Source organism: Onychostoma macrolepis, chromosome 18 (genome assembly GCF_012432095.1).
Source record: "Onychostoma macrolepis isolate SWU-2019 chromosome 18, ASM1243209v1, whole genome shotgun sequence".
NCBI lineage: Eukaryota > Metazoa > Chordata > Actinopteri > Cypriniformes > Cyprinidae > Onychostoma > Onychostoma macrolepis.
The window spans coordinates 17,922,501-18,127,379 of NC_081172.1; the positions used below are offsets into that span (position 1 = coordinate 17,922,501).

Consider the following 204,879-nt stretch of genomic DNA (forward strand, 5'->3'; position numbering starts at 1 on the left):
TCAAGGAAATGTTAGAGCAAAGCACTGTTGCACACCCACCGAGACTGGATACCGCTTTGACTGGGCGGCGAGGGACAGTGATGACCGTGGTAGCGTAGCGCTTGACGTGATTTGGGAGTTCTGCAGTATGACCAACTGAATTTGGGAGTTTTATTTATTTATTTATTTATTGACAAGTATTTTGATTGTTTGTTTTGTCGAGGCTGGGCAGAGCTATAGTGCTGCGTCCCAATTCGCATACTATCCGTCCTAAATAGTATTCGAAAATAGAATTAGTATGTCCCAAATCACAGTATGTTTAAAAAAGTATGCCAAAGATTCCCGGATGGTCTACTACTTCCGGTTTGAATTCGAAGTACAGATCGATGCACACTCTAACGGCTAATATTGCCCACAACACATTGCGCGGCGGACGAGGAATCGATCAGAACTACAAACACGCATAAAACGTGTTAAAAAAACTACAAACATGGCGGATATGCGAGACCAACAGACAGGTAGAGAAAGTAATTTGAGTGATAAATAATCAATGTCTAACCTGATTAAAAAAATATTAATTTAATGTTATCCACGTTATATTTCATCTGCAGCAACACTGTGAACTTTTATAATGATACGTTTGGTCATTAACTTTTAAATGCATCATTATGCAAACACATGAGCAGAGTATGGGATCAGATTCCCGCATAAAGTATTGCAGTCACGGATAAAAAAATAACAAGCGTGAAAACAAAATTTAAAAACGCAAGTAAAAATATATTGCACAAGATTTAAAAACGAAAGCAAAATTTTTCAGAATAGCAAACAATGGTCACGGATAGAAAAATAATAAGCGTAAATCAAAAAATTAATAACGCATTTTTAAAAATAATAAGCATGAATCAAAACTTCAAACACGTTGAAAATCATGCACAACATTGAAATATTAATGCAAAATTATCTGACTTGCGCACAAAATCATGTTTTCCTTGGTTATATTTCTCTGTTGTTTCTGCTCTCAGTCATTTTCTGCTCATATTTTTATTTTTTGTGCGCTTATGCTGTTTTCCCTTCGCTCTTGTTTCCATGTTCTGCGCTTGCTTTCCCAAATGTTGCGGTTAGAGTTTCATGTAAATCAGGGTAGATTTAAGCCTCATCATTGGTCCACTAGTTCTTGGTTGACAGCTCCTCCTCAGCCAATCAGTCGAAGAGGGGCGGTGACGTCACTCCAGTGCGCCTCATTAGCTCCTATGTTCATCGTTCACTTGTACAGGTGAAAATGTTTAACTGTCAGCTGGGTAACATCTTTCCATACAGGACACCGTTATATGTGTCTGTCTGTTACTGCTGTACGTCTGCCTGGCGATCCGTTAACGTTAAATGAGCCATCCTAGCGACCCGTCGTGGTTATATTCACCTGTATTCATTCGGCTATGACCATACCGCAAAAGGGAGCAGCCACAATATGCTCCTGGCTTGCGAAGTCACCATTATATAGGTCTGGTTCGCCCATATCTGACTAATAATAAGTCCTATACTGTTAGGAGAGGATAATATGAGTAAGAGTAATACATCCCAGTCACAATTGTTTAGTTTGTTAAACTGTGTGTAGGCAATAATTTGCTTATTTTTTTGTCATGTATTTGTTTTGTTTTTTTTGTAAACAGCTTTGCAGCTTTTTCTTTCATGTACAGTATGTAATTGATAAGGTTGATGGTTTTGTAAGATTTATCACATTTTGTGTTTACAACAATAAGGAATATCACAGGAGGAAGCGTGTTTCCCCCGAATATCAGCTCCATTGAAAATCTTTATTGAACTGTAGTATAAAATCAATATAACAAGTACATTTTGAATTAGTTATATTGTAACTATTTTCTCATTTTGCTCTATTTTGATGAAGAGTCCAAACAAAGCCACAGCAGAACAGTGTCCTACAAGCAACACACAGCAGCCTTTCATACTGAATGATTGACTTTATTTCTCACTGAATGAATCTGCGTTTGAATGAATGATTTAATGTCTTACTCTAAAGATACTTGCAGCCACCTGCTGGGTGTTTTACTTTCATATTGTTGCTGTATTCTAACCTTATATATTTAAAACGTTAATTTTATGCAATTATATATGTAGCTTGTTGCATAGTGTTTATTTAAATACACATACTATGCAAATAAATCATTGTGTACATATCAAATCGACCTGTTCTCTGTAACTGTCTCCTCTGTAACACTACCACTTTCATTGATCAGTAGTCAAATCGATGCAAAAACATTATTCATTCATTCATAATTAATTGATCAATTTACTCATTTAAGGTTAACGGATCGCCAGGCAGACGTACAGCAGTGACAGACCTAACTACACGCGACGCGACGCCGCGACACGCGATAAAAGGCATCTTTTCCATGTTAATCAGAGTTTTTGTCCTAACTAGCCGCGACGGCGACACGCGAAATTTCTAATTTAGAAACGGTTTCTATTTCCGCGACGTCGCGGCTGGAACAACAACATACAAACTATATGACAGTAGATAATCTCAGGTGATTATATGCTTTATTCAAAGTTAAACGTGTCTAATATGAGTTTAAATATCATATTGCGTGACCCTATAGCCATACTGAAAGCAACAACAGATAGTTTACCTCAGATCTTGAAAAATAAATTAAATCAAAGATGACCATTAAAACTGTGAACTCACTGCAAAACCAACAAGTGTATTCCATAACAAAGATGTTATCAGTCACTCAGTATGATTTTTAACTATTTATTTGTATTATACAGCTGCAAATAAGTATTTGAACACCTGAGAAAATCAATGTTAATATTTGGTACAGTAGCCTTTGTTTGCAATTACAGAGGTCAAACGTTTCCTGTAGTTTTCACCAGGTTTGCACACACTGCAGGAGGGATTTTGGCCCACTCCTCCACACAGATCTTCTCTAGATCAGTCAGGTTTCTGGCCTGTCGCTGAGAAACACGGAGTTTGAGCTCCCTCCAAAGATTCTCTATTGGGTTTAGGTCTGGAGACTGGCTAGGCCACGCCAGAACCTTGATATGCTTCTTACAGAGCCACTCCTTGGTTATCCTGGCTGTGTGCTTGGTCATTGTCATGTTGGAAGACCCAGCCTCGACCCATCTTCAATGCTCTAACTGAGGGAAGGAGGTTGTTCCCCAATATCTCGCAATACATGGCCCCGGTCATCCTCTCCTTAATACAGTGCAGTCGCCCTGTCCCATGTGCAGAAAAACACCCCAAAGCATGATGCTACCACCCCATGCTTCACAGTAGGGATGGTGTTCTTGGATGGTACTCATCATTCTTCTTCCTCCAAACACGTTTAGTGGATTTATGACCAAAAAGTTCTATTTTGGTCTCATCTGACCACATGACTTTCTCCCATGACTCCTCTGGATCATCCAAATGGTTATTGGCAAACTTAAGTCGGGCCTGGACATGTGCTGGTTTAAGCAGGGGAACCTTCCGTGCCATGCATGAGTTCAAACCATGACGTCTTAGTGTATTACCAACAGTAACCTTGGAAACGGTGGTCCCAGCTCTTTTCATGTCATTGACCAGCTCCTCCCGTGTAGTTCTGGGCTGATTTCTCACCTTTCTTAGGATCATTGAGACCCCACGAGGTGAGATCTTGCATGGAGCCCCAGTCCGAGGGAGATTGACAGTCATGTTTAGCTTCTTCTATTTTCTAATGATTGCTCCAACAGTGGACCTTTTTCACCAAGCTGCTTGGCAATTTCCCGTAGCCCTTTCCAGCCTTGTGGAGGTGTACAATTTTGTCTCTAGTGTCTTTGGACAGCTCTTTGGTCTTGGCCATGTTAGTAGTTGGATTCTTACTGATTGTATGGGGTGGACAGGTGTCTTTATGCAGCTAACGACCTCAAACAGGTGCATCTAATTTAGGATAATAAATGAAGTGGAGGTGGACATTTTAAAGGCAGACTAACAGGTCTTTGAGGGTCAGAATTCTAGCTGATAGACAGGTGTTCAAATACTTATTTGCAGCTGTATCATACAAATAAATAGTTAAAAAATCATATATTGTGATTTCTGGATTTTTTTTTTTAGATTATGTCTCTCACAGTGGACATGCACCTACAATGACAATTTCAGACCCCTCCATGATTTCTAAGTGGGAGAACTTGCAAAATAGCAGGGTGTTCAAATACTTATTTTCCTCACTGTATAACACCGTGTCCTAACTACACGCGACGCGACGCCGCGACACGCGATAAAAGGCATCTTTTCCATGTTAATCAGAGTTTTTGTCCTAACTAGCCGCGACGGCGACACGCGAAATTTCTAATTTAGAAACGGTTTCTATTTCCGCGACGTCGCGGCTGGAACAACAACATACAAACTATATGACAGTAGATAATCTCAGGTGATTATATGCTTTATTCAAAGTTAAACGTGTCTAATATGAGTTTAAATATCATATTGCGTGACCCTATAGCCATACTGAAAGCAACAACAGATAGTTTACCTCAGATCTTGAAAAATAAATTAAATCAAAGATGACCATTAAAACTGTGAACTCACTGCAAAACCAACAAGTGTATTCCATAACAAAGATGTTATCAGTCACTCAGTATGTGTATTTAATGATGTTAAAAAGCTTTAAAATTTATGAATTAGATTATAAACGTATCCATTTCGTTCTTCCAGAGAGAGCCCGCCCACACAGGCTTCTGATTGGCTGTGATATTTGATTGATTCTGTCGCGTCGTGGTGTCGCGTCGCGTCTGGTGTGGACACCCAAATTGCTTGTCGCTGGAATCTTGTCGCGTCGCGTGTAGTTAGGACACGGTGTAACGGTGTCCTGTATGGAAAGATGTTACCCAGCTGACAGTTAAACATTTTCACCTACAAGTGAACGCTGAACATGAACATCGGAGCTAATGAGACGCACTGGAGTGACGTCACCGCCCCTCTTCCACTGATTGGCTGCGGAGGAGCTGTCAATCAAGAACTAGTGGACCAATGATGATGCTTACCGCAACATTTGGGAAAGCAAGCGCAGAACGTGGAAACAAGAGCGAAGGGAAAACAGCATAAGCACACAAAAAATAAAAATATGAGCAGAAAATGTCTGAGAGCAGAAAAAACAGATAAATGTAACCAAGGAAAACATGATTTTGTGCGCAAGTCAGATAATTTTGCATTAATATTTCAATTTTGTGCAATATGATTTTAAACTGTTTGACGTTTTGATTCATGCTTATTATTTTTAAAAATGCGTTATTAATTTTTTGATTTACGCTTATTATTTTTCTATCCGTGACCATTGTTTGCTATTCTGAAAAATTTTGCTTTCGTTTTTAAATCTTGTACAATATATTTTTACTTGCGTTTTTAAATTTTGTTTTCACTCTTGTTATTTTTTTATCCGTGACTGCAATACTTTAGGCGGGAATCTGATCCCATAGGCAGAGTTCTCGGCGTGAAAGACCCGCGATGTGCTGCTTTATTTCTCTCCAGTAGGGTAGGAAATCAAATTAAACGAAATGTGGATGATGTTAACTGTGATAAGATGATTAACAGGGCAGTTTAAACAGTGACAGGATGCACGTAACTAAGCAACAGAATGTCCGTTAAAGAGGCAGCTATGATGAAGTAGTATGTCCCAAAGCCTGCCTACTATTCTGCTACATACTCAAAAGTATGTACTTTTTCTTCACAAAAAGAGTACATACTTTTAGGGCATAGTATAAGTAGGCGAATTGGGACTCAGCATCTAGTGTTTGTTTCCTTTTTCAGACCTTTCAGTTTTTTTTTTTTTTTTTTTAATCTTAGACAGTTCGTTGCCACATTGTTTTGTTGTCGTAGCTAATCTGTTGATGCCAATTACGGAAATAACATTAAAATAGTTTATTTTAATATGTAGCAATACTTAGCCAAACCATAACCCCTTAACTGAACGAAATACATATATTATTGTTACCTTCTAACAAATATAGATCTGTTTTAAAAATATTAATATTAAAATAACAAAACTGCCTTAACCCCAAGAAAAGTTAAGTACACTAGTAGAAATTCGAATGGGAAAATGTATTCACAACATGTGGCAATGCCATTTTACATTAGCTATATATTAGGCAGTTTTTGCTGTGATAGTGGGGCCCATTGGTTGTAGGCATAAGCATGAGTGTTTTTTAGTATAGAATCCAGAAAGACACACTCTCCAGAAATATGAAGGAGTCTAATAGCATCAGCGCCCTTCCAGTTAAGTTATGTGTACCAACACTTATACAATTAGAAAAGACATTGCATACATTTTTGTATCAGCAGGGCATATGGGGAGTGAATACAAATGAACTTTGCACAAAATGGTTTTAGGTTAAAGGGATAATACACTTAAAATGGCAGCCTTCTCATTGTTTACTCACATTCAAGTCATTACAAAGCTGTATGATGCACTTCTCTGGAAAACAAAATAATATATTTTGTCCATTCAATGAAAGTCAGTGGTGTCCAATGCTGTTTTGGACCCCACTGACTTCCAGTGTATGGATGGGAAAAAAAAGAAAAAAAGAAAGAAAGACAGAAAACAGTGTGACATTTTTTCAAAATATTTTCGTCCAGCATTTTCATGCTTCAAGTTAACATGAAATGCAACCTGTTTTTTTCTTATTAAAATTATAGGGAGAGAGTTTGTGTGTGTGTGTGTGTGTGTTCTTGGGAGTTGTGACAGATGGGTGTTAAAAACCAGAGCCAGTTGGGAGGGGAGAGGTTAAACACTATAATCATGTGCCCCTTTACATCCCATTTATCATAATAGCAAGGCAGAAGAAGTTGTTGAATTTTGATTTTAGATTACACTGATAAATGTATTTGCAACAAGACCAGGAACTTGAATTAAATCAGTGTCATATTCATGTTGACTTTAATTTTTAGCATTCAGAGTTGTCTTACCCAAATGAGACTAGATACCACATTTCATAACAAATCATGTCTTTCTTTCTCAGGAATTTGCCATCATGACAGAGGGAGCCAGTGAGTGACCTTACACAGAGCCTTAGCTCTGAGTCTTAAACACAGTTTCATAAGAGATTTTATCACTTAAATGTATATTAACAGAATGTTTTGGTAAGAGTAAAATAAGAGTGATCTGTCTTGATGTCAGCAGCAAAGTAGGTTTCAGTGGACAGATGGAAGACAGCCATCATCTGCACCGTTGTGGGAATGTGTCTTACAATTTCTCAGGAAGTTCCTGCTGTAATGGTAGGAGAGATTCCTGCAGCTGTAATTTGGTTGGCGAGTCACTAAAAATAGAGGCTGTGATTCATAACGAGTTTAGGACATACAGACAGATTTAACACTTGTTGTTTGTATTTCAATGTGTTGCAGATAGTATAACTCTAGGATTAAGCCAGCTGGTGGCTGACTGCTGTGGTTCTGTAGCTTACAATCCCCTTAATGAGATTTGCTGTAATGGCAGTATTCAGACTCAAAGCAGCACTCACGCGCTCTGCTGTGGCAAAGGTAGCCAATTCATTTCATGGAACTTGAACACCTTGACAGGCGCATTGTTCAGATTTTATACATTTTTGCGTGCTTAAAAATTTTTGTTGAGGTTGATTGATCTTTATACCATTAGATTGAGGAAGACTTCTTTTATAATGACTTTTCTCCTACACTCATTTACAGACATGTACTTGACCACATCTCATTTGTGTTGTGGTGAAAACAACATATTTCAGCGGAAGGAAAACCATTCTTGTTGTGGCAACAAAACGTATGACATGACAACCCACTGCTGCTGTATTAACACTACTACGCTAGAAGTAAAGCCTAAAAATGAAATTTGCTGTTCAGAAGCAACAGGTGTGTGTAAACCGCTCTTATAGTGATTATTAGATAAAATAATTAATAAATAAAGAAATGTGGTGCAAGTGGCTAAACAGTGGAGCAAAGACATCATGTACCTACTGTTTTCTTTCATGTGTTTTAGTCACACAGTAATATATCTGTTTGTAGGTTATAATCTGAATCCTGTTCTCACAGATAAAAAAAAAGAATGCCAGCAAGGCTCTCCTCCCACTTGGTGAGTCAAACAGACTCCAAGAGTATTAAGGAACATAAGTAACAGCTATATTTATTCACAACTTTTCTTTCTTAGTGACTATACATTTTACAGTAATATATATATATATATATATATATGTGTATATATATATTGCTACGTGTACTGCAAACCTTGCTACGTGTACTGCATTAGGCTAACCGAGACTTGTCACAGCACTTGAACATTATTGCTGTGTTGTTGATTTTGATTGCTTCTATTGTCCTCATTTGTAAGTTGCATTGGATAAAAGGGTCTGCTAAATGACTAAATGTAAATATACAGTCAGGTCCATATATATTTTGTGACTGACACAATTTTTATAATTTCGGCTCTGTCAGTCACCAGAACAGAATTAAAAAATAAAAAGATGATCAAGATGAAATTGAATTGCAGACTTTAAGCTTTAATACAAGGGGTTAACCAAAAATATAACATACAATGCTTAGGAATTACAACCATTTTTATACACAGTCTTTGGTCTTGGTCATGGTGGAGAGTTTGGAATCTGATTGATTGCTTGCTTCTGTGGACAGGTTGTCTTTTCTACAGGTAACAAACTGAGATTAGGAGTACTCCCTTTAAGAGAGTGCTCCAAATCTCAGCTCCTTACCTGTATAAAAGACACCTGGGAGCCAGAAATCTTGCTGATTGATGGGGATCAAATACTTATTTCACTTATTAAAATGTAAATCAATTTATAACTCTTTTTTTTTTAATGCGTTTTTCTGGATTTTTTTGTTGTTATTCTGTCTCTCACTTTTCAAATAAACCTACCATTAAAATTATATACTGATAATTTCTTTGTCAGTGGGCAAATGTACTAAATCAGCAGGGATCAAATATTTTTTTCCCCCCACATGCATACATACATGTGTTTTTGTGTAGGAATGTTAAACCTTGTCAACAGTATCTATTGCATGTTGACTACTGTAGAAAATAATTCTACAGGTCTATTTTATAACAATTTTTCTGTGTTTGTTTTTATGTGTTACTGGAAATCTCAAGCACATTCCCCAAAAACTCAGGTAAAGCACTTGGCATCCTCATTGTGTATTATTTTTTTTTTTTACAAACCTCTCTTTGATAATGATCATTTGTTTTCAGTTTCAGTATCTATCGCTAGTCTGTTTAGTTCATACTTGCCTAACCTCTCATCATTGTTGGAAATTATGATGATTGTATAATTATTGTTGCAATAATCTCACACTCATACTCATTCTGTTCTAGAACTGAAGTGTGGATCAAAACCCTTCAATCCCCAGAAAGAAATTTGTTGCTCAGGGAATCTGTATAAGAAGGCATCAGCACTTACCAAGGTATTGCCTTTTGACCTGAAGCTTAGTTCTGCAGAAATAGAAAATAAAATAAATTGGAGATTTATCTGAACACAGTGATTTTCTGAAAATGTGCTTATAAAGTATTTGGAGAAATGACAGTATACAGTATTCATAAACTCTGCATACATTATTGTACAGTATTATGTATACCTGTGTCTTTCAGTGCTGTGGCGTAGATGTATACACTCTGTCAGATGACAATGTGCTGTGCTGTAATGGAACCCTTCATCTCAATGTGCCTGAGCAATCAGAGTGTGTTGGAGGTGTTATATATACTTCAGCAAACACTACTTGCCAAATGTCGACCCGTCCTCGCCATGGCGAGCACTGCTGTGGAGGACAAACCTTCAATCCTCACACACATGTTTGCTGTAACGGACACAGGTAGGCCCACAGAGTACAACAATTTCATATGATTTAAAAGCAAACTTAGTGCCAGATTTACTAACAGTCTGCGCTAGTGCAAACCCTCTTTTGCTATCAAAAAACTGCTGTCTGGATGTAATAAAGACATGCAGTGAAAAACTAAAAAAAGGTGTGGACAGTTATTTTTACAGTTTATGGGCCATCTACAATTCTAAATGTATTTTTTCATAATGTAGAGCTACTTTTGAATGACTTTTGATTCTGTAGATCCAGATTATTTAGCTACCAGTATGGGATACGTGGGTCATGCTAACCAACCAATCCTTGTCCCTTGATCTTAACAACACAACCACCATGAGGGAGTGACATGCCTTATGTAGACCATATTTGTCAAAAGTATATATCATTTATTTAGGGGTAAAACTGTAAAAAGTTACTCACTGGTCTTTCTATGCATGTTCCAGCTCAAATATGTCTCGGTCTCAGGTCAGGGAACAAATAGCAGCACCTCTGTGAATCTCTAAAAATCTAGTAGCTTTAGGCAAACCAGATTTCATGAAGTCTCTACCCACGCTGTCTTGACAAATGAGGCTTTGTCTGTAACTGGAAAATCACGTGTCACATCTGAGACACCATAGGGAACGTGTTTACTGGCACTGCATTTCTCACGGAAGATTTATTCAATTGGTACAACTTTAAAGTGGGAGTCTCTCAATCATCCAGGCCACCCGATAAACCCTCAAGACATTTTAAAACCACTAACATCCTGAAAAAGCTGCCCAGTGCAGTTTCTGTGTTGGTTGTTGAATTACTTTTCTTTCCCATTTATTTTCTATTTAGCCACAACAAGAAGAATGGCAATTTCTGTTGTGGTTCAGAAGTCTATGACCACCACAACCAGTTCTTGAGATGCTGCTCAGGTCATCTCTACAACCTAACCCATTTACGTGGGAAAGCAGAGTGCTGTGGAAGCCTATTGCTGCAATATGATAATCAAACTTGCTGTTCCTCCTCAACCACTTCCGTACTGTATGACACCAAACAAAACCACAGTTGCTGTGGGCATTACTACTACAAAACATCCCTGTGGAGCTGCTGTGCTGAACGTCTCAAACCAACACCAAAGCCTAACAGCTCTCCTGCAGAATACAGACTTAAACCACTAACAGACCTGATCCCTGAAATGTGCAATAAAAAAGGTGATGTTCTTGAACATTTATTGTGGTGCAAACTGAAATAGCATTTTCTGGAAGCAGACTAAATGATCTCTTCTTTTGTGTGTGTGTGTTTCTAGTGTTCTTTGGCAAAGTGGAGAGTGTGGCACTTGAAAATGATCAGCGTCGCGTTGTGTTGAAAGTTGTTGGGCAGGTCGATGTAAAATCAGAAAAGGTCATCAAAGACCCTTGGCTTCATTTGTCCCTGGATCACTGCAGCTTTCCTGCCACAGACAACGGCATGACCTACCTTTGGGAGGAAAAACACAATGGAAAGTACAAGCTTCTCTCTCACCCTGTTGACCTAACATCTGACATTCACATGTTCTATTTTGTATGTTACCAAAAGAAGGGATAGACACATGGATCGAGGTCTATTTCCCATCATTTCCAAAAGCATGCTGATTGTCATAAGATTTCTGTCCTGAAGAGAATTTTTATCCTAATACTATTTTATCATTAATGCTAAATGACTCTAGAGGATGGGTGCAATTTTTTTTTGAATGCTAAGAAACTTTATTCCCTTAAGGCAAGTTTCCGAAGTTTCTACCGTGTGTTAATTTCATTTGAACATAATAATGGATTGACCCTGTATGGAGTGTGCAAAAGGGATAGTTCTCCCAAAAATGAGAATTTGCTGCAAATTTACTCGCCTTTAGTCGGAAGTGAGTTTTTATTTAGTAACTTGTAGATCTGTGCTGCTCGACTTGCCAACTGTTTCAGATGATTCGTTCCAATTTGGTGAACTGGTTCAACTACCAAAAAGAAATAGTAAAAAAAAAAATAATAATAATAAAATAAATCTTCTTTACTGGAAATCTTCTTTACTGTTCTACTGAAGAGTAAAAGTCACCTACATTTGAGAGTGAGTGAGTAAATTAACAGCAAATTTACATTTTTGGCTGAACTATTCCATTAAGCTATTTGGCTAAAAGCGTCTGCCAAATGAATAAATGTAATCAATGAATACATTTAATCAGTTTTAGTTTTTAGGTTTGAATAGCTAATATGAAAATGTGAAAATTTCAATCAAATAGAAATCTTTTTATTTTTTATTATTCACATTGAGTTCTCTTTTAACCTTTTAAGCTTTTTAAATTGGTGTGGACATTTCTGTGGGAAATTTCAGCACTAATTCTTCACTGTGTGTCTTTAGTAAATCTGACAGTACTATTTTAATGCCAAAAAACAGTTTGCATTGGCACAAGCTGTTAGTAAAACTGGGACGTAATTTTATATATTTTAAATTGCACTGCATGACCTAATTAGCATTTTTTAAATCGTACTGTATTGTGATATTTTCTTAATCTCAGGTGTATTTAAATTTTTGTTCCACGTTTTAATAATTTGACAGGAATCAGGGGACTTTATATGCTATAGCTCAAAGGTGCTTTTAACATTTAATAGTAATTGTTTGTTCAAAAGCAATTAATTACTTTTTTTCCTAATTCTTGAGAAGACAAGGTTAATTCCCACACACACACACACTCTGTGATAACTCTGTTTTTAACAATTTTCAGAAATCATGTTTTTTCATTGTGCATTCCAATTAATCTCAATCAAACTGCAGCTGGGTTATTTTGATTATGTTTAAAAAAAAAAAAAAAATACAGCTAACTAACACAAAACACAATAAAAACATGATAGCATAATAAAAAAAACATGATTTTTGAAAATTAAAAAAAACAGTAGTCAGTATGTATTTTTATTAGTATTATTTTTTATTTCTTTTCATGAATTACACATTTATAGGTTTGTTACTACTTGCCAAACGGTGATTTTAGTTTATTTACATTTTTAAGCATTATTTTATACATTTGCACTAAAATTTGTTCTAAATATATGATGGAATTTACAGACAAACACATAATACTGTGTAAAGATGACATTTCCTTCATCTGTATATCTAATCTGTCTATCTATCTAATACATGCAGTGACTTCAGAGCCACTCCAAACACTTCTGGTTCTGATTTCCATGTCTTAACTATATACACTTCAACCTTTCATTCAGAAACAACTGTTGTGTGAAGAAAGTAAACTCACTCAATTTGTATCATGGTATTGCAGATATGGAACTTAAAAATATATGTATTACCATTTGTGATTGTATATGAAATATATTGTCTCTAAATAAAATCTCCAGTAGCAAAATGGCTATTTTGTCAGGATTTTAAAATAAAGCGAGTTACAAATTACATTCAGAATAATTTAATATCACTCACAATATTTTGTGTGTGAAAAGGGGTTAAATTTACTCCATAACAGGAACCTCTGTTATGGAGTAAATGTAGTAAACTGAGTAGTCTTTTGCTGTTTGCCGCTTGAATGGTTTAAAACATCTTGAACATTTGAACTCGCAAGACTTAAAAAAAAATATATGCATATACATTTCATCAACTATCCCTATTGTCTTTAGCCCCACCCACTGATTTGCACATGTAGTAGGAAGAGAGGAAATACTAGATATGCAACTACAGGATTACTCCATCAACAAAACCATAGAGATGCCTCCAAGCATTACAAGATTCTGTGTAGCATAAGTGAAAAAACAGTTTGAATTGCATTCTTTGTGACCCCAACAACCGTATCTACATTGGATGTGAACATCGTGAATTTGTCTTTCATGTCAGAGCAGCATAAGCGCTTTGTCGTGGCAATCTGTGCCGCATCCAGTGTAGACCTAATCACTGAATATTATGAGTTCTGTTGTCTTTAGTTATGTTGCACTGTTCACGTCTGGTGTAGACATGGGGTAATATTAGAAAAGAGCTCCAAACAGTGAAACACTGTCTGTCTGTTTGTTTGCTTTACTTTACTGTGGATTCATTTTAAACAAGACAATTCCACACAGGCTTTTCAGAGAGACTGCAAGTAAAACTGACAAATTGAAGAAATTACATTTGTGGTTCCTTATAACCAATTATTACAATATTTGGTTTGTCATAAACATTAGACAATGGTGCATATCAAAGTTGATATAAAGGTAAAATTAAATGTTACAGTTGGATCAAATATACAGTTGGATCATATTCTGGGGGAGTAGGAATTGCAGACAGCTGCAATCTGGAAAAACTTGAGAAAGAGGATACATGAAAAGGAAAGGACTTGAACATTCGTTGTCCCAAAACAGCTTAAGTTTGCCGTCTCCATCTGTAGTCTGGAAACATGTCAGAGACGATTTGAACATGCTCCAGCAATTGAATTGCTGATGGAAAAGTTGAAAAGTTGCTTTAACAAGCAGACACTGCCAGTCTACTGTACAGACAGAACTAACAGGATGCAGCTGTTATAGTCTGAGAATCCAGACATTTGGGACAAAAATATATTGATTTGAGACACCACGACTCATTTTATTTTATTGCTCAAAAGTATGTGAGAGATACGACGTGCAGTAAAAACGGACCCTTCTGAAACCCACACAATGTCCATAAAAGGAACTTTCCTCCTTTTCACTCATAGACAAACCTTTCTATGAATAAACATGCATCCCAGAACATTGTGTCTTGTATAGTGTCTCTGGCATTTTATTTTTAGCATGTTTTATGCATGCTTTATGAGTGAAGTACTAGTTAATGTAACAACACCTATATAATTTCTCCAACCAAATTAATGCTCATTTAACGACGCACACTTTGGTTCGTTCTCATTGATTCATTCTCATTGGCTCACACACAGTTCCGCCCTCTCTTCTGCTAAATCTTCTGATTGCTGCCCGTGTGGAGGGACTCACAGCGTTCCCAGCAGGCCCCAACATATAGAGCCGTGTGTGGTCTCCCCAGCCTGGGGAGATGGCTCTCGACCCAAAAGAGTCAGACTAGTACCACTGCAGTTCGTCTTCACTCAACCCTATAGTACGCTTGTTTATGGGCATTAGGGAGGATGTTAAAAGTTGAAATTTACTCTGTGACTATAGTTTTCATAAGATATGGGAAAGTCATGTTATCAGTACTGTATGTTTTATTTTTTTTCCTTATAATGCACCTGAACCTTTGTGTAAGGCATACCAATTTCACAAGCTAAAGACCAGCACTGCAGTAATCAAAACATATTTTATGCTGGTTTCAGGAGTGATCTATGCTGAGGGTTTTCTCAGGCAATATTAAGAGCGTGGAACCATTTTTACAGTTGATTTGATGAGAAAAGGTTTGTCACTGGCATGGTTAGAAACCCACAAATCTAAACACATAGCAACCAAAGGTTTAGAATCAATAAATGCATTGTCACAATGAATGAAAGAAGTCAGCGTGCACCGTTTCACAGTTTCCATGTATTCTGCAACAGTTTATTGAAGGGGGATTAATTAGGCATGTAAACTTTGGTATGTCAAAAATGTAAACCGACTTGTTTAATCTTAAACTATCAGGAAACTGTCGGCAATGTAAACAGTCGCACAATGGTTTTAGGATATGATATCAAGAGGCAGATTTGGGCAGAAAAATATTTTCACTGTGATTATTTGCATTGCAGTGCTGGACATTTTAAGTATTAGATAAAACACCCACCCACACCCGGAAGATGACAGAAATGTTTGGAATGTCTGACTGGAGAACATGAAAACCTCAAAGGGCAACTACTGGATTGTGCATGCAGTGTATAATAACAGCACAGGCACATTTCTGTTTACATAAAAAACATTTTGGAATTTTCTTTCTCTTTATTTATAATGCACTTTCAGACAACTCCCGGTTGATCCAAAGTGCTGTACAATACATCTAAAATCAAACAGATTTGAAAACACAATAGAACAAAGCACAAAATAACAGTAGCCAACATTTGACATGGCTAAAAAAAAAAAATAAAGTTATTGATAATAGATGTTTTTTATAAGCAGGTATTTGAAAATTGGTAAAGAGGGTACAGTTCTAACAGAAGTTGGTCATTTGGTCCATAGACTAGGACCGGCAATAGCGAAGGCTCAGTCACCTCTGGAATGGAACCTCAATCTAAGGAGACCAAGATTGCTGGACCTTAGTGACCTATGGTTTGTGAATGGAGATTGCTTCAGAAAGATATGATGATGCTTGATTATGAAGAGCTTTAAAAACAAAAGTAAAATTTTTAAAAACAATTCTAAATTTGATTGGTAACCAGTTTAGTGAAATAAGAATGGGCGAGATGTGATCAAACCTCTGCCTGCCTGCCTGTCAGCATCCTTGCAGCAGCATTTTGGACCATCTGTAGACGCGTCACAGAGGACTGGCTTATGCCATATTATAGTGAATTACAGTAATCTAAATGAGATAAAATAAACAAGTGAATAATCTGTTCAAACTGTTTTACAGAAAGTAGAGATTTTGTTTTTCATAAACGCCATAAGTGTAAGAAACTTGATTTGACCACTGCACTAATTTGTTTTCAAAACCCAGTTTACAATCAAAAAGAACACCAAGATTTTTGGCACAGTGTATAAAGTAAGAAGAGAGATGGCTGAAGTGAAGCTCTCCAGGGCTGACGTTGACCACCCCTGGCCTACACCAACTTCACTGCACATCACCCTGATTATATGGCTGGTGTGACCAATGCATGATGGCTATTCATCAAGGAGCTGGTCAAAGAGCTTGTCATGCCACATATGAAGAGGTGCTTGGAGGGCACACCCCACCTTCAAAACTATATTACAGAGGCAATGGGAAGATGTGGGATAAAAACAAAACACAGTCACCACCCAGCCACAGGTATACATCAGACAGGAGGATCAATCGAAGAGAAAGAGGTGCAAGATCTGCCCAGTTGAAAAGTCATCAGTTGGTGTTCCCAGTGCCAGGCATGTGTGCAAGGAGCACAAACCTGTAGTTGTCATTTGTGAGGCATGTAAGCACTGAGATGGCGCTGTACCTGTGTGATTTTATTTTGTTAGTTTTATTTTCATCTATTCAGTCACATTCACCACAGTTGCACTACAGACAGTTCAATTTCAGTGTTATCGGTTATCAGTGATATCTGTATGTTATGTGTGACAAAGTAGCAAATAAACATATTTCAAGTGTTAAATGTGTTGGTCTAAATAACTGCTAAAATTATTATTTTAACAAAATGTCCTTATTCTTTTGTTTTATCATGCTTGTATAGATGGGTCATTTTTGACCCATGTGTTTAAACTTGATGTAGTAACAAAAAACCAAATACGCACATTTATCCACATAAAAAAGGGAAAAATCTCCATCAGCTTGCCTCTTTGTTCTTCTTGGTTTCTCGTGAATTTGTGTTTATAACTGCAGTCTGACTGTGATTTGACTGCTCCTGAAATATTGTTTCATATTTTCCTATAGGCCCTACGTTTTATGGATTTATGGATATGTTATGGATTAGTATTATCTAGGGACCTCGTGTGATTTAGAAATTACCCCCCCCCCCCCCACATCTGAATTTCGTGTGGCGCATTCGCACGGGATAAACGAAGCCTGTGATTTTACTCGAATTTACAGACTTATCTCTCGGATATGATGTCAAGGCTTTGCATAACATTTTATATCATAAATAGAAGAATGTTCCTTACTGCATGCTGCTATACATGTCATCCAGCATCTAATCATTCTTGTTTTCGCTCTTCTGATGGTTCAGATTTTTTGTAATGCAAAATTGCAAATTGTATAGTAGAATGGTGTATAGCGATATGACCCAGCACCCAAAATATGATCAAAACACTTGGCAGCCTCCATTTTCGTAAAAGATGGATAAAAAGGCGCTCAGGAAACAAAAACCTTGAAAAAATTATATATGACACAGCGAAATGCTGTATCACTCGCAATGGGACTAATATTATCAATGGACCTCGGTGTTCGGCGAAATATGGTAGGTCATTTGCGGGGGAATTTTTACTTTACAAATTACAGACATGGCCGATTCGCATGGGATTAAGATCACAGACAACCTTCGCAATTATTACGAATGACTGGAGGTCACCAGGTAATACTAATACCGTACGAATAGGGCTATAGTGACGCATAACCTGATTTTACCAAGTGCAAGATGTTCCTGGATCAACATCTTTGCTGACCCTGGAACAACATTGTAATTAACCAATCAGATTTGAAGAACCATTTTATAGTTTTTGTGAAGTTTTGCCTTACAATCAGTGTTTGGTGCTTGTACATCAGTGTCATTCATCTATCATTTCCTCTGATTTTAGAGATTACTCATGGTTAAGGTTAGGTTTAGGTGTAGGGATATGGTCAAGACTAAAATTTTGGATTAAAATGTTGTTCCAGAGTCAACAAAATATGTTGACCAAGGAACACATCTAACTCAGCAAAATCAGGACGTGCTCATAGTGACGGGTAGGTTTAGGGGTGAGGTTAGGTAAGGGCGATCATTTTTATTGCATGATTTAGAAACACCCAGCAGTTTGAAAACACCCACAAAGTCAGAAACGCCCACTTTTGCTCTGCAGAGACCTCATAACTGATCAGTGCATAGATACATGTTCAAGTTGTTTGTCGTTTAAGATCATTTTATGCATCTGTTTAGAGAGGTGAGTTATAAGAATAGACTTTCAGGATCTAAATGAAATGCTGAAACTATATGATATGACTATGTTGCTCGTCAGCTGTACACTCTTAAAAATAAAGGTTCCAAAAGGGGGTTTTCACAGCAATGCCATAGAAGAACCAGTTTTAGTTCCCCAAAGAACCTTTCAGTGAACAGTTCTTAAAAGAACCATTTTTTCTTAGTCTGAAGAACATTTTTCCACTGTAAAGGACCTTTTGTGGAATGAAAAGGTTCCATGGATGGTAAAGGTTCTTTGTGGAACCATTGATGCCAATAAAGAACTTTTATTTTTAAGAGTGTATAAGGTATCTTTCCACATGACAAGAACTTGCAATCATGATAAACCTGTCGAGAATGCTATACACTGCTGGTGCACATTTGTACCTATGCTATTTTTACCTGATAGCCTTGTTGGTATAAATTAATGTATTTAGGTTGATTCAGTGATAGTAAGTAATATTTTAGACTTCAGTAAAACCAGTTAATTTAGATGTTACTATTTTTTCAGTGTATAGAATCATGTGCCAATTATTTAAGAATCCTAGTAAAGATCCCCAATGAACCCCAATTAAAGAGTTAGCTAGTCAAATTCCTCACTAATTATAAACCCACTCTGAACAAATACGAAATATTATATTTCTTAATGATCACTTATACAATTAAACATATTTGGAGATGCTGCATCCTGCATGTGTCCCTGCATAACTGCATCTAAAGTAAGTGTGCAACTACTCCAGTCCTGATTGGTGCTGTATCACTCGTGACATGTGACACCATACCATGGAAGCTACAAAGCACATCCCCAACAAAAGAGGTCAACTTTTTATTGGCTAAAACAAATCGGTCACAGGCATGCCAGAAGTATCACAGATCTCCTGGAGGGGCACCCCAAACAGTAAAGTTTGAAATAGCCACAATTCTTGTAGAATGAGCCCATACTGGTAGAGACGAGAGCATGCCATGCACTTCATAGACACTAGATATCACTTCCACAATCCAATTGCTTATGGTTTGTTTAAAGATTGGGGACCCCTTCTTTGGATGCCCGAAGCATACAAATGACTGCTCAGTTCTCCTCCACTTAGACATTCTTTGAATATACTATAAGTCTCAAAGGCCCTGACAGGGCACAGTAAGTTAAGCCTCTCTTGGTCTGCCGACACACCAGGAGGAGGATCGAAGGACTGCAGAATCATAGACCATGTGGTGTTCAATGGTACCTTAGGCACATAGCCCGTTCTAGGATATAGGATTGCTTTGGCCCTACCCGGAGCAAACTGTAGGTAGGAAGGAGCAGCTGACAGTGCCTGTAAGTCTCCTACCCTCTTAAGAGAAGTGACAGCTAACAAGAATGCCATTTTGAAAGTGAGGAATTTCTCTGAGACAGAGTCTAAGTGTTTGAAGGGTGCCAGGGACAACCCTTCTAGAAAGCATGGCCAGATCCCAAGTCGGGACTCTAGCATGAGCCACAGGTCTCATCCTCTGAGTACCACAAAGGAAACAAGTTATTAAATGATGTACTGCAGTGTCCTGCACGGGTTCTGTTTGATAAACCCGCACCTGCAGTTGTTAACCGAATACCCGACCCCGTCATCCGACAGCAACACTAATTTAATTCCGAACCCGACCCGACCCGACCCGTTTGACATAAAACGTCTCGGTTACGTATGTAACCCTCGTTCCCTGAAGAAGGGAACGGAGACGTCACGTCGGATGACCGACGAATTGGGATCTCACCAGAGAGACCAATCCACTTTGAGTGTAACTAAACGAGCCAATGGACATTGGCATGCGATCATTACATCCAGCTGCCGCTGATCACAGCATGAGTATAAGAGGCAGCGGGTGTACCGCATTAATTCATGCTTTCGCTGAGGAGCCGAGCCGGTGACGGGATGTGACTTCTCCGTTCCCTTCTTCAGGGAACGAGGGTTACATACGTAACCGAGACGTTCCCTTTCAGTCGGTCACTCCGAGTCACGCCGGATGACCGACGAATTGGGATCCCTACCAAAACGCCACAGGAGCTGCCCCTTCCAGTGCCCTGTGTAGGCCTCCTGATCCTTCCTATAAGGCAGACGATAGGACCGGGCTCTACACAGAGAAGGTCAACTACTGTTGTTCCTTGGGCAACCCAGACAGTAGGACTTGGACAACACTGGGAAGCGTGCCCTTCCGTTTGGAAGAGGCACACTGCGGAGTCACCTCCTCCCCGAGGGGGTTAAGTGGCATTTAGACGTGAAGTAACCCCGTAGGGCCCTATTGCACATGGAAGTCAAGTCAAGTCAAGTCACCTTTATTTATATAGCGTTTTTAACAATACAGATTGTGTCAAAGCACTTAACAGTATCAAATTAGAGGATAGAGTGTCAGTAATGTATAATGATAAGATTAAACACTCAATTTTCAATTTTCAGTTAAAGGCATTTCATTATTGAATTCAGAAATGTCATTGTCTAGCTCAGTTTAGTTTAAATATCATCTGTGCAATCAAATCGGCGATAATCGCTAGAAATTAAGTGTCCCCAACTGAGCAAGCCAGAGGCGACAGCGGCAAGGAACCAAAACTCCCTCTGTGACAGAATGGAGAAAAAAAAACCTTGGGAGAAACCAGGCTCAGTCGGGGGGCCAGTTCTCCTCTGACCAGACGAAACCCGCAGTTCAAAAGTTTATATTTCTATTTTAATTTTGTTGCAATTTCTAACAATAGTAGTATTATGTAGTTAGGTATTTTATTATATTTGAGTTATTTTGTTATATTTGTTTAGTTTTATTGTATTCAATCGAGGTTTTCACTGGGGACATGTCTCTGGGGGTCATCTGGGTGTCCTGGTCTCCGCTGACGATCAGGGCTGTAGACATCATCTCTTGGTGCTGATCCACCATCTGTCCGGATATGGACTGAGAAACAGAATAGGAAAGAAACAGACAAATATTAGCATAGATGCCATTTTACTTAAGCCCCGTTCACACTACAAGTGACATGCAGCGACAAAGCGACACGATCCCATTCATTTCAATGGAGAGCTGGCGAATTCCGGCGACACGAGCGACGGCGACCGTTGGCGACCGGATGGGGCGTGTCCAGCGACGCGACAAAGTTCAGAATCCTTCAACTTTATGCAAATGAGAGCGACTTTCGGGAGCGACAGCCAATAGGAAAGAAGACGGTTGAGCTCATGTGATCGTTCTCCTCTCAACCAGAGATAAACATACGCAATGGAAGAAAGTAGGCTCTGTCTCTCATTCATTTTTGTTTGTATGTACGGATATAATTTAGATTTAGATTATATTTAGTCTTTTGCCTCCGATATGTTTGAATTTATCGGCAAGAAACCTGACTCGCTGTCAAGGCAACCAGTAGTGAAAACGCCCACTAACGACCTCATCGCCAGCCCCTGGCGACATGCAGCGACAAAAGTCGCTGCTAGTGTGAACGCAGCTTTACGATGTAACGAGTACATCGTGTGTTATGGGGAGTGTTCCCGGTTCCGGTTGATCTAATTAATGCAGCCTAACAATCCTTTAACGGATTTGAATAATAGAAGCATATTAGTGTGTTATGTGTAAGCCAGGCTAAAGAGATGGGTCTTTAATCTAGATTTAAACTGACAGAGTGTGTCTGCCTCCTGAACAGTGTTAGGTAGATTGTTCCAGAGTTTGGGTGCTAAATAGGAATATGATCTGCCGCCCACAGTCGATTTTGATATTCTAGGTATTATCAAACGGCCAGAGTTTTGAGAACGCATTGGACGTGGAGGACTATAATGTGATAAGAGCTCGCTCAAGTACTGAGGAGCTAAACCATTCAGAGCTTTATAAGTAATTAACAAGATTTTAAAATCTATCCGATGTTTGATAGGGAGCCAGTGCAGTGTTGACAGAACCGGGCTAATATGGTCATATTTCCTGGTTCTAGTAAGGACTCTAGCTGCTGCATTTTGGACTAACTGTAGTTTCTTGATCAAGCGTGCAGAACAACCACCCAATAAAGCATTACAATAGTCTAACCTTGAGGTCATAAACGCATGAATTAACATCAAATTGTTCCAGAGTTTGGGTGCTAAATAGGAATATGATCTGCCGCCCGCAGTCGATTTTGATATTCTAGGTATTATCAAACGGCCAGAGTTTTGAGAACGCATTGGACGTGGAGGACTATAATGTGATAAGAGCTCGCTCAAGTACTGAGGAGCTAAACCATTCAGAGCTTTATAAGTAATTAACAAGATTTTAAAATCTATCCGATGTTTGATAGGGAGCCAGTGCAGTGTTGACAGAACCGGGCTAATATGGTCATATTTCCTGGTTCTAGTAAGGACTCTAGCTGCTGCATTTTGGACTAACTGTAGTTTCTTGATCAAGCGTGCAGAACAACCACCCAATAAAGCATTACAATAGTCTAACCTTGAGGTCATAAACGCATGAATTAACATTTCTGCATTTGACGTTGAGAGCATTGGTCGCAATTTAGATATGCTTTTGAGATGAAAAAAATGCAAAAAATGCAGTTTTACAGATGCTAGAGACATGGCTTTCAAATGAAAGATTGCTATCAAACAGCACACCTAGGTTCCTGACTGATGAAGAAGAATTGACAGAGCAGCCGTCAAGTGTTAGATAATGTTCTAAGTTATTACATGTGGGGTTTTTAGGTCCGATAATTAACACCTCTGTTTTTTCAGAATTTAGCAGTAAAAAATTACTCGTCATCCAGTTTTTTATATCGACTATGCATTCCGTTAGTTTCTCAATTTGGTGTGTTTCACCAGGCCGCGAAGAAATATAGAGCTGAGTATCATCAGCATAACAGTGAAAGCTAACACCATGTCTCCTGATAATATCTCCCAAGGGTAACATATAAAGCGTGAAAAGTAACGGCCCTAGTACTGAGCCTTGAGGTACTCCATACTGCACTTGTGATCGATATGATACCTCTTCATTCACTGCTACGAACTGATGGCGGTCAGATAAGTACGATTTGAACCATGCTAAGGCGCTTCCACTAATGCCAACAAAGTTTTCTAGTCTATTCAAAAGAATGTTGTGGTCGATAGTGTTGAGCATGGCGCTAAGATCCAGTAGAACTAATAAAGACATACAACCACGATCAGATGATAGAAGCAGGTCATTTGTAACTCTAATGAGAGCAGTCTCAGTACTATGATACGATCTAAATCCTGACTGGAATTCCTCACAGATATCATTTTTCTCTAGGAAGGAATATAATTGTGAGGATACTACCTTTTCTAGTATCTTTGACAGAAAAGGGAGATTTGAGATCGGTCTGTAATTAACTAGATCTTTGGGGTCAAGTTGTGTTTTTTTAATGAGAGGCTTAATAACAGCCAATTTGAAGGTTTTGGGGACATATCCTAATGACAATGATGAATTAATAATAGCCAAAAGAGGATCTATGACTTCTGGAAGCAGCTCTTTTAGTAGTTTAGATGGAATCGGGTCTAACATACATGTTGTTGGTTTAGATGATTTAACAAGTTACATACATACAATTCTTCCTCTCCCACAGTAGAGAATGAATGGAATTGTTCCTCAGGGGATCTATAGTGCGCTATCTGATGCAATACTGTAGCTGACGGCTGCAAAGATACAATTTTATCTCTGATAGTATCGATCTTGGAAGTGATGTAGTTCATAAAGTCATTACTGCTATGCTCTTGGGAAATGCCAACACCTGTTGATGCTTGATTTTTAGTTAATTGGGGGAAGTCGTGGCCTAATGGTTAGAGAGTCGGACTCGTAATCCAAAGGTTGCGAGTTCGAGTCTCGGGCCGGCAGGAATTGTAGGTGGGGGGAGTGAATGTCCAGCGCTCTCTCCACCCTCAATACCACGACTGAGGTTGAGCAAGGCACCGAACCCCCAACTGCTCCCCGGGTGCCGCATAAATGGCTGCCCACTGCTCCGGGTGTGTGTTCACTGCTGTGTGTGTGCACGTTGGATGGGTTAAATGCAGAGCACAAATTCCGAGTATGGGTCACCATACTTGGCCGTATGTCACTTCACTTTCACTTAATTGAGTTACTGTATTGAATAAATACCGAGGGTTATGTTTGTTTTCTTCTAGAAGAGACGAAAAGTAATCAGATCTAGCAGTTTTTAATGCTTTTCTGTAGGATAGGGTAAGAGAGATCCCAGTGTGCTATGTGTCCAAATTTTTGATTTATTGCCCTCTCATATAGATAAGACCCCCACCCCTCCCACCCACCCAAACTGGACACCTGTTTTGTCCACCCCCACCCATCTAAATGAGCATCTGTTTTTACTGTCCAGTGATCCTAAGGTATTTATGAATGTTTTGGGAACCGTGTTTTTGTGTGGGCCATTGAAGACTATTATGTGTTTAAACTTTAAATTGTGAAACTGTGTTAAACGGGACAAAGGGAAGTTTTTATAAGAGTTTTTCACGCACACATATCAACAAAAAACATACATAAAATGAGCAACGACTTGCTAGTGTTGTTGTAACGAACTCTAACTAGTTTAAAAACATTTTAAGTTAAATAAAAAGAAGTAGAAGTGTACGTGTTTGTTTATTTAAAACAAACAAAGCATCGGACACCTTAGTTAAAACAATAGCATAACATTACAAGCTAAATAATATACAGTTGACTCATCTTACCATCTTCTAAAACAAAAAAAGCATCAGAAGCGAACGTTAAGGTACTTTACAACGTTCTAACATTACAGATTAAAAGGTAGCTTTTCTCACAAGTTACAGCAAATAGAGCTGACCCAGAAGCGAACGTTAAGTAAAAAGTCAAAATCTTGTTACAAAAATTAAACAAAAGAAAAAGAGCAGCCCATCCGTCAGATAACCGCACACTAGCGCATCAAAACTCAGAATGCGTTTACGCCGGTGAATCCAGACCACGCCTTCCGCCACCCCCTAACAGCGTAAGGAGAGACAGATGCAAAGATTTAAAAGAATTAAAGTAATGTTTTAACATTAGAACAAACGTTATTTTTAATAAATCTTTAGCATTTCTTAATTAATGAAACAATTCGGCACTCATCCTAAAGCTTTTCAATTTAAAATTAGGTTAGTCTAGTTTTTACCTTTTAAACAAACAGTAGGCCTACCTACCAGGGAAATGTTGCTTATTTTACTTTAGTTTAGTTATTCGCACTTAATTTAGTAATTCCTTTATTTACTCTTCTATTTTTTATCAAGTTTAAGACTTCTGACGTGTTACATTACCCAAACTTTTTCACTTTTAAAATTAGGTTTTTATTTTTTTCTTATAAAAATAGCCTCTAATAAGCCACAGGAAAAAGTTGTTTGTCTTGTTTTATTTTATTTTAGTAGTATAATACATTTATTTACTCTTTGATTTTTGTCAATCTTTAAACTTTCTAGCCTGCTATAACGGTTCAAACGCATACGCGCATATGTGAGCGGAAACCGGAATGAAAGCAAATGTTTCGGACGTCTTTGGATTTTTAGCCATAATTAGACGCCTAAACTTTTTACATTATCGCACGAAATGTAAATACTTCGTCTCACGCAGGGGGCAGCGAAATGAGAACGACACTGTGTGTCTGGACGTATGATTAACGACGCGACCGTATCAGATCAAGAGAGTTGCTGTAAAACATCTAAAGGTGTTTCTGGAGACGCAACTCATTTGCAATCTAACGAGTTTTTGAGGGGGTCTGGCATCGTAAACTTTGGCGTAGCTGTTCATTTATCAAAGGATGCTTCCCCTTTTGAAGTTTTTATATGACACATAACTGGTTAAGTTAAAAGTTAGGTATAGTTTAGGAAGAAAATACTCAAACATAAACACAAACATACACACACTAAAACAAACCTATACAGTTAAACATTTAGACTTGTATGATGTTTCATACGAAACTTTTACAAATAAAAAACTTCAGTTACAGAGATTTTCTTTATGAATTAGAGCTAAATCAGACAAAAAATTAATTGTCATAGGTTGTTCGCAACAAAAGTAATTCCTAAACAAGGTGGTGCAAATGTCTCACAGAATCTTTACAGAAGATTAGACTTTCTTTCTCACTTTAAAAATTGTATTATTAACCGTGGGGTTTAAATGCAGCATTTTTTTTTTTCACAGTATAATGGTTTATTTTATTAAAATAAAAACAACTGGTCTATATAGGTTTATTTTACTAAGAAGTGATCAAATAATTGACAGAGGAAATAATTCAAATAAACGATAAGTCCAACTTATCAACCCCCGCCTGATGTGTCTGACGGTTTGTGACAAATATCTTAATGATACAGTTGATGTTCATTTATCAAAGGATGCGTCCCCTTTTGAAGTTTTTGTATGATACATAGCTGGTTAAGTTAAAAGTTAGGTATAGTTTAGGAAGAAAATACTCAAACATAAACACAAACATACACACACTAAAACAAACCTATACAGTTAAACATTTACACTTGTATGATGTTTCATACGAAACTTTTACAAATAAAAAACTTCACACTGGGTATCTCTACAAGATGATGAAAAGCAGTATGATTAAACAATGATATATCTTTTGTTTTAACAAATACGTTTTAGATCTTTCAAACCTAAATCATGATGCTCTAAAGCAAGGATTTGAAACAGTCAAATGAACCTCTGATGAATGCAAGTCAGTTACAGAGATTTTCTTTACGAATTAAATTTACGAGCTAAATCAGACAAAAAATTAGTTGTCATAAGGTAGTTTGCAACAAAAGTAATTCCTAAACAAGGTGGTGCAAATGTCTCACAGAATCTTTACAGCAGATTAGGATAAATCCAACTTATCAACCCCCGCCTGATGTGTCTGACGGTTTGTGACAAATATCTTAATGATACAATTGTGTTAAGATGTTAAGTATGTGTAAAACATGTGCAAAGTTCAATATTACTGCTAAAAATACTTTAATAAACCACAAACACTCGCATGAAAAACACACACACACACACACACACACTAAAACAACCCCTGCAGTTAAACATTTCAACTTTCACGATGTCGTATAAATACACTTTTACAAATAAAAACTTTTAGCATCACACAGGGTATCTCTACAAGATGATGGAAAACAGTATGATTAAACAATGATGTAACTTTTGTTTTAACAAATAATTTAAGGTTTTGTAGATTTTAGATCTTTCACACCTAAAACCGCTATGAGGATCCGAAGTTGTCAAATGATCCTCTGATGAATGCAATGCGCTTACAGAGGTTTTTTTTCTTTATGAATTAGATCTAAAATAGACTAAAATTAGCTGTTGTAAGGTTGTTTACAACAAAAGAGTGTCTTAAACAAGGTGCAACAATTGGCTCTTTATAGTTTTATTTCACTAAGATTTGATCAAATAATAGATATAAGCAACAATAAAATATTTGATAACTCCATCTTATCACCCAAACTGATGTGTCTTACGGTTTGTGATGACATCAGAATCAGAATCAGAATGAGCTTTATCGGTCAGGTATGTTTGCACATACAAGGAATTGTTATAGTGACAGAAGCTCCACAGTGCAACAGAAAGACAGCAACAGGACAGGACACAGATAATAAAATAATAATTTACAATGTACAAAATAGCAAAAACGCAATATATAATATAGACAAATATGTATGTACAGTTATGATATGTGCAAAATTGAAATGAAAAAAATAAGCATGTGTTAAGATGCATGTGTAAAATATGTGTAAAATGTGTAAAGTTCAATATTACTGTTAAAAATAGTTTAAAAGGCCATTTTTAGCTTTCATATAAGATTCACAACCACACTCAGTTGCTTTTTGTGTAACAGAGACCCGCCCCCGGGGGCAGATGAAAATAGAATGTATGAAAGACTTTTCTTATTATAATAAGATATTATAATGACGGACTAAAAACTTTAGATTGATTAAAACAACTGAGGTTACGCATTTCTCTTGAATATGTATACAGTAACCAGTGAGTACATGAAACATTATTGTATAAATACACATCCTTGTAAATTCAGCATGATTCTATCATATTAATCAATAAAAAAGAACAACCGGTTTGTTGGAAATAAAAAAAAGTTAGAATGTTTCTAAGTTAGAATGTTTATAGTGTGTAGTAAAATCTTAACTTTAACCTAAAGCATTTTTCTTTTAAACTCTCTCACGCAAGCACACGGCTTTCCCACAAACTCCCAACAACATACATAAGTTTTGTTTTATCATCTAGAAACCCTATAATGGTGTTATGTTTTGCATTATTACAACTATAGATGCCGAAAGAGGACATTAACCTGTTTAATCTGTTTAAAATGTGAACAATATCATTAAGACTAGTTTGACAAACAAGGGTACGATCATAAAACAAGCCTGGATCCAATTTGAAACATTCTAACAACAAGTACAACCATTGCAGCAAATGTATTCAATCAATCAATCAAACTTTATTACAGACTCAAGGTCCAGATTTAAAAAAGACAGTAGACAGCATATACAACCCATAGCATCTATCACAGACATAAAGAGTTACAAAATACAGCAATACCAGTGTATCCACAGATTTGACTGATACCGTGTAGTACTAACCCCTATATTTGATAAACCCACAATAATCTCATTTTTAGAAGCATTAAGCCGACAGGTAAAACTATACATAAGATTTCGTAACAGTGTTTTAAAAGTGATTACTCTACTTTTCATAAACATTTCACTTGCACTATGACATCTAGGCCTCCGTAGTAAGATTCTCCTTGCATCATTATAAGCTACTTGTGGCTTTTGTAAACTAGATGCTCTGTAGTTACACCGCAAAATGAGTATAAAGTTTTGTACAGTATGCTTTGAAAAGTGACACCTTTACCTCATCTGAACAGAAACTAAACTTACGTAAAGTATATTCGCCTGCATATACATCATATGGCGTAGCCTTTCAATATCCTCAGCATCTGTCACGCGTTCAGTGATAAAATGTACAAGGTATTTTACTTTCGCACACACAGTGAGACTCTTGTTAGACAACTTAAAACTGGAAAATTTATATTATAACACCGCAGTAAGATAAAACTCTGGACGAACAACTTATCAGATGTTCTACATATTATTACAAGTCCCTGCTTACCTAGTTTATGATGAAACTAGAAAATATAGACGTGAGCTAACGGGTGTTAAAAATACTGGTCACGTTCAATTAGACGAAGACATGCAGAGATAGCGAACATAACGAACTTGAGGGAGGGTCGCGAAGCAAACAGTCTAACACAACACACGTTCTCCAGAATGGTGCTCATGATGGGTTCATAATTTCACGATGAAGACCGACGGGGTATTCAGACACCTGCAGCAGGACTGACTGACTTTTTCTTAAGATTTGATTTCAAGAACACACAACCGAATCCTAAAGCTATTTCACGAAATAACACAACAACGGGTGCACCATTTCAACATATACACGTCAAGTCTGTTTTACCATAAGTATATCGTATTCTTTTTATATACATATATTTGTTTAGGCTAAATACGTTTTAACAATTATTTTTGTTTTTACAAAGATGTTAAATTGAACACGTGTAACTAATACCTCATTCAAATGTCGCGGTCTTTCAGGCCAACGAACTACAATACCCAGCATACACCTCAGACTACAAACATGGCCGTCGGGGATACCAAAAATGGTCATATGCGACAGATCTCTAAATCGTCAGACTTCTAATTATTCGCACGCTCAGATAACCTATATAAAAAGACACACGTCCACACTTTTTGTGAAGAATATTAAGTTCTGTGTTGCGATGTTACAAACCCCTTTTGTGAGCTCTGTTAGTGTCGCGAAGCGATTCATTTCATGAATCGATTCTTTCCCACAGTTCGGTTCAACGAACCGATTCATCGGATCCTTACGTCATCTCGCAGTTATGTCAGTATACACTTCTTTTCTAACAACTCGGGGTCGTTTTATATCGGTGAAACATTCAAATAAAGTTAACAGCGTGAAGGCGTCTTTTGTTCATTTAACCTGTTTGTGGTCATGATTTCATTCACCGATCATTCTTGTCGGATACGAGTCAGACCGACCAATATTGAGTAGCCTACACGTAAACGCTGATATGTTCTACACGTCTGAAGTATAAGTGTGTAGAAAGAATAAACCGGTCTTATAAACTCATCGATTTGGCTTAACAACTTTAAAAAATAATCTGCATGAACGATAAACCATACACTCTTAAAATCGATAGTACACAATATATGTGTAAAAGTACCGATAACATAATAACTTAATGTTTTGGTTTGTGACTTACACAACTGCGCGTTACTTAACGGTTTATTAAGTTTTAATATAAAAGATAATAGTCTGTTAACAATTTAGATGCTTTTATTATGAAATCACACAAATAACCGCTGAAGTACGTACTGTTATGGAATTAATTGAAACAATACTACGTGCTCATTTAACCGCTTTATTTACGGCATGCTGAATATAAAACTCTTAAACAGGAACATTAAAACATTTCAAACTAGGGGGGATCACGTGACCCTTCGACGGCGATGCAAGCTTAGTCTTTCGCCCTGCTCACTTTGCCACATATTGTATGATCCTGTCAGTAAAATTTGAACCACTCTGCATTGGACCCATCATTAGTGCTAAGGCAGACAAAGGGGATCGGAAAAGAGAGATTGAGCAATCGCCAATGAAGAAAAAATTCAGAGATTCCGCCATCTCCAGAGAAGACCTCGACGATGCTATTGCTAGCTGTATTGAACTAGCATTTAAAGAGCAGCAAAGCACTTTGAATTCGGTTGTGAATTCGGCAGTAAGAGATGCGATGGACTCTGTACTGATTCCAGCATTGCACGAACTGCGTGAGGACATACAAGCGACCAACAAGTCTGTTAAAGAGCTAAGAGAGGAGTTTGAGGCCATAACTACCGCGGCGAAGCAGACACGTGACCGCGTTGATTCTGTGCAAGCAGATGCACGTGAGGATAGGAGGGCAGTCACGGACGTAAGAAATCAGCTGGAGCGACTCACCGAGAAGATGACGAATATGGAGGACAGGTGCAGGAGGAACAACGTACGACTGGTGGGGCTGCCAGAGGGGGCTGAGGGATCCGACGCGGCTGGTTTCCTCAGAGTTCATCTTCCCAAGTGTATTCCTTCCTTGAGGGGCCGTGACATTGAGATTGACCGGGCGCACCGCGTGTATGACGGAGGGAGAGGCTCCGATCGGCCGCGCACTCTCATCTTCCGTGTACTGAGATGGCATGACAGATCTGATATCCTGAAGGGTGCTCGGCAGGCCTATCCGGTGAAATGCGCACAGAACAATGTCACACTACTATTTTTTCCCGACTTTAGTCCAGCTACAGCGATTAGGAGAAAGGCATTTGGTCCGGTTTTGAAGAAGATGGCAGCGCTTGGCCTCCAGCCCTTCCTCATCTATCTGGCGGTGGTTAAACTACGGCACAAAGGGGAACAGAAAAGCTTCGATTCCCCTCAGAAAGCGGAGGATTTTATCAGCTCCCTGTCTCAGCAGAAGACATATGCCGCGGCTCTGCGGGGCGGCGACGGGGGAACAGCGGCCACTGTCTCTCCGGTCCAATGGAAGGAACTTGATGGCCGGGATGGACATGGTCCTAGCTGCCCAGTAGGGGATGGTGGTAGGATGGACATGGACGCTTGCTAACTCTATTTTTTGCTTTTTCTTCTCTCCTCTCTACTACCGAGATATTGTCCCTATATATCCGGTACAACGATCTCGTTGCTGGTAAGACTGACACTCCTTTTTTCTCTCTCTTTTTGGAGGGACTATATTGAGAGTAGGTTTAATTAAAAATATTTTTTGGCTGTGTGGGCCTTTCGGGAGACATGTCTTGCGTTGGAGTGGATCGGTCACGAACCATCACTATTTTTGTTGCTCAGTCAGACCTATGTTCTCGGTAATGTGCGGTCTGAGTTGTTCCTTGTTTATGGTTGTTGGTTGTTCAGGTTTTTATGTTGTTTTTACTTTTTACAACAGACATTTATACTGTTATTTATTTTATCTTATTTCTAAAGGGATTTTTCATCTAGGAGGTTTGGTATCTAAAATGCACATCAGCGTTTACATGCTACTTACAGAATGGAAGTGCTTCTGTTTTTTTTCATTTATTGATTACAATTTTGGGATTATGAATATTCAATGCATACTCTAAATATTTTATCACTGAATGTGAATGGTTTAAATTCTGCTGTTAAACGAACCCGTGTGTTAGAATATTTACACCGTAAGTCTATTTCCTGTGCCCTAATTCAAGAGACGCATTTAAAACAATCTGACGTGGCACGTTTTCAGAATAAATATTATAAATTAGCGGCTTTTTCCTGCGCTCAAAATAAAACTAAGGGGGTGCTTATTCTTGTTAATCGAAAGTTAAATTTAACAATTGAACACCTTGGTAGTGATGAGAAGGGTAGATTTGTTTTTATCCGATGCAAAATATATAATAATAGGTTAGCATTGGTCTCTATTTACGGTCCGAATGAGACAGACAGTGCGTTCCTTACACAGATTTCCAAAACATTACTTGAGCAGACTGACTGCCCATTAGTTGTGGGTGGTGATTTTAATGCTGTCATAAATCCTGCTTTAGATAAATCTCAATCTGATACAACAGCCAATCCATCTTCTAAATTACTGAATAAATTTATCACGGAGCTCAACTTAATCGATCTTTGGAGAATTCAGAATACTAAAGCTAAGGACTTTACTTTTTTTTCTAATAGACATAAGACTTTCTCTAGGATAGACTACATATTTCTCAGCCCATCTTTAATTTCGTAATTCCTCCATTTCTATATTACCAATTTTATTATCTGATCATTCTGCTGTGTTGTGCAGTGTTCCTCTCTCCGATGTTAAAGCCAAGTCCCCTAGATGGCGCTTTAACATATCATTATTAAGTAATCAGACTTTCATTACTTCACTAAAATAATATATTAAGGAATTTCTTGAAATCAATATGCCCTCTGATGTGGATCCTCAAATAATGTGGGAATCGACTAAGTGTGCCATACGAGGATTCTGTATATCTTTCTCTTCTACTCTTGCCAAAGCGAAAACTCACCAGTTTACACAATTAGAAAATAAAATCCAATCATTGCAAAACCTACAAAAACAACATTTTACTGATCAACAGGCTACACAGTTGTCCTCTTTAAAAGAAGAATATGATTTACTTTCACACCCAAAGGCGGAATTTATTTTACATAGGACTAGGCAAAAATATTATTTTGAATCAGAGAGACCTAGTCATTTATTGGCCCTTAGGTTGAAAGAATGCGAGTCTAAGGCATATATTAGCGCAATAAAATCATCGGATGATCAGGTCACCACGAACCCTGCAGCAATTAATGACATATTTAAAGGTTTTTACATGAATCTGTATAAAGCCGAAACAGATTTTGATGAACCAATTTGTAAGCAGTATTTAAATAAATTGGAATTGCCTCGAATCTCACAGATGGATAAAGAATCTTTGGAGGCCCCATTAAGTTTGGAGGAGCTGCACGGCTCTCTAAAAAGCCTTCAAAAGGGCAAATCGCCAGGTCTAGATGGTCTCCCCCCTGAATTATATTTAGAAATTTGGGATTTGGTAGGGACACTTATGCTTAATTCATTTAATTTTGCAATTGAACATGGGGTATTTCATAGAGATCAAAAAACATCACTGATTTCATTACTTCTTAAAAAAGGGAAAGACCCATTAGATTGTTCCAGCTACAGACCGATTTCGCTTATCCCATGTGATCTTAAAATCTATGCTAAAGTTTTTGCTTTTCGTATGGAGAAGGTAATTCATAGTCTGATCAAGGAGGACCAAACTGGTTTCATCAAGGCGCAATGCATCTGACAATATCGTCGACTCCTTCATATTCTTGACTTTGCAGACTCCCACCCGACCCCTTGTGCGGTCTTTTCACTTGATGCAGAAAAAGCCTTTGACAGGCTAGAGTGGAATTATATGTGGGCAGTTCTGCAATGTTTCGCTTCGTGAACACTTCATTTCTATGATCAAGACATTATACCACTCACCTGCAGCATCAGTCATAACTGGTAATATTATTTCCCCCCCCCATTCCCTTTGCAGCGGGGAACAAGGCAGGGATGTCCGCTTTCCCCCTTATTGTTTTGTCTATCTCTTGAACCCTTAGCACAAGCCATCAGGAAATCTGAAGTATCGATTAAGATTCATGATCATAATCATAGTATTTCATTATACGCTGATGATATTATTCTATATTTAGACCACTTTGATGTTTCAGTCTCTAGTATAATTAAGGAATTTGATAATTTTAGTAGCTTATCAGGATATAAAATAAATTGGAGCAAATCTGCTTTAATGCCAATTAACAATGTTAAAGTTAATTCTTCTATTCCCTCATTTATCCCTATTAAGGAATCTTTCATCTATTTGGGCATTAACATACATAAAAACATTCAATAAGACAAAACAATAAGATTGCCAGAGACAATTTTAATAATATTTTAGTTAAGGTCAAAAATTACATTCAAAGATGGAAGAATCTTAAAGTATCTCTTCAAGGAAGAATCTCCACTGTTAAGATGAATTTGTTACCTCGATTTAATTTTTTTTTTCTCTATGCTACCACTTTCTCCCCCTCCAGGTTACTTTAAGGAGATCAACTCCATAATTTCTAAATTTATCTGGAATGATAAATGCCCCAGAATTAAGCTTACCACATTACAACATCCTAATAGCGCAGGAGGACTGGCTGTACCAAATTTTGAACTGTATTATTGGTCGTTCCAGCTTAAGGCTCTTCATAATTGGGTTGATCCTCAATCTACAGTTTCTTGGAGAGTGATTGAAGCTGACAAGGTTAAACCAAATAGACTCCAAGATGTTATTTACTGGCACAGGAAAAAAAGGGGATAATTATAAATTTGGTCCGGTTGTGGCCAACTCTATTAAAATCTGGAAAACGGTGGAACGTCGGATAGGAGGAACCTTCAAATTTTGTAACAGTACACCTTTATGGCACAATTTTAATTTTGTATGCGGAAATCGTCCATTTGTCCAACCCTCTTGGTCCTCTTTGGGTGTAAACACATGCGGTGATATATATGATAACCAGGGCTTATGTTCATTTCAGACATTAAGAACCAAATTTTGTCTACCAGCATCCGATATTTTGTCTTTCTTCAGTTACGTTCTGCTCTCAAAGCGTATGGAGTTCCTTGGGCATCTCCATCTCCTCTCATCCTATGCAAGATTGGATTGCACCATCTGTTGGTCGGCCGTCTGTTTCTTTAATATATAATAAGATTATTGATTGCGTTACAAAACCTCTTTCTATTAAAACTATTTGGAATAGGGAATTATCTGACCTTAATTTGTCTGTCGACTGGGAGAGAGTGTGGTCTAATCTCAGTTTAACATCTAAAAATCTGGCTCATCGTCTTATTCACTTCAAAGTCATTCATAGAGCATACATAACTACTTACAAAAGATTTAAAATGAAACTACAACCGAATCTCAACTGCCATATATGTAATACTACATCGTCAGGTACTTTTCTGCATATGTTTTGGGAATGTCCTGTCGTCATCAGTCTATGGACACATGTAAACCTGGTTCTATCATCCTTACTGCATATTGATTGGTCTGTTAATCCAAGTTTGTGTCTTCTTAATGATGATTCTGGCCTCTGTATAACTTCAATGCAAAAGAGAATGTTGTTTGCTGGTTTTACAGCTGCAAAGAAGACAATAATACAAAACTGGTTTACACCGCACATGTGTGGAAAAACATATTGGATCCGTAGCCTCCTGCAAATAGTGACTTGTGAATGTACAACAGCACGAATCAATGGGGCCAAGCCTTCTACCATTGATGCTTGGCAGTGCTTTCTCTTTGATATACGTGACTGTATAAAGGAGTGACTTTTATGTTTTTCTGGTCCTTCCCTCTCTCCCTCCCTTTGACTGGACTTTGAGATATTGAGTATGTGTCTGTTGTTGTATTTTTTTTTTTATTATTATTATTTTGTATTTTTTATTTATTTGTTTATTTTTTTGGATATTATGTATGAAAAATAAAAAATGTTGATAACAAAAAAAAAATTATATATACATGCAAATATTTTCAAAACATAAAAAAAAAAAAAAAAAACATTTCAAACTTGTTAAACACCCGCTTCAATACATTCTATACATAAAACATTTATTAAATACTACAAAACAATAGTTAGGTAAACGACTTACAGTTGATGTCATTTTAAGCGAAAGGCGGAATGATTCACGTCTTTTTTTATTCTGTCCACACCAATGCTTTGACACCGGCCTTTTAGGCGTCTGTCTTTTAGGTCTGACCCAGAAAATGGATGTCTTAATATTTTGTTCTTCTTTTTATGAAAACATGCGGCAAGCAGTTTTTGACCTCATCTGCATTATACCGACACATTTTAACATGTCGTAAATTCCAATAGTTAGCAAATGCAACTGTTTATTACTGAGATAAGACACATCAGAGTTGCGTTCTATTTAACATTTTTCATCTACCTACATGTTTATCGGCGCTACTGTTCTAGGCCTCCTCACACCTTTGTGAGATATAAACCGCAAAGTTTTTCATAGCGTTACGCTTTGAAACCAGAACCGTTTCAAAGAAGTTTCCATGACTTTGTGTACCGCGGTTTCAACCTTTCTTATCTTATTTTCCCAACCTAATTGTAATTGTTAGGCCTTACGCTTTGTCTCGTTAGCTCCTCTTTGTTCGCATAAGTCAATATTTCTACGAATTTGGTTGATTTAATAAAATATTGCGTCTTCATTCGAGACATTTACGTTATATTATTATATCATCCTAGTTTATATCAGATATACAAGATCGTTTCTTATTAAATATTATTAAATTGATAACAACAAATAAAAACTTGATATCTGTACCGTAAATCGTTACATTTAAATATTTTTAATAAAGACGTTTTATGAAGTCAGAGAACAGAATAACGAGTTAGTTGAGTCAACCTTTTATTTCAACAATATATTGATGAATATGCATTCATACACTGAGTGAAGAAAATTATCAAATTTACAAACAAACGGTAGTAACGACATTAAACCGGTGGTCTAGCCAGAAAAGGAAATCTCTGCAGACAAACATGTTTTGCTCAAATATAAAATCGACCAGCGATGCAACAATTTCGCACGTCATAGAATCACAATTTTTTACAGCCAACAACACGCATAGATCTGTCACGGACGTACACAGACAGAGAACCTCGTTAATGTCCGTCTCATCCTCACATTCAGACATCACATCCAAAATTTTTCTGGTAATTAGACAGACCGGCTCCCTGCCGGTGAGAAACATGCTAGTCATCCAGTTGCTCATCCACAGCATAGCCAGAACTCCGGTCGCGATCCATTAGCTTTTGCGTGGCGTCAGACGACTTTTTTAGAATTCAATTCTTTCCAAGAGATACATTTTGTCCCCTAACCGATATAGAGCTTTGTCGCCGTTTCCTAGAATCTTGATTGACTGTTTTAATCCATGATGGCACTGTGGAATTTCGCTTTCAGTTTCAATTTCCGGTTCAGATCCGCCAAAGCGTTATTAGTAGAAAAATTGCAGAGCGAGTCGGGCTCAGGCGATTTGGTTTCTTGAAGCTGATTCTGTCGATCCATGTAGATAACGTTTGACAAGATCTTACAGTAGCTCGCCGTCTGCACTTTCAAACCTGGTAGCGAAGCCGTAACTGAGTTTATCGGGGTCGGTCGTCGTTGGTTTTAGCGTTCGGACCCACCCTCAACTTGTTGCGCGGTGCACAGGGGCAGGGTTGTCATCAGGAAAGCCATAAACGCTGGTCGCGCCTAAGATACTTTTTTTGTTTGTTGTTATCAATTTAATAATATTTAATAAGAAACGATCTTGTATATCTGATATAAACTAGGATGATATAATAATATAAAGTAAATGTCTCGAATGAAGACGCAATATTTTATTAAATCAACCAAATTCGTAGAAATATTGACTTATGCGAACAAAGAGGAGCTAACGAGACAAAGCGTAAGGCCTAACAATTACGATTAGGTTGGGAAAATAAGATAAGGATGGTGAAACCGCGGTACACAAAGTCATGGAAACTTCTTTGAAACGGTTTTGGTTTCAAAGCGTAACGCTATGAAAAACTTTGCGGTTTATATCTCACAAAGGTGTGAGGAGGCCTAGAACAGTAGCGCCGATAAACATGTAGGTAGATGAAAAATGTTAAATAGAACGCAACTCTGATGTGTCTTATCTCAGTAATAAACAGTTGCATTTGCTAACTATTGGAATTTACGACATGTTAAAATGTGTCGGTATAATGCAGATAAGTTCAAAAACTGCTTGCCGCATGTTTTCATAAAAAGAAGAACAAAATATTAAGACATCCGTTTTCTGGGTCAGACCTAAAGGACAGACGCCTAAAACGCCGGTGTCAAAGCATTGGTGTGGACAGAATAAAAAAAGACGTGAATCATTCCGCCTTTCGCTTAAAATGACATCAACTGTAAGTCGTTTACCTAACTATTGTTTTGTAGTATTTGATAAATGTTTTATGTATTGAATGTATTGAAGCGGGTGTTTAACAAGTTTGAAATGTTTTAATGTTCCTGTTTAAGAGTTTTATATTCAGCATGCTGTAAATAAAGCAGTTAAATGAGCACGTAGTATTGTTTCAATTAATTCCATAACAGTACGTACTTCAGCGGTTCTTTGTGTGATTTCATAATAAAAGCATCTAAATTGTTAACAGACTATTATCTTTTATATTAAAACTTAATAAACCGTTAAGTAACGCGCAGTTGTGTAAGACACAAACCAAAACATTAAGTTATTATGTTATCGGTACTTTTACACATATTTTGTGTACTATCGATTTTAAGAGTGTATGGTTTATCGTTCATGCAGATTATTTTTTAAAGTTGTTAAGCCAAATCGATGAGTTTATAAAACCGGTTTATTCTTTCTACACACTTATACTTCAGACGTGTAGAACATATCAGCGTTTACGTGTAGGCTACTCAATATTGGTCGGTCTGACTCGTATCCGACATGAATGATCGGTGAATGAAATCATGACCACAAACAGGTTAACACTAGAAGCGCCAGAATTCCAAAACTACTAGAACAGCCGTGAGCGGTCATTTTGACCGCTATATTATAAACTCTATAATCTCTAAATAAATTGCCCAAATGAGAGATTAATGTATTAACTGTGTTAGGATATCTTTAAAAAAAACAAATAACACCAACATGTAGACTTTTTATTTAGTTAAAAATGATAATTATAAATTTAGAAATATTCGCATCATTTCATAGTAAAATGTAATTATTGCATATTCAGTATTTCTCTGTATTTATTTTACATAACTCAGAACAACAAAATAACATTTAAAATGATCTATTTGATTATGATTTTTTTTGTTTACAACATTTATGATACATTATAACACAGAACATAAGCTGGATACAAGCAGCTCTAAAGTTAAAAAGAGTCACGAACGAAGTTTGGAACCATAAAACAATTACGCTACAAATTTTATATTAAATAAATATATCTATATCATGCTCGGCTATTTAAGATTCACAGTCAACACGTGTTCTTCTCGCATCTTTTAACAGGCATCATGTCTTTAGCTAAAAAGCGTGTGACAGCATCTGTTAATTCCTTGTGGCGTTTCGACATTTTTCTGTAAGGCGTTGCATTTGTAAAACTTTGATCGATTGTTGTCTGTAAGACTCCCTTATTGTTACTCGGCTTTTCATTAGCAGTTTTGGTGGATTTGGCCTTACATTTTCGGAAGTCTTCATATAGCTCCCTGTGGTTGTGTTCCAGATGACTGTGGAGATTAGTTGTATTTCCTCTCGACGTGACCACAGTTTTCCGGCACGACTTACACAGTACCTGCATTTGTGACACGTCTTCTCTCTTGAAGCCAAAATACTGCCATATTTCAGACGTGCAGTTCTTTTTAGGCACAAGTTCTTCGCTGCTGTCATTTTCCTCGCTTGTCTCAACTCCCGCCATATTTATTTTCCACTCTCTGCTCTGAGCCACTAGATTCACCTTTGGGCCCGGTCTAGCCAATAGCATATAGCACCTACTTGGGAGGCGGCTATAAAGATAGCAAGGCACCATCTGATTGGTCAAATTTGGACAACCTATGCATGCAACAAATGCTTGGCACATAAAATAAATTTAATTTATCGCAACTCTCTGCGATACGGATATCGCATATACTATTATCGCAATAACGATCATTTTGCGATATATCGTGCAGCCCTACTCCACTCCCTAGGGAGTGCCGCTCGAGACAGCTCGTCGGCCGCCTGATTGAACACTCCTGGGATGTGGATGGCACGAAGGGACCTCAGATGCTTCTGACTCCAGAGGAGGAGGTGGCGGGTGAGTTGCGACATGCGACGGGAGCGTAAACCGCCTTGCCGGTCTCCACGCCCACCTCTGGACTCGGCCATGGAGCCAGTGCTGAAGCGGTCTCATATGGAGCAGACCGAGCAGAACTATCGCCGCAGCTGCAGCCATATGCTTCAGGAGCCTCTGAAAGAGTTTCAGTGGGACCGCCGTCCTGCCTGATAAAGTATTGAGGCAGTTCAGCACCGACTGAGCACGTCCCTGGGTCAGGCGTGCTGTCTGGTTGACCGAATCCAACTCCATGCCGAGAAAAGAGATCCTCTGTGTTGGCACGAGTTTGCTCTTTTCCTAGTTGACCCGAAGACCCTACTGGCTGAGGTGCCTGAGCACCAGGTCCCTGTGTGCGCACAACTGCTCTCGAGACTGTGCAAGTATGAGCCAGTCGTCGAGGTAGTTGAGGATGCGCACACCCCGTTCTCTCAGGGGAACAAGGGCTGCCTCTGTGACTTTGGTGAAAACGCGAGGCGAAAGGGACAGCCCAAAGGGCAGGACCTTGTACTGATATGCCCGACCCTCGAACACGAATCACAGGAATGGCCTGTGTCGCGGGAGAATCGAGACATGAAAGTACGCCTCCTTCAGGTTGATCGCTACAAACCAATCTAGGGGACGGATGCACCCAAAAATATGGCATCTTGAATGGCATCTTGTGAAGTGCACGGTTCAAAACTCGCAGATCCAAGATCGGCCGTAACCCACCGCTTTTCTTGGGCACAATGAAGTAAGGGCTGTAAAACCCTGACCTCATATTGGCAGGAGGGACCGGCTCTATCGCGTCCTTTGCCAGCAGGACTGCAATTTCCGCACGCAAGACAGGGGCATCGACGGCCTTGACTGAAGTGAACTGGATGCCCCTGAACTTGGGGGGACGCCGGGCAAACTGAATCGTGTAGCCGAGTCTGATGGTCCGCAGGAGCCACCGAGACAGACTGGGGAGCGCTAGCCAGGCTCCGAGAGACCGTACCAGCAGGACCAACGGGGCCACCGACATACCCGCGGTGGGGCAGGGAGGTGGAACACAGGGACCTGGCCCGGAGCCTGTGACGGCTTGGCCTGTGACGGCGGGGGGCGGGGTCTGGGTGTGCAATGTAACACTCACCTGATTCCTCCTCATGAGGGAGGAAACACAGGAACCTGGCTTGAGTAAATGTAGTTGAGTAAAAAGTACGATATTTGTCTTTCAAATGTAGTGAAGTTAAATACTCAAGTAAAGTACAGATACTCAAAAAGTGTACTTAAGTACAATATTCAAGTACATTTTTTGTTACTGTCCACCTCTGGCTACCTCCCAGTCAGCAAATTTCCTTTGGCGCGGATCTGGCCCAGATTAGTTCATGTTCACTGGCCCAAAACTGGTCCACATCTTTTTAGCCAGAACCGATTGAGATTACGTGAATATGAGCGTGTTTATTTGCGTTATAACGGGTTGTAACTAGTAGAAAAGATAATTAAAGGGAAGGAATGATCGCGTTCACTCGCTCCCCGCGCTTCCGCTTGCAGCGGTCTGTTACGCCACATTAGATTCAACTTTATTAATGTGACTAGGCGCACTAAGCACCCATATTCACTATTCTTGACTACGCCACTCCGATTTTATTTGGGTGGGAGATCCCAAACCATGTAAAGGGTTTTCCCCACACGGCTATTCAAGTAAATGAATATCCTTAAGGCAAAATTACTATAAACTCAGTTTCAATTTTATTCAACAAGTCGGCAAGTAATTGCACTTCGAAACTGGCTCAATTTGCTCATGCAAGATGGAAATGCAAATAACTCGGAGGATCATATATCACTCTCAAAGAAAATAAATTAATGTAACACCAAAAAATATGATTAATACAATAGACCCACAAAACAAACTTCACTTTTCACAACACCTCAAAACATGAAATACCAGACCACAGCACACATGTGAGTGATAGTGAATATACTTCCTCCCGATCTATAGTTACAATGAGTAGAGCTGCCAGTAATGGCCTAACTGGCATGTGGAAGAAACAGACCAGACAATAAACAATAATCATGGGCCACAACACAAATGAAAAGAAACAAAATAAACAGCTCACAAAACCAAACATATAAATTCAAGGCAGGAAAAACAGTGATCAATTAGAGCTGGACCAAAACAACTCTAAAAAAGAAAACATTAAACAACAGAATTTATTAACCCAGATATACAGTCCCACATCTTCAATCAGGACAACTAATTTAATTACACAAATATAAAAAGAAAACACATTGCCATTTCAATTAGAAACCACTATCCATAATTTATTACAGTCAACTGAATTAAAATGCTAGGTATCCTAGCCTCACCATAAAAATTACATAAAATACCTTTGAAACTTCCGCTGATCACACACACCATTAAGGGCCTACAATCATCACCATATGCTTCCTAAAGAAGAGAGGACTTTTAACACTTATATAAAAGGGTGTCAGTTTAATGTGTACAAAAGGCATACTATTCATCATTTTACACAACACCAGCCTACCGTAAATCATCAACGATCATGTGCAGTATGCTGTGCTACTCGTTCAGCGTCTACCACTCGTCCAGCATGAGAATCTAAGGCATCTACGATCAGCTAAGAACAATCACAATCAAAGAAATTACTTCTCTACAAAAGAAAAGTACTACAAATAATTTCATACAATACAACGTTTCACTTTAACATTCAACCACTTGTTAACACTCACGTGAAATATGCAGTGTCGGTCATTCGATCTCTACCAGTCATTCAATTCAGAATAATCACCATGAAAACGTCTAAAGCACACATTTAAGTAAACGGATTGTTCCTCCAGCGACGAGCAACCATCAGCACGCCAAACAATTGAAACGCCGCTCGTCTCCTGATCGGAAGTGCGTATTTAAATGGAATCCTGCCTACTACTTGTAGGTACAACAGCGCCTCCTAGTGGCTTGGCTACATTGTCATTACACAAGTACAGGTACAGGGCAACGAAATGCAGTTTAGGTCTAACCAGAAGTGCAATAGCAGCAAGTGCAGGATATACAATGGTTGAATAAGTGCAGGACAAGGATATGTACTGAATATATGTATAAATATATATAGAAAGATGGTTATTAATATAAGCAGAATTTACAGGTGAATATGTATAGTGAATAAATATACAGATGGCTATTACTATAAACAGAATTTACAGGTGATATGTACTATCAATATAATATATATACAGATGGCTATTACTATAAACAAGGTGGAAGTGATTGCATATTACAATTAGACATACGGTGCAAAATGTTAATGTAAACATTGATAATGTAAACAACAGTCGGCAGTGCAAATGAGCATAATCCAATTTAGGTATGGTAGTGCAAGATACAAAAGTAAACAGTTGTTACTGTAATAAAAATTTACATTCAGTAGTGCAAATAAGGCCGATGTGAGGTAGGAGAGAAGAGTTAATAATATGAGAGGAAGTGGATCAACGGGGGTTAGAGTTCAGTAAAGAGACAGCTCTGGGGAAGAAACTGTTCTTTAATCTGCTGGTCCTGGTCCGGAGGCACCTGAAATGCCTGCCGGAGGGCAGGAGAGAAAACAGTCTGTGGGCTGGGTGAGAGGAGTCCTTAAGGATGCTGCGAGCTCGATGCAGACAGCGTTTCCTCTGGATGTGTTCGATGGCAGGTAGTGGAGTCCCTGTGATGCGCTGGGCAGTTTTCACCACCCGCTGCAGTGCCTTGCGCTCCGCAACAGAGCAGCTCCCATACCATACTGTGACACAGTTGGTCAGGATGCTTTCTACTGCGCAGCGATAGAAGTTCACCAGGATAGCCGAGGAGAGCTGATTCTTCCTCAGTGTCCTCAGAAAGAAGAGGCGCTGGTGAGCCTTCTTGACCAGGCTGGAGGTGTTGGTTTTCCACAACATATCCGCCGAGATGTGGATCCCCAGGAACTTGAAACTGGAGACACGCTCAACAGCCATTCCATTGATGTGGATGGTGTCGTGTGTGCCTCTTGACTCCTTCCTGAAGTCCACGATGAGCTCCTTCGTTTTGGTGGTGTTGAGGAGCAGGTTATTTTCAGTGCACCATGTGGCCAGGTGCTGGATCTCCTCCCTATAGGCAGTCTCATCGTTGTTACTGATGAGGCCAATCACCGTGGTGTCGTCTGCAAACTTGACGATGGAATTAGATCCATACACAGGCTTGCAGTCGGAGGTGAAGAGGGAGTAGAGAAACGGCTTAGCACACAGCCCTGTGGTACACCAGTGTTAAGTGTGATGGATGTGGAGCAGGTGAATCCTGATCGAACATTCTGGGGTCTGTTGGTCAGGAAGTCCAAAATCCAGTTGCACATTGAGGTATTGATGTCCAGGTCTCCAAGTTTGGCTATTAACTTGGTTGGGATGACAGTGTTGAATGCTGAGCTGAAGTCAACAAACAGCATACGTGCATAAGTGTTCTTATTGTCCAGGTGAGTGAGCACAGAGTGCAGTGCCATGGAAACTGCATCCTCTGTGCTCCTATTGCTACGGTAGGCAAACTGGTGTGAGTCCAATGTGGATGGTAGAGAGTCTTTTAGGTGTTCCAGGACCAGCCGCTCAAAGCACTTCATGACGATGGGTGTGAGTGCTACAGGGTGGTAGTCATTAGGGCACCTCGGACTAGAGTGTTTTGGCACTGGCACAATGGAAGTGCATTTAAAGCATGTTGGTACGGCTGCTTGGGCAAGAGACAGATTGAAAATGTCTGTAAAAACCCCAGCGAGCTGCTCCGCACATGCCCTGAGAACACGACCAGGGATGTTGTCTGGTCCAGCAGCCTTGTGCGCTGATCCGGCTCAGTTCCTTGCAGACATCTGTGGAGGAGAGTATGATTGGTGGGTGGTCAGCTGAGGGATTGAGCTTGGTGGCAGTTTCTCTGTTGTCTCTTTCAAAGCGAGCATAAAAGTAATTTAGCTCGTTCAGGAAGACATCAGTGGCTGCGGGGGTGGAGTGGGTGGGTTTGTAGTCACTGATGGCCTGAATGCCCTGCCACATGCATCGAGGGTCAGAGTTTGAAAAGTGTCCCTCTATCTTTAGCTTGTAGCAGTGCTTGGCCTTTTTGATGCCCCTCTTCAGGTTTGCTCTGGATGTGCTGTAGGCTTGTGCATCTCCTGATCTGAAGGCAGTGTTGCGTGACTTCAACAGGAGTCGCACTTCCTTGTTCATCCAAGGCTTCTGATTTGGATATGTGGTGATCTGTTTCTGGGTTGGAACACTGTCAATGGTGATATTGATATGATCCAATACAGAGGAGGTGTAAGAGTCAATGTCTGTGTGAGCGCCACTGGTGGCTTGAGAAGCAAACATACTCCAGTCTGTGTGTAGAAACCTTTCCTGGAGTGTGGAATCTGCCCCGCAGGCCACACCTTGATGGTCTTCACTGATGGCTTCACACGATTGATGAGGGGTGCATATTTGGGGTGAGGAACAAAGAAAGGTGATCTGACTGTCCCAGGTGGGGAGGGTGTCATAGCGTAGCTCCAGCCATGTTTGTGTAAACATGGTCTAAGGTTTTGTTTCCTCTGGTGTGACAGGAAACATGCTGGTGAAACTTGGGTAGCACTGACTTTAAGTTTGAGTGATTAAAGTCCCCTGCAACAATAAAAGCCGCCCGGGTGATCAGTCTGTTGTTTACTGATGGCTGCGTGAAGTTCTTTCATAGCAAGCTTGGCATCAGCATCCGGGTGAATATAGGCTGCAGTTATAATGGTGGAAGTGAACTCCCGCGGTAGATAAAACGGTCTATATTTAACCATGAGAAACTCAAGGTTAGCTTGAGTTTCCCAACAATAGCAGAGTTTGTGCACCAAGCTTTGTTAATGTAAATGCACAATCCACCACCTCTGGTCTTACCGGAGCCATCTAATGTTCTATCCGCCCGAGTGTGTGGCGTCCGCTAGCTCAATAGCGGTGTCCGGTATTCCGCTGTTTAACCAGGTTTCCGTGAAGATTAGGACGTTACAGTTCAAAAGTTTCTTGCTGTGTGTGATGCTGAGTCGAATCTCCTCCATTTTGTTCACTAGCGACCGTACATTGGCAAGGAAAATGCTGGGTAAAGAGAGCCGGTGTGGTGTTAGCCTTAGCTTAGCTCTTAGTCCTCCGCGCTTCCCCCGCCTTTGTTTACGATCTCGACGCCGCCTGCGAGCACTTCCGCCCGGCCGGGTAGGGTGCATAGCCTCGGTGTCCTAGCGATCTCAGGAAGGAGTCAAGATTGTCCATAAAATGTCGGAAATTCGCAAACCGATATCCAAAAGCTCACAACGGGTGTACGATGTAAAGGCACAACTGTTCTGCACGAACAGGCCCGAGATGAGTAAGAAAAATACCGCAAAATTGCAAAATCTGGAGAGACCCAGAACCTCGCGATGTACTCGCGCCGCCATCTTGGGTTATCCCCATTGTGAGATAAAAGAGCATCAAAACGGCATTTATGGATTTAATTTCCTGATAAAATAGACATAATTTTAAAGATGATACTGTGTTTCTTATCGAAAAGAACAAAACACAAACCTTGCTATTACATGATACAATTTATAGCCTAGTAATAATTTATATTGATGATTTATTCATATGAACTGCAACGGATTAAGTTCCGCACGTGCAGTGGTTAAAATGACACTGTATTTGTTCGGTACAATTCTCTGTACGAATAAGTGTACCCTAGAAAACATTTAAAACACCAAAACTGCACTTACCTGAATAATATATGTGTCTGGGAAAAGGTTGTTGTTTTTAAATATCGAGCTTTTTCATCGAGCTTCTTCTTTTTATACGGCGGTTGAAAGAGGATGCAGAGTGGAAAATAACGGATACATTTTCAAAATTTCAGTAATCCACCAATAGGAATAAGGGAAGACAAAATCAGCCAATAGCTTGTTGAATGGGCTGAGATGTGGACTGCCACTAACCTCCCACACATGACAATAGCAGTTTATGTTTTTTCCAAATAAAAGCCATATGTTAACCATACGTTAACACATTCCATCGTGTGCCATAGCCAAGCCATATATGTTTTTCATTTGTGTGCTGTCATCTGGACCATATCTCAAAACAAATTGTCATCCAAAAGAAAATTCCCTCCAATTCTAAGGCTATGGCAAAACATATATGGGAAGTTTGGTCCATATGTGCTCAGCCATGCCATACCTAGGCCAAATGTGACAGTTATCAGCCACTACATTTCTACATTTCGCTGGTTCCGCGTGAGGTGCACCGGTCACCGTGAACGCACATTTAGCATGCCAATTATTTCACGGGCGTCTGCGACGCATCGGCGATTCCCTCAGATCGCGTCTTTGATAATTCACACTGCGTGATTGTCACTCGCGTGAACGAGCACCGATTTGCCTCCAATGTCGGGCATTCGTCAGCGATTTATAAAAACCTGTCGGCGAGTGAACAATTGGGCTAAAATCGTGTAGTGTGAACATGGCATAAGAGTACTGGATATTAAATGTATCTTAATGAATAAATCTTTTTTTACATGTATGCTTAGCATGTTTCTGGATGTCAAGGAAATTGGGTTCAGACCAGCCTTTGGTGGGAAGAGCTGATTTAGGTTTAGCTCAGACAGATTATTTATTTGTTTGTTTGTTTGTTTGTTTGTGATTTTCATGTGATTCACAAACAGTGCATAAGCAACAATCTAAATGTAGGGCAGGGCCTGTATAGCTCCTTAGTTCTCTTACACCCCTTTCTTGGGATTCTCTTTTCTCTCCTCCCAGTTTTCTTGATTTTATTCTTGATTATTTCGTCAAAATTTACCATTCTATAACTGCTGCAGGAGAAGAACTACATACCTCAAGGCAGTCATCACAAAATTTGAATCTGCTTTTCTGAGATTTTATTAAGACGACACCAGGTTTTATTCAAGTAAGTCATGCAAAATGCAATTTTTGTTTGAATATTCCACGTTGTGTCTTTGATGACCTTGTGTTGTGTTATTTAGCGACAGCTTAATTTGAATTGTTTCCCATTTGGGTAACACTTGATAAAGTCAGATACATGAGGCATGAACATTGCATGTTTTGTGTTTTTCTCTTCTTTTTTTTTTTTCTGTAAGAACTCTTAAGGTTTCTGAAGCTAAAATTAAAACCCCACATATATCGGAGTCCCCCACAAGAAAAAAAAAAAAGTATGCAAGTGTGCAAGTGTGCTTGTGTAATACAAAACCCTTCCACTACGCCACCAATACATTAATTTCAGATCAAAGTATTTTCTCTCTCTCAGGCTCAGTCCTTAGGATGCACTTTGATGTACATCAACTCACTAATTTTACACACCCGTTTCAACACTGCAGATGTCTGCACATCACATTCCCATGACTGACCAACCTAAAATTTTACTGAATTTTAGAAGCCTGAAAATGTCTAACCAATGAGAGTCATATGAAAATGTACATTTATATCACCATTTCTATGCCAGCTCCTAGTCTCTTCTGTTGATGTATGATTCATGACAACATTTACATATGTTGTCTTATAGTTATGACCAACTACCAATAAAAGCACAAAAAAAGTAAAGTAGAGCGTAAGAGAGCATAAACACTGGTACTCTGTATCTTAATAGTTAATTGGGTTTAAAATGTGCTGGATGGACTTTCATAGTTTCCACTGAGCTCTTGTTTAATGCTAGCCGGACAGCTGTAGAAATATCGGCAAGGATTCCCAAATATGATTTATCTGAGTGTTATACATCTGTTCACTGATTTTCTGTCCTCTTGAATACTGTCTGGGAATTTGGGTGAATTCTGTTCTTTATTAATGTTTATAAGGTCTTGTTGGGTGGAGACGGCTTTTGCTTGGAAATTGCTTGGAATGTCTGCAAAAGCTGGCCAACTCTGGAAAACAAAGAGGAAAAAATTGTCCTTCTAAAATGCAGCTGCTAATTGGATGCAAACCTGAAACCAGCATGGCATTTATATCTCATTTGTTCAGACTGTGTCTAAGATGAGAAATATTTAGAATAGTTCATATTTTAATTCCAAACAGCGCTCAACTTCATTCTGTCAATGTGGAGTCATTGTGAAATGGCAGCGTCTGCTAGTTAATGATGTGCAAAATATGTTCATATTTTATAATTCTCATAAAGATATAACTACTTTGAATGTTTTCCCATTTTATTGATTCAAATAATTCTATATTTTTTTTTTTACATAGATGAACAGAAAAAAAAAAATTTCATGTGAAAATACAAAGTGGGAGTTGATAAATGGCTTCATCATCAGTCCCTGAAACAATATATGAAGTTCTGGGCTGGCACCACTGAGCGCTGACAAAATATAACAAAATTTGGTAACACTTTACAATTGGGTGTCATTTGTTAAGATTAGTTGATGTGTTAACTAACATGAACAAACTATTAACAATGCATTTATAACACTATATATTAATCTTAGTTAAAGTTAGTTAATAAAAATACAGTTGTTTATTGTTTATTCATGTTAGTTCACAGTGCATTAACTAATGTTAACAAACACAAGTTGTGATTTTAATAATGCATTAATAAATGCTGAAACTAAGATTAATAAATGCTGTAGAAGTATTGTTCATTCTTAGTTCATGTTTACTAATGTTGTTAACTAATGAACCTTATTGTAAAGTGTTACCCAAAATTTATAAATTGTCAGTTTTGTCCACTGGCCATATATTTCACCTCTTTCAAATCCCTGGGTCCTACAGAATCCAATAGTATATGCTATTTTGTCTGCTGGCCATTTTAATACAGGTCAAAAACCTTATTTTTCAAATTTATCCTAGACAGTTTGATTTCAGATGATTTCACACAATTCTTTTTTATTTATTTATTTTTTATTTTAGGTTTGTGACTGTCCCATTGTAAATTGCCCACTGCCAAGTAAATTACACTGTCAAGGCACAGAAAAGTATAAAAAACATCACCAAAATACTGCCATCAGTGGTTCAATCTGAATTTTATGAAGTGACGAGAATACTTTTTGTACACAAAGAAAATAAAATTAACAACATTTATTCAACAATTTGTCTCCTCTCTGTCTCTCTGTGTCATATATTTTTCTGTGCCCTGACAGTGTAATTTACTTACTTCCAAAATTTCTTAAATTGTGTTTCGAGGACGAACAAAGCTTTTGCGGGTTTGGAACGACATGGGGGTAAGTGATTAATGACAAAACTTTAATTTTGGGATGGAGTATTCCTTTAACCCTTTAAGACCTGCCATGGAACAATTCCGCCATAGTATATCTTAGTATTTTTGCATGCTGTGCTGTCATTCTTTTGAGTATTTTCAAATTCCATATATCAATACAATCCTTACACCCCCAATTTGAAGGCAATGTATGTAATAAGTCCATAGTAACTAGCTAAATGGCTCAAAAATGTAATAAACAAACAAAACGAAAAAAAAAAAAAAAAATTTCAACATATTTGACTAAATACAGAAATATCACAAATGTCAACCTCAAACTTATCAATGTAAAAACTTACATAAAACACTTTAAAACTACATACAGTTGATTTGGACTGTTTACATAAATTTGTTTGTGAGATACACTCATTTTTATAAACAGTTTGTTGTGAAGTCAAACAGATAACATATTGGTAACATAATGCTTTTGAGAGCAATGTTGACTGAACAACTAAAAAAGACAATGTAAAATAATCAGTTACACTACTCTAAAATCTGTAATTTTTTACACTGCTTTGGCCAGTTTTATGACTTCCTGTTTGTTGCTGCCGCGTGTTCTGAGTTTGAGCTCCGTCAAGTTAATTCTTTATTGTCTATTTTCTTTCTATCTTAAAATCAATTTATACACCATCATTTTCGTTTCTATAACGTGTGAATATCAATATAAACAATATAAACAATATGAATATAAACAATCAGAGCACATTGTTATCACTAGTTTTATTTTGATTTCCCGAGTCCGCTATTAGCTTATTGCCCATTAGCATCGCCAGCGTGGTTGCCACTAATCTCGCTTACACTGCTAATACTCCATTCACACACATTACCATTGTTTCACTGTTACTTGCTTTAATGGCGGATTTGTGTCTACCTTCGAGTGCAGGTGAGGACGCTTTCGAGCTGCATTCGGTGCAGGCGGTGGAGAAGCAGATTCGTGACCTGGTGGAGAAGCAGGCCCAGCTGAAGGAGCGGAGAGTCGTGCTGGAAACATCCCGGGCTGACGCTCACAAGTCCGGGGTAAGTATACAGCGTGCTGCTAACACTTCCACCACCTCTACTCTGTGTGTTTCTCTGCACAGGACCCGCACACCCAGGACGCGATCTTCCCAGATGTCCTTCACTCCAGAGCTGGGACGCGAGCCAGACCCTGGGTGACGACCTCTCCCCCTCCTCCGCCTCCGACCTTCGAGATCTCCACCCGGAACCGCTTCGCTACCCTCCGCGAGACGGAACTCGACGCTGTGATCATCGGAGACTCCATCGTCCGGCACGTCCATGCTACGTTAGCTGAAGGTAAAGTGCACACTCACTGTTTCCCTGGTGCTCGTGTTCTCGATGTTTCTGCACAGATACCCGCGATCCTGAAGGGCGACGAGAGCATCAGTGCTGTCGTGCTGCACGTGGGGGTTAACGACACCAAGCTGCGGCAGACAGAGACACTGAAGAGGGACTTCAGGAGGCTGATCGAGACAGCACGCAGCACATCGCCCGCGATGACGATTATCGTGTCAGGACCACTTCCCACATATCAACGAGGACACAAAAGGTTCAGTAGACTTTATGCTTTAAACAAATGGTTATTGTCATGGTGTAAAGAACAGAAACTGCTCTTTGTTAATAATTGGAATCTTTTCTGGGAGCGTCCTAGGCTTTTCCGTGCTGATGGCCTGCACCCCAGCAGAGTCGGAGCGGAACTCCTGTCAGACAACATCTACAGGACGCTACGCTCCATATGACTAGTAAGCACATTCTCTAATAACTGCTATGATGACTTTTGTTCTACCCACTGAAATGATAGAAGTACTTGCGTTGTCCAATCTGTAAAGACTGTGTCTGTTCCCCAAATAGTGAGGTCAAAATATAAATTTAATAAAGGATCTAGAAAAAATCTGATCGTGATTAAACCAGAAAAATGCTAAATAATTGAACAAAAACAATTTTTATAGCTTGTCCAAAATGCAGCGGCTAGAGTCCTTACCAGGTCAAGAAAATATGATCATATTACCCCAATTTTACGGTCTCTGCACTGACTCCCTATTAAGTTCCGTAGCAGTTACAAAATATTATTACTTGCCTATAAGGCCCTAAATGGTTTAGCTCCTGCATACCTAACTAGTCTTCTACCATGCTACAATCCAACCCGCTCCTTAAGGTCGCAAAACTCTGGACTTTTGGTAGTACCTAGGATAGCAAAGTCCACTAAAGGAGGTAGAGCTTTTTCACCTTTGGCTCCCAAACTCTGGAATAGCCTTCCTGATAACGTTCGGGGTTCAGACACACTCTCTCTGTCTAGATTAAAGACACACCTCTTTAGCCAAGCATTAACATAATGCATCATATATAATCTTGTACTGCAGTTATATCTGCTCAAATGCACATTATTATTCTTTAGCTTGGGTTGAACAAATAATTTTTGCTTGGATGGAACAGCAGCTATGCTAATTATGTCTCTATTTGTTTCTCTGTTTTTGCTGTAACTAGGAATCACAGAAGCTTCAGTTTGGATCCAACCCTTAAATGATCTGAGATGACCAAACACCTGAGAAGAGATGATGCCAATCCCTCAGAGCATCTCAGAAGACGCCAACCCTCAGACAATATACAGAATTACCAAATGTTGCCATAAGTTAAATATATTAAGTTTCTACAATATATAAATATATTGTAAAAACTTAATTTCCTGTAAAGCTGCTTTGCAACTATTTGTATCGTAAAAAGCGCTATACAAATAAACTTGAATTGCATTTGAATTTGTGGGGTCAAAAAGATAACATTTTGCTTTTGAGAGCGATGTTGATTGAATGAATGAATGAACAAATAAATAAATAAAAACAAATAAATATATAAAGTAAGACTGTAAATATGCAAAAGAGCATGCTGGTACAGAGCCAGAACATCTCCTTTTTAGGAGTGGAGCTGAATTCAATCAATATGCGCTCACAAAAACTGATCAGCTCTCTCGCAGTCTTCAAGTTAGGGCGCTCTCCCCCGCTGAAATGCCTAGCGCTCGAGTGCTCTCTCCCGGACATTCTCCACCGTCACGTTCCCATCAGGAGAGACAGCATGACAGTGGTAGCGTTTATAAATCACCAAGGTGGTGTGAGCTCGCGACCACTGCTGCGGCTGGCGAGAGACCTCCTTCTGTGGGCAGATCGACACCTCCTCTCCATCCGGGCAGTACATATCCCCGGACACCTGAATTACGGCACGGACTTACTGTCGAGGGGCGGGGTAATCCACAGGGAGTGGAGATTACACCCTTTGACAGTCAATATGATTTGGAGTGTATTTGGCAGGGCGGAGGTGGATCTCTTTGCATCAGCAGAGAACACTCACTGTCCGCTCTTTTATTCACTGACACACTCTCCCCTGGGAGTAGATGCACTAGCTCAAAGCTGGCCGAAAGTACGCAAGTATGCCTTTCCTCCAGTGAAACTTCTGCCTCGCGTGCTTTGCAAAATCAGAGAGGAAAATGAATATGTTCTGTTAGTGGCACCGAAATGGCCCAATCAGCTGTGGTTCCCAGAACTGGTAGCCCCCCCATGGACTATCCCACTGAAGAGAGACCTCCTTTCTCTAGCACAAGGAACGATTGGCACCCAAGTCCAGAGCCATGGAGCCTTCATGTCTGGCCGCTCGACGGAGCTTGCCAGTAACAGATGCACTTCCTCAGCGCGTGTTGAACACTCTCTCTGAGGCTAGGACTCCTTCCACGAGGCGTCTTTACGCACATAAATGGAGAGTTTTTACAAGTTGGTGCATATCGTGGGGGAAAGACTAATTCAACTGCCCAATATCAATAATTCTTGCCTTCCTTCAAGAGCGATTTGATAGTGGTCGTACGCCATCCACATTGAAAGTGTATGTTTGTATGTGTATGTACAGGTGCATCTCAATAAGTTAGAATGTCGTGGAAAAGTTCATTTATTTCAGTAATTCAACTCAAATTGTGAAAATCGTGCATTAAATAAATTCAATGCACATAGACTGAAGTATTTTAAGTCTTTGGTTCTTTTAATTGTGATGATTTTGGCTCACATTTAACAAAAACCCACCAATCACAACAAATTAGAATATGGTGACATGCCAATCAGCTAATCAACTCAAAACACCTGCAAAGGTTTCCTGAGCCTTCAAAATGGTCTCTCAGTTTGGCTCACTAGGCTACACAATCATGGGGAAGACTGCTGATCTGACAGCTGTCCAGAAGACAATCATTGACACCCTTCACAAGGAGGGTAAGCCACAAACATTCATTGCCAAAGAAGTTGGCTGTTCACAGAGTGCTGTATCCAAGCATGTTAACAGAAAGTTGAGTGGAAGGAAAAAGTGTGGAAGAACCAACCGAGAGAACCGCAGCCTTATGAGGATTGTCAAGTAAAATTGATTCAAGAATTTGGGTGAACTTCACAAGGAATGGACTGAGGCTGGGTTCAAGGCATCAAGAGCCACCACACACAGACGTGTCAAGGAATTTGGCTACAGTTGTCGTATTCCTCTTGTTAAGCCACTCCTGAACCACAGACAACGTCAGAGGCCTCTTACCTGGGCAACACAGTCTCATCCCAACTCGTCACATATTGACGCGTGGTCAGGACCGTTTTGGCGTCGCTTTTTGACGCTCAAGGTACCCCTTTAGCGTCACTTTTCTACGTGAAGGGTCCTCCATTGTTTTCAGTTGTTTTCTTAATTTAATGGTTTGCATGCATTTATAAAAAATATAAATAATTTTATATAAATTTTTACTTTCATTGGAGCACCTAACCCCACCCCTACCCTAAACCTACCCACCTCTGAACAATATAAAACACACACAGGCAAATATAAGTGCAGTCACAGGTATTTATTACAAAAAACAACCATAAATAAGCATTATAAATGCATTACAAACATGTCGTGTTGCATTCCAAGTCTTCTCAAGCCATACGATATCTTTATGCGAAGAAGAGAGCAAAACATAAGGTTTTAATCGCTGAAAATGATCCCGCTCCGCTAACGTGCTCACATCTCATTCAAAAAGATACTCCCGTAGCATGACGCAATCGGTCACGGTCACGAGATACTCAAGAGCCAATGGCATTTCACAACAGCATGACGCAATTGGTCACGAGACACACAAGAGCCAATTGCTAACGCAAGGCTACTTCTGGCGGCATTTTTTGAATTCGCACACAGAGACAGCACACATTAAGAGCTTTAGGGCGGACGGAGACGGCGATCTCGTCTATTCCTTTCATAAATAAATCGTTTTGCCTCGAAAGACTTGGAATATTATTTAAAAAAATAATTATGACGGTAGTTGCATCTGCCTGTTGTATCTTGTGCTTTATTGACAAATGGTAGGTTTAGGCGCAGGGGTTGGGTTACGTGCTCATAAATGTGTAAATAGTGTAATGTAAATAAAACCCCAACATATATGCAATAATAGCAATATTATTGCCCAATATATAATTTAATCATGACGATAAGCCTTTTGCGTCGGCATATTGACGCTAAAGGTTTCTTATTTAAAGCAATGGAGGACCCTGCACGTCGAAAAATGACTCTAAAGGGGTACCCTGTGCGTCAAAAAACGACGCCAAAGGGTCCTGACCAAGTGTCAATATGTGACGAGTTGGGATGAGACTGTGTTGACCTGGGCTAAGGAGAAGAAGAACTGGACTGTTGCCCAGTGGTTCAAAGTCCTCTTTTCAGATGAGAGCAAGTTTTGTATTTCATTTGGAAACCAAGGTCCTAGAGTCTGGAAGGGTGGAGAAGCTTATAGCCCAAGTTGCTTGAAGTCCAGTGTTAAGTTTCCACAGTCTGTGATGATTTGGGGTGCAATGTCATCTGCTGGTGTTGGTCCATTGTGTTTTTTGAAAACCAACGTCACTGCACCCGTTTACCAAAAAAATTTGGAGCACTTCATGCTTCCTTCTGCTGACCAGCTTTTTAAAGATGCTGATTTCATTTTCCAGCAGGATTTGGCACCTGCCTATACTGCCAAAAGCACCGAAAGTTGGTTAAATGACCATGGTGTTGGTGTGTTTGACTGGCCAGTAAACTCACCAGACCTGAACCCCATAGAGAATCTATGAGGCATTGTCAAGAGGAAAATGAGAAACAAGAGACCAAAAAATGCAGATGAGCTGAAGGCCACTATCAAAGAAACCTGGGCTTCAGTACCACCTCAGCAGTGCCACAAACTGATCACCTCCATGCCATGCCGAATTGAGGCAGTAATTAAAGCAAAAGGAGTCCCTACCAAGTATTGAGTCCATATACAGTAAATGAACATACTTTCCAGAAGGCCAATTAAACATTTATTTTTATTTTTATTGGTCTTATGAAGTATTCTAATTTCTTGAGATAGTGAATTGTTGGGTTTTTGTTAAATGTGAGCCAAAATCATCACAATTATAATAACCACTTCTTAAAAGAACCAGAAAAGAAAGACTTAAACTACTTCAGTCTGTGTGTATTGAATTTATTTAATTCTTCACTTATATCGAGCGTTCTAGACAGTTCAGACTCTCGGAGCAGCTATTTGTATGTTTTGGAGGATGCACAAAAGGCCTGCCTATGTCCAAGCAACACTCACCTCTTGTGTGTTTATCCATTTTGTGAAAAGAAATGATCCCTATCTGATCCACCTTATTGATCCCCGTGGAGATTTCCTTGTCAGTGCATTCACTTTGGTTTGTGGGACACCAATCCTTGTTTCCTTGATGGTTCCACAGGCTCCAAACCCAAGGTTATGAAAGTGCTGGAAAAGTACTGGGCTGGTATAAAAATGGTCACAGTAAATGTGATATCCAGATCCCAAGAACTCCTTTCTGACCAGCAACATCACAGCATCAAATTAAAGTCCTTTTTCACTTACAACATTGGACTTCCCTGTGTAAATGTTGAAATCCACTGTGTAGCCACTACTGTCACGCAACACAAAAAGTTTTATTCCCCACTTTGTTGGCTTATTTTTTATGTACTGCTTCAGGCTGATTCTTGCTTTGGTGGCAACCATACGCTCATCCACAGAAAGGTTTTTGTCAGGGTGGTAGACAGCTTTGCAGGCTACACGTAAACTGTCATATAGAGGCCGTATTCAATGCAGACAGTCATACTCTTCTGCGCCTTTTTTCTGTCATTGGCAGCATCTTCTGCTGGTTCACTCAAGTGCATATTCCATGTGATGCTAAGGAACCGGTCTCTGGACATGACCTTTTGAGGTAGGGAACATGGAAGATGGATTTGACACACCAGAAATCTCTGAGCTTTGGAAGCTTTAGAATGCCCATGTGCAGTGTGAGACCAATGTATTTGTATATTTCTTCTGTGATTTCAGTCCACTTGCATTTTTTCCCTGCAGCAATATTTCTTGATGCTTTTTTGGCAATGCTTTAGATTACAACCTGCAACGTACTGCGTAATAAACATAATTTGCAGTGTAACTTTTTTGTAATTATAGTGTACCTATTCAGTACGTCCGTGTAGGTATAAGGAAATAATATGTGATGTTTGGGGAATAAAGGGGTAATAATATTACATGGTAAGTAGGCTATACAACAATCTTATATTCTTAAACACTGTGTAGGCCTACTTTTTAAAAATGCTGGGTTATTGTGAACTAGTCAAAATGGTGTTTGAGGATGTAGATCAAAACGGTAAAATCAAAGACGGTAAAATCCTGTCAGTTCGCTATAATACATAGTTTAATCTTGACTTTCAGTGTTTATTACGTGTGTTTATTGGCGTGAGGGTTTAGCCATAATAGTTTAACTTCGTCAGTGGGTGAAAAACATGAACAAATTGAACAAAATCTTAAATAATTAGATTAAATAATTTGGTTTAACTGTATAAGCTGTATAGGTTTGGAGTTGCTTTGCTTTTTTTCTGAACTGGTGTAATAAATTTGTATCTTTTATTATATGTTGCCTGTGTTGTTACTGTTGTCATATTGTGTGTGATTTTAATTTAAAAACCCAAATTTCAAATAATATTTGAATTAAATAAAAGTCACCATGTTTATTGATATATTACCAAATATAATGTATGACCTACTGTATAAACAATCGTTTTAGAGCAATTTGTTTTAGCCACTTACTCTGTAACTACATGGAATAAGGAGGGAACAAGCACCACTTTAATTTACAGCCCGCAACTGTCATATTTACCCTGTAACTACATGGAACAAGAAGGTAACAAAGCACCACTTTAATTTACAGCCCGCAACTGTTGTACTTACCCTGTAACTACATAAGGGGGGAACAAGCACCACTTTAATTTACAGCCCGCAAATGTTGTATTTACCCTGTAACTACATGGAATAAGGGAGGAACAAGTTGGGCTTAAACACAGAATAAGTGTATACTTGCACAGTGATTACAGAGAAAAATATTGCACTAGTTTTAATTGTTTGATGGTCAAATTAAACCCTCTTTTTCTTTGCTAAAAAACAACATCACAGTATACATCCACTGAAATACAAATGTATCATGCATTTTTTTTCTGCGAACAGCTGGAAAGGGGTAAGCTTGTTTTAAGCTGCATTGAACCTTGATGGTATATCATGCAAAGTTATTTGGTGATAATGGTGTTGGGAAGTTGCTGGTTTGAAGCTGCTGAGATCGACGAATAAGCTTTCATAAGGTAAGCTGACTTGTGAATTATAAATCATAGCTGAAACTCATTAAATCATTTCACTAGATGTCCAGTTTTATTGTTCAGTAATCTCTATCATGTTTCCTTTAATAATAGAATGGTTAAAAATACCTAGACCTATAATAAAGTACCAGTATAAAATTATAAAAAGAATCGTCTTTCTAAATCACTCCCAAACATAAGATTATTGTTTAGGCCATACAACGTAATATTAGAATAGGGACCCCTTAGTTTCAAAATACTTACAGTATGAATTATTTGTAATTTTACAGGTTGTTACCCCTTTATTCCCCAAATGTCACCATATTATTCCCCTATACTACACGGAGGTACACTATAATTACAAAAATGTTACGCTGTAACTTCAGTTTACTTACACAGTTCTTTGCAGGTTGCATATCTGGTTGTTACCCCTTTATTACCCAAACGTAACACATTGCTCCCTTATACCTACACGTTCTTTATAGGTACACTATAATTACAAAAATGTTACGCTGTAACTTCAGTTTACTTACACAGTTCTTTGCAGGTTGCATATCTGGTTGTTACCCCTTTATTACCCAAACGTAACACATTGCTCCCTTATACCTACACGTTCTTTATAGGTACACTATAAATACAAAAATGTACTCTGTAAATTCAGTATACTTATGTAGTTCTTTGCTGGTTGTAATCTAAAGCTTTACCGCTTTTTTATTAGTGTTGGCACACAGTGTTTTGATAGTGGACTTGTCAAAATACATTTTGAAAAGCAAAATGGGTGTTGGGTTGTCAACAGAAGTTGACATAGGTGGCTGCACACCTGGCTTTCTTTTGGGCAGAAAAGGATGGGGGGATTGAGGAAAATGGTCAGGGTCCTTTTCTGTTTTCCACCCACCAGAATGATTAGGGGCTGTCTCTAATGTACAGCCTTTTCCACGAGACCTTTGGCTCTGATTTCTGTAGCCTCTGGTGTTAGCCCTCCGACCATAACATCTCCCTCTACAAATTGGCACAGATGGCTCTGAGGTGCAGGGTGGCTCTGAGGGCTCCAATAGCTCTCCAACATCTTCAACACTAAAACAAAGAAGGTAAGTAAAACAGTAAGTTAGATGTTTTTGGCATTTCTTGATATGTTTAATTTTGGCTTGTATATTGTTAAAGGGTTAGTTCACCCAAAAATGAAAATTCTGTCATTAATTACTCACCCTCATGTCCTTCCAACCCCGTAAGACCTTCATTCATCTTCAGAGTACAAATTAAAATATTTTTGATGAAATCCCAGAGCTCTCTGAGCCTGCATAGACAGCAAGGGTACTACCACGGTCAAGGCACTGACACGCAGTAAGCACATTGGTAAAACAATCCATGTGACGACAGTGGTAATTTTACGAAGCTACAAGAATACTTTTTATGCACAAAGAAAACAAAAATAATTTGTTTTTGTTTAAAGTATTCTTGTAGCTTCGCTTCATTACGGCTGAACCACTGATGTCACCGTTTTACCGATGTCCTTACTGCGTGTCTGTGCCTTAATCTTGGTAGTACCCTTGCTGTCTATGCAGGGTCAGAGAGCTCTGGGATTTCATCTAAAATATGTTCATTTGTGCTCCGAACACAAATGAAGGTCTTACGTGTTTGGAACAACATATGGGTGAGTAATTAATGACAGAATTTTCATTTTTTGGGTGAACTATCCCCTTAACAACAACATATAGAAAGCAAAGCATATTTCATGACTACTTACATGTCCTGGGACAGATCTGTTCCTCCAAGAAAGTCAGCTTTGTCCCCTCTAGAACCTCTCCTTCTACAAATTGGCATGATGGCTCTGAGGTGCAGGGTGGCTCTGAGGGCTTCAATGGTTCTCTAACATATTCAACACTACATCAAAGAAGGTAAGTAAAACAGTAAGTAAAACGGTAAGTAAGTTAGATGTTTTTGGCACAAAAGCAATATAGAAATGACAAGAGTAAAAAGCGCGTCATGTGCTCACCCAGTCAGCAAACAAATTTGGCCCAGATTTGACATGCATCTGGCACAGCTGGCATTCCTCCGGCACTGGCATACAGCATGTGGGCCAAACATGGCCCGGGTTTGGCAGAGATGGTACCGGGTTTAAGACGGCACACAAGACATGGGCCAGATGTCAAATGCAGTATTTGGCCCAGATGTCAAATATAGATATGTGGGCCACATACGTATTGCCGATCTTGACCCATATTTAAAATCCATTTCAAATATTTTTGAGTAAAATGCCAATGTTTTCCCATACAGAAAGGTAATATATTCACATAAATGTGAAACTGTTAAATATATTTTTTAAATATATTTTTAAAATGCATAACATAAAGCTCATACTGTGTGTTATTATGTGTTTGTATGCAAAATTATATTCATGCCTCATGATATTATATAATATATGATATTATATAGCATATTATAGAATAATATATTCTGTTGTTTTATAGTTATATTCATATATTCATATATTCATCTGCCATTCATCCGGCACTGGCATGCAGCATGTGGGCCAAACATGGCCCGAGTTTGGCAGAGGTGGTACCAGGTTTAAGACGGCACACAAGACATGGGCCAGATGTCAAATGTAGTATTTGGCCCATATGTCAAATATGTGGGCCACATAAGTATTAACGATCTTGACCCACATTTAAAATCCATTTCAAATATTTTTGACTAAAATCCCAATGTTTTCCCATACAGAAAGGTAATATATTCACATATATGTGAAACACTGTTAAATATATTGAAATACATTTTGAAAATATATTTTTTAAAATGCATAACATAAAGTGTGTTTAATTGTGTTTACATGTGAAATTATATTCATGCCTCATATGATATTATATTATATGTTATATTATAGAATAGTATATCCTGTTGTTTTATTTATATACAACTGACTTCAAACAATGTTTTGCATTCACTGCTTTCATATTCTCATTCAATTTACAGTTTGATGTAGGCCTACTAAACAATACATGATGAAATTTCAGGACATTTTATTTGACTTTTGTACTATTTATGTAAATGCGTAACGCTGATGTGTTTTAGGCCATGTTGGCCAATCAGAAGCCTGACAAAGTTTCAAGTAGGCGGAGATAACAGCGCAGGCTCCGACGTCACAAGCCAAAAACTCTGGTTTTGCTGTCTACACCATAACACTGCAACCGGAGTTTTTTTAAATCTTCACCCTGGCAGGAGTTTTCAAAATGTTCGGTTTCAGTGACCTGGTGCAGTGTTTGCGTGAGGACGAACGGCCAAACTGCATTGAAAAAGCTGCTGTTTTGAAAATAACCGAGTTCGTGTGGACGGCCAATGAGTGCGTGCGTTGAGCATTCAAATCGCATTTAAACTGAAGCAGAGGAGGTTACCATGGTAACAGGGCTCAACTCACTCAGCTGACAAGTAGCCAGAAGCTGTCTCTCTGCTGTTTTCACTTTCAGGTAAGTTTAGTCCCTAAAGTTACACAAATAATACATACAACTGTTCCTGACACTTTCTTACATGTTACTGACACGTTTCTGTTGAATCTTTACTTTACAGGAGTGGTTTAGTGTCTTCATAAAGACCGTTAGCATCACAACCGTTAACTATGGAGGCTAACAATTAGAGGTAAGGTAACTTATACATTTGAGCTCTTATTAATGAATGTTTGAGCTTTTAAGCACCTTTTATGTGTAGATGAGCGGCTTTGATAGTTTTGTAAATGTTTTGCTGATACTTTATCAATAGATAAATGGAAGTCACTATAAGCTAATTCATTTAACCTAAAAGTCTGCACTGTGGGGGTCAATCGGTGACGTCACTTACATGAACTAATGGGCTGAAACTATTTCAAACACATTTTGAACTTTCATTGCAAATAAATATTGATAAATTGTACTGTGATTTCAGGAGCGTCAGAAAAAAATACTTAAAGCAGGGGAAGTTACAAGAAAATTTGTAATGAGAGCTGCTGACAGAGATACAGGAAACACAGGTGATCTGAGAAATCTTATTAAATAACTTTATATGAATTTTTCACAATATATTTCAACTATATCATCATGCATCTGTAAAACCTAAAAATATGAATTCTGGTATCTTAAGATTTTTTGTATGTTTTGTATATTATTATTATTATTATTATTATTATTGCATTTCACCTCTGCTGTAGTTTGTTTATTTCTAATAATCCTGACATTATATACTACATTTTGTTGGCGATGTGACATATTGTTCCTATTCTTCCATGCTGATGGCTGGAGCGGAGCGGATCTCCTGTGGAAGAACATCTCCAAAGCGCCATAAACCATCTGACTAGTAAGTAAAACCTCAAACATTCAAAAGTTTGTCGAATATTTAAAAAAATATATCAAATATTTCCCAGACAGCAAGCAGGGTCGGCCCAGATCCGGCCCACATCTGGCCCGCATGGATTTCACACGTGCCAGATGTGGGCCGGATCTGGGCCGACACTATGTTGCTGTCTGGGTTCCTGTATGTCCTACAAGGCCATCTTGTTTAACTCTGCTCTGAGGACACTTCATACAGGACACAACAACCTACAGAGGGGTCAATCATAATTCAAAAAAGACACAGATGAACACACCTCACTTCAAACTGTAACAGTCTGTATATTATTTTCTAAACTTTAAATGTAGTGAAATTTTTGTTCAAGCAGACTTTATTGCTCGTGGAAACCTCACGCGAGCCTGAAAGATACTTAAAACTTAAAATATTATTTGCACTCTTGAAGACTGTTCACCAAAGACTAAATTTCAGTCCAGAAGAATTTTCTGCACACTTCACCACCGAAGCCAAAATGAGCATTGTGAACGTAAGAGCCTCACACTACATTGTTTGTTTGAATTGTATTTCAGGGCAGTTCGTGAAGACGGATAACCTGGACAGAAGTCGGTTCCAGATCCAGGCTCCACACCAGACTTCTCACTCACAAGGATTGCTGTCTACTAGATATGTGTACTCTTCAGACTTAGGTTCATGCAGATATTATTCAGGGACATGAACACTTGAATACTGCAAAAATAGAGAAACTACCTTATATAAGAATTTTGTGTTAATTGCGTGAACATTAAACAAATATTTATTTATTTTACTGTTTTTTGTTTTGTATTCCAAAGCACCTAAAAGCCAATTCACACTGCCATACTCCAACAGGGTGAACACACTGACCAAGCAAAACAAATAAGCATGTTTTTATAGTTTTTGTGAAAGTGTGAACTGACAATGCTGTATGTTAGGTGTGAGATTCATTCAACTTGGTTTGCTGATTAAACATGATTAAATATTTGTTCAGAATATTGTCGTTGTTGTATGGGTAATCTTAAGGTTATGGTCATACAGGACCTCAGATCCCACATAGCAATTTTTCTCTGGCCCAGCTCTGGCCCACACAATCAGCTTTTGCTTGGCCCACATACCGCAATGACTTACGGTCCTAGTGTGTACCAGGTCTGGATTCCAGACAAGGGCCACACATGGGCCAGAACTGGCCCAATTCAGGGCAAGTTATGGGTAATTAACTTGGCTGAGACTTGGGCCAGTTATGGCCCATGTGTGGCCCTTATCTGGAATCCAGACCTGGTACACACTAGGATCTGGGCCAACACTATGTTGCTGTCTGGGCCATAATAGGGCCAGCTATGGTCATACAGGTATGATCCCACATAGCAATTTTTCTCTGGCCCAGCTCTGGCCCACACAATCAGCTTTTGCTTGGCCCATATACCGCAATGAATTACGGTCCTAGTGTGGACCAGGTCTGGATTCCAGACAAGGGCCACACATGGGCCATAACTGGTCCAGTTCAGGGCCAGTTATGGGTAATTAACTTGGCTGAGACTTGGGCCAGTTCTGGCCCATGTGTGGCCCTTGTCTGGAATCCAGACTTGGTACACACTAGGACCGTAAGTCATTGCGGTATGTGGGCCAAGCAAAAGCTGATTGTGTGGGCCGGAGCTGGGCCAAAGAAAAATTGCTATGTGGGCAGGTTCATTCTATGTTTGCTTTGTTTATTCTCTAACTCTAAAGCAAAGCATATTTCATGAATATATACTTACATGTCCTGAAACAGATCTATTCCTTCAAAAAAGTTGGCTTCGTCCCCACTAGAAATGGAATCTGGAGCAGATGAGCATTCGGAGTGTTCCTCGTCATCGGACGTGAGTAGTAACTCCAAAACCTCCGCGTCCATGTATTCATTTTTCTTAGACAGTGATGAGTACACTGTAAAAAAAATTCCATAAAATTTATGGTAAAAAAACGGCAGCTGTGGTAGCTGGAATTCTACCATAAAAAAAATACGGAAACAACATTTTAGGTTTTACGGGTTTAACTTCAATTTACATTTAAATACCATAATTTCATTATCTGATATAATGTTAATATACCAACCTATTAATGTACTGAAATCTGTTTGTAATCCTTTGTAATACACTGATAACCACCAAATGCAGGTGGTGATGAGAAAGTCACATGATGAACCAAAGCCCATCACAAGCAGCTTTTAAATAATAACATATATAGAAGGTGCACAGTGTCATTCACACAAACACTAAACACCATCATGGTGAGACTCATTAAACTGAAATATGCAATAAACATTAATTTAACAACATTAGATGTAACATACAACCCTAATAAATATAACTGAAAACTAAGAAGAAACCTAGTTATTTCAAAGAAAAAACATCAAATTCAAACAACATCAGTCAGTTTACAGTTTTTCCCTGTAAATTTTACAGGAACTTACCATTAACCATTTAACAGGTTTTTACTGTAGCATTTTCATAGTTTTTTACTGTTAATTATTTACGGTTATTTTTTTACAGTGTAGAACGCAGTAGAGTAGTATGTACAGCAAATAAAAGTTAAATGTTGCGGCTTGTGACGTCATCACATGCAACAAACCTTGGTGTCATAATGCACAGAACGTGAATACGTCATAGTAGTCATAAGAAAAGGTAACTAGCAACCGCTAGCAAACTCAGATCTATATAACGTGTGCAAAGACGTGCAATGTTTTTTGTGTGTGTTTTTTATTGTAAACGCAATTTGTGCAGACTCATTATAGGGTGAAAACAACGCAACAGGAGCATGTTGTATGCTTGATCTGAATGTGTAACGTCTCTGATTTTGTATGCAAAAATAATTATTGAGCTACCCATTTGGTTCACGGCTGTGCCCGTCAGTTTTATAGGATTAATTAACGACAACAGCCATCATAAAAGTTGCTAGGCAATTCATTCAAAAGTACAAAGACAGTGCTCTGAGATACAGCATTGGATTTACATAAATATGATGAGATTTTGCTAAAACTATTTACACTGGAACAAATAATAGATTAATGAGACCAAAGACTGCCCATTATATTTACCCAAAATTAATTATATATTTTGTTTAACCACTATAAAGACATAAGAGCCAGAAGAAAATTCCAGAAGATCTGGCCGAGGTGAGGTGGTCTCTCCACGGGTTTATGAGCGCTGAGCGGCCGCTGACACCCTGGAGCTAACTTCTCCAAAAACAAAGCAAATTTTCAAATAGATGTTATCTTTCTTAACAAACTGCATATTTGAAGTCCAAACAAGTACATTGTCGCCTAAAAAAACTCTTAAAACTACATTCTGTAAGGTATCTGTCACGTTACGCTGCCGGAAGGTACACGGAACTGTGGATAATCAAAATCATCTTTAATTCAGACCAACACAGCAGGTAATATCCCACAGGGAACAGAAGGAAGACACACGTACATCACTTGTAGACCCGACAAACACTAACTGAACGGACTGGGGCATTTATACACAGGATAACGAGGGACTAAAGAGACACACCTGGGATCAAATTTACAATTAACACAAGGGAGAAACTGGGTCACAGAACACATGGGGAGCAAAACACAACAAAAACAGGCCCAAAATCCTGACAGTATCAGAGCGAATCAGACAATTTAAGATTCGATCAGATTGGTGTTTCAACAACCCGAGGAGCCGAATTCCACAAAGAGGCCCAAGACAACGCCATAAATCTGTCCACGATACCCTGGCACCACAAGTCTGAAGCAAGCCTAACCAACCGACTTTTCGACAGAACAGCTTGCAACATTAACACAAAAGAACACTTATTGATAATCCCAGCTAAGGAAGGAGATTGTCAAATTTGGGGCAAGAGACCAAGATCGATGGTCAAAGACACAGCACATCATGACCATCACATGAGGAAAATCAATAGTAGAGACTTTGTTGGGTGGGTTTGGACCATGTGACTGATAAGATAACGTGTTGACATTCCCTTAACAGGATGACTCAATGTCTCCTGTTTTGGGCACAGAGCAAACTCCTATCATTATGAGTGGTTCATGTGCTGGGCATATTGAACTAGAGATTGGACATGTTGTCCAGAGACAATGTAGTTCCGGGGGAATGGAGACTACATCCCCAGGTGGTTCAAATGATTCGGCTTGTCTTCGGCAAGGCAGAGGTGGACCTATTCGTCTCCAAAGACAATTATCACTGCCCTATTTATTTTTCAAGACAACAGAATGCTATGGCCCACAATTGGCCCAACACCCATTTATATGCCTTCCCTTCGATTGCCCTGCTTCCTCAGGTTATCAGGTGGGTCAGGGAAACACAATGCTCTCTCCTCCTTGTAGCCCCACTCTGGAGGAACCAGACTTGGTTCCCAGAGTTGATTCAGCTGCTGTCTTCAGCACCGTGGCCAATACCACTGAGAAGATACCTTCTCTCACAAGCAAAGGGCAAAATTTGGCAACCCCAGCTGCAGCTGTTCTTCTTCAGGAGTTGTTGGAAAAGGGACGTACCCCTTCCACACTCAAAGTTTAGGCAGCCATCACGGCGAATCATTAGCTCGTGGCTGGCTGATTAATCAGCAGAAATGACCTGGATTTTAAATTCCTAAGGGGAGCATGGAGACTGAACCTGCCTCGCCCTAGAACTGTGCCTACATGGGAATTGTCTATAGTCCTAAGGGCCCTCCCTTTGAGCTGCTTCAAATGGTTGAACTGCATCCCATGTCATTCATTTTATTATTTTTTTCTTGTTATATTATTTATCATGAATAGATTGAGGAATACAAAGGAAGTTTATGTCTAACTTTAAAAAATGAAGGAGGGAGAGGGTAGTGAATAATGTCCTGGGTCGCTAAAGACCTGATATATGCATTTAAGAGGTTAAGCCTCATGTGTTTTGCAGGCTCCATCCTCTCTTCCAGGACTTGTATGGTTTAGGGGTCCCCCCTTAGTAAAAAAACACATCCAACAACCAGCACCTGGTTATTTTAGGCAATTTCCCCGGGAAGTGGCACGTCTGGTCACCTTCTGTTATATACGGCAAAACACAACCCCACCCAAACCCCTCCACCTGCCTGGGGACACACCACAACTGTGCACAGGTGTTCTCCATTTAGCTATTTATAACTTTTTACATGAAACATTACATCTCCGTTGATCATTGTAATTAAATTCTGTACAACAAAACATCAAAAGAAAGGGTAGAAGTTCTCCTTTTTTCACAATACTCTCATATTATTGCTCAGATCATCATAACTGATCTCACAGGGAATGTTGTATTGAAAATAAAGTTAGCAACCACATGCCTAGCATGAGGTCATGCATTGTGTATGACATCAATGGGGGTTTTCTTGAATTTCCCACGTTTTACAACAGCAGTATACAGTGTATGAAATCACTAGGTCATAGATAAAATCAGCTTAAATCGGCTCAGATTTCATTTGAGCTGGTAAAAACTTGGCATCTCAAGAGTGAGAATGAAGTGATATTTCACCAAAAATAAAAAATAAAATAAAATAAATAAATAAATGTGCTGTTGATTTAGTTACTGTGTAATTAAGCAGAGTAAGTACTTTCAAGTTGTAAAGAATTTTTGGAGAGTATGTTTGCAAAAAAAATGTAATAAATGAAAAATAAATAAATAAGACTATGTTTAATGTATTTTGTTTAATATTTTGTTAAAAAAAAAAATACCATGGAGTTGAAAAGCAACAGCAGAATACAAATGTTTTTGTGAATTAAAAAATGTTGAGGTTGTGCTTATGGATTTGGGAAGTAAACAAAAAGTAATCCAGTCCTTGGAGTAAACAAACAAAAAAAAAGGTTGAGCACCACTGGGTAAGTGGATCTATGGGATGCATCAGTGACCTTCATGGCCCTAGGCACAGCTGGTCATGTCTCAAACACCTATCATGAGAACCATACAATAAAATGAATAAGAACAAAGTTCAAACTGACAACTCACTTTCTATAAAATTTGGTCATATGATGATTTAAATGGTTACCAAACAAATAAATGGATTAAAAGAAAATTCACCCCTAAAATATTCTGGGTAATTTATCCCTTTAGGAAACCAAGAGTATATTCTTGTTGCAGTGATCATATAGTTTACAAATGTGCATCTGTTTGTGTTTTGGGTTTAGCAACCATCGGTGGCTGAGCCAAGATAGATGTTTCCTGTAATAACAGATACAATGCAAAATTCACAAAGGCAGCTGGTGCAAGACTCTACAATGACTTTTTGAAAACTTTTTGAAGACTCTACAATGACTTTTTGAAAACATCAAAAGTTTATTGACAAAACTGGTAAAAGCTCTGACACACCAAATTGACATCAAAGAACCGGCAACAACAAAAGCCAATTATGTTGTTGCCTTACATTGCTTTAGTTTGGGCCAAAAATGTGCGTTTGAACACAAAGCAAAGATTACAGCCAAAGGGCAACTAGCATGTTCTACATCTGCATGAAAGGGAATAATTCTGCATACCAGGTAAATATACAAGACATAAATAAAGCAGCATCTGCTCCACAGCTGAATTAACATGCTCAGTCATTCAGCCAAAAAGCAGCCACCCTTTGTCTTTGGTGCCAACTATTTGGAACACAAAAACTAGGCCAACTAGGCTCATCATCAGCTTTGACTTTGACCAATGGCAAATTGACAGCCTGGTACGTATGAAGGACCAAACCTGCAGACATTAAAAATAAATGTATAAAATAAATATAGAGATAGATGAACCTAAAATGTAATAATAGGAAAATAGAGTAATAAATGATTTTATTAAACAAATATAATTCATTTGTAATAATATTTAATCCAGAATTAATTTTATTACCCTTTTTGTTTACTTATTATTATATTTATATATATATTATATTATTTATTTTTAAATTATTTTATATTTATTATTTATTTTATATTTGTTTATTCCCACATGTATTTATTTTCAATTTATTTTTTTTATGTGTTTATTTATTTTTATTTCATTTGTTTGTTTATTTCAAGTGTCAGCTCTAACTAAGCAATAGAAATAGTAGTTTATACGGGATGTGGAAGATCAACTGGAGAGTTAATTTTATCAATTCTCATTATGATATTGAATTCTTTTATAGCGACCATAGTTTTCCAGAAATAGAAGCACAAAACTGAAGCCAGTTACTTGTGTGATTCTTCCTCACAGCATCAAAATCAAACCCAGAATCATCACGAGCGTCATCAGATTCTAGGCTGATGACACCCAGTGGATGGCAGGCTTCTACACTAATGCCAGTTTGTTTTGTAGTCACTGAGAACATCTTGATTTGGGTTGCATTTCCCAATCAACCAATGGCTTCTATGAAGAACAGAACAAGCAGGGCTGCGTTTCCAAAAAGCAGTGTGAGCCAGAGTAGGAATAGAGACCTTTGACCTTTTATAATAAACTATATACTCACAATGCTTTTGGAAGTCAAGATTTTCTCTGTCATCAGACTAGAATCTCATTGACTACAGTACATTGATGGTTCCTGGCTTAATGATGAAACTGTGAGGATAAGTAGCTATGGAGTCCCGCACATGACATGCAGAAAAAAAATAGTAGGCTAAATCGTGTGCGCGATTTACTATTTCGTTCTCTCGATTTATAAATTGTGCACACGATTTACTAATTCGTTCCCTCGATTTGCTAAATTGTGCACGCGATTTATAAATCGAGGGAACGTTTTAGTAAATCGTGCGCACAACAGTGTTAATTTTGTCGACGAAGACGAAAAATATTCGTCAACGAACCTTTTTTCTGTGACTAAGACGAGACGTTGACGAGCTAAAATTAATATCTGATGATAAAAACTATGACGAAATTTATGCCGCATCTTCATTAACAAGACGAGACGGGACTAAAATGTTATTTGAGGACTACAGGACATTCAAAACACATCCTATAGGCTAAGTTAACTGTATTGTCTTTCAAAATGTGCGTCTCTGTCATTGGATTGCAATCAGATGAGGGGCGTTTATATCTAGTCTCAGTATGGCAGCCGCAGCGGACGGATAGGCTACCAAAACGCCAACTAGCGATCTGAAACAATGGCCTCAGCACCTGAAGGGTTTTTTTTTAGGGATAGAGTGACCAGACGTCCCGTTTTTCCCGGGAGTCACAGTTCGTTCTCGATTAACTTAAAGTTAGTGAAGGCGGGATAGGTGGAATCGCGCTGATAGAAGTGCTCTCTCGCGTGCACGCTCCACTTCTTCAGTTCTCATACAGCGCCTATGATCAGTTCTCGGTGCTTAAATACACACACAGCAGTTCAAATATCTATTGTGTAAAGTATCTCACGTAAATACAGTCAGTTATGGCTTAAGTGAGCGTAAACAGGTGGGTGAAAACTGAATGTGTGTCAGTATTACATGCATGCCTTCCACCTTAAAGGGACAGCATTCCTATCCGTGTCATAAATGTTAACCAACAAAAGATGTTAAATAAATGTATAATTAAGTAAAGCTACTGTATCTGAAAAATGAGTTTAATTTGTATCTCTACCAAAAAATGAAAATTTATTCCAGTTTTTCCAAATTCAATCCTTGATTCAAATTTCTCATTAGCTTAATTGATTTGATCTAAAGAGAGAAGAATTGATGCCTATTTTTGTTTGAATACTACATATAAAATAGCTACCAAAATAAATGTTGTTAACGGCACTTTGACTAAAAGTTGACAAAAATACAATGAATTTTCGTCGACTAAAACTAGACTAAAACTATGAAAGACTCAAATGACTAAAATGTGACTAAGACTATTAAGCATTTTCGTCTCAAGATAAAGACTAAGACTAAATCAAAAATGCCTGCCAAAATTAACACTGGCGCACAATTTATTATTTTTTCTCGCATGTCATGTGCGGGGCTCCTTACGTAGCTGAATTCAGTCGCTATAAAATAATTCAACCTAATAATATGAATATGAAAATATCTTGAAAGTCTCCAGTTGATGTGACACATTCTGTAGCAAACTCTGATCTCTAGCGCTAGCTTAATCTGTATGGAATAAAATCACTGTCAAAAATAATCATACGTAATTCAAAATATTTGTGTGTAATTTTAATATACTCATGCGTAAATTAAAACTATTGTATGTAATTCTGTTTTTTGTCAGAGTTGGATTCCAAAATTTACGGCCACGACAGTTTACAGATATGAGATTTTGTGTGTTTGTTAGAATACAACTCCAGGTAAGTGTTTTTTTTTTTTTTCAAATTTGGACATGTTTAAGGGTTAGTTATCACTAATAACAGAGAGGAGTAATATTACAGAGATAGTATAACTATAGTAGGTAAGATTAGCTCTCAGAGTACATGTAGGTGCGTAAAGAATACAGCTGTTTAGGAGGTCTGTAGCCTGTAGCGCGATGAGATAGGCCTACATAAAAGAATTAGAAATTTTAAGTGTTGACTTACTAACAGCTGTGTACATGCACTGTAATACACAGGTCATGTAATATAAGTGTTCACTGTTTAAGTGTTGAAGTCATATAATTGTTCATCAGGTTCCATTAGGTGACATCTTGCACACAGCCCAGAATCTGGTGTCGATGTTGACCAACTCCTTTAGTGTTGGACAACATAAAGTGGGGAAACAGTCCAATATCAGTGGATAGTCAGCACAAGAAAGAAGGTCAAAGTCAAATGGGCAGTCAATGCAGCAGGAAATGGCTAGGTGTGAGATTCACTGTAATTGTTGTTTTAATAAACTTGTGTGCGTGTGTACAGTATAAAAAACATTACATCACATATAAGTGTGCTGAATGTTCTGAACTGGCTCGAAAATCAAAATGAAATCCTTTTTAGGTCATTTCCTGGATTTTTCAGAAAGGAAGTAAGGGGTTAAAAACGTTTTGGACAATATAAACAGCCAGAGAAAAGCTTTTTGATGGGTTTTTTTTCCCCTTCTTGACCAACAATATGAGAAAACGCCCAAAGGAGAGACAGAATTACAACTTACACTTGCAGGACTTGGGAGAAAATCATTAACTATAACCGAAAACATGACTCATTCAGAGGTAAGATCTATAATGTTATTTTTCTTGTTTTTTTATGTTGGGTGAATTTCCTTTTACTCTGCCTTTGATAATTAAGCTATCAGAGGTGCTTGTTAATGCATATCCAAAACTGGCAAAAATCTGTTTCAATCAATTTTTTCCCTAACCTCTTAAGACTTATGTGAACTGAAATCATACATGTTTATAGATAGTGGATGGATTTTATCTGTTAAGGATTTTTGGTGGATTGTCTATTTATATATTCTGTTATATAAGTTGAATTGTAGGTGGAGGTGGGCAACGGAAATTGACTGTCATCCCTCCTGACCCTGATGGGTATAATGGACAGCAATGAAAAACCGTGAGCAGCAATGGAAAGTGCGCAATGTATGTAGTTCCTCTGCAAGAGCAAGTTGTCACAACTCCATTACCACCTGATGCAAGGGAATTTGAAAAAATGCCCATCACACGCAGACGGCAACGCAATCGGGTGAACAGTTAATGGTTAATTCAGTGACTTTATGAGAAGGATTACAATGAAATCTCAGAACATGCACAATTACATTTCAAACATATTTCATTTAAACTTAATTTACAGTCACTCTCTGGAGCCAGAGTTCTATTATGTTGTCCACAAGGGGGAAGCCAGAGTCCTGTATGCGGGCGGGTACACGCAGGTGAAATGCTAATATTTGATGTAATGGGTGGAATATTTATGTGTAGGGTGTGGTGCGGGCTGGATGGTGACACGCATGGGCAGGTTGCGGGTCCAATAACCAAGACTATTTCGACTTGGTCCAGTACACGCCGAGCAATGTAGCCAATCACGCTGCCACTGATTGACAGCTGTAGTGATTATATTAAAGGGGGGAACTCTTTGCTTGCTTTCTGTATTTAATCTATTCACAATTTGAATAAAAGTTTTAATAAATGAGTTTTGTCTACCTCACAAAGGAGATTTAATGCAGGTGCGGTTTTGGTCCCAGTTTTTATGTCAAATGGGTCGGGTATGGGATTAAATTAGTGTTGCTGTCAGATAACGTGTCGGGTGTTTTGTTAATAACTGGGATTGTGGGAAGATCATTTCATCAGCCAGGAAAGGTGAATGAAAATGCCTCTCTGTGATGTTACCACAAGGCATTGCTTACTTACAGATCTCAGGCTTCTGGAGGGGATGTAGATTCGTAAGAGTGAGGAGAAAGTAGGAGGATGCTGAGCCTGTGGCTGTTCTGTACGCAAACATCATGTCTTGAACTTGATGCGAGCCGCCAGAGTTCAGCCAGAAGAGCATTGCAATAGTCCAGCCTAGAAGTGACAAGGGCCTGGGCAAGAAGTTGTGCAGCATGCTCTATTTGGAAGGGCCTGATCCTCCTGATGTTGTGCAATGCAAACCTGCATGATCAAGCTGTCTTGAAGCTCAGCTGGTCACCAAAGAATGATTTGTGATGAACCAATGCAGGATGATGAAATCATGCCGTAGAGTCGGAGTGCCAGGGAAAACAAGAAGCCGTCTTTACCAGGTTGAGCTGCAGGAGATGTTCCTTCATCCATGCTTAGATGTTTGCCAGGCAGCCTGAGATCAATGCAGAAACTATTAGATTTTTTGGTTAAAATTAATGATAGAGCTGTGTGTCATAAGCATAGCAATGGTAGAAGAAACCTTGTGCTTGTATAATGGGTCCCAGTGATGTAGTGTATATGATGAAGAGGAGGGGTCCAAGAACTGATCCCTGAGGAAACCCTGTGACCAGTTGATGTTCTTTGGATACCTCTCCTCCCCAGGAAACCCTGAAAGACCTACCTGTGAGATAAGATTCCAGGGATCTCCAGTGGGAGGTCCTAAAAGTATCTGTTGTCTATAGCCCTTTTGTCTTCAGGTATAAAATTCTATCCCACAGACAGAACTTTGGGAGAAGCTAAGATTCATACAAGGGTTAAGATTGTTTGAAGGAAGACATGCTAACATCATTACTGAAGAACTGCTACACTACCATCTTCAATAAATCCTTCTCCCCACAAAAATTTTGGTCAAGCCTTAATTTTTTGTATTAGAGAAATCTAGTACATCTGTGAGCCACCCAAAAGACTTCCCAGCAAAAATACAGTAAATATGATGATACATGGGGCAACTTTTTAGGTTAGAAGGGGTAGTATGCACTGGCCTGTCTAGACAGATATTGTCTTGACAAGAAGGTAAAGTGGATCATAAAGTGTCAGTTGCTGTATATACATCCAGAGAAGAAAAATGGGTGTTTGAGGGAAGAGAGGATGACAGAGGAAAGATGGTAGGGTTAAAGGGAGCATAGGTTTTGCCTAAAAGTAACTGGTAGAGGAATCAGAGGCACACAGGCAGTAATATGTAGGTTAAATGTAATAAAGAAATTATCAGAGATGTCTAGAGGTTTTACCAAATCTTGTCTGTGATACAATTGCATGTGTAAATTAAGTCAAGCTGGTTGCCTGATTTGTTAGTGCTTGTGGTGGTTACTCCGGACTGAGAAGCAATGGCCGGAATGAAGTCTGTTGTTGACAGCTGACTGACAATTCCAGAGACCCACAGAAAATGATTAGTTTAGCAAGAAAAGTTTAGCAAGATTGCGTTTCCGTCTGCGTGTGATGTTAAAGCATTGTTGAGAGAGAACAAGAATGTATTGGAAACATACTACCGCCTACCTGACTCTGCCTGAGAGGTAAGGAAAAATACACTTACTTCAGATTATTTATTTTTTATATATCTCTGAAATATATGATTGTATTCTTGAAAACAATATTTTACTTGTACTATTGAATAAAATATTAGTTAAACTGATGTGTGGTGGGTGTTCTGGCACAATATGGTTGCTGTCACATCATCCAGGTGGATGCTGCATATTGGTGGTGGTTGAGGAGATTCCCCCTTCCATGCGCTTTGAGTACTCAGAAAAGCGCTACATAAATGTAACAAATTATTAATTAATTAAAACAATCTTTTATTGTACTATTGAATAAAATATTAGTTAATTATCAAAGAAAGAAAAAATGAATAGGCATAATATGGACTATTGTAAATGATGTGATACTGGGATGCGCAGATACTGTTATTTCCTTCTCACATTGCTGATTTCACCATTAACTCTTCAGCTGAACAGTTTATGTTGTTGTATATGGTATCACTGTAATCCTTGACCACCTTTTCTGTGTTATCACGTATGGTTCAGGAGATATGACACAAAATACATAATTTGGTTATGGCGGAAAGTAAAATGGTCACCACGGCAACCACAAGGTGTTTTTGCGATGGCTCCATTTCTGAAAATGTTCAGGGCCCTAACCTGTACAATTGTGCCAAGTTTCATGCTTTCACGAAAAAAGTGAACATATCAGCTCAAATTTTGCACATTTCACCTGGACTAGGAGGAGTACAAAAAAAGTTTAATTTTACCTGCATTTGTAATCTTATGAAATGTTGTACAGTAAATAACAAAAAGCATTGTTTATCACATAGTACATCACAATTGAGTTACTCTGTATATATTTTAATATTGTTTAGTGTTTTAAACAAATATTTATTGATGAAACCATTAAATTGCCTTTAGAGCCATTGTTTTACACTCCACTATGAGAGTTGTTCCAATGCTTGATCAGCTGCGAAAAGGCCTGCAGCTCTACGATCTCCAGAAAGTCATGGAAATGCATCCAGACTTATGTCTACCACTGTTTGTCCCAGGGGAAAAAGATGACAGGGTAAACCATTGTGGTTCTTATTGTGTTTTCATAGTGAGGACATGTTAAATGTGACTTGCATATAGAAATGCTAACACTATCTATTTTATTTAAGGTGGATGCAGGCTTCATTCTGGAGAATTGCCACCATGTCTTTAGTGACAAAGGTTCTGTGAAATACACCAAAGTAAATGTAATTAACTTTTTACAGGATTTCCTAAAGGAAGTTGAGGATTGTGGTATGCATTATCATAACATTATTTAAATGTACATACTTAAAGTTCTCGGTCACATCCCCATTTGATAATGTTTAAATGTATTTGATGGGGAAAGCATGTTGAAACAGCAACTTTCAGCTTCTCTTTGAGTCACTGTTTATTGGCATAAGTAAAACTGTTCCTTTGACAATATTTGTTGAAAGAATTTTCATGTCAAAGAAACAATACAAAATCATTAACTGTTCTGAATTTATTTACAAATTACTTTTCATACAATTAATTCATTGTGCTGCTTTGTGCTACAGTTGCAATTTTCAAAATATGTACACAATTTGCAAAATAAATGTTTACAACGGTCTCACACAGGTGTTTGTGTATTTTAAAGACTTTCAAAATATTGAACAAAAGATATGTAAAATCTCTGCCATAACAGTCAGATGTTGCAAGAGGATTAAAGATGGATTTCACTGTTTCCATCAGAGCAGGAGTGAGTGGGCACTCAATTTCCAGAACATAAACTCCAACATTATCTTCTGTCACACTATCAAACGTCTCCCAGTCTGTTCCAAACAGTTCTAAATTCTTAAATGAAATAAAAACAAATTACTTCCTGCATCATGCAAAAGCACAATTTGACAGTATGGCATAGAAAATCAATAAAAAAAACAAACAAACCTGAAAATTCTCTTCATTGTCACCAGATGAGTTGTGCATGTGTCCCATTATCCACATCTGGTTAGGGGTAAGCCCATTTTCAGACCGTAACGGATGATTGATGATTTTCAGAAAAAGTGTGGAGGTCAAGCTTCAGATGTGGGAAGAACACATAATGTGCACAAAACACATGAAGGGAATCTGACAAGTCCAACAAGCCATCTTCCACAAGGCTGTGAAGTATTTCGTAATACAGGTGAGTTACACTGACCCAGACGTATCGCCACAGGCATTCGATTCTAGATAATACAAAATGTATCGATTAAAAATTATAAATTAAAAGATAGTGTGACATCCTAACTTGTTTATTACCTCTGATTATGTACGCTTTTCCCGGCAATGAAGCTTCCTCTTCCTGTCCCTTTCACACGAAACATGTTTTCTGCAATTGCCACACCTTCATCACCCCGGACCCTAAAATGGAGGGGTGGAGGGAGAGGTTAAATCTGCTTGACTGCCATAATGTTAAGAAAATACAAATAAACATGTTTACTCATCAGTCCTTCCCGAACTTATAACAGAAGCGTCCTTCTCGGGTCAAAATGACCCGAGGGCTAAAAATGGCACACATTTTTTTGGGGGGTCCAGAAATCTTATATTGTTCTATTTTTATTTATTTCTGGTGATTTTTATTATATTTACCTTTTATTCTAGATATTTTTTAAGAAAATATAAGTGAATAAGCAGTTTTTCATCAAAAAATCACCAAAAAAACAAACAATTTCTGTCCTGTTTTATAAATATATAAGTTTTATAAATATATAATATATTTTAAAAAATATAAATATGATATAAACTCATTGGTCAATATCACTCAAATTCAAAAAAGTCAAAAAAATAAAAATAAAAAAATGGAAAAATGACAGTCATATTCCAGCAGAAACATGAAACCTTATAATATGTTCTATTGGAGTGTGTGTACCGTGTGTGTGTGTGTGTGTGTTTTCATTTTGTCACTTGCATTGTGTCCATTCTCTCAGTGTGGATGTCCTTTGTCCACATGTGTGCATTCAATAGACAATAATACAGTTGCATCTCAATAAATTAGAATGTTGTGGAAAAGTTCATTTATTTCAGTAATTCAACTCAAATTGTGAAACTCGTGTATTAAATAAATTCAGTGCACACAGACTGAAGTAGTTTAAGTCTTTGGTTCTTGTAATTGTGATGATTTTGGCTCACATTTAACAAAAACCCACCAATTCTCAACAAATTAGAATATGATGACATGCCAGTCAGCTAATCAACTCAAAACACCTGCAAAGGTTTCCTGAGCCTTCAAAATGGTCTCTCAGTTTGGTTCACTAGGCTACACAATCATGGGGAAGACTGCTGATCTGACAGTTGTCCAGAAGACAATCACTGACAATTCTCCAGGAGGTCACAGCTTTCCAACAAACATCTCAATGCTTATACTGGAAATGAGGTTGCCCCACCTTTCCCCCACAAGAATCTTTTCACATTAAAAACATCAAAGCTACAGAAATTTAGTCACCGAATGCAATTAAATCATTTCTCATAAATTAAATGCAAATATTAATGCAATTAACACATTTCTCAGAAATTAAATGTAAATATTAATGCAATTAACACATTTCTCAGAAATTATAAAGAATCAACATCAAAAGTATGTGTACTTTTGATAGTACACATATTTTTCTAAAATATTTTACTATCATAAAACAATTCCTCCAATTCACATCAGCATCTGCTTGTGACTGAGCTACAGTCATGTTGTCCATGCAGTGCTGTGTCTGGCAAGGTGTGAATGGCTTCTTCCTTATTTCCTTTCAACAGTGCCAATTGGCTTTCTAAACTGCGTATCTTCTTAAGCAAATCACGATAGCCAATCTTTCTTTTGTGTGAAAAGTGACACCGTCTTGCCTCGTGTCCCATCCTTCCACAAGCAAAACAAACAACTTCCTGAGCTTTCCTACCTTTCTCCAAACAGTGCCTTGCTATGTGACAACCCATTCTCACACCCAACTCGTCACATATTGAAGCTTGGTCAGGACCACTTGGCGTCGCTTTTTGACGCTCAAGGTACCCCTTAGCGTCATTTTTCGACTTGCAGGGTCCTCCGTTGTTTTAAATAGGAAACCCTTAGCGTCAATATGCCGACGCCATACTGGGAATTTTATCGTCATAATTAAATTATATATTGGGTAATAACATTGCCATTATTGCATATATGTTGGGGTGTGATTTTTCAATGTAAACAGCCACAACAGTTTTATTTATATTACATTATTTACACATTATGAGCACATAACCCAACCCCTGCCCCTAAACCTACCATTTGTCAATAAAACACAAGATATAACAGGCAGACACAACTACCGTCATAATTTATTAAAAAAATATTAATATTCCAAGTCTTCTGAGGCAAAACATTTGATTTGTGAGAGGAGTAGACGCGATCGCCTTCTCCGTCCGCCGTTAAGCTCATCCTGTATGCTGCAGTCTGTGCGCGAATTCAAAAAATGCCGCCAGAAGAAGCCTTGGTTGTGAAATGCTATTGGCTCTTGTGTGTCTCGTGACCGATTGTGTTTTGCTGTTCTGACAGGCTATTGGCTCTTCTGTGTCTCGTGACCGATTGCGTCATGCTATGGGACGGGAGTATCTTTTTGAATGAGATGTGAGTGTGTTAACGGAGTGGGATCATTTTCAGCGATTAAAACCTTATGTTTTGCTCTCTTCTTCTCATAAAGACTTCGTATGGCTTCAGAAGACCTGGAATGCAGCACAACTTGTTTGTAATGTTTTTATACTGCTTGTTTATGGGCAGTTTTTGCAATAAATACCGGTGACTGCACTTATATTTGCCTGTTACGTGTTTTATGTTGTTCAGAAGTGGGTAGGTTTAGGGTAGGGGTGGGTTAGGTGCTCCAATAAAAGTATAAATGTATATAAAATTATTTATATTTTTTACAAATGCATGCAAACCATTAAACTAAGACAAACAACTGAAAACAACGGAGGAGAACGTATTGTCATTTTCCATAAGCGTCTTGACCTGACGCATAAAGCAAGCAATTGAAAGCAATGGAGATCCTATTTTGTCATATACTGACGCCTAGGGGCACTTTTGGCGTCTTCATAGTGACGCGAAAGGCGTTTGACCATGCTTCAGTTTTTGACGCCTTGGGAGTGAGAATGGGTTGTATGTGACCATCTTTTCCACATGCATGACAGACAAAGCTTTGATGAGGTCTCTCATTGTCTTTACAATGTCTAGCAATGTGACCAGCTTTTCTGCATGCATAACAAATAGTAACACCTTCTGAATTTACTCTTTCTAATCTCTTTGGTCTCTGATGGAAACCATTAGATAATCTAGAACATTCTCTACTGCCAAAGGCAGCAACTGGATGTCTAGATTCTGCAGCTTTCATTTGACTATTTGCATTGAAATACTGTGTCATTTTGGAAATTATTTGCTCGTAATATGGTGTATTTACATCTACATGCAGAGCAATGGCTTCCCGCATGTGTGAACTACTCTGTAATTAATGCAGACTTAAACATGAGATTTTGTTTAGTTGCATTGAGCAAACCACTGTAACAGCTAAACATTTCCCACAACTTAGATGCAAATGCTAGAGGATTCTCTCCAATTTCCATTGTCACCTCAATTATCTTTCTCAAGTTAACCAAATTAGTCCCAACAAGTCTAAGTAGAGCTTCTCTCTTTGCACCTTTTTCTGCTCTTATCGCAAGTTTCCTGTGAGAGAGCACTAGTTAATGAGCGAGGAATGCAGATCATAAGAAGTCTACAAGCATCTTCGTCTGACACCCATATAAACATCCACTACCTTCTCCAGTTTTGACAAGAACTCTACAGGATCCATATTATCAGGCTCAAAAGTACCCACTGCTTTAACAAGACATTGAAAGTCCATAAAAGACAGCTGTCTAACAGCTTGGCCATTTTCATTTCTTTGATCAATAACCCTCTCATTTCTATTCTGTCTTGTTCGCACTGGTGCTACTGGGAACCTCACAGAATCATCTGAAAAATTATGTCGTTGACTAAAGGCCTCCTTGCAGTTATTCTCGTGATATTCAGAATTGGGTTGGGCATGTACCAACTGTCTAGCTGTCCCTTCATACAAACATCTAAGGGCGTTTCTTCAACTAGGGACACTTTTAGCCTTGTGAAGTTGAATAAAAAAAAATTGTTCAAAAGTCACGTAACACAGTCTCATAAGTTTAAATAATTTGTCTAGTTTTAAGGTCTGTAAGAGGACAAACTTAGATTACAAGAGAAATTGTTAATATTTTTTATTTTTTTAAAACCTGCAATAAACAAATGTCATTTCCACCACATCTCAATATACAGCTGTTGTTTAACCCTTCTGCGGCCTTCGGTCATTTCTGACCGGAGAATTTTACATTTCTAATTTTTAAAAATCGTAGCTTCACCAGAATGGTACGAAACTCGTAGACTGTTATGGCACCTGGTATGTGAACACACAAAAAAATTGAGAGCATGATTCGAAAAAGTTAAGTGGTCGTAAAAAAAAGTGTCACACTCATGGTCTTCGGTCAAAAATGACCGACCATAGGAAATGAATGGAAAACGGGAAAAAATTAAAAAGTACAGACATTTTTTGTGTGTACAATCTACAAATCCCCAACAATGCAGAAAAACATTGCACAGCAATGAAGGGGTGAAACTCTAAAACATCTAGAGTGCAAAATCAACACATCCACTCATACACACGCGCACACACACACACTTGTACACACACACACCCCAGTGAACTGGTGTGCCTGTAACACAGCAACGTAAAATAAAATCAATAATTCAACTACATTGCAGTTAAAAAGTGGACAACAAGGAATGGGTTATACTCTAAAACATCAAGAGTGTAAAACAGATACATCCACTCACACACACACACACACACATACACACTCAAATGACTTGGTATGGCTATAACCATATAGCCAAAATGAGTTAGAGTGAAATAAGAGGTTGAAATCAGATCAGACCCTGAAGGATTAGGCTCTGATAAAGCATTCTTCTTCATTTTGTTACATTTTATAGTTTTTAATGTTGTGTGTAACAAAATGCTTTGTGTTCAGGGTTGACTAGTAACAATAATGCAAAAATCTATATAATACCCTATATAATAATAATAATAATAATAATAATAAAAATAATGCAAAAAATAATAAACCTTTACAAAAAGTAGTCTTTGAGAATGCCTAAATATAAATTTATATCGACAACTTAATAAAAAGTAAAAAATGATGTCTAAAAACAACTAGGGAATTCACAAGAGACTCTATAGAATCCTATACAGGCAACTAGTGGTTACACCATGAAATTACATGTTTTTCTTTCTTTGCTCACACCAGGAGGCGCTAATGTGCATTCAAAAAATTGGATTTTAAAGGCCTAGTGTCTATTTTCATCTGAAATACTGCATAAATTGAAAAATAATTTGAAAAAATTTGAAAAAAAATTTTTTGTACTATTTTCAATGGGAAAAATCCATCATAATTATTGCATAAATATTAAATAGTACCATAAAATTATCTCAAAATACAAAAGAAAAAAGACAAAATATTATTGAACAAAAATATATTAGACTGATTTTACTGAAGGAAAAAAAAATTAAATTTCAGGTGTCCGGTCACTTTTGACTGTGAAGGCCATGAGTGTGACTCCCAAATAAGGAATGCAGAAGGGTTAAAAATAGAATAACTTATGCCACTTAACCCCTTAACCTCTTAACTGTCAGCGTCCCCCCTGTGGGACGCCTACGTTTACTTCACTATTTTACAATTAAATCCTAATCTAATCATGACAAACTATATATCGTTGGAAAGGTATAAGACTCCTGAATAGGTATTTTACCACTTTTTCTGTTAAAAAAATATGTAGGAAAAGTAATAGATTAATTTATTACAAGAGTGCACATGAAAAAAATCTACATCATAACAGGAGTTCTGACCTTTGTTACAGAAAGTCTTCTTAGTTGCCTTTTTCTCTATCACAAATTAGAAATCAGAAGAAATTATTTATCAGTAGAAAACTTAAAATCTCAAAATTCATCCTTTGAAACCCATTTTAAAATCAGACATTGCATTATCATGGAAATGGTACATTAAAATCATGTTACAAAATATTTTCATTCATAAATTATACAAATTTAAGTTTGGATAGTGCACTATAATGTCTCTGTTCAAAACTGTGAGTGACAGTTAAGAATTGTCTGAGATCATTTTTGTAACTAGTTTTATCAGTTTTTCCATAATGTACATAATTATACATAAATTAACTGCCCTAAGGACCAAATGCTGAACTGTACACCTGTCACACTCTGAAATTTAATATTGGTTTGGGTAAGAGCTTATTAGAAAATAAATAACTTGAATTTTTATATTAAGTAGAGCATGATCTCATAAATTGTGGATACATTTTTAATGTGTGATGAGAACTTTTTTTTATATTTTTTTAAACGTGTGTGGGGTGATGGAAATGACAGGGTGTTGTAGAAATGAATTAACGTGAATGTAGAGAAACAGTAGAGATATTTATTAGAACAAGTCTTAAACTCATCACACTCAAACTCTATTCAAAAAAGTCATTAAACATAACCACACCTGTTTTTAGTGTAGTACTGAGTTTGATGTATAAAACTGATTTGTCTCTCAGATGAACGGTTACAGTGCATACTGTAAATAACTGACACATCTGATGGCAAGGCAAAAATATAAGCAATAAATGATGCATCAATTTCAACATTGAGATAATTATGAGGCTATATAATTGTGAGAGTTTGATACTGCAATGTTCTCATTGGTCTCTTAAATGAACACTCATCTTCTGTAAAGAGTAACTGTAAAGAACACCTGAAACCGCATCATTTAAACAGAGGTGTTTTACTACTCCTTTTTCTTTTTTCCTCCGGTATCTCTCCCTGTCTCTTAAGTCTCTCTTCATATTTTATAGGGTCAGCTTTTATTTTGTCCCTATAGGCCTGTGACCTTTCTTTTGTTGTCTTAGGTGGCATCTTAAAAATAGATAATGAAATCAATTAATATAAAAGTAATATAATTTAGAAATAAAAATATCATAATATAAATATAAAAAGTATTGTAATATATTATAATATAAAAAAGTATTACACAAATCTACTCTCGCAATCCATATCAGTTGACCTATCAGTAAGCCCCTACCCTCGAACGCAGACTAGCCAATGGCAGTCGAGTATCAGTTAAACGTAGAGCGGAACTCGGACATCTGTAGGTTTCAGCGCCATAGAGAAACATTGGAAGATCCGAAGCTCACATTGGTTTTATGGGCTTTATGCTTCAAAAATGGAAAAATTATGTGCCTGGGGTACTTGTAACACTGATTCCAGGTATCCTGAGAGGATGGGCAATATAATTTATTTTATTACTTTTCCTGAATCCAAACAAAACAGAGCAAAATGTCCCTAAGTATTCACCCGAATACAAATGAAGACAAAAACGTTCATTTTCTGGTTGTCATACGCTCATTAGGTTACAATTTTCATCTGCTCAAGCAGAAAGTTAATGTTATCTTGTGCTTTAGCAAGGTATCTCTGACTAAAACTAGCTAACGTTAAAGTTAGTGAGTCCATACTAATGTAATGTTACAAACCTAAATAGCGGACTGTTCTCGCGTCTTGTACAGTGTTAGGTCAAAAACACATAAACGAAGGTCGACATTTCAGTGCCTCTCCATATTAAACTGGTTAAATGTACATTAATTTAATCGTACCCTGCGATACATGAACAGTGTTGATCCAGCATGTTGTCATCTGAGATCGTGATGACCGACCGTAATATGAGACTTCTCCCGCTTGCATTGTGATCTGATAACCCTCCTTCGAGTTACCCACCGTATTTATTTCTAAATATTTTATAAATCCCTCCATGGAATATTTAATTCCTATTTGGTGGCCTTCTGTGTCCAAAATTGTGCAAAAACATTGTGGCTTTTCCCAAAAGCATTGTAAGCCTAAATTGATGGTAGCTCCATTGGCCTACATTCTTCTTAGGCTTACAATGCTTTTGGGGGAAAACAGCCCAGGGCTTGATCGTAGGTCCATTGGTTTCAGTGGGGCTATGTACTTAAGCTTACAAAGTTTTTTTGAAACGCAGCCCAGATTAGCAGGAAGTGTGGAGGAGGATGCCAGGCCACCCAGCTCTCTCATGAAAGCAGTCTCAAAGTGTGCATTTAGAAGAGAGCATGTGAACTTCAGGTTATGATCAGAACGTGTGAATAATAATGATTGTCCAAAAATGAGATGCATGTAGCTTTACACACCCAAAACACTTCAAACAAGCATCGACAAAACAAGATAATTACAAATAATTAACTGTCAATCAATAAAGAAAATTGTCAATAAAAACTGTTCAAAATAATAAAAATGAATTTTTACCATTTTCTTGTATATCTACACTACTGTTCAAAAGTTTGGGGTTGGAAAGATTTTTTTAATGTTTTTGTTAGATTTCTCTCTGCATTTTTGTCAAAAAAAAAAAAAAACCGTAATGTGACTAACACAATTTAAAATAACCGTTTTCTATTTGAACAATTTAAAATGTTTTTTTATTTTTTATTTTTTTGCTGTGATCCTTCAGAAATCATTCAGATGTGTTGATCTGGTACTCAAGAAACATTTCTTAGTGTTATCAGTGTTGAAAGCAATTGTGCTGCTCAGTATTTTTGTGGAAACTTTGCAGTTTGATCTAGGAAATTACTTCAATGCCACACGCACACTTGCTAATTCTTCATCAGAGGAGAGATGGAAATAGATACAGAATAAGGAAAGACCTTGTGTACCAAGGTCAGTTAAATGAGATGAAAGAAGCAAGAATCACTCTAGGGAGAGGAATAGGAGCGTGTGCATGTAGCAGACCTTGTAAAAGTGTGCCGTGTATGTATGAATGTGAGAGATCTGTGTGGGAGGATTCTGGCAAGTGTTCATGAAACAAAACCTTTTGAGTGATTGCTGTGTCTTAGATATGGTTATATCCAGGGAATGTTTGTGTGTGGGAAAAGACCTTATGAAGGAGTTGGGGGATGTTTTGGATTGTAGAGATCCGTGGGTGCCTCAGCTGTGTGAGAGAATCTGAGTGTGTGTGTGTGTTTATTTGTTAGAACCAGTCTAGACTGGCTGAAGAGCTTTAGTGTGTGCCACTGTTAGGAATGTAGCACTCTAGATTTCTCTCATTAATATACACACATGCAGACAATGACATTTATTGTCAGCACACATTCTAATAACAATCTAAAATAGAGGTATTCATCAAACTTTCCAACTGGCACAGTTTCTAAATTTCCTTCACAGCGGAAGTCAGAGTAATCAATGTGTATACAGTCATGGCCAAAAATATCAGCACCCTTGGTAAATATGATCAAAGAAAGCTGTGAAAATTAATCTGCACTGTTAATCCTTTTGATCTTTTATTTAAAAAATTCACAAAAATCTAACCTTTCATTGGATAAGAATTTAAAATGGGGGGAAATATCATTATGAAATGTTTTTTTTTTTTTTTTCTTTTCTCAAATACACGTTGGACACAATTATTGACACCCCTAGAAATTCTTATGAGTAAAATATGAGTAAAGTATATTCCCATTCATATTCACAATTTTGAGCTCTCCAGAGTGATTATGAACATGAAATTATCCATCCATGGCTTCCTGTTTCACAGAAATATAAATAGGAGGGAAAACAAAGCCCAAATTCCCTTAATCATCCATCACAATGAGAAAAAACAAAGAATATACAGGTGCATCTCAATAAATTAGAATGTCGTGGAAAAGTTCATTTATTTCAGTAATTCAACTCAAATTGTGAAACTCGTGTATTAAAGGTGATATTACGCAGCGCCTGAAAGTAGTCCCCAGCTATATTATAACTAGTTACCTAGCTGGGGACTACTTTCAGGCGCTGCGTAATATCACTGCGCTTGCTGCGGCCATGGTACGGCAGCAAAGTTCCTTGATTATTACGCCGGAATGAGAGAATAGTTCCTAATCATACCAGCCTAGAAAATCGCAACTTTTAATTTTCCGCCGGTCTTAGTACACGATATAACTACAGAAGAGTCAAGTTTTAAATAGGACAAATATCGAAACTCTTTGGTCATTTTTGAACGCGATGCTACTGGTCTAATCGGATTCAATGATCTATGCTAAGCTATGCTAAAAGTGCTATCGCCAGACCCGGAGATCGGCTGAATGGATTCAAAAATGGTAAAACTCAACTTATTAACTCTGGGGGAGTTGGAGAATGAGCCTATTTCCAAAAAAAGTGGAGTGTTCCTTTAAATAAATTCAATGCACACAGACTGAAGTAGTTAATGTCTTTGGTTCTTTTAATTGTGATGATTTTGGCTCACATTTAACAAAAACCCACCAATTCATCTCAACAAATTAGAATATGGTGACATGCCAATCAGCTAATCAACTCAAAACACTTGCAAAGGTTTCCTGAGCCTTCAAAATGGTCTCTCAGTTTGGTTCACTAGGCTACACAATCATGGGGAAGACTACTGATCTGACAGTTGTCCAGAAGACAATCATTGGCACCCTTCACAAGGAGGGTAAGCCACAAACATTCATTGCCAAAGAAGCTGGCTGTTCACAGAGTGCTGTATCCAAGCATGTCAACAGAAAGTTGAGAGGAAGGAAAAAGTGTGGAAGAAAAGAGAGAACCACAGCCTTATGAGGATTGTCAAGCAAAATCGATTCAAGAATTTGGGTGAACTTCACAAGGAATGGACTGAGGCTGGGGTCAAGGCATCAACAGCCACCACACACAGACGTGTCAAGGAATTTGGCTACAGTTGTCCTCTCCTGAACCACAGACAACGTCAGAGGCGTCTTACCTGGGCTAAGGAGAAGAAGAATTGGACTTTTGCCCAGTGGTCCAAAGTCCTCTTTTCAGATGAGAGCAAGTTTTGTATTTCACTTGGAAACCAAGGTCCTAGAGTCTGGAGACAGTCTGTGATGATTTGGGGTGCAATGTAATCTGCTGGTGTTGGTCCATTGCATTTTTTGAAAACCAAAGTCCACTGCACCCGTTTACCAAGAAATTTTGGAGCACTTCATGCTTCCTTCTGCTGACCAGCTTCTTAAAGATGCTGATTTCATTTTCCAGCAGGATTTGGTACCTGCCCACACTGCCAAAAGCACCAAAAGTTGGTTAAATGACCATGGTGTTGGTGTGCTTGACTGGCCAGCAAACTCACCAGACCTGAACCCCATAGAGAATTTGTTGAGATAGTGAATTGGTGGGTTTTTGTTAAATGTGAGCCAAAATCATCACACTTAAAAGAACCAAAGACTTAAACTACTTCAGTCTGTGTGCATTGAATTTATTTAATACACGAGTTTCACAATTTGAGTTGAATTAATGAAATAAATGAACTTTTCCACGACATTCTAATTTATTGAGATGCACCTGTATACTTAAAGTACGATGTAAAGTTCACTTAAAGAAAACTTACGAGTATACTTGCAGTATAAAACTACTAAACTAGTAGACTAATACTAAACTAATAGCCTACGTCCTACATTATCCGCCGGAACGCCTTCCACGTACGACAGTCAGCGGAAGTGAGAAAAAATGTGTTTATTACATTTTAAATATGGATATTTTTCTTACAAAAACACATGGATTCGCTACAGGAGGCCTTTATTCACCCCCCAAAGCCGTGTGAGGCATGTTTTATTACGGATGCACGCGCTTTATTTCACATCTTCTGGACTGTTGACAAAAATCACCCACTTACCCCATTGTAAGGCTTGAAGGGGCCAGGACAATTTTTTAAATATAAATCCGATTGGATTCGTCTGAAAGAAGAAAGTCATATACACCATAATGATTTGATGGGGAGTAAAACACAGGCTAATTTTCATTTTTGGGTGAACTAACCCTTTAAGTAAAGATCATGTTCCATGAAGATATTTTGTAAATGTTCTACCATAAATATATCTCAGCTTAATTTTTGATTAGCAATATGCACAGCTAGGAACTACATTTGGATTTTCTCAATATTTAGATTTTTTTTTTTTGCACCCTCAGATTCCAGATTTTCAAATAGTTGTATTTCGGCCAAATATTTAGCCTGGTAATACCAAATTCTGCTACTTCGCTTTGCTTCGTAGACAGAGTCTGGAAGGGCATAATTGACAAGCATTTACTTTCTCGTGGGGGGGCGCTTGTCTGAAGTTTAAAATCCCGTACCCGTAAACCAATCAAATAATGTTTGGTTATGACGTATGTAATGTGCCGGCTCAGCCGCCTCGAACTTCCGATGTAAACACAGGTATGCGGTAGAGGGTGGATTTTCAAACCTCTCCCGTCCCACTCCCACAAAAAAAAAAATCTCGTCCCTTCCCAATCCCTCGAAAAAACTGGGGGAAAATCCCGTCCCGTTCCAGTCCTGGAAGAATGACTCCCATTCCCTCCCACTCCCGTGTTTTTTTTTTTTTTTGTACAGTAAAATACAGTACAGATCACAGCGTGCCCACCTTAGTTGAATAAAACTCCAAAATGTAGTTTTTTGTTATTATATTGAACAGAAAGCAAGCTTAATGCACAGTGTGCATTGCACACACAATAAATTTCATGTAAATCATCCATGCTAACACACACGTTTTCTATTTGAATTTTTTATTTTTTTATTTGAAAGTAGACATTTCACTCTCTATAGATATATTTTTCATAGACGGAGTTTCGAAGTTCCTCGCTCAAGTTCACAGAGACCTAGATGGCAGAAAGCGCATCCTGTTTGCTTTAATTACCTTACAGAAGCGCATCGTTGTTATTCTGAGTGCACACAAATAAACGTAAGAGTCTTTACAGATTCGAAAGATGTATTAGGCTACTTTTATCTGTATGACCAAAAATTACGGAGATTTTAAGAGCAAGTGAGCGCACTGGTGCCTGTCCTGCAGCGAGCGGGCTATTCAGCTTCCACTCTCCAAACAAACACTTCAATAGTGCACATTTCTCTAGGTTGTCATATTGAGCGGCCATGTAAAGTTGCTACTACATACATCTTTCGGATGAAAAGCCATATTTGAGGTCGATGAATGATAGGTGAGCGTTTGGATGTCCTGCCCGAGTGTATTACTACATAGACCAGCCGTTAACAATCTGTCCATCACGGACTGCGTCATTCACTTAACCAGCCACACCAAAGCAAACAGGAGGAGAGCATAAAGAGGCAACTAGAATTGAGTTCAGAATTAAAATATACAGTTTATAGTTTATTTATATAAAAGGTATATTTGTGTATAAAGTTGGGTATCATTTCTATTCCTGGTCCCGCCCACTCCCGCTGACATTTTTTCCTGTCCCGTCCCAATCACGTGATTCGTAGCGATTTTGTTTCCCATCCCGTGGGATTCCCGTGACCCGTGGAATTCCCGGAAAAATGTCAGCCTCTAGTATGCGGTGAAAACAAAACCATCGAGCGAAATACCGGAGTGAAGATGGCTGTGAACGACTTTTGCAGATTACGTGAAGTAAATCTACGCATCCACGGTAAATTAAATTAACTAAACTTTTCCCAAAACCTATCGGGAGTAGGGCCACAACATCACCTCCATTCAAAATGTGAACCAAACACTCTTCTTTTCTTGTTCGGGCTTCAATTGGCAAATGCAGAGAATATTCCCCACAACAGAGCGAATAGCATCCCATGTCTCCATGTCCGCTGTCGTTTTAGATTTCCCTCACCTAAACTACAATCTTAAATTCGGCGCTTAGCATCTACATTACGGCTCTCAGCCCGTTCTCTGTTCGTTGGTTGGCCGGCTGCTGCGGAACCGAAGATAATCTGGGAGATGCTTTGCTATATCAGACTGAGTACAGAAGCGAACTGAAATTGAGTGGAAGTACGAAGTCTGATGTAGTCAGGCTACCAAATATTGTCCTATCCTAACAAACCATACATCAATGGAAATCTTATTTCTTCAGCTTTCATTGGATGTATAAATCTCAATTTAAAAAAAAAAAAATGTACCCTTATGACTGGTTTTAAACTGGTTTATCATTGCTGTTCCATAAGCACCACCTGCTGGGGTGAGAGCGGGATGAGAGGAGAACAGCCTTTTCTTGCCATTTGAAATTCTTATTGCCAGGACATTTGGCCAGGCTATTCTGAAAAATGATGGTGACAAGCTGTCTCTGTACACGGCTGACCACTGCACTGAGACGGGGCTGCTTATGAGTTAGTGAGTGGCCACAAGGTACACAGTACTCTGTACACGGCTGGCCACCTATCCAAGGCAGGGGCTGCTTATAACATGTGAATGAGTGAGTGACTGAAAGTCCCCCTCGCTCTGCATACAGCTGACCACTGTACTGAGCCGGGGGCTGCTTACACCACATGAGTGAGTGAGCGACCAACCGCAGACTTCTCTGTGCTCTGTTCATGCCTGGCTGCTGCACCAAGACAGGGGCTCCTTATAACACGTACATGAGTAAACAACTGGGAAACCTCTGTGCTCTGCACATGGCTGATCGCTGCACTGAGTGGGTTGCTTGCATTTTGCGAGTGAATGAACAACCAAAACCTTCCGAGCTCTGTACACATCTGATCATTGCTCTGAGGTAAGGGGCTGCTGCTATCGGGTGAATGAGTGAGTAACTGAGACTATGCTATGTGTTCTGTATATTGTTGGCAGCCACTCTGAGGCAAGGGGCAGCTGATATCAAACGAATTTGTGAGTGACTGTATCTTTTCTGTGCTCTGCACACAGCTGGCCGCTGCTGATATTGTGCAAATTAGAGAGCAACTGGAACTTCGCTGTGCTCTGTACATGGCTGGCCACAGCTCGGAAGCGAGGGGCTGCTTATATGAGGTGAATTTGTAAGCGACTGGAGCTTTCCTGAGCTCTGTACATGACTGACGCTTGTCTGAGGCAAGGGGCTGCTGGTATCATATGAATGAGCGATTGAGTGACTGGAACTTCTACGCACACTGCACACAGCGGGCCGCTGCTCTGAGGCAGGGGGATACTTGTACCCTGCGAATGAGGGACTGTGAACCTCTGATAATCTGTTTGATTGCGATTTCACTTTTTTAACGTTAGTTAGAGTGTAATGTTGCTGTAGCTATGAGAAGCGTTATACATGGACGCGTGTGCGGTTGCCGTACTGTATTAAAGCTTTAATCAGAATAAAACCGTATATTAAAAGCTAACAGAAGCAGTAGCATTTACAAATAACAGCGTATCTAAAAGTATGAGATAACAACAAACAAAAAACTTAGACCTACCATTAAAAGCTGTGCTTGCACAGATTCTGCGTGATCCTCTTCACTAATATCCTCTGCGTCTCAATCGGGCTCAAACTGATAAGCAATATAGATCACGCCATTGTTCACAATACAACCAGAGTGCATGCCGCTGAAGTGAAGGGTGGGACGTTCAGACGCGTTCTAGGGGCAGTTTAGCCAATCACAACACACTGGGCCAGCTAACCAATCCGAGCCCATCGTGTATTTCTGAGGGAAGGGCTTCATAAAAGCAGGAAATGATCAGCGTGTTTAGAGGATAAGGGACAGAGCGGTGTAGAATAAAGGTAAATGATGTGAAAAATAGTTTTTTAACAAACGAAGCATTAACACGTTAGACTGCACCCCATAAACACAATCAAGCCTAGAAAAAAAAAGTCAACCACCCCTTTAAGCAACACTAGTGGCGAGGCCATTTTCCCGCCAATTCAGATCCCGACTTTGGGGGAAGGTAGGAGGAGAACGCGGGACCTGAGCCCTCGTGACTTGTTACCCGAGTCTTATGACGCTTTTCCACTCCGTGGTACGACTCGGCTCGGCATGGCTCAGTACGGCACAGCTCGGTTCGCGTTTCCACTGCAGTTTACCACATTAGAGTGGGCGGGATTATTCACGTGTCATTATAGTTGCGCTGCCTCTGCTGCCGTGACTCCTGAAAAACTTTTTCATTCCACATTACGGAAGTGTACTTGTTTTTCACCTGGGATCAGTTTTTCACCCAGGTAGGCCTAATTCAAGATCGGATTTATATCCGTTTTTCATGTGGCCAAATGTAACAAATCAGATGGATATCCGATCCGACAAAACGCATAAAATAGGTGTAAACAAGCCCTAACTTGTCTTTCCTCTCCCTCCCTCAAAATCAACTGACATGATAGTAAAAGGTCAGAAGACTGAATCAATGTTTCATGCGGCACATTCGGAGATTTATTTATTTACTTTATTTTTTAAACTGAATTACCGGTGTTGTGAATTGTGCTTAAAAAAAAAAAAAAAAAATGTATTTTCATCTTCTCTGACAAGCGGTTCCGCACATGCAACTAACATAAAACACACTTTCAATAAAAGAAAAAGATTTAACCATAATAATAATAATAATAATAATAAAACATTTAGCCTTAATAATCCACAGTAGCATCGGGTTATTTATTTGACAATATGTAGTTAAAATCATTTACTTTAGATTGAGTGAGGTGAAACCAGCCACAAAGCAATTTGTTAGCCAGCTGCTGATTTTATTCAGATGTGGTAGAAAATTAGACTACTAGTTAAATATAAACTTTTTAATGCTACTTTTAAATGCTTTTTCAATATTTATATAATTGTGAGGTCTAGCAAAGGATCCTATCTTACAAAAATATGAAAGCCAGTTTTATTATATTCCCTGACACTGGCTGTTTTTTCTTTCATGAATAAATATAATTAAAAATCACAAACTGTTTATTTGCATTTATTTTAGTTATGGTCAGTATTGGGTTCACAGATCACGTGGGGAGGGTAGGCTACTTTTTACTGCGTGTGTGGATGACCGTCAGCCACCACCGAATACCTTTTTTTGACCCTGGGTTTTCCTGGGCATTGGCTATTGCGACACAATAGCGTGATTCAATGAGGCTTCAGGAAAGTTCAGAGAAAGGGATTTCCCCTAGCGATTACACAATGTTGAGACTGACTTGAAAGGAATGCCAACGCCATGGATTGACTGTCACAGCAAAGCATGGTTTGAACGCCCCAGCTGAACTGGCAGTTTTTTACTGGTGTCGCAACCAAGTCAGAACTGTCTGTTATTGCCTGAAGCACAGGGCTCCACCCCAGTAGTTTGAAGAGTGCCAGCTTGCCGGGTTTCTTTATCAGCACCTTTGTCTTTTTATTTTTTTTTTGTATTTTGTACATTTGATGAAAAATAAATTTAGCCGCCATCTCACCCTGTTTCTCCATTAGCACCTTTGTCTTTTCTTTTTTCTTTTTTGTACTTTTGGTGAAAAATAAAAGTAGCGAAGTTAAATACTATTTTTTATTCAACTCAAGTAAAGAAGAATCAGAATCAGAAATCAGAATCAGAAAGAGCTTTTATTGGCAAGTATGCTTGCGCATACAAGGAATTTGTGTCATAAGTTGGCATGGGCCGGTATGAGATTTTGACGGTATGATAACCTTCATGGTATCACAGTATTGCGATTACAGCTCTAAAATATGTTATTTTTAATTGTCTGGGTAAAAAAAAAAAAACTACTATTTATTTCAACACTGAAACAAACGGCATGTGGGTCTCTGTCTTGATCGGGGGTGAAAGGGAGAAATGAACATGACAGATATATAGATTATGTTCGACCTGGAAGTATTTATTTAGCGATCGGCACTAAAACGTCATCTGTACAGAACATCGTTGTGTACGGAACATTAGTCTACGTTACCCGAAAAATTCCCATACAGCAGACTTCGTCTTTTTCGACGGGGGGGAAATTTCCAGCTTTTGTACCTTCATTTCTGAGAGTGTACAGTTGTGCTATAGATGATAGAATGGGATAGAATAGAAAGGTACCACAATTTAATTATACTCACAGTAGAAAAAAAGTATTTGTTCTGCAACAAAAAATATATTTGTAATTAGCTACTTTCCACCTCTTCATTGGTGTTGCTATCAGTTCATCTATATGGTGACCTCTGACCTAGAGATACACAGAGTTTGTCTCGTCTGCCCCTCATGGTAGTGATGCTTTTGCACAAGTCATTCACTGAAGCGACTCTCTCTCTGCTGATTTTGGGCAGGGCGGGTGTTGGCAGTGATGATCCATGCCAGGATGTCGAACTTCTACTCACACTACAAGAATTCCACTCAGGCAAACGCTGTCTGGTGCCCTGAGTGGACAAAGAGCTGTGTGTGTGCGTCTGAGGATGACTGGGAGGGCTGGGATTGAGTCTGGGGAAGGGGAGGTCCGGGTGAGTCACTGTAGATCTGGAGAGTTGGGTGTATGTCTGGGTTTCGTGTGGTTTTGAGTGTTTGAGTTCCAGCAGTTGCTCTTTGGCCAGGGTCAGTGCTGCTGTCAGTTCTTCCCTCTCTTCACACTCACGCCTTACTGTCTCCTCAAGAAAGAATTTCTACATGGCAAAGAGAGGGGGAAAAAAGGTATAGGGACAGAATGAGACAATATTACATAATGTCTCTCACAGACCATTACAACCCTAACACACCAAAACTGGACAATATATCCTTATCAAACTCCCCACAGGGAGATCATGGATGTTCAAAACCTCCTGTCACCATGACCATTTCTCTAAGAGCCTCTATGTTGGCCACACTACCTGAACATTTACACTTTGTACATTTAATTATACAACAAATATGTATACAACTAAATAAGATTTACACAAAGTAGCTACTGAGCCTTTAAACATATCAAATGCCTTTACCCTAATTTACAATAAATCTGTAATCCATTCTGGTGTTTTTTGACTTAAAAGATAATTTTTACCATGTGAAAGTGGGATGGTGGGAAACTCAATTTGGAAAGAATCTTGAGCAGCTGAAATATGACCAAGAGAAAACACATGTGCCTGCGAAAACTCACGTGGTGGAGGAATACCCCAGCATCTTCACACACAAGTTCTGGGAATTTCCCGAATTTACGTCACAGACATACATGTGCTTAAGATTGAGGCCGTGACCAGCATTACACTTCATGTCACTACAATCTTTTGGTGAGACAGTGTCATCTAGTGGTCATAATGACATACTGCAGTATACAAATGGAGTCAGCACTGCTCAGACTCCAACCTCACCTCATGTTCAGAATTAAGAAATTGCATGTATTTATAAAGGCACTCATGAATGCTTCATTCTAATGGGCTAACAGACGTTCTAAGGGGTCTATATCTGCAAGGGTATTAAGTAGTTACAGGTTTGTAGTAGGGTTATTATCTTCAGCTAAAACAAAAACAATTTTTTGTTAATTAAAATAAAGCTAAAATTAAAATGTAAATATTAGATCAAAAACTTTAAAAATTAGAAATATTGCATTGGTAAATAACTAAAGTTTAGGTTGAGCAAATGTTACTACTTGGTAATTAGCTAATAAAAATGACAAAAACATATGAGGAAAAAAAAACAATTACTAAGTAAATAAACTGAATTTAAAATGATGAATGAAAACAAAAATAAAATTAAAATCTGAATATTCATAAAAACAAATAAAAAAAAAAACTCTCTTTGTATTTAAATAATATATGGGTCATTTCTGGGACTAGGTAACATTTCAACTTGGAATATACTATTTATTTATTTTTCAGCTATATAAAATTCACTTTCTAATTACCCCACATCAGTAGCACATATCAAACCTCCAAAAAAAAAAAAATGTAAATCATATTTCATTAAAGACCTTTTATTTACTTTTCCCCCCCAGATTTATGGTCCTTGCATACTGAGCAGTGTTGGGTGTAACGCGTCACTGTAATTAAATTACTTATCCACTGAAAAAGTAAAGTAAGGGATTACTGTTCATTTTTAGGTAATTTAATTACAGTTACTTATAAAGTACTTGTGTTACATGTTCTAAAATCAATATTGAATTTGAAATCTAAAGTTACCATCTAAAGATAAAATTGAATGCAGCGGCGTTAACCCTCCGCGCGGCGGTTCGTTTACTTTCAGATTTTCCTGATTCACAGAGAAACTTTAAATACTCAGATACATATAAGTAGGGTTGCCAACCGCCCCGTATTAGCCGAGACCGTGCTGCCGCGACTGTGAGAGCGGCTCAACGGTGTTTAGTGTCCCGCAGCAGCAGCGAGAGCAAGTGACTTCAGCACAGCTGAAGAGTTCTGCGTTCAAATGCACGCAATTAGGCTAAATCTTACCGCAAAGCCCCAGCAAACACGATCATGAATGTGTCCGCAGGAAATAGTAAGGACCTATTTGAATTATTTACTAATAAACTAATGTTTGCTGAGTCCCTGTCACAAGGATGAAGTTGCTGATCCTGACTCGCAGTCTCCTCATTATACACGCCTTTAGAGAGAAATGCATCTTTATTGATTATGATTAAGATTATAAAAAAAGAGGTGTTCAAGACGAGACGCCAGAAAGCGCATCATGTATGTTTTCTTTGTTTAATAAAAGCACAACGTTTTGTTGATATTGTGAGTGCACACAAATAAAAGTAGACCCTTTACAGTTCCGAATGATCTATTACTCTTACCTTTATCAGAAAAAAAAAAAAAAAATGACGGCGTAGCCTATTTTAAGTTGTTTCCACTGAAAAAAAAAAAAATGCAAGTGATTGCCCTGGTGCCTCCATGTCCTGCAGAGCGCGCTTTAGCTTCCACTCTCTGTACAACTTGGATATAGGTTAGCGCACATTAGCGCAGGTTTAACGTTTAAACCTTGTTATATGCTTGAACTGTTTTAGTATATCTATAGATTTTATTTAGTTAACGTGTTATTTTTACATAAACCTGTATGGATTTTACTAGTTGGGCTTTTTCTGAACATCTTACCAAACTGAAATGTATTGTTTAACTTTTAAGCTTTTTTGTTATTCAGATATTTTGCAGAGTATTTATATTTGTTAACCAAAGAAGGTTAACATTTTTTATAAAAATGTTTTAGTATTAAAGTTGTGTTAAATCTAAAAGGCTAAACTATTCTATGTTTGACTCAAATTGAAAGAATAAACAGTTTAATTTCTATTAAGGTTTATAGGGATTTTAAGATGTAGCCTAATTAGCGATTTGAATAATTAAGTTACTTATTGAGTAACTAAGTTACTTTTCAGACAGAGTAATCAGTAAAGTAATTTAAATACAATATTGATGATGTAATTAGTAACTGTAATTAATTACTTTTTGAAAGTAACTTACCCAACACTGATACTGAGTCCAAAATGTTCGTATGCATTTTTTCGTATTTATCATCCAAACCTTGCACACAGTCAGATGCATCAAAATACCTCTCAAAATACTTGCTATGGATGCGAAAAATGCACACATTTGAACCCAATCCCATTTTTAATGACAGAATAAAGTTTTGGAGGCAAAGGAGAAGTAGTCTCTTCTGCTCACCAAGCCTGCATTTATTTGATCCAAAGTACAGCAAAAACAGTAAAATTCTGAAAAATGTTTATTATTTAAAATAACTGTTTTCTATTTGAATATATTTTAAAATGTAATTTATTCCTGTGATTTCAAAGCTGAATTTTTAGCATCATTACTCCAGTCACGTGATCCTTTAGAAATTATTCTAAAATTCTGAATTGCTGCTCAAAAAACATTTATTATTATTATTATATTGATAACAGCTGAGTAATTTTTTTCAGGTTTCTTTGAATAGAAAGTTCAGAAGAACAGCATTTATCTGAAAGAGAAATCTTTAGTAAAATGATAAATGTCTTTATCATCACTTCTGATCAATTTAAATCATCCTTGCTAAATAAAAGTATTAATTTCTATAATTTCTTTCCTATATATGGTTGAATTGTTATAGTGTATAAATGCTGATCTTTGGATATTTTTATTAATCAAAGAATCCTGAAAAAAAATCTACTCAACTGTTTTAAATATTGATAAATATTTTAAATATAAAAAAAAACAAAAAAACATAACAATTCTTACTGTTCAAAACATTTTGACTGGTAGTGTATATTTGTAACAACTGGATCATTTGCATTAACAAGCACCCACCCCTTAGTGCCCCCTTTTTTGGTTTGGGCCACTGCCCCTCAAAATGTCTGTGCACGGCCCTAGCACCCACATATAGAACTTTTTCTGAACGCGGAAATCTCCCCCGATTAGAACGGTGCTTTACATTTCCGGTTTCTAGCCACATTTACATATTTTCAGAGCTGATAATATAATGTGAAACCTATGAAAGTCAATTTAAAAAATCATGTGGCGCCATGGTTTCATCACTTTACAGTGTCGCAATGACCGTCTTTTTGCAGTAAAGGACCAGTCATAGTTCAATGAGTGGGAAGATGACATGAAGCGACGCAAGGCTAGCTGCACTGAAAACAGATGAGTGCAGCTCCCGATCGGGGTGAAGTTCATGGGATTTTGTACACAGAATGATAAGAGCAAACATTATTTTAACATATATTATTATTTCACACTCAGTATTTTAACTTCAGCGCTGCAAGCCATATATACAGTGCCTGACAAGACAGATTTTCTGATACGCAAAACAAGTACTTTAAAGGAATTCCTTAGCTTATACTGCCGTTACTGTGGCAGCCAACAACAGCACAGCAACCCTCCGCACATTTTTATATATAGTTATATTGAAAAAGTTTCAATTCAGTCTATCTTTTTTTTATCCCGTTTTAACGGATTTCTATGGAGACCGGAACACGAGAGCACCCAAACGGAAGTTAGAATCCATCATGGTGCCGCTCATCGGTTATTCAGGAAAAAGGTCTATAGCCAAAATGGCATGATCATAACAGCTCACCTCAGTGAATATTTGACTGTAAGATTGATAGTCGAATCAGGCTCCTCCTATCGAAGCATCGATTATTTGGGGTCACCCCTTATATACTGTATATATATAATATTTATATATTTGTGACGGGGTTGTGGTTTTTCACTCAAAATGGCCACTGGTCCTCATGTAGTGTAGGAGAACAGACCATGTACGGCAGCAATAAAATAAATACATTGTATATACTTATGGATTAAAATAAAATGTTGAAAAATACTAATTTTCCATCTTAATTTTATGTGACGAGGTTGAGTTGTTAAGCTTGACATGTATCCTCCCTGACCATAATACGCCTCAAAAATATGAATGAAAACTATGATAATACTACCCATTTTCTGCACCACTATTAAAGAGACCTGAATAAGTCATTTCTGGTAAATGATGTCTCATATGTGTGGAGAATAGAATTATATACAGTATGGGCACAGAATTGTTAGTGTTCAGAATGAGGGACATAACTTTTTTTTTAATATATAAAATATCTTGCATTGTTTAGAAAAAAACAAACAAAAAAAAAAATCACAAGAAAGGAACACAAATAAATGCTTACATTATTGCCAAAGATCATAGAAACTATGCACATTTTGTTAATAATTTTCTAAGTACAAACTGCCTGAAGTACCCCAGGGTGCTTTAAGATAGATAGATATTATTTTATGCTAAAAATGATTAAAATTCAATAATAATTTGTATTCATTAAAATGGGCATACCAAAGTATTGTGAAAAGCCTCTAACAATTCATTTTGGAAAACCACTTTAAAAACTCGGGGCAGAAATATTACTGAATGACCCATATATAAAACAGCACTGGTAAACTGTACTACACTTTACTATCATAACTTTCAAAGAATCATATATCTGCTTGCTGTCATGGCCGCATTACCATCTCAGTGTGCATTCATTTTCAGTAATTAAATGGTCTGTTGTCAATTATTTCCTACTTATACTTGCATAAAAATATGATTTTAAATTTGACAGGCAAAATATTAAAGGTTATTATAATGCTAGGATGCTATAAATGTGGGTGGTAATCCCAGTTTGGACTGTAGCTCACGTGTAACCAGCACTAATCAAAAACATACACCCAATTTTATCCCTGCACACATACCCACACACCAGCCATGCATGCAGCTCATCCACCCACACATACACTCTGCTGCACAGACTCGACTGCTTAACAAGGCATACACTCTCTAACTGCACTGGAGAGACTAGAATGAGTGTGTCAGTAAAGGTCAAATACTATATGTGCATCTGTGCAGACACAGTGACCTTTGCTTCACTCCTCTCCTTGTCTGACACATGTAGCCGCAGAGAGTTTATATCACAGCATCTAACCAGAGTGAGACAGACTGAGCAAAGGCCCAGTGCAGCTCACTCAGGAGAAATTAAGTATGATGATCTTATTGACAAGGACTAAGAGGTCAGCGTTTTGCAAGTTAGCATGGTCCATATAAGGGCTTTAATAAATTAACAAACCAAATTAAACACTACAGGTTGGAAAAATGGTCTTGATGCAAGTTAAACATGCAGTGACACCCACACAAACATTTTCTGTTCAATAAATCTGACTGAATCAAAACAATTTAAGCAGTTTAAAGCTTCAGTGTGGGATTTGAATTCCATGTAGATTACCATTCAGATGTAGATTTCACAACAATAACGTTTGTAATAATTCCCAACGGCTCACTCCTGTTAGCCATTTCCTAATTTATGGCAGATAATATCTTTCAAAAGTGGTCTTTTTTAATAATACGCTTATTCAGCAAAACTTCATTAGGCAAGGCTAGTTATTTATATAGCACATTTCATACACAGTGGTAATCCAAAGTGCTTTACATAAAAGGAAGTGAAATAGTCATTAAAAAAAAAAAAAAAAATCACAACAATAAAAACAAGGAATTAAAATAATAATAATAACAAGGAAATTATATAAAAATTGATTTAAAATGAATTTAAAACAGTTAAGAATAGAAAATGATTATACATAAAATACAGTGCAATCAGTTCGGACGTAGCACAGTGCTCATTCAACAAATGCACAGCTAAACAGATGAGTTTTGAGTTTTGAGATGTTTTAGCACATCTGATCTCTTCTGGAAGCAGGTTCCAACTGTGGGCGGCATAATAGCTAAAAGCGGACTCCCCTTGTTTTGTGTGAACCCTTGGTATTTCTAACCGACTCGATCCTAATGATCTGAGGGGTCTGTTAGGTTTATATTCTGTGAGCATATCGTCAATGTATTTAGGTCCTAGGCCATTGAGTGATTTATAAACGAATAAAAGTACTTTAAAATCAATCCTAAATATAACTGGAAGCCAGTGTAAGGACCTGAGGACTGGTGTGATATACTCAGATTTTCTTGTTCTAGTCAGAATCCTGGCAGCAGTGTTCTGGATGAGCTGCAGCTGTCTCATGGTTTATGGTAATCAATTGATTGGGCTTGATTTATGGTAATCAAATTGATTAGAAGTGATAGTAGACCTGTCACAAAAATAATTCTATTTCAAACAAATGTTGTTTCTATCCATCAGTATAGAAGGAAAGGAAATGGAAGGAAATGCTTCATGTTTTCCACAAACATATTAAGCAGCACAATTGTTTTCAACGTTGATAATAATAAGAATGTTTCTTGAGCACATATTCAACATATTAAAATGATTCCTGCAGAATCATGTGACACTAAAGATGGGAATAATGGCAGTTGAAACATCAGTTTTATTAACATTAAAACAGAACAGTTATTTTAAAGGGGTCATGACCTTTTTTTTTTTTTTTTTTTTTTTAATATGTTCCTTGAGTTGTACTTATATACTGTCAATAAAGTTTTTATTTTATTTTTATTTGTATTATAATATGTGGAAAAATTATTATTTTCTACCCTCATTCTGACCCTCTGTCTAAAACTACCTGTTTTAAGGGGTGGGTCCTTTAATGCTTGTCAGAAAATCAGCCACTTTTGCATGATGAATAAACATCATTGCATTGGAAACAGCATCAATGCCTCCTCTAGGTTCTTTTTTTTGTTTTTATATATTTGGACACAGGCCCAATTTTTATTATTATAGCTGTTGACCAAAACATATTCAAGTTGTAGTTATATAATGAATACGGGCTTAAAGTGCACACTCTGATCTTTAATTTGAGGGTATTCTCATCAAAATTGGAAGAAAGGTTAAGGAATTACAGCTCTTTAATTTGTACCTCCCCCCTTTTTCAAGGGATCATAAGTAATTGGACAATTGACTCAACAGCTGTTTCACGGAGAGATGTGGGCTATTCCTTCATTATTAAGCAGGTAAAGGTAATATTGGTAACACTTTACAATAAGGTTCATTACTTAACATTAGTTAACTACATTAGTTAACATGAACTAAGATTGAACAGTACTTCTTCAGCATTTATTAATCGTAGTTCATGTTAATTTCAGCATTTACTAATGCATTTTTAAAATCACAAGTTGTGCTTGTTAACATTAGTTAATGCACTGTGAGCTAACATGAATAAACAATGAACGACTGTATTTTTATTAACTAACATTAACAAAGATTAATAAATACTATAATAAATGTGTTGATCATTGTTCGTTCATGTTAGTTAATACATTAACTAATGTTAATAAATGACACCTTATTGTAAAGTGTTACCGTAATATTACATCAATTAAGCAGGTAAAAGTTCTGGAGTTGATTCTAAGTGTTCAAAGTTCTAAGTGTGCCATTTGCATTTGGAAGCTGTTGCTGTGAACTCACATTATGCAGTCAAAGGAGCTCTCCATACAAGTTAAACTTCAAAAACAAAACAAATCCATCAGAGAGATAGCAGGAACATTAGGAGTGGCCAAATCAACAGTTTGGTACATTCTGAAAAAAAAAAAAAGAATGAACTGGTGAGCTCAGCAACATAAAAAGGCTTTGAAGTCCACGGAGGACAACAGTAGTGGATGATCAGACGATCCTCTCCATGGAAAAGAAAACCTCCTTTCACAACATCCAGCCAAGAGAAGAACACTCTTGGTAGGCTCGTCACTGTCAAAGCCTACAATCAAGATAAGACTTCAAATACAAAGGGTTCACAACAAGGTGCAAACAAGGTCAGATTAGACTTTGCCAAAAAAAAAAAAAACATCTAAAAAGCCAGACCACTTCAGCAAAAGCATTCTTTGGACAGCTGAAATTAAGACATGACACTTGGATCCAGCGTAATCAAGTGTCAGCCGTTATGCGACCAGTGGGTAGGGTCTATGGTGAGAAGAAGGCTCTTCGTGGATGTCTTGCTCTGGAGGCAGTGTTTATGTAAATGTTTGTGCCTGGGTGACATCATCTTACACTCAGATCCAAACAAGCCGTTTTTGGAGCTTGATTAAATGAATAATTTGTTTATAATGAGGAGGTTGATTTAAGCTATGAAATTTGCAGGATGTTTTAATGGTACAAAGTCCTCTGATATGCCAAAAGATCAAGGCAAATTTGATTTCTCATGTCATGACCCCATGAAAAAAAAAAACACAATATAAATTTTTACTGCATTTTTATCAAACAAATAGAACTCTGGTGAATCTGAAACTATTAAAAAATATATTAAAACAAGAAATATTTTCAACCTCAAACCTTTAAATGCTAGTGTATATAATACAAAATAAATATTCAATGTAGTAACCCAGTTGATTGGTAGAAACTCTGTTAGAAACCACAAATGCCAGTGTTACTGCTGTTCCAATTATTCCGAATATGCTTTGCTTATGGCACTGCTTTTTTTGTGTGGTTTAAAAAAAAAAAAAGTAAAAACATAATGCATCTGTGTGTGTGTTGGAGAAAGGATAAATAAACATTATATACATAAATATAATGTATATATATGTGCTGTCAATAAAAAGAAAAAACCTAATTAATTTTTAAAAAATTCCCGAAATTAATCGCGATTAATCCCATCTAACATTAAAGTTTTATAATAGGTCTATACTTTTATATTGCAATTCAATCTTCAAATTAATTTAGAAACAACATAAAGACAGTATATGAAGAATTCATTTGCAAAAACAGATAACTCCATTATCTTGGACCCGGAAACGGAATTCCTTGTCAGGACTTAACAAGCGGATTATCATCAATGATGGAAACAGTTGTTTAATATTTTTGTTCTACAATACTTTGAGGATTCACTGATAAAAAGAAAGTTCAAAAGAGTAGCATTTATTTAAAATAAAAATATTTTGTAACATTATAAATGCCTTTACTATCACTTTGATCAATTTAACTTACACTCCCCAAATAAAAGTAATAATTTCTTAAAAAAGACTCACTGATCCCAAACATTTTAATGAAAGTGAGTGTGTGTGTGTGTGTGTATATATATATACAGTACTGTTTCTAGGCATAGGCGAGCTAGGCGGTTGCCTAGGGCGCCACCAGCTGAAGGGGCGCCAGTGAGCACACGTACTGGTACTACATTTTAGCAGGGTTGTGATAAAGAGTGGCACGGTCACCCTGAAATATGACTGCTGCCTCCACTGGATCCCCAACATCATTGGGCTAGAGTACTGTCAGTCTGACGATGCCTGTATGCCATTGGATCAGAGCGCTGTCAATTGCTGCCTGATCGTTGCATGCTTGCATTTGGAGCGCTCATCAATGCCATTAGATCAATGGGCTCTGTCAGTGCTTTGGCAAGGTAAAACTTATTTATTTTTTATTTTTTTTGCCATGCAATAAAGCTAAGTTCAAATTTAAAATATTGGTACAGTAAATAAAGTGCACAAAATCAGTATTTTGTTTAGGCAGTATTTGTGGCAGTTGATAAATCGTGTTGCGAGATTTGTCCAAAAGGTGTGCGTTTTTGCGCCAATGCATTGTTAAAGGATCAGCGTGTCATGTAATATCCCTATATAAACTTTAACAGCCAATTAAAAAATATTGGTATAGTAAAATTCGCTAATTCACGAGATCAATACATCCTTTATTAAACTGCTTTGTTGAGTTTAATACATCCTTATGGAGATGTCGAAATGCTGAACAATTCATTCACTTCTAACACAGCACTTAATGGGAGAAGTGTCATACACATAGAGGGCAGAGTGTCACATTATTTAAAGGGGAGGTTCACATCTTAATGAGTAGTAAAGGATTAAGTAGCTGTATTGATTACTTTTATGCCACTGATTAGGCTTTTATATGTAGTTTGGGGCAACAAAGGGTTTTATAGGTTTGACTGAAATAATAATGCAATAACTGACACTTTAAATCAATGTTTCAAGCAACAACAACAAAACAATTGAACAAAAAACAGATCAGGACAAAAAGTAGCCATTGATAGTATATAAACATGTATCCAAATGTAATCAAAATAATTTATGTGTTATTACTGTGTAAATTATGTGCAATGTCTTAGCTACTAGGGATTGTTACATAATAAATTGTGCAAAATGTTTATCTTAAAGGGATAGTTCACCCATAAAAGGAAAATTCTGTCATCATTTACTCACCCTCAAGTAGTTCCAAACCTGTATGAATTTCTTTGTTCTGCCGAACACAAAGGAAGATATTTTGAAGAAAGTTTGTAACCAGGCTGTTTTGGGGCACCATTGACTTCCATAATAGGAAAAAAAAAATACTATGAAAGTAAATTGTGCCCCAGAACGGCTCTGTTTCCCACATTCTTCAGAATATCTTCCTTTGTGTTCAGCAGAACAAAGACATTAATACAGGTTAGGAACTACTTGAAGGTGAGTAAATGATGACAGAATTTTCATTTTTGGGTGAACTATCCCTTTAAGTCAATTTACAAATAATGCATTCAGATTTGTGGAACTCGATCTCCACAAATTATTATCGTTACTATGACAACCAATTTGAACGTAACAAGAAACTGGTGTCTGAAAAGAATATATATAGGGGCGCCAATAGGGACTTCGCCTAGGGCGTCAAATTGGCTAGAAACGGCCCTGTATATATATATATATATATATATATATATATATATATACATTATATTAATTATTTCTGTAACAATACAAAAAAATAAGTGATATTAGCATACTGCTAGGCTAACAATGTAATAATCTAATAACTCTACAAATACATAGCACAGAAATTTTAAGCTGAATTTTTCACTTTCTAATTAGATATAATTCTTTGTATTGAAGCTTTTGGGCAACAAAATAAATCTAATCTAATTTTAATCGCATTTCTTAAAGTGCCCCTTTTCTGGTTTTGGGAGTCCCCGACAACAGGTTGAAACGCATGCAAGGTCAAAAAACAATTAAATTGTCTTATAATATGCATTTATTTTTACCTTACTTGCTCAACGACTCCCAAACGATTCGCTCAACGATTCATTTTTCCAAACCCCTCCTTTGCGTGACGCTAATCTGCGGTAATTAGTCCGATTGGTTGATTTCATTTCCATTTCATCATGCCTGTAATGCCTGATAAAGCAGTGTTTGTGAGTACAGTGCTGCTTTGCGTACATCCGTTTTTACCGCTCCAAAAGCGTCACCTAGTGGCAAAGAATGAATTTGCATTTTTGTTCAGACCAATGCGAAAAGACCAACAAGTGGCCGGGCAATATGCTAATGTTTCTTGTTGATGTCAACATAAAATGGCTTGGGAAAGTTATAAAAATGACTTGTTTCAACTCTTTCAACTCTTTCTTTTGAGAGACAATAACTTTATATACGGTGCACTTTCAGAATGTTTTCATTCACTTAGAGCTGTGTTACACACTGCATGAAAAAAAAAAATCCGCCATCTTGAATAAATCGTTTCCCTCATCACTAGGATAAGCTTGTTTGCTAAGGATAAAAAATTATGCTGCCTTTATATTTAACAAAAATGAGGTCTCTTTGAAGAGAGCATTTTAGACCAGCTTTTGCGTCAAGACTGCATCTATGATGTCTTAAAATACTGTCTAGGTAGGCAGCACATTTAACTTAGGAAGAGAGCTATACAGTAGTCCTTCCCACTTGCTCTTCAACCTGCAACCTCATAAATCCTCATAAATATCAACTACAGTCTGAAAATATCTCACATGCCTCTGAAGAGAGCAGGCACAGTTCAAAGACAAGATGAAAAGGCAGAGAGAAAAAGAGAGTGCAAGAGGGGGAGCAAGGGAAAAGAACATCAAGAAGGTGCTTCTTATGAAAGGTGAAGCGTTAAATGCCCTTAGGTATCGATTTTATATCACAGTCAGATCTTAGATAGCTTTAATGGATTCTTAAAATGCGGCGAAATCTTTCCCACAAAAGAAAGCCATTTGCTTTGAAAACGGGGAGGGAGATGAGAGCGGGAGAGACGCTGCGCTCTGGGGCCGGCATAAAAGAATATGTCAGCTGTGAAATTCACGTCACGGCACCTTGAACTAGATGAACTGGCGAGACATGGAGGAGAGAGAGAGGAGCGGGCAGAGGAGGGTGGGGGTGGATGGCGGACCCTGAGGGGCGGAGGAAAGGGCTTTTGGAGTGGGAGAATATGAGAGAGAGAACTGACAAGAGTGTCGTGACTGAAACCACAGACTGCCCCCTGGAGACTCAGGCATGCGTGTCAACAGAGTACTGCCCCAAATACTCGCTCTCTCACTAGAATGATTCACTCATCTCTCCCACACTCTCACGCAGGCACATGTCACCTCTGCTGTTTCTTCTTTTGGTTCTGGATAGTTATTCTTGTTCTCTTCTCTGACCTGGGTAAGGTCTGTGTGCCAGTCATTTCAGTTGTTAATATGAATCCTGATGTTGGTCACGATTGTTGATGTCTCACCTCTGCTGTGCTTTAGTAGTGAGCTACTAAACTGCCTGTCTGAATCTTTGCTTGCTTAATTTTTGCACTGTAATATAAATGACAGGTTTATCAGCTATCTCAGCACATCAGTGATGGACACTTGTCATGGTTTTGTTAGTATGACCCTTTGTTATTACTAGCTTTCATTACCAATTGTTTGCTTTGTGCAAGCAGTATTTGAATTGTCAGAGATCTTGCGTTTTACTTTTTTACCTCTAGAGGTCGGTAAAAAAACATTTAAAACCAGATCAATACAACCAAATCAATTGTTTCAATGTAGCCTAGTTTATCAAGTAAAATCCTAATATCTCAAAGTCAAAAACACACAATCATGCCCAACTATTAAATATATTAAATATTAAAAACTCCAAGACTCACACTATATATATTTTCCTGTGCACCAAGAGGAATGTAGAACTCTGCCTCCTTGATACAAATCATTCTGCCTGTGGTCATTTGGTAACATTTTACAAAGTTCATTGTGTTAACATTAATAAATGCATTAGGTATCATGAACTAAAATGTACTAATTTTACTAAAGCATTTATTAATTTAGGTTAAAGTAATTTATAAATCTACTACACTTCAGGGTTTAATTTATAGCTTTTTATGATACAGTTAAAATGTTTTAATTTATTTACCTTTACATGTTAAAAATATACACTACCTTTCAAAAAGTTTCCTATGCTCAGAAAGGCTGCATTTATTTGATCAAAATACAATACAAACTGTAGTATTGTGAAATATTATTACAAATAGTAATAAAAAAAAAAAAAACTCTTTCTGTTTGAATATATATTAAAATACAATTTATTCTTGTGATTGCAAAGCTGGATTTTAAGCAGCCATTACTCCAGTCTTCTAATTACTACTAATTACAACGTAATTAGTCACATGATTATTCAGAAATTGTTTTAATATGCCAGGTTTGGTGCTCAGCTAAATTATTACTGTTGAAAAAGGCTGTCTAGTTTAATCATTTTGTAAAAACTGTGGTGCATTTTAAGGATTCATTGATAAATATAAGGTAAAAAAGAACAGCATTTTTCTGAAATGGACATTTTTGTCAAATATTTCTGTATTGCCACTTTTGCTAAATAAAAGTCTTTCTAACCTCAAGCATACCTTCAACTAACAGTAAGATTTCAAAATGTATTGTAAAATTTTACTTTCTGTGCCAAGTTTTCCCTTTTACAGGTAAAACGTCATTTAATTTTCTTAGATTTGAACCCTGGTTTGATGTTGAAATGAAATGAGCATGTTTTTGTCAATGCATACCCACACTAAAGACTATACAGAATTTTTTTTTTATAGTAGCTAGTTCTTCCTATTAAGTGCTCAGAAATTGTATACATGTGCAGTCTGTTAAATCTATTTCTACACTGACAGGCTATGGCCCATTTACAGTATGTGTCAATAACCCTTCTGAAACTCCCACCTATAAGTGGACAGGGGGGAAATATGTGCCTCACCTCTTCCTGTAGGGTAGCCCTCTCTTCTTTGAGCTGCAGTATGTTACTCTGAGCCTGATTCAGCTCCTGTGTCTTCTGCTGCAGCTGTGCCTCTCCTGTCCTCTGCTCTTCCAGGAGCTGATGCTGCCTCTGGGAGGCGCTCTCACAAACATGCTTCATCTCTTTCTCCTGCTCTTTAATGTGCTCCTGCAGCACTGCCAACTCCTCATGGAGCTCCTGCGTGGCTGAATGAATGAGAGCAGGAATCTAGAGCAAAAGAGAGAAGGAGAGATAGACATGCAAATATAGTTTGAAAAAAAAAAAGAAAAACACACACACAGAGGCACCAAAAAACATTTGTGCTGATGACCATGACTAAATGAAGTTGCCTGCATTTTTAAATCATCTTTGTCAAAAAAAGGTAAATAAATAAAAATAATAAATAAATAAATAAAATTTGTGTCTGAGAAATTTTTCAAACTGAAAACTGTCATATACAGGTGCTGGTCATATAATTAGAATATCATCAAAAAGTTGATTTATGTCACTAATTCCATTCAAAAAGTGAAACTTGTATATTATATTCATTCATTACACACAGACTGATATATTTCAAATGTTTATTTCTTTTAATTTTGATGATTAGAGCTTACAGCTCATGAAAGTCAAAAATCAGTATCTCAAAATATTAGAATATTTACATTTGAGTTTGAATAAATGACAATCCCTACAGTATAAATTCTGGGTATCTCTTGTTCTTTGAAACCACAATAATGGAGAAGACTGCTGACTTGATAATGATCCAGAAGACGAACATTGACACCCTCCACAAAGAGGGTAAGTCACAGAAGGTCATTACTGAAAGGTGTGGCTGTTTACAGAGTGCTGTATCAAAGCATATTAAATGCAAAGTTGACTGGAAGGAAGAATTTGGGTAGGAAAAGGTGCACAAGCAACAGGGATGACCGCAAGCTTGAGAACGTCTTCAGGAAAAGGGCTACCAAGCCCCTTCTGAACCAGAGACAACGTCAGAAGCATCTTACCTGGGCTGTAGAGAAAAAGAACTGGACTGTTGCTCAGTGGTCCAAAGTCCTCTTTTCAGATGAAAGTAAATTTTACATTTCATTTGGAAATCAAGGTCCCAGAGTCTGAAGGAAGAGTGGAGAGGCACAGAATCCATGTTGCTTGAAGTCCAGTGTGAAGTTTCCACAGTCAGTGATGATTTGGGCTGCCATGTCATCTGCTGGTGTTGGTCCACTGTGTTTTCTGAAGTCCACAGTCAACGCAGCCATCTACCAGGACATTTTAGAGCACTTCATGCTTCCTTCTGTTGACAAGCTTTATGGAGATGCTGATTTCATTTTCCAGCAGGACTTGGCACCTGCCCACACTGCCAAAGGTACCAAAAGCTGGTTCAATGACCATAGTGTTACTGTGCTTGATTGGCCAGCAAACTCGCCTGACCTGAACCCCATAGAGAAGAGGAGATTGTCAAGAGGAAGATGAGAGACACCAGACCCAACAATGCAGATGAGCTGAAGGCCACTATCAGAGCAACCTGGGCTCTCATAACACCTGTGCAGTGCCACAGACTGATCGACTCCATGCCACGCCGCATTGCTGCAGTAATTCAGGCAAAAGGAGCCCCAACTAAGTACTGAGTGATGCACATGCTCATACTTTTCATTTTCATACTTTTCAGTTGGCCAAGATTTCTAAAAATCCTTTTTGTATTGGTCTTAAGTAATATTCTAATATTTTGAGATACTGATTTTTGACTTTCATGAGCTGTAAGCTCTAATCATCAAAATTAAAAGAAATAAACATTTGAAATATATCAGTCTGTGTGTAATGAATGAATATAATATACAAGTTTCACTTTTTGAATGGAATTAGTGAAATAAATCAACTTTTTGATGATATTCTAATTATATGACCAGCACCTGTATATGTCACCAATAATAATCACCAATATTATTATACCAATAATATATTATTAGTAATAGCAAATAATAAGAGCACCAATAATAATTGATAATTAACACAAAATCACTGTATTAGAATGATTTCCGAAGAATTATTTGACACTGAAGACTGGAGTAATGGTACAGTTTTACCATCACGGGAATCAATTACATTTTATTCAAATAGAAAACATGACAATTTTAAATTGTATTAATATTTAACAATATTACTGTTTTAATTTATTTTTCATCAAATAAATGCAACCATAGTGAGAGTAAGAAATTTCTTTCAAAAACATTAAAACATTGTAATTATTCCAACTTTTGACCCCTAGTGTATATATAGAGTAGATCAAGATATTTTGGCATCACATCAACTTGCCATGAACCCCTTTGCTCCCAAATCTCCTGCCCATTTTGGCAGCAACCCCTCATCTGTGGCATGCAGGCAGACAAAACCTCTCAACATCATTTCTGGACCAGTAGACCTGCCTCCACCAATCTTCCTCCGGTCAAACTCACAAACACATGCACACACTGAGTATCAGGCTCCACCGGACAGACAATAATCAGACATCATTTATGGCCATGAACAAAGGAGAGGTGTGAGCCAAAAACCAAACACTCTCAGAGAGAGACATGGACATAGACACAGGGGGCTCCATGAGACTGTGTGTGTGTGTGTGTGTGTGTGAGTGAGGGGGAGGGGGCATTAAGTGCTGTAAGATGAATAATGGATTAAATCTTGTCTTATGACAACTTTTCTCTGACTGTTGATAATTCTTCTTGTTTTAATGTAAAGAGAAACTAAGATACAATACATTTTCCTTTGTGGTTTAATAATTAATGCATCAGAGGGTTAATTAGTCCAGTGGGAAACTGAGAGCGATTCTAGTCTCATGTTCGAGCCCTCCAAGAAAGTCAAACATGTTTGTCTTTACATTAGGATTATATGAAAATGTGAACTCACCCAGTTGAGATCAAATGGCCAAATAAGGATATTTACGTGCCATGTCAATCATTGTATTCATGTTGGCTACATATGAAAAACATTATACCATTTTCACTCTAAATATGGTGTAACTGTCACGGGGTGAACGAGACGTGAGACGTGCAGATCCATGTGCAATCTTTATTCAAAGACGTGGTCACAAAACGGGCAAGGGTCAGAAAACATGACAGTTACAACACAGGCAAGGCATAGAAAATTCTTAGTCCAGGCGAGGGTCTTCGATCGACAAACAATATCCAGAGGGCTTGACAAGAGGGGTAATCCGATAACGTGAGCACTAATCCAGGCAGGGGCAAACAGAGTCCGAATGGCAAGACAAAAGGGTATCCGAAAAACAGAGGCAAGAATCTAAACACAGGAAAACAGGCTAGGCATGAAAACTAGAACTGGCTCCGTAGAGTAGCTATCACTAGGAGAGTGATGAATGCTATACAATACTCGGCAGCAAGAGAGAGGAAGTCCATGGCTTATATAGGGTGTGTGATTGGTTACAGCTGTGAATGAAATCAGTGCAATGGATGATGGGAAATGTAGAGAAGGTGGAGCAGAAGACCACCACGGGCAGAGCAGGTGGAGCAGAAGACCACCACGGCGGAGCAGACGGAGCAGAAGACCACCAGGCCAGAGCAGATGGAGCAGAAGAAACTGAACTGGGACCTAGAAAACACTGAGACACACGAGACAGACAGAGCATTTATAGCCCCAAGGGCCAAGGCAGGGAACACAAAAAGTTAATCAGGAGTTTCTCTGGTGACAACTGAACAGGCAGACAGTTCAGTGACTGAAGCTGGGTAGACAGACTGTTCAAAATCGGGTCCATTGACTGTAACTGGACAGACGGACTGTTCATAATTAAATGCATTGGCTGGAATAGGATTGGCAGATAGTTCACAATCAAGGGCACTGACAGAGGCTGAAGTAGATAGTTCAGTGACAGAAACTGGCAAGACAGAAAGTTCAAGATCAGACTCAGTGAGGGAAACTGGACTGGCAGGTAGTTCACAAACAGATTCATGGGCTGACATGGGATGGATTGACAATTCAAAATTAGTTGTATTAACTGAAGCTGGACTGGTAGACATTTCAGTGACAAACTGGACAGACAGACAATTCATACTCAGACCTAGTAATAGAAATTGGACAGATGGATGGTTCAACAACAGACTCAATGACTAAATCAGGACCAACAGATCAGTTCAAATTCAGACTCAACAGAAGCATTTAGACAGACAGCTCAGATTTAGATTCCTTGACAGAGACAGGTAAGGTAGACAATTCGAAATCAGACAAATTAGTTGAAACGAGACGGACAGACAGGTCACAATCAGCCACCATGGCTGGTTCAGAACAGGGCGAGATTTCAGAGTTGGCCTCCTCAGCTGATTGAAAATCAGCCAGACGAAAGTTCACAAATGGCCTCTGTGGCCAGTTCGGGACAAGGCAAGAGTTCAGAGAGAGCCTCCTCGGACGGCTCAGAGCAGGACAAACGTTCATAAGTGGCTTCCGTAGCCGTGACAGGACAGGTAGAAGGTTCACAGACGGCCTCCATAGCCGTGACGGGACAGGACGAGAGTTCACAGATGGCCTCCATAGCCGTGACAGGACAGGACGAGGATTCACAGACGGCCTTCATAGCCATGACAGGACAGGCAGAGAGCTCACAGGTTGATACCACTGACACCTCTGGAGGTTCTGCAGCAGATGCTGCCACCTCTGGAGGTTCTACAGTAGTACCATCAGGAAACAGGGAGAGTTCAGCAACGGTTCCTTCGACTGTGACATGACAGGCTGAAAGTGCATTGCTGGGCGCCAGCACCATGCAAGGAACTGAAGCAAGCACCACCACTTCGGGAGGTTCTGCAGCATTAGCCGCCATCTCTGGAGAAACTGCAGCGGGCGTCGCCGTCTCTAGAGTTTCAGTGGTGGTGTATGCAGCCCAAGTACACCATAAAGCGATCCCCATTGTGGGAAGCGCTACAGACAGGGGAATTAGCTCAGGAACAGGAGGGCTTGAGTGAGTGGGTTTGGTGATACCAGCTTCGCGTGCTGACATCAGCGGTGGGTCCTCCACGCTGGATGTCAGTCGGGAATTCTGACGAACTGACCTCGGAGATCTGGGTGCAACAGATAGGAGGTGACCGGACTCTGGACGAACAGCTGAGGCGCAACTTGACTCTAGGCAGTCAGCTGTGATGTGACGAGACTCTGGAAGATCAGCTGAGACGTGACGAGACTCTGGGAGATCAGCTGTGACGTGACGAGACTCTGGAAGATCAGCTGAGACGTGACGAGACTCTGGGAGATCAGCTGAGACGTGACGAGACTCTGGATGATCAGCTGAGACATGACGTGACTCTGGAAGATCAGTTGAGAAGTGACGAGACTCTGGAAGATCAGCTGAGACGTGACGAGACATTGGAAGTTCAGCTTGAGACGTGACGAGACTCTGGAAGTTCAGCTGAGACGTGGCTTGACTCATGAAGATCAGTGAAATTGACTGGACTTGACTTGACTGGACTAGCGAAGATCAGCTGTGACAAGACTGGACTCATGACAATCAACTGTGACTTGACTGGATTCATGACGATCAACTGTGACTTGACTGGACTCATGACGATCAACAGTGACTTGACTGGATTCATGAAGATCAGCTGTCACTTGACTGGACTCTGGCAGATCAGACGATACATAGCGAGGTTCTGGCAGATCATATGAGATATACACAGGCTCTGATACAGCATCTGCGATGTTAACGGGTTCTGAGGCGGCAGCCGCGGCATGAATGAAGTCCGAAATAACAACTGCGACATGTTTAGGATCAGGAACGACGGCAGTGTCAACACAGTACTTTGTTGTCGCCATCATTTTGTGAGTTCGCTCCGTGGCCGCCATTACACGAGCAGACACGGAGTCGTGTTCCTCCGCAACACCCACAGTGAACACCAAACCAACAGTCAACAAAGCATAGTCCATAAACTGACTGAGAGATGAATGGGGACCCTCGTGGATTAGTTGTGATTTGAGCAGCTGATTTATGCCTTCACAAAAGAAGTCTATGAGCACACAGTCCGGCAGATCAGAAAAATATGCGAGATCTAAATACTCTTGTACATAATCCTCAAGCGATCGCAAGCCCTGCTCGAGGGTTAATAACAGTCTTGCATTGTCCATACCTGGCCAATATCCACATGAAAAGCTGCTGGATCCTTGTGTGGCCAAGTTTTCTGTTACGGGGCGAACAAGACGTGAGACGTGCTGATCCATGTGCAAGCTTTTATTCAAGAACGTGGTCACAAAACGGGCAAGGGTCAGATAATATGACAGGCACAACACAGGCAAGGCAAAGAGTATTCCTAGGCCAGGTGAGGGTCTTCGATCGACAAACAATATCCAGAGGGCTTGACAAGTAATCCGATAACGTGAGCACTAGTCCAGGCAGGGGCAAACAGAGTCCGAGCGGTGAGACAAAAGGGTATCCGAAAAACAGAGGCAAGAATCTAAACACAGGAAAACAGGCTAGGCAGGACTATGACTAGACTATGAAAACTAGAACTGGCTCCGTGGAGTAGATATTGCTAGGAGAATGATAAATGCTATACAATACTCGGCAGCGAGAGAGAGGAAGTCCATAGCTTACAGTATGTAGGGTGTGTGATTGGTTATAGCTGTGGGTGAAATCAGTGCAATGGATGATGGGAAATGTATTCCAGGGTATAGTGAAACAGTCTGTGCAGTGTGAGAGTCAATATGATGGAAGGGCGACCTCTGGTGGTAAGGCCACAGACCGGATTTATGACAGTAACCAATCAAAAATACATATTTTCTTATATGCATGAAGCTTTCTTGGGGTTGTACCATTTGACACCCCAAGAACAATCTGACTTGTCGACTTTGACACATTAATTGTGATATTTTATAGGAAGTTTTTTTCTTGTCGCATAACAAAATGACTCTGCATTTTGGTTATAAAGCACTGATCTGGCAAAGGTTGGCAAAGGTTTTTCAAATATTAGCAATATTTCAAAGCAAAACTGCTTCACTACTCTGATAAGCAGCAGTCCATGATCAAGACACGTAGATGTCACATGGTCAGTCATTTGTACCTTGTTTTGTAGTTGCTGTTTTTCACTCTGGTATTTGTTAATCAGCTCATGGTTTTTTTGTCTTTGGATGTCCAGTTCAATGTCAGCTTCTCTTCTTAACTCCATGTCTTGCTGTTTCAGCTGTTTGTCTTGCTCAGCCTGTTTCTGCTGGAGAAAAGCCTCCATCTGTATGCACACAAATACGGGTTAAATAAGGGCTGAGGTCAAATAAAGTTTAAAAACATCTACCAAGAATCAGATTATTATTTGTGCACTTAACCCATGAACTGAAATTCAGTCTACTGAGTTTATTAACTACAGAAAATGTTATACAATTTAGACATAACACAAAGTGTTACTGTTAACTAAACCTAAAACTATTAAAAAATAGATTTTGTTAATTAAATAATGCTGAAAGTTAACCTATCTGTACTTAAATTACTACAAAAATTAGTACTAAACTGAAATAACAGTATATTAAAGCTAAATAGAAATACTAAAGCATAACAAAACTACTAAAACTTTAACTAAAATTAAAATATAAAAAGCAAATTTTAGCTAATTTTATATATATATATATATATATATATATATATATATATATTTATTTAGTATTACTATATTATTATGTTACATTATTATTATTATTATAGCTGTTATAGCTATTATTAGCTATATTATTTTATTAGCTAAAATTTGCTTTGCTTTCACACACATACATACATACCATAATTACATATAAATAAGACTAAAGTAATACTACAAAATAGAAAATAGTCACAAAAGAAGAACAATAAAAATAAAAAAGGACATCATAATACATAAGCCCCATGCAAATCCCCTGAACACCTGCACACTTGCATCACACTTGGCGCTATTCATGTTGAATGAATTCTTACATAACAATGTTAATTTGTCATTGAAAAATTACACAGTAAAACAGCTAACAGGACAAAATGGCATTGAGCTACATTCATCTCTTTTCATTTTGGTTCATTTAGGCCTTGTGTTGAAGGAAAATGCAAATAAAGCTTTGTGCAGTCTTTCTGTGACTGCATGCTGTCATATCAAAGACTAGGATTTTTCACCAACTGTGTGTTGTGAAATATTGAACTGTCAGAAGTTGAATAAAATGGTTAGAGCAATTACAAACAACAAAGAAGGGGATGGTGGCATGCCATGTATTTAAGTCGGGCATGACCAAGGCCACCATGTTTTTCATAGAGACCAGAGTGCAGACAGAGTGCGTGTGAGAGAACACAGCAGGGTTTGTGTCAGTGTGTGTGTGTGGTGGTGAGAGAGAGAGCATCTTAGTGTGTGTGATGAAGAGAGAATTTTTGTTTGTGAGTGTTTGAGAGTAAGAGACCACTTCCACCTAGACTTGGATGCATGTCTGTGTTAACGGCAGGAAACCGGCGGGTCTTAAATATAATTTGCACTAAATCAAACGGCATTCCTCTTAATACTAGCGTGCTGAGGGCAGACCTCAGCCCACAAAAAATATAAATGAATGTATTTCAAATAATAAAAACAAAAAAAGAACTACTTCAGACAGAAGGGAAAGAAAGAAAATGTGCTGCTGGTTCTTTGGGATAGCGAATCTATATTTGTCTTTTTTCAGTGTTCAAAGGGAATACAGTATAAAGAATTTAAATACATTTGGCGCAAAAAGCCATGAAAACCATTGCATTAGATAACAAAATATCAAAACAAGTATAAATCTAATCATTATGAGGGACAATTTGTATTTTCATCTCACATCAATTTAAAAGGTTTTTATTTGTATTTTGTGACCTCACCTTTGAACTCTGCTCCTCTGCAGCTTTTAGCCTTGTTCTAAAGCTCTCCTCCAGTCTCTCCAATTCTCCCACATGAGTTCTCCTCAACTCTTCCCTATGAAAAGAAAGTCTACAGTAAATACACCAACAGAAGACTATATAAGTCAACTAAACATATTGGATAACATAAATGCATAAGTGAATGCTTTAACGTCATTGAGCAAATTATCAAACGTAATGTAAAACGTAAGCATCATCAAAAGCTTGACTCATGCTTTCATACCTGCCAGGACATGAGTTTTCTAAAACCACTACATGATCGATCTGTTCAATATTACAGGTAACACAGAGGAGAAATATTAGGCCATTGGCACATACTGTAAGGTGTCTTAACTGCAGATTTCAAAGAGTCACAGTGACACATTTACTGACGCATTTATGAGCAAGAATATTTTATGATCCAGTTGTTATGGAAACATAATTGTTATTTTTGTTAATTGTCACATGTCATAAAACATTCTTATATAAAACTATGACTAATCAGTCAGTCTGCAGCCTCAGGGCTAAAGAGAAATTACAAAGGAAATGAGAAGGGTCCCTGAAACACGGTCAACAGAGTCAGACAGTAATGAGTAATTCAGAAAGAACTACTAATCCTAGCTGAAGACATTCACAACAAATCCACCATTCACAGTAAACATAAGCTGTCAAGTAGGTGGCAGACAGAAAAAAAAGAAAAAAAAAAAAGTTCTGCTTCTTGCTAAAACTGTGGCAAGTAAAAAAACTGAGTATTTTATTTTTTTATTTTATTTTTTATTTTTTTGGTAAATTGTTATCTATTAGCTTTGATAGAATTATTTTTAATCAGTGAGAAGAGATAATAAATTATACACTACCATGCAAATGTTTGGGGTTAGTAAGATTTTTATTTTAAAGAAAGTGATACTTTTATTTAGCAAGAATACTTGAAATTGATCAAAAGTAACAATAGAGACTTTTAAATTATGAATTATTTCATTATGAAGTGCTGTTCTTTTGAACTTTTTATTCATCAAAGAATCCTGCAAAAATCAATCAATTAATTTAAAAAAAATCTGAGTTTGCACAAAAATAGTAAGGGGCACTATTGTTTTTGGCACTGATAATAACCAATAATGTTTCTTGAGCAGCAAATCAGCATATTAGAATGATTTCTGAAGGATTATGTGACACTGAAGTCTGGAGTAATGACTGCTGAAAATTCAGCTTTTAAAATAGAAAACAATTATTTTAAATCATAATTATATATATATATATATATATATACACAGTTAGTACGAAAAGTATTCAGACCCCCTTAAATTTTTCACTTTTTTCTATTGCAGCCATTTGCTAAAATCATTTAAGTTCATTTTGTTCCCTCATTAATGTACACACAGCACCCCATATTGACAGAAAAACACAGAATTGTTGACATTTTTGCAGATTTATTAAAAAAGAAAAACTGAAATATCACATGGTCCAAAGTATTCAGACCCTTTTCTGTGACACTCATATATTTAGAGGTAAAGAAGAAACCAAAGATCACTGTGGCTGAGCTCCAGAGATGAAGTCGGGAGATGGGAGAAAGTTGTAGAAAGTCAACCATCACTGCAGCCCTCCACCAGTCGGGGCTTTATGGCAGAGTGGCCCGACGGAAGCCTTTCCTCAGTGCAAGACACATGAAAGCCCGCATGGAGTTTGCTAAAAAACACCTGAATAAGATTCTCTGGTCTGATGAGACCAAGATAGAACCTTTTGGCCTTAATTCTAAGCGGTATGTGTGTAGAAAACCAGGCACTGCTCTTCACCTGTCCAATACAGTCCCAACAGTGAAGCATGGTGGTGGCAGCATCATGCTGTGGGGGTGTTTTTCAGCTGCAGGGACAGGACGACTGGTTGCAATCGAGGGAAAGATGAATGCGGCCAAGTACATGGATATCCTGGACGAAAACCTTCTCCAGAGTGCTCAGGACCTCAGACTGGGCCGAAGGTTTACCTTCCAACAAGACAATGACCCTAAGCACACAGCTAAAATAACGAAGGAGTGGCTTCACAACAACTCCGTGACTGTTCTTGAATGGCCCAGCCGGAGCCCTGACTTAAACCCAATTGAGCATCTCTGGAGAGACCTAAAAATGGCTGTCCACCAGCGTTTACCATCCAACCTGACAGAACTGGAGAGGATCTGCAAGGAGGAATGGCAGAGGACCCCCAAATCCAGGTGTGAAAAACTTGTTGCATCTTTCCCAAAGAGACTCATGGCTGTATTAGATCAAAAGGGTGCTTCTACTAAATACTGAGCAAAGGGTCTGAATACTTAGGACCATGTGATATTTCAGTTTTTCTTTTTTAATAAATCTGCAAAAATGCCAACAATTCTGTGTTTTTCTGTCAATATGGGGTGCTGTGTGTACATTAAAAAAAGAACTTAAATGATTTTAGCAAATGGCTGCAATATAACAAAGAGTGAAAAATTTAAGGGGGTCTGAATACTTTCCGTACCCACTGTATATATATATATATTGTTTTTTTGTTTTTTGTTTTTTTACAATAGTTTATGCATTTTTAGAATTCTTCAAAAACATTTTAAAAATCTTACTGACCCCAAACTTTAAAACGGTATGTATGAATAAAATGTAAGAGAAAAAAAGTATTTGTTTTAAAGATACATTCTCTAAATAATTAATATGCATACAGGCAGTAGACATGGCTAACAGACAAACCTTCCAAGATTGTTCTCTCTTCTTGTTTGTCATCAGTTTTAAACTGATTATGGTTTGACTCATCAAAACCTACTCCTTGTTGTTGAGATATAAACAAAAGCCTTTGAAAAGCTCTTCTGCTATTAGCTGAGACAGACACCGAGGATATGAAAAACGCTGGTGACTAGACAGACAGACAGCTTGGCAGAAATTCCATTTTTACTGCACATTCCTCTGTGGCTCAAACATTCCTCCCATGAGACATAAACTGTGACTTCGTAGACAGACTACATCCATCACGGATTGGTGAAAACTGAGACACTCACAAAAACAAACAAACAGCTCAGGAGAAACATCAAAGTCCAAACAGACTGATTGAATCAGATCGCCACATACCAGCATTCCTACATCCACCTATCCTGACCTAACCTTTCTTAGTTAAAATGTGTGTCTTGAATAAGATATTCAGAACATTTCAGCTCTTAAATGAGAATAATAGGCTAAAATTACCTTAGATACACCCTAGTATGTGTTAATGGAGGTCGCCGTAATTCCCCTGAGAGAGAGGAAGTCACACAGAGAGGAAAATAGAGTGAGCGAGCAAAAGATTCCAGGCGTATTCTTTTTTTTTTTTTTTCACCCAAACAGAGGGAATGTTTCATCTTGCCAATCTAGGGGTTTACGTGCAGTGAGGCGGCATACTATTAATGTTAGATAGGTTTGGTACCGACAGACACGCAGCTCTCTGACAGCAGTTATGCGATGGGTCTCGAGAGAGTTGGCCTATAATGGGGATGTCTGGGGGAAGTGGCTCTCAGAAATACAAGTGTTAAATAGGCCCAGTCTGGAATGTCCACACTTCACTGAACTTGTGTAATCAAATCAATGGGAAAATATCAGAGTGGCAGATAGAAAGCAAATGCTCTGAAAATGGAAGAAGTTGGAGGGGAGGCGAATACAAACACATGCCAAAAAAGTTCAGAGAGAAGTCTAGTGTAACTAGGATTTTCAACACAGCTTTGAGGTTGAGGTCACAGATACTAAATGTGTAACCGCTCACAGGCATGAGACTGAATGGGGAAAAAAATATATAATTAAATTGCAGGATAAGAAAAATGGCATAGTTATGAAAAGAACAATAATAAAGAATCAAAACATTTTCCACCAATCTAGCATTTTCTAGACTGGCATGGTTTAGTCCAGGTTAGTATTTGTTTTGTTTGTTTGTTTGTTTGGTTTTCCATGGCAAATATGACCATTTGAAAGGCTGTTTGAAATTTTTGTTCAGACCAATGCGAAAAATCATACTAAATTTGTATGCACCATACATATTGTAAATATTTAATGGTTGACGGAAAAGAAGCTAAAAAGGGTAAACCCAAGGTAACTGTAATGTGCATGTTCATTATTATTGTATAATACTAAATTAAATAACTAAACTAAATAAAATAACTAACTAAATAAAAGGTACAATAAAATAACAAAAGAAAAAAAAAAAATATATATATATATATATATATATATATATATATATATCAGTGTTACTTCATATCTCACAATTGCAGCAATTACTTTTTATAACGTCTCAAATTACTTAATTACTTTTTACTCTGAGGTAGAAACAGTTTTCCATACTAAGATGTAGAAAATGTAGAAAAACTACTGTATTTCCTATTTTTATTTTTCAATTTGTCTATCTCAGCACTTCTGTTTATCTTTATTCTTGTAGTTTTCAATGAAAAATATCTGCCTGTCTGTGAGGAAGTTAATGCATGAGTTTTACACATTATTTCAAGTCCAACATTTATGTGTCTGTCTGTATCTCCAGACAACCTCGGGTCATTTCACCCAGACATACTGTTTAAGATTAGACTCAGTGTCAACACACACACTGTACACCATCTCTTCATTATGTCTTTCTAAATCATTCCACCTTCACTCATCTCCCTCTATCTTTTCTTTTGCCTCATATTCTCCATCAGAAGCAGATTTCCAAATTATATTTCTGTCAGTCAAAATGAGTCTGTTGTTAATGGCATTAATTTATTTTCCAATTAATGACAGCCATTCCTTGCAGTCAATAAACGCAGTGACAAATGAGGCCTGTCAATGACAATCACATACAAGCTGAAATGTTATGCATACTGTATATTGATCTTAATGATAATAAATAATTAGTCTCCTGACTGACATACTGTAAACATTCCCAAACATTCATGTCTGTGGCATGTAAACATTCACAAAAATACAAAGAACTAAACATGCTAGTGTAGTGAGGTAAGGTTGTTTACAATCATCTGTCTAATGATTAGACTGAATTGGACACAAAATAGTAGTTAGATGAAGTAGTTGTACAGCTGTTTATTGCTACCTGGTCTCATAGCATTTACGTACCTGGGTGCACTTTTTAGCGTGACATGAAATACGTACCAATAAGTACATATCACTGCAGTTTCCAAAATAAATGAACACTTTCACACAAATTTACAGAGTTGTGATTAATAAAGCGTCATTTTCGCACAATTACTTGAAGAATATCATGCTATGACTTCAAAACAATATTAATATACTGGGAGATTTGAAAACTGATACTTTTGAACATTAGCATCGCACACATCCAGCTTCATATCTATGGGTTTTCATACATGAGAAGTTTGTTCGGTAGCTCACGGAGTACGGAGATGGACTTAGAAGACGAGAAGCACCGGTTCAAATCCCGTGTAACTACGGTTCGACAAAGCAGTTAAAATCTGCGTAAAAGGAAGTTCAAATAGCACAGTTGCATCAGCTAATACGTTTTTATATCAGTTTTGCATTTGTTAACACTATCGGGTAGGTTTAGGGCTGGATTTGGTGTAGGGCATATTTCCAACACGATAGAGCATTAACCTTTAGCGACAGTCCCCGGATATTTGAATTCTGAACCTCCGCAATACGTATCTGAAGCAACGTAATAAAAAAACAGCAATACGTACCAATATCTACGTAATAAAAACGTGCCAGGGTTCACATATTGAACCTGTGTTTTAGCGCCACTCAGTGGACATTTCTATTTGAAACTGCGGCGAAACGTGCAGCAAGGTACGCAAAACGGTGTCGCACAAAAAGTGCGCAGAGGTACGTATTTTTATGAGACCAGGTTGGTTTATTCTTATATGGGCAGTCACAGTTACATTTTAAATATGAAATAATCTTAAAATGTATAACCTTAAAATGAAAATAAATAAAATGTGATCACATGTATTTCTGACTAATTATGAATTTGATTTGAGTGTTCTGATTACAAAATATTTTGGGTCCTGTTTACACCTCCATTTATCACAGTCTCCTTGTGATCATCTGAGACAAATGTCAATATCAGGAGTAAACAGACTACTCTGCCATTTAATTGTTTTATTTATTTATTTTTATTTATTTTATTTTTTTCTTCAAAAAGTCTCTTATGCTCACCAAGAGTGTGCTTATTTGACAAAAATACAGTAAAATCAATTTGTTTTAAATATTTTATGAAATTGTAATATTTTATAATTTTATGAAATATTATTATATCCAAAAAGTGTTCTATTTTAATATATTTAAAAATAATAATAATAATAATAATATATAATAATATAATATAATATAATATATAATAAATAAATAAATAAATAATATATATATATATATATATATATATATATAATTTTTTTTCCTGTGATGACAAATACTTTTTTTCAGCAGCCATTACTGCAGTTTTGAGTGTCACATGATACTTCAGAAATCATTCTAATATGCTAATTTGGTGCTTTAAGAAACATCTATCATTATTATCAATGCTGAAAACAGTTGATCTGCTTAATATTTTTGTGAAAAATGGTTTGTTTCTTTTTTTTTTTAAATATGCATTTTTTTCAGGATCCTGAAAACAGTTGATCTGATTAATATTTTTGCAAAAAATATGCATTTTTTTCAGGATTCTTTTAAATCTTTTGTAACAATATAAAAGTCTTTATTGTCACTTTTGATAAATTCAATGAAAAAAAAACTAATAAAAAAAAGATAGAAAAAGTATGGCAGAGACTATTTGCACTAAGTACAAATAGCATTACATGATATTTACACAAACTAAAAACATCAGTATTTTTTTTGCACTAAATGTAAATAGCAGTTAGATGGGTCCCACTTTATATTAAGTGGCCTTAATTACTATGTACTTGCATCAAAAAATAAGTACAATGTACTTATTGTGTTCATATTGTATTGCAAAACACTTTTGCTGCTACTGAGGTGGGATACAGATAAGGTTAGGGACAGGTTTGGTGGTCTGGGTAGGTTTAAGGGTGGGTTAAGGTGTAAGGGATTGGTCAACAGTGTAATTATAAATGTAATTACAGAAATTACTTACAGATGTAATTACATGCAAGTATTTTTTTTTAAAATATAAGTACAATGTAAAAACATGTATGTACACAATAAGTGCATTGTACCAAATAATTAATTTAAATGTAAGTACATAGTAGTTAAGGCCACTTAATATAAAGTGGGACCGTTACATGCCTCTTAACTGCTTAGCTGCTTTATTATTATTATTTTTATTTTTATTTTTACTGATCCCAAATCTTTGAACAACAGTTTAAAACTTTGTCTCTAAAATAACCTAAAGTAATGGTGCCTTTTTCAGTCTGAACTGTTTTTTTGTTGGCTGGTGTGAAGTGGGTGTCAGGGGTTCAATGACTGTGGTTGTATGACCCTGGGCCATGCTTGTGGGAGACCAAAAGTAGCTCCCTCAGTGAAGTGTTGCTCTCTCTCACTCTCTCTGTCTATAAAAAAACATCAACAGTGTCATTGTGATCCAGGCGGACGCATGAAAGAGGGGTTTGTTCTTATTATTCAGTGCTTATACAAAGACTGAAGCAGCAGTTGTTTGGTGGGCAAGGATTCTAGAGAGTTGGGGGACAAAATGTTCTCTATAGAGCAAAACAGGGGTCAGAATCCTTCCTGCTTTAGCCGATAGAAACGCACGAGCCAGGACTGTGATAATTGGCAAAGTGTGGTTACTGCAGGACGTTATTATTGTATGACAGTGAGTGTGTGTGAGAATACAAATCACTTGCCTTTTAGTGTGCTTGCTCAGCGTTTGTCCCTCTGAAGTAAAACAGCACGCTCAGTACAAGCACACGGTCAGGACATTCTGTTAACTTCTTTACAGTTCTGCAATGTGTTTATTCATTGTTTGAACGCACAGTCCCCTCCTCTGATTTACTTATTTATTTATTTATTGAAAGAAACATTTACCCCATACTACTAAAAAAAAAAAAAAAATATATATATATATATATATATATATATATATATATATATATATATATATATATATATATATATATATATATATATATATATATATATATATATATGTATATAACAACCTTTTTCATCATTTTATGTACAGTCAAAAGGAAAGCTATCATGATTATGCCTGTATACATCTAGACTCGCTTTTTACTGCTAGTATTTGTGATTATTACAGCTTCTGAAGGCAAGCTGGATTTCTAGTGTTACATCTAATCAAGCTCTGTTTTTGGGCTGAGTCTGACATCCTTGTTCCTTAAAGGATGACACCTTAAATGCTCATTTCCATCTCATTACTCAAACACCTGCGACCTCTGACCCCTTCTCACCTGCAGCACAAGTATGAGTCTGCCTAACAAAGCCCATGTCTGAAAATCAGTTTGACTGCTCAATGACTAGACCGCTACATTTTTAGAAAATCAAGTGTTAGCCTTAGGCTGAAATGAAAGGTGTTGAATAGCACTTGACCAGATGACCACTTGACAACTAAATTTCTGAGAAATAGTCTTTGCTGTAATATGCGTTCAAGAATGCCAGGCAGGAGTGAACTGAATAGAGAAAACTGCATGCTGCAACAGTAAAACTAGGAAACATTCATGAAACATAGTCATGCTTGCAAAGACATGTTCGAAGATACTGAACAGTTGCTATGACAGGTTGTAGTTGTTCTCAGCAGTGACCAATGAGCTAGCTAGTCATTTTCTTGCCCATATCTGACCTGGATAATAACCTGATCTCATGACGAAAACTTACCTGTGGGAACTTTTTTTTGCAAGATACGAACTGCGTAGTGCCATGTACATTTTATGACATATTCGACGTGAAATGTCCACTGAGTGGAGCTAAAAGAGTGTTTTGTTTTGGGGTTTTTCCCCCCCCGGAACAGATCAACATACATATGGTACGTTTTATGTGATGCTGGTTTTGTATGTGTCACCACAGTTCTGACTTGAAATGTCCATTGCGTGGCGCTATAACTCTAATGCTCTGTGACGTTTTAAAATAAGATCTGCACTGCAGTATGAACAAAAATAAATGTGACGTAAAAACGCAATCGCACACATGCCGTTTTAGCTTGTTTTTCGATCTCTCACTTTTCAGATCTTTCATTGTGAATCATGTTTTTCACGGGATTCGTACCCAAGGATTTCACATTCTAAGTCCAATTCCGTGCCAGCGAAGCAATACCGAGCAAGCTTGTTATATCCGGAAAACCGCAGCATATGGAGCTCTAATCATAATTGTGTACAAAAACGATTACGAGTGTTCACTTTCAGACTTGCACTGTCTACACCAGATGCAACCCGTTGTCGGCTTTCTACATTGGACACGTCAAAGCGAAAGTAGTCAAACACATGGAGTCAGAAACAGGTCATCAGTTTACCATCTAAGATTCATTGCATTTTATTTGCTTTTCCTGCTTGTGTCCAGTGTAGACATGGTGCACGTTGTCAATGATGCCACTTTAGAATTTTTAGTGGTTTCATGCCAACAACATGGTAAGAGTAGTGTTACACTGACATAAACATCTGACTTCAGCACAGAGCTGCAGACCATACATTTGTCATTTGTCTCCCCAAAAACAATAGTAATTACACAGAACACCTCTGAAACCTAGCAACAATCTAACAATGCCCTAGCAACCACTGAGAACATCCTAGAAGTCATTGCAACCTTTTAGTAATGCCACAGCAACTGTCCCAAACATACAGTAGTAGTTCATCACCAAGAACACCCTAGAATCATGGTTTTGTATGATCAAGCACCGCTCATGTTTATTCACAGATGATTATAAGTGATCGACCATGTATTCAGACTGGAAATACACAGGCTTATAAAGAGGAAGATGGATTTTGGTGATCAGACAAGCCTGGACATCAACATAAGAATTCACTAAAGGCAGGCAACAAGATAATTAACCCATGCAACAGCTGAGGTGTAAACAGGTAAGAGTGAGCATATCACTGTAAGCGAAAGGAAGACGAGCCTGTGCTGTTGGTTGCTAACAGACAGGTAGACCTCAGGGACAGAGGCGTGTATACAAACAACAGCAGACATCCAAACACACAAACAGCTGGGATGTAACAAAAGCCCACTGAATGTGAGAAAAACACAGAAATTCAAGACACAGGTGGCCACTCATAAAATTAGGTACTGATCAATGAGAGTACAGATGTGAATTGAGTTGCAATTACCTCGAGAAAAAAAAAAAAAAGGTGGAAAAGAACAATAGAAGAATCAAATTGAAAACAGTTTTGAGAAGAAGGGTTTAGAGACCTAAACCACTACAAGGAGCCATTCACAGAGAATGTAAGAAAAACGCAAGGTTTAGTTTTTTTTTTAAATACTGAAACGCTTCAAACTTGAGGGTTGCGTTTTTAGAATGTAGTGCCAAGTTTGTGACACTGCAAAAGTGCAATGGCCAAAAAATCAGTTTAGTGCAGGTTAACATACAAAAACAACTGAAAAGCAGCGCAATGAAATGAAAAACACTTCTTTTTTTCGGGGGGTAACGCTCTGGGTCCGGGCTAAATGCCGAGCTCGGACCCCTCTCCCCGGACAGGGGGAGAACCCTGGGCTCGGGAGTGATTACCATGCTCGGAGCCCTCCCCCTGGACAGCACGCCAAATACGCATAATCTTTACTCAGTTTATTATAGGCAAGAGTGAACTCGTGAAATATATTTACTGACATATCGCTCAGGACTTGCTGATATAAAAAAAAAAAAAAGATAATTCAACTTTATTTGGAGTACTAGTTGTGTACAATGCATATTTCATATTATTAAGCCTGTTTTAATAGCGAGTTAGTTAATAACGAGACCATACATTGCACATTGCATTGGCAACAGTCCAATATCGAATTGACTACAAAATTCTGTTATTTGTCAACAAAGCTCTTAACAACTTAGCTCCGAGGTATCTCTCCGACTTACTCACCATCTATAACCTGGTAAGGTCACTTAGATCCCAAGATGGCCATCTTCTGCGAATACCACGGTCTCGCCTGCAACGCAGGGGCGACAGAGCCTTCGCAGTAGCTGGTCCTAAGCTATGGAAGAGCCTGCCATTATCTGTCAGAACTGCCTCCACGTTAGCCAAATTCAAATCTAGGTTAAAAACGCATCTTTTTTCTTGTGCTTTTAATTCTCTGTAATGTTTATGTGTTTATCTGTTTTTATTCTTATTGTATTTTATTTTAATCTGTACAGCACTTTGGCCAACAAAGGTGGAATTTAAACGTGCTTTAGAAATAAACTGAATTGAACTGAATTGAATTAATGTTGCTATTAACAAGGATTGTATTATCTTTGAATAATAAAGGTCTTTAAATGCAAGATATTAAAGTGTACCTAAAGTATAATTGCAATAGTTCCACTTTAGCACAACTTCAGTATATATTTAGAAACAAACGTATTTCAAATACATTTTAGTATATTTATTTTTCACTAAGGAGTGAAAATGATTATTTTGCATTTAACAACTTGAGACACAGGGCAGTGGAACGAAAAACACGTGTCCGTATTAGCATTTAGTGTTCTAAACACATTTTTAAAAGCTGAACTTTTTAATTTGAGTGTCACATTTTAGAATGCATGAGACACGAGCGTAACAGTCAAACATATCTGTCTAAGGCATACTTATATAGAAAAACAATGGAAAAGCAGCACGGTGGAATGCAAAAATGCATTCTGGGTTATCCACACAGAACCCTTTTTTTTGTGTGTGTGTGTGTTCCACTGTGATGCTTTTCCATTTTTTGCTTCTATGTAAACTTGCTCTAGATGGACGTCTTCTGTCTGACTGTTGTGCTCTCATGTCTTCTGCAGCATCTCACGCATGACACAGTATTCTAAAAATGTGGTGCTCAAGTTAAAATAAGTTCAACTTTTGAAAAATAGGTCTCCAGACTATGGATTTTTTTTCCCCATCCAGTTTTTCAAGCAAAAACACGTCTATGTGAACCAGCCCACACTCTACTTCACATCATGCCTAAAACACTCCTTAATCCTGGTAATATCTCAGAAACACACAGCATTAGTTGGAGCACAGCTTCTGCGTAACAGCTTTTGGTGGTTTGTTTTACCATTGCAAATGAAGACAGATAGAGAGGAAACAGGTTCGCAAACAGTGAGTCATATTCTACAGGTCCCGACATGCCAACAGACTATTTAGAGGAGCAGGTGGGATGGAGGGATGCAACAGAAAAAAAAGAAAGAAAAAAAAGCATTACAGCTGTAGCGCGGCTGAATACACATGTACTTGTGTAAAGCAAGCAACACTATTTATTCTCTCCTGCTGTGGAGTGTGACTAGTGAGTGTGTTTGTCTAACAGACCTCTCCTGCAGTAAAGTGGATCGGGCTGCTCTCAGGTCCTTCATCTCGCCCTCTGCCCGTTCTAGTCTCCGGGTCACCTCCTCCTCTTTCTGTTGCCACGCCAACAGCTGCTCCTGCATGGACTCGCATCGTTGTTGACATGACAACCGGCTCTCCTCCTTCTCCCTCAGGTCTCGGGACAGCCTTTAGGGGAAAGCGTGAACACACACTGACTCACGACACATGCAACCATTTACACCCACATGAAAACTAGAAATCTGCACACATCTGCACACAAACAAAATAAATAGCTCTGTTCTGAAACAAAGAGTGCTGCCTCAATGCATACTGCCTGCATACACCCTACCCTGCTGAAAAGATCAGCATATGTTGTGTTTTGGATGATGACACGCTGGTTGACTTACATTTGACTCTACATTTCTTAACATTCACAGTTGATTCCAATAGAGTTGGTATTAGCACATGTTGCTATGCAAAAACAAAACATGAGTACAAACAAATACTGGGTTAACAGTTGTGGAGCTTTAAGTTTTTTGTGGAAACCAATACATGTTTTTTAGGATTCTTCAATGAATAGACAGTTTAAAATAACAGTATTAAAAAATAAATAAATAAATCTTTCACAGCCCCCAAGCTTTTGAACAGCAGTATAGGTCTACATTTACACTAATCTACGAGCATTTTTCAATAAACAAGAAGTTAATATACACAATATATAATTGTGTACACAATATTATCGCGATATATCGCATTACCGAATACCGGCACATGTCTAGTAATATATACAGTATCTCACAGACGTGAGTACACCCCTCACATTTTTGTAAATATTTTATTATATCTTTTCATGTGACAACACTGAAGAAATTACACTTTGCTACAATGTAATGTAGTGAGTGTACAGCTTGTATAACAGTGTAAATTTGTTGCCCCCTCAAAATAACTCAACACACAGCCATTAATGTCTAAACTGCTGGCCACAAAAGTGAGTACACCCCTAAGTAAAAATGTTCAAATTGGGCCCAAAGTGTCAATATTTTGTGTGGCCACCATTATTTTCCAGCACTGCCTTAACCCTCTTGGGCATGGAGTTCACCAGAGCTTCACAGGTTGCCACTGGAGTCCTCTTCCACTCCTCCATGACAACATCACGGAGCTGGTGGATGTTAGAGACCTTGCGCTCCTTAACCTTCCATTTGAGGATGCCCCACAGATGCTCAATAGGGTTTAGGTCTGGAGACATGCTTGGCCAGTCCATCACCTTTACCCTCAGATTTTAGCAAGGCAGTGGTCGTCTTGGAGGTGTGTTTGGGGTTGTTATCATGTAATACTGCCCTGCGGCCCAGTCTCCGAAGGGAGGGGATCATGCTCTGCTTCAGTATATCACAGTACATGTTGGCATTCATGGTTCCCTCAATGAACTGTAGCTCCCCAGTGTCGGCAGCACTCATGCAGCCCCAGACCATGACACTCCCACCACCATGCTTGACTGTAGGCAAGACACACTTGTCTTTGTACTCCTCACCTGGTTGCCGCCACACACGCTTGACACCATCCGAACCAAATAAGTTTATATTGGTCTCATCATACCACAGGACATGGTTCTAGTAATCCATGTCCTTAGTCTGCTTGTCTTCAGCAAACTGTTTGCGGGCTTTCTTGTGCATCATCTTTAGAAGAGGTTTCCTTCTGGGACGACAGCCATACAGACCAATTTGATTCAGTGTGCGGCGTATGGTCTGAGTACTGACAGGCTGACCCCCGACCCCTTCAACCCCTGCAGCAATGCTGGCAGCACTCATACGTCTATTTCCCAAACACAACCTCTGGATATGACGCTGAGCACGTGCACTCAACTTCTTTGTTCGACCATTGCGAGGCCTGTTCTGAGTGGAACCTGTCCTGTTAAACCGCTGTATGGTTTTGACCATGCTGCAGCTCAGTTTCAGGATCTTGGCAATCTTCTTATAGCCTACGCCATCTTTATGTAGAGCAACATTTTTTTTTTTTTTTCAGATCCTGAGAGAGTTCTTTGCCATGAGGTGCCATGTTGAACTTCCAGTGACCAGTATGAGAGAGTGAGACCAAAATTAACACACCTGCTCCCCATTCACACCTGAGACCTTGTAACACTAACGAGTCACATGACACTGGGGAGAGAAAATGGAGCCAATTTGGACATTGTGTGTTGAGTTATTTTGAGGGGACAGCAAATTTACAGTTATACAAGCTATACACTCACTACTTTACATTGTAGCAAAGTGTCATTTCTTCAGTGTTGTCACATGAAAAGATATAATAAAATATTAAAAAAATGTGAGGGGTGTACTCACTTCTGTGAGATACTGTATATTGTGCCTTTGGATGTCAGAATCAGAATGCAAAACATTTCTATAATACTGTCATCAAAAACGCCATTTGAAACTAAACGCAGGTTTAAATGGACAGATTATTGATGAAACCTGCTATGATTACTCTACTTTTAAAGCATAAATTTGATTTAAACAATAGGTCTACACAATATTCACATTTGCAGTTCATAGCTGACATATTGGTCATTGGTTATTATTATTCCTACAGTTATAGCATGACATACTATTTAAACCTATAACATTTCACATAATATTTACCTATTTTATCTCACAATTCCACCCCCCCACAAGTGCAAGTTTATTTCTCCTAGTTCATACTTTATGGCCGTTTCTCAAACGGAAGGCTGCATCCTCCGGAGGTCGCATTTGTAGGCTGCATACGCCACAAAGAAGATCTTATTTTAATATATTAATGGTTATAAATTTGACCATTATTCTTAGTTAAGTGTAAATTGTTGTAATATGCTTTTGACTCGCAAATGTAATGCTCAGTTAACTGAAATAAACCAGGATTGATGACGTATGCAGCCTACAAATGCGACCTCCGGAGGATGCAGCCTTTAGATTAGTCACTTTCAAACCCAGCAGGTTTCTGTTGGTAAACGCAATGAACAACTTGAACCCAATGCAAAATATGCATGGAGAATGTTTTGCTCTCACATAAATTTCAGATTGCATGTATTCCCACTGAAACATCTGGATTTTCGTTTGCTCTCTGGAGACGCATTCAGTCTGTGCGCCTTAAAATTCCCCCGTTTAAATAGCGAATCCATGGTGCAAGCGCAACTCGCTCTTAAAGGGAATGGGAGATGAGACTCTGATTGGTTTATTGCACGTTATGCCCAAAAACACACCCATTACTCATTAAGAGAATAGGAATCCGTTTTTTTTTTTTTTTCTCCCGCTGTTATACTAGCAAAAGTGGATTCAGAAATGCCCTAAGTGCACCTGCACCGTGCGCTTTAGACCGTTAAACACATTTTAGTGCGCTGAGATTGTTAAAATAGGGCCCTATAAATTATTAGCAATTCATACGAATACTGCCATGGTTGCACTTTTTTCAGTCATCCAATTTGGTAGGTGGCGCTTTCTAGGCACTGTCCTAGAAATGTGGTTCTAAGATTGGGGAACTGCAGGATTATACCATTGTCAGTAGACACATGGACAATAAGATGAAATTGAGGTTAAAAGTTCTTCTTCACACTTAACACAGAATGGGGGGGGAAAGACTTCCTTTACCTGCTGAACAAGGACTTCCTGGAGAAACCATTCCATTACGATTTCTCTCCCTTTATCTCTCTCTCTGTCTATCTCTATCTTTTCCCTGCAGGACAAAAGTAGGAAATTCCCAAACACAGAATATTTTATCCGTTAGCCTCAAGCCTCCTCTCCTCCAATTGAAGAAGACACTTTAGGAAACAGTGTGACAATGGCACACTTCCCATGAGGAACAGTTATAACTTAAAGATCAGGCAGTTTCCTTCATAAGACAGCACATCAGAAGATCTCTTCGGGATATTCTAAGAGGGACCAGGCAGAGAAAAACAAAAGAGGGTGGTATGGCCTTAGATCTGAGCTAATGTCCTTAAGTCTGACAAAGATAAGCGCCATCCCACAGGCACGCTCACATCTGTGGATTTTTTGTATGCTTGAATGTTGTGGATAAAACATATTCCCAAAGTACACACTGGCTGCTTTGGAATGCCTAAACAATAAATGAAATACTGAAGTTTAACATATGTTCATTATAAAGTTAAATACAAAATGAAAGCAATGTGGGGAGCACATGGGCTTTTCTGTGGGCGTTGCAGAGTCGAGGAGTCACTCTTTCATACTGTACATTTTAAGTATGGAAGAGTGAGAACCATGGTTAAAGATGACAGGGGTCGGATTTAAAATAGATTCAGTCTGATATCTGTCATCAGAATAAATCATTAGCGCCTGTGACATATGAGTCTACTTTGCAGATATCGTGGCTCCTTTGGGATGGTGAAAATTAAAGGAGCTTTGAAAACCGAGATGTGAAGTGTGTGTGTGTGTGTGTGTGTGTGTGTGTATGTGAGGTGCAGGAAGCTCTGAAACCCAAAGCCCCGTGAGTGGGAAGTGCTTCCATCTGCCATCACAGAGCTTCACACGTAGCTTAAGCCTGCTGACACATTACAGAATTTAATATCTATACAATATCACTCCGTCTGAAGCAGAGCTGTGATACATGGATAGAGGGGGAGGATGTAAGGCCTCAGAGCACAGAACATCACTCACACACATGCTGCTTTCTAAGCTCAAAGGCATCGGATCCTCTTTCACCTTTCTCTCATCTCTGTCTTTTGTCCTTTATCCTCCTATATTCCCATTTCAAGTGAATACTGTTTTTTTTTTTTTTACTTTCAACAAACTTGTGTTTGTGTACATATACTATATATGTATACTGTGTGTGTGTGTGTGTGTGTGTGTGTGTGTGTGTGTGTCTGGGTGTGTGTCCACAAAAATGTGAAGCAGCACAAAATATTTCAATATTTATAATAAGAGATGTTTAATGTCTTAATAATAAGAAATGTTTCTTGAGCAGCACATTTGCATATTAGAATGATTTCTACAGACAATTTCTTAAGGAATGCTTTCTGACTGCTGAAAATTTTGATTTTCCATCATAAATTACATTTTAAAATATATTAAAGCAGAAAACTTTATTTAAAAAGTTAAAAGCTATATATATATATATATATATATATATATATTTTTTACTGTATTTTTGAGCAAATAAATGTAGTCTTGGATAATATAAGTTAAGTTAAGTTAAGTCGTGACGTATTGTCAAGTATGGTGACCAATACTCCAAATTGGTGCTCTGCATTTAACCCATCCAAGTGCACACACACAGCAGTGAGTAGTGAACAAATGCACACACACACACACACACACACAGTGAACACACACCCGGAGCAGTGGGCAGCCATTGCTCCAGCGCCTGGGGAGCAATTAGGGGTTCGGTGCCTTGCTCATAAGAGATGTTTTTAAAAACATAAAACATCTTACCAACCCCAAACTTTTGAATGATAGTGTGCTTAAAAAAATTAAATAACATTTATAAAATTTTAAGAAAAAAAAAAAAGGAGAATCAGTAGGGGCTAGCTAGTTTGGGACAGAGTTTGTAGCTACTCATAAACTCATATTTTCAATATATGAAAAAAAAAAAGGATTTGTAGTTTTATTTGTACCAAATGAGATTTAACTTCTTAATGTCTTCTATCCATGCTGTAGAAACAGTCCTAATGATGATATTTTTAAAAACACGTATTAATGCCTGTAATGGGAAACGGTATTTGTGGAGTTCACCAGTGTTTCTTTATGTCTGAGGTCTCTTTGCCCTCTGTAAAAAGCTTTCTGGTCTTTTCAACCTTTCTTTATCAGCATGCCGTCCTCTCTTCAGACTGGTGAGCAATTGTGACAAACAGCACACAGCACTCCAAACCACATCCAGGAATGTGCATCAATCCACTGAGACGCTTACAGATGACTGACAGACACTAACAAACTCTGTCTCCGCCACACATAAACACACAGACACACACTCACCACACTTATACACAGACAAACACATGAACACACCCTAGTCAAACAAATACACAATAGTTCATGGTTGTGCAGTTTAGTGGACCATGACATCAATCAAAACACACAAAATGTGACCAAATAAGCTCGACATGCCTCTATTTATAACTTCCTGGTCCATGTGAGTTCAGTATTTGTGTAAATCTGCGAAACTACTGTTTTTCTCTTCTCAGAGGAAAATTATATTTGCCATTGCAGCTTAGTCATTGTATCTTTATTTACTTCAACTTTGTTTTTGATATTTCACATTAAAAAAAAAAAAATGCTTAAAAATAGAGAATTAGCTTAATTAGATTTATAATTAGCTGACAACATATAAACTTGGAAAACAACTATTATAGCTAACATAACTTTTTAAAATTAATAATTAAATTTATAAAAAATACTTTTTAAATATTTATATTTTTATAAATAATTAATTGTATTATTTAGTTTAGAGGTCAGAACGAAATCTACTTTTGGTTGCAGACTTTAATATCTTGACTTTACAGTTTTTTTTTTTTCAACTGCTTATACACATTTTCAAAACTTGGCCTCTTTTTTCAAAACTTTACACACAAATCCAAGAACTGCACACACAAAATATTAAAAGCCTCACATCTCTTGCAAAATGAAGCACTGCATTCAAAATATCACAAACACATCTCAAAACCAAACATTTGCAAACACCTTTTCCATAATATTACAGTTTTTCTCATTTGCCAAGACACACTCAGTGAAACTGGGATCCACTTGATCTTCATCATCACATTCTTAGCACAGCAGAAGTCTTCTCTTTCAAATGCCTTAACACTTTTTCATTTGTTTCACACATATTTCACACCCTTTGTCAAAACAGTCACCACAGATCTCATTGAAGTACCCCAAACTCTATTGGATTCACTGTGTGGAACAAAAGGAAAACATGTATTCACAGCTGATAGAAAGTACTTGCATAATTATGAATCTCCAGTGCACCTGTGTGAAACTTGTTTGCACAACTCTTCAATCAGCAATCAGTCCTCATCCCTCTACAGAAGATTCCACCTCTGTCCTGCTATTTACAAGTATGGATCAAAGAGGCCAAAGCCATGGAAGGAGAGTAAAAGACTATGGCAGAGGGCCAGAGAAAGAGAAGTTTGCATACATGGTGGAGGAGTTGCATTACTGTAAAAGGAGAAACTACAGCTCAAGTTTCAAATGAAAATCAGGAAACAATTATCGACCATGTCATCACTTATAGTTTGTCCTTTAGAGAGGCTGGACAAAGGGTCAAACCCATTCTGAGTCGGAGCACTGCAGTGGCATCTATTGCCAGGCATTTTTCAAAATGACAACAGGTAAATCACAATGTTACTGTATACCACTGTGTATTTCAGCTGCCCTGTTGGCAGAACAAACTGTGTCTACAGTAATGCGGATGTTTCATCAGTCCCATTTATGTGTTTGTCAATGTCAATTTTGATATGCTTTATTATTGTTATTGCAATGCATTACTAAACCATACAGTTACATGCAACTGGGATAATTTGCTCTGTGAATGTTTTTGTGGAATTTATGTGGAAAGTGAGGAGACGCGGGAGGAACATTTATTGGGGAGAGGGTCACTGTTGCAGTGCCAGGTCAGAGGGGCGCCAGTATCACCATGTGTGCTGCCATCTCCATTGATGGAGTCCTTTGCCACATACAAACTATCAGTCCAATACAGAATGCCTCATCACGTTTTTTGATGCACTAAATTAAAGACTGGTTTCACCTAAAGAGAGAGGGCTGTTGATGGATTTGCCATGCAAGGAGGTAGTTCCATTGGTGCATTGCAACACTGCAAGGGAAGTTCTGAGTATTTCAACTCTTTATATTGCTTTTTAGATATTCCCACCCGTAAGTCTCCTTTCTTTGTTTGTTTTTTAAACTATATTCAACACTTATGAGTTTGAACAGTGTAATTTCATATTGATAGATGTGTTTTGTATTTTGTTGTCCATGATTGACTGATGGAAAGAATAAATTAATTTGACCACAAGTTGTGGTGTTTGATGGAAGTATTTGCTTATGTTGATTGTTTTTAATGTTTTGTGAGTGTTGGAGTATTTTGCAAACAAAATGAGTCATTTTGGCCATTGAGCTTCAGTTTCACCCCGTGTGTTAACTGTTTTGAAAACGTGATGTCTGAGTGGACAAATGTGTTAAAGCATATTGAGAAAAACTGTAATTGCTGTTAGATTTTTGTGTGTTACATCGATCGAGAATTGTATGTTGTGTTTTGCAAAAAGTGTTTTATGAAATTGAGTCAAAGGCTCAAAGAATTAGTGTATGGTTTTGCAGATTTGGTGTGTGGTTCTAGTGTTTGAGTGCCAGGTTTCAGAAATTGTGTGACAAGTAAAGATTTTGTAAGCAGTTGAAAAAAAAAAAAAACTGTAATATCAACTGTGTTGTGACATTGAAATATTTGTGATTTTTCTTTCTTATGGTTGTACCTCTCAATGGTGGCTGTCTGTTCTCTCCATAACACTCGGAGATCCTCCTTCTCCACGGACTTTATCCTGCAAGACAACAAAGATGTGTTTTTATTTAAAGCAGCGGCCTCTAACATCTGTTCCCTCTTTCCTCTATTGCCTGTGAGCGCGAGAGATACTGAAAAAATTCCCCCTCTCCAAAAAAGTCACCCAAGCATGTCCCTCTGGCATCCGCTTCTAACACCAGCAACTCAGCGTGAGCAGCTAAACAATGGCGTGTAAACGAGTGTAGCCCAGGGCACGTCCACGTGTGAAGTTAACAGGTACCATCGAGGGTATAATGGGTGTTGAAATCTCACTGAGCGAGAGGGAGAAGGTGAAAAAGAAAGAAAGCAGGTGGAAAAGAGATGGAAACACAATCTGACATACAGCTGTTAAGTGTTATGTTTTTTTTTTGTATTATCCCTCTGTAGTTTGAGTAATAATGTGAAACTTGGTTAGCAAGCACAGAAGTGACAAGAGCGAATGTGGGAGTCTAATAAAACACAGAATTAAAGCTATAGTGGCGCCAAGTGATATTATGTTATTATGATGAGCGCCGGTGAGGAAGAACTAATCTCTGGATTTGGCAGAGTTTGTGGCTTCAATTATTTGAACGGTATTCACACGTTTCCACTAATCCACAAGTATTTTATGCACTACCATTTACAGAGATGTTTTTGCATGTAATTCTATTATTGCTCAGATCTACTTATTTATTTTTATTCAGATTTACCCGTACCTAAACGTGTCAGATAGATGGCCCCTTTATGTCATAACAGAATCATCTGCAAAGTGGACCAAACTTTGTTGCCGCAAGTCAAATGTCTGGCTAAGCGAGACTATTAATATGCTAACAGGGGGCTTTTGTGTGCCTCTGTGTGTATGAGCGTGCTTTCGTTTAATGCATGCCAGACAGTGTTTACATGTGTGTCTATCACTCTGTCAGTGCTTCAGCTCATTAATTCACCATGACGTTCTCAAATTCTGCATGCTAGTCTAGCAATTGTGTCATGCAACATCCAAACATTTGTTGCACATGTACATGCCTGTTTTCCTTTCGTGGTGGGGACTTACCATTGATTTTCATTATTTTATAAAATATTATGTCATATTTTGATCCCTAAATTCACAAATTCACACCCTACAGGTGAATAGGGTAAAGCTTTTAGGTAATGGCTATCATCATACTTCCCCCAGTTGAGCAATCATAGTACATTAAGACAATTGTTTTGTATTACAAGTTTAAACATGCAAATGAGACATTATCTAATTAAGTATGCACTAATTTGCATCCATTTCTGGAACAGAAATCTGAAAACTGGATAAAAGCCGGGATATCCCAGTAAAAAGTAATATATTTAAAATACATTTATTTCATACTAAGTATAATTAAATTTTCAATTATAATTTCATATTTACTGACATTTCACTCAAGACTTACTGATATGAAAATTATAATTCTATATAACATAATTATAATAACTGTATTTGGAGTACTACTTGTGCACGATGCACATTTCTTAATATTAAGCCTAAGATGCGTTTAATGTCACTATTAATGAGGATTGTACAATCTTTGAATAATATCGGTCTTGAAATGCAAGGTATATATAGTGTACTCAAAGTATACTTGCAATAATTCCACTTTAGCACAATCAAATATACTTCAGCACTACTTCCACACAATTAAAGTGCACATTCAAAATGAGTTGTTCCAATTTAGCAGACTTTAGGTATACCAGTTTGCTGAAAGTATAATTGCAGGGTATTTTTACTAGGTACACAAATATGTAAATGTATTGTATACTTAGCATGAAATAAATGTATTTCAAATACATTTTAGTATATTTATTTTTTCACTAGGGTAAAAATACTTGTTTCACTTTGTTGACATATTAAAGAGACATATTAAGAGGAGAAAAAAAGTATGTTCACCATGTTTTAGGAAGCAAATATAAATATATACTATATCAATTATATAAATCAGGAAAATATGAACAACCCCCTCTGTTTTATTCTGTGATTTAACAAAAGTTTTGTTGTTGATGCTGTTTTTATTTATTTACTTACTGGTTCTGTGAAGAAAAAGGAAAGTTTGGTATATGTAAACACTACAGAAGTGGAGAGTTTTGATGCATGAGAAAAAAACATATTTTGAGAAAACAATTGTAATTGAAATCTACAGACTCAATAGATAAAGTGTAATAAAATAATCAATGAAATGTGTATTTTATATGTTTTCATTCAAATAGTCTGAAGGAAGACAAGTTCCAGAAGCAAAATAGCCCAAATCTCAACAATGACCAAAAAAAAAAAAACAGTTTTTGCCTAAACTCACTTAGACAATAGTATAAATTGTATAGAACTCTGCCATTATCAGCCTTAATGTGAAAATAATCATCAGTATTGGTATGTGTTGGTGCATCCCTCATCCCTGCAATGAAGGTAGAATCTGGCCCACTCACACCCACACACAAACACTCAACCCAGATAAATTCACACAGGCTCCTCAGACAAATTCTCCTTCTGGCTCTCAGACTGACCTTCCTGTCGATCAGGACATAAGCACAGACCTTGCATGTCTTATGGTTTCTAATAAACGAAAACTCTTCTCTCCTCTTTCTTCTTTTCTTGCCCTCTGCAAAACATCTACACCAGTCGAGGCTCCTGGGGCCTAATGTTAAGCACAACATAGCAGAGAAATCCCCGCGTTGCTAAGCTGAATAACAATCAGTCTCTCGCTCTCCGTCTCATTCCCTCGTTCTCTAGTTTCTCCAATTCTCTCTCAAGGTCAGCACGGTATAGATTCCCTGCGGGTGTCGTCTGTCAACTGTTAAACCTTCTGCATCCCCCCATCAGCCCACCCCAATTCACAAATATTTTTCACCCTCTCACGCTAGCGCTCCCCATCCTGCACCATCAGCTCCCTCAACGGCAGTCTGGAGAAAATCAGGGGAGTACGTGTCTCCCAGCTGAGCCGGTATCTGCCGGTGTTTAGAGGATTGACGAGTCTTATGGAGGTTTGGTGAAGACCTTTCTTACTTTGTTTATTATGGTTGCCTGAAGGTTTTGCTGAGCTCTGTGACACACTGCTATCTGACAGCGGGTTAAGATAACCTTTTATTTCCCCTGGATCTCTGTGACACAAGAGATAAGAGTGAGGGGGAGAGGAAAAGGGAATGAGAGAGAAAGAGAAAGTGATTATGGTATTAACATGTTAAAGATGGATGTCTCCGTTTGGATGAAAACATGACGGCTGTCAGGTCAAGTGGACCTGAAAACAAGAACGCAATCTGTAACTCTCACATGCTCACTAGACATCTGACTCTTACCAAAGAATGGATCAGAATTGAAGGAAATAAATAGTCTGAGTCACTTTTGCTCATACTTAGAGTAAGGGATTTGATCATACTCCATTGAACTCCAGCTTGTTGAGGAGAGATGTGCTATTAATGTATCTTCCGTGACTGGAAAAATGTAAAAAATAAATAAATAAATAAAAACATTAATTTTGAATAATTGAGAACTCATACAGATTTAGTGAATCAATTCTGATCTAGATTTGTCCTGATTCAGTTCCAATTCAGAATTTTAGGGGGAGGGAGGGAGGGAGGAAGGAAGGAAGAAAATAGAGTAAGCAAATAGAACAGATATATACAGATATACTGAATTTGTATATTGCATTTTATTTTACAGATATAAAATGCAATATACTTACTATTCACATACATACATATATATATATATATATATATATATATATATACACACACCCTATTTGAAATGCATTTATTTCATGCTAAGTATACTAAAATACATTTTCATATTTATGTACTTAATAAAACGCCCTGCAATCATACTTTTAGTATACTAAACTGATCTACCAAATTGGAACAACTAATTTTGTACTTAATGCACTTTAATTGTGTGGAAGTATTGCTGAAGTACAATTAAAGATATGCTTATATATTTGATTGTGCTATGGCAAGTACACTTCAGATTCACTTTAAATATTTTGCATTTAAAGACTGATATTATTTAAAGATCATACAATTATCTTCAAAAGTGACATTAAAACACATTTTAGACTTAATATTAAGAAATGGGCATTGTGCACAAGTAGTACGCTAAATAAAGTTTAATTATATTTTTTATAACAGTAAGTCTCGAATTATCTGTCATTAAATATGTTAATAGATTTTAACTATACTTAGCACGAAGCAAATGTATTTTAAATATATTACTTTTTTACTAGGGTATATATGTGTGTGTGTGTGTGTGTATATATATATATATATATATATATATATATATACACACACATAAAATCAACACAACCAAAAACTTCTATACAGATGCCAGCTGAAGTAAACTAATAGGATCTTATTATAAAGTGTTACGCAGTCTTACAAGAAAGAAGCTCTGAGTGAGTCTACAAAACATAATTAAAACTTTCTGTAACACTTTAGAATAGAAAACATTTATTCACTCTTAACTACGACTTTTCCCTCAATAAATTCCTAATTTGCTGCTTATTAATAGTTAGTAAGTTTGTTAAGTTTAGGTATTGGGTAGGATTAGGGATGTAGAATAAGGCCATGTAGAACATAAACAGCCAATGTGTTAATGATAGGCATGCTAATAAGCAACTAGTTAATAGTGAGAATTGGTCCCTACTAAAGTGTTACTGAAAAAGTGTTTTCAATGCTAATAAAAAATCATGATTATTTTAAAAAAATCAAAAGAAAATACAAACTGCATAAATAAATAAAAATTACTCTTGTATCCAGAACAAAATAGCAACACCCCAGCAACACCTGAGCGACCCCACAGCAATGTGCTCAGCAACTGCATAGAAACACCCTGACAAGCACTCTACAGTTAGATCATGAAGGAAACTTCCGCACGGGTAAGAACTACTCACATTTATTTCCAAACAAGTACAAATTTAGTTTATAAGCAAAATAATGCCATAACAAAACATTCTCTCCTTCTTACTGCCTTCCTTTTTCTGCTATAATAACGGTAGACAGCACTATTTAAGGTTCATTAATGGGGAACAAATGGAGGAGGAATCTATGGCAGGTGAGAGACTCTATTTCTTAGAGAGCACTATGGTGTTCCTCATGTGTGCTTTTCGGCCCGAGGGGCATCATGACATAAGACCAGGTATCATGTGTCTTTTTTGGTTTGTTCAGGAGGTAATGCTGTGAAAAATGTGTGACATCTGAACTTCAGGAGTTTAGTACTTCAGTTCAGAAGGTCCAGTGAAATGTTTTGCATATCAGCATTTTTCTTAGCTATATATTGTACTTTATATCACTTCATATCTCACCAGGTCCAGGTCATTTACAAAATTGTACATCCTCTTCATCTCTTTCAGTCTTGCTCTTTTCCACTTTCTTTCCCTGCAGGTTGATCACATTAGTGTTGTGTCACCCCATGTGCATTTTAAATAGCCCCTAACTATTTCTGACATGTTTCAGCGTAGCCAGGGAAACAAACCGGCTCGGCAGATGTGTGATATGCGTGTCTGAAATAGGGTTAGAGGTTGCATGGTTGTCTTGGGAACACATGCTGCATACAAACACTGCTCTTTCTTCCCTGATATGGAGATATCAAAGCTTTGGCGCACACATCTGAACACACACGTCATGCTGTTTCAGAAAAGCCGAAGCGCAATCTAATTCATAAGGTCTAAAGTTCCCTCCTGAAGAAAAAAAAAAAAAAAAAGTAATTGGAGTGTCTTTACTGAGAAAGATGAATAACTCATTATTCTTGGCTTGTTTGCTTGTATAACTTAAATTATGGTGAAGGGATTGCTCAGACAAAAATGGAGATTCTTTCATCATTTAATCATTTATTCACCCTTATGGTGTTCCAAAAAGATATTTTGAAGAATGGTTTTGTCCATATAAAGAAAGCCAAAGGGTTCCAAAACAACATTCGAACCCATCGACTTTATCTCTTTTGATCAATAAAATGCATCGTTACTGAATAAAACTATTAATTTCTTTCAAAAATTGTTGAAAAAACTGCATATGCTGGTTAGGTATGTTTTGAAGCATGGCATCTGGTTTGAGCTGGTCCTGAGCTAGCCGCTTAGGACCAGCTCATAACCAGCTCAAGACCAGCTTAAACCAGCTGCCATGCTTCAAAATATACCTATCTTTTTTCAACAGGGTTCAAACTTATTTGAACATTAGTGTCTGTTTTTACAGAAATGAAGGCGGTTGCATAAGATCTGTTTATCAACCTACCAATGTACATTAGCGCAGAAGGCAGGAAGGGCCAGCATGCGACGAGCCCCGTCCTACGCACACATACACAGCTGTCGACGCCAGAGCGGCACTGACAGCTACCACAGCTCTCCCACTGTCACATCACATACGCTGTCCTGCCACGGAGCATTTTGACAGATCTCATCAACAGAGAAACAGACACAAAAGGGAAAAAGAAGCCAGAAAAACAGAAGTTGGGACAGATTATAAAAGGAGTATGAGCCAATGTTGAGTCAGTGTGTGTAATGCGATGAACCTCTGAGGAGGGAGGTGTACGGAGTGTGAAGCCAACACCTCAAACTCAACAAAAATGTTTCTTCCTCACATACTGCCAGGTCACAGAGCTCGTAAGTCTTCGCTCCTCCTGCACCTCCAGGAAAATAAATAAACTCCCTTCATAAAGAGATACATCACATCGCACAGGGAACATATCCTCAATGCTTTGGTTATATAAATACTGTTTGGTGTGGACGGTAGTGCATTGGCATGCAAATGTAATACAAAACAGTTTCTCTCAAGACTGGGAGACAGATGGATGGCTGTTCCCCAACTGAGCAAATCATAAAATGCTCCTCTTTCTCCTTCCCCACACACATTAAATCATTTTATAAGGGAGGAGGGGGTGTTTTATAGATAATGGTGTAATATTGAGCTGTAATGTGAGCTGTGCTGAGATGTTTGGATGTAGTGTATGAGATGAAATAGAACACTGAATCCTGGGTAAATCAGGATACAATACTGGGTCAGAGTACTCCGTACTCCACCTGGAGTGTGTCAACCTTCAAAATATTAGCACACATTAAGTGTGTGTGTCTCAATCCAAATATTATTTTTTTTAATCCAAATAAATTGATCATAAATATTGCATTCAGTTAAGAAACTAATTCTTAAATGATTAGTTCACTCTAGAATTAACATTTCCTGATAATTTACTCACCCCCATGTCATCCAAGATGTGCATGTCTTTCTTTCTTCAGTTGAAAAGAAATTAAGGTTTTTGAGGAAAACATTCAAGGATGGAATAGGGGACCTCAACGGGGACCAACAGGTTGAAGGTCGATTTCAGTTAATCCTTTAAAGAAACATTCTATTTTATCCAATATTTGCGTGCTACAATTTTTATGTTAATTATAATTTTAGAATTTTATGGTCACTGCCTGTGAAGAGTGTTCCATATCTGTGTTTTAATCAGTTACAATAGGACTTTAAGCAACAGCTGCGAATGGAACGGCTATAATGACCGGAAGTAAGTTGTTACACCGCCGTAGCCGAGAATGTAAAAATCACTAAGCAACCGTAAACAAAACGGCGCAGCACGGTATTCAGTCATTTATTGAAGTTTTATGAAGAGGATGTTTAGGCAATACTCTCTAGTCTCAGTACTACCTGCTATGTTGTTACTAACAGCAGACATGTCTTTGTACAAATGGAAAAATCTTTAAAAATCAGTTTCATTTTAAAACATATCAACAGATTAAATAAAATTTCACCAATGTCCTTGCTATGTTTCTGTGTGTTGATCGTGGTAATATCCTTGCTGTCTATGGAGGGTCAAAAATTTCTCAGATTCCATCAAAAATATCTTAATTTGTGGGTGAACTAACCCTTTAAATCAAGCCTGCATTCAATTATTGACCATCACTTTTAACCATAGCGACAGTCCCTAAAGTAAATATAAAAGCTGGCAGCGTACAATGCTGCAAAGTCTTATCACATCTGACACAACAAAAGTTTAACTGGGGAACAATTTCATCCATGAAATCTAAATTAACTGACCACAGCTTTTCTACCTCAGTAAAGAGCGAGCATTTCAGTGTCTGAAGCAGCTCTGGTGGTGGACAGTGACTGGACCTAAACCTTTAGACAAACAGTTCATATTTGTGTCTCTGCAAATTACTGAAACCACACACGACAACCCGCAAGACATGCATGTGTAGACAGACATGTATATGCAGCGCAGAGTCACTCTCTTGCACTATATAACTAGTTGTCTAATACGGTTCTATATGGCAGGACTTCGCTGTGTGAGTCCTGAAAATTTACAGTTGTGAGTTTGATTGTAGAATGCAGTTGTCACTCCCATAAATAACCGCAATGTGCATAAATGCCACCATATTAATGACTCAAATACCTAAGTGTAAATAGTGTTAAATGCTGTTTATCTATTGTGCAAATAGTGAAAGACATTATTTGCACTTCAGTGTATTGTAATACATTACAAAACAGTTTTCGGTAACACTTATTCACTATTAACTACGACTTTTCCCTCAGTAAATTCCTAATTTGCTGCTTATTAATAGTTAGTAAGGTAGTTGTTAAGTTTAGGTATTGGGTAGGATTAGGGATGTAGAATAAGGTCCTGTAGAATAAGGCATTAATATGTGCTTAATTAGTACTAATAAATGGCTAATATTCTAGTAATATGCATGCTAATAAGCAACTAGTTAAGAAACCCTAAAATAAAGAGTTACCCAGTTTTCAACTTAAACCTTATTCGACCAGTAAATATGTCCTCAAAGATACAGGAAGAGAGCCCTGATTTTATGTGTGGTAACAATATGAGCTGCACGCATCCAGTTGGTGGCCAGCCCATCGGATCAATGTGAGGACACAACATCCACTATAAGCCTATTAAATAACCGTTAGGCACATTAATCCCACTATTATACATTCATTAGGCACTTTATTTCCACTTTTTGCATATCGAGGGGTGAGAACCAGAAAGGCGTAAGTGACATTTCACATTCGCTCAACTTTACAGGAGAGCCAAAACAAAAATTTTACCATAGTTTGATCTGATCTTAGATTGGAAAAAGGTGGATATAAACACCTTCGGGTCAGTCGCGTCAAAAGCTAAATATACTGTCTCTAATTAGCGTGAATGGCCTTTGCTAAAAAGACAAGCTATTTGCACCAAGTGTAAATACACAGCCCATTTTATAGTTCAATGACACTGTAATTTTACTGTATATTTGAAACATGAACATGTCTAAATGTGAATGTGTTGATAGTGTAGTAATTATTCAAAAATAACTTACTCCAGGAGTTTCTTTACATGCTCTCGTTCATGCATGCCGTTCTGGAGATCTATTTTCAGAGTCTTCACCTCCTCCCTCAGGCCTGTAAAAACATCAAGAACAAAAAATAAACGGTCAAGTACCCTGTTAAAAGTCAAAAACAGGACGCCACATACCCTTAAAAGGCTTCAGTGTTGGTCAGGTGACTAACATATGCTTCAGGAAACTAATGTTGAAAGATATATGCGCAATAATAAATCCAACTTGTTTCAACATCTACTGTTGGCAAAAGTTAAAAACAGATTTTTTGTTTCACTGTCTTTTGTCGCTATAAATGTTCATCTGGGTTTCTTCCCTCATTCATCCGTTTCCTCCTGTGCCAATAGATGTAATTCTCTCTCTCTCGCTTGCTGCTTTGTATCTCTCTTGAAGCACTGAAGCATAATCTGGTGCCTATCGGTTGCCAGCAGCAATAATTGAGGGTGAACTCTACACCCAAACACAGGCCAGTGAAAGCATTCTCATTCATCATCTCAGCTCCGTGACATCCGATGCAGCATTCAGGAGACCGTATTCACTCGGCCCTGCTCTCATTATCACGAAGAGGGCAGAGAGACGGAGGAAAAACGGCCAAGGATTTGAAACAGGAGACATTTTAAAAGACAAGAGGGAGGAGAGGATGACAGGAAACTGTAGGAGTCAGACCAGCCAGATTTAGAGTTGTGCTACTGCAGTCACCCGACATGCAGGACATCTAACCCACAAATTATGGGCATACAAGCCTATCTTCATCTGGTTTTGTATGATGACAGCATTGAGTATCTTCAGTGGCCTCAAAACATATTCAGACACTTAAAATCTATGTCATTTAATTATACAACAAAGCTAAGAGGCATCCACAACCAAATGATGTTAGAGCTTTTCTCAGAATTAATGCCACGTTTAATCATATTTGCAGTTATTTTTAACTAGCTGGTGTCAAGGTGATTTTTAGTGGCTGTATGAAATCAGTTCCTCTCGAACCCACACGGGACACTGTGAACATGTTCCACTAACATTTAACAACCAGAAAGTGGACAAATACCTTCCATACAGTCATGGAAACCTGGAAAGAGCATGGAGGACCAATGTATTTTTCAGGCCTAGAAATATTATGGGAGTAAATACATCTGAAAAAATCATGGAAATATATTTTTGTAGTTCTGCTGTAAAATATTTCATCAGCAACATGTTGCTTTTATGTAGAGCTTACAGTATGTGACGTTAAACCTGCATGCTAGCTAGTAATTTTTTTTTTTGAGGCAGATCATTTTAAATAAATTGGTCAAACTGGTTCACAAAATGGCTTCAATGATTATAGAATCAACCGGAATTAAAATAACGACAACACTTAACAATAAGGTACATTGTTATACATGAACTAACAATAAACAATATATTTTTAAATCAACTGTTGCCTTAACTGTTCCCTGCTTTAGAAATGACTTGCCCAACTCAATCCGAACAGCTGAGTCTTTAGCCATCTTCAAGAAACAGCTAAAGAGGCATCTCTTCCATCTACACTTGACCCTCTATCACTAGAACTCTCTATTCTATTTCTATTCTATTTACTTGTTTTCTTAACTTATATATTGTTGCTCTTTTGTTGTTTTGATTGCTTCTATTACCCTGCTTTGTAAGTCGTTTTGGATAAAACCATCTACTAAATGATTAAATGTAACTGTAAATATAAATGTAAATATTTTTACAGCACTTATTAATCTTTGTTAATGTTAGTTAATACAAATGTTCATGGTCATGTTATTTCACAGTACATTGATTAATTTTAACAGCTAGGCAACTTTCAATTTTAATAACGTATCGGTAAGTTTTGAACTTAATATTTACTAAGATTAATAAATGCTATATAAACACTGTTCATGTTAACAATATAGTTAATTAATGTTAACAAATGAAACCTTATTGTAAAGTGTTACCAAAATAACTTATAAAAATCCTTATCCAGACTGGAGGGGCCGAAAGTCATTAAAATTCACTAAATTTATTATATTGTGACACATTTTGCTTGACAATTTTACTTACTTGCTTCTGTTTAATATATACATTATATATATATATATATATATATATATATATATTTATTTATTTTTAAGTAATTTAATGAACCGCTGCATTTTAATTGTGATGCACCTCTGATTTAATCTCACTTAAAACGAAAATGCAATTTGAAATGAATTCTACTCAATAAATGTCAATTCAGATCCATCATGTAAACGTGACTGTAAAAATGTCTTTTTACAGAAAAAAATCCTAGAAAAGGTAATTCATGGTTTGTCAAATATAGCAGAAGTCAAATATATTGTGCAATATGAATACAATTTAACTGACTACATTAAGTAACGCCAACAACCTTTACATTTTTTTTCTATTGACTACAGTATATTTGAACTATATTTAGAGTTACAGTTATGACTGTCAATGGTTATTAATAATGCATGGATAAACAGCTCTTTTCAGGTGCCTTTATAACTATCTACCTATGAACAAATAGCATGAGATAAGATCAACCAATTTGCATGGAGAATTACTGACTTTTACAAAGGTATCAATGTAACGAGCAAGAACACTCGTGTAGCAGCGGTCAGGAGACACATACAGGTCCCGGCAGTGTTTAAATAGATGAGAGACTGCCCTTTACTGCCACCGACCAGAGCAAGTCGTTCTGACCTCTCTCTCTCTGTCTCTCTCCAACTCTCCTAATGATTAGCATCATAAACCACAGGACAAAAATACCCAAGAGAGGCTGTGAGACTTCAGGGATCCAGAGAGACATTATTTGTAAGACGCTAGTCTAATTTTGAAGCACATCTTCTGAGGAAAAACACCACAGAAAGCACAACAATGTCTTTACCGAATGAAGAGACAATAATTAGGTGGATGCATCATCTCTGTGAAAACAGCAGCTGCAGAAAGAGAGATAAAGGGGGTAAAACCACAGTAAATTACGGGAAACAAATGTGTTTGCTTCTAAAGGAACTGGGGGCCAAGCCATAAACACCTGAAACCACAGTCCAGAGGAAGCGGTCATTCTGTTCTCAAACTGTTTGTGCTGGCAAGCAGGTCTGCTAACTCACAACAGGATGTATTCCAGAACTGCATAAAGGCTGGCGGGATCGCTTCACTACGTGGTCGGTCCAGAGGGCTTTTATTCAGAGGAAAAATGGGCTGTTTTGTTCTGTCTGTTTGTTGGTGAGTTGGCTGTCTGGCTGGCTCTGAGAGGCTGAGACCGGTTAAGGTGACGTCGTGCTTTTTCTGGTGAAAGTGCTCTCTACTGCGCTGCCCGTGTCAGTCTGACATTTTCTCGATGGGGGTAAAAGAGTGCCTAGGAGGAGGGCTTCGTCTCTTCAGCAGCATGCTGATAATTGCTTTCTGGTCACCGTAACATTACCAGGATAAATATACCTTGCTCTCTAAATGTATTCGCTCTTTGTTTTGCTCCCTCTTTCCCTTTCTTTTGCCTCGCATGGGAAGGAAAATCTATCCACTTCATTTATGAGTCTAGGGCAATGAGTACTTCTCCAAGGACAATTTTGATGCACTTTCATAGCTCAGGAGACTTAATGGAGTTTTTGGCTGCACTTAATTTATATATCAATTTTGTCTGAAGGTTTCTCAAAATTCTTGAGAAGAAAAAAAAATGAAAATAGATACAAATTACATTTGAATTCTCAGACTATACAGAGGCTGAAAATGAATGGTAATGGCTCAGATCGTTTGGTCTGCCTGGAAAAAACTAGATGAGAAATTTTCAAAAATTACCAGTTTTGATACACTTAACAAAAAGCTTGTGATCAGTAAGATTAATTAGAAAAAGTTTAGAAAAACTAAGTGACAGTAAAGACATTTACAATATTATAAAAGATTTATATATATATACATGTATATTTTTTTTAAATGCTGCCTTTTTTTATATATCTGTTCATTTAAGAATCCTCCAAAATATTAAGCAGCAGAACAGATTTCAACATGGATAATAATAAGAAATGGGTCACTTTTTTTTTAAGGTCCAAATTTTGAAATGAACAAACCATTAACTATGTTATTATTTATTTATTTGCCTCAATAAACTACTAATTTGCTGCTTATCAATAGTTAGTAAGGTAGTTGTTAAGTTTAGGTATTGGGTAGGAATAGGGATGTACAGAAGAATATGCCCATGCAGAACATGTGCTATATGTGTACTTATAAACAGCCAATATGTTAATAATAGGCATGCTAATAAGCAACTAGTTAATAGTGAGAATTGGTTCTTATACTAAAGTGTTACCAAGAACTGTTTCTTGAGCGCAGAATCAACTATTAGAATAAGTTCTGAAGGGATCATGTGATACCAGCATAAAATGGCCGCTGAAAATTCATCTTTGCCTTCACAGGAATAAATTATACTTTAAAATACATTACAATAGAACTGAACAGTTAAATTGTAATAATACCTCTAGATAGATAGATAGGAACAGACCCCAAACTTTTCAACAGTAGCGAATCTTTTCAAATCTGAGCATAGGCCGCTCATAGTGCTAAGGGGTTGTTAGTTTGCTGAAAAGGGTAACATTTCACAAGTGTTAACTGCACCACTGAAAGTTTCAGATGCTCCATAAAGAAATAGGCAGGGGTTGAGACTCCTACTCCTAAACACCTGCCAAACACAAACATCACAATACATACACTCAACACCACACAAACACACAGACAAGAACTGAAAAAGCAAGTGAAACATCACAGACATGTCTGCATACTAACAAGGTGTGAGAATGCAACTCTAAAACACCTGTCCAGCATAAAGACACGTACACACACTACACACCAGATATATACATGGATGACACATACAGAGGACAAATGTGGAAAATGAATGCAAAAACTGCTGAGCACCTGGATAAGAAACCTCCTGAGCACTATAAAAGTAGTATTATTTTTATTACTATTATTATTGCAATTCTGCATAGTGCTGTTAATGGAAAACAATGACACACTTCACCTTTAAACTGTGGGTATACACACCCTGTATGAGTAACTGGGCTTCTTGGTTTTGGTTCTTCAGTAGTTTCTGGGTCTGGACCTGGTTCTCCAACTGCAGAATCTGTTCTTTTGCTGCATCAAGACATGACTTCAAGTTTGGCACATCCACCTGCAGCCTCTTCAGCTCCACCTGCAACCCGGCCACTTGCTGCTTCAGACGAGCACACTCTAAAAAAGAATACATTTGTGAAAGTGGTCAGAGAAAGAAGAATCTGCATTTTTATTTTTCTTGTTTTTGTGTGTGTGTGTGTGTGTGTTTTAACAATTCATTTGTAGTGACAGTGTCGTGCACGGATGTCAACCACATTCATCCTTGTTTTAATGTGCAGTATTCCAGAAAATAATTCAAAATGCAAAACAGATTCTTGAGAAAAGTTAATTATGATAAAACCAAGATGCCCAAGCGTAAACTAATTTGACCTGCTGGAAAAGACAATGAGTTCACTGAGGTGCAGGGTAATCCTGTCAGCATGGTTCCCACCCTCTAAAGCAGACTGTATAATGACACAGTAAACAGGCCATTTGAATGGATGCTGGTCGGCTAGTTTCAGACTATTTGGGGCAGAGCTTAAGTACATAAACACAGTGGGCTAAAATGTATAGAAGCCACAGTTAAAAACATTACTATTATTAGTAGTATTTTAATTAAAGTGTCGATACATAGACCACAAAAATCAAAAATATGGATGCATTATATTTATTAAAAGTAACAGTAAATGCATTTACAATGTTACAAAAGATGTTTTATTTAAAATTTATTGTACGGTATATTTGTTATACTGTATATATTTGGATGTATATTTTGTGATGCCTTCAGCATAAACTGAAGTTTGATGATAACTGAACTTTCCAACAGGAAAGATGAATGCAATCAATATATTAAGAGTGAAGTGCCCTAATACATTTTGAGGCCACTGTATCACAGATAAAAGTGTGATTTGATCTGATTTACCTCACATACATTATCATCCCATCGCTTTAAGTACTTTTTTATGAGGAAATTGTGAATCCTTTAAGATCCATCCCCATAAAATGACTCAAGACTGAAACACATAAGAAATCAGTCACTCGAGAAGGTAAAATGCGTAACTCTGAAAAATCTCACACAAGTGCTTGTGCATAGCATAACAAAGATAACAATAAAGCAAATTCTCTGATGGGTGAGAAAATACCAGAGAACTTTTAACAACAGCAGCGGGTGCAGTAATTCACGTCAACAACACAGACCAATGAAGTGCTTGCACATAAACAGAGCAGAACACAGAGAGAGAGAGAGAGAGAGAGAGAAAGAGAGGTCGAGCCTCTGTCTGCTGACTGATGTACTTCGGGTCATGGGGCGGTTACCATCAGCTCTGTTGCATTTGGTCCCAAACCTGCTATCTCATGCACATGAACACACATTCAATCACATTCAAACCCTACCTGTCTCTCTCAGCTGACTAAGCACCTGAACAGCAGCTGCTAGTGCTGACCCAGCGTGGGTTAGGGTTCAATGAATGCTTTGGTTAAAACTCGTTAGCATACTACTGCATAATGTGTGTGTGCGTGTGTGTGTGCGTGTGTGTGTATAGGGGGTGCAATAAAGCCCTGCCCTGTGTGAGTGTCTGAACTTGCTTTTGGTTTTCCCAGACCGTATGACCAGCAGGGACACGTCCGTACCAAAGACTACTGAATACAGCCTATAAAATTTTGAAAATGAAAGTATTATTTACCTTGGTAAATTTAAGTAAGAGTTACTATCTGCTATGTAGAGCGTTGCTATCTGGCACCAAACTGTAACCAAATAAGTAATACTGGAAGGGAGATCAAATGTAAAAAGTTTAAGATTTGGTCATTGATTGAGCACCAATGTGAAGATTAAATGTCAGTGTTACAGTATATGACTGGTGTAGTATGTGCACAAGTTAAGACTTGTTTAAGTCTGACACATTCGTTCTGGCACAAACCACAGCAGACGCCGTGTGCACCTGAAAGGCACTGCGAGGAGGCATTTATACTATGTACTCGGCTGCACTATTCTCTACAGACCACAGGCAGCAGTGTGGAGTAATATCAGCCCAACTTGCAAGAAACCTCAGTCACAAGAAGTCACAAGGATGAGTAAATAATGACAATTTTTTTTTCTGGGTGAAAAATCAATGATTTTTGCAGGTCAGGGGGGTGAATAATTTTGATTACAACTGTATATATCAAAATTATTCAACCCCCTGACCTGCCACTGCTTTATTAAAATTCCACCAAATATTTCCAATGAGATTTAAGTCTGGAGACTGAACAGGCCACTGATAAACATTCTATGACCAATACCTGAACTAAACTTCAGTAGATTTGGATGTAAACATGATGCCTTCGGAGCATAGACAGAAGCTTGATGACCATTGAACTTTCCAACAGGACAATCATCCCAATCTTTGCCAAAATGGCCTGATACTTTAAAGCAGGGCTATCCAAACTCGGTCCTGGAGGGCCGGTGTCCTGCAGAGTTTAGCTCCAACCCTAATTAAACACACCTGAAGCAGCTAATCAAGCTCTTACTAGGCATTCTAGAAGCTTTCATACAGGTGTGTTGAGGCAAGTTGGAGCTAAACTCTGCAGTACACCGGCCCTCCAGGACTGAGTTTGGACAGCCCTGCTTTAAAGAATCAATGATATCCATACAGTCAAGCTTTCCACTTAGTGCAGCAGCAAAGCATCTCCATAACAAGACCATGGAAATGGTGCTATTCAGCTCATAAGCTTTGACTTTTTTGCAGATATACTACTGATCCAAATGATCCAAATCTTATTACACCATAAAACATCCTTCCAAAACTGCACAGGTCTATCCAAATTCATTTTAGCATACTTACTTCGACATTTTATGCTCTTCTTGGTCAAGAGTTCCGTTCGGCAATGTGTCGTGCCATGAAGGATATTAGTGATCCCTGACCAGTTAATGATGCTACAAGTTAAATGTAAGTTAGTTAGTGTTAAATACAATGTGTTTACTATTTCTTTACATCAAAATTAATTTGAATTAATTTCTGTATAAAAATTTAAAAACATGCTCATCATTGCATTGCATTGCAGATGTATTTAAGTTGTTGTGTCTATGAATGGCATTTTAATGTATTTTTGAATAAATCAATAAATCAGACCAAAAAATGTACGTAATGTCATTGACCCATATGTAACTTCAACTGCTTCCACTGAATATTATATTTTTTATAACATCCCCACCAACTTTACTAAGATCAAACCTCTTCAGTATGAGCTAATGGGTAGCATAAAGCTAGCAGCAGTGAAAAACAACATACAAATTTATTCATCTTTTTTCAGACCGTCTTCCTCTGTTTCTCTCGCATTTTATTCCTTTCTGCTCTCATCTCATCTCCCCCTCATGTCTCATAACCATGGAAAACAGACAGACAGGTAGCAGCGCATAATTGTTGCACCCACACCCATATCAGTTTGGCCCTTACCCACGCACACACATACATTTCTGCACATACACAATCAGAACCTACATGCACAAACAGCCTCAAGAGTGCTTTGTCAAATCGACTTGAGTGGAGAGCATATATACAAAAATATGCATGCGTTACATGTGTATGCTGAAAGACAGGTAGGGGAGGCAGGAAAAGCAATGCCTAAACACTCCTTAGGCTACTGTAAACAAAATACCTGTCCGTTGGTTCAAAAGGATTCTAGCCATTTGTACTCATTCACCTCTCAGTGACACACACACACACGCACACACTTGCTGGAATTTGGCAGCTTTATGAAACGTGCAACAGGCAGAAGGAAGGCGGTTCCAAACGTTTGTGGTGAGGAGGCACACACCCCAGGGGTGAGCGAGAGGTTAACTCACCCTACGGCACCCAAATCATCTGCAAAACTATGTTGAGCGACACACAACAAGTATGCATGTGTTAGTATCGATGCATGAAGTGATTTGCATGTCGATGTATGAACCAAACAAACACCTTTAAACATGCAAAACCTCTCTAAACACATATGCACAAACATGCAAGTCACAACAGAGCCAGTCTGTAAAAAACTGAAAAATACTGACACTTGCCCACACTGTAACACTCTATTCGTTCTCTTAAGGTGTGGTCACATTAAATTTTGGTGAAATTTCACAGGCAAAAAGGTCTAGTGATGCATGAAGCACAGCTTGTACAGAATTCACCTTCAAACCAAGCAGCTTCGCCTTAGTTAATGCAATGACTTTGCATGACCAAATCGAACATGAGCAAAATCTGCGTGGGGATCTTTTTCACCCTCACGCAAAACTTCGGATTGTATTGATTTGTATAACAATGACTGTATTTTGTTTGCAAAATTTCACCAACCAATGGTAAATCTGACTATACATAGACATGCACATATTGATTAATAGTCTGACAGTGGTTATTTGATCTAATCATAACAACCACACTAATTTTACAGTTTTTTTTAATCATATTTTGCTATTCAAATAAAGAAAATTTAAGCGTGTAGAAAATTTGCATTGTAGTGTCCCAATTTGTGTTTGATAGAGAGAAGTGAGAGAGTCATACAGTAATCTGGTGGTATGCACACAACAGTGGGTGAGATAATGTCTTCAAGTATTTTTCAGAACAACATCTTAATCTGGTTAGAATGACAAAACAAAGATTGCACAAAATGTCTCGGGTTATGCATGTAACCGTGGTTCCCCGAGAGGGAACGAGACATTGCGCCCCCTATGGGGCACTATGGGGAATGCAGCCTGCAAGCACGTGTGAAACAATGCCAATCTATTGGCCCATATGGCCCATGAAGTCATAGGCAGGGTGCCCGGAAGTATAAAAGGGCACCTGCTGAATACATCATCCACTTTAGCTGTCTGAAGAAGACGTAGACAGGCAGGCCGAAGGCATGGCAAGGGGGCGCAGCGTCTCGTGCCCTCTCGGGGAACCATGGTTGCATGTGAAACCCAAGACGTTCCTCTTCTAGGGAACTCCACGCTGCACCCCCTAAGGGGCACTATGGGGAATGAAATTCAACCACGCCGTGCTGAGGTGCATGCCTGTCCACCTGGTGGGAGTGCACCAAGGAAGCGACATACATGCACCTAAGCCTTCCCTTAGAAAGGGGCCATGCCACGGGCCACTCACGCAACTTGGCAGAAAGGGGGGAACCCGAATAGATCAAGGGGAACATCCCACCCAAGTTAAGAGCACAGCTATCCTCAGATAGCTATGCTATGTGAGCAGAACTAGCCTGAATACACAAGACCACTGAAGAGGCTAACTAGAAAGCCTCTAGAAGAGCTCAAGAGATCACTACTTAAATCCCAGGTAAAGAGAGTAGCTGCTGAGCTAGAACACAGCTATCCTCAGATAGCTATGTCTCTAAGGTCTTATGAAGGCTTGTGGACCAGAATAACATAGCCGAGATAGCTTTCCTACAGAGCTGCCCAGACCACAGAGAGTGGGCCACCTACTTAAAACCTTAGCAGGGGAGATAGCACTGTCTAGGCAAGTGCTCAAGGAGACCGCTACTTAAAGACCCTAAGAAGGGGAGCAGTCACTGAGCTAGCACATAGATATCTGAGGATAGCTATGTACCTAGGAAGGGCTACTGGAAGTGGGACCGACTGAAACTACCCAGACCACAAAGAGTGGGCTGTCTACTTACGACCCAGAGAGGGGAGACAGCACTGTCTAGGTAAAGGCTCAAGAGACCGCTACTTAAAAACCTAAGCAGGGGAACGATCACTGAGCTAGCATATAGCTATCCTCAGATTGCTAGGCTCTAGGAAAGGGGACCATTCCAAAAGAGGGCTAACCGCAACTGCAGTAGAACACAGCTAGCCTCAGATAACTGTATTCAGGTAAGCCCATCCTGCCATAACAATGGCTGGACTATAACCACCCTCAGATGGCTACACTAAGGAGGACCCCAATCCTTGTCAGTTCCAAAGTAAACAATACACAGTTAGCGCACTGCTAAAAAAAAAAACAATAGAAGCCCAATAGAAACCATCACAGAAATTCCAATGGTTTCCATTAAAATACCATTATAAACCATTAGCTTTTTCCAGTAAAACCATTACAAAATTCCTTTTTGTAGTGTGTTTTGGGCATTTTTCCAGTAGGATTTAACATCCCACCAATAGAATCCATCACATACCAGTAGACACCATTGCAGTTTCCATTAAAACCAATACAATTCCCATTATAACCATTAAAACCATTACATTTTCTATTGTGTTTTGGGCAGGGTTCTATTGTTTTTTTCAGCAGGGCATAGATAGCCTTCCTGCAAAGCTGCCCAGACCACAGAAAGTGGGCTATCTACTTACAACCCTAGCACGGGAGATAGCTCCGTCTAGGCAAGTGCTCAAGGAGACCGCTACTTAAAAACCCTAAGAAGGGGAGCAGTCACTAAGCAAGCACATAGATATCCTCAGATAGCTATGTACCTAGGAAGCGCTACCAGAAGGGGGACTGAAAACTACCCAGACCACACAGAGTGGGCTGTCTAATTACAACCCAAAGAGGGGAGACAGCACTTAAAACCCTAATCAGGGGAGCAATCACTGAGCTAGCACATAGCTATCCTCAGATAGCTAGGCTATAGGAAAGGGGAACCAATCCAGGAGAGGGCTCACTACAACTGCAGTAGAATACAGCTAGTCTCAGACAGTTGTATTCAAGTAAGCCCGTCCTGCCATAACAATGGCTGGAATATAACTACCCTCAGATGGCTATACTAAGTAGGTCCCCAATTCATGTCAGTCCCACAGTAGGCTAGCGAAGCACCGTGTTATTGACCAGGAGCTCACAAGAAGGAGATCCGGACCCACAGTAAATGATTCGCTGAAGAGCGAACACATAAACATCATAGTCAGTGATCAAAGCCTGATGTAAGCTGTGGCCATAACACTAGAGGGCTGGACACAGCTATCCTCGAATAGCAGTTCAATCAGATAAGGCTGAAGATATCCCAGACCACGGAAGTGGGCCATCTACTTAAAACCCCGAAGGGGAGACAGCACAGTCCATGCAAGGGGCTCACAAAGACCACTATTTAAAAACCCTAAAAAAGATAAGCAGTCTCCGAGCTGGAACACAGCTATACTCAAATAATAGATTCCTAGACAAAGACTTCAGCGCTTAATCGAGAGAACTTGTGCCAAGGAGAACCCAACCTAGTTAAGTAGCCAGGCTAGAACATGGCTGCCCTCAGACCACCAAATTCCAGAACAAAGTAAGCTTGGGCTGGAGCATAACCATCCGCAGACAGTTACACTCCGGCTTAACACAGGAAGAGACATTCCCTATAACCACTCTAGGTGCTGAAAACCCTGGGAGAGAAAACTTGCAAGCCTTTCTCCACAGAGCATTAACATATATATTCACGCCCAGCAATGCTCTCCACACACAATAACATGCATATTAGAGAGGCACGGCCGAGCTGAATATAGCTCCGCCCACGATCTCACAAGATCAGGGCTAAAACGACTCCGTGCTCACACTTCATCGGCATAACAACCCAATAGTATCTGTGGCATCCGACAACCCATTTAGAGAGGGTGTGTGGATCTCGCAGATCAAAACGATGACCGCGAGGTGAGAAACTGTGCTGCGGCAATGGCGGAACCGGGCCGCGAGACACAAGCACTTTGTTCTGCATCCCTGGGGAATAGGAACAAACGCGAGCAGAGCCTAGAGACCGGCTCTTCGCCGAGACAAACACAGAAGAAAGCAGAACATGCCCTCGAGTGTTAGTATCCAAACATGGAGGCACAAATCCCCTGAAGCGCTGCTCGACTCAAGAGCTATCCGTGGGATCTGATAACCCAAAAAGAGCATCTCAACCCAGCGAATTCCGCGATCCGAGTCTTCACCGTGCCTCGGCAATAGGTGAGATGCAAGCACTTGTCAGAGGGGCAAACGCGAATAGAGCTTCTCATTGGATAACACTCACAATGAGCGCGTTCAGCGCCCTTGAGCACTGAACACGCAAGCTCCTGACCAAGATACATGACGCGTAGACCGTGTGTGTCCTCAAGTGACAGAAACTTCGGGCACACTTTCCACAGTGCTCACCTGCCTTGGTCTCTCACACGCACTTCAAACAGACAGCTCCTGAAGACAGCAAAAAGGATGACGTATTCAGCAGGTGCCCTTTTATACTTTTGGGCACCCCACTTATGACGTCATGGGCCATTGGCGTTGTTTCACACATGCTTCAGACATGGGTCATGCAGGCTGCATTTTCCATAGTGCCCTGTAGGGGGCGCAGCATGGAGTTCCCTGGAAGGGGAACTATATTGCTTACATTATAAAGCCATCTACACTAAAACGGCCAATGTAGTTATGCATCATACTGTACATTTTTATGTGACACGGTGAAGTTTGGAATGACGAAAAGTTAATAAATAAATAAAAATAATAATATTAATAATACAAAACTGCATTTAATTCAATACTACTTTGTTTAACTGAAAACCTCTTCCATCTGTGTAACAGTGCTTGAAACTGCTCTGGTTACATTATTGACATATTACATTATGCTAAAAAATGAGCGCTGACTTCAGTGTAAAAACAAGCCATTTTGAAATATTTCATGAAAATGTACAGAATTATACTTTTTATTGTCAATATGGCTTTTTTATTCCTTTATTGCTGGCTGCACCAGTTCACAGTCTGAAAAAAAACTTATTTGCATCCCATAATGCAGAAGAATATTTATTAAACATTAGTATACAGTCTTGAACGCTAAATTAAGCATTGTTAAAATTATAATTAAAGAATAAATAATACAGCAAACATGGAACACTAAAAATAAAATGTATACTTAATAAAGTGTAATTTTTATTTATTATTATTGTAAATTTCCCATCACATGACATACCACCTGGGGGCACTCCATGTACCACCTCAGAAATCAGAATATGCCTTACCCTAACCTTAAGCCTAACCCTTCTCCTGTCTGAAAGAGTTTGAGGGGATGTTTCGACAATGCACACTAGCATTTAAAAGACTGAGGTAGGCAAGACTTTTTACAGATTTATATATATAAGTATAAAGGTCTTCTTTCAAGGGTTTTAGAATCCTCGTGAATTTAATCACCCCCACTAGACTACCAACACCACACACATGACTATGGGGTATATATCAGCTCTGCCATCCACTGACACTCTCCTCTCTTCCAGCACTTATAGTAAATGTCTCACATCCTCTATTATCATTATACTGCAATTATCTTAGTACAGCGGGTACAATGTGCCCTACATCTCATAGTCACCGACACGCACCCACAGAGGCCGAGGGAGAATGTGTTCCTATTTTAATTTCAGACCACGACAAGATATATTATGACTGTCATCCTCAGTGTGTAGGAGTGTGCTCTGTGATTCTGCCTGAGCACGTGTGTAATACACATGCACATACACACACATGTACTATAAGCTGTAACAGATGTACAAATCAGATAGGAGCAAATGTTTTCTGAAGCAAGACAAGTTTTGTGTGTATGTGTGTGTGCGTGTGTGTAATTACCTGCATCAGCACTGATGCAACTCTGCTGTATCAGTGATTTGCTGTTCTCCCAGGTCTCCAGGAAGTGAGTTAACTGGTTCTTAACAGTCATCATCTCCCCTCGAGACGAATGCAGCAGGGCCAAAGCTTCCCTGAGAAGCCAATGCTGCTGCACAAACCTTGATCTGATGCACACACAGACACAAAGCGAATTATTCAATGATTCTGATTTAGAACTGAAGACTACTACACTGCTTTATTGCAAGGGGACAGTACTTTCTCACATGAGTTTACCAATTATGAGAGTAAAAAGGGTTGAGACAAGATGAGAAGGAAAGAGAGAAGATGACTACATGAAATGTATAAACTGATTTTGAAAAGAGAAGAGACGCGATGAAAAGAAAACAGAAATGAGATGAGATGAGAAGACACTACATCAAATGTTCAAGTTGAAATATGAGAAAGAATAGAGACATGAAAGATGAGAGAAGAAAAGAGATTAAATATCTGAGCTCTATTTGAACAAAAGAGACTACGTACAGTAGATGAGATGTCAAGAATAAATTATGAGTAAAAAATAGACTACAATAAATAAAAGTTGATTTTAAATAGAAGAGATGAGATGAGAAGAAGAGACATGAAATCTTTGAGAAATGTTTGAGTTTATTTTAAATAGAAGCAACAAGACGAGATGAGACAACAAGAGTAGTTAAGAGATTACATAACATGTTAGTTCCTTTTGATTGGAACAGACTAGATGAGGCAAGACAAAGAGAAAAGATGAGAAGTCATTCAATTATTGAGTTCCGTTTGAAGAGACAAGACGAGACGAAGATGAGATTTTTGAGTTCGTATTGAAATTCATTCAATATTCAATCTCAATGTTATCCAGGGGAAACAAGTCAGTTGTGATTTGTCTTTAATACAGGAATGAATAAGAACAATCAGTATTGATTACAAAAAAAAAAAAAAAAGGTGAAATAACTGTTTATTCAACACTAAATCACTGAATTTTTGGATATCTTGGTTTCGATCCATTAAAATTGAATGTCAAGTCCCTGAACACAAATCTCGAAATATTCAAGAACACAGACATAAGCCTAGATAAATCAATTTTACACTTTATGTGTGGGTGGGATATTTGTACTCCTGTTCATTTTAAGCATTTGATATAAGTTCACATTTTCATATAATCCTTGAGGAGGTTTAAGGTAAACACATTTGTTAAGCAGCTGTTTATACAATATACGCTAGTGTTGAAATGGACAGGATTAGATGAACATGCTCCTGCCGGACCTTCATTTAGAACTCCATCAATATTCTATGGGACGGTCAGTGTCTCTCGTAGTTTCTGGCTGAGCGTCAGCACTGTCAGTGTTTAGCCGGGTGATTTAATGAGGTTTGTTCATTTGAAGTTCTGTGTCAGTTCAGCTGTACTGCTGCCCTACGTCACGCCCCTTTCATTCCCACCAGCATTACATCATCATCATGAGACAGAGGCAGATAAGAGCTGCCAGAAGTCTCTATGTGGATAAACAGGACGCCAAATCCACACACACACAAACACACATGCATGAAATCTCTTCAGCGACCACACACCAACCATATGCGTATCCATCCCCCCATCACAGCCTGTCACCACGTAAACAAACATACACAAGCACACACTCAACCACTTGTATAGAAGTCATGGTAACGGGTAAACATGGCAGTGTTAGGGTGAGACATGGAGACAGACAGACAGTAAAAGAGGCAGAAAAAGAGAGAGAGAGCGACAGTGGGAGAGAACCATGGGAATTAATTTTTCATAACAGGGGAACAACACTGGGTACGAAAAATGGCTATTGTCAGAAGAGAGGAGACTAAAAGTTGAAAAGAGAATTACTGTAAAAAGGCTAAATGAGAAAGACAAGACAGGAAGGGATGGAATTAGATGAGATGAGAGACAAATAGGAAACAAAATGAGACAAGAAGACGAGAGGAGACAAGCCGTCTAGATGAAATACGAGGAGAAAAGATTAAATGTAAGAAAAACGATGGTATGAGAAAAGAGAATAGATCAAATGAGAGGAGCGGAAACGAGAGCAGAAGGGAGAAGAGGAGGGGAGATTAGACAAGAAAAAATGATGAGATGAATTGAGATGCAAGAAAAAGAGATATTAGGAGAAAAGGAAATTAAACAAATTAATAAGAGAAGAAGAGAGGAAATGAGATGAGCCGAGCAAAGAAGGACATAACAAGGAAGAGATGTGACAAGATGAGAAAAAGAAGTGATGAAACAAGATCAAGGCAAAAAAAGGTGAAACGAGGAAAGGAGACAAGATGTTAGGAAAAGCCTGAGAAGAAGCTGAGTACAGAAATGAAATGAGCTGAGATGAGAAAAGACAATATGTGACCCTGGACCACAAAACCAGTCTTAAGTGTCAATTTTTCGAAATTGAGATTTATACATCATCTGAAAGCTGAATAAATAAGCTTTCCATTGATTAATGGTTTGTTAGGATCGGACAATATTTGGCTGAGATACAACTATTTGAAAATCTGGAATCTGAGGGTGCAAAAAAATCAAAATATTGAGAAAATCGCCTTTAAACTTGTCCAAATGAATTCTTAGCAATGCATATTACTAATCAAAAACGACGTTTTGATATATTTACAGTAGTAAATTTACAAAATATCTTCATGGAATATGATCTTTACTTAATATACTAATGATTTTTGGCATAAAAGAAAAATCTATAATTTTGACCCATACAGTGTATTTTTGGCTATTGCTACAAATATAACCCAGCGACTTAAGACTGGTTTTGTGGTCCAGGGTCACATATGAGAAAAGAACAGGAAATGAAAAGACGAGAAGACAGAAGGAGAGGAAAAGAGAGGAGAGAAAACTAGGCTAGACAACAAGATGAAAAGAGAAGATAAGACATAATGTAAGGAAATATGAGATGGGAGGTGAAGACATGAGGTGAAATGAGACAAGACTAGACTAAACATGGTCACAAAAGAAGAGGGGAAGAAATAAGAGGAAAGGCTAGGTAAAGACTCAGAAGAAGCTGAGAAGACAAGAGATGAAACGAGCTGAGATGAGAAGAGATGAGATGAAAAGGAAAGGAGAGGAAACAAGGCAAAGAGGACAAGATGAAATAAGAGAAGAAAAGACAAGATGCAATGAAATTGGATGTATATGCAGAGTAGAGGAAATTAAACAAATTGAGATGAGATTAGACTAGAAGACAGAGTGGAGAAGAGAATCATCTTGTCCCCTTTTCACTTGTTTCATCTCCTCTTCGTTAGCAAAAGAGACTAGACGAGACGAGAAACCTCACCAATAAACCAGACAGACCAGCACTACCAACAGCTGTGTGTGTTTTCTGGAAGTACATCTGGCTGTGCCAGTTAAACTGGACTGCAGTGCATGACTGACCCCATTCAGACTGACCCCTCATGCTTTTCGTCTTTTTTCCCCACTCCTGTCCTCTTTTTCGTTCTCATTTCGCCCTCAGTGTTTGAAGTGTTTCTGGAGTGTGTCTGGACAGCACATGGTCTGTTTTTGATGTGTGCGTCTGGCCAGCTGCTCTCCCCTGGCTTCTCAGCATTCTTAGCCTGTCCGGATTCAAATCTATGACTTCATCATAACTGTTATAAATCACCTCCCATATCATCATCATCATAATCATCATTAACATAGTCAGCATTCTAGTGCTCTTCACTTCGCCTAGGGGTGTTCATGGATCAAACAGTTTATGCTTCCTGTCTCATTCGCTGTCCTTCCCCATCTCTTTCTGTGAACCGCTGGGGCGTAGTCTATAATCAGGCTATAAACCTTTTGACCGAACAGACTGCTAGACCTCACGCTACAGTGAGCTCGCACTACACACGCACATGCCCCATATGTGAAGCACGCACACTTCATTCCAAAAAATAAATATGCACACGCACAAGACATGAAAAGAGGACTTTAAAGAGACGCTAACATTACGGCTAGGAGGGGTTAAGGAGGGAAGACATCTAAGAATCGCACTTCATTTTTCTCTTTGCTCTGATGACTGAAGCAGTTCAAAGATGTGAAATCTACTTCATATCTTTGTGAAGTAGAGAATAAAGAGAGCGTACTTCAGCGCTCATCTTACCGACTTTCAGGGAAAGGCTTCTTCACAACTACATTTTCTATTTTCTGATGAAAGTATGAGTAATGATTTTCAATACAAAAGTCAACTCCACAGTGTTAGGGTGTACAATTGTCACAGTCGTCATCATATTTTCAATTACATATTAACAGAAAACATTAAAAAATACTATCAGACAAATTTACCTTGTTTTCTCTTATTTGGCCAATTAATCACACTCAAAATATGTGTGTAAAGAGAGAGTTTGTAAACATAACTCATAAAAAGAACTGTTGATTGGGGTCTAGCACCCTGTCTTTTTTATGGAACTCACACACTGATGAGCTAACTGAGGATTGAGTGTCTCACTTTTGCCTGTCATCTCCTCTCACATGAGTTTGCGAGGCAGTAGTAGCTACACACTGATGCTGCGTCCCAATCTGCCGCTCATATTCTTTTGCATAATGATGCATTTAAAAGTTAATGGCCAAATGGATGTTAAATGTTGACTATAAGTAACTCAAACCCATTTATCTAAACCTGTCTACTTAACCATCAGTCGTGCGCATTCACCATGTTTATAGTTTTTTAACACTTTTAATTCGTGTTTGTAGTTCTGAACTGAATCCTTTGCAAAAGTGCAATGGATTGTGGGTAATATTAGCCATTAGAGTGTGCACGGATCCACATTTTAAAAATCTCCTAGAAATAGTACACCATCCAGGGACTTTTGGCATACTCTTTTCAACATACTATGCTATGGGATACACTTACTGTCACATGTTCTGTATGTTTTGAGTCTGTTTTTCATTGTGTTTTCAGTTCGCCTGTTCCCCCTGTGACCTAGTTTTCCTTAGGTTATTGATTGTTATTCTGTTCACCTGTTGCCTCGTTAATTATCTCATTAGTTCCCTTTGTTTGGTGCATGTTTATAAATCCTCAGTTCTCCCTTAGTCTTTGTCCGTTCTCCGTTATGATTAGGTGTGTTATCCCTGTCTCCTGGTTCCTGAGTTGATTATTAAAGTGTTCCGTGTTTGATTCGCACTCTGATTCCCCAGTCCTATTTCTTGTACACACCGCATGCTGTGACTTATTCTAATCTCACATACTATTTAGGATGGATAGGGTGTGTCTTCGTCACTTTTTAAAATAATGTTTTATAATGGGTAGAAGTTAAGTTCCATAGAGTTATTGAGTGATCGACGACATAATTTCCATTTTTGTCTGATTAAAGTAATAGCAAACCTCTTCTCACATGATTGAAGTATCATTCATGCCTGTAGTACAAAAGGTGCTGGATATGGGTATTACATAAGGTCTTTTCACATGACTAGTGCCAAGGCTTCAACACACTGTTCAGTGCAAAGGATCATGCTCTGCTTTGACATATATGTGAATGTTAGATAATATCTCAGAAGAAAGATTTTACAAGGTTGCTAGATAGCAGGAAATGTCTAAGTGCCCACAGTAAACAGTAAAATGAAATATATTTGAGTTGAGAACAAAAAAACCCTACAATTGCTTTGCAGAAAAAGGAGCAAATGTAGTTTAATAAAAACGATCTTGGTGAACTGAGGTCAAATGAGCAAACACATCAAAATGAGTAATTGACCATTTAAAACCATTTTTTGTTACTCCAAAAAAAGACAAATCATTTGAGAAATTAGGTGCAAAGATAAACCTGTCTTTAAGAAGACAAACTGTCCATATCATATGCAACTTTTTCAGTAATCTTCGGCTGATAAAATGTAATTTCACAAATGGGATCAACACTGAATTATCTGAAAGTTGAGTGTCATGTTCCAATGTTTGACAAGGGTGCAACACATCACTAGTGTTACAGCTGCACTCCACAGAGCCCTGAACGGCCAAGAAATACAGAGTGAGAGAGCGAGAGAAATACTTTAATCATCATAAAACATTACTATCCTCACTAGCACGGGAACACAGAATAGAACATTTTGTTTTTCAAGCGATACATTTCGATGGGGTGCAAGGTTAGACAGCAGCGAGACGACTTTGATTATTTCTTGAGAAATGTGAAAGGCATCCTGAGAAAGTCAGATGTAATAATAACACCCACTACAGAGACTACAACGCCACACATTCCTATATAATAGGTCATGACATATACGGGAACCCAGGGAAATAATCTCCTTGATGAAATATGATACAATCATTATCTTTTAAACTGAACGAATCGCCTGGTAAGACCTTGTGGTCATGAGGGTGTGACATTGCGTGTCTTTATGTGCTTGTGTGTGAAGCCAGGACCAGACAGCATATTTTCTTGACAGAGAAAAAAATGTTGAAATCTCTCAGTCATAATTTTTGGCTGACAAGATTTCAGATGTCAGCCATCGGCTGAAATAATCAATTAGGACAAAAGAGAAAGAAAACAAATACACGAGAGAGAGATGAAAAAGAATATAAAGTAAATTAGAAATGGATTTTCAACTCACACCAGGCTTTATATGTCACTGAGCTGATGCACACTAACCATATATAAATGTTTGCCACACAATCCTTTACTTAAATACAATCCCCCAGCACACACCTTTCCTGGAAACACTTCGCAGTATGACGCCATCACGGCCTTTGTGTGTGCCACTCAGACGGTTGGAGAAGATGGAAATGCCTGTCAGAAAGCTCATGACTGCATTATCACCTGCCAGTCAACCGAGACCTCTCTCCTTTCTATCGTTCATGACAGCTTCACTTCACAGCATCTGATTATTAACCGATTACATCTCAAACAACAGATATCAGCAGGAGGACCAAGCCTCAAAAAAACTCAAAGTGAATAACATGGGGGAAATGCATAGAAAATCCACAATATATCCACAAAATTCACATGATCAACAGACCTATTAGAGGTCATATGACTACTAGATTAAATGTGTAAATGTTTTTATAGTCCAGTGATTTTAATAAAAAGTACATTTTTGGAATGTTTTAAACACCTGGATGGTTTAGTGATGAATCTACACAGACAGATGCAGAAAATTTAGCTTTGCCATCACAAGAATAAATTACATTTTAAAATATAACAGATATTTTAAATTGTAATAATATTTCACAGAAATATATTTTTGATCACATGCAGCTTGTTGAGCATAAGAGACTTCATTCAATTACATAAAATTACAAAATAATATATAAAATAAATACATTCAGGATGATACATCTGTTCACTCTTTGTTTGTTTGTTTTGTCAATTATTAAAAGTATATAATATTACTGTATAATGCACATTATTACTATTATGTTTAATAATTTTCAATGTTTATCAAGGTTTATTAAAATAATATTCTTTAATAAAGGAGACCTATAATGTCCCTTTTTACATTCTCAGGTGTACCCAGAATGTGTCTGTTTCAGCTCAAAATACCCCACAGATCATTTATTATATAGTTTTGAAAATGCTATTTTGAGTGAAAGCAGAAACAAGCTGTTGTCATGCATGTCTCTTTAAATGCAAATGAGCTGCTGCTCCCCGCCCCCTTTTCCAAAAATAGGGCTGTGCCTTTACATCTCCTTCCTTAGATACTCTGCTAAAAAAAACAACAACAAAAAAAAAACATCTACTTGGTTTTGATTATCATGTCTATTACGCTGAAACCATGCATTTTAAACGGTTTTCTGAGCACACACATCCGAAGCACGCGCACAGAAAGCGTCTGTCACATGGCATGTGAGTACTAAACTAAGTTCTCTTTCATGTCTTATTGCGCTTAACACAAATGAGTTACAAAAACAGTCGGTTATGTCTGTGAAGGTAAACAGCTAGGAAATAAACTGAATGTTTATATTAGATCTGTGTGGCAGCAGCGTAAATAAATCAACAAATCCACTGCTCTCTTGTCTCCTCTGAAGCTGGGACTTTAAAAAGTGTTTTGTGCTCGTCAGTGTAGCCAAAGACAAAAAAGTTAGCATGCTTTGCTTGAACTTTTGCCATGGCTTTAGAACTGGTACACCGTTGTCACTTGTAAAAACACAGTGGAGTCACCATAGCTGGAAACTTGCAGATTAAGGGGCAAGATCTGAGCAGCTGTTTTTTTTCACAAGCTTGCAGAGAATGGCTTACCAAAATATTTTACTGGGATGTTCTTTCTCATGTTTTCTAGACTGGTAGATGCACCGGGGACACAATTATAGCATTTAACATGAGAAAAGGTCAGATTTACATGATATGTCACCTTTAATGCTTTTAGTAATTGCCTTGGTAACACTTTAGAATAGGGAACACTTATTCACTATTAACTACGACTTTTCCCTCAATAAATTCCCAATTTGCTGCTTATTAATAGTCAGCAAGGTAGTTGTTAAGTTTAGGTATTGGGTAGGATTAGGGATGTAGAATAAGGTCCTGTAGAATAAGGCCTTAATATGTGCTTAATTAATACTAATAAATGGCTAATACTCTAGTAATATGCATGCTAATAAGCAACTAGTTAAGAGACCCTAAAATAAAGTGTTACCATTGCCTTTTATGTGTTTTTGGTATTATAAACCCTATTTTACCATACCAAAAAAACATGTTAATTCTGCTTCTGAAAGCCTGACCTGACTGGGGGAGAAATGTCAGTCAGTCATTTTGATTTGCAATTAGACTAGTGTATGATTTATACTACTTTCAATGGTCAGGCATAATAACAGTATTTCCTGAAAAAACATCAAAAGATTTTGAGATTCATTTTGTCTTTTTTCTATGTAGTTAATCCCAGTATACAGCTACACAGAAATCTATTCTGCTCAAATCAATGTATGCTTGTTCTCTTTTTAGTTCTCCTTCCCTTTTCTCTGTGTTTTTTTTTTTTTCTCACACTTGTGCCTGCAAACACCCACAAGTGTACTCACACACGCACACAGTTGTTTCCCATCTGCAAAGCTCTTCCTGTCGTGCCGTGGCTGAGGTGGCTACTGCAGACACTCCACACACGCACTCACGACCCAATGAGATCTGCTGCGCTTGTTCTTTTGTCTCTCTCGCACCATTGTTCCCTCATTTCCTTACCTGAGGTGCAGGCGGCAAGTGCGCTCGTTTTCCAGCTCTGTAATCATTGTCTTTTTCTCCACCCTCACGCTCTCCATCTCACGCGTGACCAAGCACAGCTGCAGGTCAAGGTGCCTCGTGCTGGAAAAGAGACATGGAGTGAGATATACACAGAAAGCAGCAATGGCACAATAATTATTACGTTGAGTTTTTTATATGGAACAATATTGTTTGTGTGGAAACATTTCACATGTCGATTTTCCAAATATAAAAAGGCTTTCTTTTTCTCTCAATAAAAGTTCAATGGCAGGAGAGCGGCCCAGCCACAGAGCAGGAGGGTTGCGTTACACGCTGTGTGTGTGGAGTGTGTGAGACTAAATGAGAGACAGACTTCTGTAGGGCAGATATACGGTCTGCAGAGTATTATGGGCTTTTTGTGGATCTCACAAAGACAAGGTCGCTATAGCAACAGGAGAGTACACACCAAGGCTGACTAAATATCTGGCACGAAGGGGTTTATCGAACCTGAGGCAATAGCTGATGTATCAGTGTGATATCACTGGGAGCATAATTGTCTGTCGTTGTGTTTGCTTGTGCCCATTTCAGTGCCTATTTCAGGCTTTTGTTTGTGTAAGACAGAACGAGAGCGTGAGAGAGAGAGTGTGTGAGTGCTATTGTTTGTGTTTGTGCTGGTAAAAGACATGGGTTTGAATAAATTTAGACCTTAAGAAGATTCCCAGCTGCAGATTCTTGGGTTCTTGTGGTGAAGTGATGAATTTCATTCACACCATCTGTATGTATGTGTGAGAAATCAGAACGCATGCAGCTCTATAAATTTCAATGAATTAGTTTCCAGTAGCTGAACTCAGAAAAGGCCCGAGTGTTTGCGGACACGCTTTGAATTTTTTGCGTTTGGACAGATTCTGGTTCATGATGGTGTAGGACAGCCTTTTGTGTCGCATTTTGTGATCTTGCAGTAATGTATTTCAGTTAATAGCCCTCTACGGCAAAGGAAAATAGAGAAATTAAATCGATATGTACTTCTATGGTCTGAAATGGAATTATCATTCAATACGTCCTGCAATGCTGTTCTTCAAAGCGTAACGCATCCCGACTGCTGAGCTGATTCTGCACTCAGCTTTCTATATTTTGCCTGAGAACAAGTTATTCATGCATAAATGAATAACTGCATAACTGCAAAACATTAAATTGATTCAGTTTTCTATAAAATGTCCCAAGGAAATGCATTACTGAAGTTTCAACTGGAATACAGAGTAGCAGACATGTTCTTATAACATAATATTTTTGCTATATTAGATTTTTTTTTTTTTATATATATTAAAATACAAAATAGTTATTTTAAATTGTAATTTTTCATAGACCTCTTTTAAAAAGACCTTTTAAAAATATTTTGATTCATTGACCTCTTGACCTCTTTTAAGACATAAACGATGATCTTTGAATCTCAATTGCAAGAACGTGAAGGAAAATGATATGATATGTCAATACCATAACGAGATACCATAAAAGAATGAAAATAGAAGAAAATCCATACACACACAACAAACAAACAAACCAGGTTACAATCTTAGCAGATGCTTTCTTACAACAAAATCCTTCAAAACAAATACACACAGCACACCTGTGTTCTCCTAATGAATATACCCTATTGTTTGGATAATGTTAAAAGAACTTCATTGCCAGATCAGTTTATGGGGTGTATGGGGAGTGTAAGTGTATAAGGGGCAAAAACTGCTTCCAGATCAACATTCTTAGTTTGACATTTCTGATATACGGCCCTTTGAGCTTAAGTGTATGCTCACACTGTGAAAAAAAGGACTTCAAAAAACCCACAAAGGAAAGGAAAGATGAAGCTCTTTTGACTCTTTATTATCCCTTAACAAATCTCAGAGCCACAGCTGAACACAGAGATGCAAGAGCGAGAATGTACTGTTCTCACTTCTGTTGTCAGACGATCCAGCCATGCTGAAATATGGCGCAGCCACAGATGGCTTTGGAATGCACTGTACCCAGTACTGTCTGTGAAATTACACACGCTACAATCTTGTAAGGACATGAGAGACCTGTTCCAGAATCTTCATCACTTATTTAAGGGCATTGAGAGAGCAGCACGTAACATTATATTCATCTTCAGATGTCTCTGTTATTTCCATTATACATTCCCACCATACACACAGGTAAATTCCGAGGCTTATGGGTATTTAGAAGGCTTACTGCAGAAATGAGCAGCTTACAGAGTATTTCATCAGAACATAAATCCATACGTTAAGCTTTAGCGCAGACTGTCTGTTGTGATACAGAGGGTTCTGATGGATTGTGGGTAAACGCAGCAGATGTTGGCCCTATTGTCTCAAAGCAAGGCTTAAAGAGACACAGTTCCAGAGCTAGCGATGTCTGGCTTATTACCTCACTTGTTACTCAATCAGAATTAGAGCAGAGCCTCAGACTGGGTACAGACATTCAGCTGCCTACGGAGTGTGTGTGTGTACCAAGAGATATGAGTCGTGATAATGGGCTGCAAATCCCAGACTAAAGACGACTCTGCTGTTCTGTCGTCTACAGGACTGTGTGTGCGTGTAGGAGGCTGAAACAATCGTGATAACAGCAAGCAACTGGCAGTGGTTGCAACCATGTGTGTGAGTGAGCCGGGGAACCGACCGGCTTTTTCTATTAAGGTGCGATTGAGTGGGAGGCCGAGTGTGTGTGTGTTCCCATACATTTATCTGTGTGACTGCATGCAACGGTGAATCACTATAATGATTCTGTGCTAGTTATAGACATTTATGATACTGTGTCACTGGCTTTGTTCCAATGCCTAGTGAGTCACTTGACACCTACGGCCTACATAGGTGGAAATGGAACCTCATAAGTAAGTGATTTGAAACTATACATAGGCAGTGACTTTGAGCTCCTCACATGAAGCATACAGATTTTTCAATGCAGCATATTTCTAAGGGAACAACATGATACTCTAATAAGCATAAAAATGCACAAATATTTCTGCAACTGGAAAAAAAAAACACTATAAAACCTGGTGTGTATATATATATATATATATATATATATACATATATATATATTTTTTAAATATAATAATGTATTATCACAGTTGACGGAAAACACTTCTTACTGATAGAAATCTATTATGCTTAAATGTTTGAAAATATGACAACAGTTTGTAATTGAATTTTTGCATGCTGAGGTAGGGGGCCCCAGGAGAGGATGAGCAATTGTGTATTTGCAAACTAATATATGCATTTAAAAAAAAATAATAATAATGTTAATACTATTTATTTATTAAATAAATAATAACAATACATTTAAATAATTATTTAAAGAAAAGAAAGAAAAAAAAAACAGATGCAAGACAATAATTCACTGCACAAACCATGTTTATTTCTACTGCAAGAGACAGATACATTTGTGTGCCAAATAATTGGACATCTATAACAGAAAGTTTATGAAAAGTTTTGGGACATAATCCTATTTTTCGTTTGCTATTGTAAAGATGCAAAATCTGCTCATTAATAGTTAATAAGTAGTTGATAACACTGATTACACTCTAAAAAATGCTGGGTTGTTTCAACCCAACTTTGGGTCACATATGGACCTACCCAGCTGTTCGGTTAAATTTTTACATTAAATTTATAACCCAAAAGTTGGGTTAGTCCATATCTGACCCAAAGATGAGCTGAAACAACCCAGTATTTTTTAGAGTGCATAAGTACTAAGTACTAATAAACAGCCAATATGCTAGTAATATGCATGCTTACAAGCAACTAGTTAGTGGGAATTGGTCCTTAAAATAAAGTGTTAACCGGTCATATGCTATTTGCATTTTACTATTTGCATGTAGCATAGTTTGTTCGCTGCTGTCCCCCTTCAGTACAATCTTGTGACTCATATTTGATATGAAGCATAAGTATGCCAGATTTATAATTTGAACCAGAGTCGGATAATAACTTGGCAGCAGTAATGTAAGCAAATGCCATGTGTTTGTCACATAAAGAACGATTAAATGAAAAGTCATAATTTCATTGCCTAATTAAATTAGACAAGGACCTAATATAAAATCAATACCAGTGAAAAGGGTACACATCTGGAAAACTTACGTTTGTGTATTCACCCAACACATCCAGCCTTGTTTTGCCAGCCATTGTGATCAAAAGAAGAAATATCGCACCATCTAACAAAAAAACAATTATGCAACGATTAACAAGCACGATACAGCATCATGCCAACAAAATGCGCCGGTTCCGCTTCTTTCAGCATGCCGGAAGACCCAGTGGGCTTCTCACCCCTCTGTCGAACAGCTCTGCGATTGAACGTGAGGTTTTGATCAGCAGTGTGAAGCTGGGGAGCATTAGAGTAGAGTAATGAACACAGAACAGAGACGTGACTCATGGCCGCATTCCCGATCAGTCGAGAAGCTCAAAGAGCTCATTCTAAATCAGCATCTTACTGAACGAACCAGGCTACTGGGAAGCAGCTATGTGGAATAATTTGGATCACTTCTCAAACCTTTGGAATTACAAAAAGGGTTGCTTTAATCATTGCGAAGACAAACAAAACCTATCCTAATTAACTGAACTGACATGTACGGTCTGGCTAATTTTATTACTCGCCGCTGATGAGCAAATGAAGCGGTAATGTGAAAACAAGAATAGAAGTAGCACGCAAATTTCAAAGGGCAATAGTGTCGAAAAAGACTGTGTGTGTATGTGTAAAACAGAGAAACAGCCTGTCCTTCCCATCCTAAAGCATTTCCTTGATTATAATCATTGCTATGGCATCATTCATGGAAACCAAACATCATAAAACACAAACAAGATGAGATACATACAAACACTGAGGTGAGACACTCAACCACACACACTCACACTCTTTCACTCAGGGATGAGATCCTTTGATGTTATTTCAGTCAGAAAGGAAACGTCGCTAGCCTTTCTCCAGGCTCTCCGAAGTTTATGCATTTGGGTCTTGAATGAGATCACAAAATTTTGGCTGAAATATGAAAATCATATGCATCATTGTGACACTCTCCTTTCCTGCAAACCCACAACAGGAGGCTTTCATGCCGGTTTTTATTATTTATTCTTTTTTGCCGTTTACTCCTCTGTTGCCGCTGATGTTGTCACCGCAACCGTTGAGGAGAATCTTCAATGAGTGCCTGAAGCTAAATGTGTGGCCTACTCATGTTTTCCCAGACTTCCTTATACAAGCAAGACACACAAAAGTATATCAGATGCATTTTATGTGCAGGTGGATAAACGAGACCTCTGGGTTTGCATACACAAAATATCTCTCACATTCATATAGACATGGGTAAGCAGACATACGCAAAAACGCAAGGCCTGAGGTTTGAGGTGATGAGGGAAGAAAGAATGGAAAATATAGCTCACGTTTCAGCTTCGCAATATACACCTGTTTGAAATATGAATGCAGAAATAAAGTAGGAACAAAAGAAAAAAACAGAAGAAAGAAAGAAAGAAAGAAAGAGAACGAACATGCTCTAGTCTGCTAGTCTGGTTCCTTTGATTTGCAAATATATCCTGAATGAAAGGTTGAAAGGTCAAAAGAAAGAAATAACAAATGAAAGGTTGAAAGAATGAAAGAAAGGTCGGAAGGTCGAAAGAAGGAAAGAAAAAGAAAGAAAGAGATTGAAAGAAAGAAAGAAAGAAAGAACATGCTCTAGTCTCCTAGTCTGGCTCCTTTGATTTGGAAATATATCTTGAATGAAAGGTTTAAAGTTCGGAAGAAAGAAATAACAAATGAAAAGTTGAAAGGTCGAAAGAATGAAAGGTCAAAAGAAAGAGAGAAAGAAAGAAGAAAGAAAAAGAAAGAACATGTCCAGTCTACGAGACTGGTTCCTTTGATTTGGAAATATATCCTTTATGAATATTCCATGTGAGACGAGTGAAATAGTATATTTGCATAATTTGTGCTGACTCAGACCCACAGCAGAGAGGATAATGGCCAGCCGTTCACTGTTTGCTTGGTTGCTAGCAGAAACAACAGGCCAAGGATGTATCTAAATTATTGTAATCTAATCATCCCTCCAAAAGGTTTCTTTGTTTCAGTTTCAAATAATTCAATCCAAATGTGCTTTAGCGTTCTAACATGAGTCTTATGTGTAAATATACAGTGAGACCACTGAGGCTAAAATGCTTCTATTTTGCATTTGCATCAGCATGACAATTCGAATGAAAAAATGTGAACATTTGAAAAATCAACATGAATGTGTAAAATGCTTTAATGACGAGTGTGTGAACATGATATCCAGCGTGATCTGAGATGATGCAAAGAGCATCTTAAGCTTCAAGAAGAACATCTGACCATCTGTCAAAGACTCACATGATCAATGTCACAGATTTATTGATTTGAGACCTAGAGATATTTCTTCATTATTTAATGTCATACCTGTTTGACATTTCTTGAAATCCTGTTGGTTTCCAGGTTTAAATGAAAAACATCTCACTGTACATTTACAGATATGAATGCACACACACAGGCATTCACATTTACATTTATGCATTTGGCAGACGCTTTTATCCAAAGCGACTTACATTGCATTCAAGTTACAGTTTTTACATTTTATCAGCTCTTGCTTTCCCTGGCAATTGAACCCATGATCTTGGCGTTGCTAGCACCATGCTCTACTATTTGAGCTACAGGAAAGCACATTTCCACATGTGCGTGCTGATCTGTCTGTCACCACCTTTACTGTGGACCTATTGAACTGTCAAGTCCAAGTATGAAGACAGGTATTATGCATGACGGCATGCTGAACTACACACACCTACACATACAAAAACAGCACAAATTAACTGAGCTATTAATAATACATGCAGGTGTTAAAAAGAGTTGGTAAGTGTGCTTCAGTCATTACACTAAATGTCTGAAGAAGGGATGGATGAGCATAGCAAAAAAAAAAAAACGGGTATTACCATAAAATGTATGTTAACGTCAAATCAGCTCAAATTAAGAATCAAATTCAAAGTTCAAATTTCTAATATATATAAATTATTATATATTTATATGTGTGTGTGTGTGTGTAGTTTGATGTTTGATGAATAGAAAAGTAGTTTGTTTGATGAATAGAAAAGTAAAAAAATAAAATAAAATAAAATAAAATACATTTATAAAGCATTTATTTCAAATATAAATCTTTTGTATCAATGAAGAATCTTTGCTGTCACTTTTGACTAATTTGATGCATCCTCACTGAAGAAATGTATGATTACCTACAAAAAAAATTATAATAACAGTTGTGTATTTTTTTAAATAATAAAAAATAAATAAAATAAAAGCTAGCTTGGGATATAAACAAAGTATATATGATTAATAATAATTGATAATTAATAAATGTATTAATAAATAATAATTAATTAATTAAAAATTGTTGGTGGAGACTGGTCTCTTTGTAGTGTTTATGTGATTCAGAGTAATTATTACTGTAGTGCAGAGACTCAGGATTGTAATTTTCATAATCACAACATGAAACACCAAAGGCTATTTATCCCCTTTTCCATTTCTAAAAGATGCTTTGCATTTTCAGCTTATAGGCTGCAACTAAGATCATATTGCAGCACATCAAAGGAAAGCGTTTAGGGCAGTTCTGTGTTGAAGTGGCATGACACAGGCCTGATTTGAATCTCTAATCATTCCGTTGACTCATTCACAGCCTCTTTCTGACAATCAAGAACACCGTCACAAACAGCCCAAAGAGTCTGATTTACATTCTCTATGCTTCCCTTTTAAACCTGCAGGATCCCCTGTAGGGCCCCAGACACACTTGAACTAGATGAATCTATTCTGTAAACCCAGACCTCATCAGTCTCCATACATAAATCCAATCCCATCATGCATCATTTGATCTTTTGACCCTGTCAATCACATAAATCTGACATGGATACTGATGCCCTGTGGGCGTGTTGGGGACTCATGAGTGGGCTTTAACATGGTTTAAAGCTACATTAATGATACCATGCTGATGGGGTCTTACTTAAGCCCTACAGGGAGACCCAGGGGGTCATTTAAATTCACACACTCACACAACTAGAAGAACCACTTATCAATAATGAAAGAAACCGTTGTGTGACCTCCATCTGAACTCACACAGACAGAAAACAGGAACTGCTCTACTGCACACTGGCTTAGTGACCACATACAAAGCATCTGAGCTAAAGCAACAATAAAAACCTAGTGAATCCCAAATATACACACCAACTTAAAAAACACTTAAGTATATAGTTGATGCCTTAAATGTTTTATAATCAAATTTATTTGATGAGTTAAATTAATGGAAAATGTTGACTTGACTTATTGAGCAAATCATCTTTTACAGCGTAGATTATTGTAATAATAACACCAACTGAAAAAATTCACATATGTGAAGATTTTTGGATGATTTTTGAAGAGCAGGTACCACAGCTGGCCTGTCGATCTCCATTAGTTAAGGTGAGAACAAAGCTAAGCACAGCTCGGCCCTTTCAACATTCATATCTCAAAACTAATTGAAGCTGTCAGACATAATTTCACAAAAACAAAAGCCTTTTCCATCACTGAGAGTCTTTGCAAACAGGCATTAGCATATAAATAATCTACCATCGAATAAAGCATGTTCACACCTTGATATGACAAGGAGAAAATGGCATCTGAATAAGTAAGCGTTCGATTCATGAGTGTTTGTGAAACAGTAAAATCTTCTTATATTTCAGATCCTAATTAGAATGTATAATGTATGTGTTTTTGGTGTAGTTGCTGGGCAGAAAAGCATATGGAGAAAAATAGCGCTCTTATATACTGCCCTCTTCCACTTCCTGCACCAACCACACACAAAAAGCGTCTATGTGCTTGCATGCTGTACGTGTTAATGCGCATTTTATGGTGACAGTGACGCATATGCAATCACACAGAGATGCAAACACATTAACCCTCACACTGACAGAGGTGTAGCCACTCTCACAGGCTCACCACAGATACAGAGCATTCGGTAAACATGCGTGCAAGACATACCAAGATATCAAGGTCTCAACAGCTGAGAGATGCACTATGAGGAAGTGAAAAACCACCAAAGCCAGTACAGTGCTGTCAGCCCGATAAATCTACATCATTGCGAAAGCCACACACGCACACATACACACATAAAAATGCATGCATATGCTTGACGGCAACGGTGTAAAAATGATACACTTCAAATTGAACTTAATTTTGTTTGGTTGAAAGGTCCCTGTACAGTTGTAATTCTAAAATATGTATCAGAATGCCATTTTATTCATAAAGCAGCTGATGCTTTTTTTTTTTTCAAAGGAACCTGCCTGCGCCATTCTCACACCTCTGTCACGGATGTTGTTGCCCACTAAACTATCTACATCTACCACATGCCCTCTCTCCCACGACCCATTTACTGCCATCTCACATCTGCCTCTTCCTTTCTCTAGATCTGAGTTTTGCTTTGTGTCACCTCAGAGGGTTCACTAGCAGGTCGCAAAATTATCTGAGTCAAACCGAAAGTCCCAACAAGGCCTAGAGCTGTTTAAAAAAAAAAAAGGTTTTGTCACTAGAATATTAAGCTGTGACCCATTTTTTTCACACCTTTATCTCATTTAAAGGATTAGTTCACCAAAAATGAAAATTCTGTCATTAATTACTCACCCTCATGTCGTTCCAAACCTATAAGGCATTTGTTCATCTTCATAACACAAATTAAGATATTTTTGATATTTGTGACACAGAAGTGAAGCAATTGTTGAATAAAGTCATTATTTTTCTTTTGTTTGCACACATAAAGTATCCTTACAGCTTCATAAAATTAAGGTTGAACCACTGATGTCACATGGACTATTATAACAATGTCTTTACTACCTTTCTGGGCCTTGAACGTGGTAGTTGTGTTGCTGTCTATGGAGAGTCAGAAAGCTCAAAGATTTCATCCAAAACATCTTAATTTGTGTTCTGATGATGAACGAACCGTCTTTTTTTCCTCCCTTGAGCTCATTATATTTTCATAAGGTTCCTAAACCATATAAAGGAAAAATATAGATGACAAGTCAGATTGAAGGAGGCAGTGCCTTGGTTTTTTTTATTGTTTTGTGATTTATGATTTAGCTGCTGACTAAAACGTATTCAAGTTACAGTTATATAATGAGCTTTAAATACACTCTGAGCTTTAATTTGAGGGAATTTTCATCAAAATTGAAGGAAACAGGAAAGGTTAAAGGGTTAGATCACCCAAAAATGAAAATTAGCCTGTGTTTTACTCACCCTCGAGCCATCCTAGGTGTATATGACTTTCTTTATTCAGACGAATCCAATCTGAGTTATATTAAAAATTGTCCTGCCTATTCCAAGCGTTATTATTGCAGTGGGTGGGTGTTTCTCTTTAACAGTCCAAGACACGTTAAATAAAGTGTGCGCATCCATAATAAAACGTGCCTCACACGGCATGAATAAAGGCCTCTTGTAGCGATTGCATGCGTTTTTGTAAGAAAAAGATCCATATTTCAAACGTAATAAACACTTTTCTCTCACTTCTGCTGACTGTCGTACGTGGAAGCTGTTCTGGCGGATGACGTAGGACGTATGTGTCGCGCACGCGCTCCTCTGAGATATGCTAGTCTCACAGGTTTGTTTACAGGAGCAAAAGAAGCAACGTTTCCTTACTTTAGCAAAGAGAAACCAGTCTCCTCTTGGCTTATATCAAAATCCTCTGACATTTTTCTTTATGAATCCTCGGTTTGTACTTCTAATTCATGACCGGCATTTTTTGTTCTCTCTCCGCGTTCGTCACTAATCACGCAACGCCAATGTCCTACGTCATCCGCTGGAACTGCTTCCGCATATGACAGATGGCGGACATGATAGAAAAGTGTTTCTTACATTCAAAATATGGATATTTTTCTTACAAAAACGCATGGATTCGCTACAGGAGGCCTTTATTCACCCCCCGGAACGGTGTGAGGCACGGTTTATTACGGATGTGCGCACTTTATTTAACATGTTTTGGACTGTTGAACAGAAACACCCGCCCTCTGCAATGATAGAGCTTAGAAGTGCCAGGACAATTTTTATTATAACGCCGACTGGATTCGTCTGAAAGAAGAAAGTAATATACACCTAGGATGGCTTGAGGGTGAGTAAATAACAGGCTGATTTTCATTTTTGGGTGAACTAACCCTTTAAGGAATTACAGCTCCTTAATATGTACCTCCTGAGAAAAAAGAATGCACTGGTGAGCTCAGCAACATAAAAAGGCCTGGATGTCCACAGAGGACAACAGTAGTGAAATTAAGATCAACCTGTACCAGAATGACAGGAAGAAAAAAGTATGGAGAAGGCTTGGAAGAGCTCATGAGCATACAACATCATCTGTGAAGCATGGTGGAGCAGTGTGATAGCAAGAGCATGCATGGCTTCCAGTGGCACTGGGTGTTTATTGATGACGTGACAGAGGACAGAAGCAGCCGGAAGAATTCTGAAGTGTATAGGGATATACTGTCTGCCTAGATTCAGTCAAATGCAGCAAAGTTGATTGGACAGCGCTTCATAGTACAAATGGACGATGACCCATTCATTACGACGACGAACTGCAGTCAGGTCGAGACCCCGATGAGGACAACAAGCATGCAGATGAGCTTCCCGGAGACGGTTTCTGACAGTTTGTGCAGAAATTCTTTGGTTAAGCAAACCGATTGTTGCAGCAGCTGTCCGAGTGGCTGGTCTCAGACGATCTTGGAGGTGAAGATGCTGGATGTGGAGGTCCTGGGCTGGTGTGGTTACACATGGTCTGCGGTTGTGAGGCCAGTTGGATGTACTGGTTGGATTATCTCGGCAAAGGAGAAGTCTCACTAACACAGATTTAGACAGATTTGTGAACAATATTTGAGAGAAATAGGCCTTTTGTTTACATAGAAAAAGTCTTAGATCTTTGAGTCCAGCTCATGAAAAATGGGGGCAAAAAAAAAGTGTTGCGTTTATAATTTTGTTCAGTGTGTATATATATATATATATATATATATATAATTACACATCACTATCCTGTTCAAAAACATCATCATCCCCTCCTAGAAAATACAGCTACCATTTACATTACAATGGACTAACAAAAAGCAGAGAAGTGACTTTGCGTCCTCATTTCAGAAGTCCACCACATGCCACTAGCAAACACACAACCCAAACACGCACACATATGCCCGCTGCTCTGTCGTGTCGGGTCTGGAATGTGCTGGGTATGAATGAATCAGTGGGGGCCGATCTAGAATCACGACTGCTGTGCTGTTTGGTTTTTCTCGTGAGTTTACACGGACAACACAACCTGCTATTATTATCAGCAACAGCGGGAGAGAGTGCTGAAATAGGATCCACAATCACACACTCGCTTTGCACCTCTCTCCTCATTCTCTGAATTTCTGTCTGTGCTAAGCTGCGGAGGCGTAGGTGTTGAGAGGTTTATTTCTGATTGCTGTGGTGGTATAATTATGCCTGGCATTCACGTCAGCTGGAAGAGAAGACGTACACATGCACGTCTCTCCCACAGTGACTCACGAGGGAAACCAGAGCTAAGGAGCTCAAGGAATGAGGAACTATTCACATATACGCAAATAGATATACATAAAGTAATCAGACTCACACGTGTATTCATACAAACCAGGGGCCTGGATTCCCCGGGTCAGTGATGAGAGGGGCCTACTAAGGTCCTGCAGGGCAGGGATTCCCAAACATTTACTTGAAGTTTCCGTATGAAATTTTCCATAAATATTTTAATAATTAAACATCACGTTTGAATGTTCTATAAAAATAACAATAGTTCTCTAAAGTTGGTTAATGGTCTCATGACATGCTGATAAACAAAACTTTTTTTTTTCAGTTTATATTGTAAAAAAAAATTATAGAAAACATGACAAAATTAGCTTTAACAAGTAAAACAAACATCAAGATGTATCTGGTATTATTTTCCAAATTTTTTCCTAACTTTATTGGTACTAGGGTTCCACAAAAGTATGATTTCTATACTTGGAAAAGTCATAGAAATGTATACAATCATAAAAAATCATGGATATTTCTATAATGAATCATACATTTTTCAGGTCAAAGTCTAAAATATTTTATTGGGTCGAAATTACTGATATATTGCTATTTGTGGGTAAAATCACAAATTACTGCAAAAGTCATGTAAATTAATTTGTGGCTAAGAATGTAAACTCTGAAGAACATGTTATTGAAACTTCATGTCAGGTTAGGTTTAGGAAATTACGTTTATTTTTTTTTATTTAATTTATATTTATTTTAATTTATGTATAATTATTTTAATATATTGCCCTTTATGTAAAGATAAAAAAAAAAGTTTGAAAACAAGCTGCTTTGTCATTACAGCAGAAATACCAGAAACATATCAGCGTACTTGAGGAGCCTTTGTCAACTGTCTTGGACAATGTGGGGCCTTGGAGCTAAAAAGTTTGAAAACCACTGCTCTAGGGTATATCCTAGAGAAGCCCACCTATTTGAAGCGTTGTCTTGGACCCTTTTTACTATGTTCTGTATACAAAGTTCACATATATAATATCACATATATATATATATATATATATATATATATATGTGACCCTGAACCACAAAACCAGTCATAAGGGTCAGTTTTTCGAAATTGAGATTTATACATCATTCATCTGAAAGCTGAATAAATAAGCTTTCCATTGATGTGTGGTTTGTTAGGATAAGACACTATTTGGCAGAGATACTATTTGAAAATGTCTATTTGAAAATATTGAGAAAATTGCCTTTAAAGTTGTCCAAATGAAGTTCTTAGCAATGCATATTACTAATCAAAAAAATATGTTTTGATATATTTACAGTAGGAAATGTACAAAATATCTTCATGGAACATCATCTTTACTTAATATCCTAATGATTTTTGGCATAAAAAAAATCAATAAATTTGACCCATACAATGTATTGTTGGATACTGCTACAAATATAACTGTGCAACTTATGACTAGTTTTGTGGTCCAGGGTCATATGCATGTAAACCAGATGACTAGTATATTAATATTTGTTTTTTAGTCAGAACCTGACTCACTAACTAGTTTGACTGGGTAGGATGACGTGTGAATCCAAACCGTAGCACCATAAATGCTTTAGGTAAGTGGTGGGTGGATGCTGTATGAAGTGAAAGACCGAATGTATGTTATGCAGTGGGTGTAAGATTATATACATCAGTGAATTCATATATTTTGGCCTGTCGGTGCTTAACCACTTTGCAGCGGGTGACAGAAAGAGCACCGAGAGAAGCAAGAGGAAAATAGGTGGTATAAAATCATAGTTCCTCTGCAGCACTGACAGGTTATACACTTTTAAGGGGAAGATGGGATTTGATGTAAGAAGTCTCTCTATTTGCCGTAAGTTTCTTTGATGGTTTACTGCAGTGGTGACGACAGACAGAAGATTTTTACACTTTCTGAAGAAAATGTGAGTGGTGACTGCCAGTCCAAAACCTGCTATGATGCTAGAGTGTCATGAGAGAAAATCGCAAGCTGACCTCTCCATACATAATACTTTGGGGATTCAGCACTAGACGGCTCATGCACCAGATGAATAATGTATCCCATCAAAATGAGATTCACCAAAATTAATCTCATGCTCCAAAGATGCAGTATGTGTGCAACCTAATAGGCCTAATACTGATGTACTACTATAAGTAGAGAGCACCAATGAAAAGGCAGAACTTAGGACAAACCTGAAAAACACATTTATGTGCTAAAAATATATTGTTTTATGTTCATGTAAGGCTGATGATACACTGGGCAACATTTTGAGCAAATCTGCCAGGCAACTTTTTTTGTTGCTTGGGCACTTTCCCATTGAGAATGGGTAACAAATTTCTATCTGGATATTTTAGATTGGCTGTGGGCCCTGTGTCTCACCTGGTTGCCCGCTGATGGCAACGTTGCCCAAAGTTGCCCGGCAACATTGCTAAAAAAGTTGCCCAGTGTATCATCAGCCTTAAGGTCATTACACACTGAGTCCGAAATTTTCGCATGCGTTTTTCCGTTTTTTCGTATTCCTCATCCTTTCCTATCAAATGCACGCTACAGATGCGAAAATCGAACCTGATCTGAATTTTTTTATGACGGACAAAAGTTTCGGAGGCAGTGTGTAAACGTGATTGACACAACGTCAGGTCGTATTTATTTTTTAACATGCGGAAATTTCGGACGGAAATTTCATACTCTGTGTGCAATGACCTTTAGAGTAATGAGATATGTGCAGTCAAGGAACTGTGATGGAGACTCACGTTTCCTCCTGCTGAAGCACAGATGCTTTCAGCTCCTCCAGATGAGTGTAGGCTTCTTGGAGCTCCTCTCTCAGGGTTCTCTCTCTCTCCACACTTCCTCTCTCCTGTTCCAGCTCTCTCTCGACTTCCTGCAAACGCTCCTGCAGGCACTGGAACTCGTGCAGGATCAAATAACTTATGCCACAGTAACGACAGGCCTTCTCAGAACGATCCATCTGAACACAAACACAAATATAAACAGTCAATCTATCACAAATATTCACAAATCTGTCTATCCATCTACTATTACCAATCTATTCATCTATCCATCCATCCATCCATCCACCCGTCTGTCTATCCATCATTCATCTACCCATTTATCCATCTATCTACCAACCTACCTACCCACATATCCGCTTAGTGCTCTACCCATCTACCACCTATTGACCTATCATCCATCTGCCACTGATCCATCTACCCATCCATTTACTCAACTACCTATCTACCCATCTATCTACCTATCTATCCATCTACCGCACAACTATCTACCCATCTATCTACCCAACTATCTACCTATCTATCCATCTACCGCACAACTATCTACCCATCTATCTACCCAACTATCTACCTATCTATCCATCTACCGCACAACTATCTACCTATCTATTCATCTACCGCACAACTATCTACCTATCTATCATCTACCGCACAACTATCTACCCATCTATCTACCCAACAATCTACCTATTTATCCAGCTACCACACAACTATGTACCTATCTATCCATCTACCGCACAACTATCTACCCAGCTATCTACCCATCTGTCCATCTACCGAACAACTATCTACCCAACTATCTACCTATCTATTCATCTACCGCACAACTATCTACCTATCTATCATCTACCGCACAGCTATCTACACATCTGTCTACCCAACTATCTACCTATCTATCCATCTACCGCACAACTATCTACCTATCTATCTAACCAACTATCTACCTATGTATCCATCTACCGCACAACTATCTACCCATCTATCACAAACCTAGCAACAACACTGCACACACACCCAAAACTGCCAATAGTCCAGAGAGCGAAAATTAGTCATTGATTACATATTGAAGACCTTATTTGCACTATCATATAAGTCAGTTCTATACACCGTTGCACTTCACTGAATCCAGTGGCAGCTTTATAATGACCTTCTGAGAATGACAAACAACCAAGCCTTGCCACTCCTCCCTAGACTGAAAGAGACCTGTCATCGCAAATGGCACACCAAAGCCCACTAAACCTTGATCTGAACAGCACAATGCTGGCAACGTGTTTCCCTTTCATTTACGTTTGTGACTACAAGCAACAATTAACAGAAGTTTTTTTGTGGCAGCCCCAGTTTCTGTTACACTTACTGTAAGAGATCACATGTTCATGATGGCCGGGCATGCAGCTGTGCGTTCCAGTCATTTTACAGTAAAGATATACAGTCTGCGACTCATTCTGATTATAGCGCTTGTGAAAAGAGAAGTGATAGAGATGCTTTTGCTGAGCGGAGAAACCAAATGATTTATTTGCATTTGTGTCATCCCATCTCTCACCAGTCATTTTCACCCCTTCACTCTGTGTTTATTTTCAGGTTGGCTGTTGTGCTGATCAGCTCATAGACTCATAAATAAGTCATCAATTATTTTATTTATTTATTTATTTATTTAAATCTCTCTCACTTTTTCTTCAATCAATCATACGGTGATCATGGCTGTATTTTTCACATACACGCAAATGCAACACTAGGCTCTATGAGTTTGACCCCGTCTCAGTTAAAGCCTGTCTGTGATCCTGCTTACCTAACTGTCTAAACACACACACACACGCAATCCTCTGCCTCCCGGAGAAATGCGAACATTTGCACGAAATCTGAAAGCCCTGATCCCCCCGCTCTCTCTCCCTCACGCATTCAGAGACAGGCACGCATGCATAGGCTTAAACACACACGCACATGCTGGCCTTAGGGGAGGATGTCTGCCACCAGTAGGAACGTGTTCCCGTGACAGTGATGGCCCTCGGGGAGGCCTTTGCCCCTAGCACTGACACATCCGCTTAGCGCTCAAACACACTGCCCTCCTCACACACATGCTTACACACATACCTTGTACCGAGCTGGATGGATACTTCAAGACACGAAAGGCCCTGTTTCTACATCTTTTCTCAGGGGAAAAATATAAAAGTTAACCTTCAGTGAATAAAAGAAAAAATCACACTTTCAGATTCAGAAAGCATTTGACTGACAGTTTATGTCGGTCACACGTTTTTAAAAGTGAAATGAAAGGCGCAGTGTGTAATTTCTACACTATTAGCAAAATTGTAAAAATAATGACTTCAGATAAGTCCTCTTTTTCCATTGTCTGACAAACAGGCAGTCCCAAATCATGCCACTGTTGCTGTAATTGCTAAAACAAATAGACTGCAGCTTCTTTTAATGCTGCTAGTTGTGCAGAAATTACACACTTCCCATTTAAGATAATTTTGAAGCCAAAATAAGCCTATTTTATGTCTTTTTAATTGATATGATGGTACTTGCCACAATTCCCTAGGACAAGATGAATTAAACATATGACTCATAGCAGGGGGGCTGAAAATAACAGCGGAGGTCTTATCAAGGAAAGAGGCATAATTAATTTAAATGGAGTCTTTCTGCCTTCATCAAGCATCAGGGGTTATCGTCTCATGCACACCGGGTAGGAAAGAGCAGTTTACGTGCCATGGTCTTCAAAAACAGACCCCTAGTCTTTTTTTTCGACTCACCCCTCCCCTCTTCTCATCTGCCTCCATCAAATCCTGTGTCAGAAATGGGTCAGTGTTACAGGCACGCAACCCCAGTACCTCCACAAATTACCACACACCCTCCGACCGTTACACAAAGCAACCTGTTATGAATTTCCTCAGATAATTCTGTATTTAAATCATTTGGGACACAAAGATGCTTGACAAATGACAGCACTACACCTGAACTCATGTGTACTTTAAGTAACAATATAACAGTATATTTATATTATGCAGTATTAAAGGGAAATTGCACCCAAAAAAAAAAAAAAAATTCTGTTTGACTTTTGTGTCGTTCCAAACCTCTGTTGTATTTTTTCCACTAAATACAAAAGGAGAAACAGAAATTCATTAGTTGTTGTTCACTGTGATGGGAAGATTTTTTGTAAATAATCCTTTAAAATCTGTCTGTTCATCTCATAAAGCTCTTATATAGTTTCAAGACTTGGATAAACCGTTATTTATTTATTTTTTTAATATTATCTTTTGTGGAATTTGACTATGAAATGTCATTTTATATAAAGAGAATCATTATATGTTATTATGTTTATATAAGGTATTATTATGTTATATCATTATAGCCAGTAACAAAACCAGTCATAAGTAGCATGGGTATATTTGTAGCAATAGCCAACAATACAATTATCAACCCTTATGACTGGTTTTGTGGTCCAAGGTCACACATATATATATATATATATACAGACACTGATTTTATGTATGTACAGTGTATGTATGTATATGTATCTATCTATCTATCTATCTATCTATCTATCTCTCTCTCTCTCTCTCTCTCTATATATATATATATATATATACTGACTGTATATTGTATACAGGCTGCACTTAGACCGAAGTTTAACTTTTAAAACTTTTTATCATCCTAACAAGAAGCAGAATAAGGGCATCAAATATTGGAGACAACTTGGCCATATGTTATTTTCTATGGTAGTTATGGCTCTGTGAGTAAATAATTAACATTTTTGGGTGAACAATCCTTTTAAGACTCCAGAATCCAGAACAACTGGCTCCAGGGTCATTTTCTTTGTTTTTGATCTTCTCTCATCTCCTACTACCCATGAAATAGTCACAGACACTGCTGATCACTTAAAAGAATAAGCAGCTAAGGAATTTCTCCTTGATTTTTCCCTAATTTATCTAAATTATGTTTCCGAGCAAGTGTGTGATTGGAGCCTGAGAGGACGGTTCGTGACTGCAGCTTTGTGGATTTTCAGGGAGATAAAGAACCCCCGTGGTGCTCACTGTAGCATGAGCCAATGCTGAGATTCTCATCTGGACCCACAGTGCCAACACATTACATGACAGCAGGATGGCCGTTGACAGTGAAATTGGGGAGTGGGGGGAGGTGCAGACTAGGACTTGGGGCAGGGAAGGGGCAGACGATGGCCTTCAGCAGTCATGGGTGAATTTGACGCCTGGATGAGTTCTCCCAATTCCCTCCTTCCTCTTCCGCCTTCACGCACACTTCCTCGGGTGGAGGGAGAAGAAGGGCAGTGGCTGAGAAGAATCACCTTTGACCGCATGTTGATCTACAGCCCAACGCACACAGAGAAAAACAAGCTGGGAGCGTTGTTTTCCATTGTTCTTATGAAAGAAAAATCATTTTTGCTGTGGCATTTTCAAAACTACACTTTCAATTAAAAAATATAAATATATTATTTCATAATGATAATAATTATATATATATAATTATTACATATCTATGTAACAAAACAGAGGTCACTGTATCCCTTGTAGTGTCATATATTTTAAGTCAGTGTATAAAAATGAATACTTTTTAAAAGTGCATTAATTTTGTGAACCGTTCAAAAAAAAGTTTTTTTAAAGATTTTATAATAATCCTCTTTTGCCAAGGCTGCATTTATTTGGTTGAAAACACTGTAATATTGTGAAATAGTATTACAATTTAAAATAACTGATTTATATTTTATATTTGAATACATTTTAAAATGCAGTTTATCCTTGCAATGCACTCAGTGTCACGTAATCCTTTGGAAATCATTCCAGTGCTGATTTGGTGCTCAACACACATTTCTTATTATTATCACACACTTGAGCTGTTTAATACACTGTTGTAAAATTATAAATGTCTTTACTGTCACTTCTGATCAATTTAATGCGTCTTTGCTAAATAAAAGTGACTGACTACAAACTTTTGAATGGTAGTGTGTATGCACGACTTATGACTTAACGAACAAGCAAATCTCTAGAAATATAATTAAGAAATACATAAAATGAATTTTCAGAAACTGGGAAAACAATTACCATTAAAGGCTTGAGACTTGACTTTAATCAGAGACTTGTGAAAAGTCTGAGCCAGTCTCTACTTGAAATGCTTCCTCTAATAAAAACATTTATTCTTGCGTTTTCATGGCTTAACATGAGTAAGAGTTCACGTATGTGTCACCATATGGATCTCTGGATGGAAAACTAAAATCTTTAGACATCCTCAATAAACCTCTGATGGCAAATTTTCCACTAAGGTAAAAGTGGAAGATCATTCTTGCCGTTTAAACCACATGCTTTATACTGCAGTTCCTGATAAAGTTCACATGTTATTTTCACACCAAAGCCAAATCATACTTGCATTTTGCACTAGATGAGTGTTTGTTTTAAACCCAGCCTAAGATGCACAGGTAAGAGATGAGAGAAGGTGTTGTTTGTGCACAGAGGGTGAGCAGCGGGGGGAGCTGAGGATACTATCATGCCATTAAACAGGCAACACATGCCGCCATTATCCCCCCATGTCTCCCAAGGTATAAAAATGTGGCCGTTTTTTGTCCCATTCATTATTTAGAGAGCAGCAGAGCTAGAGAGAGGCACCAGAGTGAGACTCAGTAGGATCTCCATCATTTCTCTTGTCACATTGGAGCCACTTGCCACGCTAACATCAAAAATAAATAGAGGAAAGGCTGAAACTCCTAAAACAGGCGGATGTGGGTTAAAGCCAGGGAGGAAAAAACAGGAAGGCAAGTCAATCAGACTTTATCAAAAAAAGAGAAGTTAGAGTAGGTGTATATGTGTTTATTAAATGTCAAACGCACTTTATTATTTTTGATTGACATCTGAGACAAAAATTATTTTTGTGAAAAACACTTTTTACGAGGCATATAGAAATAGCTAAATTAATTGTTCATAGCCCAAGGATAATAATAGGCGTTCTTGACCTTGTGTTTACCCTGTGAGTGGCACGCCATGAATTCTGACATGGAACGCAATACTAAAAAGGAGATCATTTAAATGGGATCCACCCTATGTAAAGACATTTCATGAAGCAAGGGCATCTTAGGACAAAATGTGCACGTGACTTAATCCGAAAAAAAAGGTTGGTGAGCGTAGTTTGGTATCTCACTGGCTTGAGTTTCAGTTCCTTTCTTGAATCAGAGAGTAAAAATATTCTTATGCATATATATAGCTCATGTTCCTCCTGGTAGACAGTCTTAAATATATTATGGTATAAAGCTTTAAATAAAAAGGGCCATAAAGAAATTATTTGGCATTTCAAAAACACTGATCTGATGTATTTCAATGCTTTCCCATATTGTCACCCCGGCAAACTTTTATATGTTAAAAAAAGAAATACAAAAGGAAAACTGGTTTAACAAGCAAGCCTGTTGTGGAGCAGTGAGAGAAAAATGCAGGCGGAAAAAAGGCAAATGTAGAAAGTCTGAATGTTTTCGCTACACAAAGTAGGTTTTGATAATATACCTCCTCTGAATGACCCAGTGCAACATGACCTCTTTAGGACACAAAGGCACCTGATAAATCAGACAGAATGAATGCTGATCTTCTCATATCTCTCGCCAGCTGCCCCTGAGCATAACGGATCACAAAGGATCAAACTTCCCTCTCTATCATGCAGAGATGTGAAGTGTGTGTAATTATAATGGAGTACAATAGCAACAAAACTGAGAAGCTATGCAATTACATCTGCACAGCAGGGGTGTAAAATCTGTGAAATTAATGTTATTTACCTGCTGTATTTCCAGGGGTAGGGGGTATGAGGGGATGTGTATCTCCATTTCTTCTTTATCAGCTGTCTCCCTAGGTATCTCCTCTATAGGACAGAAGAAAAATAAATGCAAATTTTACTGACAGAGACACTATAATACAAGCCATCACACATTAGTTATTGTAGTTAACTAAAACAATTTAAAAATGTAACTCATATAAAATAATATGAACGTTAAATTAAATAAATAAATAAAAATATTATTTTAATTAATCTAGTTGTTGAGGCAACATTCCCCATTTTCATTCAGCTTAACTTGATGTGCAATTATCTGAAATAACAATTAATAAAAACTATAGAGACATAACAAATCAAATTAAAACGTCAAATATACAACTAAAAACTAAAGTAATATATAATATTACAAATAAATATATAATATTTAGCATAATAGTATCACAATGATACTAAAATGACATTGTCTCACATAAGCTAATATAACCAGAGCAATAATATTATTCCGTCTCATTCCATTACACTTTTGGCTTTTAATAAAACAGATTGAGGAGTCATTTTGAGTTTCATTTTAAATCCTTTCGCTATTAGCAGAATAGCAAAAATGTAAGCTAGCTTGAACACAAGAATACATGTTTGGTTTGAATGTCTGATAGCTTTCAACAGTTTACTGAAAAGACTCGGATTTAAAAAGTAAAAAGTATTTACATACCCATTATTTTGCTACAAAACCGTTGAATTCGATTCGTTTAAATCACTGCCCGAGAAAAGCACGCCTTTAGGGTGAAACTTAAGCGTTACGCAGTCACCATGACGACAACGCGAGTTTCTACGCAAACAGCGTACAGAATAGAACGCTCTTTGAACTGTTTGAACTGCCTGAGAGTATTCTCAGAGCGAATGAGCGTGATTCATTTGCCCAACCCACAAACTGACGGAACAGCATTTATTTATGGATCCTCCTCAGATATCGTCGTGCCCATGTTTCGCTTCCTTGACAGTATGGGTTAATAAAATCTAGGTTGCGTGTCGTTTTATCGTGAGTCGTGTCTAAAAATGCAGATGAGCTCAACTGCTCTGTGCGTCTTCGTGATGGCTGATCCGCATTTACAGCAGAATAGCGAGGATGTGTGTGTGTGTGTGTGTGTGTGTGTGATAAAAATAAAACAAGTGGGCTTTGAGGGGATTTTTTTAGAGAAAATCCTCGAAACCCCGTCCTTAGGTCTCTCTACGCTAAACCCTGGGAGACACGCAAGGTCCGGGCAGAGTTTATTCTGCTCGTATGGGTATCTTTGGATTCTATCCTTTCAGGATTGAATAATAATGTTCTGAATAATGCCGTTAATAATCATAATATATTATATTTAGGATATTAAATATTATAGGCACACTGCTTGCTTGTTTATTAATCGGTTGATGTCATGTTAATCCAATAGAGAGCGTCCACTGTTAATGGCAGTGTGCCCTGGAGGACTGGGAAGCTTGCGTTTATAGAGTTCATCCAGGCACGCTATGTGTATGGGGAAGTGTGTAATGTAAATAGAACCTTGCTGAAAGGACGAGTCACTGAATGAGTGTGTTTGCGTGCGTTAGGATATGACTGAGAGTGTGCGTGCGATCCCTTGTGCGTGCTGTGGCGAAAAATTGGTCTTTGCGTGAGAGTATGGAAAGAATGGGTGGAGTCTAGAATTTAAAAAAAAGAAGAAAGAAAATGTACTCAGATTGGTTTAGCAATTTGTAAAATACATATATTTCCGTAGAGGTATTGGATATGTCCCTATTATTTGACTGCTTTTTGTTTTACTTTTGGTTCTGCTGTAGCTATAGGCTGTATGATATTATGGAAGCTGTTTTTGAATGTAAGATTTGTAGTGAAGGCTGTAACGTTGTATGTGGAAACAAATAACAAACCTCAAGGAGCCTATTTATTGCATAAAGGAAAATATGCCCTACTATATATAACATATTGAGTAAACAACATAATAACATGTTATGACAAATACCATTTGTACCATACACAGAAATGCACACAGATATAAAAAATACACATGGCACATGTGTTTTTTTGAATCAGAGATGAAATATTCAAGCAGTATAGACTGTTATTTGTTAGCACAGCTCCTGTAAACAAGTGGTGCTAGTACTATGCTATTTTAGAGAAGAAGAAGAAAAAAAAACATTTAATAAACATATAGCCTAGTCTACTTCAATTACATATAGGCCTATTTTATTCTGAAAGAAAGCTTAACATTCTACACAGTTAATGGAACTGACACATATACTAAAACTAAATTTCAGTTATTATACTGCATTTATAGTATTTTTATTTGTAATTTGAAGTAATTTTTAATGTGTGTGTGTGTATAATAGTATCTGTAAATGTAAATAAATAAAGTGTTTATATAACCCAATAAATAAATAACACAGGTATATGCCAGCTGAATCACTGATAAAAATGATTTTGTGGTGAAGTGAATACTACAGAAAAACAAATGTAATTTCTACATTAAATCATTTAGTTCAGGCAAGAATTTAAATAAACGAGTAAATTCAATATTAGTACTCAATTTAAGCTTGTAGAATTTAAAGTTTGAATTTATAAGTATATTTTACTTGGAATTGTTTGTTATTTTTACAAATATTGTTTAAGTAAATATCAACGTCATGATCCCGTTGTTCCCATCATGCACTTGGGCATGAATAATTAATCATTTTTGCTGTTTTCGAGATGTATTTACACTCTTTTGTGGTTGCTTTTGTTGTTAGGTTAAGTAACTTGCTGTTTTGTGACATCTGGAGTTAATTTTTTACTCAAAATGACCCATTCATACTCAAACACTGATTGTCACCGTCATTGTGTGTCATGTGCCAAGTATTCAGGTCTCTGTGTTCATTCAGTTAATAACTATATTGAGTCAACTTATTACCTTAAACAACGAGCAGTCTACTTGCTTACATACCTGCTTGTAACTTAACCACATGCTTTATAGGCATTTTTTTTTTTTTTTTCAGTGCTACGTTGTTTGAGTAAAGTTTACAAACTGTGATTGAGTGAAATGTACTTGAGTATTGTAGGGTAAACTTAAAATAATTCAGGAAAAAATTACTCATCAAACTCTACCTGGCCACGTTAAATTTACTTATTTCCTTTACTAATTTTAGATAAATTAGTTAAGTAGATTTTACTTAATTCCGCATTTAAATTTTACTTAAAACATATGCGTGCAAAAACTTGCAAAATAAAAATTAAGTAAATTTAACTTATTTTTTTTTCAGTGTATGAATGTGTGTCAAAATGCGTGCCATGTGTCTAATTGTACATCTGTGCGCGTTATTTTCTCAGATAACATTTTATTTTGTTGTTTACTCATTCAGTTGTTTAGTAGGGCATGTTTTCCTTTGTGCAATAAATAGGCTTACTGAGGTTTGTTATTTGTTTCCACATAGAACTGTTCAGCCTTGCGCTCAGTCCTGGGGGATTTGTGCCTCCCAGGGAACCTAAACACCAAATGGTATTTTCGTGCTGTCTGCACGCAAACGTGTGTTAACCCAATCTCGCAAATCAATTAAAGCTGATGGCCAGTGTGTCGCTTTCCATATCAGTGGCGTGACTGCTGTTCACTTATCGTCCCAGTTCCGTGAGAGTGTGCTATAAAGTATAAGGCACCTGACACTGGCTGGGCAGCCTCATGCAAGCAGCCTATTATAGGAAATAAACCCACATTTAAAGAGAACTGAGGAGTGGGTGAGCGTTATGTAGCCCGTAATACATTAAAAGAGACAGGAATATGATCTTACATTCATTTACTTTCATAAAAAAAGACGGTTATTGGCTAAGAATAGGCAATAGGCTTACGTACATTTTTGAAGGAGACAGACAGCTGAACTCTGCGTGTCTGTGTGTTTAAAGATGGAGGAAGGGAGATTTAAAAGAGCCCTTGTGAATAGATTTGCATGAGAAACGCAGAGGCGACTCGGCTCCTCTCACGGCAGCGCGTTGTGTTACACATTTAAGCGGCGGATGTCGTGACAATCCCCCGCCGTATCAGTTCAAATAACCGCTGAGCCTGTGACTTACTGAGCGCAGTCACGCATCAAGCACAGGGGGAGTGGCATCAAAAACTGCGTCACAACTGCCATAAATCCTGCCTGTTCTTCACCACAAAGAAAACTACGGGCTGCATTATGTTAATTGTTGCATTTAAAGAATACATATTATTTATAATGATTATATTTAATATATATTTCTAATTATGTTTTTGTCTGTGAATGAATAGGCATATATATATATATATATATATATATATATATAATTATTATTATTATTATTATTATTTCATGTTTTTGCCAGCCGAATCTCTTTCACCTAATATTTCACTTGAGGTACACCTGAGATTTTAAAATAAAATAAAAAAATAACCTGCAGTTCCTATATGAAGCCCAGTTTGTGAAACCTTGACGTAATGTAATGTAATCTAATGCACTTCATTATGTTAATAAAACAAATGTAATATATTTTCTTTTTCTTTGCATTTTTATATCATTTTATATCATGGTACAATTAACCAATTTAAATCAATGTGAAAAACGATATAGGTCAAAAGTAATCAAAAAGTAGTCTGATTATATTCAAATGTGTTATGTAATGGATTGTCATATAATTGTCATATCATTTGGAATCAGTAACGAATTACAATCTACCCAGATCTGTTATATATCTATATATATATATATATATATATATTAGTGCTGCCAAATGATTAATCGCGATTAATCACATCCAAAATAAAAAATTGTTTACATAATATACGTATGCTTTGTATATTTATTATGTATATATAAATACACACAAATGCATGTACATATTTCAGAAAAATATGTTATGTTTATATTTTAAATATATTCATTTATAATATAAATGATATTAATATAAATATAAACATGTAAATACATGTAAATATTTTCAAAATATATACAGTATGTGTGTGTATTTATATATACATAATAAATATACACAGAACACACACATACTGTATATTATGCAAACAAAAACTTTTATTCTGTATGCGATTAATGCGTGATTAATCGTTTGACAGCACTAATATATATATATATATATATATATATATACTGAACAAAATTATAAACGCAACACTTTTTTTTTGCCCACATTTTTCATGAGCTGAACTCAAAGATCTAAGACTTTTTCTATGTACACAAAAGGCCTATTTCTCTCAAATATTGTTCACAAATCTGTCTAAATCTGTGTTAGTGAGCACTTCTCCTTTGCCGAGATACTCCATCCACCTCACAGGTGTGGCATATCAAGATGCTGATTAGACAGCATGATTATTGCACGGGTGTGCCTTAGGCTGGCCACAATAAAAGGCCACTCTAAAATGTGCAAATGTTTTATCACACAGCACAATGCCACAGATGTCGCAAGTTTTGAGGGAGCGTGCAATTGGCATGCTGACTGCAGGAATGTCCACCAGAGCTGTTGCCCATGAATTGAATGTTCATTTCTCTACCATAAGTCGCCTCCAAATGCGTTTCAGAGAATTTGGCAGTACATCCAACCGGCCTCACAACCGCAGACCATGTGTAACCACACCAGCCCAGGACCTCCACATCCAGCATCTTCACCTCCAAGATCGTCTGAGACCAGCCACCCGGACAGCTGCTGCAACAATCGGTTTGCTTAACCAAAGAATTTCTGCACAAACTGTCAGAAACCGTCTCAGGGAAGCTCATCTGCATGCTCATCGTTCTCATCGGGGTCTCGATCTGACTGCAGTTCGTCATCGTGACCGACTTGAGTGGGCAAATACTCACATTCGATGGCATCTGGCACTTTGGAGAGGTGTTCTCTTCACAGATGAATCCCGGTTTTCACTGTACAGGGCAGATGACAGACAGCGTGTATGGCATCGTGTGGGTGAGCGGTTTGCTGATGTAAACGTTGTGGATCGAGTGGCCCATATGTTATGGACAACGAACACAGGTGCATTTTATTGACGGTATTTTGAATGCACAGAAATACCGTGACGAGATCCTGAGGCCCATTGTTGTGCCATTCATCCACGACCATCACCTCATGTTGCAGCATGATAATGCACGGCCCCATGTTGCAAGGATCTGTACACAATTCCTGGAAGCTGAAAACATCCCAGTTGTTGTTTGGCCAGCATACTCACCGGACATGTCACCCATTGAGCATGTTTGGGATGCTCTGGATCGGCGTATACGACAGCGTGTTCCAGTTCCTGCCAATATCCAGCAACTTCGCACAGCCATTGAAGAGGAGTGGACCAACATTCCACAGGCCACAATCAACAACCTGATCAACTCTATGCGAAGGAGATGTGTTGCACTGCGTGAGGCAAATGGTGGTCACACCAGATACTGACTGGTTTTCGGAGCCCCCCGGACCCCCCCCCAATACAGTAAAACTGCACATTTTAGAGTGGCCTTTTATTGTGGCCAGCCTAAGGCACACCGTGCAATAATCATGCTGTCTAATCAGCATCTTGATATGCCACACCTGTGAGGTGGATGGATTATCTCGGCAAAGGAGAAGTGCTCACTAACACAGATTTAGACAGATTTCTGAACAATATTTGAGAGAAATAGGCCTTTTGTGTACATAGAAAAAGTCTTAGATCTTTGAGTTCAGCTCATGAAAAATGGGGGCAAAAACAAAAGTGATGCGTTTATAATTTTGTTCATATATATATATATATATATATATATATATACAAGTCATTCAAGTTTCTTGGTACCACCATCTCCCAGGACCTGAAGTGAGACATTCACATTGACTCCATTGTGGAAAAAGGCCCAGCAGAGGTTGTATTTCTTTCGTCAACTGAAAAAGTTCAACCTGCCACAGGTGCAGATGACACAGTTTTACTCAGCTGTTATCGAGTCGGTTCTGTGCTCCTCTATAACTGTCTGTCTGGTTTGGGTCAGCCAGCAAATCAGATACAAGAAGACTGCAACGGACTGTTAGGACAGCAGAAGGCAAGGCAAGGCACAGTGGTAATTCAAAGTGCTTTACATAAAGGAAGTGAAATAGTCATTAAAAAAATAAAGTAAAAACAAGGAATTAAATTAAAAAAAAAAACAAGGAAATTATATAAAAAGTTATTTAAAATGTATTTAAAACAGTTAATAATAGAAAATGATTATACATAAAATACAGTGCAATCAGTTTGGACGTAGCACAGTGCTCATTCAACAAATTCACAGCTAAACAGATGAGTTTTGAGTCTGGATTTAAATGTGGCTAATGTTTTAGCACATCTGATCTCTTCTGGAAGCTGGTTCCAACTGCAGGCGGCATAATAGCTAAAAGTGGACTCCCCTTGTTTTGTGTGAACCCTTGGTATTTCTAACTGACTCGATCCTAATGATGGTCTGTTAGGTTTATATTCATTGAGCATATCTGCAATGTATTTAGGTCCTAGGCCATTGAGTGATTTATAAACGAGTAAAAGTACTTTAAAATCAATCCTAAATATAACTGGAAGCCAGTGTAAGGACCTGATTTCCTTGTGTGATATGCTCAGATTTTCTGGTTCTAGTCAGAATCCTGGCAGCAGCGTTCTGGATGAGCTGCAGCTGTCTAATGGTCTTCTTTGGAAGGCCGGTGAGGAAACCATTACAATAATCCACCCTGCTTGTGATAAAGGCATGAACAAGTTTCTCCAAGTCTTGACTGGAAACAAAACATCTAATTCTTGCAATGTTTTTGAGATGATAGTATGCTGATTTACTTACTGCTTTGATATGACTACTAAAACTAAGTTCTGTCTCCAGAATCACCCCAAGATTTTTGACTTGATTTTTAGTTGTTTGACCCCTAGAGTCAAGTTATGCATTCACCTTGAGAACTTCATCTTTGTTTCCAAATGCAATGACTTCAGTTTTCTCCTTGTTTAACTGAAGAAAGTTCTGGCATATCCAACTGTTAATTCCATCAATGCATTGGCACATGGAGTCAATGGGGCTGTAGTCATTTGGAGATAAGGCTAGGTAAATCTGGGTATCATCATGATAGCTGTGATAGGCAATTTGGTTCTTTCTCATTATTTGACTTAGTGGGAGCATATACAGGCTAAACAAGAGCGGTGCAAGAATTGAGCCTTGTGGGACTCCGCATGTCATGGACGTCCACTTAGAAAGGATCATTGGTGTGCACCTGTCCAGCCTTCAGGACTTGTACAACTCCAGAGTGAAGAAACACTACAGATCTCTGTGCACTAGAACATCTAGGCATAAAAACTGTTTTGAACAGCTAACACAGAAATCATTACATGTGTTCTGTAATTAATTTATGTAATTCATTCTCCACCTCTAATTATTGCCTCTTTGTCAAGTATTATGTAAATATATATGCATATTTCCTCTT

General features: G+C 38.0%; 2 protein-coding genes and 1 long non-coding RNA gene across 18 annotated transcripts in view; 2 read left to right on the top strand and 1 right to left on the bottom strand.

Moving 5' to 3' along the window:
• LOC131524779 (galaxin-like) overlaps window positions 1-13,321 on the top strand; it is a 13,866-nt gene extending 545 nt beyond the window's left edge. Inside the window, exons 1-11 of one of the 7 annotated variants that reach the window (XM_058752096.1) lie at window positions 1-497; window positions 6,967-6,994; window positions 7,125-7,222; window positions 7,349-7,483; window positions 7,649-7,825; window positions 7,979-8,045; window positions 9,072-9,091; window positions 9,294-9,382; window positions 9,567-9,787; window positions 10,610-10,968; window positions 11,064-13,321. The exon at window positions 1-497 is cut by the window's left edge and continues 545 nt beyond it. In XM_058752096.1, coding sequence (XP_058608079.1) covers window positions 470-497; window positions 6,967-6,994; window positions 7,125-7,222; window positions 7,349-7,483; window positions 7,649-7,825; window positions 7,979-8,045; window positions 9,072-9,091; window positions 9,294-9,382; window positions 9,567-9,787; window positions 10,610-10,968; window positions 11,064-11,341 — 1,500 coding nt within the window. In that variant the 5' untranslated portion in view covers window positions 1-469 and the 3' untranslated portion in view covers window positions 11,342-13,321. Of the gene's footprint in view, window positions 498-5,197; window positions 6,995-7,124; window positions 7,223-7,348; window positions 7,484-7,648; window positions 7,826-7,978; window positions 8,046-9,071; window positions 9,092-9,293; window positions 9,383-9,566; window positions 9,788-10,609; window positions 10,969-11,063 lie in introns of those variants that run through there. The other 6 variants (XM_058752097.1, XM_058752098.1, XM_058752099.1 and 3 more) reach the window with 6 other exon arrangements.
• A 49,455-nt stretch (window positions 13,322-62,776) lies between these two features.
• Window positions 62,777-63,721, top strand: LOC131524888 (uncharacterized). The gene is made up of 3 exons (XR_009267097.1): window positions 62,777-63,175; window positions 63,276-63,344; window positions 63,627-63,721. It is a non-coding gene; the product is annotated as an uncharacterized LOC131524888 (long non-coding RNA).
• A 14,468-nt stretch (window positions 63,722-78,189) lies between these two features.
• Window positions 78,190-204,387, bottom strand: lekr1 (leucine, glutamate and lysine rich 1). Of its 10 annotated transcripts, none has more exons than XR_009267106.1 (15): window positions 197,179-197,314; window positions 196,474-196,556; window positions 189,681-189,895; window positions 174,389-174,508; window positions 165,284-165,447; window positions 155,748-155,933; window positions 150,708-150,789; window positions 141,368-141,433; window positions 132,928-133,110; window positions 120,558-120,651; window positions 118,780-118,944; window positions 111,722-111,967; window positions 79,006-79,107; window positions 78,655-78,866; window positions 78,190-78,561 (listed from the first exon to the last, which is right to left on the bottom strand). XR_009267106.1 is itself a non-coding variant. In XM_058752343.1 (14 exons), the coding sequence occupies exons 4-14, from the start codon at window positions 189,893-189,895 to the stop codon at window positions 96,646-96,648; spliced, it is 1,974 nt and encodes a 657-aa protein (XP_058608326.1). In that variant the 5' UTR covers window positions 191,805-191,857; window positions 196,474-196,556; window positions 197,179-197,219; the 3' UTR covers window positions 96,073-96,645. The 10 variants fall into 10 exon arrangements, 8 of the variants coding, with proteins under 8 accessions (XP_058608326.1, XP_058608325.1, XP_058608324.1 ...); XR_009267105.1 differs by having other exon boundaries at window positions 78,655-78,932; XM_058752343.1 differs by lacking the exons at window positions 78,190-78,561; window positions 78,655-78,866; window positions 79,006-79,107 and adding exons at window positions 96,073-97,098; window positions 191,805-191,857 and having other exon boundaries at window positions 197,179-197,219.
• Between the last annotated feature and the right edge of the window lie 492 nt (window positions 204,388-204,879).

Bases quoted from the DNA above. Each gene is read 5' to 3' on its own strand.
- lekr1 (XM_058752340.1), bottom strand. The intron at 189,896-196,473 runs GTAAATAACATT...GTTTGTGTTCAG, and splicing joins TACCCCTGGAAATACAGCAG to ATGGATCGTTCTGAGAAGGC. The intron at 141,434-150,707 runs GTAAGTTATTTT...GTTGTCTTGCAG, and splicing joins CATGTAAAGAAACTCCTGGA to GATAAAGTCCGTGGAGAAGG.